At 41.0% G+C, this 267,217-nt stretch overlaps 6 protein-coding genes and 2 long non-coding RNA genes across 9 annotated transcripts; 5 read left to right on the top strand and 3 right to left on the bottom strand.

Annotated features, from left to right (window-relative positions):
• Positions 1–8,615: 8,615 nt before the first annotated feature.
• Positions 8,616–9,458, top strand: LOC135933495 (uncharacterized). The gene is made up of 3 exons (XR_010573767.1): positions 8,616–8,642; positions 8,731–8,807; positions 9,063–9,458. It is a non-coding gene; the product is annotated as an uncharacterized LOC135933495 (long non-coding RNA).
• A 1,924-nt stretch (positions 9,459–11,382) lies between these two features.
• Positions 11,383–12,442, bottom strand: LOC134632508 (uncharacterized). Its single transcript, XR_010094517.1, has 3 exons — positions 12,411–12,442; positions 11,963–12,098; positions 11,383–11,677 (listed from the first exon to the last, which is right to left on the bottom strand). It is a non-coding gene; the product is annotated as an uncharacterized LOC134632508 (long non-coding RNA).
• Positions 12,443–60,355: 47,913 nt separating this feature from the next.
• Positions 60,356–75,666, bottom strand: mlycd (malonyl-CoA decarboxylase). Its single transcript, XM_063481239.1, has 5 exons — positions 74,616–75,666; positions 68,186–68,298; positions 66,935–67,091; positions 66,337–66,489; positions 60,356–61,308 (listed from the first exon to the last, which is right to left on the bottom strand). Exons 1-5 carry the CDS (start codon positions 75,159–75,161, stop codon positions 60,763–60,765), a joined length of 1,515 nt encoding a protein of 504 aa, XP_063337309.1. The 5' UTR covers positions 75,162–75,666; the 3' UTR covers positions 60,356–60,762.
• Positions 75,667–79,780: 4,114 nt separating this feature from the next.
• Positions 79,781–111,971, top strand: zgc:173742 (DNA topoisomerase I, mitochondrial). Its single transcript, XM_063480163.1, has 19 exons — positions 79,781–79,896; positions 81,036–81,090; positions 81,485–81,531; positions 86,442–86,561; positions 86,740–86,827; positions 86,924–87,051; positions 87,169–87,284; positions 89,279–89,400; positions 92,066–92,188; positions 92,327–92,514; positions 92,818–92,962; positions 95,279–95,422; positions 96,006–96,191; positions 100,607–100,675; positions 107,408–107,522; positions 108,177–108,304; positions 108,536–108,636; positions 109,234–109,383; positions 109,574–111,971. Exons 1-19 carry the CDS (start codon positions 79,781–79,783, stop codon positions 109,674–109,676), a joined length of 2,244 nt encoding a protein of 747 aa, XP_063336233.1. The 3' UTR covers positions 109,677–111,971.
• A 126-nt stretch (positions 111,972–112,097) lies between these two features.
• hsbp1b (heat shock factor binding protein 1b) lies at positions 112,098–114,127 on the bottom strand. The gene is made up of 4 exons (XM_063480164.1): positions 113,944–114,127; positions 112,968–113,034; positions 112,695–112,821; positions 112,098–112,596 (listed from the first exon to the last, which is right to left on the bottom strand). The coding sequence occupies exons 1-3, from the start codon at positions 113,986–113,988 to the stop codon at positions 112,700–112,702; spliced, it is 234 nt and encodes a 77-aa protein (XP_063336234.1). The 5' UTR covers positions 113,989–114,127; the 3' UTR covers positions 112,098–112,596; positions 112,695–112,699.
• A 275-nt stretch (positions 114,128–114,402) lies between these two features.
• Positions 114,403–180,972, top strand: si:dkey-246g23.2 (solute carrier family 66 member 2). Its single transcript, XM_063480165.1, has 5 exons — positions 114,403–114,514; positions 116,811–117,092; positions 117,295–117,428; positions 152,482–152,698; positions 179,909–180,972. The coding sequence occupies exons 2-5, from the start codon at positions 116,884–116,886 to the stop codon at positions 180,081–180,083; spliced, it is 735 nt and encodes a 244-aa protein (XP_063336235.1). The 5' UTR covers positions 114,403–114,514; positions 116,811–116,883; the 3' UTR covers positions 180,084–180,972.
• A 34,725-nt stretch (positions 180,973–215,697) lies between these two features.
• Positions 215,698–238,545, top strand: kcng4a (potassium voltage-gated channel, subfamily G, member 4a). 2 transcript variants are annotated; one of them, XM_063480161.1, is made up of 4 exons: positions 215,698–216,201; positions 218,290–218,903; positions 219,008–219,649; positions 236,407–238,545. In XM_063480161.1, the coding sequence occupies exons 2-4, from the start codon at positions 218,796–218,798 to the stop codon at positions 237,280–237,282; spliced, it is 1,626 nt and encodes a 541-aa protein (XP_063336231.1). In that variant the 5' UTR covers positions 215,698–216,201; positions 218,290–218,795; the 3' UTR covers positions 237,283–238,545. The 2 variants fall into 2 exon arrangements, with proteins under 2 accessions (XP_063336231.1, XP_063336232.1); XM_063480162.1 differs by having other exon boundaries at positions 215,698–216,206.
• An 18,249-nt stretch (positions 238,546–256,794) lies between these two features.
• Positions 256,795–260,933, top strand: si:dkey-246g23.4 (uncharacterized protein LOC559426 homolog). The gene is made up of 6 exons (XM_063480423.1): positions 256,795–257,029; positions 257,520–257,663; positions 257,743–258,124; positions 258,191–258,458; positions 258,752–258,992; positions 260,580–260,933. Exons 1-6 carry the CDS (start codon positions 256,795–256,797, stop codon positions 260,783–260,785), a joined length of 1,476 nt encoding a protein of 491 aa, XP_063336493.1. The 3' UTR covers positions 260,786–260,933.
• Positions 260,934–267,217: the final 6,284 nt, after the last annotated feature.

The raw sequence follows: 267,217 nt of genomic DNA, 5'->3' as shown, positions 1-267,217 counted from the left end.
TCACTCCTCTTTCAAACCATCTGTCCTTTCTGTCCAAAATGTGAACATTGGCATCCTCGAAAGAGCTAAATTATAAAGTTTCTACTGTGAGTCTCAGGAAAATAAATGAAGATAAAAATATTAAGAAATTCTGCGCTGGTGATAGAGCAGAACTTCTGGCCCAGCAGACATTGCATGAAACTAAATTATACTTGAAGTGAAACAACACTGGCCAGACAGTAGGCCTACAAAATGAATGCAGTGAGCTTTTCTCTTGAGGGTGAAATATCTCATTTAGCAGTCTTTGTCGAGACAGGGGCCAATCAATAACTACTATGATGTATCAGCGCTGTGACGCTGAGGCTGAGGCAAGTAATATATGGATTAACACCTTTCTGTCCCACGAGACCTGCGAGACCTGGCATTTATCTCTTTGTCTGAATGGCCAGAGACACATTGCAGGGAGTTCCTCCTGCCCTATTACCATTTTTATTAAAATCAGCTCTGGGATATACAGCAAAGACGCCGGAGAATTTCTAAGCCATCTATCTATCTTTACAATTCTGCGTCTCCTGCTTCCGCCGCCTCTGTCTGTGCTGGTGGCATCAGCAGGGTGATGGATGACATTGCCCAGCAGGGATTCAGCAGGCGGTATTATCATGGAACAGGTATTAGCATGGAGCCCCACAGTCCCTTCTCAGCGCATCGATTTGGGCTGCTGCCTGACCCTAACCTCCTAAAGGGGCCTTCAGACTGGAGCAACAGAGCCATGTTACAAGCCCTGGGGATAAACTTTGGCTGGGCAACGCTCCTTTATCATCCTTATTCATCCATAGCTGCAGTCCTCCCTCGCTTCTGCTCTCGCTGAGCTTCTTCTGAGTCTTTGTGCCTCTCTCATTTCCTCGTTTAACTGCAATTGTCATAATACAGATTTGTACGAGTGCCATTTAAAATAATCTTTTAAAATACTGACTTGTGCTGTTATTGCAAAACAGAAAAATACCTTTCTGTTTGAGTTGATCCCAGCATCGACTGTAGAAAACACTGATTTTACCCCATTTTCTTTTTAACACAAATTACGAGTCCTTTTGTTTTAATGTTTATATATTTGGCTATAAAACGCACGATGGCCGCTATCCCAAATTTCCTCCCTCTCTTTGGCACGGGCAATAAAAATATGATGGTTATTTTATGTTTTTTTATGCACACAGACATTAGCAAAAGCACTGCAGCATTATTTTCAGTGCCGCTGTATCGATAGTGCTCCTGTTTCTAAGGTGATTAGAGAATTAGGAATCCCCAACATCATTTGCGAGCAGTATGGTTCTATTCACTGTTGACAAGCATGACCCTGTAATCCACTAATTATTTTGGTTGGGAGTGAAAAGACTCAAACTGCATGCGGCAAAACATGAAGCTTAGCAAAAGTTCAATCGGTGAAAACTTCTCTTTTTTCCCTTTTTTTCTTTTATTCGCACGCTTCCCATCCAGCTTATATTAAAAATATACCAAAAAACATAAAAAGAATATCATGTATAAAAAGCTCGCTGTCTGTGAAGATGTAAAATGTAACCAGGGTTGCTAATTAGTACACATAAACCTTTTGAATTATGATTGATTGAGAAGTGAGAATATGAACTGAATATGAAAACACATGATACAGGTTGCAGGTTTGGAAACATCATTGGAACAACACTCAACATGGGATTATGTAAAAATGTATTCATATGCTGTCCTGTGCATTAGGAGTGCTGGTAATACTAGCAGCACGTCCCAGGGGAAGCTTCACATCAACACACAACATAAATTAGTAGAACGAAGCCTGAATGTTCAAATAACTCCCTGTAGTATTTGTGTTGTATTTTTATGATAATCAGGCGCCTGACTGTTTGTACACTGTGGTCGTTGGTGCTATAGTTAAAATGAAAAACTTGTAGAGCATCTAAGCGCTATTGGTACTGTAGGCTTGGACGCAATGTGTGTTTTTGCTCGACAGGTTCAGTTTTAACCCTGAACACTGATAATGTTTGCAGGCTGCCTGTGGTGCAGCTCATCCCCTGCGCTATGACACATGGCCATGATAATCAGTTATGAAAACCCTGTGGTAAAAAAAAGAAAACACACATTTGGAGTTTCCCTTTAGAGAAGCATCAGAAAACAGCATCCACGGCACCAACGCTTCTTTTGGTTTTTCTACACCGAGAACATTAAATCGGTGCAGTTTTTCTATTTTCTATGATACTTGTGATGGCCACACTCATATTATGTACTTTTATTCGTTCTATTTGCAAACGCACACATTTACTCTAACTATGCATTTATCTCCATTCATTTCTTACTTTTGATTTGTGTTTGTGACTAATCCTTGTTTGTTTTACGGTTCCTTTCCTGCCATCATCCCTGGGAGTTTCCAGTGGGGATGACTGGACTGCACCACCAGTTCCCGCTGAACGGGGAACAGGAAGTATTTTCTTTAGTCAAACTAGCTTTTGTATGAAACTAAATATTTAAATTTAAAGTTTCGTATTTCTTTTGATTTTCTCTTGTTGGTGTTCAGTTTATTAACAAACTGGACAGTGTTGTTTTTTTGTGGTTCGTGATTGTGTTGTGTTTAGCTACCCCTGTTGTGTCATAGTGGTCTGATCAACCATGACCTTTGTGCGTCATTTCCTGTTTGGGTCAGTTCTGTTTGTTTGAGCAGTCAGTTGGTTTGTTCGTGTTCATCTTGTTTCTTTGACGTCTTTTATGAGCTCAACATTTATCCTTTTTTGTAAATATAACTTTTTGGGTTAAATAAAGGAAAATCCTTTATTCCTCCTGTTTTTCAGCTCGGTGCATCACAACACTGATGGTCAAATTATTGTGAACCACCCATTTTCTAATTTGCATGCATGTACATGTCATCTTATGGAGTTGTTTTTATGTGTGTATGTTAAGAAAAACTGTTTCATTGCAGTTTGAAAGAACTTTTCTATGAAGCAGGCGGAATGTCCTGAAATACAATTAAAATAATCATTAACATTACTTGGAGCTAAAGAAGTGAATAAAAGTGGTCACGTCCTAGTGGATGAAATGCAATATACAATTTCATACATGATGCTTGATCGTAAAACAGATTTTGCATCTTAAATATGCTTTTGGGAAACAGGGCCCATGTCTCTTGCATATATCTGTATTTTTGAAGTTCACAACCAAATACCAGAATATTACTAGACTTGCAAAAAGACACTTCTAAATCCATCAGCAGAGCATACTCCACATATGACCCAGCTAGAAGAAAAACATGGTCCCTGTAAATAAAAATAATGACTGTAGTTGTTCTAAAGTCCTGAGCCATTCCTCTTTTCTTAATGTTTTTTCTAAGAAAACTGGAAATATCTGCAGAACTGTATGAGAAACATGCAAACATAGATGGAATTACAGTTTATTAGGGGAAAAGGGGGGGGGGGGGGGGGGGGGGGGTCTGTATAGTTCAAATGAGCTTGAAAATTCTTCTTTTGTTTTCCATCCATTAATCCAGGGGTGGGGAACTCCAGGCCTCGAGGGCCGGTGTCCTGCAGGTTTTGGATCTCACCCTGGGTCAACACACCTGAATGAAACGATTAGTTCATTCCCAGGCCTCTGGAGAACTTCAAGACATGCTGAGGAGGTCATTTAGCCATTTAAATCAGCTGTGTTGGCTCAAGGACACATCTAAAACCTGCAGGACACCGGCCCTCGAGGCCTGGAGTTCCCCACCCCTGGATTAATCCATCTGTTTCTGCTTCTCCATTGAGGGTCAAAGGGGGCTTGAGCATATTCCAAGAGGCAGACTACACCCTGGACAGGGTGTCCTCTTTTCCAGTTTTCTCGGATTGTTTAAAAACACGCTGCACAACATGCTGAGATATGGCACGTTTAATAGCTCTTTGGGAATCACCTTGTTGATGCAACAAAACAATTTTACATCCGTCAGTCTTTGACATCTTTGATATTTTTCATAGATTCACATAAATAAATGTGACGAACTCATGTGTTTTTACAACAGGCTGCTAGCACAAAGTGCCTGAAGATACTATTTAAAATGTAACCTTTGCTAAGCTGTCTGAGTCAGATGCCTTTTTTCACGCTTGAATAATCCATAGGTCAGGATTAAGTGGCTCAAAAAACAAAAAACACAGTCCTCTGAAAATTTGCAAAGAAAACCTTTAAAAGATCTTCAGAAAGTCTCGACACCTGTTGTTCAGAACCACTTTAGACAAATTACGAGGATGTCTGGCCATTTGGAAGCAAAATGTAAAGAAATGAGAGGCTGCTTAACACTTCTGCACAGTACTACCCAATCTACCCAATGTTCATCCACACTACTGCACGATAGTGACTGCTACAAAGTACAACCTAATAGTAACTGTTGTTATTATAAGAAAATCATGTCTTAGTATCCTGCATTTATTACAAACATTTGTGGGTGTGCGTCAGTGTTTGTGCGAGTGCATGTGTTGGCGTGTGTGTCAGTGTTTGTGCGAGTGCATGTGTTGGCGTGTGTGTTTGTGCGAGTGCATGTGTTGGCGTGTGCGTCAGTGTTTGGCTCGTATTGCTCCGCACAGCAGGTGAAATCTAAAAGACTTTCTTGAGATCTCTGTGGATTTGTTCTTAAACTGATGTGATTTAAAGTCAGACCTCGTCATCTCATCTTATCACCTTACTCTGCTGCTAATGATGCCACATGGGGAGAAGCACAGATAAACAAAGGTTTCTTGTTTTCAGACAACAGAAACAAGCAGCAGTCTCACATTTTAAAAGGAACAATCTATTTTCCTCCTACTCAACAGGAGAACATTGAACCTACACCCACTCTGTCTCTCATGCACACACACACACAGACACACAGATGCCTGTAGTATGTCAATATTACTAGTAGTGCTAGAAACAGTGATACCTAATGCGACTAATTTTAATCACGCTTTAATTTCCATTGCTGTCTATTGTTCCACGTTGAATGCCAAAGCAAAGGGTGGTGAGGAGGGATTAATTAATTTAGATCCAGCCCATAAATAAAGTGAGAACACCGAAGATATGAACCAGCAAATTTGCTCACGGAGAAGTGAGCAAAGATAAGGCGTCAAACCTACCGACCGTCTCCAATTGGATTTTTCATTTAATCCTTTTGAATGTGGAGAAAGAGCATAATTATGAAAAGACAATGCTCTTTCTTCTAGAAACTGAACACTTCCAATTCCAACTTTCATTTTCTCACTTTGAAAATTCCAAACAAAACAGCCAAGTAATTGAAAGTAAAGCAGCATGTTGGTTTGGCCCTGCTCAAATCATTCTTTCTGACTACTACACAAATCCCAAACTCACTGAGCCTTTCACAAACATGAAGAAACACATACAAATACATAAACACACAACAACTTAATTGGTTTTGTGCACAGTTCAATTATTTATTTATTTTTTATTGCACCAAATCACAGCAAAAGTCATCTTAGGGCACTTTACATGATGGGCTCGAGATCTCACAATATTAAAGAGTAAAACCCAAATACTGTTAAGTACTTATAAAACTTATGAGCGTGGATCAGCAACAAGACAATAAAGGGCTATTCTATTCTATTCTATTCTATTCTATTCTATTCTATTCTATTTCTCCACCAATGAAAATTAAAAATGGCTCAATTTAATCTGACAGATGTCCACTTGACTACTGGATGGTTCCCCCGTCCCATTCTCACTCTTGCACATGTGCATCTGCAGTTTCAAGATCTCAACCTCACAGAAACTTGAAACAGAAGGATTGAAATTCTCCATGACTGGTCCATCAGTTATACTGTTGTTCTGATTCCAACATTAAACAGTGATGAACTACACACCCTGTATCCAACAGTTGATTTGTTTGCAGTTTTTCATAGAGTTTAGGCCTCAGTCGCACAGACCGAGAGACCAGTCTGCAATCCACTGGCGACCACCAGTCACTAGAGACAAATGTCCATTACCCCATTCCCCAACTTGGTGGATTAGTGACCGTTGCTCTTTGTCAGTATAAATGACTTCTAAACCCCGAGTCATACAGCCCTAAAGATTGGTCAGCAACCTCCAGTTGCAAATTTTGATTGCCTAATTACCTATTTTCTCTCTTGCAAAGTAGTCACTGGGGAAGAAAAGGTATTCTCCAACCAGCTGGCAAGTGGTTACTGGAGGCTGCAGGTACTCGCTAGATGAAACTGGTCAACAACCTTCTTGCAATGGCTTTGGTCAGCACCGGATTGCAGTGGTTCTTCATATTTTGCTCTGATTTGTCTACACAGACTTATGAACTACCCTCAGAACATTAATGAAACTGTGGAAATTGAGCTGTTTGCATCTTTTTTTGTACTGGTTGCAGTGGAAAGGCAAAACTTTCACTTTAAAAGGCAAACATGCTCCATTTAAAGGGGCGTTTTCAAATTTCACCAGTGCTTGGCCACTACTTTGAATGCAGACTGATTCAGTTTAAAAATTAATTTTTGACAACATCAACCAAGCATTTCAACAACAGTTTTTATCCAGGCTATATGGGAACTGTAGAGTGTTTGTTGATATGTATTTTTTATATAAACCACTGTTTTATTCATTTCTCTTTTTTTAATGTTTATTGACTCTTTGCAAAGGCAGCTTCTATGAACGCGCTTGAGCACACATCACATTTCCTTAAAGGGACAATAAAGTATATTATATTGTATCTGTCAGGTGAAATGCAGGCAACTGCAGCAAACTTTGAACAACCAAAGCAAAGGACACTCTGTGGCTGGTTTCACCTGGCCACAGCCAGTGTCAACTATTGCCACCCGGCAAGCTTAAAGGACTCATAATGGCCAGTTTTCATAAAGTTATTGTACAAAAAAATTTAATAAATAAACAAAAACAATCAGCTCAAGAAATTAGTTACCAGCTGAAAGGAAATCATTAATTTCCCAGTTGATGTGTTCATACAAAGAGTATAAAATGCGATGTTGTTAGTTCTGTAAAGTTGGTGAATATATAATTTTATATTGGTTTTAACACTAACTACAACTTTTGATACACAGTCTTGTGCAGCATGTTAATGATACTGAATAGCACTGCATTTAGTTATAACTTTATTGTCACATATCAAATTCCTCAGATACACTGGAGCTAGCTGCAACCCAATGACTCATTTATGGACTATGTTGCAGTTCACTAAAGGCTAAAAAAAGAAAACCTACATTTTACATCAACAACAACATCTGATGTATCACTTACAGTTTACAATTACCGTATTTTCCGCACTATAAGGTGCACTTAAAATCCCCTAATTTTCTCAAAAATTGACAGTGCGCCTTATGTATGAATTCTGGTTGTGCTTACTGACCTCGAACCAATTCTATGTGGTACACGCCGCTCAAAAATCTGTCAAACAATGTTTTAGTACGACTTTGGTAAGCTACGAAGCCGCACCACTTGATGAATGGACTACTTGCACAATCACTTCCATGTTCTATGTAGTCCTGCCCCAGTGCTTCCGGTGTGGTTAAGCCATGGCGACGTTCTACACTCGCTGCCTACAAGAGCTCCCAAAATTGAACATCACTGATGTTCATCGGATTTGCAGAGTGACGACTACCCCCGCCAGCAAATTAGATAAAGGATTTAAGTTATATGCCGCATCATATATACACAACTACGATTGACAAAGAAACGTTAGCTAACGTCAAATGCAAACACTACGTTACTCCGCTATGTCCTTCATTTGATGTCAATTCTCTACATTACATGTTTTCTTAAACTGTGTTTTATGTCGTCCGAAACTATAGTTGAGGTTTTCTTAACTAATGTCACTTTTGTTGTTAGACACTGTTATAATAGCGTTAGGTAGTTGGCTAACTAAGCAAGTAGTTAACTACCTAATGCTACTCTTGCTAAGTGTAAAGTATATATGTTTAAGACGTGCTGACATGAGTAATACAGAAATAATGCTAATGGTACTTGTATCTTTATTCAGTGTCCAATAAAGACAGGTTGTCAGGGGAGGTCGGTGTGAGAGCCCTGTGCTACAGGTCAATGAGGAAGAGTGAGGCACCACACAGACTAAGTGTAGGCAGGAAGCTGTGTAAAGTTGTTCATCCCTGTTCAGTGGGGTTCATTTCATTTAAGCATTAGTTAAGTTCATTCCTGAAGGCCCATCAACTTGAATGTTTTCCTTGTCTCCCTGCTTTATCACTCCTAATTTGACTAGTCAGATAGTTTAATCAACGTGTGTTTGGGTGATCAGAAACATTTGACACCAAGTTAATACTGCAAATATACACAATCTAAGTTATTACAGTTATCAAGGATGGTTAAGTTGTTTTAATAGGGAGAGAAGGAAACATTGAGCATTCAGGAGGGTAAGCCTGTAGGGGTCAGTAACCATAACACTGAACTATGTTCCTGTTCGGCTCTTCCATGAAGATGATGTTACATTTTTAATTTTCGTTCTTTCTTCTTACATTAAGCTTCTGGATTCATCGCCGGTGGTACTGACACATAGCCAGTGCTCCTGTGTGGCAGGCGCTGTTATGTGCAATCACACAGTGGCACTGCTCTTCCAAACAGCACACTACTCACAGCTCAGAGTGCCGGTTGTCCCCCCTGTGCATAGCTGCACGGAATCTAAACAGCAATGGCACAAGCCACGGACAGTGGTAATTTAAATGAGGTTAAAGTTTTTGAATTAGTCCATGTTTACATATGAACAGCAACACCATCCATAGTAAATGTGTCTTCTGTTAGGGTGTGAAGCCAGGACCCATCAACTCCATGATCTTCACTAAGCCGGTACCAAATAGGATGGCCCAGACTGGAGTACGGTAATTAGATTTGTAAAATTTGGTTTCCTGTGTTACAAATGCATGTTGCTATTTGTTTATACATACATGTGTCAGAATAGGTATTAATTTACATACAACATTACACTTTCTGAAGACGGCTAACTCAGTCATGTACATATACATCCCAGTCTCTAACTTATGCACCACTGTTTTACACCTTTTAGTTTTTAGTTTAGTTGTTGTTCAGTATAATAACCTTCTTCCTTACATTATTGTCATTGATGTTTTCTTTAGGAGTGGCTTCTACAGAGGCATGGTGGGTCCGTTACCAGATCCCTGCTTGTTCAGAATAACGGAGGCATATGCAAAATTTAATATTGAGGACAGGCCACTTGTGACCACAATGAACATGAGACCTGACAAGCCCCTTGTGGAAAGTGCCTTTGGGCTGGTGCAGGAGGGCAGTGTTCTGTCATATCAGCAGCCGGTTTTGACAACCCGGTACATCACACTACACCGTGATGCACCACCAACACCGCACTTGCCTCTGGAGGGGTATGACATCTTGCCATCAGAGTGTGTGTTTGTGTGCTCAGAAGAAGAGCTTCTGCATCTGAAAAGCTTGTCTGTAACTCTGGAAATGGCTCACAAAATAGAGGAAGCTACACGTGAGCAAAGCTCTTCACCTGAGTGGCATCAGCTCCGCAGGCCCAGAGTGACTGCCTCTAGGTTTCGGGAGGTGTGTCACGTCAGAGGCCAGAGCTCGGCACGTGGCTGTAGCTCAGGTGGCAGAGCAGGTCAACCACTAATCAGAAGGTCGGTGGTTCGATCCCAGGCTGCATCCTGGTTGCATGCCAAATATCCTTGGGCAAGATACTAACCCCATGTTTGCCTACTGGTGGTGGTCAGAGGGCCCGGTGGCGCCTGTGTCCGGCAGCCTCGCCTCTGTCAGTGCGCCCCAGGGCAGCTGTGGCTACAATGTAGCTTGCTATCGCCAGTGTGTGAATGTGTGTGTGAATGGGTGAATGACTGAATGTAGTGTAAAGCGCTTTGGGGTCCTATGGACTAGAAAAGCGCTATACAAATGCAGGCCATTTACTAGCAGAGCGTATATTGAAGGGAACAAGGCAGACAGCAGACATGAGGAGAGGAACTGAGATGGAGCCTGCAATAGCAGCAGAGTATAGTAGGCTAATGAATGTTAACTACTCACCCTGTGGTCTGGTCATTCACACCATTGCCCCCTGGCTTGCTGCATCTCCTGATGGTGTTGTTTTTGACCCCAATGAATACCCCCAGTTTGGCCTCGTCGAATTCAAATGTCCCAATGTACAAAACTTTATTGACTGCAAATATGTGCAGATGGAATGTGGTACCCCTAAACTAAAAAAGAGCCACGCATATTACTGGCAAGTGCAAGGACAACTGCTCATCAGTGGGATGCAGTGGTGTGACTTTGTTGTGTGGGCACAAGAGGACTACCTAGTCCAAAGAATATACATGGATACAGATGTGCACAATGCAATCAGAGAAAAGGCTGACGACTTCTTTTTTTTACATATATATGCCAAGATACCTGTGTTTGGAAAAATGAACAGTGAAAACAGCAAAAAGAAAAACAGATCCTTCAGGCTGGCTGGAACAAAATAACTGATGTTTTATTTGCAAAGTATTTCATGAATTTTTTTATTGTCACATCAATAAACTGTTATTTAAGCAATGGCATCAATTTCATTTTTTAAAAACATACATTAAAACATTGAATTTGTGCAGAACTTATTTACATGGTAAGTATTTAAAAATCCATGCCTAGCATACTGATATACATTTAGACAATAACACAACTGAATGAAGAAAATGACAAATGGTATTTTGGATGTTACAAAAGCACAATGTCACTTATGATTTTAAAACGATTTAGTGATTTACTTTATAATTTTGATAAACAATTCTGTTGAATCTGAATAGTAATATAGTAGTATAATTAAACAGTATTATTAACATTCAACATTTGCAATGAATTAGAATTATCAATAACTGGAACTCAACTATCAGCATTCAAGTACCAGTTCTGTAATCAAGTATTGTCAGCTGAGAAGGAAGAAATGCAACTGTAGTGGCCTCAGCTGCAGGTCATTTTCCACAAGTTCCTTGTACTGGCACTGGTGTCTTGGGAAAAATCCATCTTGTCTCACTTAACCCATTTTTTAACTAATGCTGTGTTCTGGTAATTTGACAGCATACATGCTACTGCAAACAGCTGGTTGATATTGTAAACATGTGACATGGTAATGATACCATCAAAAAGTTTGTTCTGTTTGATTCTCCTAATGACTCGCTCCACATGTACCCTGAGTCTGGCTATGGCCTGCGTCTCCTTAACCTGGTATGCTGGCATCTGCTTCTGCTTAGATAGAAAAGGTGGGCAGTACACTTTGCATTTACAACAATCGGTGATTAGGAAGCCCTTATCTACCATCACTGCCATGTCTTCAGTCAACTTCTCAGCAATGCCTGATTGTTTGAATAGTTCCTTGTCACTAACCAAACCAGCATACAGATTAGAGATGAATGTCACTGGACCATGTGGAGCTATGCCAACATTACATTTCACTTTGGAGAAGTGGTGAGGATGGTGTCTGACACCTCAGCTCTGTACAGTCAAGGATCATCTGGGTGTCTGAGAAATCTTTGAATTCCTCAGGGAGGTAAGCTTGCACTTCTGCACGTGTAAGCCAGATGCATTGAGACCCCAGTGCAGTGGCAAGAAAATTTGTCCATGTTGCAATAATGCGGCTCACTGTGGACTGGTGTATGTTAAATCGATGTGCCAGGTCCCTCTCCTTCAAACCAACTGACAGGAAAACCAGGAAAAGAAAGAACTCGTCAATTGGCTGTAGCAGCTGCCTCTGGAAGGTGAAAACAAAAGGGAAAATGTTACTCCTTAAGCTATGAACTAGTAGAATTATGCTTTTCTGGGCTAAATGTTTTGTAATGGTTATGCATACCATACTGTACCATGGGGTAAACAATGAGGTGCTGTAGTACACAGGTGTATGTATGTAAAGGATGCTGAGTCCTTTAGCATACATACACCTGTGTATGTATGCTATTGTACATAATGTAATGTTATTGTACATAAATACAATAACATTACACCTCTAGTTCTAACTACCAACAAACCCATAACCTACCGTTGATGTGCGTGCAGGTGTCAACACTTCTTCGTTCCTATTGGCAGCTGACTTGGCTCTTGAAACCCGGATCATTTTATAGATGCAAGGCTCAATCAAAAACCAAAATGCCATCAAATGATCATAGCTTGGAAATCTATTCACGAGAGAGACATACATCGTGTCAATCATTAATTAACATTACACACTGACATAAAAATAATGTAAACTGTGACAAATATGCTAATGGTATGCTGTATAACGTAGTCTGATTAAGAGTCTATTTGGTGTTGTATTTTACCTGTAGCATATCGTTTAAATACTAAAGCATCTACATGAAACATACAATCAGCAGAGAAAAAGTAAATATCTATTTTGTTTTCATTAAGACTGAAAACACTTTCGAAATTTAACTGATGGTGACCTTGGTATATTTTAAACAGTTAGCTTGAATAGACCTTAGGTGTACCTGGTATAGAATCGGATGTCAGTGTCGGAGCCAGCAAAGCGCTGTAACCCAAATTCTCGCTGGACACGTAACTCCTGTATTTCCTTCCTCAGAGTCTCCACGTCTTTGGACAGGTCTTCTGCAGCTGATGCAGATATGTCCAATGCAGACGGCTCAGGGACTGAGCAGTAGTCATGATCTCTTGTAAGACTGTGCTCTTTTTGATCGTCAGGAGGAACTAGTTCAGGGCGTCGCTCCGTTCTCTACCAAACACTACGCCGCGGTGGTTCAACTTTATAGCCATTCCACTCAAAAAGTGTTGGTACAGCCCCTTTAATAAGCCGCCTTCGACCATCAAGGGTTGTTGGCTCTATGAGTTGATCACTGGCAAAGTGTCTGCTGCAGACCCTGGTGTGAGAGGTAATTGTGAAATGATCCCGGCGTATGTTTACCAGCCATTGTCTTCTCAAGTCAGAATGGGTCGGAAAGCCATGAAAACTTAGTATGCCGTTAAATTTGGCTGAAGCCGAACAAAGTGGGACACAGCAATGCTCGGAGTATTTCTTCTCCTGTTTTTGAAAATGTTCTGTTTTAAATACTTTCCTTTTTATACTCATTCTGAAGTGACATTAGCATAGCTACCGATAGATAAACAAACATACCGGAAACGCCCAAGCAGTAGTATTTGGAAACGGAAATACGTCACACGCCCTAGTGCAAGTAGTCCATTGTTGGAGCATTACGGCTACCATAGTCAGGAGCCTCGCTGAATAATCTGGGTCCTAAACTCCGTCAGATTCAGGTCCCAAAGTCAACGAACACTGCGGCATCACTGAGAGTTAAAAACTGTCTAAATTCTTTCATCTTTAATAAAATGATCAGCGTTGCTGCTTTACCAGGTGTAACAATTAAGTTTAACATCCAGGCATCCATGAAAACAGAATTTATTACATTTAACAGAGTTAGAAGTTAGAAAACATGATATAGCATGTTCTGACTGAGAGATTTCTGAAAGAATTCAAACGTACAGCTCTGCTATCACTTCCAACATAAATGAAGACAGAAAACTAAACAGCAGTTACGTTTGTAGGGTTACTGAAGTTGGGCTAGCTGGTATATAATGATGTGCTACGTGATCGCTAGTGACACAGCTATGTTAGCATAACATAAACACAGTGAAGCTGGAGGATGAACACTAACTTTTTTCCACTCGATAAAAGTTAACATGAGGGTTCCTGATGGTTAGGGACAAATGCAATTGCATGGCAGGATGCTGTAAACGGACCAAACTTCAGTCAGGAGAACAACTGAGATAATCCATCCACAATACGAGGTTAGTCATTAATATACTGCAACAACATAGGAATAGAGCAGCTGGAGAGAATTCAACATTAATGAATCAATGGTACGGAAATGGAGGAAGCAAGAAGAATGAGTTGAGTAAAGTTTGACTTATCTGACTGTTTTGTTTCGCTTGATGCGCCTTATAATCTGGTGAGCCTTATGGTCTGAAAAATACGGTTTACATTTAGTTTTTAAAGATTGTTTGAACTTCCACTGAGACCAGGATAGAGCTCTAAAATTATCGTAGGGCAGACTTCTGTTAATGTAATTGTAAGCCCAATAATGAAATCAGTTTGCTTATGTTGCTACGTATACAGTGTGAGCTAGAAATTCAGGCACACTAATGACTGCAGACAGAAAAGAATGCAACGCTTAATCCTTTCTTTACTTCCTTTTTCTTCTTTTCATCTGATTTTTGGTGATTAAAAAAAAAAATTCAACCTTACAAACTCTTAAATAAAACATATCAGAGGTCGATTGTCCTGCTATCTCAACTTGGAACACATTGAAAAATAATTACATAAAAATATATAAAAATGCAAAACAGAAACTTCTTCTGCATGTTTACTTTTACAAATTAGCAGTTCGGCATGCTTTAGCCTAGCCTTCATCGGAGAGCATCTGTGCATATCCGTGCGGTATAACAACCTCACCAATCTTAATCAATGATATGACAACCACCCACTGATTGTCTTTTGGTGTATCGAAGCGCTTGCCCCAGTGCATGTGTTTTTGTGTCTCTCCCAGTATACAGCAGATACTGGGGTGTTACAGTGAGGCAGGGGGTCCGACAGATGCTGTGGGATACCTTACAATGCAAGCAAGCAAGAGGCAACGCTCCCGTGGTCTGATTAGAGCAGCCGCTGGGGATCACAGCAAGGAAACTTAATTAAAACTCATCTAGATGGAAAACACTGTGAAAAAATTCCATTTTGTATAGCCTGCTGGCAGCTCCAGCGTTATACAACATATGTGTACCTAATCACAGTGTTGCTGTGACGGGAGGGGGGTTTAAAGATGTGCTCGCTAGCCAACTTACTAATGCTGATTGAAAAATTATCACAATTACCATGTGCTGTGACGGCCAAGGTTACAGCCAGATGCAAATGCGCGTTTGGCGGACAATAGGAACAAGACCATTTCTACTGCCTCCTTTTCACGCACGGTTTGTCCGCCCCCTCCCCGATCCCTGTGTGCCACCACTGCTCTGATCGAGGTAAACACATATTAAGACATTCTTGCAGCTGCAGAAATAGTTGGAGCACACCTCCACCACAATGAAGGAGTTTCTTCCCCAAACACCTCATCCATTTTTTCCTTTTCATCCCACTCGCTGCCCAGGCATCTAAATGACAGCCCGCCACTGCGATGGAACCCATCTCAAACACCCATTAAAAATAATGAGATGGCCATTTTCACCGCCTGTTACTTGAAAACAATCCATATCACACAGGGGCCCCCTAGCAGAGACTGAGGGGGAGCTGAGCAGAAGGCAACAATTGTGTAGAGTAGATTTACTTAATAACCTCTTGTTGTCCTTGATCGGACTGCTGAGTTGGTCTCCTGTAGTAAACCTATCCGAAAGAGAGAGGGCTGCTGGATACGGCAAACATCTGATATACACTAAGACAATTTAACAAGTTGCAGGAGAATTATCTAAAAATGCTTCCTTTTATTTACTCTGTAGTTATAGATAACAAATGTACTGGTGTTTGTACAGGCACAGTAATTGCACTCATTAGCATATTGTGTTTATAATTGCTTGAAAACAAACTGCTGCTTTAACCCTTCGTAGGGCACGAAACCATATATAGTAAAGTCAGTGGATATGAAAACTGTCCTCTCTGAGGTTGTGGAAGTACGTGGCTTTCTCCCACATAGGTTCAGCGGCGATCAGGCTACGTGATTGCATGTGACCGATCAGCATTAGCATGGAGCATTTCAAACTTCAGCGCTCTTGCATCCGTACCTACTGTCATAACTTCCCATGGTGCATTATATGTTTGAATACTTTTGCCAAATGTGAAGAGAAATTAGTGAAATTTCACATTGAAAAAAGGTCAGCAAAACATTTTATCAAACACCCTGATCACCTAAAACTGGTGCCATTGATCAGAAGTTGATTTTTTAATATATTGATTATTTGTGTTAAGTACATTTATACTTCACTGTTACTGTTTTCCTTTGCAATTAAAGTCAGCTCAATATTGACTGAAAAAATCTATAATTTCTTTCACAGCTGTTGTTGTGCCAGTCGATCAAGTACCAAGTCACATAGTGGAAAAAGCTGTATTATAGTGTATGTATGATTAATATAATTCTAATGTATAAGGTTAAATCTTTGAAAATGAAAACATAGATCTAGTCACACTATTTAAAGTTTCTCAGCTGCGCCACGTTACAGCAGCTTCACCAAGAACCCTGAAGCGGTGGTCCATGTGACTGGACTTTGATACATCTGTTATATTTGTAAATGGCCTGCATTTGTATAGCGCTTTTCTAGTCCATAGGACCCCAAAGCGCTTTACACTACATTCAGTCATTCACCCATTCACACACACATTCACACACTGGTGATAGCAAACTACATTGTAGCCACAGCTGCCCTGGGGCGCACTGACAGAGGCGAGGCTGCCGGACACGGGCGCCACCGGGCCCTCTGACCACCACCAGTAGGCAAACATGGGGTTAGTATCTTGCCCAAGGATATTTGGCATCCAGCCAGGATGCAGCCTGGGATCGAACCACCGACCTTCTGATTAGTGGCTGACCTGCTCTGCCACCTGAGCTACAGCCACCATGTATCAGTTTTAGTTCTTCAGAAAAAAAAGTGTTTGTAAATAAACGCAACTTTAAGTTTTTATGTGTTTGTCTTATATCCTCACAGATAGTAACTTCATCTAAACTCACTGGAAAGACAAAAATGGAAAATTAGATTAAAAAGTAGTGAAAGAAAATTTCAATAACACTCCAGTATTTCAGTGGGTGGTGCGGAATAAGACTTTGTTTGGGAGGCTGCTTTTGTATGATGAGTGAAGTCATATGTCTTTGTCAGTCTGAAAGTACAGCGTCTGCATGGACAGCATAACTACACAACAATGAAACTGTTTACTAATCACCTGCTGGTGCTCGGAAGAATGACAGCGTCTGTGATTCCATCCATGCAAGGAGAGATTTCTGTGTGTGTGTGTGTGTGCGTGTGTGTGTGTGTGTGTGTGTGTGTGTGTGTGTGTGTGTGTGTGTGTGTGTGTGTGTGTGTGTGTGTGTGTGTGAGACATGGGACGTATGTAATTTCATTAACTCTGTGAATTACTGACAGACATGTGTCTGTATCTCAGATTTTATCTCTTGTAGCTTTATTGAAGTTGTCTGTGTGAAAACAGACTTGCGCTTCTCTCTGGGGGGGTTCACTCCTTACAGTACAATAGCAAATGACAAAGTTCACAGGTTAGAGTCAAATGTCAATCATATATATTCCACCTCTGTAATATTCTTTGTCAATATTCTTGATATTTATAATTGAGCAATTTGTATATATTAGTGCAGTTTCTTAAATTTGTAAACTCTGTAACAGATTGTTTTATTTAAATAGTTTAGTCTGTTACTGTTACTGTCTGGGAGCAGCTGTAACCCACATCATTTCCTTAGGGATTAATAAAGTATTCTGACTCTGATGTCTAGGACTTGATCCATCTGCATCTGTTTAGCTCCTGTGTTTGTCCCCACGTGTTTTCCAGGTTTTATTCCTGCTGCTATTTTAGTTTGAGTTTTGTCTTTGTACTCAAACATCAGCATTAAGGGCTTCCTTTGTTCATTTGACTTTGTCTGCCTACATGCCCTGCATTTTGGTCTTCCAAGTACATGTAATTGATTAAAAGTAATGTCTTGGTTTGTAAGAGAAAGTCTGACTGAACCCCTATTGGCTGTGGAAACAATGTTTCCTCTTGCTGCCCACTGCGGTATCATATTGTCATTTTTGTCATCACTACAAAACCATGTTTGGCCAGGTACAACATGACACTCTCCCAAGAATGCTCACTGGGATTTTTCAGCACAAGCTCATCTGTTTCACAATGTTCCAGCTGCATACAGACAGTAATCACAAGGTACTTCACTCACAGATTTAACAACTGGATGGAAACAGATGTAAGTGTGAATAGCAGTGGGATATTTCATCTCCCCAGTGCTGCTTAAAGCAGCCTTTGAAGTCCTCCTGATTGGAGCAAGGCAGATGGTAGATGTGTGGCTCCTGTCAGGCCAGAAAAAAGCTCGACTAAGGAGTAACACGGATGACCTGATGAGCATCGACCAAACCAAAACTGTGATTACTGAAGAGGCTGACAAGTTGATGGTCTGTGAAATTTTCAAAGCCGAGCCAAATCAGCAATTTGTCAATTCAGAAAAAGAGAAGGTGGGAATTCTTCTCGTCTGCGGGGAGGCTGAAAGGAAAGCAGCACTGGTGGAGCAGCACAGCAAAGCATACAGTTTATATGTTATTTCTACCCAATCAGGCAGGAGAGAGATATCGTTTGAGAGAGAAAAGATCATAGTTTACTCTTGTGTGCTGAAACTCTGTTACATTATAAAATACATTTCTTATGAAAAAAGGGGTAAAAAGAGTGTACTGCCTCTAATCACTGGGTAGAAATACAGTTTTACACTTGATAGTCCCTCTAGCGCTAATCACAAACATGCAGACTGAACAATGTGTCAGAAAATGCCCCGTCACGTGCCTTAAACACCAATACAGTCATGGGAAAAACAAAGTCTTCCCAGGAGTCCATGCAGTCCTGTCCAAAACCTAAGTGCACTCCATGAGCCAAAACCAGCAACAAAAAAGTTTCTCCTTAACATCAGAATTCCCACAACTTTCTGGGACCTTGAAGTAATCATTGACAGTATGACCTCATCAGTCTTTCACATGGTGTCCTTGTCATTGTCCAGTTGGATGACTTATTTTTGGCCAAGCTTGAGCTGCTGTGACTCCAAAATACTTTGGTACACAGAGTTCAAGCAAGCAAGCAAGCAAGCAAGCAATTTATTTATATAGCACTTTCGGATCAGCCCCCAGCTGAACACAAAGTGCTGTACACTTGACATGCCAGAGTGATACATTGAACATGTTAAAAAATAAGAAAAATAATAATATTACCAAAAAAAATAAATAAATAAATAATAATATATATAATAATTATATATATATATATATATATATATATATATATATACATACATATATATATATATATATATATATATATGTATATATATATATATATATATATATATATATATATATAAAAAATGATTATTAAAATGACATTAAAATAAATAAAATTAGCACAAATAGCAAAGACAATAATAAAATAGTATAAAAAATGATGATGAGAATTACATTTAAAACAATAAAATCAGCACATTAGATCAAAACAATAAAATCAATAAAATTGGGTCAGACTGTGTCATATGCCAAGGAATAAAAATGGGTTTTAAGATGTGTTTTAAAAGTGGACAATGAAGGGGCCTCTCTAATGTGCTGGGGCAGACTGTTCCACAGATTAGGAGCAGCAATAGAGAAGGCCCTGTCCCCTCTGAGCTTCCTCTTGGACCTGGGTACCTCCAGGAGCAGCTTGTCAGCTGACCTGAGAGACCTGGGGGGTGAGTAAGGATGGAGAAGCTCAGAGAGGTAAGGTGGGGCAAGACCGTTTAAACATTTAAAAACAAACATGAGAATTTTAAAATGAACTCTAAGATATACAGGCAGCCAATGGAGTGAAGCCAGGATGGGAGTTATGTGCTCTCTTTTACGAGTTTTGGTTAAAAGTCGTGCAGCAGAATTCTGGACCAGCTGCAGACGAGAGAGAAGATGCTGACTAACTCCACAATACAGAGCATTACAGTAATCTAGACGACATGAAATAAAAGCATGGATTACCGTTTCAAGATGCTGCCTGGATAAAACAGGTCTTATCTTTGCCAAGCGCCTTAAATGGTAAAAACTGGACTTGACAGTAGCCCTAATTTGACTGTCTAATTTAAAATCACTGTCCATCTTAAAACCCAGGTTTGTAACAACAGATTTAAAATACTCTGCCAGGGGTCCCAAATCAATAGCAGAGGGTTCACAAGGTCCACTAGGACCAAACAGAATCACCTCAGTTTTGCTTGAATTACACCTTAGAAAGTTTAGGGACATCCAAGATTTAATGTCTTCTAGACATGCTAGAAGTGGCTTAATAGAGAAGGCCTCTTTCTGCTTCAGAGGCAAATAAATCTGACAGTCGTCAGCATAGCAGTGGAAGGATATTCCATGCCTTCTGAGGATGGTTCCCAGGGGCTGTAAGTATAATGAAAAAAGCAGAGGCCCTAAAATTGAGCCCTGCGGGACCCCAGACTGAAAAGTGGCAGAGGAAGACTCATACCCTAAAAAGTTAACACTAAAAGTTCTGTCACAAAGATAAGACCTAAACCATTTCAAAGCAGTACCACGAATGCCTGCAAGATGGTGCAAGCGAGACAGTAAAATGTTGTGGTCTACAGTGTCAAAGGCAGCTGTTAGGTCAAGGAGGACAAGAACAACATGATTACCAGAGTCACAGGTAAGGAGGATATCATTAAAAACCTTTAAGAGTGCTGACTCCGTGCTATGAAAGTTTTTAAAACCTGATTGAAAGACCTCCAGGATACCATTCTCATTTAAAAAATCCATCAATTGGCAATGTACAATTTTCTCTAAGATTTTAGACATAAAGGACAACTTGGAGATAGGTCTGTAGTTAGCCAATACAGTGTGGTCCAGGGCAGGTTTCTTAAGCAAGGGTTGTACTACCGCATGCTTAAAATTAGCAGGGACTACACCAGATATTAAACTGCTGTTTATAACAGTAAGAACAGCCTGACCTATGCTAGGAAAAATCTCCTTAAAAAATTGTGGTGGGACAGGATCATTTGGGGAACCAGAGGGCCTCAGATGGCCGACCACATCCTCTAAATAAGAAAGAGACACAGGCTCAAACTGGTTAAAAACAGCAGAGCAAGGGATCGAAACAGAGGGGTCAGACTCAGGGGAAGAAATGAGAGCCCGCGTGGTTGCAACCTTCTCAATGAAAAAACACATAAAATCATTTGACAGTTTATGAGAGGCCTCCAAACAGCCACTTTGTGGAGCATTTAAGACTGAGTCAATAGATTTAAATAACACACGTGGATTGTGACTGTTGGAGGAAATGATCTTAGAGAAATATTTTCTTTTAGCCTCTTTGACTGTATCCTGATAGAGGCGCCAGCAGTCCTTTAGGATTTGAAGAGACACCTGCAGTTTGTCCCTCTTCCATCTGCGTTCAGCTCTACGACACTCCCTCTTCACAGCCCGAGTGGCGTCATTAAACCAAGGGTCAGTTTTAGCCTTGGGCTTCCTGGTTTTTAATGGTGCCACAGAGTCCAGAATAGTAAGGCAAGAATATTGAAACCAGGAGCTGAGGTTCTCTGTGTCCAAGGGAGTACGATCGGCGGGGATAGAAAGCTGGTCAAAAGCAGTTGAGAACTGGGCAGCAGTGGAAGGGTTAATAATCCGACAGCGGCGAATAGGAGCGCTGGTTTGAACTGTAGTGCGTGAAAACACAGCATCAAATAATACAGCCATATGGTCAGAGAAAGCAGTGTCAGTCACTTCCACGTTAGACACAGGTAGACTGTGTGACAAGACCAGGTCTAGTGTGTGTCCATGTTCATGTGTGGGACCAGGTACGGACTGGACCAGATTAAAAGAGTCAATGAGACTTAAAAATTCCTTCACCAGAGGTTTGTCAGGGCAGCAGACATGGATATTAAAATCTCCCACAATAAGAACATGATCGTAGTTGGGCATAATCCCAGCTAGAAATTCTGAAAAGTCATTTATGAAATTCTTATTGTATTTAGGGGGACGATAAATAACAGCAAAGAGCACAGAGTTAGAGCGATTAACTTCAAAACACGTGAGCTCAAAGCTGGAAAACGAGGGCTGTAAAACACACTGTTTACATTTAAAATCCTTTTTAAAAACAACTGCCGTACCTCCTCCTCTCCCTGATGTCCTTGGTGTGTTAAAATAGGAACAACCCGCTGGTAAAAGTTCAGATAAAGTACTGGACTCACCAGTATTAAGCCAAGTCTCCGTGACACACATGAAGTCTAGTTTCCAGGAGATGAATGACTCATTCAGAATAAAAGATTTGTTCACCAGCGATCTGGCGTTTACCAGCCCAATCCTGACAGGAGCCGGGGATGAGGTATAAGCCCCAGCGGCACAGGGAGTCCGACACAGCGGCCTCAGATTGCGGAGGTTCGCCCGGCGCACGTTGAGCCGAGGAGGACAGGGGTCACGGAGGAGCGGCGCGTCATCCTGGCAGACCACGGGGATGAGGCAGGAATCCACGGGGTCCAGGAAACGTCGGTGCACAAAAACTCCAGGAAATAATCTCTGTATTCCTTTGACGGTAGTGGGATGGTGCGCTAAAGAGATCTTGAGTTTAACCAGCCGACCACTGCGCCTACCCCGACGTCTTCGCCGGGGAGGTAGCATGGCTGCACGGCATAGGCAAGTTGGGATATGAGACAGCAGCGGACACCATGAATTCTGACCTCCGTTAGAAAATGCAGCTGTGTTTTGTCCAGAACATCGGAGGTTCAGAAGCGATTGGCGATCGTACACCAGTAATGACCCGATTTCTTGAGTGACACACGACAGGAGCAATATAAAAACAAACAAAACTGACAGCGACAGACGAGCAGCCACGTACACCGGCGCCATCTTGAGGTTTGTTAGTTCACGATCAAGTCAGTGACTCGAGGTGCCCAGATCCTGCAAAAATGAGCAAAACAAGCAGAAATCACTCATTCGCAACCATGTTTGACAGCTGGTATCATCACAAACATTGTGCGTTTTGGCCACTTTGGTCTCATCGATCCAGTGACACAGCTGCGCCATCAAATGTGAAAAACGATCCTCTGGTTTCTTTGCAGATGTCAAACTTCTCCACGTAGCATGTATCAGTGCTTCCAGCCAGATGTCTCTTCAGGAGCTGGTATACATTTTTCAGTGTTCACTGTGCTTTAAACAAATTGCTTGAGAAGGAACATTGCAGTTGTTGAAACAACCACGTTTTTCCACATAAACAAGTCACTGACTGCTGGTGGGACCCACACACTTCTGTCAGGTTGCACTAACTTGGATTCCCTGTGCTCTCAATTACAGAGCAGTCTCCATGCTGCCACGTTCAGGCAGCGTACTACCTTGATGAATATTTCATTCAGGTTTTTGAGTTATCCACGTAGCAGAGTGCAGTTACAAACAGCTTTCGTGTAACAAAGGTGATTACACTTTGTCCTTAACCTGTGTTCAGGTTTGTATGCAGGTCGTCACTTGAGTCTTAGAAGGTCATGCACATAGAAATATAGACTCACCAAATACTGCTTCTGAAATTTGAAATATGCCTAAAAGTATGCAGCATATAAGATTATCAGCCACTGCAAAATACTGTGTGAATAATTAGCGCTTGCGAGTGATGTTTGCTGGCTAAAACAAAGAAAATAAAAACCCATGATCACACTGGTCAAAAAGAAAAGACTGGGAAAGTACAGAGCAATCTCCCAGCTCCAGATCTGAAAAGGGGAATGCAGCAAAGTTTGCTGTAAGACTTGTGTGTCTCAGGCTCCAGTGGTCTCGCTTATCAGTCACTTTGAATGGGGTGTACTGCAATACCATTTGTGGGAGCACTGATTTGCATTGCTGGCAGTGGAGAGTTGAAAAGGGTTCAGCTTTTCAAATGCTAATTATTTGATAACTTGTGGAAATGCTATTGTTTCTAAGACAAAAGTATAAAGCACAGTGAGTGTTCAGTTCAGTTTTATTTATGTAGTTCACAACAGTAGTCGCCTCAAGGTGCTTTATATTGTAAGGGAAAGACTTTAAAGTATAAAAAGGAAAGCCCAACAATCAAAAGCCCCTATGAGGAAGCACTTGGTGACAATGGGAAGTAAAACCACCCTTTATAGGAGGAACAGGAAGAAACAGACCGAAGCTCGAGGAGGGGCAACCATCCGCCATGATCAGCCGGGGATGAGTGGAAAGACAAGTGCACAGAGATGGAGAGAGAGAAAGAGTTTAATAACTGCTAATGACTAAATACCACAGTGGTGTATAAACGCACAGAGAGCGAAAATAGATGAGTGAAGAAGAAATACTGCATCATAGGAAGTCCCCAGCAGCCTAATCCAATCGTAACACAACTAAGAGATGTTTTGGGGACATTTGATCCCGTCCGAACTATATGATCTATGAAAGAGGAAAGTTTAAAGCTTTATCTTAAAAGTAGAGAGGGTGTATGTCTCCTGATTACAAACTGGGAGCTGGTTCCACAAAGGAGAGGCCTGAAAGCTGAAAGCTCTGCCTCCGATTCTACTTTTAAATACCCTAAAAACCAAAAGTAAACCAGCAGTCTGAGAGCAGAGTGCTCTACAGAGGGATACGCTACTATGAGGTCTTAAAGATAAGATGGGCTGTGACTATTTAAGACCTTGTATGCCTGCAGTTTGTTCCCCTGGAGAAGTGCGCTGGCCACACCTGGTAACGACCTTCAGTCCTGTTTGCAAATCCTTCTCTGGGAAAAACTACTCCTCTGACTCACCTGTCTGCCTTCACTCCTGGATTCCCGAATCTCAAGTGTTGAGGAGGACTTGGTGAGGGCTAGTTCTTTTAGGTTCAGCAGCTAACAAGATGGTGTATCGGTCAGGATACAGGAAGGAGGACAAGAGGCTTCCACTTTGCTGGATTGTCACCGCCAGCTGTTTTTTTGCCACCTAGATGCTCAGTGTTGCCAGCAGTCTGTAGTAACAAACAAGTTGCCATGAGTATATAAATATATACAGCAACAGCTCCACTAAGATAAACATAAAGTATTTTTCGCTGGTGCTTGCGAATTGCCTCTCTTCCACGCAGTATCCAATAAGACCTCCGCAGCTCCGCGAAGACCCGTTCGGGGCCTGGATGATGCAGATCAACGTTGTATTTCTGGATAAGCAGACGTGTGAAAGGGTGTGAAGGATCCAGGACAATCGGATGCAATATAGGTCTGTCAAGACCTTGTAAGCGTCGCAAACGACCCCCTACTCTGATGAGGCCCGCTGAGGTATCCAGTTCAGGTGCCTGGGTAAGTAAGCGGCTTCTGGATGAGACAGGTTTCCTTTCGGAAAGTAATGTGCACTCCTCTGGAAATGACTCCCGTTGAGCCTGCCGAAGGATGGCCTGTTCCGATAGTCCTCGGCACTAGGTGGCGCAGTCGAGAGTCTCTGACCACAAAGCTCTTTAACAGTAACGTCCAAGGGCTCCTGCCAAATCATGCACGCCATTCCATCCTAACAGGTAGGTGTGGAAGTGATAGAGGTTCCACAGAAGACCGTCTTCCGGAGCTCAAGTTCGTCATTACTGGGCTCGGAGCTCGGGTTCTCTGGCCATGTATCGGGACTGTTGAGCAGAAAGGGGGGTCCATTAGACCACCGATTAGGCACTTTGAGCTCGGCCAGAGCCTTCCCTCTCATCAGGTCATCCGCTGGATTACTCTCTGAGTCTATGTAGCGCCAGGTACAGTGTTCCGTCAACTCCTGTATCTCAGCTACCCTGGCTCCTACAAAAACCTTATAGCGGCAGGACTGTGAGCTCAACCAGGTGAGAACAGTGGTCGAATCAGACCACAGGACTGTTCTTTCAATCGCTGAGGTGAGTTCCCTATTCAGGGTACTGGCCAGCTGCGCTGCCAGCAAAGCTCCGCAGAGCTCTAGGCGGGGAATAGAGAGAGCTCATTTGGGGGCTACACGGGAGCGAGCTAGGATGAAGGTGAGGTGAACTTGCCCATCCTGTTCTACAGTCCTCATATAAGACACCACTCCGTAAGCTTTCTCACAAGCATCTGCAAAAATGTGCACTTCACGGATGGCCCCCTTTGAGTTAGCACTGGCAGGAACATAGGCTCGTGGGAAGGTAAGGTGAGGTAAAAACTGAAGCTCCGCCTCCCAGTCAGACCAAGCTTGCAGGAGGGTGGAGGGGAGATTCGAATCGTCCCAACCATGCTTCTTATCCCATAGCTGCCTGAGGAGGAGCTTGGCCTGAGTGGTGAAGGGTAAGAGATAGCCCAAAGGGTCGTACTGTGAGGTTAAGACTCTATAGATGTTTCTGAGGGTTGGCATCTCATAGGACACGGGCCTGTGCTTATACCCCAAGGAGTCGGTATTCCAGTCCCAGCTGAGCCCGAGCGTGGTCTCTAGCGGGTTGGATTTGTCCTCGGCTAACCACAGATCCAGACTCTGTGATCTAGCTTCTGGAGGCAAATGACTCAGGACACTTGGATCATTACAAGCCCACTGAGGTAGCTCGAAGCCAGCTGATTTCAGCAACTCTTTTAGCCGATCCACCAGATCTCTACCTTCTTCCGGTGAGCCAACACTCTGTAGGCAGTTGTCTACGTAGAAACACCTCTCGATGGAGAATCTCAGGATATCGTCAGGCTGCGTATGCTCTGTCACATGACGCTGAAGGGCGAATGTGGCACAGCAGGGGCTTGAAGTTGTCCCAAATGGCAGGACCTGCCACTCGAAGATTTTAAGGGGTTCATTCACCTTTAAGTCCCGCCAAAGGAACTTCAACAGGGGCCGGTCTTCAGGGAGGAGCAGTACCTGATGGAACATCCCCTTGATTTCTCCACTCACAGCTATGGGGTGTTCACAAAACCTGACCAGCACCCCCAGCAGGGAAGCTCCAAGAGTAGGGCCAGGCAACAGGAACTGGTTCAGAGACTGTCCAAGGTACAGTTAAACACAAGGCAATTCTTCCCATTATGACTGACAAGATGATGCGGTATGTACCAGTTCTCCTTGGGCGAAGTCTCATGTGTAACTTCCTTCACAGCTCCTGATTGGATCAGCTTCTGCATTTCTGCCCTGTAGGCATCGGCCCGACTGGGATCCTTTAACAGGCGCCTTTCTGTGCTTCGAAGCATGGGCATGACTGATTCCTTTGGTGCATTCAATGGCGGCATCTGTGCGTGACGGAGTAGAGGTGTAGCATACCTGAAGACTCCATCGACCATCCTGCGAGTTGTTCTTGCCTCGAGCAGGGCCACAGCCTGCTGATCCTGTTTCGACCGAGTGACCTCTTTCTCGGATTGGTAAGGCACTACGTCCACCTGCCAGAGCCGCTCCACATGCTGGAGCAACTCGTCTGATTGGGCGGATGTATACAGGGATAGGACAGGCTGGGTCTGCCACCCCATGAAAAGACTTGGCCCTTGAAGGGTCCAGCCAAGCCGGGTGTGGACTGTTGCTGGGCCTCCAGGTGGGCCGAGGCGGACTGGTTCTATGGGGGTAATCAGGTGTGGCTGGTCTGAACCAATAAAGAGCAGAGGCTTGGCTTCCTTCAAGGCAGGGACCGGGATCCCTTGCAGGTATTTGTACTTCCTTCACAGCTGATCGATAGGATAGCTAAGTCAGCTGTGAACGCTCCGTCAATCTTGTAGTAGGATCCAAGGTTGGTAGCAGCAGAGACGCTGAAGGATATGGTATGTCCGTGAAGCATCTGAATATCTTGGCGGACGGTTCGTAATGGCAGGTCCTCCGGGATGCCTGTCAGACCAAGAGTCTTTGCAGCAGCGGGGAGCAGCATGGTCCTCTCTGAACCGTCGTCAAGTATAGCAAAGGTGTCTAGAGTCCGCTTTCCATGGCTCAAAAGCACATTCACAATCTTTAGCATTGCCAGCCCCATGGCGATCAAGGTAGAGTGAGCCCGAAGCTGAACTGGTTAGGCAGCTTTCCTCCTTTGCAGCCATGCCAGCGTTGTTTCCTTCCGTCTTGGCATTTACCTCGTGAAGAGCCAGCAGATGTTTGCCCTGGCAGAGGCTGCAGGGTTTCTTTAGCGTGCACTGAGCAGCTAAATGAGTTCGGGCACAGCGCCAGCATCGTTTGTTGACCTGTATCCAGTCCTTTATTTCCTCTTTGGAGAGCTTGGCTACATCATCACATTGGCTAAAATAGTGTTCTGTGCTCTCACAGTAGGCACAGTAGGCTTTGCTCTTGACCTTCCCTCTAGCTCGGCTCTCTTTCACTGGTGGAAAGGTGTGTTCTGATGGCCCCTTTAGGTTATGCAGGACTGTCACGGCTTGTCGGCCTGGGCAGGCCTCAGCCTTTACACTGGTCCTTTCTCTACTGCTTCTTAAACCTGTTTGGCCGTCAAATCCTTGACACCAGGACTCCTGACGAAGCCATGCAGATAGGTCGTACAGAGTGTAGGTGCTCCCGGGCTGCTTGAACTGGTGTCAACGAAAATCAGCTCTCTGTTCTGCAGGGAGCTTACTTATTAGTCGGGCAACATGGGACCCACAGTTCAACTCCACTTCTACTTCCAGTCCTAATGTTTGTAACAGCCCAACTAGTGACTGCACCTGAAGGGAGAACCTTTGGAAGGCTACTGTGTCACCTCGCCTTATTTCAGGACCATCCAGGACACTTGCTATCTTTCTCAAGGCGAGCTGATGCGGTTGTCCAAATTTGTCGTGAAGGGCTGCCATGGTGTCAGTATATGGCTTGGGTGAGTTCAGGTAAGCATCGGCGATAAGTCGAGCTTCATCTAGTTTGAGGTGGTCCACAAGTATCTGATACTTGAAGAGCTCAGTAGCATTAGGAGGGAGTAGGTTCTCTAGAGCCATGCGGAGCCTAGCAAACTCAGAGGGATCAGGATGAATGAACCTTGGAATGGTTGGTTTGGGCCCCCTGTACACTAGCTCAGCTGAAAGAGGAGCAGATGGGTTATTGAAGTGCCCACTGGTTACTCCAGTGACAAGAGAGGGGGGACTGGCTGGAACAGGCTTGGTTGGGAGCAAACCTGTCTTACGTGGTGCCCAGCAGGGGGGTGGCACAGAGTGTTGTGGAGGGGCATGAAACGTGTTTCCATCCTTAACCACAGGGGCCTGATATGGGGTGCAGCGCTGACTTGGCAGCGAAGGCTCACATGGTACTGTACACCATCATCGGAGTATTGTTCGTCAACCTTCATTTGGGAGAATCCTGTGTGCAAATCTTCCACCGGTTCAGGCCATGGTGGTGGGTCGGGCCACACCTCCTCATCCTCCTCCTGTGGCGTTGTCTCAGTGGTAGTGTATACCTCTGCTGAACCGCGCTTGGGGGGCTGATTGGTGCTATGCTGTGAGGCAGTCAGCTGAGCCATATCCTTCCTCAGCAGGTGAGCCACTTCAATCAGCTCTCTAAGGTCACTCTTTGCTTCCTTCAGTTCTCTGAGGCCCTCCTGTAAAACTTGCTGTGATTGGAGTGGCTTCTCTCTTTCGGCCTGCAAGGCTCTGAATTCTGCATGAAATGGGTGTATTGAAGACCCTGGCCGATTGGAAGGTGCAAATTCAGGTGAGAGGCTCCTATTAAGGTCCACATCTTGTTCACTTCTTCCCAGTGGAGGGGGTGTATTGTAATAGGCCCCATCCCTGTCGCTGTAGAGGGGTGGCGTATGACTATACTGAGGCTGAACTCTCCCGCTTCTTGTGTGAGGCTGTGGGGTATCCCACTGCAGCATTTCCCTAAAGGGGTGGCCTGTATATTTAACATCAAAGTCCTCAAACCGGCTTGGTCGACGTGTGTGGCGTTTAGGCCTTACATCAGGACATGTCGCTCCATCTGGCTCCATCTTGATAACTGCATCCGGCTCGAAGGACCAATGTTGAGGAGGACTTGGTGAGGGCTAGTTCTTTTAGGTTCAGCAGCTAACAAGATGGTGTATCGGTCAGGATACAGGAAGGAGGACAAGAGGCTTCCACTTTGCTGGATTGTCACCGCCAGCTGTTTTATTGCCACCTAGATGCTCAGTGTTGCCAGCAGTCTGTAGTAACAAACAACAGCTCCACTAAGATAAACATAAAGTATTAAATGAAATAAACCAACACCTCCATCTGAATATACACATAACACAACATATATGATTCGAACTATGCCAGTCTTACATCTCTTGCTCCAAACACAGAAAGGACACAATTAAACACAGTGAGAATGTCATACATAGCCGAAACAGCCACTCTAACTGTGAACAAAGGGACTTTGGCGCCATCGTGTGGCCGAAAAAAAATCACTACATAATGGCGGCAACCAGCGGCACATGCCTCTAATCATGAGATGAAAAAATGCGCTGCTACAACGCGGTAGAACGTAACTAAAGCCGCGGCAAACATCGGGACCGGAAAATAAACATATTTAAGGAAACTTACTTCCAGTCATGAACTTAACACTCGGAGCATCACCGTGAAGGATGGCAACCAGGAACACAGCTTACGTGATGAGGTAAAAACAGAACTCACACAGAAAAACAATCTCCCCTTCTGGTGTAGCAGCGCGGTACCCCAAACTTCTGCCTACGTCATTTCCTACGACTCCACCCCACACCACATTGCAGAACATAGACATAAAATCCCAGAGCCTTTTATACATCAAGGTTGAAACCTTAATGCTGTCATACACTCCTCCATACTGCCAGACACTCACTCGGCTACCGTTACCGAAACTTCTTGCTTCCCACCTGCAAGTAAGCCAACACCTGTTAACCTTACTCACCTGCACCACTCTGGATCTAATCACCCTCTCCTCTATGTCAGAGACCCCTGCTTCACTCCCCTCATCGCTTTGTATGCATTTTCCCTGTGTACAATAAAACCTTGTTAAGCAACAGCTTGCCTCGTCCATTGAGTCTGCTTCTGGATCCACTCCCACGTACTGGCCTGTGACATTTATAGATAAATATACTGTCAGAGGCCATAAGGTCATTCGTAACCTCCAGTGGTGCCATGATCGAATCCTTTAGCAGACTGAAACTCTCAAACCATTCCTTTGTAAATGATCAGCTGTTTGACAAACGCTCTTTCAGGAAGGAAGCAGAGAAAAGTTTAACGTTGAGAAAGCGGTCTCATTTGCTAGGACAGCTGGGTCAAGTTAGGGTTTCTTTTAATTACTCCCACCTTAAAGGTCTGCAGTTTGTAGGGTGTTAAATGAATCATATTTAAAATTGAAGCATTAATTAATTAATGGTGAAATGTCTTTGAGCTGTCTTGTAGGAATGGGCTCTAAATGGCAAATTGATGGTTTAGAGGAAGACATTATTGAAGCTGACTCAGATCAATCGGAGAGAGAGTAAATGTCATCGTAAATATCAGCAGTTATTAAAGTTGCTGTATTTAATGACATTTTTGCAATTGTGTATTTTTTTCCCCTCTAATGATTAAAATATTATTTGTGAAGAAATTCAGGTTAAAGTTAAAGGAACACTTGGCTCAACAGAGTTGAGGTGCCTAAGAGGCTGATACACAACCAAGCAGAGCACAATTATTAGTGAGCACAAGAAGCAGAACCTGAGCATCAGATGGTAGCACACTGGGAGAGAGGACATGGGGGTTGGATCCAGAAGAGGCTGGTGGGTGAAATGAATGTTCAGGCCTTTTTGTGCATAGTGGGCAGTTTGGTCCAGGAGGGATACGCTGGTTTGCTCATGGGAGGTCGTAAGCGAGGGCAGGCTGGTGGTGGAGCTGAAGCTGTTGCACAGGAGTATTTCCAAGATTGAACCAGCTTGACAAAACAGATGAGGAGATTCTGAGGACAGCAGCTCATCTGGCCTGCTGGGAGACAGACAAAGAGCAAAGACACAACATCAGACACACTCTCTTTTTCCAGGCCAAACCAAGATCTTCTAAAAAAGTGCGACACCATCTCCTCTCCAGTTTATATGCGAATGTATGTGAGTTATACCAGGGACTCAAACAGCTCTAATTTGTTTCCTTCTGTTTTTACAGGAGCCACATCAGTGGTCGTGCTGACAATTTATAGTTTGAACACTTTTAATCCATTTCATCTGATAAGTGGGCGCAAACTAATTACAGCTGAGCATATAGTCCCAACAAAGCTGTAAGGAAGGAAGAGGCTGGGAAAGAACAGGGGAGGAAAATCCATTTGTAAGGGAGTCGGCACTGAATTGAGCAAACAGCTGTGCCTGGTCGTGCTGAAAACAAAAGAAAAGAACGGCCTAGTCTTTAACAAAATGAAAGCAATTCCCAGGACATTTCCCCTGGGTTTTCATCAAGAGACACCACTGTTCTTAACAGCTTGACTTTGTGTTTGTACTTTCATTGAGAGAAAATGAACGAGAGACAAAGCAAGAAAGAGAGCATGGGGGAAAAGAGGAAGCTTGGTAAGGCTAACGCAGTCGACTGGCTAAAACAAAAGACACGTAAAAGCCAAAATGAGCACCGCAGGGGATCGAAGAGCTGTCCGCTGATAACCACTGACAGGTTGAAATGAACTATTCTACCAAGCAGCACATATTAGAAAGCATTTTGTGTAACCCTCTTAGTTAAAATAGCTGCTGTTCACTGCAGTGACTCTTTAACAAGTGAGTTTTACATGCTAATCGGTGCCCCTGTAATTTGCCATAATGCTTGTATAGGCGGACTTGGAGGTAACATCAGCAGTTGTGTATGTGTTTACTGTAAATGTGTCTAATGAAGCAGTAAAACGGCGTGTCCATTTGGCACTGGATGCCCCTCGAGCACATTAGCCACAACAACCTGATGGCCAACCAGCTGGCCCCATCAGCACACACAACCCACGTATACACAGATGGAATAAATGCCCTGAGAGTTCACGAGCAGCTTAGCCTCCCGTGCTTTTTGAAACCCCTCAAGTTCAGCTGAAAATACAGACTGTTCCTTTAGCGAGGAGCACGCAGAGAGATGAATGGCGATCGCGGTGACCACTCTGCTGAGGCTATTATGCTCCCGCAGACTCGTCGTCGCCGTGTGACTTCATGGACAAAAATTGTTATGCTGCATCACACTTTTCATTTGTTTTATTTTGATGGGTACTGAGACATGCAGTTAAAAATGATGGAAACAGCGTGAAATCACAGATTAGGTGTGAGTCAAAGCGCAACTGGATGAAAAAGAGAGAAATCCCTGCTGCCAAAAGGAACAAAGACAGAAGAGATGACAATAGACATTTTGTGTACCATACCAGTGGCTGTGGCTACGAGGTAGGTGCTCGTTTTCTTGTTCTCTAAGCTATTAATAGTGATAAAATGGCTCTTGTATTTTGTTTTGTTAGTGTTCTATCCTGTTTAGTTTGTAAATAATGTGCACAACAAAAGCATATCTAAGAGTTCAAAGGTTTCAACTTTCTTTACTATTAAAATAATTACTGAAAAAAACACAAAAGAGCCAGACAGGCAGAGTGTGTTACTTCCTCTCCTCGGCTGACGCACACTGATGAAACATAGGTGAACCATACTCTTTAAGCCAGGGACCCATGGCAGAGAAAGAACTACGACTGTGTAGTCTTACTGTCCACAGATTTATCAAAAAGGTTGCTAAAGGCCAACATAAAATCATTAAATCAAAGCAATTTAGTTGGCAACAGTAAGATGTAGTATGTTACAGGATCACTGCAGTAGGATACTACAACCAAGATTTAATGTGGCTCTAACTGATGTCTGCTTTAGAAACATTTAGTCCTCTGACACAAGCATCACCAAGTTAGTACAAGTAACGTTTGCTTCATCACGATCAGGCAAAGCAGAAACTTGCCCAAGGCACGGTGAAAGACATCGTCCTGAATTAGAGAAACTTCTTCTTTCACATGTTCAATATGGGTTTTATTATTATTAAAAAGTTACCAAAACAAAACAAACATTTACTTAACAAAGAACATTTAGAAGCACCTCAGCCAAGTCTTGGCAAACGAGATGCAGCGATCATCTTTTTTAATGTATACTTTATTTACTCTCTCTGCATTTGACCCATTCACGGTGCGCCACTAAGCAGGCACACCGGGGAGCAGTGTGTAGGGATGGTGCCTTGCTCAGGGGTACCTCAGGGTAGCTGTTCAGTGGATTCGAACCCCTGACCTTCCGATCATGGGGCGACCACTCTACCTACTGAGCTATTTGGAGATCCTACATGCTGACGGATGAGGAGCAACATGCTCAGTGAGACCTGTATGATGGAGGAGCTGATGATTCACTTGATGACAGCCATTTGCAGACATTTCACAGTTTTTATGGTTACGTTTATTCTGTCACGTCTCTGAGTGGTAACGTTGAGTTGCATGTGCTAACACGTTGTTAATGGTGTGTCCGGAGATTACTTCTGGTTATAATGTTCTGTTTTTAGGGAATTTCTGATGGATTCCCTCAAGCAACAGTTATGGCCACAGGCAGTGTGGATCCAGGGTGTGCAAATGAACAAATGTTAAATGCCTTAAAGGAAAATTCAGATTTGACATGTAAGTTCACCTAAACTCTGGTTAGGATTTGGTCAAAATCAAGGTCACTCACTAAACGAACAACAAGATTTGCAACAAATGTCCAAACAGGTTCACAGACTACAGACGAGCAGAGAAACAAGCTTGTCTTCACAATCAGGGTTTAACTTGTGCCACAGATTGAGGAGTGTTGGTAACTGGAAGAACTTCAAAGCTGAGGAGCATTTGAGTTGTTTCAGTCTCGTCGGGATGCCTCCAGGTCTCCTCCCTGGGGACGTACTCTGGGCCTGTCCAGCTAAGAGCGCACCCCAAGGCAGACCTGGAGCATTCTGGAAGGATTACATACGACCCCATCTGGCTTGTGATTGGCCTTAGGCTTTGCCCCCAGAAGAGCTGAGTACATGACAGGAGAAAAGGGCATAAAAACTAGAATATTTAGTATGTGTGTGCACATGTGTCATAAAGAGAAGGCGAATAGAAACCATACAGCTGTAAATGAACACATTCTTTGTTTTTTGTTTTTCTTCTTTGTATGTGTAAAGATGAGAAATTGGGAGGAAAGTAATAAATGTGGCAGGGATGTGACTGTCCTTGAGAATAATTATAGTGACGCATGAGTATCTACGCAGGGAATATCAGATTATTCCCGTTGAATGTGTCAGTTTAAAATGTGAGTGTATTCCTGTGATTTCATACCTTTCTCATTAGCGAATGAATATGAATTTAATTTTAATTTGCATTCGGGATTAGGAGTTATCATTTACTTTGTCTCTGCATTTTCTGTTTGTTTTAGTATTACTCATGTGATGAAACTATATCTTCTTCAAACGGGTAGCGTGACAGAATTTCATTGAGTTTCTGTGTGAGTGAATTATTCAGGTGGCAATGAAATAAAAAAGAAAATTCCAGCCTTCCTTCCTCAAATTAGAATTCAGGTGAGATTTCTGAAGTGAAAATGTCTTTCAGACCAAACAGGCCTTCAGACACGCCACAGTTACTGACATATATTGCTGTGGTGTTTGTTTCATTTCTTTGGATTACAGGGAAATCCCTTTTACAGGAAGGAGAAAAGAAAAGACAAAAGCGTGACAGCTGACCCGAGTCTCGTCGTTTATATTCTTATTTACGGCAAAATGAATATTTGATGGTGTGAAATTTTGTGCCGTTTTACTCTGTTCGAGGATGGATAACCAGTGGGAGAGCACAAATAGATGCACGTGGCCACACAGCCTAATGTGGTAAATTCAAAGCATTTTATTCTTCATTTATTTATTTACTTGGTTAAATTTGACTAAAAACCCGCTCGTGTGTGATACTAATTTCCAAGGCTTTGCCCAGGCACTGTGTTGATATTTGTTTGGTGTAACTTGGGAAAAATAATCCTTGGTGTAATCCTCACATTACTTTGGTCCTGTAGTGTCTTTGTCCTCTCATCTGTAGAGGAAAAATGATTTATGGTTTGTCATTGAATTTATATTTACAGAATGAAGACGATATATTTATAAGATGCTTAATCATTTATAAATCCAACATTTAATTCTTCATTCTTCCAATTTCATTTGTCTGATGAGTTTACTCTTTAGGTATTTGAAAATAAATGTAAACAGAGAAGTTTATTACAATCTAAAGTGAATGAGGACATAAGGTGGATGTTTCCAGCTCATCAAATCTGACAGAGCAGTCATTACTCTTAAAATAAGCTCACTTCGTCCTGTCCCGCTCTCTGTTTCTTACATCTCTGAGTGACGTTATCTCACATTCACTTCTCTCCCTGGGAAATGCAGCAGCTGGACCTTTAGCTAGCAGCAGGCTGTGTGACAAACTGCACACCATCAGTTTGGCTGTTTGCTGTTATTTGCTGACCTGTTAGAGATGTTGCATTTGAAATTACCTCCCAGTATAAAACCATTACTACCTTTATGTTGGTTCATCTGTGGACGCTCTGCACTGTAAATGCTGTTCTGCATCATTCCGGACCAAATTAAACCCCGGTGCTCGATAAGATGTATAAATTATATATTTTTGCAGCTTTTATCTCTTTGTGTGCATTCTGCACTCTTGATGTTACACCAGTACGATCTATTACTGTTCCCTACATTTAGGTTCAAATTGATGTTTGAAGAGTTTTCCTGCTGGTATCAGTCAACCTGAAGCTCGAGCTGTTAATTTTTTACTATCATGTGTTTAACATTTTGAAGATATAATATATATTAAAAAAAAAAAGCTTACTTGGTGATGAAGAACCTTGAGTTAAATTAATTACCGAGTCATATTTTAATTTAAAATGTCTGCTGAAAATGAATTATTTTGTTATCAACTGTCTGCTTCTTTTGAAGAATTCATGCGAGTGCACTATGAGACAATAGAGAGCGATGATATTCTCTTGAGACCACTTCACTTCTTGGATTCATTAATTAATCGTGTTGTTTATTTGTTTGCTAATTTGCATGTAATTGTTTAATGGTCAGTTCTTTGCGAGACCTATTTCTAACGCCATGACCACACTGATTGCAAAGACAGAGCATGAAACGAAACAATTTAACTTCTCTAATTTGTCGTGACTCGTTCCAATCTTTCAGACGGCCCTCGGACGGAATTTGGATGAAGAATTGAACACATCAGACGTTCGGAAGATTAGTGTCGAAGCCTTCTGGGCTACTAAGTGGAAATAGTGTTTACAAGGGAAAACAAGTATATACATTTGTGCCAAAGGGTGTGGCGATATGTGCAAATAACACACGAATGAAGCAACTGTTGTTACCAAAAGTTAAGAAAGAGGTTACAGGCCTGCCACACAATGACACAGAAACAGTTTCCAGGGCTCTGCCAACTTTTACACAGATTTACTAGCATCATATATTAACACTAGGCCGTGATGCCACTGTGACATGAAAGTAAGTACTGCTTTTCTATGTTTGTCTGCTTCGTTATTGTGTTTATTTGTTTGAGTCAGCTTGTCAATTAATTAATTAAACATAATGAATTAAAAGCTTTTTACAGACGTGTTTGGGAAGTCACGCTGGTGTGCACTTTCTAAAACTTTATGGTCTTCCTGCCAGTCCATTACTCACTTAAAGCCTTTATTGACTTTGCCTTAAACCTGATACCACTCTCTGTACTGCTGTGCAGCAGTGGGAACAATAATGATCTATTAATGCCTTTTGAACTGATAAACAAGCAGTTTTGTACATCGAGCGTTTGTTTAGAGCTGAGGGATTGTCTGAGTTCTTCATTATCAGCAGCTCTTTTCAAACACACATTGTTACTAAAATGAAGAGAAACTGATTAGCATCATAAATTAAAACCTGTTCTTATCCTACTCTTTGTGTGTCTATCCTAGAAGTGCAGCTTACAAAAGGTTCATCTTGACCTGTTTCATCTCGACGTCTTAACTAATGACGATATTTTTGGCTACCACAGCCAGCCAATCTGCACCAAGACTTCGAGCACTGTTTTCAGAAGCACCCTCGATGATTTTGACCTGCTGCCAGTGCAGCCTGTTGCGATAACTGAATCAGGGTTTCTTTTTGTTTCTGGCGTGTAACAGTATCCAGTTCTTTGATGTCATAAAGTACCTACAACGGTTCTTTCTAACCACGAGTGGAGCCACATGCGACCGTGAAATAAATGAACAAAATCCTGCAGAAGAAGAATTCCCAATCAAACATGAATTCCCTGTTCTCAGTGAACTCACGTACACTCTCATATTTCCTTTGACTAACATGCCGTCACATCACCCTTTTAGAATTTCCTTCGTGTTCAGTCTGAGCACCTTAAGGCTCATCTGAGCTCGTCCTTGCTTTGAATAGTAGAGCGTGCATTCTGACTCTTTTTTCTGTTTTCTTGTTTTGCCTAGCACTCTCTGGAGGGTACAAGTCAGCAAAGGCAAAAAATATAGAGACTTTACAAACGAGCATTTGGCAGTGGGTGTATTGTTTAGGCGTACTTGAATAATGGCTGTCTGAGGGTTAATTTAAGCAAGATTTAAGGAGGAGTTTTATTTGGTTAAAATTAAAAAATAACAAAAACTGTCATAAAGATGTGGGTGCGTAACCTGTGTAGAAATATGCATGAAGGCACAGAATGTGTCTTTGCATAATGCATGGTGGGTATGTTGAGAAAGCAGGCCTGCTCTTTTCTGCCGTGATCAGATAGAATACATGAAATAACTGCAGCTTCACAGATCATATGAAGGACTCTTTCAGTCGGTTTACCTTTTAATGTTGTGCATTTACAAAAGGCTCGGGATGTGCACACACAGCAGGGTGGTAGAAAACGCTGCAATGTCATAGTTTTATAATGTCCATCTTCAGTATTTCAAAATAAAGCAGCCAGTGACAGTTTGAGCTGTTTATCCCTCAACAGGCCCCGTCTGCGCTTTCCACCATATGCAGGACATCACCGAAGCCGATATCTAATACTGCACTCTGAGATAACTTGGAGGATTCACTTTCGAGATATATTTTCCACCAGCTACTTTTGTGATTTGTGTACTTTTTGCCTGTCTCAGGTTCTCTGTCATTTTTTGTTTTGGCTCTCTAAAAGATGAGTGTGTCCATACACAAACTAGTCCCCTACGCCACCGCAATGAGCAACACGGAGAAATCACATCGCTCACACACAAATATCCATCCACATCTGATCCAGCTGTGCTCAGCTGGATTGCACAGGGTGATCACTTTAACAGACCTTTTGTTTTGTACTGTAATAAAGGGAATGACAAAATCAAATGGATATAACAGCATTAGTGACTCACGGATTGTGAAGTTTATATGTCTATCATATACACACTTTAGGACAATTCAGCATATTTGTCATTATTTAACTACATTAATATCTCTTACAACTGAGAGAGAAGCAGTGAGCGGTGTGGGGCTCTTCTGTAAAACCACCCACATAATTATTGTATAAATCTCCATAAATATGTTCTAGTTTAATAACGAATAATTACAAGCTCTGTAGACAAGTCCTTCGTTCAGTTATGAGAACTTGTAAAGTACAAAACCCCGAGGGAAGAGAGTGGTAACTTATCTGTCGAGCACCTCATCAGAGAAGATAAAACAATAAAACCGGTGAATGCAAATGAGACTCCACTGAGAACAATGGCGAGAAAGTTGTTTATACCTGAAACAAATGCCAAAAATATGGTGATAAAAGAATCCAAACAAGACCCATTTGGCATCAAACATGGATATGACAAGTGACAAATAAAAAGAAGCTTTAGGGAGCTCTTTTTGCTCAGTAGGAGATAAACAATGGGCTCAGCTGCCTGGGAAGAGGACGGTGACAAGATCAGAGCCGTCTGTGTAAAAGACTTAACAGTAATCACGGCAGAGTGGGAAAAGGGGAGTTCACAAGAGACGAGGCCAACTGCTGTCAAAGTGGAGGAAAACTGCCAGAAGAACTGTGGAAACCTGCAAGAGGTCAGGAGGACCTGTTCAGTGTAGTTCAATTAAAGGCGAGGCGCATCATTGGGCATCATCGCTGACGTCTGCAGAAACACGCAGTAAAAACACGGAACGAAAGAAATGTGCAGCTCTGGTCTCAGTTAATCTGTTGTATCTTTAAGAATATTACATTTTTAACATATTTGTTAAATAAATAAATGTTACACAATAGAAAACTTTAGTTTGAGTTTCTATGGCATTGCCATATGATTAGCAGTACAGGAAACATTTAATAACAATGTATGAATTTCTCATTTTCCCAGTTTTTCAGTTTACAACAATAGTATTTGTTTATTTATTTATTGTTTGACTACTGATGAGGGTGGAGATGCAACAGAAGAGGAAAAATATACCTTATGCTGATAATGTCACACAAGCACTTCTTTCTACAGTCTTTGTATGAAAGTCATAACGACATTCTGATGATGATTCAATTCAATTTTATTTATACAGCGCCAAATCACGACAACAGTTGCCTCAAGCTGCTTTATACTGTAAGGTAGACCCTACAATAATAAATACAGAGAAAAACCCAACAATCATATGACCCCCTATGAGCAAGCACTTTGGCGACAGTGGGAAGGAAAAACTCCCTTTTAACAGGAAGAAACCTCCGGCAGAACCAGGCTCAGGGAGGGGCGGGGCCATCTGCTGTGATTGGTTGGGGTGAGAGAAGGAAGACAGGATAAAGACATGCTGTGGAAGAGAGACAGAGATTAATAACAGATATGGTTCAGTGCAGCAGCCTACGTCTATTGCAGCATAACTAAGGGAGGATTCAGGGTCACCTGGTCCAGCCCTAACTATATGCTTTAGCAAAAAGGAAAGTTTGAAGCCTAATCTTGAAAGTAGAGATAGTGTCTGTCTCCCGAATCCAAACTGGAAGCTGGTTCCACAGAAGAGGGGCCTGAAAACTGAAGGCTCTGCCTCCCATTCTACTTTTAAATACTCTAGGAACAACAAGTAAGCCTGCAGTGTGAGAGCGAAGTGCTCTAATAGGGTGATATGGTACTACAAGGTCATTAAGATAAGATGGGGCCTGATTATTTAAGACCTTGTATGAACTTGACATTTTTGGTGACAGATACTTCGAGCTGACAAGGTAAACTGTAAACTGTTAATGTGACAGACAGCCCTCACTGCAGAGAGATGTTTATAACCTTGGACAGTGAATAGCTGAAAGCAGGATTTGTGAATCACCTTGAATAAATGAGATGTTGTTTATGTTATATTTTATGCAGATATGAAGTATGGCTGGTAAACTGCAGAGATATTAGGCAAACATGAAGAGAGAACCGGTGTGAGATTTTAATGAATAATTGAAGACGGTGATACTTTCTTCAGTCATATTTGGATGAATGTGGCCCATTAAAATTAGTTAAGAGGATAAGAAAAACTTGAAATCACTGGAAGGCAGTACTTCTGGCTTTAAGAAATACAACTGAATGCAATAATAATACATTCAGATATGAAGTATGACTGGGTGAGTGCCTAGATGAGTTTAACCACAGGGAGTTGAATAAAATCATTATTTATAATTGACAGCTTGTCCTGAAGGCTTTAGATCCAAAATTGTCGCTCTTTAACTTCGTCTTTGAGTGGACAATTTTGTAGAACCTGACAGTCTTTTCTGTTTTTAAAAAAAGGAATAAAAGAAAAAGGAAAAAAAACCTCTGTGCTGTGTCCAAGTGCTATAATTTCGAGCCAGATTCAGATCCGAGGCAGTCAAATGCATCACAGAGTTGATTAGCGATTCAGCCTGATATACTTCCATTAATCATTAGCTTCTATTAGGACACCACTGTGGCTGATTGCTCTCTGCTTTGGCTCAACACATCGTGGTTTTGGCAGAGGTTTTTGTGCCTGTAAGAAACTGTGGCGGTGTAATTTGAGTTTACAGGGGCGCTTCTTAGGGGCATGAATGCACCCAGCAAATGTCATGCAATCTGGGCAGCCATATACAAAAACATGCATCGTGCCTCTCCAGCTTCATGCATTGCTCAGCACATTGTGCAGAAACAGACACAGACATCTAATGGATGTTAGCATGATCCTCACAATGATTATAGTCCATACTTGAATTTTCTGCATACTGACAATGTAAACTCTGAGTATTTCTATGCTGCCAAAAACAAACTCCTCTTGTTCCTCTTGGTCATATTTTCTAAAATGGTTACAATCTACTGAACATCTATTGCTGAATTCACTTGCTTTACCTTATTCTACTGTGAGTTAACACTGGCTGTATCACCTGTAGCAACAAGCTCCTTAGTTTCCGTTGATGAAACAGCTTTACGTGAATACAAGTTAGCTGCTGCTGTTTCAGAGGTATAACACCAATATCATGTGGCGCAAAGAAAGCAAGTTTGCAGGTGAGTCTGCAGGTGTCCTAGATGAAAGCTGAAGTAGAGCTCTTTCCAGCTGACACACATTTATTATCAACTGTTGCGATTTGCATTTCACGGAGGCGTTTCTTTTGCCCTTTTTACATACAAATTCAAAATAATGCTTATACTTGCAGAAGGTGCACAGGCTGTACTGTCTGCTCTGTCAGTAGCAGAGTAAATATATTAACTGGCACCAGTACACTACTATCTGCAGAAAATAGAAATAGCGTACAAGGACGGTTCATGAATGTACTGAAGGAGGATATGCAGAGAGCTGGTGTGACAGAGGGGGATGCTAGTAATAGACACAGAGAGGTGGAGGCAGATCATCCACTGTGGTGGCCTAAAGGGAAGAAGCAAGAAAAAGTAGAAGATCTGCTGCTTTCCTGGTGTTAGTTACTGTCCTCTACTATAAGTATGGTTGCAGAATTTAAGGAAATGACACAAATCACCTCTGAGAACAGTTTACAACAATGCAAATATATTGTCATAATTAGCTTTAAAGTGGCAGCTGAATAACAAAATGACTGCTGGGATTGACTGTGAGGCTTTCAAAGAAGAAACTAGTGATCGATAATCGTAAATAAACCACAACTATCTGTTTCATTAGCATCTAGCAGCACAGTGTCAGCACGCTGATGTCAAAGTGAGAAACACACAGGGAGGGAGCATTTCAGCTAACAGGGGATTTCTTCAGACCTCTCCCCTTTTTGTTTTGCAAGCAATACTCATGTAATGCCAGACGTAATCTACGTCTAATAGAACTGAGATTTCTGCTTCAATCAGATGCAAAGCCACTGGGGTACACTCAGCATGAGAAGAGAAGATAAAGACAGAAGGCAATACTGTATGTGACTGTGTGATGTAAAGCAGGTGAAACAGGCAGAAAAATGAGAGGGACAGCGAAACAAGGCGTAGAGTCAAAGAAGGTGAGTTAAGATTCAGAGCATCCACACACACACTGAGGATCCTCTTCTCCGGATCACAGGTGAGCTCATTGCCTCATGTCATGGATGTCTGACTGAGGAAAGCACAGGCTGGGCTCTGACTGACACATCGCTCTGCCTGCTTACATTTGGAAATAGAGCTGTTACTACTCGTTTAAGGGCTCGTTGCTGTTTTCACCATCTTCTAGTTTGTCTTCCTAAAGTCCTCCTCCTATTTTATTTGCTTTGAATTCATTTTGCTCTTGAGAAGGCATCAGTACCTTCATATACACACAGCACCCTGAAATGAAAATGACACAAAGCTTTTATATAGTGTTGCAGCTGCATAGATGCAAAAACACGAGTTATTTCAGCCTATGGCTCGGTAGCTGCTAGGCAACATGTCAGCATTATAATATATGATGTATAATTTAGTTTCCATAGATATAAATGAAATATTGTACTTTTGAAATGAAAATGACAGGATGCTTCCATGAGGTGTTATTAAGGGCATGATACCACGTCCCCCTGGTCCCCCTGGAGTGACTTGCCTTTTTTATTTGTCTCTTCCCTTTTTGCTCTTCCTCTCCTCTGCTGGTGTGATTGTGGCCGGTTGAGTGTTGTTGCTTGTGTGTTCCAGAGGTGAAGTGTTTCTTCCCGGGCCTCCGCCCTGGCTGCCTACACCTGAAGTTCATTGCTGATTACTCACCTGTGCAGAGTTGAGCTGGTTACTCCCCACCTATGAAGTTCTCCCTTGTTGATGCCAGATCTTTGCCCTGCACGTGGTACCAAAGCGTTCGTGATTAGCTGGTTCTTGTTTATGCTTGGACTTAGCTTTGATTCCTTTTGCTCAGACGCCAGCTGCTGTTAGGAGTCTCAGAGGGGAGAGAGGTAAATGCAAGAAACATGAAGAAAGAGAAGAGTGCTGTGTAGATGAACCTGCCTCCCCCTGCATTACCCATCCATAGGAGTCAATGACAGACTGCTCCTGTTCTTCTCTAGAAAACACCCTCTTTACTTCTGTTTGCAAGGAAATAAAAACAAACAAATATATGTTTTATGCTGTCATTTGTCTATGCTGGGCTTTTGACATTTTATTGAAATGACCATATAGGTGAGCGACTACACTCGGGCAAACTTGAAACCACCGCTCACACTTTTTAAAAACAGACACCGTTTTTCTTGAAACTGTTACCAGTGACCCATGAGTGCCACTTTTGTGAGGACAATCCAAGCCTCCGTGTGTCTATGATCTCCACAGTGAACTTGAAAGGGCAGGATTGTTTGGGGAAAGCGGTTTAGTGAAAACTTTATTAAATACAAATTATGTTTTGGTCAAGCTGACTTGCTGTGCAGTCCTGTGAGACGGGGGATAAGCAGGGAACAAGTGTTCTGGGTCTTTTTTAGGATAAATAGAAAAACTAATATTACACTGCATACACACAGCAAAGCTGCCTAAAAACCTCAACATTCTCCGTATTTGTGTATCTTATTTCTTCCGTGCTCTTCCTCGGGTCTTTTGCTCTCAGCGCGGCTCTGCTCTCATCTCCTCTCCTCCACAGACTTGTTTATTCCTCTGCTTTGCTTCAGATTGGTTAAGCTCTCCATGGCAGAGTAGCAACAGGGTTGTTTGTGATGTCTGTATGGTCGGAAGGATGACAGTGAGAGGCTTGATAGCTCCATTAATGTTCCTTTGGTCTTCCATTTCAAGGCTGCACAAGTGCTCCAATGCCCACTTGTGTGTGTGTGTGTGTGTGTGTGTGTGTGTGTGTGTGTGTGTGTGTGTGTGTGTGTGTGTGTGTGTGTGTGTGTGTGTGTGTGTGTGTGTGTGTTTTCTTTTCAGAAAACAGAGAAAAAAGTATCACGGGTAAAAAGAGTGTGTTTATCTGTATTACTCACATTGTGGGGATGTAAATCTGTTTACAGAGTCATGTTTTGTGATAAAAACTTTTAGGTTTACATCATAAGGATTAAGGGAATAAATGTACCGTATATCTCTAATGGTGTTGCTGAGACATAAGAGTCATGGCAGGAATGTTTCCAAACTTTGTTTTTACTACTTTTTAAGTACTCCTGTGATTTCTGATGCAGCGAGTGTGTGGCAGGTGTCTTATAAATAATTCGACACCTCTCTGACAGCAGTGGACCATCAGGCCACCTGAAGTTTCTGTCTGTTCAACTTAGAGTCAGAGAGACATTTGTGGCAGACTGTTGGGAGATCTGGACTGTTTTGCAGTAACCTGGAGTGTGGTTGTCGAAGCTAAACTAAAATAAATAAAAAATAAGAGTACATGAACTTTTAGATTTTAGTATCGTCTGAATCTAGCAGAGTAGCTCCCACTACCTCCCACATTGGCGGTGACTGTTGTCAGTGAGAAAATACCATCTTACTGACTTTAACAAGTTTTTTTTTTCACTAATTCAGTAACTAGTTCAGCAACGTTTATTTAGTGCTGATCCAAACCTTTCGTCTGAATTCAGGGGCATGAACACTGAATTCAACAGCTGGACAAGGCTGCATTACACACAAGCTACTCATATCATCCCAATAAAGCACTTCACTCTCAGACTGCTGCCTCACTTGTGCTTCCTGGATTATTTAAAAGTAGAATGGGAGGTAGAGCCTTCAGCTTTCTCTACTTTTGATTAAAACTTTAAATTAAAGCTTAAAATTTTCCGCTTTGATAAAGCTTATAATTAGAGCTGGATCAGGTAAATGCCGGATACAAAGTACTTGGATATAGAAAGAAGTGCTGGTATATGGCTCTCTGTGTGCTCAAGTAGAGTAGAAAAGTGCTACATAAGAACTATTCCATTCATCTTTTACACCACTTTGCATTTAATCGTGAGTTAATATTCATCTCTGGCTCTCTTCTTTTGTCTCGTCTCCCTCCCCTCACCCCTAACTGGTCACAGATCCCTGAGCCTGGTTCTATCAGAGGTTTCTTCCTGTTAAAAGGGAGTTTTTTTTCCCACTGTCACCAAAGTGCTTGCTCATAGGGGGTCATATGATTGTTGGGTTTTCTCTTTATTCTTTACCTTACAATATAAAACGACTGTGGCAACTGTGGTTGTGATGTTCATTACTTTCAGCAGCTTCCTTGTTCACAATAGTTCCACATGTTTGATTAAGCAGATTTTTTTATGCTGATGGGATTTGTGCATCATCCCACGACCAAATCCAGAACGTTCTACTTGTTAAAAAGCAGATAATCTGCACTCTAACTTACTGTTAGCTCACGACTAAACTACAGTATGTGTAAAGGCCAACTCAAGAAACACACAACAAAGAAGACATTACTTTGTAATTGGACTTTAGAGTTTTAGACTTACCCACCCAGCTGAATTCTTAAGGAGGCAGAAAGCTAAAAAGCAAAATAAAATGACTAAAGTCGTGCCAAAAACAAACTGCAATCAGCACTGTTCACCATCAGTAGTAAGTATATTTGTCCAAGTTCTCAAACCCACATAGCACCTGGAGTAGAACTAGAAAAGCCACTAACTGTCTCATGTCAGTGCAGAGCTATCATTTTTATACACTTCCAAAGCTTGAACAAACAGTTACTTATTCCCTCAAACTGCACTGACAAAACTGACCAACAGAAATCCAAAGCTGTGCACATTCATCACAACATGACGAAATATTATTTTTTTGGAGCTGGGTTGATTGGCTCTCCAGTGGGCTGCACTGATGTTAAAAAACGACGTTTTTAACATGACTGACTGCAGGGTCACCTTCATCATTACCATGGTTTGTATCCAGGACACCAAAGTGTAAACCAGTGCTGTATTAGCCACAGTGTCACACTGCTGCTGCCGCTGCTCCACCCTCGTTCTTCTCTTCCAGTCTGACCGTTTGTGTAAACATTATTTACTAATCTAGCATGATAAAAAGAACTAGTCCTCACCGTAGCATGTGCCCGTCTCAGTCTTTGGCTAAGGGTTGCAGTTACAAGTGACACTGTAACTCTTACCAGTCAAATTTACTATATTTTAAGATTTTACTCATGATTTCTTCACAATTGTAAAAATAAATAAAGAACCAAAAAACCAAATTACTGAATGAATAGTGTTTACTGAACCCCAGCACTGAACCTGAGTCCATTTTATTTATAATTTTATTTATATTTTATCTTTTATGAAGCTCAGCATCCTTATTTCTTGGCTCACTCATATACTATTCCCGTCCCTAAATACCTTATTCTCTCTGGCACTCATTTCACAAATACCCACCACCACCCAGCTCCACAAGACTACAGCACTCACCACTGGGGCAGACTGTGACAGACTCCTGCAGAGCATTTAGTAATAAACATTATGTGTTTTATTATGTTTTATGTAAGTGTCAGTGGTTTTATTCTGTCTTACACTGTGTTTTTGTACAGCACTTTGGGCAAACCTTTTGTTTTTAAATGTGCTATATAAATAAATTGGACTTGGACTTGGACTTGGACTTGGACTTAGTCAGGAGCTGCTCCGGTCCTGACTCGATTTCTCACTGGCAAAGTGTCTCAAGTTGAAGTATTGTTTAATGAAGCATAAAAGTTTTTTGTACTAACTGTCCTCAGTGCATGTTTTATTCATGGCTAAAAGCTGTTTGCCAAAAGATCATCAGTTTAAATTTGAAGTATGTTTCTAGTGTCTACACTTAATATCAATCAACTAAAAAATGTTCTACTTTTCTACCTTTATTTTCAATTCAGTTTTATTTATTTATACAGCGCCAAATCACAACAACAGTCACCTCAAGCTGCTTTATATTGTAAGGTAGATCCTACAATAATACATACAGAGAAAACCCAACAATCATATGACCCCCTGTGAGCAAGCACTTTGGCAACAGTGGGAAGGAAAAACTCCCTTTTAACAGGAAGAAACCTCCGGCAGAACCAGGCTCAGGGAGGGGCGGGGCCATCTGCTGTGATTGGTTGGGGTGAGAGAAGGAAGACAGGATAAAGACATGCTGTGGAAGAGAGACAGAGAATAATAACAAGTGTGATTCAGTGCAGAGAGGTCTATTAACACATAGTGAGTGAAGAAGAAACACCCAGTGCATCATGGGAATCCCCCGGCAGCCTACACGTATTGCAGCATAACTAAGGGAGGATTCAGGGTCACCTGGTCCAGCCCTAACTATATGCTTTAGCAAAAAGGAAAGTTTGAAGCCTAATCTTGAAAGTAGAGATAGTGTCTGTCTCCTGAATCCAAACTGGAAGCTGGTTCCACAGAAGAGGGGCCTGAAAACTGAAGGCTCTGCCTCCCATTTAATACATATATTAACTAGTTACTTTACCGCTCATCACACATTTTGTAATTTATTGATGAGCTAGAAAACCTTAGAGCTTAAGGCTACAATTGGGATAGGAAACACTGACCTGCCCACGCTCTTTGTATATAAACTGCTAACTAAACATCGTGCATTTTCCAGCTAATATTTGAGCACTTTGCTACTTTTAGGATGGAGTGCATCATTTTTTAATCAAACTCTAAATACTGAAAATGTGGTAATTATGTTGGCCAACAGTTTTATTAAGAAGAGGACTTGGATTTTTCCTTTTGCCCATAAAGGTCTGGAGAAGCCTGAACGTGCTGCAGTCTTTGCCTTAGCTGCATATTAGGACTCAGCAGGGGACCCCTACTGGACGCTCAAGCCTCCAGCTCTTGTTTTTGAAATCCTCCACTAGCAGAGACTCGAAATCCATTTAATTAGTGCCAACATTTGCCTTAAATTTTACATTTAGATTTTCAGTTATTGTAGGCTGGCAGGATGGTAGCTACAGGTGGATTATTCATGGAGGAAGATGGGCTCTTCAGCAGATTCATCTTGAGCAAGGATAGTCTCATTAGAGAATTATTTTAAGATTATAAAAATATAGTCAAGTGTGTTTCCAGTCCTCTTTTTCTCCACACAGGTAAAAGCAAAATTATAGTTGAGATTCAATCAGTTCATAATTGTAGCATTTTAGGTAAGTAACTACAATAATAGAAGAATGGTTTGTTGACATAGATTATAAATGAACACGTTCCCCTGAGGACTTGGATACTATATATAATGTGTTTTTATTGCTGCTGCTGCTGCTGCTGTATGCTCCAGTACCAGTGGAATACATGCAGTATTTTAAAAATGCATGCTTTACCACTAATTCTCTCACTCATGAAATGTGTTGTTGAATTGAACAGAAGTTTCATTAATCACGTCAGTCCAACACCCATCTATGACGGTGTTCTCAGTATCTGTGTCTGTGTTTCTTAGTCGTATTTCTTTAAAGCAACACGGGTTATTAAGAGCTCCCACTTGAGCTCGTGAGCCTCAGCCTCTCATCAATAGCTTGTACAGAGCTACTGGCTTTTGTATGAATGAATCTTGTCACTGTATCAGTTATTCAAGATGTACCTGAGTATTTGAACACCCTACAGTCAAAGGTTTCTTTAAATCATTGATAAGTGCTACATACAAAAACAGGCAGCGAGGCACAGTGAGACAGCCGGGAGCAAAAAGTCAAGAAGAAAATGTAACAGATGCTTGATGATGAACGTGGTAGAGTACAGCACATGAATACAGTCTGCTGAATCCAAAGTTCCCACCAATATTCATCATCGCTACGTGCCTGTGTTTGTGTATGTTTGTGTGATACAGCTAATTTGTACACATGTGTGGAGAAGGACAAAGAGGGATTTCATAAAATGCAAAGTCTGACTTCATGGTGATGTGGTACACAAAGCTTTCACTGGGACTTTGTGTGCATGTAATCAAATATTAATTCCAATTGTGCCGTTGGATTTTTAAATCTATTAATATGACTGCCTTTTGGGTCGGATGTTCCCCATTTGATTGCTTCTTATATACACTGTCTGTCCAAACTGGATGCTGGATTCCATCAGAAATACTCACATACATAGATACTTATGGTTGTAAGCCATAATGTTACAAAAGTCACTCTCCATCATTCACATCCATCTCATATTGTGGATTTAGGCAAACGGACATGTTTAAGATAATACTGATGTTCAATCAGAGCATCAGAACCAGGAATAAAGATTATTTAAGTGTCTTTGAACGTCTGTTGGTGCTGGATTGTATTTTATTATCGACTGCTTTCACACAAAACCATCTCCAGGGTTTACAGTGAATGGTCTAAAAACTTCCAGTGAGCACCAGTTCTCTGGGCAAAAATGCCTTATTTGCCAGAGGTCAAAGGTGACTGCTTCGGGCTGATAGGAGGGCAACAGTAACTCAAATGATTACTTGTTACAACCAAGGCATGCAGACGAGCACCACACGGCACACTGAAACCTGAAGGTTTGTGTTAGCAGGTGCCATTCCTCATCGAGGCTACAAAACTGGACGACAGAAGATTAGAAACATTGCTTTGACTGATGAGTCTAAATCTCTGCTGAAGTCAGAATTTGCCATGAACAATATGATAGCAGGGATCAAGCTTCTATCAACAGTTCAGGTTTCTAGTGGTCTGTGATGACGTGAGGAATTGTTTCTTGGTGCACTGTGGGCACCTTAGTACCAAATGAGCATAAGTTAAACACACAGCTCAAATCATTTTAAGCTGTTTTTGAACATGACAGTGAGTCACCAGCTCTCTGTGCAATAGAGCACCTTTGAGAGGTGATGAAATAGAAACTCACATAATGGATGTGCAGTCGACAAATCTTTAGGACTTTGTAACTCTGTCATGTCAATATGGACCAAAATGTATCCAAAGTGGGATGTTTCCATTACTTTGTTGAATTTATGCAATAACAAATTACAGCAGTTCTTACAGCAAGTCCAGCCTTTTACTGGCAAAGTGTACCTAACAAAGTGGCAATGAGCATCACCAAGAAGACTTTTGCTATTCAGCTTTTGCCTTTTAGTGTACCTGGTGTTCAGACATATGCAATCTTGCATATTCTTCCATAAAGCATAACCTTGGTGGGTAAAATTGATCAGCATAGCTAAAACATCACAAGCCGACTGAGACTGAATATAACAACTACAAAAATGACATCATGATCCCCAGAAAGATGGTGATGCTGTTCTAGTCATCAAACCAGTGTCACACTGACAGATTCACAAAAAATGGATCCATGAAAACTAAAGTTAGCTTAGTGATTTAATGGACACAACACAATTTCAGCTGGTTAACAAAACATATTCACTTTACAGTTATATGATAAATATTCGTGCACGACTTCAACATTCAAGTTGAACTTAATGGCTGCATTAACCATTAAGGCACTGCAGCCATTTTTTTATGCACAGCTGCACATTTTTGTAATGGAGCAATTTACTCAAATGATGAATCTTTAACATTAAACACTATTACTTATTATTTCTTCATATGTCTCAAGCAAGTGAAAAAATGACTCAAGTTCTAGCATTTGCATTTGGAGCTGCTCTCAGTGCAAGTGAAGCAGGCCATCCCTCGGCTGCAAAAACAAACCAGGTCCATGAGAGAGGCAGAGGAACATTACGAGTGGCCAAACCAACAGCCGAGTACATTCATAAAAAAGCCCAGACATGTACAGAAGACGAAGCTGATGGACGATTACAAGATCCCTTCCATGGTGAAGACAAACACCTTAACAAAAATCCAGCCATTATCCAAGTGTACAGAGAGAGCAAATCCAGAGGTTTACCTCAAGGTGCAAACTTTTGATGAGTCTTGAGAACAGAAGGGCCGGGGCAGAGTTTGCTAAAATAATACACCTAAAAAAGCCAGACCCTCTCTGGAACAGCATTCTTTGGATAGATGAAGGTAACCTGTACCAGAAGGACAAGAGGAAAACAGGCTTGAAATAACTTGATTATTTTGCAGCACCCAAGATAGTAACTTGATCTAAATCCAGTCGGACTCCATTCCATTTGCTGAACATAAAATTACAGGCAGAAAATCCGCCAAACAAAAATGCAACTTCAGACAGTGAAAAGTCTTTATTTGTTACGGTCCCAATGTTTTTCCTTGATTAGTGTTTTAAATTCTTAGTTTGAGGTCCTGATATCTGGTGTTTAAAGTTTAGATTTGTGTGGTTGATGTATCTTGCTGTTTTCTGTTTTGTTACCTTTTTTAATTCTAGTGTATTTCATGTTATAGATCTGGTATTCATTATTTTATCTCTTCTATTGATAAATGTAGTTTTGTGATATGTTGTATTTGGGCTCTTGTTCATTGAAGTAGAGGTCTGCCTGGTGTTTCTGTGTTTTAGCTCCATGTTTACATCTCGGTCCGTCTGCTCCCTTTTGTCTCTTTTTTACTTTCAAACTTAAAACTTTCCCGTCTTTCATTAGTTTGGCTTCCTGCCTGTCTTCATGTCTCCATGATTGGTTTTACCTGTTGTTAATTGTGTAAAACTTTGTTCCTCCATGTGTGTACACAATGCAATATTTCTTTTTGTCCTTTGTTGTGTCGGCTGTGTTACTTGCTCACCTTTGTGACTTTTCATCATGAATCCTGGAATCTGAGGAAGTTTGTTTCTGCGATGGGGGAAAAGAAAAGAGAGAGAGAGAGAGAGAGCACTTCCTCATTGGCAGAGTGAAGTCAAACCTTTAACCCATCATCTCAACATTTTTCTCCAAAACCTTAAGCCAACTTAGTAGCACAGTGGTAAAGTCCACTAACACTACAATTTACTAATTGGCACTAAAACAATGAAAAGTGGAAGGCAATAATAGATTATTAGTTCTGCAAGAATAAAGTTTTGAAAATTTTGACCAGTTGAAGCACGAGTGGAAAAGTAAGCGGCCACAAAGTCTCAACTCAAGAGAAACTTCTTTTTTTTTTTCCATTAAACTGAATTACAGTGAATATCAGCCAAACAACTGCTGCCATATTTCTTCTAACAAAGATGTCCCAACAGGGGCAGTAATCACACATTACCGTTCAATCCTACAGTTAGTACATTCCTTCATTAATGTTAGCATTTTTCAAACTCTGAGGTCCTTTTTGGCGAGCCTGCTCTGAAGCTTCCAGCCCAGATAACTCGGATGATTTGATCACGGTTATTTCCTCAGACTTGACTTCTTCAAAAGATATTATACAACTGCTTTCACATAATTACTCCCAGAGATCTTTACATGTAAAACCACTGGAATTTCATTAAACGATATGAGAAAAGCTGCTTGAATATTTATTTATTTTCCCAAATTCATAAGAGTCAATTTTGTTCTCATTTATAAAGCATAAAGTAATTAATATTTTATGAAAAGCCGTCAGGTGCATCATTCATGCTCAGTGCAAAGTTTTAAAAATCTATAACAGCGTGAGATATGAGCGTTCCTAATAAACCGCTGTCTGCATCTTCAAAATCGTCCTTTATCTGGTAAAATGGAAAACATATGCAGCGACTGAGAGACTTTTCTTCGTACCTTTTGTCACAGACAAATTGAATAATGAGTCTGGCTTTTCCTGTCAACACGGTTTGTCTTTTCTAGTCGCTGCGTGCATCCCTGCGACCCATTAAGACTACAGGCCTCCTCCGCACTTCAAAAATTGGTTTGCTCTTTTTTTCTCCCACACATCAGCTCACACTGCACCCTCTCCATCTTGACTTGCCTCTGCGTCTGCCTCCCCTCATCAAGACCTGCACAGTGGTTGCAGAGCTGCATATTGAAAGGATACGCAGTCTCACTTCATGAAGCTGTGAGTCTCATTTACACAGATGCAGCAGCTGGGCTGACACGCAAGCCTCGCCTTGTGAATTCATACTCTACTTGCAATAGGAGAGAGGAAGTCGACAATGGTGTGACAAATTGCGTTTTCTTATTTTTCATTCTGCTAATTTATTCCTTCCCATATTGCATTACCACGCATCAACACCCCTCTCTGCAGCTCAGCCACTCCTCCATCCGGTTTCCCGTGTCGTTATTTCCTTTGGAGAGGAAGGCCTGTAGCGGTGGGAACGAGGGAGGTTAATTGGCCTTGCTGTGTCTTTAGAAGGGTGGATTTTGATGATGGCAGGGGGTGGATAGGGGGGGGATATTCGTCCTGCTGAAAGCCTGAACCTTCTCCATTAAGAATCCAGGAGAAACTTTCCCCTTTCATTCAGATAGTAACACCCTTTAAGTTACTCCCTCAGAGGTCATACTCTCACGCTGCACACCATCAGAAGGTTGAAGGGATTTGCATTCTTGCAAATGACAGCATAACTTGGACAAAAAAATGAAGGCAATCACACGTTCACTATGATGCACTGCCTGTCTCACGAAATATTCAAGCCTCTGCAAGATGATGATTATAATCGTTTGAATTAAAAGCTAAAAAAAAACACTGTACATGCATGCTATCATTTCATATGCCTGTTTAGTTTCCACAGCAACATCACCTATGTTAGCCTTTGATTCGTGTCACTTTAGTATTTATCACCAGTTGGGAATTAAGACGAGGATGTGTCAACCATAACCGCGCTCAGTGAAATCTATCCCCAGTTCCAACCTTTTCATAATAAAGGTGCCATTTGAAGTTTTTACTCAATACTGGTGGCAAAAAACATAGATCCTTGGATGAAAGTATTGCATTAACCATTTCAGAAGTGCAGTTATAGTCAAATGTAACTGGACAAATGAACTGACTGAGCAAGTTCAAAATATTCCACTTCTTTATTTTCAAAAACTCTTTGATTTTTGTAATTGTAAGCGTACACCGAAGACCCGTTATCCTTAATCTGAGCAGAAATGACACATGTAGGTCTGTGCACTTAAGAATACATCTGGCTCCTCTCTTCTGTAACACCATCAATAATAAACACCAGTGACCCAGTGCCACTGGGAACCGTGCGTGCCCATAGATCACACTGCTCTGCCTCTGTTTGGATCACAGTCCATGCTTCTTCTTTTTTTAACCTTGGGAAGGATGCTGTGATTGTCCAGCACTGGTGGTGGCTACCCTTCCTTTTAACTTTGCTGAGCTCACCTAAAAATTCTGCTAAAAATATTTTTAAATGATTTTGATGAGAGTGTAATGTTCTTGCTATCTTTCTGATGGATTTCATTAGTTTCTTAAGTGAAAGAATGGCCTTGCATTGAGAGGTTCCTCCACTGCATTTTGTGTTTTCACAGAAACAAAGCGGTCCATTTAAAATAAAGTCCAGGTTTTCACGTTTCTAATATGTAGAAACAAAGAGCAAAGGGCCACACCTGTCCACACAGCAGCGTTTGACTAGACTGTTCAGTTGTATTTTAGGCTCTTAAAACTGGGAAGTAAGATTTCTTGTTAATTCCTTTAATGCAAAATTTCAGTTCAACCTCTCAGATCAAAGCTGAAAGTTTGCACTTTGGTCAAGCGTTCACATTCATCATGTAGTTAGATTGAAAATACTGTTGGACACAGAGTGTCCAACAGTATTTATGAACAGTGTAGTTGTTGCTACTGACAGTTACAAGAGTTAAGGGTTGCAATTATTCTGCAGTTTGTTTACGTCTTCCTCAGCTGCTCAGATTTTGCTTTGTCAGTACTTAAACATTGCTGAAAGACTGGTGAGGGCAGATAAAATAGTCAGGACATCTGGTTTCATTAAATTTCCCAACATCTGGTTTGCATCGCAACTGTCAAAAGTTTGGGGAATTTCACTCATGCACAGTGAGAGGCAATTTAAATTAGCAGCGTGAGAGACAGAAAGGTGTTTCCAGGTTTTTCCAGGTGGCCCCAGCACTGAGGGGAAAAGGAAAGAGGGAGATGAGCTCGAGGTGAGCAAGCCTTTTAAGGACTTCAGACAGTGAACGATCAATGAACTCGGTAACAGAGCCTTGTGTGTTATATGTATGCGTATTAACATATTGTTTTTGGAATCTGCTTCGTTATATCTTTGAGTCAACGAGGCACCTTGCTGATGTCTCTTCGAGGGTTTGCGCGTGCATGTGAGTGCGTGTGAGGAAGAGCGAGAGAGAGAGTTTCACAGTCATTTCAATCTGTCTGGCATCTGTATCAGGGCATAAAGTGGCTGTCACCCTCGGGGGATGCCACCGCTACCTCTGCGTGTTTACCTCCTTTTCATTCAATAACTCAATCTGATACAAGACGTCAGGTCAACTAATGCTAACTAATTGGTATGAATGAAGGGTGGTGGAAAATGCCATCAGCAAGGCAAATGAGCTTTAATTACAGCTTATAACCAGATATAGCATATCTGTCAATCTCCGATTCACTCCACAACCAGAGCAGAGAAGCAGTGGTTGGTTTGAATTTAAAGCAAAAGGAGAAGAAGTGAGAGAAAGAGAGGAATGGAAGAACTTGATATGGAAGAGAGAGGCTACGGTAAATTCTAAAAGGAGGGAATGAAGGCGTTTGGCCAGCCAACACATCAGAGCAGCACGGTTCAAAGCAGAAGCAGAATTCACTCCAAGTGAAACTCTGCTGCCCTCTAAAGGTTCCAGCTTGCAAAATACTGGCAGATGCGAAAGGCACCGTGTGTCCCGCAGGAGTGTGTGGCCACGCACACGATGACGGCGCGTGTACGCGTGTGTCCCGATTGCTCGTAAAACCGTGAAGTCCTTTGAAGACGGACCAAGGGATTGGATGGGCTGTGGGTGCAGGGTCGGGTTACCAGGGGGTGGGGAAGGAAGAGAATGGTGATGATGTGAGGTGAGAAGCATGAAGGAGGGCCAGGGACAGCAACCAGGAAGAATGGATTAACACACTTGGATGAACCCTCCCCCCCATCCACACACACTTCAACACATACACAGGAAAGTCAGTGGCCTGCAGGTGAAGCCAGTTCAGTATCAACTGAAAATCCCACTTTCCCTCACATCATCACAATGACATTTAGAGCATGTGTGCAAAAGCCTTCATCATAAAAAGCGACTCGAGCCCAAAAAGCGAGATGCATTGATTTCTCTCAAATGCCACGAGTGAGTGTTGCAATAAAATGGTACACTCTATAAAATTCCAGAGGATACATCTTTCAAAGTGAGCAGATAAACTTCAAAAGCACCAACAAAAAACGGAAAAAAGCCTTTTTTAGGGTAAATAAACAGCTGTCTGTGCCAACAGTCTCAGCGGGGTGCTACTATGAACAATGAAGTGCTGCATGAGCACAAAGTCGGTGCTCTTTAAACAGTGTTCTTATTGTTGGTTTTAAACATCCCATTTTGAAAAAGGTGATCAAAATTGAGTGAAATCCGATGACATTTGAAAGGCTGCTGTTGTGTCACTGTCAATCAAAGCAGGTCTAAACACATCCACGCAGTCACGGGGCAGCAGCTCGGATGAGTTTTTGAGTGTTTAATGCTTGATAAAGTCAGCCTGTAATGTGTTACAGCAAAGGTTCGGGTGTAGTAGGTTTTACTCGGCACTCGGGTAAAAGTCAGAGTTCATCTGTTTGGGCCAAAATTTCAGTGGTTTCCGGGAACATAATGGCAGCCGAGCGGAAGGTTAAACGAATTTCATCGTGTTTGTGTTTCAAAAAATAATTACTTTTGCATTTTCTCTGCTGTAATTACCTTTGAGGGTGTCACTGGTGGATTGAATCTTACTTGGCATTTTTGTGTGTTTTCCACTGTGGCACAGCAAGCACAACAAATATTGGACCGCACCAAGTTGGAATGGATTTGTTTGTGCTGTGCGCCAATGTTTATACTCTATAGTCTATAACATTTAATTAATCGAGCACTTCAGTGAAAAGAAATGACATGAGAGCATTCGAGGAGGAGAGAGACGCAACGCAGTGTTTTGATGATGTTTTGGAGATGCTGATTAACACCCTTTCAAAATCATAAGCTGCTATTTAGTTTTACGCTTTCTAATGTATTTATAATAAAGTGCAACATATCAGAGTTTAAAAGTGCTACGCCCCAGCACTTATTTCCTCTGCTGTCCCTTTTAACTCCCTGTACAGAGAAGGACAAAAGGCTTTTAAATCTCAGACCTTATCAGAATGAATTAAAACGTGAAAATACCATAGCCGCCACTCTCTGACTTTTCTGGTCACTGTGATGTGTAAAAAATGGATTAGCTTCATTTGTAAGGCAATTTCCTCCGAACGAGGAACAAGAAATGAAATGCCCCGCTGCCGTGCGCGCACACATGCACGCACACTTAACATCTAGGGATGAAAAAATAAAAGGAGCTTCTGAATTACTGAATTATTTTTAGATGAGGCATGACTTTCCACAGCAGACAGTTTTGTAATCAATTGTAATTAGGTTCTCTGCTGCTTTTTGGGGGGGGAGTATTGGCTCTAAGATGTGTCAGACAACGGAGCAGCGCAATATTGAACTTGGCTGTGAATCCATTATCAGCATGCGCAGGGGCTGGAAATGTGACAAAACTGCAATCTGATTAGACAAATATCAAGACTGGTCTGAGCACACAGTGCGCCGGTGACCAAGTCATCAGTGACCTGAATACTCGGAGCTACATTTGGCTTCAAGAAGTTCTAACCTGGAATTTTACTGCCAGATCTTCACCCCATCATCATCATCATCATCGTTCTCTGGCTTTGTTACAATAACATGTTTAATAAACGAGTTTGATTTGACTTATTTTGACTGCCACACAAGAACTAAACAAGCGAGCACAAGAAAAGTAGAATCTTTGCTTCCCTTTTGCAGTTTAGTTAACTTTGAGGTCAAACACTAAGAGACAAAATGTTTTTTGTCTCTTTGTGGGGATTTTGGAACACCGCCTCCACAACATGGAACAGGAGCAGAAAGAAATTTTTCAAAATAAACACTTTGCTGGACATTTTGTTCCAGCACTTTGTCTAAAGAGACTTTTTGTTTGAGCCAGGAATCTTTACTTCAGTAGAGTTACATCAAACAAATTTTTAAAATTTTTATTCTGTTTTTACAGACTGAGTGTGCTTATGTTGTTCATAGCTTCATTTATAGAACATTTTATTCCTAAGAACCTGGCACTTTTGCAAAACATTGATTTTTTTTTGCTGGTTGTTACCTGCAGTTTGGGATTTTTTGGAGTAAGGCTGTAGCTTTACCCAGGAGCGAGAGTCTCCGCTAATCAGAAGGTCACTTGTTTGATCCTGGGATCCTGCATGTAAAGACACCAAAAGACGGCTGTGGGAATGGGTAAATGCGCTTTGAGTGGTTGAAAAGTATCGTGAAAGCCTCATAATCCCAGTGTAAGCACAACCTGTTAACCTTAAAAGAAAGTATACCCAGAATCCTTTGTGTAAAACCTTTGACTCTAATATCAACAATCTGAAACCAGAGTTTTCATTCATTTTGATGCAGTTCTCTCCCAGGATCTGTTCGGGTAAAGCATGCATGCAGATTAGTCCACACTTACAGTTGTAAGGCCCCATTTGCATAATTAAACATACGCTGTCAGAAAATGTGTAAAACAAAAATAATTATCTTAATGCAAGTAATACGCTTTTAGGGCTTTATTGTGATATCTATTAGCTGTTGTTTTAACCCCACCGTCTTGTCTCCTCTTCAAACAATTAGAAGCCTTCAGATAGACTCGCAGCGTGAACCGACTCGTCCTCTAAATATCCTCCACTGACGAGGTTTGTATCATTTCATTTAGAGGCAACCCGGCGTGTGCGCAAATCAGGTTTTAGAGCTGTAGCTGCTCGCCACATGAGCAATTTGTCTTCTTACTCCAAGGGGAAATACCTGACTGACTACTTTTAAAAAGTCATTACTGTAAGACATCATTTATAAAGCAGTTCATAATTAAAAGCTAGTGGACTCGGACTGCTCCGTGCACAGTGCCATTGGCCACTCCTGGGTAAAGGTGACTCAAAAAAAAAAAACTCTTAGCTTCCAGTGTCAGGTGTGGAGTATGTTGCTGTTGTTTCCGTGGCAACAATCACTATTTCCTCTGTTGTGAGACGTATGCGTCTCCTACTGCCACAAATACCTCCAGAGACACTGTGTCTCAAGGGCATCCCTTAAACAACTGTCCTTTTTATGCTTCCTTATCCCCCCACCCCCAGCCCCCCCACAGCCGAACACCATCAATCTAGCCATTTACTTTAACTTTATTTCTCACTCCATTAGTTTCTAGGACACAGAGCGGCACAAAGAGAGAAAAGGGTGGGGTGGGGGCTGGAGGAGGAAGAGTGTGAAAAAAATGAAAAGAAAGTTTGGCTCCTTGGAGAGATAAAATGTAATTTCACAGTCAACTTACTGTGATATATTATTTCACAACAATGGGGTGTGGGCTGATATGAGCCCTGCTTGGCACCTGTACAGAGCACTTAGAACATCGGCGATGGTTCTCCGGAGACGCTGGTCATATGTAATTGTGTGTGTGTGTGTGTGTGTGTGTAGGCGTGGGCTAAATTATCCCCAAAAATCACCTGAATGGAGCTACCAGGAGGGTCCAGCCCACTGGGTTAAAGCGAGCACAGTCAACTGGAAAATATAAGCAGTTGTAACAAACGCGCAAAAAAAATCCAATTTTTTTAGTGTTATCTAATATGAAATAATATTTCCAGTCTGTGATTTCATGTCGTTGTGTACTGAGCTTTAGTGGGAATAAGCAGCAGGTGTAGATAAACCCAAGCGCGGGAAGAATAAAAGACAAAATCTATTTCTACCCCATCCTTTGACATATTTGCAACACGACAGTTCACCCAAATGAAAGAATCCAAACATCATTTATTCCAGTAGCTGCGCTCCCTCGTTGCTCGCACTTTACACAGAGTCTTATCCAAGAACATGTTACAGCATTGATGGATGCCTCGTGCTTCATTAGCTGCAGTCTGTCCTGGGAATCACTTACACAATATCAAACAGCTTTGGCCAGAAATCTAATGAGGCAAACAGCAGATGGGGAGAGTTACATCACGTGAGAAATGCTCTAATTTCAATTCAAAACATAATATCGACTAACATCCGCTCAGCGGTTCTTCTGGAGCTGCTGACTTTTGAACATTTATTAAACACGCCAAGTATCGAGGACAGATTTAAATGAAATTCTCACAAATATATAATTGATCGAAACAGCAGAACAACAGAACGGGTGGGCGTGTCCCCATCGCTTAATCACAGTTTGCTGGCCTTCTGAAACTGGGACACGAAGCCGAGCACCTGATCTGACGCTGTGATGACCTTATTCTGAAGGTAAAGCGCGCTGTTTTTAGATGTCTCGTTCAGGAAGTAACGATAGTTCACCATGATGCCGCAGGAGTTGGCCACACCCCTGGGGCTGGTGTCGGCACGCCAGTTGAGCCGCCACATTGTAGCGCCATTTTGCAGGTGGAAGTTAGCCACTGGATTGAGAGCATAGCCGCGCCGCTTCTCCCCGTACAGGTACCAGGCGCACAGACGCATCAGAACAGGCTCCAGGACTCTGCACAGTCTCTCTGAATGCATCCACTCATTAGAGCTGAGGAGCTTGCGAAGGGAATCAACGGTCGGGGTCCCCGGGGTCGAATCGGTGGCATGCTGTATCTCCTTCCACTCTTCCTCAGAGAGCAGCTCAAATGCACGGCCCTCCTTCCTGCACTGGCTGAGCAGGCCTTGAAGCCAAGCGGAGAAGCCTGGAATGGGTGACAGGCTGGAGAACTGGGCCATGAGAGGGAACTCGCTCTGGAAGGCAGAAGAGAGGCACAGAGGCAGAGTTATACCCATGACCTATTTACATCCAGTCGAATTTCATTCATTCAAAAAGGCCTGTGCATTTAAGGCTACAGCACTGTTTTTACAGTATGTACAATCATGTGCATTAATGCAGTAAAAGCCGTAAAATAGCCTCAACCTTTCCAAACAGGCGGAAAGAAGAAGAAAAATCATTTGAAAATCCAAACTGGGGATGCAAAGAATGAGGAAACAGAGAGACCACGTACGAGGCAGCACAGATCTTATCTTTACTAGAATGTAAAGGTCACCAGGTTTGCAGCAGTGGAAAAAGGAGTGATGAACACTCACCTCAGCATCAAAACACCCACCAAAAAAAATGTTTGTTCCCAGGCAGCTGCTCGGGCCTTTAGCTCCTCAGAGAGGGACAGCACTGCAAATCAGCTCCTCTGCTTCATGATCCTGCCCTCCTGATGGAGATGGATGACCCTCTCTGTCCTTACCTCCCTCTTATTCCATCCACCTCCTCTGTCCCTTGCACCTTTAATACCTGTCCTTTTCTTTCAACAGCCGCCCCCGCGTGTCTCTGCCTCGTGTTGTCTGCCCACACACGAACCAGTCACCCACCCACTCACCCATCTCACAAGTCCTCTTCCACCCCACTACCTCTCTACTTTCACAAAAACGCTCCCCCTCCCCTCCCCGGCCCATCTTCGTGCTTCGGCGTCTAGGTTGATAAGTGACGGAGCAAATGTGGCAGGCAGAGAAGTGAAAGGCTGCCGATGAAAGTGGAAGTGTCAGACAAACCCTGGAGGGACACGTCGCTGTCTGTGTGCCTTGTTCTGCAACATTGTTTCTTTCCCCCCCTTGATCTCAACCCCCTCGGCCCCTTTTACACTAAAAGCCAACCTTCTCACTCTCAGCGTCCTGCTGCCTTTGTACTTCTTTGCACTTCCTTATTCTAACCTCTACTTTTAACTACTGCCTGTTAGGAGGTGGCAGTGTTTACAGAACAGGAAGGTAGTCCGAATCAGGACAGAAACAGTAAGAAAGGAGGAAAAAGAAACTGGGAGGATAGAATATAGAAGAAAAGACAGAGCGGTGCCAGAACTATGCTCCAGGGTCCAATCTACAAAGACAAGCAGGGCGTCCTCTTTACCTTAAATCACCACGGTGACCTTTTCTTTTCCCCTCTGTCATCTATCAATCATCAGAGTGCTCCCTCTGTGCTACGCTGCTCCTCTCTTCACCTTTACAAACGCTAAAGAAGCCAAGCTGAGAAACCTCTGCCACAGCTGGCTTTGAAGTAAAGCACTGTAGTCACTTGTCAGGGTCACGGGTGCGATTCCCATTCATGGAAAACTGTCCAGAAGATTTCTTGAAGTCAAACAGAAGAATACATTCTGCCTCCCTGAAATATTACTGTATGTTAAAGCCTTTTATAGCATGTTGGAAACACCGACTCTGGTCGAGGAACCACGTGCAGATGAAACCAGTGCTTTCACGTTCTGCCCTGAACAGGCAAACACACGTTTATGGTTTTTCTCCCTCTTTTCTGCCATGAAGCAAAAATTTCAATACACCAGAGTAAAGATTCCTCCTAGTTTTAGGAGACGACCTGACAAACCCTCACCCGGGCTTCTCTCCGCTGGCCTTCCGTAAGTTTTCAGAATTCATTTTGAGATTTTGCTTTGCACTTCTAAAACACATCTAGGTCTGGCCCCAAGCTACGTGGCAGAAATGTTAACCCCATAAGAGCCAGTCTGCAGCTTTCAGCTCCTCAGTTAGAGCGTTTCTGGCTGTTTTAAGGCAGCGGCTTAAATCCAACCGTGCTTTTGCCACCAGGGCTACTCAGCTTTTTCATGACCTGCCTGAGGAGATAAGGAGTGCTGAATCTGTGCCTTCTTTTAAATCACTTTTTAAATACATTTTGTAGAGACTTAGTTTATAAAGTATTTGGTATATGAAGCAGTTGATATTATCATGATGATAAATAAAATCCCTAAAGCTAAAGACAGCTAGAGCTAAAAGCTTAAATTAGCTCAGGAGGGCAGTATGTATGTATTGATATGAAATTTTACTTAGTTAATTATAATTCTTGCTGTATACATTATTAAACAGCAAGATAAATAACATAATTAGCTAATTTATCAGTGCATCCATACTTGTGTTTTTTAAACACAGTATATCATGGACAGAAATGCCCTACTGTTAGGGCTGTGCGATATGACCAAAATCTCATATCCTGATATAAGACATCTATCGTCCGATAACGATATAAATCACAAAAATTTAACATTTTCTGTAAATTCTGTGAATCTCGGGCAGATCGACTTGCGTGAAGTGTTTCCAGCTGGGCGTCGTGTACCTGGAGTCAAGTGTTTTAACTGATGCATGAAACGATACATTTTTAGACATAAGTTGTAACGGCCGCCGTTTTCTTTGTGAGTATTTATTACACAGCGTGCTGCGGGGAAAAGCCTGTTCTAACGCTTGAGTCTAAGGTTTATTTTTTAGCACCTGACGGCCCTTTTTTTGCTTCTCATCCGTAAACACTCTGCATACTCGTTCAGTTTATTTTGAAAAGTCTCAACAGGATCTTGAGCTTTATTGTGAAAGGTTTATGTGGAAAATAAACAGGAGGACACGCGATGGTTTTACCGTCGTTGTTGCTAACGACAACGCATAAAAACAGGCGCTTGTCCGTCTGTAGTGTGGTTATATTAAATATAAGAGAAAGAGAGAACTTTAAGAAATTAATATAGCCACTACAGTGACCATCAAAACAATGAAAAAAATATTGCCATAAACAGTTTATTTTGTGACACCACGAAACAAACGATAGCGTAAAATGAAACGATAGATGTTTTTATATCGTCATCCGATATATATCGTTATATCGAACAGCCCTACCTACTGCTATGAGATAACTAGTTACAGTGACACTGTGCTAATGATGGCTACACCCTCATCCAACAACAACCCATGAAAATGGGTTGTTAATCCCATTTTAAATCCATGAAATCCATGGATTATTTCTAAATCCATGAAAATGGATTTAGAAATATTTTGGAACTTTTTTCGATCTGTCTGATTTGTTGTCTGTTACAGTTCACACCCACCTGCTAAATTCCATCTGTTCTTTCTAATAATGTTTGATCTGTTATTGTTCAGTATGTCTAACAGAGTATACAGGCAGGCAAAGATGTATACATCTATAGCAGTGCACTGCTATAAACATACAAGCAGTTATTTCCTCATTTAAACTGCCAGCTCTCTTCTTCAACGTTGCTTGGTTGCTCTGGAACGATTCCAAAGCTTAACATGTTTAAGATTGCTTAGTGTGAGTCCCGTTCAGACCACTTTCACTTACACTTCTGCCACGGTGGCTGGACATCCTTCAGCATGTCAAGTTTAGATTTTTCCTCCAGTAGGAGGGACTGTATCCGACAGCCAGGGTGGGTGCTGAGTCAAAAAAGCCCCCACACAGACCACACAGCCACCATCTCAGCTCCCGTATATTACAGTAGAAGGTCAGTAAGCAGTATCATTTTGCTAATCAACTTTCGTGTGCACAACCCTGTGAAAACCAAAAACTACCTCCTGACCTGAAGGCCTGCATATCTGCTCATATGCATGCGTGCAAATAATCAGACCAGCACTTCCAGGTAGAAATTTATAACTAATAGCAGCAGGAAAAGTGGTCAAGAGGAGATGAAAGGACAGGGACAGGTATGGTTTGTGCTTTGAATTTGTTTCTAACCCTAACCCTAACCCTAACCCCCAACTGCTGCAAACCTCACTGAACCCCAACCCTAAACTAAGCCTCTAAAATCGACACTACCTGTATCCTTTCTCACAACTGTTAAGCTACTTTTTCTTTGCAGATAGAAAGGAGACAGAAAGGCTGGAAGAGCTATAACAGCACAAGTCAGAGGAAGTGAAAGAGTCTGTGATGTACCGTTATTTATTTTGTTCCAGTTCCTGCTTCTTTCGTTTCTTTTGTTTCTTTACTTTAATAAAGTCTCATTTCTGTAAAGCTGAAAAGCTCTTACACGCCTTCACGAATGCAGAATCCACATCTTTAAGGCTTCTACAAAACAATGCAATATAACATTCGGTGACGTGCGACACCCAAAGCCTTACTGCCGACGCAGAAAACACAAAACCATATCTGCGCTGCTCACTCAACCGCATGCTTCCATTAATAACAATGACAATAAGCAAACCACTTGCAGACATCAAAACAGTCACTTTGTATGGATAAATAAAATGAAAACACTTTAAACCTGATTTTCTTTTTTTATGAGGATACGCTATGAAAAGCTATTTCCCAGCCGTTGATGAGAGAAGCTTTTGATGTTCCATTCAGTGTTCCAATCATTTAACAAGTGCTAGCTAGAGTGGTCCAACACAAAGAGCTCTTCTGTGCTTATTGAGAGGGATGGATGAGATGTTAGTACTGCCTGTCAGCTGAGTACTTCTCTGTTTATGTATACATGCATTCAGGCGCTATTGCAAGTGGGAGATTTATGATTCAGCACTAAGAATTAAAAAAAAAGGATGTAAACGTAAGAAAGTAGGTCAGCTGGACAACACCTGAAGAAAGGGAGGAGCTCTGTGTCATGTGTGCGTTCATGATAAGGTGTTATTATCTAGCTGTAATGGAAAGGTTGAGAAGCGTCACTGACATGCCTCGCTACATCCTGGTTATATTTAGATAACACATGTTTACTTAACCTTGCCGCATCTCTTTCATTGACACTTATCTAGAATGTCATCTGTATTTTAAACAGGTACCGGCATTTTAATTAGCAGAATTAACCAAAAATGTTTTGCTCTCATCCCATCAACGGGAACACTGAGGCATTTCAAAATAATTAGATCATATCCTCAAAGACAATTCAAGTTCTAGTAGCTGCGTTGCTGCAAATCCAGGTTTATCTGTGGAAACTGAGCCAAGGTAAACTCTGTCAGTCTACAAATGTGAAAATGTGATTGTTTGTTGTATATTAGCACCTGCAGCCCACGTTTGCTTACCTGCAATTCACGCACCACCCTCTTGATGAGGACATTGCCCAGTTCCACCCCTTGCAGGCCAGCTTGTGTTGAAGAGATCGAGTAGAAGATAGCTGAATTGATCTTATTCACGTCTTCGTCTGAGTCCAGGGTGGCAAACTCACGAACAATACTCTGAGAAAAAAGAAAGAGAGAAGATCACTTTTTCTTTAGGCTGGAGTAAGGAAGACAAATCCTGCACTACTCATCCAGCTGTAAACCCATTTTCAGTGTTCTTAGCTGCTGAGCTGCTGTCAGGGCAAGTTTCACTACAACTATTTGAGAGCCGCTGGGGCAGAACTGTGGAAATCATTGCACAATTATACACTGTGAAATATTCTTGGATTTCAGTGTTGTGAAAACCGCCTTTACCTTGCACAAAAACAAAAAGAAGCGATTGCTGAGCATAAAGCTTTGCTTAAACAGGGATGTGCAGTTACAAGGCCTTGGCCGTGATGTTTCTTCATACTGGTCACGTGACAGGAGGACCAACACAGTAAATCCCAGACGTGTAACTATCTTCTACGCTTTAATAAAAAGACGCAAACCGTTACAGCAGCCTCCAGCTACTGAGTCTAACCTGTATGTTATCAGAGATGTCTTCAGTCAGAGCCACGTGGAGTACAACCAAGGGCTCTCCCGGCATGGCAGCATGGGTGAAGGCATAGCAGCGTCGGTACGGTCCCACTCTGCGCTTCAGGTCGGTCCAGTTTCTTACAGGGTGCACTGCCTCATACCTGGGAGAAGGCAGGCTCAAGGTTAGCTCCAAAGTCCTTGGTTACCGATTTGTTATTAGTTACACGCCTCCAGCTCAAATAATCACAGCAGCTGAAAACTCAGTGTCCTTTTTGCAGCACAGGATCCTTCAGCTCAGACAGAGGTCCACAAGAGCAGCGTCTCATTTGGGCGGCTCAAAGAACCACCACAAGTGGGTCTGATTAGCTGCGTCGAGCCAGTTAGCTTTGAATGACATTTTCCCCATTTTTCATTCAAAGATAAAAGTGTTGTGTTACTCAATTTCAAATATTACGTTTTCAATTGCAACGGTTTGCAAAAGACCTTCTTTTTCTGCTATTCTAACATAAAATAGCCAAATTAATATAAAGGTAAATACAGGCGTTACAAAGCCTTAATTAAAGTGATTACTAACATTTATGTTTGCAAACTTTTACATCAAACTGGCTGCTGTGAAAGATCTTTATAGCAATAGCGTCACATGGGGCGCTTAATAGGGCTCCTATTTATATTATATTAGATTATATAAACTATGTTGCCCATTTAGCTCATTTCACTGCAATATTTTGAGGACTGTCTCACCTGCTACCTTGTTTACCCGCCTTCTAAAGTGCACCTGATTTCTGTACAGTGGGAATAGGAAGTGAAATGACTCCCCCTAGAGCCTGGAGTAAAGCTATATACAGTTATATTCTAATACTAATCATTTCCAAAACCTGTAGCTGAATCTTTAGGTAAAGATAAAAGAGAGAAATGCACAGCTAGTTGGACTGATTTAAATACATTAATCAGCTGTAGCATCTTCTCCCAACAAGTACTTCAAACTAGTGTGTGCAAGCAGGTGCATGTGTGTGTTTTTACCTCCCTTTCTCATGCTACAGCAGCCCTGTCCACGTGTTTAAATCCCTTGAAGTTCATTTAAACACATGGACAAGCCTGCTGTCCCTATGGTTACTGAGGAGGGGTTAAGTAAACAGTCATTTTTTAAACTGTGCTGTCTAATGTGCTTCAGGGAAGAAGAAAAAAACAGCCTGCGATGCAATTCTACAGTTAAAGATGAGGAACAACACTGCGTGGGTCGCAGTAATGCCCTTACTGGCTGATCTTCTGCAGGATCTCGCAGGGGGACTGCCAGGTGATTCTCTCGAGTCTCAGCAGACCTACAGAGAACCACTCAGACAGCAAGCTCTTCAGCGTACCATTCAGGTCCTGTGGGAGAAAAAGGTGAGAGTTTAGCTGTAACAGCCACATCCAGCTGATAATTGAAACATTCGCCACATTCTTTCTGTTTCAGAGAGCAGCTCAGCAGCCGCTCTGTCAAGTAAATATAGTATAAGAAAAAGAAGGTCACCGCATCCACAATATCGAGTAATGCAAGCACTAACTAAATGTCATTTCACTGTTGCAGTGAAAAGTTGGAAGTGGAAAATAAAATACTGTCTTTTCTATTCCTATTAAGAACTGGATAAATACAGGCTTTACAACCCCGTGACCTGTTTTATTAAGAACTCACAAACTAGAGCAGCGCAGCAGCTGAAGTTTGTCTGTGGCGATGAACAATTCATGGCCACATCTTAGACACTGTGCCTGGATGTGTGCTCCTTTGGGTGTCGGTATACAGTTTGAATGTTTTCACATTATGAATAGTGATTTGTTCGAGCTTGCAATAAGCGTAGAAGGGGCACTTCAATAAGCAACTTGCCATTTGCAAGCAGGCCTGTCCTCCAACAAAGGTCAGACTTCATTTAAAGCAAATCTCTTGCAAACACACAAACAAGCTCACAAGGTGCACACACTCAGGCACATAAATAGAGCTTATATTGGCTGTTTCATAGGATGGCTTCTCTTCAGGCTTACTTTAATGCCAGCTTGTCAATCATAATAAAAGCTAATACAAACAAGCACAACTACAGTCACGGTATAAAAGCCAGTGGCTGAAATTCTCCACGAGCAGCGATCGAATCCAAAGCTAACAGCATTTGAAATTCATTCCCACATATATGCATCAGGCCCCGCATTATTCAGCTGTACGGTTGAGAGGTTTCAGACTAGAAGATTCTGTTGAGCAAAGAGCAAATCAAAAGTAACCCTGAAATAAAATTTTAGCAAAACTTCAATCTCGACTTATTTCATAGTATATATGTGTTCCTCAGACTTCACAAGCTGCCAGAAGTGAAATAATCTACGATAGCTGATAAGCACATCAACAACGCCGTGAGGGAATAGCAGCCGCTGGCTTAGGCGGCCAATTTTCACCCACACAAAAGAGAGGTCAAACTGGGATGTGTATTCCATTGACCCAGCAGAAGATGGAGTCTTTAGAAATGGAAGAGTGCATCATTCAAGGCCTCGAGTTAGGAGAGAGGGAGAGAGGGATGGCAGAAAGAAAGGGAAGGGGTAAAAAAGAAAATCCTGCAACCCATTAAAAAGAAAATGAAGCGACACTTTTTGACACTGGAGCCGTATCAATGCAGCTAGGCACTGATGCTGTAAGGTGATACAGCCTCTGCTACAAGCACCCTCTCTACCTCGAGCTGGAGTTATTTTGTGACTATACAGTGATTGAGCCAGCATGAGCTGCCTGCACAAGGCCAGATGACCACTGACTGTCCAAGTGTTTCAAAGGTCAGTCAGAGCCTGCCAGTACCTTTGCTCCAGCAGGGCGCGTGCCATTTGTAAGCTTGTGCGTCGAAGGGGAAAAAATAGTCCCGCTGATACGTGCACCCCCAGGGAGCCAACTAAAATGATATCCTTGACATGTCCTAACCAGTGTTGGGCAAGTTACTTTGAAAAAGTAATTAATTATAGTTACTAGTTACTTCTTCAAAAAAGTAACTGAGTTAGTAACTGATTACAATATTCTAAAAGTTATTAATTACTTGAAAAGTAACTATTGCGTTACTTTAAAAAAAAAATGTTTACGCCTCTGGGGTCCAGGGTATAATTGGCCATTTTTAACTACTTTTGATTCTCCCTCTACATTTCACCTTTAAAAACGATTTCCTTTGCCTTGTTTGGTATCATTGTTTTCAGCACAACCTCACGTGTCTGAATTTACAGTTATGTTTTCATTTTGACATACTGAATTAACACAACTGATCTAGAATCAGACAAAAAACATAAAATCCGAGTAGAAAAGGTTATATTTTTACTGTAACAACCACAAACATGTTCACTGAATCATATTTCATAACTTTAAATGCAAATATAAATTGTCGATTTTAAAATCTATGTACAACCTATGTACAAGTTTTGCAAACAACAAAGTTATTTGCAGCCATTTACCTTTTACCCTTTTTTAAAAATAACCATTTCAAACTATTTACCGAACAATCAGCTGTTCTGCATTCAATAAGATGCCACACAAATTATTTGTGCCACTCCAAAAAAATAATTTCTGTCGCCTCATTGTTCTGACATACAACACAAAACTATCCACAACACTACACACTAACTACACAAGACAACTCATTAACTACACACTACAAACACGCTAAACGTCACAAATCTCTCACATCTCAAAACTCTCTCTCTCTCTCGCCGTCACTCCTAAAACTTCCCCCTCTTCCTAAACAACCAAATGTCATGTTTCCATATCAGTTTTTGATTGGTCGACATGGTGCATTTTTCCACCAACACGAAAGGTCTGTTTTTGATTTGTTTTTTAATTTTTTTGCTCATAAGCAGAGAGTGCTTGCTAGCGCTGTCCTTAGACAGTAAACGTGACGAAACTATTGAGGAAAAACACGCGTATATATTGTTTATCATGACTCTGGTTTTACGTGGCCTATCAACACAATTTATAAACTGGTATATATCACCTTGTTGCTTTGTCATCTTGAAGTGGTCATGTGATTGGCTTACCACGACTACTTTATTCTTCCTCAGTCAAACAGCAGCACTCATGCGACTGTTTTGCCTCCTGAGCTTGTGCCAAAAAGTGATCGTCGGGCAGAAAGTGATTGCCGCCCGCGGAAGCGCGCAGCTGCTTAAAGCTGTAGCGCCCAGATTACTTACAGCTACTTCTTTGCAACTGATATAAGATGCGGTAAGCTGAACACAGCTTCAACCGTCTGTTTGTTGAAAAATAGTAACGCGACCGCATTTTCTTGTTAGTAACGGCGTTGTAACGATAGAAATAGTAATTAGTTAGATTACTCGTTACTGATAAAAGTAACGCCGTTACTTGTAACGCCGTTATTCCCATGACTGGTCCTAACATCTTACAGTTGCAGTTTGGGTGAACACAAATGAAAGGGCCTGAAGCAAAAAGGTGAGAGGGAACATCAAAAGTCTATATGCAAATCCAACTAATCGCTATAAAAGAACCACAGCGACTGCGGTCTTGGGTACATTTAAAAAGTAAATGTACCCAAGGCTTTTATGCTGTACTGTAGTTCTACAGTCATTACCATATTCTGATTGCAAGGTCTCCCTCCCTTGGTATGCACATACCGTCAACGCAGGTACTAAAAGCTTCACGTTGGCTGTGACCTTTTCTCATTTTTTAGCTCAATCAATGCAGGCGGTAACAACAAGCAAAGATTACGAGGCACCAACAAGACCAACGTTTACAGTGCTGAGAAGAAGTCGGTACTCTGTTGGCAACTTAGACCTTTTTAAGCTACACAGGCTCTCAGTGGGCCTGGGTTATTGAGATTAAGCACATCTGAACCACCTTAGAGCAGGAACGGTGCAATCGGGGTGTTTGAAAAACATATTAGCCAGTAGCACTTAACACATCAAAACACATGATTGCAAGGTCAAAGGCATATGCACTTTCAGTGCTTTTCCAAAGCAAAACATAGAAGCTGAAGATGACTAAAGTAGGCTTTCATAAAATAGCTGCTTATGATACCAGAAAAAGACATTTTAGTTGAACTATAATAGCTTTTGATTGTGGTTTTCTAATTTTGATTCACATATTTCAGCACAAGAATTTTACAGATCAGCAGCTTCCTTTTTATGTAGTATGTTGGAGAATCGGGGGGAAATCATTTTCATGAGCCACATAAAGAAAAATGTGGGTTTTTAACACAAAAATAAACAGAGATGTTAATGAGGTTTTATCAAATGTTGAGACTGAGAAAGATTTGCTCATTCTGAGTTTGATGCCAGCAAGCCAAACTTATAAAAGAAAAAGTTGGGACTTATATGAAGGCTGGAAAGATGTGCAATACTTAATAAAAAAAAAGAAAAAGTAGAAGAGAAAGAAAGTACTAGCACCCTCCTCAGCGTGATGGCTTATCACTGAAAGGCATCCGTCTTTTAGCCCTTTAATAAATACAGTGAAGTACACTCACAAAGTGCCAGTACTTTCATTCCCATCTAGATTTCTTTAAAATGGCACCCTGTACGCCTTCAAAGACTTGGAGTTGAGAGCACGGCTACGCTGTATCTTAAAGGAAGAAAAGCACCTGTTGGAACATGATTGGATTAAAAAGGCGTCCCGGAGAGACCGTCTTTCATAAGTGAAAATGTGGAGAGGTTTACCACTTTGCGAATGACTGCACAGGCAAACAATTCAGCTATTTTAGAATAACCTTTCTCAACGTAAAATTGCAAAGAATTTGTGGATTTCATCATGTTTGGTACAAAACCTGAATATAACAAATAAAAATAGGCTTGCAAACTATCAATTAATTATGATGGCTGACTACAAAAACCAGTTCAAACTCAGGAAAGAAAAACGCTGTGCCCCAGCTTGTTTAACACAGACTAAAGTCAAATGCATGCCTGCGGTCTGAAATTTTAAAGTCATGGATGTTGCATTCTCTTGGCGTCATAATTGACCTTTTTATCGGCATCTGATTGTATAGGCAGGCACTGGTCTACATCTATACCATTACTGCTGAATGATATATGCAGGTTTTAGAGCCACACAGGTTTACTTCAAGACAATATCTTTCTTCATTGAAGACATATGCCTGACCCAACGTTTTGGAATTTGCTGCTGGCATCAAGTTTAAAATGAGCACAAACTTATGTGACATTCTGTCTTTGGAATCCAATTTGAGCATGATAGCATGCTTACATAACACCAGTGGGTTATTTATAACTCCACTTTCACATCTAATCAGTCTGGGTCCAACTTTGAGATCCAGCAGGCATAAAGGAATGAAACCAACAGAAAAGTCATCCTGTAAACACACAGCAGTTGCAGGAACTGCCACATAAACAATGCATGTATGTAATTACCAGTACTTGTAACTAACAAAATCATTTTTTATGTTTGTTTTGTTTAGTTCAGCAGGATGTGCAAGCTCTTTGATCAAGTTGATATTTTCTATGTTTAAATATGATTATTGTTATAGTTTGAAATAAAAATGTCATCACAAATGTCAAACATTCTCTAGTTTCAGTTTCTTGGTAATCAGAATTTCCATCTTTACTTTTTCCACACCTGACCAGAAATAAGAAAAAGATAAAGCCGATGTTCTAACTGTGGAAAAATCATGAAGAATACGTTACCCTGACGATGTAAATACTCTAAAAAAATGCAAGTTAAAAAATCATAACTGCTTTCTTTGTTTACATAGCGCTAAGGTTTAGTTGATAGATTTTCTAGCACATTACACTGAATGACAGAACAGATATCAGAATCAAACCACTTATGGTAATTTTATTATTGCTATTAGTATCAAATATGGGGCTTTAGATGTGAATACCTCTACAGTGTTCATATCTGTACTCTCAAACTAAGTGCACAAACTACACACTGACAAACTCACTTAAAAATATTCCACTGTTACCACTTACAGCGTGCATAAGCACTGTTACACCCTAGTGTGAACTGAAAAGTGTGATTATATTGACGCCTGAATGATGAGGCCTATGAGACTGCCTTTACGGTTAAATGCGCTGCCAGAAATGTGCCATTATAAGTGGGCAAAGAACATGGGATCGGTGTAATGGGCTCTTTAAGGGTTTCTTTCCACCGCCTTTTCTTTAAAGTCCATTTTAACTATGTCTTCAAAGGACGCATTCAAAATATTCATTACATGCCTGATTAATATTCAGTTCTTTCCCTTTGTAGCTACGGCAGAGAAGTTCTTATTCAGCTATAGAATTAAACATTTTAAAGTCTTTTTTAAACACCAGAGATTTCCAGCAACAGTGGACGACAGCTCTGATCAGCTGAGCTGTCCATCCAGAACACGCAGGAAGTCTGAAGGAAGCCCTGAAATTGAGCTTGACAGTGTTTTTTGTCCCAAACATGCCCCCGTCTAATCAATATGTTAAACACTAAGAATGGATAAAAAAGGACTCGTTAATTACATGGTTGGTAAGGGGGAGCTAACTGGGGCAAAGGTGCACTGAACCCGTGATGAAATATGAACCGGGGGACGGAGGGCAGCGCACGGGCTGCAGTGTGCAGGCGGCTATACTGTAGCTACCGTTGGATGCTGTCAGGTTATGTCACATGCAGTGTCTCTACTTGGCAATGTCAAACACATAAACGCGAAAGGTATTTCTTGAGCTCGAGTCAAGCGAGCACCCGTAGAAATGTAAACGAAGTGTATTACCCTGATGTGCGGGCTGTCGCTAGCTTTGGACGAGATTATTTCGAGCACATCCGCTCGCAGATCCACAAGAAACTTCACTCCCCCCTCGACTCTGCTTATATGACTGAACAGCTGTTTATAACGGGGAGTCAAGGTGTACCGGAGTCTGTCTTCAGCTAGCAAAATGGTCGCCAAGTCCCGTATTTGAGTTTCCAGAAGCTTCAGTGCGAGCTCCGAAACACTTTTGTGGTCCACCCCGAAGTCTTGTGAGAGCTTCGTTAGGAAACTAAGTTTGTCTTCCTTATCGAGACTTTTGTAGAAGTACATAAACTCCAGGCTGTTAGTTTCGGGTGGAGGCGGGGATTTGTCCCTCGTTTCGTAGGAAGGTAAAGGTGCAACGACCCTCGATAGTATCTCCTCCATACCGGAGACACCGCCGCGAATATGTGTAGAGTACCGGCGCCTGCAGCGGACGTCCGAGGCCTCCAGAGCCACTCTGAGAAGAGCCCGGTGTCGCCAGCACCTTACACTGCTCCGGAAAGCCAAAATCACGGGATGGGATGTCATTACCGGGGGGAGGTTAAGCTGTCTGGAACCCACGACCAGTTACCACACACAGGAAATCATTTCCGGGTCTCTTAAAGAGACAGTACAACAAATAAAACGCACTAACCCGGTGTTGTGCCAAAAAGTGATCCTATGGACAGAAGTTCGGTTTCTGATGGCACAAAGTTCTGCCCATAGTGATCGCCTGCCAAAAACTGATGTCATATGTTTCCGTGTGTTTTTTTATATGTGTAATATCTTTACGTATGTTGGTATTCGGTGGACTTCGGTAATCAGGGTTTACAAATGGGTTATGTATAAAATATATAAATTACCTGTTTTTCAAGTATCTTTGTAACTCTGTGTTATTGTACTTACATTATAACCAATCCGGTCCTTTTTGACCACTTTAAATATGTTTACAGAACTATTATTATATTTGTTGCAATTTCTGCTGTCCTCTTGCCCAGATTATTCTTTAATAAGACATTTTTAATGTCAACGAGATTTTTTAACTGCGTAAATAAAGGCTATATAAAAGTCACTACCAAAAACTGATTGCGGCTTGTACCTTCTTACAGGAATGTTGTTTGTGGCTCAAGATGACTGATATCATGAGGGATACATTTGACATATGTTTCACATATTTTAGAGCAACAAGTTATTTATAGCAGTTTAAATACGAGCAAACAGTTTTGGCAAATACCGGAAATCAGTTTTTGGCAGGCGATCAGTTTTTGGAACAACGCCGGCCGTTAGTTACAGTTCGGAGATTACTAAAAAAAGGCGTAACAAATGACGTCACTGTTTGTATTTCGCCGTTTGTTAAGTTTAGTGTTATAGATAAACATGGCAATGTCTGCGTTCTAGATCAATTAATCAATACAGTGAAATCTTTCTACATATGTGACCAAAGCTGAAATTTACAATAAGTATTACCACAATGAGAACTAGTAGCTTTGAGTCAGAGGCGGATCTACAAGGGGGCAAGGGTGGGCAGAGCTAGCCCTCTTTCCCAATTCTTTTATGTACAGGTTGGCCACAATGGGTGAAACTGGGGGACCCATGGCACACCCATGTTTCTGCCTGTAGTACTGACCCTTGTATGTGAAATATGTGGAGTTCTAAGAGCAAACAAACTTGGTCAGTGCTGAGAGTGGTCTTGTTGCTGAGTTGGGGTGATACTGTAATCTCTTACAAACTACAGTGAGTGAAAAACAAGTGAAGAGAGATGTAACATCATACAAGACCATGGTTTCATCTGCCTCCATAATGACATCTCTCACCTTATCAACAAATCCAAAGTGTTTTGGATGCAGTGTTTAGAGCTGCAAAGGGTTCATCTTTCACCATCTTACAATGCTTTGACTGCAGCCATTCCCCAGCTCTCTGTGAATGGTGCTCATGGCCATTGATCAATAGTCATCGATCAGTGGTTGCTGATCAATGGTCATGACATTTGCATAATAATGATCAAGAAACAGACCTCACAGCCCGTTGTTGTCAGTGGTGCTGCTTTCAATCATTGTGCAAATGTACTGTTTATAAGGTTGGGAAACCTGCAGTCAGCTGAGACTGAAGAAGTCACCTGGATGATGACGAAACGTTTCTCCCACTGAAAACGTCCAGATGAACAGAATCAGCTTTTTGGGATTTCCTTACCTGGATGATTGAGCTTGTAATATGACATTTTTGTGTCAAAAAACTATCCTTGTTTTCTTAGAAGACATAATGATACCATAAATAGTTTTACTGTGCTTTTGTGGGTATTTTGCCGACTCCATTTACATATAGGCAATTTTCACATATTTCACTGAAAAGGCACGTGCCACCCTGCCTATACCTCTTGCCCCTCCTTTGCCCCCCCATGTAAAATTTTCTACAGCTGATACTGCTTTACTGCTTTGAGTCCAAGACTTGGCAATTAAGGGGATTCACAGGAAAGAACATATGTTATATAGCCACTGAGAAGTGAAAAGATTAATTTTAAAATTACTTTTATCCATGACACACATTCCTAAGCAAATTCAATCTACAAAAAATTATTTATTTGTATTTATTTATTTTACTAATTTTTAAACATTTAAAATAGAATTAACCAGTACTCTCAATATTTTGGTTAAATTAAATGAATAAAGAGAAGGTTCATATATGTTTGAGGGGTTTGAAGATGGTTTTTGAACCACTTGCAGAAATTTATTAATTGCATTTATAAAACCTCTGCCACATATTAATGTATAATTTCACATGAACTGTGCTGTTTTGAGGTATTTGTGTTTGTGTAGCTAATGGTTCACCCCCATCATGTAATATTTTTATTGACATTTTGTGTGTGTGTGTGTGTGTGTGTGTGTGTGTGTGTGTGTGTGTGTGTGTGTGTGTATGTGTCTAACACCTGGCTGTGACTATATGTGGCCCTGTCAAGAAAGTGCAGCGACAGCCTTCAGATGTCTGCTTTCACCGACTTCTGTGGATACCATTATTGCTTTTTCCAACAATACTTTAATGCAAATTCATGTCTTCCTGCAGTAATGGTATCCTTCATTCAAGCTGAAAACATGTTGTTTTTTTTAAAAATTAATATTTTCAAATCATATCCACAAAGGTTCATTACACACAAATGATATACTCTAGCTATTTGCCTCTGGGTTTAACATAAAGTAATACATTCTTGTGTTAGTAAAGGATGGGCTAAGAAAGCAAAGAAAATTGATTGGACTGAATAGAAAAACAGACTCACAGTTGAGATATAATGATGCTGCAACCATGTGACAAAACCAAGTGTCAAGAGGTTAAACGGCATCCAAACTGGAGGTTTTAAATGTCAGGTAGCTTGTGATCCTTGCTTACTTAAACCTTAATTAGGCTGCACCTAATTAAGGTTTAAGTAAGCTTAATCTTCAGTGAGTGTAACTATTTTCTTGTAGTTTATTCAGATACAGTTCATAGTAATATATGGTAGGCTTAGTGCACCGTTTTTTTTATTTTATTTAAAAACAATTAATTATGCTCCTCAATGCAAAGCACCAAGAATTTCATTAGTAACATGCCACATGGCAAGTGTCACAAGGCTTTGCATATAGCATTTTAAAATATTACATATTCATCTGTTACTCATCACTTTCTAATCATCTCAATCGTTGATGCTTCGTGCCATCCTTTCCAGTGTTGTCAGATCAAATAATGTCAAAGAGATGTATTTTGAAAACCCCAATGTTCTAACTCCAGGATGGAAACATTTTTCAAAAACACTTATCAAAGACTTTTAAGTAACAAAGAAAAAGATACAAAGCTACCTTAATGCACACAGAAAAGAAGGGGGGGGGGGGGGGGCAATACCAAGTTCTACAAAGTTTGTACAAAGTTGCAAACACTTAAACTTGTGACTATTTTAGCTACAGGAAAAACCATAGTTACATGTTACCAGCAGGCAGAGGTGGGTAGTAACTAATTATCTTTCCTCAGTTACATTTACTTGAGTAACCTTTTGGAAAACAATTACTTTTAGGAGTAGTTTTACTTTTACTTGAGTAATATTATTATAAATCGCTACTCTTACTTGAGAAAAATTTCTGGCTACTCTACTCAGTGTGAGTAACTTCACTGAATGAATGATAAACAAGTTTTAACCAAAAATGAATGAGACACAGACACAAACCTACAGTTTGTGTCAAAGTGACACTTGTTGTTTGTACATAAGGTTTGTTGATTTAATTCTATTCTATCTGCTGAGCCTGTTGTGCCATTTGGAGATCAAATCAATTAACACCATATATTGTCACTGGAAGTACTTTACCCAATATATATATGTACACACACACACATATATATGTGTGTGTGTGTGTGTGTGTGTGTGTGTGTTTAATATTGAACAAAAACAAAAACAAAAAAGTGTTTCTTCTGCTTAGATGTATTATTTTGTAATCATGTTATTTATATGTAGCAAAGTTGGGCTAAACTTTATATTTTTGTCTGTCTGATTGTCTCATTTTTGAACATTAAATCAGATGTTATGATCAGTTACTCAGTACTCAAGTAGCCTTTTTTACTAAGTACTTCTTTACTCTTACTTGAGTCATTTCTTGGAGGGCCATTTTCTACTTTTACTTGAGTAAAACTATGTTGAGGTAGTGCTACTACTGAGTACAATTTTTGGCTCCTCTACCCACCTCTGCCAGCAGGTAAGGTAGGCTACCCTGTAAAGAGAGTTCACAGGTGTAGCGTCACCAAACTTCGTCACCCAATCAGAATTCAGCTGGGTGTGACGCGAAATAACCAGGCGAGATTCATCGCTGTTCGTCAAGACCGCGTAAAATGTTTGTAGCCTACTGGACACGGAAAGCAACCCGTTATTTCCCAAAACTACAAGTGCTGAGGAAGTTTATTGATAGTTCGAACTTCTACTGGCTTATTATTAGTTTCTGAAGGGAAAATTCGCTGTAAGCTAACAAATGTATTCTTAAGTTCACCGGCGTTGTTGAAGTTTGCTAGCTAACTGATTAACTTCGAAGGTCGTTGTAAAACATGAAGCTTTACAACGACTAAATGTTGTAAAGCTTCATGGTTTTTTTTCCTAGTCAATTTGTTGAAAGTATGTACTATTTAATGTTCTCTGCACTCTGCCAAAGAACGTGTGAAAGATGGGGCGGGAGAAGGACGCTAAAGAAGACGAGAAGGCCAAGCACAAAGCGACGAAACTGAAAAGACTGAGTGACTGTGAACGCGCAGGAGCTGGGGGAGATAACATCAAGAAGAGGTGAGTGTTGCGTGTGTCTGCTGGAAAGCTATATATACACACGCATATATATGACAGGCACAGTTTAGCGAACACTTTATCATTATTCCATCATGAGAGACTGAGGTGCCATTATCAAATCAGCTCTCCGAGCCACCGTGTCATGATTGCAGCTCCCAGATGATATATGCATGTGACCTGACTGAAGCACATCCAACATCTGTTCAGCGTCGACACAGGGACCAGATGAAAGCTGGTTTTTGCAGGGAGCTTTGCCTTTCATGTTGTAGAATGTGGAGACAAATTAATTTGGATTAAAAAATGTTAATGAATAAGTTGAGCCATATGGCAGTATGGGTGCCGCTAAATGGGGGAAAAACAGTGTTACTGGAAGACTGCTGTACTGGCTGAGCTGTCATGCAGGCTGATGCCATTGAGTGCATGCATTCATTTCACTGTGTACAGTGGGTACTCCATCTTCATATGAATAAATTAATTTACTTTGATATCTGATGCGTTTATTAGCATGCATATGTGAGCAGACAAATGAATGTGGAGTGATCTGTCATTGGCTTGTGTAATTGATGAGAGCAGAGAGATGAATAGACACCTGTAAGCGCCACTGGCAGCAGAGCAGACGGCTTTCTGTGACAGCTAGCCTCATGTTATTTCATGGCACACTGACTGAATTACTGATAAAGGATCAACTTATCCTTCTCAGCTACAAGACTCAGGGAACTAATTTTCCTGAGCAAGTGGCTCCTGCTTTAACTGGCGACCTGCCTCATTCAGATGTTGGGGATTTGTAATTTAAAAAAAAAAGAGAGGAGTAATTACAGCTCAGTTTCATTTGGCATCCTGCTCTGAAGGCTGGAAAGGTCACAACTCAAAAAAGCATGCTCAGGGCTGTGGGGGGCTCCTCTGGGACACTGCTTGTCTGATTGGTGGCATTTTGTAGTGTTGTCTGTCTAGAATAATCGTATCTCGGCGTGGACACGAGTCTAACATCATCCTAATATGCCCTCAAGCCTTCACTTGATAACAGCATAGCTCTAACTGTCTGTTAATGCAGTGCTTCTCTGACTTGTCTTGTTTCAAAGACGGCATCATTAACAACATTTTTCTTTTCCTTTCTTCTGTCATGGCATCCTGATGAACAGCCCAAATCCAACTAAAGCCACGGAGAAAACGGATAAAGGAAAATCTCATAAAAAGGTAATTTTTAAAAAGTGGCCTATCAGCGACTGAAATGTGACCCAGTGGGAAGGGATCATTCGTGTCCGCCTGTAACTCATGCATATTCCACATGAACAAATCCCACTCCATGTTTGCATAATAATAATAGTACTTTGTATTACAGTGTGTAACATAACCCGATGCTATAGATTTAAGGACTGTAGATATTGTTTCATTGTAAGGAATCTTGATTATTCTGGGAAAAAGTTGGCATTAAGAAAAGCCCAAGCTTGTATCCTTGAGGTGCAGCACTTTTACAGAGATGTAAAAGAAATGAGTCACACTTTTTTTTTTTAACACTTCTTCTGGTGCTTTGCATAAGATCAAGGTCCAGCTGTCTGTCCTTGAGCTTTAATGTATGTTATTCCCTTAGGTCAAGACACCAAAGATGGAGAATGTTGAATCATCCAGCAGCATCAGGTGGGGTAAAAGTCCTGCTACCAGCACTGGATGCTGAGATAATAATCTCACTAAGCTTTGGTGTAACTGTGCCAGAGTTTTCCTTTTTTTTTCTTCTCCCTCCCGAGGTGATGGAAATTAATTCTTGTGTTTTGATGTTCAGGGTCCCTGGACAGAAGCATTCCCATTTTCTACAGTGTGTTATGTTGTCTTTCAGAAAATTAATTTTACTCTGCACTGAAGACAAATATCTTTGGCTTGTCTGCAGTGAAATAAATGAGACTGCATAGTTTGAGTAGTTGGATGCTCAGCGGGGTGTTGCCAGGATGGCAGGCTGTGGCCGAAGGCCCGCTGCGTCAAATCTGTTTCACAGCAGTGTTTCCATAGAGTTGTTAATGGATTATTTCCCAGATGTGGATTTAGCCCAACCCAATGTTCTGAGTGACATTTCAAAGGAGATGTCATATGGAAAAACGTTTTGTGAAATTCTGGCTTTTAATGTTTCCCTTTAGGGTTTTTTTTTCTCCCCCCACAAAGGCTCAGGTGGTAACTGTGCTAGTTGAGTGGGTTTCGTGCAGAGAGCAAAGTTAAGGCCTTGCAGCAGAGTTAGTGAAGAAACATAAGGCTATTAGAACCACAGACCGTAAATGTCAGTGCACACAGTGACCCAACCTCCTTTTTATAGCTTTTTATGGATTTTGCTCAGTGGTGCAGTATACCACAAAAATATAACCGTTTCTACTAGCGCTACTTTTTTTCCTTTCATTGAGCAGTTGAACTGAACATCTTGACCTCGGTACTCTTACATTTGCAAAGTTTGACTAAAAAGAGAACAGAACGACAGATATAGCATTTTCCTTTCATCGTCTTTTTCTAAAGTGAGCATATTACACGTTACATTAAAAATCCCTCACTTTCTCCATAAAGCCTTACACAGAGTGAACCTTCAGTAACTAATCTATTCAGCTCAGTTTTCAGTTTTATTTGACATATGCAAGTTAGCACAGGGTCAACATTGCAATGACATGTATTTGACGAGCAGAAGACAGTCACTCAGCAGAATGGTACAGTAAAAAAAATGGTAAAGAGCAAAATATTAATAAAATATAGTAAAAGAAAAAAAGATTTACAGTTAACAGACTAAATAAATAAATTAAAAAAAAAAAATATATATATATATATATATATGTATATGTATATATGTATATGTATGTGTGTGTACACACTAGTGTGTACATTTTTTTCCCTAATATAAATACCAATAAAGTGAAGTGACCAGTGCAGATTGTACAGAGTACTTGTGAAGCTGCAGGGTAGCTTCTGAGTGCGTCCTGTGGAGTGTGTTGTGTGTGTTTAAGTGTTGTGGTTGAGGTGTCGTATGGCTTGATGGTAAAAACTGTTTTTAAGTCTTGTAGTCCGAGCAGACAGACTCCTGTAACGTCTGCCAGATGGTAACAAGGAGAACAGCTGATGTGCTGGGTGGCTGTGCTCCTTGATGATGCTGTGTGCTTTGTGGAGGCATCGTTGAAGATAAATGTCCTGAATGGCAGGAAGCCTCATGCCAGTGATGTGCTCTGCTGCCTTCACCACCCTCTGTAGTGATTTACGGCTGCTGGCAGAGCAGCTTCCGTACCAAACTGTAATGCAGCTCGTCAGCAAGCTCTCGATTGCACACCTGTAGAAATTTGAGGTGATGTTGGCGTTCATGCCAAACTTCTTCAGCCTCCTCAGGAAGTAAAGTCGCTGGAGAGCTTTCCTGAGAGCAGTGTCTGTGTGAAGGGTCCAGGAGAAGTCCTCGGTGATGTTGACTCCAAGGAATTTGAAGCTGCTGACCCTTTCGACCTTGACACTGTTTATGTGGATGGGTTGGTGTTCCCTGACTGGTCCACTATCATTTCTCTAGTTTTGCTGATGTTGAGAGTCAGGTTATTTTCCAGACACCACTTGTACAGCGCCATCACCTCCTCTCTATAGGCCGTCTCATCGTTGTCTGTGATGAGGCCTATGATGGTTGTGTCATCCGCAAACTTGATAATGGTGTTGGACTTATGTTTAGCAACACAGTCGCGTGTGAACAGGAAATAAAGGAGGGGGCTAAGCACACAACCCTGTGGCGTACCTGTGTTTAGGATGAGTGATGAGGAGGTGTGCTTACCAACTCTCACCACCTGGGGCCTGTTTGTGAGGAAGTTTAGAATCCATCTGCAGATTGGTGTTCCCAGCCCAAGGTCGACGAGCTTCGAGGCAAGTTATGAGGGGATGATGGTGTTAAAAGCCGAGCTGTAGTCGATGAAGAGCATTCTTGCGTATGTATTCCCTTTTTCCAGGTGAGTGAGGGCGGTGTGCGTTGCCAGGGCGATGGCATCCTCTGTGGCTCTGTTTGTCCGATAGGCGAACTGAAGAGGGTCCAGTGTGTCAGGGAGGGAGGAGCAGATGTGGCCTTTGACCAGCCGCTCGAGGCACTTCATGATGACGGATGTCAGTGCAACAGGACGGTAGTCATTCAGACAGGAGACCACTGATTTCTTAGGAACGGGAATGATGGTGGATGTTTTGAGGGACGTGGGGACCACTGACTGCCTCAGGGAGAGGTTGAAGATGTTGGTGAACACCTCTGTCAGCTGGTCGGCACACGCTCTGAGAAGCCGGCCTGGGATGCCGTCCGGTCCCGGAGCTCTGTGAGGATTGACCTTTTTTGAAAGTCTATCTCACAGCTTCTGTTTTGAGAGTTAGAGTTGCAGCCTCACTGTGCTCCTGAGGACAGCTGGGCTGTATTTGGTTCAAATTCTTCTCTTCATACTATGAAATAAACTGCTGACGTCTACTTCTGTCAGGATCATGACTTCATGTTAAGCAAAGTTTCGGCTATGAGAAGTTGGAAAAAAATCTTTGGGGATGATGTCTTGTTTTTATTTTTGTGATTTTAATATTGTTAAAATGTAGGAAAAGACCTATAGATCATCTCTGCTTCAATGCCTGGCTTCCTTCTGACTCATAATAGCCAATCATTAAATTCACTAATTTTTAGTGAAATGACTGTAATGTCTGATTAAAGACGTGATGGACCATAAAGGTCAGTAATGACACATAAAGGTGTCTTATTGTCTACAGCGTGTACAACAACTGAAACTTTACTGTAGAAATTAGCTTTGCAAATATGCCTAAAGTGTTCCCATGTTCTGATTTACAGTGGTCCCTCGCTACAACGCTGGCCTCGCTGTTTCGTGGATTTTTTTTCTTGTAATTTTGCGTGCTTTGTGTCCTGATTGGCTGTAGACCATTGTCAATCAATCTCGTGCCGCGGTCCTGTCCAGTACAGAATGTGTTCAGCTTGTCAAATGTACGTAAATCTTCGATCACTAGCAGTGTGACTCTGTGCTGTACTGTATGTTTGTAAGTTTTCTCCCCAACAAACACAACAATGTCGATGAAACGTTTTGCACCGTCAAAGGCTCCTGCGGGTGCGTTTGGTTTCATTCTATAATACTGGACTTATTTTTCTACAAAGGTTTGAACTGTGAGAGTTTAAACAAGAGAGAAAAGTGTGAAAATGTTCATGCCTGTCTGAGGAAAGTGTATAAAGTGTGTAGTGAGGGGTTTTACAGCCTTAAAACATCTATAATAATTGTAAAAAAATAAAGTTGGCTACTTCGTGGATTTCACCTATCGTGGGTTATTTTTAGAACGTGACTCCTGCGATAAACGAGGGACCGCTGTATATCAAAGTAGCTACAATAACACAACTTATCATAGTAAGACTCGCTAATACTAATGATGATAATTATTGGTTGTGTTCTATTTCAGTGTTTCTGAAACTCATAACAGTGTGATAGGTTGTCAGACACAGAGTCCACTTTTCTGTCACATGTTGAGAGCTGTGTGGATTCTCTCCAAGTACTCGGCATTCCCACAGTCCAAAGGCGTTAGCTTGGGTTAATTGGTGATTCTATATTTGTTTTATACTGTTACTTTTTTCTAATTGTATTGTAAAACAGATATCTTTTGTTTTTCTGCCTGAGTTCATACAGTATTGGGTGCAATGACCGGATGGAGTCATAGACCTGAGAACCCCAGGAAAGGCTCATTACCTTCAATCTGAAAGCATCAGGGTCCTGCTGTAGCAGAAAGAACATTATCCTGATAAATGCACAGTGAATAGTTGCTACTATAGTGCCTTGTAATTTGGATCAGTAAGCCAATTTGGCAATTATGTGCTACACTGCTTTACATTTTCCACATTTTGTTCTTTTCCAGAATGTTGTGGGAGGAAAAGGAGAAAACTAATTTTTATTAGCAGCAGTGACTGTAATTTGTTGATTTTTTTTTTTTAATTTGGGCCATTTCTCTACCCATCAAATCTTCACTCTGCAGGGAAATCCAGGCTTGCACTTGTGTAATTACTTTTTTTTCTCTCTCCTTTTTTAAATTTCTAAACGCTGTCATTATGTCATTATCATTACTGTCGATAATTTTACTCAATTACCACAATTATGCTTGATTTCTTATGGTCAGTGAGTCATCACGGTGTGCTTAAAGATTTTTTTTTTCTACGCCAAACTGGAGGGCAGCAGTGAAAAATAAGCCATCAAGCTTTTATTCTGCATGTTATTAACTTTTTAAAGTAGTTGATACAAAACCATCTACTCAAGTGAGATTAAAAATGAATAAAATATAGAACACTTGATAAGAATTCAGAAATGTGTTAGTCTAAGTCTTAAAAAACTAAAATAAGGTCCGACTTGGGTCCAAAAAATTAAAATTAAAAATTGTGAATTAAATTTTGAAGGCTTGCTGCTAAGTTACACAAGACTAGAGCTGTACTTTGGAATGAATATTTAATTAATTATGCTAATATGTCAGCAGAAATGCGTAACTCTGATGCTACAGAGTGGATACATTTGTAGCTAAAAACTGTTCATTTTGTCTTTCAGTGAATCTGTGAAACAGGAACCAGAGGATGATGCTTTTACAGCAAAGAAGAAAGGAGTGAAGAGGAAAAGAATTAAAGATGACCCCAAAGAAGGCACCAGTGATTCTGCTAATTCACCTACGTAAGTCTGACCAGGTCTAGTAAAAATCCTTGTCATCGGCTTTTCTTCATGTAGGATCACTTTTACTGAAAACTGCTGCAGAAAAATGTACCTTTCATGAGTAATTCACTTAGTTTTTTGTCTGAGTGCATGTTTGTATGTAAGCCCTTAGTTTCTTTCATTCCCATGTTGCCTGCAGCCTAAAGAAGAAGAAAAAGCAACGTCACCTCGAAGAAGAAGGTGATGGAGTGGCTCAGACAAAGACGTCAAAGAAGAGAACACAAAAGGTAAACTTCTGTCTCCATCGGGGTAATCTTGCACTTACAACAAGTTCAGCACTAGAAACATGGTTCATGGTGAGTTTTTTTCTCTCTTCTGCACAGATGGTAAAGAAGGAGGAAGAAGAGCAGGCAGTGTCAAAAAAAATTAAGAAGACAAAGGAGGAGATTGAAGAAGCAAGACAGCTGAAGATCAAAAAGAAGGAGGAGGAGGAGCAGAATCGCTGGAGATGGTTGGGGAGTGCTCTTTTCATCTGGACACTCTTCCCACCCACACATACACACACAAAGTGCAATTTTAACTTTCACTGATGCATCTGTACTTTTTTTATCGTCTTGGTTTTTGTCAGGTGGGAGGAAGAGAAGTATGAAGATGGGGTGAAATGGAAGTTCTTGGAACACAAAGGACCCTACTTTCCCCCTGAGTACCAGCCTCTACCTGACAATGTTCACTTCTACTATAATGGTCAGTTGAGTGTATAAGAGTATGATTGAAACAAGGGTGACGGGGTACAGGAGCTCTATTTTTGTATCTAACAGATACTGTTGAGACAGTGTTAAATGATTTTAGAAGTTAGATGCACTTCAGTGTAGGCTTCTCTGCTTCTATACAGCGCAGTCAGACATTGCCTGCATGATTACATCATTTACTGATATGTCCACCTCAGTCTAAAAGCCCGAATCAGTTCATGTACAAAAAAGCGTTGTGTAGGTCTAATTTGTGGAGAGCTTTACAGTTGCCCTGGAAAAATTATGAATAAATAATTATACAAGAATTTCATTTTATGTCAATAATATACGTCATGATTGTATGTATTCCAAATCTAGGATTACCAGTTATGTATCAAATCAATAAAATGTAAGAGTGAGTTTAATTTTAGACAGAAAAAAGCTTCAGTTTCGATTCGAGAGGCTGTGATGGATAGCTTGTTAATAATGTTTCTTCAGAAGCTTTTTAAAAGATTTATTAAACTATCTTTTAGAAGGATTTTAGACTGATTATCAAACTTTCATGAGTGTCCTTCCAGAGCCAAGGCCAAAGCTCCATCCTCTTTAGTTAAAGTGCTGCTCTGGTCACAGTTTAGTTTTGTAGAAGCGCAGTCCTTTCCAAGAAATGGGGACTAAAGATGCACCGAAACATCATCAGTTGCTTTTGGAAAAAAATAATGAAATGTTACATTGCAGTTATGAAAGGTATTCATGCTGTCCTGTGAAAACTAAATAAATACTTTTAATAATACTTTTTCGCACATATTTTATTGAAATTTTCTTTATACAATACAAACAGATATTTAAACCCCTCACATTCACACACCCAGACTTCAGACCTGCACGCATCAAGATCACGTGTAGAAATGAACACGGCTCTCACACTGATACAAAAAAGAAATCCCTCCCTGCTCATGAATAACCTCCACTCCATGTGATATCCATGTATGGCTTCCAGATATTCACAAAGTCCCGTTGTTTGCCCATGGCAATGTATGAATCTGCGATTTCCTTCTTCCAGAGTCCCATGGAGGCTGCATCCATACTTGTCCAGCATAGTGCAGTGGCTCCTCAGGCTTGAAGCAGTCCATAGTCCAGTGATTTAGTTTGCTTTATCGGTTGCTTAAATCCTGTTGGATATATTCCAAGTACACAGTTTATCCTTTAAGGGGATTTTAACCTTAAACACTTCAGACAAACACTTGGTGACATCTTTCCAGAATTCCTGAATTTTAGGACATTCCCGTAGACAATGGAGAAGAGTTCCTTTTTCTGCTAAGCATTTCGTACAAATGTCCAGAATGTCATTGGACATATGATGGAGCCTGACGGGTGTTATATAGGTTCTTATGAGCCATTTATATTGCAGAAGTTTAAAGCGTGTTTGTTTGTTCAGGCTATACTTTATAAAGTTGCTTCAGCTCATTGGGCTTAAACGTGCAGCCATACAGTTTCGCTCGGGATGAGGTCTGAGCTTTGACTGTAATTTTAAGACAATCTTGTGAACGTACACACATCCTGACTTTGTTTGCTCACACAGAAGACCTACCCGCACACTATTGGGCCTTTAGGATTCAAGACGTGTTTGAAGCTGGATACTGATTGATGGCTGTAATTGTTTTTGCTTTGTTTAGCAGTCCAGCTGCAGACGGGGTCCTACGGGGACTTGGTTTGATCTGTTAATTCCTGCACGTGCGTGTTTTTAAAGGTTGGTCCTGGTAGTGGACTTGAATGTAGATCACTGTCCTTGCCTCTAATCCTACCTCCCTATATCCACGGGCTAGTCTGACAGCCTGGAGGAGCTAAGGTGGGGGTGGCACTGGGTGGTGGATCTTCAGAGGACCCCGAGCTCCCAAAGGCTTGTGTTCTTGACTAGTGTGGCTCGATAAACGTATAGTTCTGACAATAAGGCCTGGTTGGTTTAATGCTGTTAAAAATGATCTCAGTGTAAATGATTCTGCTTGTGTGCAGGTAAAAAGGTAAAGCTGAGCCTGGCGGCAGAAGAGGTGGCGGTGTTCTTTGCCCAGATGCTGGACCATGAGTACACCACCAAGAAGGTGTTCCGCGAGAATTTCTTTAAAGATTGGAGAAAGGTAAAGCCAAATGCATCATGGAAGTTGGAGTAAGTTGCCTTTAGGTGTGATTATGAGTTTAAAATGTGCTGCAGTAGACCGGTGGCTCCACAGCCAGCCGGGGTTGGTGTCACCACATCTGCAAACTTTGTCTTCATGTAACAGTTTTGCAAAAGTTGCATACGTTCCAGCCTTTTGTTAGCGTGTGAGTGCATCATAAATAGATTGTATGTGTGTAAATACAGGATGAGTGTGACTGGTACATGCTCGCTGGTGTCTGTCAGGGTGTCCTCTGCATGGAAAAAACACCGTGCCAAGCCCCTAGGCATATCATGCAGAATTAATTTTGCGCTGCTTAGTGCTCAATGCACTTGAAAATACGATTTATGTGAAGGCATTGATATGCTAATCCAGACAACTAGCTCTCCTGCATATGAACAAATCCAATTAAACTGTTTTATTATAGCCGGAAAAAACTCTCCTCGCTCCACTGCCCTCAGTGCCCGCCCACTGTCGGGTGTCATTCATGCTTAGACACGCAGACTGACTGCCTGTCCACGCTGTCAGTGTTTCTGGAGGTGTGTGTGTGGTTATGTGTAGGTCTCTATTTGCATCTCATCTTCTATGACGGTAGATAACAAAACTGGGCTGTATCAGTTTGATGGATGAGAGTCATTTCCTTTATTCCTAAAGTTTGTGCCCATGATGGATGCTGTGTGTGTGTGTGTGAGTGAGAAATATTTAACCATTTTGAGTGTATTTCAAATTACGGTCAGTATTTTTGTGTAATTATTACTGCACTGTTTATAAAAAGCACCTCTGTGGCAGTAAGTGACAACTTATTAATACACTTGATCATTAATTATTATTAGCAATATGTGAAATACAGATTCTTTCCCTACAGCTAGACCGCACATTGAAAGCCACTGATGATATTTCAGCATCACAACAGTTTGGAGATGCAGCTGAAACCAAGTTGCTCTGCCCTGTTAGTCACCTCTGATTTGACCTCTGGTGACCCCTTGTGAAACAGTTTTTGGCAATTAAAGTTGAAACTCAGCTGCTGCGCCTGACGTGTCAGGATTCTTTATTTAGCCTGCTTAGCAGTGACCTTACAGTCTTCACACTCATAGCTACTGTAGTTCTGGGAGTGATGTGTTGTTAAAAGTGCTAAATACTGGAAAGCTGTAACTGGGACGTTTTCTTATGTTTCTGTGATACACAACTGCAGCTTTGAGTGTCCCCACTTTTTAAATGGCTTGTTAGGAGAAAGTACTCTGGCCTTTTATGACAGCACCAGTTGTTTTTTTTCGACTCTGCTTCGCCTCCGTAAAAATGAGTAATTAAAGGAAAGGTCGCTGATCTGTTTGAATCCTTCTCATCTAGTTTTTTTTGTTTGTTTTTAATGATGCATTATTGCGTTAATTTGTTATATGAATAGACAAAGGTTATGCACTCTGTTTTCATAGCTGGTCAGTAAATGTAACAAAGCAATGCTCTGTACAGAGTTTTTGGTTTCTTCCTTTTTTGAAGTTTCATCAGCATCTGCTGGCTGTAACTTTAAACTCTTAAGAGCTTCTTCTGCTTACTTTATCACAACACCGTCTTTGACCCCTTCCTGATTTCTTATTTTTTTGCATATTTGTCACACTGACATGTTTCTGTTTTTATTAAAACTACATTCTAAATATAAAATGTAGCTTTTAAATGAGTTCATCTATTCAGGTGATGAAAAAACTATCCTAACCTGCCTGGCCTAATGTGATTAAGTTACGGCCCCTTAAACCTAATAACACGTTAGTGATGATTTCATTTATTAAAGGCAGAAAAGCCCAAACCTAATCTGAAACTGCTTGTGGCATCGTTGGCAGCGAGAACTGCAATCAAGGGTCTAACTGTCAGTCTTTACATCTTGGTGTGGAGGAATTTTGGCTCTTTTTTGCAGAATTGTTTTAATTCAGCCACAGTGGAAGGTATTTGAGAACGAGTGCCTTTCTTACATCGTGCCAAGAGAATCCTAATCGGCCTAACGTCCGGACTTTGGCTAGGACGCTTCAAAACATTCAGTATTTTATTTTTGAGCTGTTTCAGAGATGCATTTGCTGTTATGTTTCCAATCATTGTCCTGCTGACTGTGTCTTTGGTTTGGGCCATGATGTGTTGCTTTTTATTTGTATATATTTTTAAACGCGTCTGGCAGTAATCTGCACTGGGTGTGGTCAGTGAGACTGAACTCAGCTTTCCAAAATTGTGGTTAATCAGATTTAACAGGTGGGTGTTCGTCTTCACAAGAAACAGGTAGGTGTGGATAGTTTTTTTTTCTCCTTTCATCAGTTAAATAATATAAAAAGTGCAGTTTTTAATTGCTCAGATTATCTTTCTCTAATATTTGTTTGATCTGAAATGTGTGAGAAACATGATAAATGGAGATTGTTATAATTTTTACAGCAGTGTAATTGCTGTTTGCATCACTGGAGGCGAAGACACACGATCAGTCTCTGCAGTTATTCTATCATCACTTTAATTGGAACCATTTACATCATGTTATTTTTTTTCTGTAAATATAAAAATAAAGAATAATGCTCACTACAACTTCCAGATTGTTTTGGTTAATAGCTTGCGTGCTCTTTTTGTTGCTGCGGATATTCTCAGACTGTATGCCTCAACACACTTTGTGCTTGTGTAGGAAATGACCCATGAGGAGAGGTCACTGATTCAAGATCTTGATAAGTGTGGCTTTGGAGAAATCCATGCCATGCATAAAGCCAAGACAGAGGCCAGGAAAAATATGTCCAAGGAGGAGAAACAGGTAAAGCTCGCGTTCCTTTCTTTGTATTTGTATGCTGCTGTCTTCCTAATGTGTAGCGTAATAACTGGAGTTATAGTCCAGAGGAGCGCCCTGTTCGTTTCTGAGGTAACGCGGTCTGTATCTGAAATCTTTTTGTAGGCTTTGAAAGAGACAAACCAGAAGATAGTGGATGAATACGGCTACTGCCTTCTGGACCACCACAAAGAACGCATTGGCAATTTTAAGATTGAGCCTCCAGGGTTATTCCGAGGTAGAGGCGAGCATCCCAAGCAAGGCATGCTGAAGAAGAGGATCCAACCAGAGGACGTCATCATCAATTGCAGCAAGTGAGAGTGTGATTGTGAAATCAGTGTATAGTGGAGTACAACTTTAGTTTCAGTCCTCTCCATGTGCCCTTGTGGCTCAATGCAGAGCAGTGACATTTTCACTCAGAGAAATAAGTTCTTGATACACAAACTGTTTAAATGTGTAGAATCACAGGCTTGTTTTGTTTTTTGTGACAAAGTGTTCAAATCAACATGAGTAATATTATTTTTCTTGTTACTTTTTTGAGGCTTAAATCTGTATTTGAGCTATGCATCAGTGCTGGTCATTTACATACTGTATTGCACTTGTTCTTGCTCTGGCAGAGACTCTCGTATCCCCGTACCACCTGCTGGGCACCACTGGAAGGAAGTTCGGCACGATAACACCGTGACATGGCTCGTCAGCTGGACTGAAAACATCCAGGGCTCAAATAAGTACATCATGCTTAATGCCAACTCAAAACTGAAGGTGAGCTATCTGTTGCATAATGGGGGGGAATGCACATACAACTGGGTACAAAAAAACACGCAGTCAGATGCTGCAGACTTTGGGTTCAACACCTGGTTCAGACTACTTTGGCAGCACAGTTCTCAAACTGGTTTTGGAAAAAACTAGTATCTCAGATTATTAGAATATTAACTAAGATCAATTCATACATTTAAAGTACAGAAACATCCAACTTCTGAAGCATGTGTTCAGTCACTGGTTGATGATTCTTTACCATAAATGACTTCACTGTGTGCTGCATGGAGCCGATCGGCTTGCTGCTTCACTGTTATTGGCTGCTTTGATAACAGCCTTTAACTTGTCTGTTTCTCATTTTCTTTTCTGACAATAAATGATAAATTCTCTATCAGGTTCAGGTCGTCTGGGTTATCTGGTCAGTCAAGTACAGCAGTAACACCGTTGGTGTGTCACTGTCACTGCATCAAACTAAACTGAGATAAGCAGGATCAACATAATATTTGATTTTAATTTTCTCAAACTTGAAATTAAATGTTCAAATGATTTCAGGTACTGATTTCTGATTTTTTTTCACAAGCTGTAAGTCAGATTAAAATGACAAAAGGCTTGAATCATTTCACTTTACATGTAATGGACATGATATAAATTATTTTTTGAGATGTATTAGTCAAAGTGCTTCAGTTCTGATATTTTCCTAGCTCGCGTTATGCCATTTTAAATAGAAAAAAATAAAGTAAATAAGTATAAAGATATTTTGATGTGTATTTCGCTCATCTTCTACTGTTGTTCAGGTGGTGGGCAAACACTCAGCCACTGTCCTTCAAAGATAACTTGATAAATGTTGGAATTCATCATTCAGAACATTCAAGCTTTGTTTGATCTGTCACCAAACATCTCTCTATTCATTCTGTGGACTCCTTGAACCAACATTGTGAATGCTTGAATCCCACATTAAAAATATGAAATGTAACAGAAGCGTCCCGTTTCCAAAGGATTTACTTTTTCTTTCCCTTTTGAACGTAAAAAGCAAAACCAAACTGACTGGAAAAGGAAAAAAGCAGAACTTCAAAACACCATTTTCATCATCACCAAAAACTGCATGTGCACCAAACGCTCTGTTTGATATAGAATATTTAAAGTGAAACTCCTACGAACCTGTTTACAAGTCATGGGTAGAACTACATGTGAAATAAGTTGTGGCTTCAAAGTAAGTAGAACTGATAAGTTTCCTCATTTGAACTAGTTTGATTCTGCAGACTGCAAGTTTGGGGAAAAAAATGAAAAAGAAGTTTGTGGAATTAGCTGCTCGTGCAACATCCTGGCTCCAGGCTAGAGGCTGGCTGTAAAATTAGAACGAACTGTTGTGCTGCAGAGTTGCGTAGTGGGTAAATCAAGAATCAAAACCTTACAGAAAGAGTGCAGGGCAATGCAAATAACATTATAACCAAGTTATAATAAAATAAATAATTTGAATGGTTTGCATTTTGTCAGTTCAGCTCCAGATCTGCCAACTGACAAATGGTTGTTGGCCTGCCTCTGATATTATTCACAGAGCTGATTTAAATGAAACGTTAGCATAAACACAGCACAGATTTACAAACAAATCACAAACTTGAGCACTTTTACACATTATGTTGAGCTATAATGCATAAAATGTATATTCTTAAACAAAATTGGTAATTACTTTTCCACAGCATGTCTTTTATCCCGTCTTCCTTCTCTCGCCCCGCCCCTCCCTGAGCCGGAGGTTTCTTCCTGTTAAAAGGGAGTTTTTCCTTCCCACTGTCGCCAAAGTGCTTGCTCATAGGGGGTCATATGATTGTTGGGTTTTCTCTGTATTATTGTAGGGTCTACCTTACAATATAAAGCACCTTGAGGCGACTGTTGTTGTGATTTGGTGCTGTATAAATAACATTAAATTGAATTTGATAATCCAATATGAGTAAACCTTTGCAACATGTTGTTATTCTGTGCTCTGTTTGCTCACTCATCTTCCTTTCCATCTTTCGTGCATAAAGGTTAAGTTATTCCACAGTTCTCCATGACAGTATCGGCACGTGTTGACTGATGGAGGGTTTAATTGTATGTAGATAGCAATAAATAACCAGAAGCAAACAGCAGACAAAGAGAATGTTGTCTTATAGTGGAAGATCCTGTGTTAGTGATTACCATATTAAACCTTTTGTTTCAGAGCTTTTAAAGGAAAACCACTTTTTCATCATTTTATTTTATAATTGTCATCACCTGTTACTTTTGCTTCGTGTTTACGTTTCATGTTTAGTCTTTTCCCTCTTCCTGCTTATCTTGCCTTTCTTGCAGGGGGAGAAGGATTGGGAGAAATATGAGGTTGCTCGGAAACTGAAATCACGTGTGGATGACATCCGTTACCAGTACCTCCAGGATCTAAAGTCCAAACAGATGGTTACACGTCAGAGAGCTGTGGCGCTATATTTCATAGACAAGGTTTGGGTTGCACAACTGATATTACAAATTGTTACATGTTCACACAGCAGAACTAGAAAGAAACTTTCATACGTGAGCTTCTCTGATTTCTTTCCACACGGCCTCTGTCGTACGTTACACTGACGTTGTACCGGGGAGCTTTGCTTGTGATGTTTGCATTAATGTCGAGAAAAACTGACGACTGCAGTGGCCGTGTAAATAGGCTGGGGCAAAGTGAAGATATTGGAAATCAATTCAGTATGTCTTGATTGCCTTTTCTGTTTTCCAACATAGTTGGATGAAAATCTTTTGCAAAGTAAATGGATTATATGTAGCCATTTTCTTCCAGAGACTTCAAGCTAATTATCTCAGTCTGTATGAAGTGAAATGATGGATTGAGTACGTGATTGCTTTTGGCTCATGCCAAAAACTATTTCAGTTGCCATTTTTGTCTTATTTCGTTTGTCACGAAGGTCTTTTTATTAGTACGTGTATATATTTTAACGGTTGTCTGACTCGCATGCGTTCTGTGTACCTTGTGATGGAAAAGCTCGGTGTGTACTTCTGCATCTGTGGTAATCTCTGTATCCTCTGACCCAAAAAGCTGGCCCTGAGAGCTGGCAATGAGAAAGAGGAGGGAGAGACGGCGGACACGGTGGGTTGCTGCTCACTTCGTGTTGAGCACATCACTCTGCATGAGCAGCTGGATGGCAACGAATGTGTGGTGGAATTTGACTTCCTGGGTAAAGACTGCATTCGTTACTACAACAAGGTTCCTGTCATCAAAAAGGTAAAGGAAGAAATGACATAAACACCTTGGCACTTAAACGGGTGGATGCTAAACAGTGTTCTCATGGGTGCACAATGGTCAGCGTGATCGCTCAAAGATCACAAATGGAGGCAATTTTTAGCCTGGTTTCTCATTAAGATAATAATCCTGTGAGCATCTTTGCATAAACCCGTACTTGTAACACACACACAACCACACAAGCTAATGTTGGCAGCTCTTTCCTCTTTGAAATCATGGATGTGTGTGGGGAGCAGCTACACTAATCTCATCATCAGAAAAAGGAGGAACAGGAGGGTATCTTTGTTGATTTGATTTTAAACTGGAGCTTAATGTATCTTAGTTTGTAACTTGTGTGTAGGGAATTTTGAATGGAGGAGAGACGGATGAGCCGCTTTACACACAGCAAACAAACTGCCTGAATGACTTACTGGGCTACAGACCCGAGCTAAAAAAGAGCCAGCCAGATGTTGTGACAGAATACTGTTTTAATACTTTATATGGTCACTAATTATGGTGCTTATGAGCGATATCGTTAACTTAACAAGCACATGCACTTGTTAAGTGCACCTGCAGTGATGATTATATTGATTACTGGCAATCAGAGGTGCAGTGCTATTTGTTTCAGTAGCTAACACCCTGGAAACTCTGGGTTTTCTCCTCCAGAGAGAGTCAATTACTGGTGAAAGACTCGGGTTTTCTTCCCTCTGACCTCTGCTTCTCCTGCACCTGAACCAGCTGTTTTATTTCCTCATTCATAAAATTGCTGTCAAACCGCATAGCAGAGCGAATTCATTTGTAGAAGTTTTAAAACCCCTGTTAGCTGTTAGTTCACTTTTTCCTTTTCTTTTTTGTGTGACTGCTTTTATAGTTTATCAGTACTCAATATAAGGACAGAGATCAGCTTAGAATAAACTTTGTAAGTTTCTAATTGTGTGACTGTGATGCAGCTAACAGCTAATTTCCCTGCACTGGAATCACTGACCGTAATAAAGTTTCTCTGTAAAGTTGTAGGCAAATCATAAAATCATACACTGACGTCACACAGATAGAAAAATGGCTGTCACTATTGGGATCCTGGAGATGATGAATAGTATATAATATTTGAGAAAAGTTGAGGAGGAAATCACTTTAAAACAGAACCTAATACATTTTAAAATCACTTTTTAAATACATGCTGCAGGAGGTCTGATTGTAATTTGATTACATTTCATGTTGAAATGTGTTCAGATTGAGATTTAGTCCTTAAATTACGTCAAACAACAAAATGTACAGTTTCTGAAAACTCAACATAGTTTCCACTGAAACTCCTCTAAATCAGAACTGGATCCGCTAACTGTCCAGTTTGGAGTCCACATGCATGATTGTTCCAAAATGGCTAAAGATTACAAATTGAGACTGGATCATACCTGGATCCAGTCTGGCTCCGGGCATTTCCAAGTTTTATCCCGTCAGGATCCATTCATAGTGGCTTATTTAAAACGGCTCAGCCTTCGTCCAAAACTGAGCTGAAATGTCTAAAATCTAGCTGATCAACGTGTCGATGGCTCTTTAAAAGCTCGGACACTTTTTATTATTTATTTGTTCATTCTGCCCTTTTTTTTTTTCCCAGTTAAATGTGAAACTCTCGCAGGCTCCCAGTGACAGAGTATAAGTTCTGCTGTCTTACAGCCCTACCAATCATCTATCAATGAAGTTTGCTATTACATGGTTAAATATTATTAAATATTAAGTGGTTATACTGGAAAACATCAAAAAAAGTCTAATTAAAATGTTTTTTTCATCCAGTAATGACAAAGATAATGAAATCTTCTGTAAGAACTTGAGATTGTTAAAGATCGTCAGTACATTAAAGTTTACTAAATAATGTTTGAACCTAAATTTTAAATGAATACAATCCTCAGCGCTGAGACATGTTCATATATTTTGATCTGCTGGATTAAAACGGAGGCTCTGCTCTTTATTTACCCGTTGCCATGGTGATTCATCACTGCCTTTGTCCACTCGTGCACATGCTCAGCCCAGTTCAATTAACTGTGTTTGTTCACTCTAACTCTGCTCAGCTGTTCAGGAACCGAAAACTATTACAGAGATTACAGATCTTAGTCACTCAGCTCGGTTTATTTTTAAACTCAGTTTGTTGAACGTGTTTCCTGGAGTAGCGCCCTGAATCTGCAGTTTGTAAACAGTAACGCTGTTTTGGAAAAGTCTTTACTAATGTAAGGCAAATCTGTCCGTTCTCAGTGAGACAAGACATCAGCAAAAGCCACTAGTGTAGAGTACTGAGTCCAGTTTATATCATTATAATAATCAAGGTTTTGCCCTTTGGTTTTTGGCACAACTCACCGTGGAGAAGGTCACACATGTCGATGTGTGCAGAGCCCCAAGCACAGAGGGAACTGAGATTTGTCCGAGGGATGCAGTTGTGGATTGGATCGCTGCGTTGGTTTAATTTGTCAGGCTGGACGAGTAGTTAGCCTTTGGTTCAGTCTGCAGCTCTCGGATCCAGAACCACAGCACGATGCTTACATAAAGTGCTGCTTCTGTCATTTGGACGCTGGACTGATACGCATGTAGTTCTGGGAAATAGATGGTATTGCAAGTTAGGCTTGTGTTGCCGTGTATTTACAGATAAAGGTGTATTCAAACTATTTATTATTGTGCACACATACAAATGCTTTGTTTTCAGGAGGGAAAATAGAAACTGAAGGCAGCAAATGCAGATAACCTGTACTTTTGCTCCTAGTTCAAAACACTTGGTATTACATTTGCTACAGTGTAGCTTAATAGGATCTGTCAGCAGACCTCATTTCTAAATGTCACCTCACATGACTATAAGTTCTTTTTTTTTTTCGAGCCTTCTTGATGATAAATCAAACGGCTTACTTTCAAAGTCACCAGAGAGCCGTTTTACAATGTAGCGACAAGAAACCTGCTCAGATTTTTTCCACAGTTTTACAGTTCGCTGTCCTGACACATAACAGGCAACTTTTGTGAGAGACCACTTTAGTAAAATAACTGAAACTCACTTCTGATTGAGTACAGTTAAAAAAAGGTTCATCATATTTAGTCGCAAACGATTGCAGAATTAGTCTCGATGTTTGTTTGCTGGACATTAGTGCAGAGAATTGAGGGGCTGCCTCGGACTTGCAGGACCTTGTCGTGTCTGTATCTGATGCACTAAATGATAATGCAGACTTAATGAGCAGGTTAGCAAATATCACAACAGAAGAACAAAATGTGACTGAAAACTTCACAAAAAAAAAGTAGTCTAGAGTCTGTCAAACAGCTGTCTCGTGTGGATGTGTGTGTCTGTGTGCGCACACACGTGCATATATGCATATGTAAATTTTTAACTCCTCCTCTGGTGTCAGCCAATGCTATCATCTGTTGCAGAGATGGGAAAAGAAATGTTAGCACCTGACAGCCAAAGTGTTTTGTTTCTTGGCAGAACGTATAATTATTCAAATGAGTGCATTCAAAAGCATCACATGAGCTAGAATTAATTAGTCCCTGCATATTTTAGCATCATCAATTCCATGGAAAATCAGTAAGATTGCTGCTAAATGTCAGTAGGAATAAAATGGAACAAGAATGGAAGAGAGGAATGTCTAGTTCTAATATCTGGAGATATCCCAACACATTGAATGCGATCATATGTATTTCACTTATCCCGTACATTTTGCATTGACAGTTTTTCTCTTTTTTTTTTTTTGAGTCATAGAAAAAAGTACTGGAATAAATAACCAAATCATTTTAAAGGGAAGTCCTGTATGTTATTTGTTAGCATCAGGCTGTCAGTGCGTGGCCACCGCTGTATCAACTTGGACGACGGCCTGACTTTTTTCAAATAACCCAGAGTGTGAGGACACATGTGGATGCATAAATACAGACACGTACTGATTTACATCTCATGCCCAAAGCATCGGTGATTTGCTTTTTATATTTGCAGCTCGTCTTTCAAAGGAAACAAAATTGACACACAAATCAGCCGGTGAATATGTCAGCGTGTTTTATAAGGCAACACATCTGTGGCTCGTAATTGGTGTCTTGCATATTTTAGTAGTTTATTTGGGGAAAGGATGCATCTGTGAAACCCACAGAGTCGCTTGAAATGTCAGATGTAATTGTGCCAGTTTTAATCCTCTGGCTTTGAGATGGACAAATAAAGCAAGGCTCCGAACGTGCCCCACAATTGCACTCTGATGTGTATGTGTACCTGTAGTTTTGTGGTATTTTTAGACCTGTCAGAGAATTTGTCTGTTTGTGCTTTTTTAAATTTCATCAGTTTTTTCAGCCAGAATCCACCAATGAAACATAAACCCAAGAAAAATCTAGTGCAGCACCTGTGCAGATGTATTAAATGTTATTATTTCTCTCTATATATGTTGATGTACTTTACCTGCATCTCTTTTCAGGTGTTTAAGAGTCTTAAACTTTTTCTGGAGAATAAACAGCCCGGAGACGAACTCTTTGACCGCCTAAATGTGAGTCTCTCTCTCAGCATGCATCTCCTCTAACATGTTGCACCTTTTATATGATCATTGCTATTAATGTGTCACAACATGGAAGATTATGGGAGCTTTTGTTTTGTTCACATTTTCAGCTGCTACACAAATGTTGGTGTCAAAAGCAAGCAGTAGGTTTGATTTGAGGTTGTTTAAAAAGGGTGAGGAACCCCCCCCCCCCCCCCCCCCCCCCCCCAAGTAATATTTTAAGAAAACAGAAAGAGATGGTGGAAGCAAAATAGAATTACACTTTTTATATTTTCTAGGCACAGAAAGCTGCAGTGAGGGGAAAAGTAGAGACTAAATTGTGAGGTGTAAGAGATGAGATTGAATGAGGATGAGCCGTTGGTGTGGAGAGATGAAAGGCTAAATTAAGGAAATGGGAGGTGCAGAGAAGGGCTCGAATATTGGAAGCAGGGGGGAGACTGAAAGCAGAAAGGGAGTTTCAAAAGGGAGAGGGGATGGACCCTGGCAGATAAAAATGAAACTGTGCGCGTGAAAATTGAGAGTGAACATGTTGGGCGGATGAATTTCCACACATCAAAATGTGGCATCCTCTGAACCTTTTCCTCTAGCTTCAGGCAGACAGCAAGGCCTCACAGAGTGCTCTGCTCGTACACATGGTGAGTTCAGCACAGGGGAATATTGGGCTTTCTCGAAAACTACCTCACTCTGTTTGAGACAATAACCTATAATGTCCTGACTCTGTATCTGCAGCATCTACGACGACAGGACAGTGACCTTAGTTGGATTTCTGAAAAATACCTGACTTTGCGATATGTTCAGAGTAACAGTGTTGTATACAACATACAGAAGAAAATGCAGATTAAAATGCATGTGGAAGATTAGAGAGCCAGTCACGTGTTTGGCATATTAAGACTGACAGGTAGGAGAAGGAAGTTGCAACACAGGACAGGAATGTGAGGAAGAGATGAGAAAGATGGAGCAATTGAAGGAGGGAGTACAGTGCTTCTGCTCTCTGCCCTCCCCTGTGTGTCAGGAAATGTCAGTGTCTGTTGGAGGTGGAATGGTAATGGCTGCAGAGGGCAGGCCTGATTGACACCTGGAAAGGCCAGGACACTGAGAGAGCAGAGGCAGAAGAGGTGTGTAGTAGTAGATGAAGCGGTAGAAAAGTGCCAAATGGTCCAGTTGAGGGGTGGTTTAGTAGAGAGGGTGGATGATGGGTAGAAAAAAGGATGGGGAAGGTGGTGGGAGGGCAATTGGGAGAGGTGACAGGCAGGCATCTGAGAAGAAAGGGAGAGTGGGGATGGAAGATGGGTAGAAATGTATGGGGGGGGGGGGACGACGACCCGAGTGCTAAATGAGAAAGGCACAGATTCTGACATATACCCAAATCAGCTTGGCTCATAAGTTTGCTGTTTATTATTGCAACACTGATGATATTATAACAGCATGAGTTTTCCTCTTCTATAGAACACGCAGCCTAAACAAAAGGGCAGAATAAGAGCATTGAAACTGCTGCATTTGTCGATTAAATGATGTATTCTCAAACACAGACTCAGGAGTGCTGAGTTGTCAGTGTCACCGAAACAAGCTAGTTAATGATATGTAGTTCAGCCGCATGGCGAGGTAAAAGTGTTTGTTTTGAATGCCGCGGTAGACGGCTGGGTGAAAAGATTTCTATCGCAGAAATGGTGCAGATCGTGATAACATGTACTTTTTTTGTGCTTGGAAAGTGCCTTGGTTGAAGCCTGCTGACACAATTTAAACTTGTTTTTATCTGCTTTTTTCAATTTTGGAAAAGCAGAAAGTTTATTTTTCTACATCTGCACTCAGCTACACGGACCGGAGGAAAGAAATCAGGAGACGAGGCTTATAAGTTAAACATCAGTGAAGAACGAAAACAAGCAATGAAATGAAAACATGATGAATTTCAAGGAGTGTGTGTGCGTGCACGCGCGCGCACCATGTTCCTTCAAATCATGCTAATATTCCTGCCGTATTTCCACCGTGTTTCTTTCTTTGTTCGATTTGTTCTCCGTGTTGATCCCTCTTAGCTTAATGGCACCAGACCGTAGAAATTGCACCACCAGCTGTTTTTCTTGATGAACCTTTAAGATTTGCACACTGGTCGTGGGTGACAAAGCACATTCAATATTTCATTATTTGGAGATTTTGTTTACATTTGTTTAAAAGCTGCACATATTGATGGTGAAAGAAGAGCTAGAGTCTCAAATAGGATAAAACATCCTGGGCAGATGAATTTAAACACTTTATTTCAGTATTTTAGTTAAATGTATTCACTTGTAGGAATCATTGTTAATTTTGTGGAGGGTGAAGCATCTGAAGGAGACCAGGATGAGTGTTTCAGGTTTTTTCATTGGCCTGCTCCCTCTTATGGTGCTGCTTTGTAGGGCGTGAGATTCCACATATCTCTAAGCATTCAGTGTCGTGAATGTCTCAGTGAATAACATTTTAGAGAAAGATGAGGAGAGTTGATGCTCATCAATATGATTGCAGAATGCCTCGCTAAGGTGATTGTGGGTTTTATGAGCATGCACACATACACACAGATAAACACACATATAGACAGACATTATGTTAAGGTCTGGATGTCTGATCTGTTTTGAAATTGCAGGTATTTTCAGCTTCTCTGGAAGCCTCTTTACTGAACTCCACATCATTCAGGTTAGCTGTAATAACTACATCTTACAAAGATGAATTAAATTACAACCAGCAGTGTGTTATGGTCCTTACGAGCTCCTTTATTCAGTACATTTTCCCTCCACTCTTTTGTATCATTTACCCATCTATAGGAACCGGTTTTGTTTTTTGGCCGAGGAACCGATGCACGCAAATTAGACCCAGTGAGAAATGAAAAGCACCTCATCATAGGCAGTGTAGAAAGGCAATAGTCGATATTTCCCTGGCATTAGTAGCCATCACAACAAATTGGATAGCAGTATGTTAATGAGAAAGTCCAGTATGTTGCATCCTGTATTATAGATAGGAAATTAGAACTGCGGTAATGACGCATTTTAATAATGCCTTAGGAGACGACATGGATGAGACACACACACACACACACACACACACACACACAGCGCACCATGCTGAGGGAGTTGGGGGTGTGAGAGGTATTGTACTCGCCCCATAGCCTTCATTAGCATCGTAGCAGCAGATGCTTCTACCTGCATGCTCGTGCTCCAGCACATGCATCCACACGTTCTCTCTCTCTCTCTCTCTCTCTCTCTCTCTCTCTCTCTCTCTCTCTCTCTCTCTCTCTCTCTCTCTCTATGTGTGTGTATGTGTATATATATATATATATATATATATATATATATATATATATATATATATATACACACACACACACCGCTCCGTTTCGTAGTCGGTATCCGTAGCCAGTCTTGTTAATGATCTCACTGAGGGGGTTCAGGCCTATGCAGAACAGCAGTGGGGACAGAGCATCTCCTTGGTAGATCGCGCACTTGATGGTGACTTGTGCTATCGACTTGGAGTTGGCCTCTAGTGTTGTACGCCACATCCCCATTGAGTTCCTGATGAAGGCTCTTAGGGTCCTGTTGATCTTGTACAATTCTAGGCATTCCAGTATCCAGCTGTGGGGCATTGAGTCATAGGCCTTCTTGTAATCAATCCAGGCTGTGCACAGGTTGGTCAGTCTGGTCTTGCAGTCTCGGCTGACTGTTCTGTCTACCAGTAGCTGGTGTTTTGCGCCTCTGGTATTCTTGCCAATCCCTTTCTGTGCCCCGCTCATGTATTGACTTATGTGCCTGTTCATCTTAGCCGATATGATGCCTGACAGGAGCTTCCATGTAGTACTGAGGCAGGTTATTGGTCGGTAGTTGGATGGGACCGGTCCCTTCTTGGGGTCCTTGGGGATCAGGACCGTCCGACCTTCGGTTAGCCATTCTGGGTGTCTCTCGTTAACTAGCAGCTGGTTCATTTGTGCTGCCAGACGCTCATGGAGTGCAGTCAGCTTCTTCAGCCAGTAGGCGTGAACCATGTCGGGCCCTGGTGCTGTCCAACTCTTCATACTGGAGATCCTTTCTTGGATGTCTGCCACTGTGATGGTTACTGGACCCTGTTCAGGGAGGTCGCTATGGTCTGCCCTCAGATCCACTAGCCACTGAGCATTGCCGTTATGGGTTGCGTCCTTCTCCCATATGCTCTTCCAGTATTGCTCTGTCTCCAGCCTTGGTGGTGCTGTTCTCATATTGTTCCCTTGCCACTGAGAGTACACCTTTGCTGGTTCTGTGGAGAACAGCTGGTTTATTCTCCTGCCCTTCTATCTCTCTGGTGTACCTCCTCAAGCGGCTGGCCAAGGCTGTGAGTCTTTGCTTGGCACTTTCCAAGGCCTCAGGTATGGACAGCTTGCTGTATTTCTTATGCACCTTCTTTGTCGCGCCTTTCTGCAACTCCGTTAGTTGGCTAACCTCCCTCCGTGCTACTTTGATCTTGCCCTCTAGCCTCCTTCTCCATGGAGGGTACTGCCCCTTGTGGCTGTTCAACTTGTAGCTCTTCTGTGTTGTGCCATCCGCTTCGCTAGAGGTTGTTTGGTTTCCCCGATGTATAAATCCTGGCAATCCTCCTGGCACTTAACAGTGTACACTATGTTACTCTGTTTGTGTCGGGGGACCCGATCCTTGGGGTGGACCAGTTTTTGGCGCAGCGTATTTTGGGGTTTAAAAGCCACAGAGACCCGGTGTTTAGAAAAAATGCGTCTCAACTGTTCCGATACTCCTGACACATATGGGATCACTACAGGTTTTCGCTTGGGCAGCGGTTGTCCTTCTCTCCTGGATCGGCTGGAGCTTTCTTTAGGTGTCTTTCCAGCTTTGACAAAAGTCCAGCTGGGATAACCACATTTACTCAGGGCCTTCTTGATGTGCTGTTCTTCTGCCTCCCTGGCCGCTGTGTCAGTGGGGATGGTGTTCGCTCTGTGTTGTAGCGTCCTGATGACACCCAGTTTGTGCTCCAGTGGATGATGAGAGTCAAACCTTAGATACTGATCCGTATGTGCAGGTTTACGGTACACGTCAGCTTTTAGATGTCCCCCATTACTGATGGAAATCTCACAGTCTAAGAAGGCTAACCTGCCACTTTTCATATCCTCCCTGGTGAATTTGATGTGTCGGTCCACCGAGTTAATGTGATCCGTGAAGTGTAGTACGTCCTCAGATTTGATTTTCACCCAGGTGTCATCCACATACCTGAACCAATGGCTTGGTGGTGTTCCAGGGTAGGATAGCAAAGCCCTCTTTTCCACTTCTTCCATGTACAAATTGGCCACGATGGGTGAAACTGGGGAGCCCATGGCACACCCATGTTTCTGCCTGTAGAACTGACCCTTGTATGTGAAGTAGGTGGAATGAAGACACAGTTCAAACACACTTGGTCGGTGCTGAGAGTGGTCCTGTTGCTGAGGTTGGGGTCATCCTGTAATCTCTTACGGACTACCTCCAACGCTTCCGTGACTGGGATGCAAGTGAAGAGAGATGTAACGTCGTACGAGACCATGGTTTCATCTGCCTTCATAATGACGTCTCTCACCTTCTCAACAAAGTCCAGGGTGTTCTGGATGTGGTGTTCAGAGCTGCCCACCAGCGGGTTGAGGATCGAAGCCAGAAACTTGGAGATGTTATAGGTGACCGAGTTGATCATGCAGACAATTGGTCTTAAAGGTGCACCCTGTTTATGTATCTTCGGTAAACCATACAGACTTGGTGTAGACTCCCCTGGGTATAGCCTGTGGTATGAGGTCCGGTTCTTTCACCATCTTACAATGCTGTGATTGCAGCCATTCCCCAACTCTCTGTGAATGGTACTCATGGCCATTGATCAGTGTTCTTTGATCAGTGGGTTTTGGTCAGTGATTGTTGATCAATGGTCATGGGAATTTGCATAATTATGATTAAGGAACTGACCTCACAGCCCATTGTTCCTTCAGCGGGCTGGTTTCAGTCATTATGCAAATGTACTGTTTATAAGATTTGGGGAAACCTGCAGTCAGCTGAGACTGAAGAAGTCACTTGGATGAGTGACGAAACGTTTCTCCCACAAAACGCTACGTCCACATGAACAGATTCAACTTTTGGAGATTTACTTCCCTGGATGATTGAGAATGCATCAAGACATATATATATATAGACAGAGACCGACACCCACTCAGCTTGTAGTGAGACACAGTGATACAGGTCTGTGGCCCCAGTAGGTCCTGATGATTAAACCAGCATCATTATTGTAGACTTTATCAAAATTACTTCTGCTTCACATCTGAATGCTTTCATCCATATTCAAAATGCATGTGACGCCTTCCTCATCAAGACTATATTTGCACCTGAAACTGGCGTGTGTGCATGAGCATATGGTTTTTGCTTTAATACCAGTGAGTGTCCTCTCACACTGTTAACTCTGTTTCATCTGTTTTGTAAAGACTGCTGTTATTTCTCAGGTGTTAATGGATATGTAAACTAGCTATATACAACTTTAACTTGTTATAACACCTACAGAAATGTCAGTGAGACTTTTATTATGATCTGTTTTATTCTCCCTGATCTAATGGATGATTATAATGAAGTCAGAGATTCTATTTTGATTTATTTGTGAGGTGGAGATTCTTTGCCACCGCAGTGGCACATTACCACAGTGCCACCTAGTGGTAGATGGCATGTGTTGATTTAGTTGGACTAATGTGGTTTTCTTTCTTTTTCCTGTTTCTCGTTGCAGACCAGCGTTCTGAACAAACATCTGAGTTCTCTAATGCCCGGTCTGACTGCAAAAGTCTTCAGGACATACAACGCCTCCATCACTCTGCAGCAGCAACTTAAGGAGCTCACAAACAGTCAGTCACACCTGCTCGCTGCACTGTAACAGTCTAAATTGACTTTAAATGCTCTGCACCACACATGAGCATTTAAAGCAGTGGCTCGTGTTCCTCAGGTGCTGGTTCAGGGGGGTTAATAATGTAACTTGCCATCAGTTCAGCTCATTGTGTCACAGGGTTCAGTGAAAACACTGCAATGACCCTCTTTTATTTTTAGCCGGCTTAGTTCAAGGTATCCTGATGTCAGTCAGGTTTCTCAGTTATGACAGGAGTACATTATCACTAAACCCAGAGCCGTGCATCTCGGTCTCACTCTTATCAGAGTCCCATTGGCTGCCTCGGCCATGATTTTTTTCCTTTCAGAGATAGAAGTGTCACACTCATCTCATTTCTGGCTTGCCACTGAGAGCCAATATGCAGGCTGACATGTGGTTGCAGGCAGTGTTGTGTGAACCACAGGAGGAATAGATGAAGTTAATACACATGTGTATAAATGAAATAGGAGAATGTAATTGTATGAATGTTACTTGAAGCTTGATGTTTTGTCGCTGTGTGAGGTAATGGCATTAGGCGTGTCAGCGTGATTTTCTCTTTAATAGTTTCTGTGCATAATTCTGGTTTGATATCTGTTCTCACTTGGATTTTTTTTCCTTGTTTAAATACAAATTACAGAGTCTGACAATGTGGCAGAGAAACTGCTGTCCTACAATCGAGCTAACAGAGCAGTTGCTATTCTGTGTAACCACCAGCGGGCGCCGCCAAAGACCTTTGAGCAATCCATGGCTAACCTTCAGGCCAAGGTAAGGGCAGCTTGATTGAAAGTTACTTTACAGTTTATATTTTATTGGACACAGTAATTTAAATTAGATTAGAAAGGTCAGCATCATACTTTTTTGTATTCTTCTCATTGTTAATTGACTAAAGAACAGATGAGAATTCAAGTGACAGTGGATCCACAGCCTGTTCTGTCACATGTTGAATTTAAATGTGGTGCCTGTGTGAGAGCTTGTATCCATATGTTCTCCACCCAGATTGATGCCAGGAAGGAGCAGCTGGCCTTAGCCAAGACGGAGCTGAAACAGGCCAAGAAGGAGGCCAAGACGAAGGGGAATTCCGACCCGAAGTTGCAAGCGTGAGTGTCAGTAGTGGTGCGGCGGAGGACAAAAGAGAAAGCTTTGGTAACATTTTGTCCTGTTCATGTGTTGGAGTGAGGGCTACCACAACGTAGCTTTAACCATTTTGGCAGATACCTGATATCTTTCTGTCCTGAACATTTTTTCTTTAATACAACCAAAAAAAACAAGAGCATGAAACTTTACAGGTGTGTACCCGAGATCAAAATAAAGGTTTTAAAATCGTTGCGGTGCAATCTACGGTGCACTGCTGGATCATCGTTTTTTCCTTTTTCTTGTATGCCTCCTATTTTTAGAATATAATTCATTCATTCATTCGAATGACCCTTAGGCAATGAATGGTTTCATGATATCTAATATTTTCATCACAGGGTAAATAGGAACGCGCTGAACAGCTTTGAATGCGTTTGCAATGACAACATCAGATTTATTTTTCCCCCAGTAAAAATGGTGTGTTTGTTTTCGGGTCTTTTCTACTATTTTCAAATATTTACACAAACTCCTCTTTAATTGTTACACTGTGAGAGAAAGTGATACAAAAAGGTTCTTCCATCCACACATATCTGTACCAGTGATGATTGGCTCTTCTCTGTCAGGCTGGTGGAGCGGAAAAAGGCAGCAGTGAAGCGTTGTGAAGAGCAGCTGCTGAAGCTGGAGGTCCAGGCAACCGACAGAGAAGAGAACAAACAGATCGCTCTGGGTACCTCAAAGCTCAACTACTTAGACCCGCGGATATCCGTGGCCTGGTGAGTGAACACTACCAGCTGTTAAATATATAACACAAGATGTATACTGATATTTTTCCCCCATAGACTCAGAAGTGATAGCTGGTTTGTTTCAACTTTACCATCTGTGTACCTCTCTTTCTAGGTGAAAAGATCTAAACCTGAATAAAAACTTTTAGGCTTATTTTTAATATTCTTCCCATCTATTCAGGTGTAAAAACATGGAGGTACCTATAGAGAAAATCTACAATAAAACCCAACGGGAGAAGTTTGCCTGGGCCATCGACATGACAGAGGCAGACTTTGAGTTCTAACCTAAAACTTATTCAAGTCTCTCGTCTTAAAAGGTGACATAAGCTGCAATTCAGGAACCACTCTGTTAATTTTACATACAATACTTTAATACTGCATTTATTGTATTTTCAAAGACTGCCCATGTTGTACTTATAACTGTGTGGTACGATCGAGCTGTGCTTTAATGTGCTTTTGCTTACTGGTGTTTGTTTTTGTTCGACACTTTCTTTGGAAAAACTGCTGTTATTTACTGTTTGTATGTTTTTGTTTGCATTAATCTGAATAAAGGTTCCCATTAGGCAGTAACGGGCCAAAGAAGCTGTCACGAGTTCTTAAACACCACTTTTGGGGAAGTGTTGTTTCAAATGCATAATTCTGCTGGTGTCAGTTTGCATAAGACTGAGGGCCAGTCTGCCCATTCATTCTAAACACAGTGCTTTAAAATTAACAATGGGAAACACTGATTAGAATGCAAATAAAAAGGCAGTAACTTTAAAATCCTTTAAACCCCATATTTAATTAAAATGGTACAAAGACAACAGATTTTGCTTTTTGGGGAAAATAAATGAAAATATATGCATGCGCTGATTTTTATTTAAGTGCAGCAATACATTTAAACAAACTTTTATGACAGGTGTTTTCCAGCGTGTTGCGTGACCTCTTCTTGAACTGATGAGACTAAATGTTGTAGTTTTTAAAGTAAAAGTTGCATTTTCCAATTCATAGTAAAAAGTTTACAGTAGATAATTTCATCTGTGGATGCGATGACAAAGTGATTAATGACAATAAGTGCTTCTGAGCCCAGTGACATCCACTGAAGATTCTTATTTTTGTGCCGTGTCACTCCATACATCTGAATATTATGCACTGTACATGATGGGCTCACATACTTATTTGCCCGTGTCATTTTCCTTATTAAGTCTAAAACCCTTGATGTCCCTGTGGTGCTCATGATGAAGTTTCAACATGAAGGGTCTAAATGATTCTGGTTTGTTTTTATTATTTACATTTTACAAACTGTCCTAACCTAAGAGGTTGATTATAATTTCATTACATTATAAACAATATAGATTTAAAAACCATGCAACACTGAGACGTTCCACAGAATTTGCATCTGAAAATGTGATTCTGGTTTAAAACAAAAAAACAAAACTACAGAAAAATGCAGAGCACCTCGGAGTTGGATGTATTGTTACAAATTCTGTCAGCACCAGAGGGGTATGCTACGAAGAACATTCAACACAGGCAGGCTTTCTTTGCCTTAGCTGGCTTGACAAAACCTAAAACTCCAGTCAGAGATGGCAAACATCACATCAGTTAGCAACCTTCAAGTCGGGCTTTCTGCTTTCAGCTCAGTGCACGCTCGTGTAAAAAGGGGTTTCATGCATCGTGACTCTGTGTCCACACAAAATGATCCAAGTGCCATCTACTCCAATCTCAGACGTTATCAGATGACATGTTATCAGATGGTGTAAAAATTGGATTTGGTGCATAACGTGGTAAACAGAATTTATGTTATTGCCGAGTGTGATTTCAGTGCTGTCACCTTAGAAATAGTTCTGAGTCTTTTAGACTGGATACATTAAATGTGCCTGATGTAAAGGAAATGCACAAATCACTTTCATTTGTCAGCAGATTGATGCGAAATGAATTTCACATTAGTACTCTTTGTGTGGGTTCTGTATGCTGGTAGCTGCAGTTGTACTAAATCAGGGGTGTCTAACTCCAGGCCTCGAGGGCCGGTGTCCTGCAGGTTTTAGATCTCACCCTGGGTCAACACACCTGAATGAGATGATTAGTTCATTATCAGGCCTCTGGAGAACGTCAAGAGATGCTGAGAAGGTTATTTAGCCATTTAAATCAGCTGTTTTGGATCAAGGATACATCTAAAACCTGCAGGACACCGGCCCTCGAGGCCTGGAGTTTGACACCGCTGTACTAAATAGTTGGGATAGGCCCCAGTCCCCCCCACACATCTGAACTGGATAAGCAGGAAAGAGATGGAATAAAGTGTAACATTTATACATTTTTTTTTTTGCTTCACTAAAATAAACATGCACATACATAATGCAATCTCCTGACGATGATTTTAGTGGTTCCACTAAAGTGCAGCTTAACAACTTGTGACATATAAAACTTATTCCCCCAACATGTGTATAAATAACACTTTTTAAAAATGCTATGGATAAAAAAAACAAAAACAAAAAACCTCTGAAAATATGGATTTTTAAAACTGAAACTCTGAACATAACCTGCTGCCGAGCGGCTTATGTCTTCAGGTTAAGTGACCATAGTGACTTAGGTTAAAAGAGCCGCTTGTCTTAAAATCAGTTTTCATGACAGAAAACTGATTTCAAGTTTGACCGACTCCAATAACTCACTGATCTCACTCCATAGTACACCCCTCTTTCCAAATATTGACCATACATGACAAACAGCCGTGTATTAAATAGCTTTAATAGAAGACTATCAGGATTGGAATGCATCCCACACAATGGTTGTAACAGTGCTCACTGTGAAACACTGCTAGCTTTAGAGATTCGCTGCACCGTGTTGGTGCAGACACTGGGTTGGAGGTTTTTAACTAACCTGTTAGCCTGCAAGTTTTAGTCCTCGTCAGAGGCTAGGGCAAAACCATCACTGTCTGCTTTCGTGTCAAGGAATTCAATTACTGATATACATGTATATGAAAATAACCTCCACGTTAGTATGCTAAATCTGCAATCCTGCACATGAGCACTTGAGGTGCTGAAGGGCATGTCACACTACTCTAGCTTACAAGTAACGTTCAAATTTTCAAGTCATTACATAACCATTTCACAATATATAAAAAAGCATTTCACACAACGACACACCAAATCAATATTAGTCATTTTCAGAATGGAAAAAGTCTGCTGCTCCTGAATACAGGACCGACTTCACGCCTTGTGATTTAGGAACCTGTGGGACAGATTTAGAAAAACATTCACTATTGAAGCTTACATTCAACATATTTACAGGAAAACTGACAAAGCTAGACGTGCCGAATACTTTATTACCTTCATTATGATCCTTGACCCTCTTTAGCTTTTTCTGGTGTTGCCTCGATCTCCTCAACACCAGCCTGGGTCATCAGGTCAGCAATGTTTTTTTCCAAGTCATCAATACGTGTGCTCATTTCATCAAGTGGAGAATTAGTTAAGGCAGGTAATTACAACTGGAAATCACAAAGTCAGCTAACACGGAACAAATGATCCAGCCTACAATTATTAACTTTGATGCATATAATCAATACAACTGATGTTTAGCATTTTAGATGATTATTAGGATATTCCTTCCAATGATCTGGTCTGACATGGTCTGGAACTTGTCCTGCATCTGTTGCAGCAGAGTCTGAACCTGTGGAGGGGAAAAGAGCAGAAATTGTGAAACTGGAGCCACTTAGTAGTTAAAGTTTATGGAGATATAAAGTGAAGTCATAACACTGTCAGATACAAACATTTTTAAGCATATGGTCTGTGAATCAAAGCGTGAACAATGGTGAATTTGTTTCTCTGCCAACAACTTAAAAGCTTGACTATGGATCTATGATTTACTGTAACAAGTACACCTGCAGCAGCCCCCCCCCCCCCTCTTCATTCTGCATCTCCTTCACATAACAGTCAAGTTAATCCTCAGCTTCTTTAAATCTGTGTGAATACGACTGTAGGAAACTAGGTAATGCATAACAACAAATGACTCAAACTAGCGGAGGTGGTTTTTAAACGTTTGCGAGGTTTACTGAAGCTAAACGTCTCTCACTGACCCCCATCTCTATGGCAACACTCAAACACTGCCTACGCAAGCTTTGTCGTATAGGAAACACTAAAAGGATCATTAACATATAATCCGTACACTTTAAGGTCTGTGTGTGAAACTGCGCGATATTCAGTAGTCAGACACTGATAAGGGAAACCTACTATATATAAGTGCCAGGTGAATAAGAATAGAAAATGTACTGCAGGTAACTTTTACATAATTCTGTGCAGTTTACTCGTTGAAATTTGGTGATGCCATTTACATGACCGGTTGACCATTACATAACATTCTGGAGCTAAAGTCTGGGATTGTGGTTTGGATGCAACAAGCTCAACACACACAGCCTTTGAATCTAGAGTTTTACACACCAAACAAAATCCACGAAACACCGCATAAGTGCTAAAATTTGCTAGCTCAGATAGCTTGCTATCGTTAGCATTGTTATTGGCTTTGCTAGCTAAGGCTAAGCTACTGTGGCTAAAGCTAGCTTGCCTCGCGATCACGACTCACCACATTGGTAAGGTCCTGCACCGATTTGGGGTCCGTCTCAGCCATGTTGTGATGTAAATGATTATCAGCGCCTAAACAGCACAAAAATTCAAACCGCTATCTAGCGACTGTTTTGCTATCTACTCGAAGTAAGCAATCTCGCACAACACCCACAGCACAGTCAGCTGTTCCAAAGCACAGAGAATCTCGCGAGAGCTGCTCCAATGTACAGCGAGTTTTGAATGGGCAGTACAGGGTTGTAGATTTTATTTACCCCACGTAGCTTCATAAAACTCCTGACATTCAGATATTTGTTCAGTACAGTAGTCTGCGTCATTTAGGCGTCCGGGTCATAGAAACATGCACACAAAAGCCTTTGTTAAATCTGTATTAACTAAAACAAAAGATAGAAGTCGATGTATCCGTGCGAGTGCATGTGCGCCTGCCTGCGCGCGCACGTTTCTCCTCATCTGAACGAGTTGGGATTTGAAAGTTGCAGCTGCCGGGGAGCCCGGTGTGTTTTCACGCCGAAGAATTCGTGTGCGGGTTTTGTTTATGTTACAAACGGGCGGAAAGTGAATGAAGAGGCTTGGTAAGTAAAGCTTGAAGTTTTAAGTTAACTCTTAAATTAGGGAACTTACTAGGGTATAAAATCCTTATAAGGGGCGATACAGAATCAGCCCCATTGCGCACCGTGCGCGTTGTGAGCTCGCTCTACTATTATAGAAAACGGTAGACTTTCTCAAGTGATTTAAATTTTGCCCTTAAAAGTTCTTATTTGCACAGGTTTATACGAAACCTTCATCTGTTTATAACAATGTAACCACTCGCTGTGAATGCTGGGCCTCTGTGTCTTGTTACTCTGAGGCTGGCACAGTAGTCTAAAATTGATGTCTGGAAGTTCAGGCATGTTAGCCCAACCCAAAGAAGCTATGCTTTGCTTACGTAACAAAGCTCGTTGTGTTATCAGATGTAGTCCATCACATTTGGGCTGCTCTCGTGTGATGGTTAACTTCTGCAGCAGGCGGAGGGAAGTAGCTGGAGACGCCTTGGATTGTTAAATTTCCTGAATAATATTTAACTTTGGAAAACACGTAGAAACCTTTTTATGGAATGTGTTAAAGGTCTGCTGCAGGTTTTCATTCACTTTGCATTGTTAATCATCACGTCTTTCAAATGCTTTCTGCAATGTTGGTGTTTTTACAGCCGTCATGTCCTTATTACAAATAAATGATCTCTGATGAATAATCAGCCTGTACATAGGGTATTCCACTCAATGCATCTGCTGTTGCGTTGAGGAGAAAAGGTTAACAGCAGCAGTCTTACAAGAAGAGAACCTGTTGGTGAGGGTTTTGTGTTATCACGACAAAAGTGTGTTGACCCAGTGCTGACTGGATTTCCAGGCTTGACTGATTCGTCAGCTGAGCCTTGCCACCAATCAAAAGAGCACATTCATTCTAGCTCTTTTCACGGTTTGATAATGAAAATATTACACAGTGATTACTAAACAGGAACACAACAGTACCCACAAGAATGATGCCACTGCTCACTGTTGTTCAGCATGTGTAGGTCATGGTTTTGTGTACACAAAATACGTTTGTTTTTGTTTTTTTTACCGAGGAACAACAATAGGGAACTGGAGTTTTAGGGAACTGTATGAAATCAAATTTACTGAAATATATTGTAACACTGTTTGGAGGGAAAAGGGAACTACTGTGACCATTTGTAATAAAGTATCATGCCAAGTAGTCACAGTAGTCACTTTGCATTGCTAATAATAATATTAATTTGAAGATTTAATTTAAGAAAACATTTTGAATTACAGGACCTTTGTTATGAAGACAGCCTGGTAATAGAATATGTTTAACTGAACATTTAAGCTAAGAAGAAAAAAGAAAAGCTGGTGTATGCAGTTTGACAGAAGTCGGTGCAGATATGCATTTTGACTTGTTATTTAAACAGTGTGGTAGATGTTACTGACACATCCCATACTGGTCACCTTAGTAACGCCCCTAGCTTCACCAGCTGGTGACTGTTTAACCTCTCCTGGCAGTCCATGTCCTCTGTTGCTGTACATTCCCAGACCTTTGACTCCCACTTGTGATCCCTGTTCTGATATGTGGCCACTATAAAAGACAAGAAGTTTAAATAATAAAAAAGTAGTTTGCTTGTTACTTGTCTGTCCTCTATATATTTATGTAATGAATTAAAGTACAGTATACTATTTTCAGACAGTCATGGGTCCATTTATTCTGCAACTGTTGGGAAACCTGAATAAAAATTAACATTTTCTTTACTGCACCTCTGCTTGCCTAAGATGTGTTATTGAATGATTTTGATTGATGGAAATGGATGTAAAACGATTAGAAAAATAAGATAACTGCCAACATTTAGAAGTTGTATTTGGACAGTAATGAGCCTTATGTACTTTAAAAAATATATATATAAAAAGATAAACATTTAACAGCTGTTTTTGACTAATCAATCAGCAAATATGTGAAACTGTAACAGACTATGCAACAATGACATAGTTGTCTACTTCAACATTATGTTCTGCATAAAGAAGCTTAAAAGCAGTATGTTTGCCTGCATTGTATGTGTGCATTGATAGGCCAGTATCAGCTGACTGAGATCATTTTGGCTCTAATATGAAGGTATATTGCTTCATGTTTTATGTAAGTTTGGTTGTTTTGTTCATCATGCATGGGCTACTTTCCTGTAACAGATTTTGTGCTGGAAATAAAAATGAAAATTGTGATGTGAGATATAAGAATGAGGCATTTAATTGCACTCGGGCAATGTTAATCTCTGGTTAGTGACTCTGGGCGCCTCATAATGCCCATTAATAATAACGCTGCTGACCTCCCATTACTTTGACTCTCTGACAGTGGCCTGCTGTCTGTCAGATCTCCTACTGCTACTCATCCACCTCCTGAACACTCGTAATATTCCCTTGCTGTGATGGATGCCGAGGTGGTTCTCCAGGAGGAGGACATGGAGGGCTCGTGGACGCTGCTCTCCTGGTTGGCATCATTCGTAATGGTGTTTGGGGGAGCCCTGCCTTATGTGCCGCAATATCAGGAGATCCAGAAAAGCAGCAACACTGAGGGATTCTCCACCAGAGTCTGTCTGGTGCTGCTCATAGCTAACATCTTGCGTATATTTTTCTGGTAAGAAAGTATTTCTTCTTTACTCATAATTTTTATCATTTTGCTTTCCTGTTTTATTCCTTTTAAAGGTGCTAACCTGTCATTTCGGCCTTGAGGCTCTGTATTTAAATACAGCTGATCCTACCGGACTATATGCTGATCTATAAGAGCTCTGTATCTAAAGTCCTGATTGATTATGGTTGCGTTGGTCTTGTTCTTGCAGGATAGGGAAGCAGTTTGAGGTGACCCTGCTGCTTCAGAGTGTGGTCATGATTCTCACCATGTTTGCCATGCTCCACCTTTGTTGCGCTGTGCAAAACACCAACAGAGTAAGCACCAAGCAGCATCGCCTTTCAGGTAACCGCAGCTTTAGGTCATACAATCACTGTCATGAGCAGTTACAGTTACAGCAAGTGACGCATCCAACATTCAATGCTTCCCTGTGTCAGCAGTTTTAGGCAAGAACTGATTCAACTCCTGCTTCTTTCCAAAAGAGGGAGCTAGTGGAAAAGCTAACATTGCAAGATTGCTGTTCTCAAAACACCTTACCTATGAGAGCTACTTTTTTTATATTCTGACTTGTCCTCTGTATATTGAATTCTTCTTTTCAGTTTCCAATGTGACGAATACATAAACACACTGAACACAGTAAAGCTTGAAATATCATTAAAATATCACGTTAAAGAATGTGTAAGAAGTGCAAAGCAAGACAAAGACTATCCACTATAACTGCAAACCCTTCTTTAACCTTATGGCATAACCTGAAGTGCACCTCCCTCGAAATGTAACTACATGTCATGTTCATGCAGCCTGCAACTAGTTTTTAATTGATCAATAATCATTGTCTCAATGTAAAAAATGGAAACTAATATAAAAGCAAAATTCTGGAGTGAGATCACTGAAATTGTCAAAATTTATGCGAAGGGATGCGCAAGGCACTTTATTTGTTTCTATTTGCTGGCACTGCATGTAAAGCACCAGGACTCAACCATAAGGTGAATATGCACCAGCACAAGTATAAATGACAACGTCGACCACTAAACGTAGGTTACGTCGTAGACGCTACCGCAGACGTCTAAATCAGCCATTAGTCAGTTTAGTGTGGAAATAAGCCTGCTTACATGGTGGCATTGTGGGAATCTGCCTGGCTTTTAGTGACAAATATGTCTTCATAACATGAATTATAGAGTACAGCAAGGTAAAGATTTGATTTAAGGTGCACAGGCAGCAGAGGTCTGCAGAATGTCGGCCCATCCCACACTGTGAATTACAGGATATCTCTTCTTAGAGTGTGTGTGCACGAAGTATAAGAAATGTGATGGAAACACAAGCATGTGAATGTGTTTCTGAGGAGGCTGTGGATGACGTATTGGTACAGAGTGAGAGTGGATGATGTGAGCTAAGATTAAGCGCACCAATATCAGTGTCTCCTCTGAATTGTGTGTGTGTGTGTGTGTGTGTGATGCCAAGACGGGGAACCCAACCAAGATTATTTACAGGGTCTATTTTTATAGGCTGCTGTCTTTTATAGGTAATTGTGTTTTTTACAGACGCTCAAGTTGATTGCCTTTGCAAATATTCTGACAGAAATTCAATCTTAGTGCAGTTTTTCTTTTTTTGTTTTATTAGACAACGAAGTAAAACTGAATAATGGAATCTTGTAATACTCTGATCGTGCAGAGCACAATGTGTTATTAAAGACATAAATCATGATAACTGATTTTAGGTTGATGGATATGAAACAGGGAGAATATTCTTTGTAAAGAGGAGCAGAAAGCATGTCTGTTTGTTAGGCTGTCAGAGGCAAATCCCTCTAAATGAGTTTTGATTGAGGAACTACAGACTGAGTGTGCGTGTGTGTGTGTGTGTGTGCGTGTGTGTGTGTGTGTGTTTATACAGGAGAGTAATGATCATCTTTATGTTAGACATCTGTGCTTCTCTTGCCTTTACAAAGAACTGATCTATTACTCATCAGCAGCCCCCTGCCCCCTCTTTTTATATTATTTCAGCCTACGCCAAACAGTTTTTGTGGTGAGTAAAATAGTTTATTGTAAGTGGAGGTGGATTATCTGATTTTTGTGAAGGTGGATTTCCATATAGGCTGTTTGTGAACGTGTAGCAGTGAACAACAATTCTGTCCGCAAGCCACTGAGGCGTAAACTGTTAATCAGAGAAAACAGAGCGATTGATTTAAAGTGATCTTCATTTTTTAATCACACTATCAGCTAAAACACATCATGAACACTCTTTCACATTAAGCCACTCGCTCTCTCTTAAGGGCAGCTCTGAGGTCCAGTTGCGATGGGGGATGGTGGGGTCAGGACAAGAATAGATCAGAACAGCTCTTCTCCCCAACTGCCTGCTCTTCCCTCCACGTTTCTTGTGCAAAGTCTTTCCAACAGATCAGGGTCATCTCTATGTAAAATAGTTACTTCTAACCATGATGCATGTTGGCGTGGTTTACAAATACGTAGCTATTTTTGTGGCTCCTTCATTTCCTATCATTTCTTAGCTCCTTGCCCGGAAGTCCTGACTGCTCTTTATTTTTCTCTTCTTTGGTTTCTTTTTTTTTCACACCTTCCTCCACTGTTCTTCTACTCTCCCCTCTCCTCCTCCTGTCGATCCTTCTGTTGCAGTTTCAAGGGCTCCCACTTCTTTTCCTTAACTTCTACTTTTATGAACAGATATCTGAGACTGCCAGAGTCCATGCTGAGGTCATCTCTGATCCACTTGCTTTAATGCCAACTTCTGTCATCTGCCTACTAACCTCATTTCCACTGCCTCAAAGCACACTCAAGCAAAACATAACCTGACTGACTGAGGCGAAACAGAGAACTGCATGTCTCCTGTGAGTGTCATTCTCCCACAGTTAAAAAAAGTGTTGAAATTTCAAGATTAAAATTTTGCAGCGCTGAAAGTTTTTTTTCTTTCTTTTCTGTTGGCTATGCCAACACATTGTTGTAGTGTTCCTAAATATATAAAGTTATAGTGAAATGTTTCTTTTATTACATTACTCATATTACAATATTACATAGTCCAGTGTATTACTTACCTTTTTACGCTTTATAGAAAGTAATTTATAAACTGCTCATTGCATTATTTTTTGCATTACTCCTCAGCATCACATAGGAAGCACTGTCACTTAATTGCCTATATAATATGAAACTTTCCATCTACATATATATGGATATCCTGACAGTGAAGACTTATCAATGATCTCCTTTCAGTATTTAGTTCTTATCACAAAGCTGAAAACAGCTGGTGAAAGAGCACTCGACAGCTGCTTCGTGTGTCAGCACGCTACCATTGAAGCTGGATGGTGAGATTTGATATCGTGTCATAGCACAGGAGATGGGTTTGGTTTTTCTTCTGGATTTCACATCCTTGTGTCCAAAAAATTAGCATAATGTGCATATCTCCACCCCTGAAGATCTGTAGACCACTGTGCCATTTAGGCTATGGTTCACTAATGATGTTTTACTCAGAGCTGACTCTGGTCTTCTCAGCATTCCTGTCCTTTTGGATCTAAATTCAGCCTTCGACACGATCTCTCCTTCTAAACAGACTTTCCTCTCTTGGCGTCTCCGACACACCCCTAGCCTGGTTCCAATCATATCTCCTTGACCACTTCCAGTTTTTTCAACTCAAATCATTCCACTCTCGTCTATTCCCGGCCACTTCTGGTGTACCCCAAGGTTCAGTCTTAGGCCCTCTTCTCTTCATAACATACATCCTCCCTCTTGGTACCATTTTCCATAAATTTCATCTTTCCTTTCACTGTTTTGCTGATGACACCCAGTTAAATCTCTCCTGCTGGCCTGATTCCTCCCTCCCACCTTCCTCTCTTATAGAATGTTTTTCCGAATTAAAATCCTTGTTCAGCTCTAATTTTTGTAAGCTCAATGAAGATAAAACTGAACTCCTTCTTATTGGCACTGAATCCAACCCACTGAAGGCAAATCATTTCACTCTCACTATTGATAACTCCACAGTTTTCCCTTCTCCTCAGGTTAAGAGCCTTGGTGTCATCCTAGAGAGCTCACTGTCCTATAAATCTCACATCAATGATCTCACCTGTTCTGCCTATTTCAATCTACGCAACATTAACCGATTACATCCTTCTCTTTCCACACAGTCTGCGTCCATTCTTGTTTAATAGTCTCGTTACCTCCCGCATTGACTATTGTAATTCTCTCTTGCATGGTCTCCCCCAAAAATCCCTCCATAAGCTTCAACTGGTTCAAAACTCTGCTCCTGGCATTATTACCAGAACCCCCTCCTTTTTTTTTTCCCGCCTGTCCCATTTGGTTCTTTTGCCATCAGAATTATTGTCTAAAGGCAAAGAAAGATGCCCAACGAACCCCCCTCCTACAAGCGCATTACCTGTCATGTGATTACTGAATTAAGGAAAGTACCACTGCTTATGAGAATCACATTTAGGCGTCTCCAAATAGGTTTGAAACTGGTGACTGGGAGTTCCTTTTTGTGTTTCTGTCACTAAGATGTGGTTAATGGTAAAAATTTGTAAATGTTTTCTCCTCAAAGGGTAGGTAAAGCCTTTGTTGCCCGGTAACAGTGCCTCCTCCTTTTGTATTGTATACGTGAAAACAGGTAATTGTATAAAGTTGTTGCCAGAATGGCACGACAAAGAGAAATGTCAGTCAGATGAGTAAGCTCGCTTCTTTCTTCTTTCAAGGATGAGCTTGTTGTGCAATTTTTATGCCCACACTTTGATATTTTCACTCCTGCTTTCTTATAAACAACCAAAGAGTGCCAGTAACTACATCATGGCATGTGAAAAAGGAAGTGCTGTTTTTGGCTTTATGCACAAACTGTAGCACAGTCTGGAAGTTTCTTCAAACTATCTCACCAGGAGTGCTCAGACTTTAGAAGTGAAGCCAAGCTAAGAGATAACAAACACAACTACACAGCCTGGATTTTCCTGTCAGGTCACCTTCATTATTATTTATTATTTTTGTACTAGATGGGTAAGGTGTGTGTGTGTGTGTGTGTGTGTGTGTGTGTGTGTGTGTGTTTGTTTGCATCCTGTACAGTAGCTCTTTCTGTCTCCTTAATCCATTGATGATGCAGTGATATCAGGATGAAAAGTCAGCAGAAAACAGAATCTGTTTTTAGTCTGCATCAGCATTGTTACTCTGCCCATTTTGATGCCCTCTGCATAATCGTTCATAGAGGTGAAACTTCATATATTTGTGGTCAGAATGTGTTCTTGAGTCTTTGTCATAGTCTCTGCCTGTGCTCACTCAGAGTTATGACTTTGCAAAGTCTTCAGTACCTGCCCCAGGGTGCCACATTAGCAGTCCTGGCCTTATAATGCAGGAGTTTGAAGCCAGATAGAGAAGTATCTGAATATATTCAAAGACACATGTGACCTCAGGCTAAGTGATTGGTGCAGACAGTAACTCTGAGTATGTGAAAGAAGAGAATTCTGGGGCTGGAAAAAAAACTTGATTTAAAACAAGTCAAGAATATCTAATCAAGTGTAATTACTGAGCTACTCTGAGGTCACTGAAAGTGGAACACCATAAAAGCTGAACAACATCCTCCTCTGTTGGCTGAAACGGGTAAAGCACACCTGCGTCATGTTAACACATTTAACGTTGTACTTACAGCTTACGTTTGTGTGAAGAAAGCGCGTTTGAAAGTTAGCAACAGTTACTGTTTAACATTCTGTTTGTGGAGGCCAGTGAGATCTTACCTCACTATAAACAGAAGAGGCGGGGCTCTTGATAACTAGTGTTGACCCTGTGGTCATCCCTAAAAGCATTATCGCTCAAGACAGTGGAAGCATGATAGGAATTGTTGAAGTGCTCACGAATCACCGTCTATAATGTGATATAATGAACTGCTACTCTGCGCTTTATTTGCCCTGCTGTCCTCTGTTGCCTCATAAATTCAAATCATAGCTGCAGATGCAGCCACAGTTCTTTGAAACAATACTGCTGACTTGATTTTAGAATGTAACAATTTCAATGAATTAATAGATAAAAATTAGACACGAGACACACCTGTGGGTTCAGCGCATCAAAATAAAAAGTGAAGGAAGCTCAATATTTGACTTATTTTTGAATTTCCACATCAAAGTTATGGTTGTGTTTTACTTGTTGAAATTGCTCGTGTTAACATACTAATATTAATTCAAGTACAACTTATATATACTCATAATTTCATACAGTTCAACAGCTCAGCTTTTGCTGACAAAGGTTTTAATGAAGTTATTCATGAAGGCCACAGTTAATGAGACTGATGCACTGTTATCTCTCTAATAAATGAAGTGTGTGTGTGTCTTTGTTGTTTTCTAGCATCTGTTCATCAGGTCTGCTGTAGAGCTGGGTGGGTGTATATTTCTGACCCCTCGAGGAAGTGCACTGTTGAATTTAAATTGTTTGGATGAGCGGTCCTTGTATTTTAGCCAAAAGCTGTTATCCTGTCACAGCAGTTAGACACAGGTCAGACTTACTGTACTAGTAAGTCTGTGTAGCGTCAGCCTGTTGTACACTGTCTGTATCCAAAGTTCTTCTAATCTCCGTCTTATGTCTCTGCTACATATCCAGCTCATACTGTGCAGCTCTTTCTGAACTATATGCAGATTTGTCACTGGATGTGAAGTCGCTGTGGATGCTATCTTTAGTTATTATCAGCTGTCCAACAACTGAATCACTGTGGTGGTTATCTCAAAGAGAGAGACTAATCAGGGCTGAGGTTCTGTTTGATATCAGGAGTAAGCTTGAATAGTTTTTTAAAGTGACGTCGGACCTTTGATTTTATTTATTTTTTTTAACTAGCCACACATATTGTCAAGGTAAAGGTACCAATGTTTTATGTATCAGGACATAATGATGAATCATGTGGTCCTTAGTGTGTCTTAAAATAATTTCAATAAAAACCCAAATGAACAACATTTGAAAACTAAGGCTAAATACAGAAGCAGTATGGGAAAGTTGAGCTTATAGAACCACCTTAAGCAGCGATAAGTTGTTGTTGTTTTTTTTAAATCTACAGTTTAGAGTAAAATTTCAATCATATATATTTAATCTCTGTAGTATTCTGGATAGAGCTATTTCTTATATTTTGTAACTTTGTAAAATATTTTTATTATTTACCCCAACTGGTCACAGCAGATGGCCCCGCCCCTCCCTGAGCCTGGCTCTGCCGGAGGTTTCTTCCTGTTAAAAGGGAGTTTTTCCTTCCCACTGTCGCCAAAGTGCTTGCTCATAGGGGGTCATATGATTGTTGGGTTTTCTCTGTATGTATTATTGTAGGGTCTACCTTACAATATAAAGCGCCTTGAGGCAACTGTTGTTGTGATTTGGCGCTGTATAAATAAAATAAAATTGAAGTGAATTGAATTGAATTGAGTTCAGTCTGTTGGAGCAACTGTAACCACATCATTTCCTTAGAGATTAATAAAGTATTCTGTATGACTTCAACAGTCTCTCACATTGTTGTGGAGGCGTTTTGGGCCACTTTCCTTTACAAAGTTGCTTTAGTTTATTGAAGTTTGCAGGTATTCATTTATAAATCGCTAGTTTTAAGGTCTGGCACAGCATTTTAATAAGTTTGAAGTCTGGACTTTGACTAGGTCATTGCAGCTCCTTGATTATTTTCTCTTTCAGCCAATCTGTTGTAGATTTGATGCTGTGCTTGGTTTCACTGACCTGTCACTTGACGGCTAAAGCTCGGCCCATTTTGGTGTGCAGAGGAGTTCAGCGTCAACTCTGCAAAGTGCCCAGGTCCTGTGTGGCTGCCAAATCATCACCCCTCCACCACCGCTGTGTTTGACAGTTGGTGTGAGGTGTTTGTGCTAATATGCTGTGTTTAGTTTTCCTCCAACATGGCTCCGTACATCATGGCCATATATCTTCACTTTGCCACTTTATCAGTGTTTGTCCAAAGGACATTGTTCCAGAAGTCTTGTGGTTTGTTTAGGTGGAATTTTACAAGCGTTCACCACGCTGCCTCGTTCTTTTTAGAACAAAAGGAAACTTCTCCTGACAACCCTTCCACACAAGCCATGCACATTTAGGCTTTTTCTAGTTGTACTGTCATGAACTTTTACTTTTTACATGCTAACTGAGACCTGTAGAGTCTCAGTCTGTAGGTCTTTTTCTTTTGCAGTTTCTTTGAGCGTTGCATGTTCTGTCCTAGGGGGGAAATTGTTATGATGTTCACTCCTGAGAAGACTGGGAACTGTTTTCCACCTGTGAATAATCTTTCTGACTGTAGAATGATGGACTGGAAATTGGTTGGAAATTGACTTGCAATCCTTCCCAGACTGTTGGGCAGCAACAATTGCTCATGTGAGATCACTGCTGATGTCTTTCTTCCTTGGCATTGTGTTAACACACAGCCGGAACGCTCCGGACCACCAAACTGCCAAAACGTCTGGTTTAAAAAAAAGGTGCTCACACTTGCTCAGGATCAGATAATCATTAGCAAGCACGTTCTGTTAACAGCAGTTGGCTGCTACTTAACATCTTAATTGCTATAGAAACAGACACTGATTCTATATTTTGGCATAAACAATAATAATAATGAAAATGATAATAATAGCACAGTCTAGTACAGGGGTGGGCAATCTCAGTCCACGAGGGCCGGTGTCCCTGCAGGTTTTAGATGTGTCCTCGAACCAACACAGCTGATTTAAATGGCTAAATTAGCTCCTCAACATGTCCTGAAGTTCTCCAGAGGCCTGGTAATGAACTAATCATGTGATTCAGGTGTGTTGACCCAAGGTGAGATCTAAAACCTGCAGGGACACCGGCCCTCGTGGACTGAGATTGCCCACCCCTGGTCTAGTATGTCTTATGTTGTTGCAGTGACCTAACTGTAAAACCTGCTACAGACCAATTTTCTGTTTGTTTTTCTAATGTACTGATATGTGAAATCCTGGATTTGAAAGAATGCATACTTTATTTATTTACCATGACTGTTGACACATGTATGGGTGGGCTCAATGTTAGCCTGTGCATGAGATTCATCTAGATAAATTAGAGCATCTGGATACCTGTTCAAGAGCAGTGCAACTGAATTATTGCAGGTAAAAGTTGGCAGCCCTATTCCTCCTGCAGTAAATGACTTCTGTTCACTGTTCTCTGGTGTAAACCCTCAACTTGTTTTCATTATCATATTGAGAAAGTATCCTTTTTTCAGATAAAAACTGTGTGGTCTCAAGACTAATACTACTGTGTACTGTCTTTATTTTCCTAAGTTTATTTTTATTTATCTATAAGGGCACACAAGCTGTACAAAAAGACACCGTCCAACGATGGACTCTGTGTTTCGTTCAGTATTAAAGGTGCTTCACATGATGTGCTGAACAAATAACTTGCAGTTTCAGGCTCTGCTCAACATACCACAACAGTAACACACTCACAGAGCGGTGCATTAAATGAAAACCGCTGCTCACGCACATCTGCATCACTGCAGTGGGACAAATCAGGTGTAACAAACATTGACCGAGATTATGTGCAGCGTAAATTGAATTTACATATCCTGCAACAGAAAAAAAGTGTTTTGCTCACTTTCAAAGTGATGTATTTTTAATTAAAGCCCCGATAACAGCTGAGTTTTATTAGCAAGTCAAATGAAGTCAGCTAGGTGAGAGGTGTTTTATTAGCAGCCAGGCATACTGGATTACTCCAACAGGATAGATAAAAATGCAAATAAAATGAGGGGGGTATTTGCAGTGAGAATTTTTGTTCCTGGAAGCTCAAAGGAAAGTAGCAATGAGAAAACATTTTTGAGACGAGAGATAAGTGTTATAATTAGCTTTTGGATTTGATAAGGCTGTTTTTCACAAACACTGTTTTACCTGTTTGGTTTTTTTAATTCATTTATTTTTATATATTGCATTTGCAATAGGAGCAGTAGGTTTTTGGCTGGTAATAAAACCAGAACATTGACGACTCTTCCATTGGTCTCATGGACCAGGCGACGGTTCATCCCTCAGGGGCAGTTTGTCCCAATCACGCAGCTAGCATTTTTCAAAGTTTATGGGCTTATTAGATTTGTACCATGTAACACATAAACCTAGCGGGAACAGTACTGGTGCAACAGGCTTTTTCATGGGTCACATGTGCACATAAGAAAGTCTTTGATAATGTGGCTCTTTCAGATCAGTGCTCCGATATGGAGCATGGTGGCACTGTCAGGAATAATCCTGCATTCATATGGCTTTGGATGATTCCATTTCCAAAACTGGCAAATTGTCTGTGACAGTGTGAAGTTTTTTCATACTCTGGAAAAAAAAAAAGGATTGGTTCACCACTCGGGACCTGATTTTTTTCTGATTATTCGACACCCATGTAAAACTTTTCAGGTGCAACAGGCAAAAAATGTTTTTGTAGCTCTTTTATACTCCAGTTGTACGCACGCATTAGCCTGCTATGCGGTCAAATTGTCAACTCGTCTGACGCGGCATCCACTCGGAATTTCTTCCAAACAGAGGATTTGGTTCTTCTAAACCAACATGTCTGCCCAAATTCAAAGTTCTTTTCAGTCCATAGCTGTGCCTCAGTGTAAAGTTTACAGCAGCTTGTCAACTGGTAGTGGTGTGCGGATCGATATTGAAATATCGATTCTTCCGATACCAGTAATTTATGTTCTAGAATCGATTCTCATATTAAAATATCAATATTTTAGTACTCTGGGGTAAATTTGTAGTTTTTCCCATTAAAAGGAACGCAGTGGAAAGAAACTATATCATTCGGATCGTCTAAATTGGAAGGAACTACTTCCTCTTACGCCTTTCGTTGTCATATGCGAAACACGGCTGTATAAATGTGTCGCAGCCCCTGGCGTGTGCACTCACAACAATGGCTGAGCGTAAACGGAGTCATGTGTGGACGTTACCTCCACAAACAGCCAAGACGCGGTTTGCGATACATGTGGCAAGACCACTAACCTCGTCAAACACCTCAGAGTAAATCATATCACAGAATATGATGAGCTTATGTTGAGGCGAACTGAAGAGGAGAAGAGGGACAGGTGCTGCTAGGGCGAGACAGACGTCCCTCGCGGAGTCCTTTAGTGCTGCAGGCAGGCAACATGCTCAAATAGCGCACAACTTCAGGTTTTTTATTTCTATATGATTATTCTGCATTATTAAGCAATGAGAAAAAGTAGTCTGATGTCCTGTAATCATTATGAAGCTATATTATTATTACAATTACATAATGCAACTATATATTGTATTATGAAATACAATGAAACATTAAGTTTTTGTACAAAGTATCGGTATCGGATCAGTATCGTCGATACCACCCTGAATTTTACTTGGTATCGGATCGGAAAGGAAATCAGTGGTATCGCACATCACTATCAGCTGGTTTGATTCTGCCCATGGAGCAGCTCCATCAGTCTTCTTTTAGAGACGTTTTCTGAAACTTGGATCGAGTTTAAATCAAAATGCACGTTTTAATTGAACTACCTGATGCCCTGCAGGGCTTTGCTAACAGAAGAGAAACCCCTCTGAGGGTCTGTCCTGATACCTTGTGGTTATTTATGGATGTGGGTTAGTAATTCACAGAGTTGTCTCTGACCCTGTTGACCTGGTTGTGTCAGTCAGGACAGGGTGTCGCCTCATTAGACCAACACTACGGAGAAGACCTGACAAACAGATAGCATCCATCACGTCCGTCTCCACTACATAACCTGACAGGTGTGTGTGCCTAAAGAGAGGTTGGGATGTCTACCCATCTGTTAGTGTGGCCTGCTACATTTGAGTGTAGTGTAGTGTAGTGTGTGTGTGTGAGTGTGTGTGTGTGTGTGAGAGAGAGAGAGAGAGAAGGAGAATCTCAGGGGATGTTGTACATCTGTGAGGGTGTGTGTGGGTACCAGATTGTGTGTCTGTGTGTGTGTTATGTCAGTGAAGACCTCCATCTATCAGTCCAGGTAGATGCTAACTGAAGATAAAGGTAAATGAGACAGTGCTCTATGAATTACAAAGAATGAAATATACAATTACCACTCGTGTCAATGTTGTTTGATCTGATTTATAATTATTATGTCTTTTTCTCAAGAAAGAAATGAAACCACTTTTCTTTATCATCTTTTTCCTTCTCAGTTTTCCATCATGGTGCTGGCTCCTGATGCGCTCTATGCTGTGTATCCTGATCAGCCAGTAACTGATAATTAGTTGGTTTCCTTGTCGGTGTCTATCCGTTTTCCCCTCTCATCTGTCTGTCTGAGATTTCTGGAAAGAAAAATTTGTTTTAGTGGCTCGTCTGAGTCAAACTGATTATACAGATATAAACAAACCAGACTCACAAATACAGTTAGCTGGAAAATTCTTTTTCTGTACTCGATTTCTTATTATTTTGCAAATTTGACTATGAAACAACGATATCCCAAATAAAAAGTTTCAAAATTATGATTTATGTATTAATGTATGCATTTCTGAATTAATTAAGGGAAAAAGCAACCCAAATCTACCTGGCTCTGTGTGAAAAAGTAATTTTCCCCTAAACCTGATAACTGGTTTTGCCACCCTTGGCAGCAAGAACAGCAGTGGTGTTTGTGATAACTGGCAGTGAATCTTTTGCATCACTGTGGAAACATTTTGACCCACTCTTCTTTGTAGACTTGTTTTAATTCAGCCACATTGGAGGTTTTTCAAGCATGAAAGTCTGACTCTGACTGGGCCATTACAAAATTTTCATTGGTTGTTTTTTTCTTCTTTTTTAGCCATTTAGAGGTGGATTTTCAGGTGTTTCCAAACATTGTCATGCTGCAGTAGCTGAGTGCCTTAGAATTTTCAGGGTATGAACTGATCGCTGCTCATTCTCCTGGTATAGAATACATTCATGGTTTCATCAATTACGGGAACTTGTTCAGGTCCTGAAGCAGAAAGCAAACCATCACACTACTATCATCAGTGTCGATGCTACCATTCTGAGATAATGTGAACTGAAATGAGTGAAGTATCCTTTTCAGTAATCAGTGTGCTTTTTGCCTTGGAACTCTCTTGTGGATGCCATTTTGCCCACCTTTCTTTAAGACTGATCTTAACTGAGGCAAGGTGATGCCTGCAGTTCTTTTGTTCTTGGTTCTATCTGTCATTGATGTGCTCTTGGAGTAATTTTCCCTTCCTGTGAAGGTTCACCGCTGTCCCTCCAGAGGCTTTCTCTCCATTGTGGATAATGGCTCCCACTGTGGTTTGATGGAGTCCCAAAGCCTTAGATGTGGCTTTGTAACCCACTCAAGACTAATAGATGATGCTGATAGTTGTTTTTCATTTATTCTTGAGTTTCTTTAGTTAGTGGCATGATGTGTTGCTTTTTTGAGATCTTTTAGCCTCCTTCACTTTGTCAGACATGTTCTGTTTAAGTAATGTCTTGATTCATCATGTCTAACAGTAATCAGATCCAGCCAATTGGAACTCAGTTTTATAATAACAGTTAATTCATGATTTCAAAAGGGAGGAAATGACGTTTGCACACTGGACCAGGCAGCAGTGAAATCATCATTTAAAAACTGCATTTTTTGTATTTAGTTGAACGATATCTGTTTGATGGTCTGAAACATGTAATCATGGCAAATAGAGCAGGGCAATATGGCCAAAAATATTTATCACGATATATATTTGAAAATTTGCGATAGCGATATAACTGACGATATAATTGATGCGAGACAAAATACAACTCCACAACTTTACTAGCGCAAAAAAACCCATCCATTTATTTTCACTTAAACAAGAAGCTGTTTTTTATGTGCATTAAAGCTATATAAAAAATTTAACAGTGCAAATGCAAATTCCTTGTTGAAAGTTTAACCAAAGGGCATTTCCAGTAGAAATGGGCTGACATATCCTGAGCATAACCATGTATAACAGCGGTCCCCAACCTTTTTTGCGCCACGGACCGGTTTATGCCCGACAATATTTTCACGGACCGGCCTTTAAGGTGTCGTGGATAAATATAACAAAATAAAACTAGTACCGGTACCGAAAAAAAGAAGATTTATTCATAACACACCTGAAAAGACCCAGGAAAACTGAGTTAACGATAAAAACGATAACAAAATAACGCTGAAAACCGATAAAAACCCTGAAAACCATACATTCACACCTGAGCCTCAACTCTCGTGGCCCGGTACCAAACGACTCACGGACCGGTACCGGTCCGAGGCCCGGGGGTTGGGGACCGCTGATGTATAATATCCACTAAAGTTAAAAAGAGGTGCTTTGCAACATGAAACTGCAGTGTGTCAAATAAAAAAGTCAAATACGTATTTTTCGGACCATAAGGTGCACAGGATTATAAGGCACAAGAAACAAAGCAGTCAGATAAATCAAACTTTATTCAACTCATTCTTCTTGCTTCCTCCACTTCAATATTATTGAATATTGATTCAATAATGCTGTATTCTATCACAGCTGCTCTATTCCCATGTTGTTGCAGTATATTAATGACTAACCTCGTACTGTGGATGGATTATCTCAGTTGTTCTCCTGACTGAAGTTTGGTCTGTTTACAGCATCCTGCCATGCGATTGCATTTGTCCCTAACCACCAGGAACCCTCACGTTAACTTTTATTGAGTAGAAAAGTGTTAGCGTTCATCCTGCAGCTTCACTGTTTATGTTATGCTAACATAGCTGTGTCACTAGCGATCACATAGCACATCATTATATACCAGCTAGCCCAACTTCAGTAACCCTACAAACGTCACTGCTGTTTAGTTTTCTGTCTTCATTTATGTTGGAAGTGATAGCAGAGCTGTACGTTTGAATTTTTTCATAAATCTCTCAGTCAGAACATGCTATATCATGTTTAGGTAACTAGCGAAACTAGCGAGCTAACTTCCGCTAACTTCCTGCTAACTTCTAACTCCGTTAAATGTAATAAATTCTGTTTTCATGGATGCCCGGATGTTAAACTTAATTGTTACACCTGGTAAAGCAGCAATGCTGATCATTTTATCAAAGATGAAAGAATTTAGACAGTCTTTAACTCTCAGTGATGCTGCAGTGTTCGTTTAACTTTGGGACATGAAGTAGACGGAGTTTTGGACCCAGATTACTCCCAGATTTACGAGCACCTTAGTCCGACAAATACGGTAATAACGACGCCTGCTTGCATGTTGTGCAAAAAAATGTGCTTTGGTGGGTATCTGACGGACAAACACCAAACCAGTTCCACATCACTGAAGTTGCAGCATTTTTACAAACCAATTCTGGTTCATCCCTTTCACTCAACGATCCACCTTCCCCCTTCTCATTCTCCGTTGCCGCCATACTTTTTCGGCCATGTGCGTATGAAAACAAAGGCACTGCGCATGCGCGTTTTACCCATATTCTATCGCGATATTTTATTTTCTTATCATTGCCTAACATTGTACCGGTATTACCTTGAACGGTATAATATGGCCGAGCCCTAATGGCAAATACGCCCAAAAAATTAGGAAGGGGGAACATGCGTCTTCATAGCGCTGTACATTAGAAATGCTGATCATGGACAGCTTGGCACCTCTAAGAAGTGACTAAAGAATTCTTTCTATGCTGCTGCTACAAACAACTCACAGTTCTTCGTGGGTCCGTATTAGTGTTTTAGTCATTTGCTTCCCAAAGACAATGATGCTGCGTAATAAACACTGATTGCTGTGAGGTTTAAGCTCATTATTTCCTCATCGAGTTGTGTTGAAATGCAGTTGGCCTCAGCCGTTCCTCCTTCACGCTCTCACCGCTCAGTTTTTGCGCTCTGATCAGGCGTGATCAGAGGGAATATGATAGAGTCAAATTTTAAAAGCCCTCAGGCTCTCTCATTAGGAAAAAACTTTCTGCCTCTCACTAAGACCGAACCTGCTTTTACTGTAGCCCTGAACTTTTTTTGACATTCTACTGTGGATGTGAGGACGCAAATGTCTGACTGGACATGGAATCGTTTTGAACAAAGTGTGTGTTCGGTGGTCTCCATGTGAGGAGGGTTTTGTCCTGAGAATATGTCATTTCTAGCCTGTTTTTGAAGTTTGTGACACGATTTAACGCGTAATCCGATTGTCCTTGTGTCAACCACACGAGTCACCACAGTTTGAGCTCCACCTCAAACTTGCCACAAAGTCAAATCTGCCAAAGTTTTCAGTGTTAACTCTACAACAATTTAGAGATAATCCTTTTTGCACAGGAGCAGGAACTTCCCGTGGTGTGTGTAGTAGATGATGTAGCAGGGAGCCTGCTTTCCTGCTGTCCTAATTGGAGAGGTGATTCTGTGCCCTGGGCACTCTGCCATCTACGAGATGCTAGGCTCGTCTCCAGCATGTCACACAGCGCTTCCTGAGAACATCGGTGCCTGCAGGACTGCCCTGAAACACACACACACACACACACACACACACCACTAATATCATAAGACCATGATAGAAATGGCTAGACAAACTGCAATGCCACTGAGGAAACAGGATATCACAGAGACAAAAACAGACAACCAGGTGATGCAAGTGTCATTATTGTTTGTTTATGCTCGTTCTTGTTTGGATGAGTAATTTTTAATCTCTTGCTGCTTCCACAGTTTTCTGAAAGCAGGCAATCCACAAACAGCTCCGGTTTATCAGAACCGATGGAAGCACAGACAGTGTTAGTACACACTGATGCTTAATAAGGCAATGATTGGCAATGTTTAATTATTATTTGAATGTTACACGAGTCATTTAACACATGGCACACAGTGCAGTGCGGCCATGATTTAAATCTTTTCGAGTTCACACTGTGAACTTTACGCCGTGCTGTTATTGAGTTTTCAGTTCAGCTTTTAGATGATTGATTTTTTTCTCTTGGATTTAGGAGAAAAAGAAGTTTTGAATCTGGAAACCAAAATGCTGTTTGAATGTTTGGATATGTTACTTGGCTCTGCAGTTAACGTCAGAGTTGCTCTGTAATAAGCAGGCGACACATTCAATCATCAGCTGAGATTCCTGAGAAAAATTAAAATATTCTCTCTACAGTAAGTCATCTGTCTGTTTTCCCCGACATCCTTTTTTGCATTATTTGCACAAACTTTTTTATTTATTTTTACTTCCTGCTCATCTCTCCAACCCTATAAATCTTTCTTCATTCATCTACTCTGTTGAAACAAGTGGACACTGATGCAATCTCACAGCAACTGCCCCGCTGCTGATGCTCAGGCTTCTGTCCGTACCGTGGTATGACAACGAGCACCGATGCACGTCGCCTGTTATTTAGATCAGTGTTTGACAGCGTGTTGAGTGGATGACTTTTGAGAAGATTTTTTTGCGGAAAGTTTCAATCTTTTCGCCGTCGGCTGAGGTCCTTTAGGGTTCGTATGAAGCGCTATGTTTGCACCTAATGATAAGCCCAGATTCAGCTTATTAGCTTATAATCCTTTGGCAGTCAGTAGTCGCCTGTGTGTTTCTCCACTGTGTAGAAATGTTAAAAAAGCCAGCTGAAGCAGATAACCTCCCTCTGATTGACAACATCAGGGCTGCAAACACAAGAACATAACACAATTTCATGCTTATAAGTGTGTATTTTTTATGTACTTGGCATATCTGCTGTTGTTTGCTGCAGATAGCAGAACATCTGTTCTGTGGACACCTGGTATCAAGAGCTGCTGATAAACGCTCATTAAATTGCAGTGGGCGCTATCTTTGAACAATGTTTCTCAGCGAAATAATGACTTAATGTTGCTGCTGTGCTTGTAATTGTGCTCTCTGACTGAGTAATGTGATAATTATACCTGTGTGTGTGTGTGTGTGTGTGTGTGTGTGTGTGTAACACTGTGGATACAGATGTCCTGTGTATCTCGCTAAAGTTGCCAACTCGTGTACCAATTCCAGTCGACGCACGCCGTTGTTATTGTTGTCTTTGTTGTCTGGATCTATGGAAACATTTTTTTTTTAATTTCTTTGCTTTTGAACATGAATGCACATCTGGCAGAAGATCACACTGTCAGGTACGGATTCTTCTTATTCCTTTGCATCTTTGTACAAGCTGTGAGAGCATTGGATTCATTTATAAAATGATAACATTTTTATTGCATTCTCCATCTGCACGCATCAAGTACTTCTGACAAAAGTGCAGCTGTACAAATATAATGCTGTATTTGTCAGCCTACTGCAAAACATGCGTGATTATATTTTCATGCATCAGGTCTGTGTTCCTGTTGCAGGGGGGTTGCGGCGGTGACGTAGATGGAACTCTCGCCGCTGTTGCTCATGTTATGTGATCCACGCAGTCACGGCGTGCACGACCTGACTCCTAGCTCTGTGACCGAGCGGGGAATGTGCAGGGCTGTTCAAAAATTTACGGCGTTAACCACACTGTATCAGCTTCCTGAGTTTGCAGGCATGTGAATCCCAACATGTTTATTCATGAGTCATTGGTACAGATTTGCATGGATCAGCTAAAAGTCGTCCTCCAGCCTTAATGCTTTTGTGTAGCTGTTGAGTTTGATATTTTCCAGTATTTCAAAGGAAAGTCCAGTTATTTAATGAGAACATATCAGAGTTTTTAGACATGTGGGAGGGTTTAACGTGGTTTTGAACGCTCCTAATTCTGTTGCTTAATATTACATGACATTACATAATGTTGTAATGTCAATACATTCTATTTTTGCAAGTGCTGTGAAGTCTTTGCCTTGTAATGCTGGTAGTAAATCAATGCAATCAATCTGTGTATATCAAATGTTCACTTAAGGCTTTATTCCCCTCCAGGAATCTGCACATATTAATAAAGCACAGCATTAAAGCATTAAGAGGTCTTCTTTCAACATAACCCTTAGACTAATACACAGACACGGCTCACGTAGCACATCTCTGCCATGAAGGTCATGTTGTTTGGTCAAGAGAGCTTTTGTCACACCCAATGGTCTGCAGCAAAGAACAGTACTGCTGCTTATCTTTGATTAACACCTGCTTATCTGAACAGAAAGAAAGCCTCCCATTGATAATGTATCTGCCCTAGTAAACCTTTAATAAACAGTGTGTACCTTTTTCCTTATCTGGACCTCCTGATTCTTCTATCTGGTCAACAGCTGATTATTATCAGACCAGATCACCTTCACACACACGCTTAGCTTTGACTGCATTCGAGTGTCTGTGTGTGAGTGAATCTGCATTAAGCGGAAAGTTGGGAGAGAAAAGGGGAAACTGGTTATGTTCTACATATGTGTGCACTGTGTATGTGCATCCACATCACTGTGTGTGTTTGTGTGTCTGCGAGAGACCGTCAAGACAGGACGAGAGAACAACAGAGCCAAAGTGTAGTTAATTTGATCTCATGCTTCTCTGTGTCTGTCATGCTCTCACAGCGTGGATTAGAGTGGGTAGAGTGCTCCACTGACACCACACCTCCTCACTTCTGTTCACTCCACTCCTTCATCCTCAGCACCAAGGTCACAGCATTTCAGTGCTTCGGCCTCAATGCCGGTTGTCATCCATCAGACACTCTCCATCCTGGAGAATTCAAGTATTCAGTCTTTCACAGCCCTTTTGAATCTGCTGTGTGGACACAGAATGGAGCTGCTTTAGAGCTGTGGAGCTAATGGAAGGAGCCTGAGTGATCCAGGACATTTGGATGTTGTTGTCTGCCTACATCCACTTCAAAATGTCTAATAGCTTTGCCTTAATCTGAAGAGTTTTTAAGCAGAGATATTTGGTGTAATGTGTAATAACAGAAATGGGTAAAGAGGGCAGACGCTTACTAAATGCCACATAATTTGCTAAAATGCAGCTCCTGAATATTTTAACTGATAGATCAGCGGTCCCCAGCCTGTTTTGCTCCACGGACCGGTTTGATGCCAGGCAGTATTTTCACGGACCGGCCTTTAAGGTGTTGCGGATAAATACAATAAAATAAACTGATCCGACCAAAACAAAAACTGTGGTATTTTGTAAATATAATAATAAACATGAATTCACTGTGTAACTTTATTGGCAGCGTCCTCCTGAAATGCGCCAACAACATTGAGAGTAACATCCTCCTCTCTGCCCCTTAATGCTCTCTGGTGGCTATGGTCATGTGTAAACATTTCTTTCAAAATGAGACACACAACTACAACACAGGAAAAGACCCGAGTTAACAATAAAAACCCTAAAAAACCATAAATTTCACACCCGCGCCTCAAGTCTCGCAGCCCGGTACCAAACGACTCACGGACCGGTACCGGGCCGTCTCCGTAGGGTTGGGGACCGCTGTGATAGAAGATATATTAATAGTAATAATTGTGTAGTACTGTTTGAGACAAGTATCATAACTTTAAAATCTTCACCATATAAGCCCATCGGCGTGTCTGGTCCAAATGAATTCCTGTCAAACATCAGCATCAGGAATTGTTTTTTATCGTAAGCTACAAACCTGACATTACACGGCCGACTCTGTCCAGCACTGGGAGCAGGTGTACGTGAACATCACACAATCATAAACTCACAGATATGTTTTCGTTTCTCATACAATGTGCTGAGTGCAGCGAGAGCAACAGAAAACATTGTTATTATTCTTATACTTATCCTGGTGCATGAAGGGACATTAGCACAGTCAACTTTGCTGGACTTTGCAGCTCAGTGTCAGCTCTGTGCTCTGATGTATCAAACAAGTACTCACAGCTCAGGCTCGTGGTATTCTGACAGCATGAGCTGCCAACACTGGCTGAAAGTGCTAGTCTGCAAAAAAATAGAAGCGAGGCCACGGATGTTTTGCTTCATCTGAATCACCTGAAGTTGCTCCTGCTGAAAACAGACTCCGATCCGTCTGTTATTATCTTTAAAGTTTCTGAGAAGAAAATAATGAATAAAAAATGACTGCTTTGGAGAAACTGAGCACTTTTCGTCTTTTATGTCAGTGATGTTAGAAACGGGCCTAGGTGTTTGGGATTAGAGGGTGACGGCTTATCAACTGGCATCATCAGTAACAAAGCACAGCTGCTCACTCAGCCTGTATCTGAAAAACATGTGAAACACAAGAACAACAGCACTTAATTTGAACCAATGTCATGCTTTCATTTTGCTGCAGACAGCAAATTCTAAGCAAAAAAACCAACTTAAAAGAGAACACGCTGAAGTGTCTTAAGGCCAAACTACCTTCAGACTTCCCCAAATTTGGGAATTTCAAAAAGGTTGAAGACATTTACGGATTGAACGGGCATGCAAGGCAAGATAGAGGATTATGCAGCTGCTGTTGGGGCAAATGAAGGACAGTGGCAGCAAAAAAAGCTTTTAATCTTTGATTTTCTCTGCTTAATGGATTTTACAGTGTAAGAGAAATACAGAAGGACTGAGGGAGAATAAGAATCATGGAAACATGTGCCAAGTGCTCCTTGTGACTTGAGGTTGGTTGCACAGTTTAGCTGTGTTGTACCGCTTCTGTCGGATAAAGTGAGATATCAAGGATATCTCACTTTATCAGAGCAGACTGTATATAATTTCATTTCATTTCATTTTAAATGTACTCGTACTTATTGTTCTAAGGCTCGTTATGTTGTTACAATGAAATAATCGCACAAACACAAAAATTGCACTCATTTTGACGTGCACCTCAGTCTTGCGAGAGCCTGACTGTGGTGGCCTGTGCAGATGGGGGTCATCGTTTTTGAGCACAGCATGCACAGCTGACTGACTCACTCTTGTTTATCTCAGAGCTGCAGGTGGAAGCCGTCCGTCGACTTTCAGGGAGGGAGACTGACAAAGGAACTAGTGTAAACTGAATTATGGCGAGGATGTGAGAGTTTGAAAGTACTTTAAAACTGTGAGCAGCCATGAAGCTGAAATAGAAGTTGCAGGTAGAAGCGACTCTCTGCATAAGTGTAGTAGTGAAGGAGCACATGCTGTGATATGAAGCTCTTACAATTACTTTTCTATGTTGCTGTGAGTTATTAATGCTAATACAGCTCGTTAGTTAGTCCTCATCTCAGTCAAAAGGTTAAAGAGAACACACACACACACACACACGGGGTGTAAAAACAATCACTAGTGGAAAAATCAGTCATGGATCACAGGAAGGTCAAAGCCTCCCACCTTCAAAAAAGTGCTACTGCAGCAAAAATGCTGTTGACAAATGACTGTTTGCTAAAAACCACAAAGAAAAGACTTTTAGCTCCTTATTTTTTTTAAGTATTTTTCAGAATTTGTCTTCCTCTTGTAGTAGCCAAAAGGACTGTAAAGCAGAATAACTCATTTAAATGGTAATAGTAACGTCATGGTGTATTGCATTCACTGTTTATTCATTTTTAGGAAATCATTTTATTAAATCCCTTTAGTGAAAGCTAGAAGTCTCCAGTTGTATCACATCGTAATTTTTCATGTAATACCTTCTGAGTGTGCTGTTAAGGTGACAGAATCAGCTGCATCCAGGATACCAAATATAACGTCGACTGTTTGCCCTTTGTTGCACTGGCTGCTAACATTAGCATTGCTAATCTCTGTTGTACAAAGAAAAAGTCTGACCTTTGTTCTTTGACCCTTCACCCCCGGAGTACAACTTGTTGTATTATCTTTTGCACACACAGGAACAGCTGTTTGGTGGTTGATTTGGAAACTGAAAAGTCCAACATATTCCATCAGACGTTAAGTGCTCTTTAACCTTCCAGGTCTAGTGATGCCTGATTTGAGAATGTACCACATCATAGTGTGGGGTGTTCACTGATTGTTGGTGGGTATGTTTTGCATCCTGCATGCTTAAGGCAGCACCCTCACCTAACACAAAGGTAGAGACGTGGACTCACATGTGGTAAGTCAGCTGTTGTTCTTATGTTGCTTTATTTCAGGAAGAATCGGCAGTTTGTTCCACTTGGTTTAGATATTCCACTATGACCGATTTCCATGAGGGAAGAGATTCAGTTTTCTGAAACCAGTTGCTTAATGCCAGTGTTCACATTTTGACGACAGCTTGGAGGCATTGATATTCCAGCCCATAGATTTGATTGGCTATCATTAGCCATCTTATGGCTTTCCCTTGACTGATTGCTTTTCCAGCCAAGTAATCTCAGTTTCAAGTAAGAGTGCCAGATGACGCTCTAAACCCAGAGAAATGGAGAGATTCAAAAGTGTGAACCCAAGTGACTCTCTTACCTTTCAGCCTTTCAGCTTACGGCGCCTTTTTAAAAATGTTTTCCTTCATAAAGCCTCTGTTAAAAGGCTCACAACGCCTTAGCCTTAGGCATTCAGGCAAGCCACTGAGAACTGTCGACTGCTGAATGCATTACTTGGATGTTTTTGCATGAATGACTTTGATAATACACAGAACATTATGCAAATTTGTGTTCTTTCTGTGAGTAGATATTTATAAAAAGATGCACACAGGCTTTTTAGCTTTGCCAGATGTGGCCATGCGGGGATGAGAGACTTTACCGCTGTGCTCCGTGGGATTATAGAACAAATTATTTTATTAATGTGCTGGACATAAAAGATTAAAATAGAAGACATACTTACAGTAAATTGGGCACTGAAGCAACAAATAGAAAACTGTATTAAAATGTAAATTGAAAAGATGCTGCAACAGAAAACAAATTGAAATTAAAACAAAACATTGTTAAGATATACCCCAAAGCCCTCGCGCAAACAGACAGATGCTAATGGAAATTAAAAAGAATGCATTAATTGCAGTGGACATTGAGAATTCCCTTGGTGATGTACGATGATGAGATTTAACCTCTTTTCCTTTAAAGGACCAGCCTGAAGCAGTCTGTTAAGTAATCATGCTTTCCCCTAATGAAAACGACCTTAATGGCATTTTCACAACTTACACTGTTTCGTTGTTTATTATATTTATCATAATTTAATTTCAGTTTGTAAGTTTTCGTTGTTGTGCAGTTTTCTGGGAGAAATTTGTCTCACATTTTTTACGTGTCCCACATACTCAGAACAAAAACATGTTTACTTGGAGCTTTCCTGGCAACTGGAAACGTCAATTAAGGACCCATCCTAAAGGGTCGAATGTTTTCTGTTTTGAACGACTGAGCACGGATAGTAACGTTCTTCAGAAAATCACCTAATATTTCACAGAAATAGCCCCTTTTATTACCACAGATAACTCTTGTAATGCATAGCTAGTTCAGAGAGTCCATTCTCCAAACAGTTGCCCGCTCTTCTGTACTATTGCATCTCAGAATTGTTCTTCACTCAGAAGAGTTTCAAGTGTGTTAAAAAAGGACGGTGAAATGAAGCTGTTGATATGAAAGAGGGTCCACATGAAACATTACTGGTAATATCTAGAGTCATTTCAAATTATGGTGATCGCTGCTTCCTTTTTATATCCTGCTTTTTATTACTTTTTTCACTGAATTGTTCTGTGCTCAAGTAAAAATGAATTTTAAATAGATTTTATAATCTGGGATCTTCATCTCAGTCAGCGTGACTGTTACTCGACTCAAATATAGTAAAAGTTTGACCACAGGCTGTTGTGTTCATCCATCGCGAGCAAAATCTAAACTAGTTCAAGACAGTAATCTGCTGGGAAGGCAGTTTATTTATTTATTTATTTATGTTTGTAGATGTGTGTGTGTGTGTGTGTGTGTGTGTGTGTGTGAGAGAGAGAGAGAGAGAGAGAAAGGGAGAGACCCAGTGTGTTTTACATTCTCACTATATCCTAATGAGTGGACATTTGCATTATTCAGAGAGCTGGCAGAGCAGTGGACCCTTTACTGTCTGTCTTCTCTCAGTCCTGTTCAGTTAGTGAACCGAGCTGGGAAAACAAGACCCCCCCCACCCCATCCCACCCCCCTTTATGTGGTTTTTCATCTGTTGGAGAGAGAGAGAGCGTTCAACTGGTTCAGTGATTTTCTGCCCATCCAAATGATTGCAGAGCTCCTGCAGCGTCCCCATTAAAACCTATCAAGGAGGCGTGTCTGTTCCTCGTGCTGTGTTGAGGAGGCAAAACCAAACTGCGGCTCAGTTCACAGATTCTGACACGGCCGCCGACCACAGCTCCTGGATTGGATTAGAATACGATGAGGAAGTTAGTTGCTCGCATTGCCTGCATTATCTAAACCGTCTTTACCCATTACAGCGATCTCAAAAGTCCACTCCATCCAACACGTCCCACAAGAAGTCCCCTCCATCCGCAGATTAGGCCAGCGAGCCGAGCGGCGAACAAGACAGCCTACAAGAGATGTCAAACAGCAACTTTCACACATCTTAAAATACACAGAGCAGACTCCACAGAGCTAAGTCGCTGTACACGCAGACTGACAGTGCTGAGTCGGCACATCTCAAAGCTCTCTAGCTGTCAGTGTCAATTCCCATCTCTGTCTCTGCTCTTGGTTCCACGCTGCTTTCTCTCTCTGCTAAGCCTGATGGGAAATTAGTTTAGCTTCTCTGCTGTATATCTCAGGACTACTCTTTGACTCAGGCGCCTTCTCCAGTTCTCTATATATGCTTCCATCTTTAATCATCTTTTCCAGCCTCTGTGCAGCCTGCATCAAACAGCCATTGATTGATTGATTGATTGATTGATTAGTAATTTATTTCAACATGTGAACAATATACGGGTACATTTAGAAAAGAAAATAAGAGAGAGAAAAAAATACTATACAAAATACATACAAAAAAAACAACAACATTCTGATTAATTTACATGTTGAAAGGAAGTGGGAAGAAGTAAACACTTATTTAATCCCACCCCGTTGCCATAAATAATCAGTTAACTAGTTAATTTTTTTAAATAGAGACATTCACTTAATTTCAATATTTTCCCTTTCTTTATAGTTCGAGAAGATCATATTTTTATAACTCTTTTTGAACAGTTTTATGTTTGGACGTTGCTTTAATTCCATATTCACACTGTTCCACAGTTTCACCCCATGAACAGAAACACAAAAGCTTTTTCTTGTAGTTCGTACCTTCCCTGTTTTGAAGTTACAAAAACCCCTTAAATTATAACTTCCTTCTTTCAAAAAAACATACTCAGAATATTTCCTGGCAGTTCTTTACTTTTTGCTTTGAATAGAATTTGTGCTGTTTGGAATTTCACTAGATCATCCATTTTCAATATTTCAGACTGCAAAAATAGTGAGTTTGTATGTTCCTGTAACCTGCACTGTGGATGATTTGAATTGCTTTTTTTTGAAGAGTAAAAAGTGAATGTAATGTGGTTTTATAGTTGTTGCCCCAGACCTCTGCACAATAGCTTAAGTATGGTGAAACCAGTGAACAGTAAAGAATATGAAGTGATGTTCTGTCGAATACCTGCTTTGCCTTGTTTAGTATTGCAATGCTTCGTGATACTTTGGAATGAATATATCTTACGTGAGTTCTCAGTTAAGTTTTTCATCTATTATTACCCCCAGAAATTTATTTCACTGACTCTTTCAATATCAACACCATTTATTTGAATCTTTGCATTTGTATTTAAACTACTATTTCCAAATATCATACATTTAGATTTATTCAAATTTAACGATAATTTGTTTTTATCAAGCCAGAACTTCACTTTACTTATTTCATTAGTCATATCCTCCAATAAATTCTGCAGATCATCACCAGAGCAAAAAATGTTTGTATCGTCAGCAAAGAGAACCATTTTTAATACTTTGGACACTTTACAGATGTCGTTAATGTACAAGTTGAAGAATTTTGGACCCAAAACTGACCCTTGGGGTACACCACAAGCAATGTCCATACATAAGGAGCAACCACCATTTAATTTCACAAACTGCTTCCTGTCACCTAAATAACTCCGGACCCAATCTAAAGCTACCCCTCTGACACCATAACGTTCCAGTTTTCTTATTAATATATCATGATCTATAGTGTCAAATGCCTTTGAAATAATGTCTGGAGTTCTACGCTGTAGCTCCTCCTGCTGAGACACATCCTCCCAGAATAACGTCACACGCAGGTATTGACATGTTTGGGGCTGCTTCCTTGGTCCTTTTAGTCATTAAATTGTCTTATCTCCAATGACCTTTGTGTAAACAAAGACTCTGTGTCAAGGAAGAGTGCCTCCTCACCTCCTGGCACTTCGGAGTCTCTGGGGTCTTTGAAGTGTGCCTCTGGTCTTCACGCACACCAGACAAGGAGGGAGCTCTTTGAGAAAGGTGGTCATTTGCCTTTCCCGACAAAAGGATTCCAATATCGTGAGGGAAAAGGTGAAGTGGTCAGAGAACGGTGCAGGACAATAGAAGTGACTCCATAAAAGACGTCGTCTTCTCTCTTGGTTGTACTTTTTAAAGGCTTTACAAAAGAGAGAGGGGGGTGCAGGGATAAAGAAGGGGAAGTCGGCGTGTTGCTTAATGTATGAAAATAGATTGCAGCTCTCAGGAAGAGAACAAGAGAAGAACATTTTTTGGCATCTTGGTGTGTGTGCTGCAGATAAGCAGAAGAAAGGTTAAGTTGAGCTCAAAAAATTGAAAATGTAACGTGTGAGAGGCTCAGAAAGGAGTGCTACACACAGAGAAGTGACACTGATTTTCACTACTCTCATTGGTGCAGCGTCTCGATACTTCACCACCTTGGCCTCATTCTTAAGGAAATGAAGCAGCTTTTAATTTTGCGATAAAGGCCAACCTCTTCTGGCACTTCACTCCCTCTGCCAAGCGCCGGTGGCTGCAGTAGCTCAAGTCAGGTCTGTTTATTCGTGCGGAGCATGAAACACAGCAAATGCTGTCTGAAGGGCTGCACAAAATCAGACAACAGTCCAAAGAAATTAAGCTATTAAGAAGTAATTAAAACAACAAATTAAACCAGTTAAAACAATTAAGACGCTATTTTCCAATCAACAGGGGTCTTTAATATTGTAAACAAAAGATAAGCTTGAAGCTGGGACTAAACTGAAAGTAAAAGGAGGTTTTTCAGGTGAGGGGGAAGACCCTGTTGGAAGGGGAAGGCTGTTCCAAGCTTCAGTCACTCCAGCTTTTTCTAGCCCATACTGTATTGCAGATAGTTCACTTTGGGCATAATAGAAATCTGAGTCACCTTCTCAAGGTCATTAAAGAAAGGAACAGTTTACGTTAACCTTAACCTGAAGTCTGTGACAGCAGATTTGACCTGCAGGTCTAATTTATTTCTTACATGTGGTTTTCAGCATGATGCCAAACTTTATCAAGTTGCACTTTCTGGTTTATTTTCAGGTTGACAGAGTTTTGTGAGAGCCAAGCACATTGAGGATATTACACAGTTTTCAGTGCTGTTCTTCAGCTTTAGGTACATGTGACTGATTCATTATAAAAGTAATATTACTTAACATATTATAGACACAAAGGTGCACGTGGAGTAAATACAGATCCAGTCACCAGTGCGTTGAAATGCCTTAAAAGGATCCACCAGCCTGATGAGACTTCAGCCGGTTTAGAGAAGTCCTGCAGATGAAAATCAGACAGTTAATTATTTTTTTATAGCGGCAAATCACAACAACAGTCACCTCAAGGCATTTTGTATTGTAAGTTAAAGACCCCACAATAATACGAGACCCTGATCTCAGTGCTGCATCCTATAAGGTCCAAAAAAAACCCATCACATTAGAGCAGGGCGATATGACCAAAAATATTTATCACGATATACATTTGAAAATTTGCGATAACGATATAACTGACGATATAATTGACACTAGACAAAATACTTTACAACTCCACAACTTTATTCCCCCCACCATAAAGCCATCACCACCATCACCACCATCACCTACAACACCCCCCTCCTCACCCCACACCATGGAGGATTTCACACCACCTTCTCCCACTACAACCCTTCATATTCATGAAGCAGATGTGAGGAAGCAGTTAAAGAGTCTGAATGCTCGAAAAGCTCCTGGCCCAGACGGTGTGTCTCCTGCCACCCTCAGACACTGTGCAAACGAGCTGGCCCCAGTGTTTTCTGGCATTTTCAACTCCTCACTGCAGGCATGTCATGTGCCTGTCTGCTTCAAGTCCTCCACCATAATCCCTGTCCCCAAGAAACCAAGGATCACTGGACTAAATGACTACAGACCTGTGGCTCTGACATCTGTGGTCATGAAGTCATTTGAGCGCCTGGTTCTCTCCTACCTCAAGACCCTCACGGCCCCCCTCCTGGACCCCCTGCGGTTTGCATACAGAGCCAACAGGTCTGTAGACGACGCTATCAACATGGCTCTACACTTCATCCTGCAGCATCTGGACTCCCCAGGAACCTACGCCAGGATCCTGTTTGTGGACTTCAGCTCTGCCTTCAACACCATCCTTCCAGACCATCTCCAAGGCAAGCTTTCCAAGATGAATGTGCCTGATCCCATCAGCCAGTGGATCACTGACTTCCTGATGGACAGGAAGCAGCATGTGAGGCTGGGAAAGAATGTCTCGGACTCCCGGACCATCAGCACCGGCTCCCCTCAGGGCTGTGTTCTTTCTCCTCTGCTCTTCTCCCTGTACACCAACTGCTGCACCTCCACCCACCAGTCTGTCAAGCTAATAAAGTTTGCAGATGACACCACCGTTATTGGACTCATCTCGGACGGGGATGAGTCTGCCTACAGGAGGGAGGTTGAACGTCTGGTGTCCTGGTGCAGCCACAACAACCTGGTGCTGAATGCCCAGAAGACAGTGGAGATTATTGTGGACTTCAGGAAGCACACAGCCCCACTCCCCCCCATCATCCAGACTGACACCCTCATCACCACTGTGGACTCATTCCGCTTCCTGGGTACCACCATCACCCAGGACCTGAATTGGGAGCCCACCATCACCTCCGTCATAAAGAAAGCCCAGCAGAGGATGTACTTCCTGAGGCAGCTGAAGAAATTCAACCTGCCAACACGGACGATGATGCAATTCTACACTGCAATCATCGAGTCCATCCTCACCTCCTCCATCACCGTGTGGTACGCTGGAGCCACTATCAGGGACAAACAGAGACTGCAGCGTGTTGTGCGCTCTGCTGAGAAGGTGATTGGCTGCAAACTCCCATCTCTGCAGGACCTGTACACCTCCAGGACACTGGGGCGTGCAGCTCGGATCACAGCTGACCCTTCTCACCCTGGACACAGTCTGTTTGACCTGCTCCCCTCAGGCAGGAGGCTCCGGTCCATTCGGACCAGAACCTCTCGCCACAAGAACAGTTTCTTCCTCTCTGCTGTTGGACTCATGAACAATAACCATATGACTGTTCCCACCACTAAAACATGACCCTACACTGTGTTCACTGCATCATTCCATGTTTGCACTGATCACCACCTGCATTCATGTACATATCTATCTACTTAGCACTTTTAATTTTAATTTTTATGTTTATTTAAGCGTTGTCTGCAGTGTTGGGCAAGTTACTTTGAAAAAGTAATTAATTATAGTTACTAGTTACTTCTTCAAAAAAGTAACTGAGTTAGTAACTGAGTTACAATATTCTAAAAGTAATTAATTACTTGAAAAGTAACTATTGCGTTACTTAAAAAAAAAGTTTAACCCTCTGGGGTCCAGGGTATAATTGGCCATTTTTTACTACTTTTGATTTTTCCTCCACATTTTACCTTTAAAGACTATTTACTTTGCCTTGTTTGGTATCTTCCTTTTCAGCACAACCTCACGTGTCTGAATTTACAGTTATGTTTTCATTTTGACATACTGTATTAACACAATTGATCTAAAATCAGACAAAAACCATAAAATCAGAGTAGAAAAAGTTAATTTTTTTTACTGTAACAACCACAAACATGTTTAATGAATCATATTTCATAACTTTAAATGCAAATATAAATTGTCAATTTTAAAATCATATGCACAAGTTTTGCAAACAAAAAATGTTATTTGCAGCCATTTACCTTTTACCCTTTTTTTAAAATAACCATTTCAAACTATTTACAGAACAATCAGCTGTTCTTCAATAAGATGCCACACAAATTATTTGTGCCACTCCAAAAAAATAATTTCTGTCCACTATAAAGGAGAACATCACAGCCTGATACCTGCAGGTCTGACAGCAGCAGATGTATCACTCCTGTTTCTACCTGGAGACAGCAGTCGCCTCATTGTTCTGACACACAACACAAAACTATCCACAACACTACACACTAACTACACAAGACAACACATTAACTACACACCCCAAACACGCTAAACGTCACAAATCTCCCACATCTCAAAACTCGCTCTCTCTCTTTTTCTGCTCTCTCTCTCTCGCCGTCAATCTTAAAACTACCCGTTTTTTTTTAGGTCACTCTAGATCGACCGTCGATCTAGAGTGAGAGAGCTGCAATCGATGTGTCAGTGCTAGCGCTAACCTGACGAAACTATTGAGGAAAAAACGCCGCGTATATCTTGTTTATCATGACTCTGGTTTTACGTGGCCTATCAACACATATATAAACTGGTATATATCACCTTGTTGCTTTGTCTTTAAGTGGTCATGTGATTGGCTTACCACGACTACTTTATTCTTCCTCAGTCAAACAGCAGCACTCATGCGATTGTTTTGCCCTCTTAGCTCCAGGTGTTGTGCTAGACAGTGATCGTGATTACCGTCCGCGGGAGCGCGCAGCTGCTTAAAGCTGTAGCGCCCAGATTACTTACAGCTACTTCCGTGCAACTGATATAAGATGCGGTAAAAATAGTAACGGACCGCGTTTTCTTGTTAGTAACTGTAACGGCGTTGTAACGATAGGAATAGTAATTAGTTAGATTACTCGTTACTGCAAAAAGTAACGCCATTAGTAACGCCGTTACTTGTAATGCCGTTATTCCCATCACTGGTTGTCTGACAGTATGTTTTGCACTAAGTACCGCAGCAATTTCCTAATGTTGTAAACCTGCTCAACATTTGGCAATAAAACCCTTTCTGATTCTGATTTATTAGTGCAAAAAAAAAAAACATCAATGTATTTTCACTTAAACAAGAAGCTGTTTTTCATGTGTATTAAAGTTATATAAAAATGTAACAGTGCAAATGCAAATTCCTTGCTGAAAGTTTAACCAAAAGGCATTTCCAGTGGAAACTGGCCGACATATCCTCAGCATAACCATGTATAATATCCACTAAAGTTAAAAAGAGGAGCTTTGCAACATGAAACTGCAGTGTGTCAAATAAAAAAGTCAAATACGTATTTTTCGGACCATAAGGTGCACGGGATTATAAGGCACAAGAAACAAAGCAGTCAGATAAATCAAACTTTATTCAACTCATTCTTCTTGCTTCCTCCACTTCAATATTATTGAATATTGATTCAATAATGCTGTATTCTATCACAGCTGCTCTATTCCCATGTTGTTGCAGTATATTAATGACTAACCTTGTACTGTGGATGGATTATCTCAGTATCTCAAAACTTAAAAAGAGGTTATACACACACAATACGGTAATATTACGTTGAAGTACAGTACGTATCACTCCGCGAGGCTCCTGCCTACGATAGCCGCAATGCTCCAACAATCCATCAAGCGGTGCGGCTTCGTAGCTTAGCAAAGTCGTACTGAAACATTTGACAGATTTTCGAGCGCCGTGTAGCACATAAAATCGTTTCGAGGTCAGTAAACACAACCAGAGCTCATACATAAGGCGCACGGGATTATAAGGGCCACTGTCGATTTTCAGAAAAATCAAAGGATTGATTTTAAGTGTGCCGTATTTTCCAAAAAACACGGTAATAACGACGGCCCGCTAGCATGCTCTGCCAAAAATAGTGCTTGTGTATCTGACGGACGAAAGCTAAACCAGTTCCACACCACTGAAGTTGCAGCATTTTTACAAACCAGTTCTGGTTCATCCGTTTCATTCAACAATCCGCTTTCGCCCTTCTCATTCTCCGTCGCCGCCATGCTTTTTCTGCCATGTGCGTATGAAAACAAAGGCACTGCGCATGCGCGTTTTACCCATATTCTATCGCCATATTTCATTTTCTTATTGTTGCCCAACATTATACCGGTATTACTGTGAACGGTATGATATGGCCCAGCCCTACATCACATATGCTATTATTATATTATTATATTGGATTAGTCTTCTTTAGGAGAGGATGGACTGTTTACTTCTTCAATCCCAACTTGATTTATTTATTTCACAGTCCGATTACGGAGGAAAGGGATATTTTAATCTTACGTTGGGGGTTTCAGCTTAGTTAAAGCTAACAGGGAAATGGGCCTGCTGGCGTTCTTAAAGATATTATTGACAGATTTAATGGTGTTAATTATAACGATCTGCTTTTGCGTTTAGAAATTCAATTTCATCTGCACATTGGGTTTGATGTTTGAGGTAGAGGAACTCCCGAACAGTTTGTTAAAAGCTTTCTAATTTCTGTTTATCTCATAGTTTATGATGAACGACACAAGTCTGTCCAGAGAGGCGATGTTTGTCCTGTCGCATGTGTGTAAGAAAGCTGAGAACCCTGGAAACATTTCTCTCTGAGCGACACAGAAACATTGACTCCTGTATCTTTGTCACCACCGCCAAGAAAAGCAAGAGTCGTGCAAAACTGTCGTCAGGGTGCGATTAGAAAGTTCTGCGATTCCACACTGCGATTCCAACTTCCAGCATTTTGGTTCTCATTAGCTCAGTTCCTGGAAGTCCCATTCTGACCACTCATGCATCTGCAATGTGCACTGAATTTCATTTTGGGAATGAGGACATTCAGCAAATGTGGCATGTGTGAAACTTGGTGAGGAAGGTAGTGATGATCCAGCCAAAAACCCCACAAAACACAAAACAGTTCAGCTTGTCTGAAATGAGCCACCGCAGTGTGAAGTGTTTCCACTGAATGTGAGATGGAAACACGTCAGGAGGAGATTTTTAGTAAACTATGAAGAAATAAAAGCCACTAATAGACTTGTGTTGTTTAATATTTCAGAAGAAAGTTATCATATAACTTTTGTACATGTATATACATTTGACTCCACTTGTACTGCCTGATTAAGGACACAGTAAGAGTACAAATATCAGCTTATCGTAGTAACAGAAACATTGCTGTGTTTGAATCGTAACAATAAGTTTGTCACTCAGCATGTCTGATCTATTCATCTGACACAAGTAAAGAAAATGCAGCTTAATACCTTTAATAAATTTCTAATGAATGTTGTGAGTCTGCGATCATTTCTTTTCTTATAAGATTGCCTTGTTTTCTCTTATTTGATTTGATAGTCTGGGGTCGGAGTGTGAATGCTGGGATGTTTGCTTATACAAATGAAACTGAATTGAAATGATTCATTTTTAATTTAGCTGACAGCAAACTAAATGATTAATTCCACCTTAAGTCTTAGTCTGGATTAATTCGTTCTTAAAAGATGAATTGATTAATTTGGAATGAAATTGACAAAAAATAGATTCTTCTTTTTCTTTTGTGTCATTTTGAATGTAATATCTGTATTTTACCGTCTTGGTTGAACCAAAATGCAATTTGAAGACATCTGTGTGTCTGATGTCTTCTTAATGATTGTTTTCTGTTCATCGAGTAGATCTCAGTAGACACCAGGATAGAGCACAGAAACATCATTCAAACCATACAAGTAAAAAACATCAGCTGACACAGAAACTTCAATTTGTGAGCTTAAAATCACCTACATCTACACACCTACACGCCCCTATTTTTGCTCATGAAAATGGAGCGTGTGTACTTGGACGTCTGAAAAGTATCTACCTCACGTGGAGAGGTCAGGTGCTTCACAGCACACGGCGTGCTCCAGTCTCTACACTAACTAATGCACTCTTATTTAGCCATCAATCCCCTCTAGATGATGTCAGCCGGTTTTCCACGGCTCCATGGTCATACATACACAATGAGAGATTGTCCATCATCTCATATAATGGTCCACTGATAAAATACTGATGGTTGATAGGAATTCAGCTGTAGTGAGCCTAATGTTCCCGCTCATAAGATTTCCTTCTGAAGCACGTGGAGGAGTCGCTGTTACTGAAGATGGCAGGACAGAAACTGATAGACCACAGTGTGGCTGTTCTCGTGTTTGTTCAATTTCACTTCACAGTCACACTGACTCACTTTTTCTTTAATGTTTCTGCAAGCTAACAAAAGCTGTGGTCTTTTAATTTTCCTCTGAATTGTAACGGCACACATGATAAATACGCTTGTCAATGAAAAAGTTTAAAGGTAATAAACTTAAATGTATAGCTCAGCCTTGCTAAAGGCCAATTTATTACAAAGTAATAGAAATGTTAAAGCTTTTGAGAATCTCATTTTTCTTTGTTCCATTCACATATGCATGTGCTCAGTATTGATTTCAGAGTGCCATCTTTGCAGAATTCTATGCATCCTATAATGAAATGTCCTCATTTGTCCTTCTTTTTTGCATCTGTCTCAATCACTCTTCTTTTCCTATCCTCACATAGCGTAAGCATATCGTTACCCTTCAGCAGCCACACACGCGCTTACATATATCTCTGTTTCATCATCTCTGCTTTCTGTTTCTGACTCTTTTTCATAATCTTTCATTTTCTCTGTTCTCCTCTCGTCACCCATTTCTTTCATTTTTGACTAGAGTCCAAAAACCATCGATTACCAGTAAATGTTTGTCTGCATTTGTATCTCCCGATTATAGACCTGAACTTGCATTACTTCTGGAAGTGGAGCGCCTTTGAGGACTACCTCCTCTTCTGCTTCGGCTTCACCGTCGTGTGTGCAGTCATCACCCTGCTGCTGCTGGACTCTGTGGTGTTTGTGGAGACTTTGGGTTCGCTGGCCGTGATGTTCGAGGCCATGCTGGGCGTCCCGCAGCTGCTGCAAAACTTCCATAATCACTCCACAAAAGGCATGAGGTACAGTGTGCTCCAAGGTCAAACAGAGCTCTGCTCACTGCCCTCACACTGGCATACAGAGGCACAGTCTACTGACTTCACTCTTGTCAGGGAGTCTCAGCAGTGATTTATATTCTCATGAACACATTATGCTAATAAGGTCATTTATAGCTACTGAAGTCTCCGTGAAAAGAAAATGGAGAGTCACATGCATCTTAATTTCACTAATGAAATCATTTTTTAAAAGTTTGAATTCTTTTAAGACAATAATTATAACAAAATTGTTTTATTTTATTTTATTTAACAATTCAAAGCCAAACAGAAATATTCAAAACCTACAAATGTAAAAATTAATAAATTTTTTTCCTTAATAGTCTTAGGACTGAACTGCTTACTAACTGTATGTGTCAGCACAAAACTATCTCATGGCATTATAAGGTTAATGTCAGCATCATGTTTGTGATGTATTTTTTGTAGTTGGACTTATCATATTTGCTTTTGTAAGAGTTTCAGATCAGATCATGCAAATGTGCTTTATTTTGATTTGCAGCACACAAGTTTGTGAAAATTGTCCTGAATTTAGGGTAAAAAGAAGAAACGTGTTATTTTGTGTCCCACTTGGTTGTGATAGTTGCTGCTTAGGAGTGTTAATTTACTTGGAATGAGAGGCTTTTAAAAACAAGTGTGTAATCAGCACTGGTGGATCGCTCAAAGGTGTGAGGATCGTGCCCAAGCTCTGGCTGTGCGTTGTAGCTCTTCACCCTGCATTTTTAGAGCCATGCACAACATATTTCCAGTGTTCAAGAACACTAGTATTTGGATGGAAACAGAGCAGATCTTAACTAAACCGACTGTTTGAGCTGAGGCAGAAGGAGAGTCCTGATACGAGATGTATAGCAGAATGTGTCTGCTTGTATTGGGAACTGTTGCCACAATCTGGAAGATTATCAAAAACTTATTGTCATTCAGCTGCCTCTCATTGACCTGAGTTACCATGCTTTCCACAGTAACAGCACTTACACGGTATTATTTTGGTTAGTGGGCCTCTTGCACCCTCAACTTGCTAATTTGCGGTGCTCTTGTAGAATGCTGGCATTATTTAAATGGACTGTCTGAGTCTTTGTAAATTAGCATATTGTTAGTAGATCATCTGCAGAACTCTTTACTCCCATCAGAGCATTTTTGTGATTGCAGCCTCACTTAATTTGCTCCACTAATGAAATCTGGTCCTTAGTGTCCTACAACATCTGCAGAGCTGCACACTACAGCTTCTGATTAGTAAAAGTTTCAGTGAAAGATCAGAGATCTGTTTAACATATATACCCAGTTCCACTTGCACTTGTGCTGCACTCAGCTGATTTCAGTTTGTGTGCCAGAGGCTGAAAATAGTGTCACAGTCTACAGCGTGGACCGGGACGTCACTTTGATTCTTATTGCACAAAAGGACGAGAGCACGAAGTCGCGTCAAGGATAGAAACAACTGGGTTATGCTGCTAACACGACGACAGACACCATGCTAATGCTAAGCTAGCCAAGACTGAGTGTCTGCTGATCCCAGCTCAGCAGCCAGACCCTGAACTTCAACATGAGCTCTCAGGCTCCAGGCTGTGCTTCTAGAATCACCGTGATGATCACATCAAACTCTCGCTGCGCTGGTTTTTATCTTTGCTTTCTGGTGTCAGCTTTGTCTTCAAGGTTCAAGGTTCTTTATTTGTCACATGCATAGTTATACAAGTATAACACACAGTGAAATGTATCCTGACACGCTCCTCAACATGTGCAAAAAAAGGGGGGGGGGGGGGGGGTAGAGGAATAACATTATAAATATATATATATAGTATATACATTGGGTGAATGTGCAGTAGTAGCAGCAAGCAGGTGAATTCTGTACATTAATATGAATAGACATCTGACTATTTTACAGAATGGACAATATAAACATATTTAAAGTTAAAGGAATTGAGTGTCTGGAGGAGAGTCTCAGTCAATTATAGATGATGTGAGAGGGCGGGTGTGTGTGTGTGTGTGGGGGGGGGGGGGGGGGGGGGGGGGGGGGGGCGGGTTGGTTTAGGGCCCGGATGGCTTGAGGATAGAAGCTCCTCTTGAGTCTCTCTGTCCTTGCCCGGATGATGCGGAACCTTCTACCAGATTGTAGAAGTTGGAACAGTTTGTTGCCAGGATGGGACGGGTCCTTCAGTATCTGCGTTGCTCTAGTCCGGCATCTCCTGGTGTAGGTGTCCTGAAGCGGGAACCTCGTGGTTACTTCTTCCCTCCGTATGTTTTGTTTATACTGGGGAATGAGGAAGATGGCGTTGTGGTCAGATTTCCCAAAAGCCGGGTGTGAGACAGCTTTGTAGCCCTGCTTGTATGGTGTGTAGCAGTGATCCAAAATTCGATCCCCCCTCGTTGGACACGAGACATGCTGGTAAAAGTTTGGCATGACTTGTCTGAGGTTCGCTTTATTAAAGTCTCCTGCTACAATGAGGGCTGCGCCCGGATCCTTGTTTTGAAGCGAACTCAGCTCATCATGTAGTTCGGACAAAGCCATACCTGTGTCCGCTTGGGGTGGGATGTAGACCACCGTGGCGATGACCGAGGTGAACTCACGGGGCAGATAGAAAGGGCGGCACTTAATGCTCAGGAATTCCAGATGTGGCGAGCAGCTGCTGGAAAGAGTAGAAATGCTCCTGGCATCACACCACTTTCTGTTTACCATGAAGCACACTCCTCCACCTTTGGTTTTGTTCGACTCTGCCGTTCTGTCCGTGCGGAGCACAAAGAATGAATCCGACGGAGTTACGGCCTGGTCCGGCACGGTGGGGGTCAGCCATGTCTCCGTGAAGCACAGAATGTTGCAGTCCCTCATGTCACGTTGGAAGGTGACTCTTGCTCTTAGGTCATCGAGCTTGTTCTCCATGGATTGTACGTTGGCCAGTAGGATACTGGGCAGTGGTGCGCGATGCGCCTGCTGTCTCAGTCTGTTCCTAATGCCAGCGCGTTTCCCCCGGCGCTTCTTTGTTCTACGCCTCGGATGAGCGGCCCGTCCTTTGTTGTTCTCCGCGCCGCGTAGAATCTCTGGCGGCCAGGATGGGTCAGGTTTAAAAGTGTCCAAGATTAGATGTGCAACCTTGTCACCGATGTTTACAAGTGATCTGCCGTCGTATACTGTAAGACTAGAGGATTTTGGAATGTAAACCAGTGCAAAAAATAAGTAAAAAACAAGAAAAGTGGATAGTCGGAGCGGAGCGGTCAGGAAGGCGTCTGGACGTGGCCGCGCCACCCCAATACTAAGAGAAAGATCATATGTGTGTCGTTAGGGATTTGTGTTGTGTGCATCCGTAGCTTAAAGGTTTATATTGTTAAATGGTAATTTTGAGGCAATGTGTTCAGGTCGTTTTATGGAGAAATGGGAAAGTAATGAAATGAGATTTGTGATGAATTACTTTCTGTATTTGATATGTTGCCTAGCGATGGTGGTGACTCTCAAAGTGGAGCCAGTGAGAACCAATCAGATTGATTGTCTTTATCCTGTCTTCCTTCTCTCACCCCAACCGGTCGCAGCAGATGGCCCCGCCCCTCCCTGAGCCTGGTTCTGCCGGAGGTTTCTTCCTGTTAAAAGGGAGTTTTTCCTTCCCACTGTCGCCAAAGTGCTTGCTCATAGGGGGTCATATGATTGTTGGGTTTTTCTCTGTATGTATTATTGTAGGGTCTACCTTACCATATAAAGCACCTTGAGGCGACTGTTGTTGTGATTTGGCGCTGTATAAATAAAATTGAATTGACTTGAATTGAATTGAATTGAATTGAAGTGAATAAGCAATATCGATAATGGAACTGGAATCTCTAAATTCTATCAATTCACATCCCTAACAATGAAGAATTTAAATGTTGCTCTAGTATTTAAAGTATATTGCAAGTAAAGTGGATTCAGCTTTAGCATTAGTTACTGTCAGATATCTAAAATGTCACAGATAAAGCTAGCCTAGATGCTTTTAGTATGTGACCAGAGCAAATGCAGGTTTTCTCCAAAAGACTAAAACTAAATCAGTCTCGTGCCAAAATCGACTGTCTGTTTAAAGACAGGAAACACCAAAATATGAGTGACAGTTATTAGTATTAGCATTAACATTACCACCAATGAACAGGAGTCGACAGATCCCTTACAAGATATAGTATAGAATTATTTTTAAAGGCGACATTTAAAAGGGATCCCTTAGGTTTGGGTCACCCCCACTTAAAATTCAAGGTTTCAAGGTCACCTTGAATGAGAAGAGAAAGCAGAAGGTGGAAACGGGAGGCAAACAAAACCCTCAGCTTACATTATGAATGCTTTCCCAGTTAAGATTGTGTCAGAGTGAGTTAAGGTCAGTGAGCATGCTTATTAGCCTCTCAGGTAAATGACTGTGAGATCAATTACACTCCTAATGGCACAGAACCTCATGCTAATTATGATCATTATTTCCTTATTATGTCTGTCGTCAGTGTAAAATCTGTGTGTTTATTAATATGCATTTATAAAAAAAATACTTTTAATCTCTAGGAAACAACTGGCATCTTTTCATTAGGTTTTCAGGAAGTTACTGAAGTTGGTTAACATTCATACCAGGGGAGCGTGGTGAAGAAAGAAGAGCTAAAATTAGGAAATTACAGTGACGTCAGCTGGAAGTAGCAACTCTCCTCGGCGCGGGGTTTGTCTTCCTTTAGTCGAGATTCCTTTTTGTAAAAATGCACAATGGATACATAACGTGCGTGTGTGTGTGTGTGTGTGTCTGTGTCTGTGTGTGTCTGTGTGTGTGTGTGTCTGTGTGTGTGTGTGTGTGTGTGTGTGTGTGTGTGTGTGTGTGTGTGTGTGTGTGTGTGTGTGTGTGTGTGCAGATTGTTAGCTATAGCAGTAGACTTAGAACCAGTGTTGGGAAGGTTACTTTTAAAATGTATTCCACTACAGATTACAGAATACATGCCCCAAAATGTATTCTGTAACGTATTCCATTACGTTACTCAATGAGAGTAACGTATTCTGAATACTTTGGATTACTTAATATATTATCATGATTTTTACAACTACATGAATGTACTATTGCTGTGATTTATTACTGTTACTGAAGGTCCGCGGCTCCGAACCGTAGTAAAGGGACCTCTGGCTAATACGGTGGGTTCCGTGTCGGGCTCGTAGCTGAAAACTAGCTTTACTTTGTTGTCTGGGTCAACTTTGCTTGCGAGAGACAGAGAGAGGCGTTGAAAGGCTGCTCCAACGGAACTTATTTTTTCCGGAGGAAAACACGAACACAGTGTACAGTCGAGTCTTAATAGCTTACTTACAGCTGGGCTTTTGGCTGCAGTGGTTATTATTATATTTACATGCTTCCAGCTCCCGTTTCTGCTCGATGACAACTCGTACTTTTCCACTCTCCTTTCTCTCCCTCCCTCGCTCACAGACACATAACGTGTATGGCAGTCCATTCTCGCTGCAGCACGGACTACACTGCCCATGAGGCTACATTCTTTAGCGCTATACCTGTAGCATTCTGCCTATTAGCTTAGCACAACAACAACAACAAAAAAGGCGCTCTCTCACCCAGGAAACACGCAGAGAGAGAGCGTCACCCTGCAACCATGGCAACCGTAACGCTGCCGCCTCGTACAACAGAACATAGCTGTCAAACAAACCCAAACAGTCCTGACCCGCCACAATATGAAACAGGAAAGTACCGCCGTGTAATCCATTTATTTCAACAAAGTAACTGTATTCTAAATACCACCTTTTTAAACGGTAACTGTAACGGAATACAGTTACTCATATTTTGTATTTTAAATACGTAACGGCGGTACATGTATTCCGTTACTCCCCAACACTGCTAATAACTGATGTTTTGATCCATATGCATTTACTATAAAATGAATTAATATTTCAAATAGCATGAACTGATTGGTTTTGCTGTGTAAATATTTGCATTATATTTTGCAAGATATGACTCCAACATGAAGAATTAAGGAGCTATTTTTAGTGTGTTTTGAGGTGAGAGGGGACCCGTGATATACTGTGAATGATTTCCTATTATAGACGTTTACTTTGTCTGCACTGAGCAGCAGAGTGACCGGTGTGTACTGTATATCTTTATATCTTCAGTATGTCCCCACTTCCACTTCAAATTGCCATCCATGCTTTCTGTAACTACCTGCACATACTGTGTTACACCACCTGCATCTCTGATTGCATTTTTATCTTCAAGTTGCTGTTTTATGATTTACTGTTCTCTCGCAGTTATTTACCATTTCACATGTCCTCAGGATCCAGGCTTGAACCTGAACATCACACAAAGATTGGCTACACAAAAGGTCTTTGAAGTTGGGAACATCAAATCCTTAAACTCAGATACGTGAAAGTCCCCAAAAATAAAAAAGGAAGTCAGCTGTGTTTGTGTAGGAGGTATGAGTTAATCATAGAGTAATACTGCACAGTATTAGATGACTCATTCCAGAAGATTATGCAGGAATATTTCATAATTTCAGTATAGATATTGGCTTTATGGCACAAATGTTGCTGACGGTTGGAAACGGCACAGACGATCCCTCACGATGCATACGTGAGGATTTTCCAATTTCTAGATATTAAACACTGTTTTCCACACGACAGTGTGGCACACAATCAACACTTGCTCTAATGCTATCCCAGGTGTAACAGTAGCTTGTTTTTGTGCACTCACATTCCCCTGAGCCCTATTACCGAGGTGTGATGCTGAGTGTATGGATCTGTTTCATGAAGGACTACGCACCTTTTCCAGTTCACCCAAATAATGACTTTCCGAGAGATGCATGGAAAAGTCAAGTAAAGGATGTGAAAGAAGCATGGAGTATATTTGACAGCAGTTTGTTTAATATGTTTCCAGGCAACATTTTTTCATTTGTGCATATGTGTGCACACTCATTCTACTACTACTAATACTAGGAAAATTAAAGAGGTGACAGTTCAGTGATGAAAAAATCCAACAAAAAAGCAAAAGACTGGATGAGCCTGACTGATGTGATTGGCAAGGAAAATTAAGTGTAGGTTTGAAAAAGTATTAATCCAAAGGGTTAATGTCATTAGTAAAATCTAATTAGTGTCAGGTATCAAGAGACAAGGTGGAAGCTCCAAATCAATGAGGATGAACTGAAAGCACAGGTTAGAGACACTTATTAAAAAGAGGAGAAACGTGAGAGGAATTGATGATTAAAAAGAAATCCATGTTGTACTTCATGGTGTCCCCCGAGAAACATTGGTGTGCACCTTGAATTTAATGTGTAAACTGTTGTTTGTCTCTGGGGTCCAAAAATCAAATGAAACCCGTTTTTTTTGCTTTCGTCGTCTTCTCCTTTTCTTCTTCCTCCTCCTTTCGGCTGGTCCCTTTAAGGGTTGCCACATTGAATCATTTGCTTCCATCTCATCCTATCCTTAGTGTCGTCTACTGTCACACCAACCCTCTGCACATCCTCCTTTAATACATCCATGAGTCTTCTCTTCTTCTGCCTGGCAGCTCCATCTTCAGCATCCTTTGCCCATCATATACACCGTCCCTCCTCTGCACGTGTCCCAGCCATCTCATCTCACCTCTCTTTGTCTCCAAATTGCTCAACCTGAGCTGTCACTCTGATATACTAATTATTAATCAGGCTGGTGACTGTCTAGTATCAGAACTCTGTAACTGCTAGCTCCGTGCTCTGTCTTTTTGTCAGTTCCACCGTCTCCCAAACCATACCTCACAGCAGGTCTCACTAGCATCTTGTCATCCTTCCCTTTCACTCTTGCTGCTGTCCTTCTATCACAAATCACCTCTGACACCCACTCCACCCTACCTGCACCCGTGTCTTCACCTCTCTTGACTGCTGCCTATTGCTTTGTGGTAATGTCAAGTTGACCCTTAAGTGTTTAAACTCATCTACCTTCACCACCTCTACTCCTTGCACATGTATTCTGTCCTTTCATTCCTATTTTCTCCAGAGCATACCTCTACCTCTCCAGGCTCTCTTCCACCTGCTCCCTACTCTCAGTACAGATCACAGTGTCCTCTGCAAACATCATAATCCAGATGGCAGACCTCATCTGTTTATGTGTCCATCAGCACTGCCAAACCTATGAGAGCCATTTTTCATTCTTGGATCTATATAATGTCAGAGAGAGGGGACTCCTAATGTAGTCAGGCATATAGCTTTGGATGTGCCGACAGCCAAGCAGGTGATACCCTACATGTCACTTGAATTATGGCCTCGGTGAGCGTCTGTTCTCAGTAGCTTCAAGCTCCCTTCATGCAGTAAAGGTAGTCATATTGTATTATTGTGTTATAACAAGCAACACAGACTGCAGTACTTACTGGTATCTAATGTTTCAGTGCTCGGCTACGTTTTGATTGACAAGTTGCTGCTGTATGTGTGTACATAGTGTGCAGATCCACTTTGTGTTTGTACAGTTTCAAAAATCCAAGACAGCAACAGACAAATGCCAAACCAACAGCTTCAAACTAATAAGTGGCTACGACTGTCGTTCATACACAGGTATGAAAGCAGTCTTAAATATTTAATGAATTTACTATTTTGCATCTTTCAAATAAGTAGAAATTGCATAATCATCCGTTTTATGTGCGGTTGATGTCTAAGAATAAACTGGTTTCTTGCTGTTTAGTAAACACTGACGATGTAATGTTCTCAGGTTTAGATCTGATGGTGTTTGGTTGTTGAATGAAGCTGCCAACCGCTCGGCTTTTTAAAAGCCTTCATTACTCAGGTGGATGCTGCAACCGATGCTGGAGTTGCTATTTGTTTATGTAAACAACGTGTGTGTGTGTGTGTGTGTGTGTGTGTGTGTGTGTGTGTGTGTGTGTGTGTGTGTGTGTGTGTGTGTGTGTGTGTGTGTGTGTGTGTGTGTGTGATTGCTCAGCTGCCTGGGGAGTGTGTCTGTTTTTTTCTTTCGTCTCATTAAAGTTTATCGCTTTTGCTTCCTGTCCCATTCTCCTTTGCTAGCTCTGCACCAAAGCTTCCAACCTTCACAATGTCACTCTGTGACAGTAAAGGGAACGCTGACGCTGGCCGTGTGTCTCTCTCACTGACAGAAAAGTATGCAGACAAACACAGTGCTGGGCTTTCCTCTACTCTTTTTCTCTCTTAGTTAAATTTACCATTCTTTATTGTCATGAATGTGAGAACAGAACTACTTGAAAGACTAAGCTATTATATAACACAGACATAACGATCCGTCCCTTATTCCCCATTTTTATCACACACTCTTACACATTCACTCTAACACCTTGTTTCTTGCTCTCAGCTCAGGTTAACACTCTTCAGGCGTTAATAGCGCTCCTACTGGGGATGGTAATGGGACCGTGGCCATTACCTGTAGGCCATTTCAACCAGTACCTTTACCTTTACAGTCTGGCCCTCGGGGGCAGCGCTAAGACCTCTAAGCAATTTGTGACCTGTGTATTAGAGCTATATCCCAGAGGAACCAACGAGTGTAATGTTGTCACTCTGTGTCCTTCTTAGATGCTGTTGCTACCTTGTGATGGAAGATTTAATAGAAGCAGAATGCTCATCTACCTCACAATCAATCTAAATTCACAGGTTATTGCCTCTAAAACAAATGACACCTTAACCCTGAGCTTGAGCACAGTTTGAGTGAAGACCCATTAGGTCATTGTTGTCTGTTATTTGAATAAATTCTTACCTGTGATCTAAGGGAAATAGCGATTATTGTGAATAAATGACCGATGTCTCTCCCTCACATAAGATAATTGGTCCAGAAGCCCGATGAGCGACGCTAATGATTCAAATTATAAGATGAGATGGTAATTCTAGATTTTAATTATCTTTATTTTTACCTGGACACATTTTACTTTAATTATTTGTATTTGGAGAAGAGTGATTCAGGATATTCAGCCTGCCCTTTGTTGTTATTGCTCTTTCTTTTGTACGCATCATTTCAATGTCCGAAAGCAACAGTGTGTTAAAACTGTCTGTGGAGGTTCTCAGTCATCCCGCTCATCGTAGTCTAACCATGTGCAGTGTAGCGAGGAACGCCCAGACCTCTACACTGGAGAGACCAAACAGCCACTTCATGAACGTATGGCACAGCATAGAAGAGCCACCTCCACGGGACAAGACTCGACTGTCCGTCTGCATCTAAAGGTCAAAGGTCATTCTTTGAGGATGCCAATGTTCACACAGACACACACCACAACTGAAATAAAAAGATGGGTGCTCCTGTTATAGCAGCTTGGCTTGTTCTTAGGACATGTTTTGTCCTCTCACACAGATTTCCTTTAGCAACAGTTTAACTTAAACAGTGATGAATATGAGCCGTCGCGCCCTCACTATTCTCCTGTGGTGTATATTCATAGCCCCGAGTGCCAGCACACTACTGCAGATGGAAAGAAAGAAAAGATGGTACTCAACCAACGCACAACACCTGTGTCTCACTCTGAGCCTCTCAGCAGTTCCCACTATGTGTTCCTCTTGCTGCTGGGCACTAATCAAGCCCCCCACCACAAACAGTTTTCAGCTGTGCCAGCATAATTACAAGAATTATTCTTAATGATCAATTAGCCTCTTTATGTGATAAACCTGCACTGGGTAATGCAATTTACCATTGCAATGATTGCTGTGCTTCTGTACACCTACTCAGATATTCCATTTAAAAACATAAATGTTTTATGATAAATAAAGATTTTGTTATTAATTAATGATCATTTATAACATTTTTTATCAGTTAGATGCTAAATTAAAAATGTGCCTTAGAAAGGGAAATTTCTGTGAGAAACTTTTAAGCTGAGTTGTAAACTTTCCAGTACTGTGAATAAAGTTTTAATTACTGTAATGACAATAAAAGTTTCTCATTTTTAATAAATAAAAGCATTTTTCTCACCGGGCTCCTCAGCCTTCACTTTCTCTGCTCTTGCCGTCTACGCTGTTGTCATAGTGACAGAGAATTTATTGTCAAGGTAAAAATTAAAAAACAATAAAATGGAGAAATTCTGGTGATCTAGAATCTAAATTGCAAGTTTTTTAGAGATACAGTGGTCCTTCGTTTATTGCGGGAGTTGCATTCTAAAAATAACCCACGATAGGTAAAAGTAGCCAACTTTATGTTTTTTACAATTATTATAGATGTTTTAAGGCTGTAAAACTCCTCACTACGCACTTTATACACTTTTCTCAGACAGGCAGGAACATTTTCACACTTTTCTCACTTGTTTAAACTCTCAAAGTTCAAACCTTCGTAGAAAAATACGTCCAGTATTATAGAAACAAACCAAAGATCAAACCCTGTTTTCAGGTTTGATTTCAGGAAGAATGAGTTGAGTAAAATTTGACTCATCTGACTCTTTTGTTTCGCGTTATGTGCCTTAAAATCCGAAAAATACGGTTACTTCTACCTTCCTTTAGCATGTCCAGAAGTCCAACTTTTTGTGCGATGGTTGGCATCTTCCTCTGCCTTTTGGGTGCTAGCGCAGCTGCCTTTGACGGTGCAAAACGTTTCGTCGACATTGTTGTGTTTGTTGGGGAGATAACTTACAAACATACAGTACAGCACAGAGTCACACTGCTAGAGATTGAAGATTTATGTAAATTTGACAAGCTGAACGCATTCTGTACTGTACAGGAGACACGGCACAAGATTGATTGACAATGGTCTACAGCCAATCAGGACGCAGGAGACAATGCGCTGCAAAAAAAATAAAAAATCTGCGAAACAGCGAGGCTGCGAAAGGTGAACGGCGTTATAGCGAGAGATAAAGGGTTGAGGGTTGAACAAGGCTGTTCCAACATTTAGCAGCTACAGCTTCAAAGACTCGGTCACCTCAAGACTGGATGAGCTTTGAGAGATTGTGAGATTCAAAGTTAAAAATAAACCTACAGTTGGTAGCAGAGGATTTGATACAGGGCCTTTGAATTCCCCAGATCTCAAAGCTTGTGTGGGATGAACCATAACATTTAGTCTGAATTTCAGCCTCACACTTTATAAAATTTAAAGTCTCTTCTGTGTGTGTCTGAAACCGCTCTATGACATCAACAAGTCAAAGCTGTTTTAGCAGCATGACGTGGTTTAATATTCTGGCACATCTTGTTTTTTTCAAATATTATTTAATTTTCTCAAACCGTGTTGACTGATTTTGAAAAACATACTTGCATTTATAATTATTAATGAATGAGATGTTTCTCATTCATTGCAGTGTCTTAACAGCCTTACATGACAATACATTTGTTTAGCTTTGAATACAGGTGGTATTTGAAAAGCAACGCTAGAGCGTCCTTTCAGATTACACAAGATTACACATGTAATAAATATATTTAAATAGCCAGCACCAAAAAGCCGCCCCATCTATTCTGTCCTGTTGACATACTCCAATGAGGGATATAAAATATCCGTAGGCAAACTCTGTGTAACACCCCTTCTTCTCCTTTCCTCCCTTCTCCTTCATTTTGTTTAGCAGAATCCATCTTTTTCTGGCAGGTTGGGAACTTTTCGGTGTTTGGCTGTGTGCGATCGATCAACATGCATAATTCATAGTTAGTGCGTTAAGAGCAGCTAGGCTCCTCTCTCACTGGGCCCTTTGATTTTCGTCTCTATCTGCCCCCCTCGGGGAGAGCTGCAGCCCCGCTGCTAAATCACCTCACCAGTACCCGCATGTGTGGGTGCACATGTGAACACGCACTTAAAACAGCATGTGTGGACACACATTTTAACCCAATGCATACATGCATGTTTGCTTTAAAAAATAAAGATGGAAAAGGGGATCTGAAGCTCTTCAAAGCTTTTAAGCATCAGCCCCTGTTTCTCCAGTGGGCCTTTTTCCACAGAGCTTTGTACTGTATCAGCAGTTTCTGGGACCTTCTGACCCCCCTCCCATTGAGACTTTTTTTTAGGTCTCAGATGCAAAGTGTGATTCCCAGCTCAAAGCTTAAAGCTGTTGTGGGTTGGATCAGCTGCTTATTTATCTCAGTGGCAGCAGCAGTGGAAATGTGCTGTTTTTCTACTGAGATACCGAGGGCAAGATTTTGGCTCTTCGTTGTAGAAAATCTACAGACAAATCTATCTAAATCAAGAACAGTTAGCGGAGAAACAACTGTGAAGGCAACTATTAAGTGTAACTCAGTTTCTATTAGAAGTCACGTGGCACTTTGCCAATGACTTTATCTATTATGTTCACTGTTATACACCAGCTTTACCAGCATTTAGAAGAAGGGAGTGAGGTATACATATAAATATATATATATATACATATATATATATACACACACACACACATATTCCCCCCTTGCCTCTGCGGGCAGTCTATCCTTCAAGCTCGGGTCCTCTACCAGAGGCCTGGGAGCTTGAGGGTCCTGCGCAGTATCTCAGCTGTTCCCAGGACTGCGCTCTTCTGGACAGAGATCTCCAATGTTGTCCCTGGAATCTGCTGGAGCCACTCGCCTAGCTTGGGAGTCACTGCACCTAGTGCTCCGATTACCACGGGGACCACCGTTACCTTCACCCTCCACATCTTCTCGAGCTCTTCTCTGAGCCCTTGGTATTTCTCCAGCTTCTCATGTTCCTTCTTCCTGATATTGCTGTCATTCGGAACCGCTACATCGATCACTACGGCCGTCTTCTTCTGTTTGTCTACCACCACTATGTCCAGTTATTTAGCCACCACAATTTTGTCCATGTGTATCTGGAAGTCCCACAGGATCTTAGCTCGGTCATTCTCCACCACCCTAGGGGGCGTCTCCCATTTTGACCTCGGGACTTCCAGGGTATAATCGCACAGATGTTTCTGTATACTATGCTGGCCACTTTGTTATGGCGTTCCATGTATGCCCTGCCTGCTAGCATCTTGCACCCTGCTGTTATGTGCTGGATTGTCTCTGGGGCATCTTTACACAGCCTGCACCTGGGGTCTTGCCTGGTGTGATAGACCCCAGCCTCTATGGATCTTGTTCTCAGAGCTTGTTCCTGTGCTGCCATGATTAGTGCCTCTGTGCTGTCTTTCAGTCCAGCTTTGTCCAGCCACTGGTAGGATTTCTGGATATCAGCCACCTCCTCTATCTGCCGGTGGTACATACCGTGCAGGGGCCTGTTTTACCAAAGAGTAAAACAGTGAAATGTGGATTATTAATTATTAGGTCTCTCTCCTCCAAGTCTCTGTTAGTACACGACTTAATAATTGATCAACAAATCGATTTACTCTGCCTTACAGAAACCTGGTTGCAGCCGGATGATTATGTTAGTTTAAATGAATCAACACCCCCGAGTCATTCTAACTACCAGAAACCTCGAAGCACAGGCCGAGGGGGCGGTGTGGCAGCAATTTTTCACACCAGCCTATTAATCAACCAAAGACCCAGACAGACTTTTAATTCATTTGAAAGCCTGATGCTTAACCTTGTCTACCCCAGCTGTAAAACTCAGAAACCAGTCTTATTTGTTATCATATATCGTCCACCTGGGCCTTACACAGAGTTTCTCTCTGATTTCTCAGACTTTTTATCTGATTTAGTGCTCAGCTCAGATAAAATAATTATTGTGGGTGATTTTAACATCCATGTAGATGCTAAAAATGACAGCCTCAACATGGCATTTAATCTGTTATTAGACTCAATTGGCTTCTGTCAACATGTAAAAGAACCCACCCACCACTTTAATCACACTCTAGATCTTGTTTTAACATATGGTATAGAAACTGAACATTTAACAGTGTTTCCTGAAAACCCTCTGTTGTCTGATCATTTCCTGATAACATTCACATTTCCAATAATTGATTACACAGCAGTGGGGAGTCGACTTTATCACAGTAGATGTCTTTCTGAAAGTGCTGTAACTAAGTTTAAGAATATAATCCACCCACTGTTATCATCTTCAATGCCCTGTACCAACATAGAGCAGAGCAGCTACCTGAACGCTACTCCAACAGAGGTCGATTATCTTGTTAATAATTTTATCTCCTCACTACGTACGACTCTGGATACTGTAGCTCCTTAGAAAACTAAGGTCTCAAATCAGAAGTCCCTGACTCCGTGGTATAATTCTCAAACACGTAGCCTAAAGCAGATGACTCGTAAGCTGGAGAGGAAATGGCGTGTCACAAATTTAGAAGATCATCATTTAGCCTGGAGAAATAGTTTGTTGCTTTATAAGAAAGCCCTCCGCAAAGCCAGAACATCTTACTATTCGTCACTGATTGAAGAAAATAAGAACAACCCCAGGTTTCTCTTCAGCACTGTAGCCAGGCTGACAAAAAGTCAGAGCTCTACTGAGCCAACCATCCCTTTAACGTTAACTAGTAATGACTTCATGAACTTCTTCACAAATAAAATTTTAATCATTAGAGAAAAAATTACCAATAATCATCCCACAGATGCAACTTTTAGTACCATTGATATTCATTTAGACTCTTTTTCTCCAATTGATCTTTCTGAGTTAACTTCAATAATTACTTCCTCCAAACCATCAACGTGTCTTTTAGACCCCATTCCTACAAAACTGCTCAAAGAAGTCCTGCCATTAATTAATGCTTCAATCTTAAATATGATCAACCTATCTCTAATAATCAGCTATGTACCACAGGCCTTCAAGCTGGCTGTAGTTAAACCTTTACTTAAAAAGCATCTCTAGACCCAGCTGTCTTAGCTAATTATAGGCCAATCTCCAACCTTCCTTTCATATCAAACATCCTTGAAAGAGTAGTTGTCAAACAGCTAACAGATCATCTGCAGAGGAATGGCTTATTTGAAGAGTTTCAGTCAGGTTTCAGAGCTCATCACAGCACAGAAACAGCTTTAGTGAAGGTTACAAATGATCTTCTTATGGCCTCTGACAGTGGACTCATCTCTGTGCTTGTCCTGCTAGACCTCAGTGCAGCGTTCGATACTGTCGACCATAATATCCTATTAGAGCAATCAGAGCACGCTGAAGTTATTACAGGTACTGCACTGCAGTGGTTTGTATCATATCTATCTAGACTCCAATTTGTGCATGTAAATGGAGAGTCCTCTTCACACACTGAGGTTAATTATGGTGTTCCACAGGGTTCAGTGCTAGGACCAATTCTGTTTACATTATACATGCTTCCCTTAGGCAGTATCATTAGAAGACACAGCATACATTTACACTGCTATGCAGATGACACACATCTCTATCTGTCCATGAAGACAGATAACACACACCAATTCATTAAACTGCAGGAATGTCTTAAAGACATAAAGACCTGGATGGCCGCTAACTTTCTGCTTCTTAATTCAGATCAAACTGAGGTTATTGTACTCGGCCCTGAAAATCTTAGAAATATGGTATCTAACCAGATTCTTACTCTGGATGGCATTACCTTGGCCTCCAGTAACACTGTGAGGAACCTTGGAGTCATTTTTGACCAGGACATGTCCTTCAATGCACATATTAAACAAATATGTAAGACTGCTTTCTTCCATTTGTGCAACATCTCTAAAATTAGAAATATCCTGTCTCAGAGTGACGCTAAAAAACTAGTTCATGCATTTATTACTTCCAGGCTGGACTACTGTAATTCATTATCATCAGGAAGTCCTAAAAACTCCCTGAAAAGCCTTCAGTTAATCCAAAATGCTGCAGCAAGAGTCCTGACAGGGACTAGAAAGAGAGAGCAGATTTCTCCAGTACTTCGCTCTCGCACTGCAGGCTTACTTGCTGTTCCTAGAGTATTTAAAAGTAGAATGGGAGGCAGAGCCTTCAGTTTTCAGGCCCCTCTTCTGTGGAACCAGCTTCCAGTTTGGATTCGGGAAACAGACACTATCTCTACTTTTAAGATTAGGCTTCAAACTTTCCTTTTTGCTAAAGCATATAGTTAGGACTGGACCAGGTGACCCTGAATCCTCCCTTAGTTATGCTGCAATAGCATAACTAAGGGAGGGGGATTCCCATGATGCATTGAGTTTTTCCTTTCCAGTCACCTTTCTCACTCACTATGTGTTAATAGACCTCTCTGCATTGAATCATACTTGTTATTAATCTCTGTCTCTCTTCCACAGCATGTCTTTATCCTCCTCTTCCTCCTCATTCTTGGATTTCTGCTGCCTGAGGTATTCACTGAGCATGTGGTCAATTGGAGCCATCTTACGGATGTATTCGTGGATGTTTGTTGTCTCATCCTGGACCGTGGTGCTGACACTCACCAGTCCCCGGCCTCCTTCCTTCCGCTTAGCGTACAGCCTCAGGGTGCCGGACTTGGGGTGAAACCCTCCATGCATGGTCAGGAGCTTCCTTGTCTTGATGTCAGTGGCTTCTATCTCCTCCTTCGGCCAGCCTATTATCCCAGCAGGGTACCTGATCACGGGCAGGGCGTAGGTGTTGATAGCCCGGATCTTGTTCTTACTGTTTAGCTGACTTCTCAGGACTTGCCTGACCCTCTGCAGGTACTTGGTGGTTGCAGCTTTCCTAGCGGCCTCTTCATGATTCCCATTTGCCTGTGGGATCCCCAGGTACTTGTAGCTGTGCTCTATGTCTGCAATGTTGCCCTCTGGTAGTTTGATCCCCTCAGTTCTGACTACCTTCCCTCTCTTTCAGAATCAAAATTTGTTATCATCCGACTAGATTTCTCCAGTCCAAATGACATTCCGATATCATTGCTGTATATCCTGGTGGTGTGGAACAGTGAATCAATGTCTTGTTCACTCTTGGCATACAGCTTGATGTCATCCATGTACAGGAGGTGGCTGACAACTGCTCCACTCCGTAGTCGGTATCCGTAGCCAGTCTTGTTAATGATCTCACTGAGGGGGTTCAGGCCTATGCAGAACAGCAGAGGAGACAGAGCTTCTCCTTGGTAGATCCCGCACTTGAGGTTACTTGTGCTATGGGCTTGAAGTTGGCCTCTACTGTTGTCCGCCACATCCCCACTGAGTTCCTGATGAAGGCTCTTAGGGTCCTGTTGATCTTGTATAGTTCTAGGCATTCCAGGATCCTGGTGTGGGGCATTGAGTTATAGGCCTTCTTGTAATCAATCCGGGCAGTGCACAGGTTGGTCAGTCTGGTCTTGCAGTCTCGCCTGACTGCTTGATCTACCAGTAGCTGGTGTTTTGCACCTCTGGTATTCTTGCCCATCCCTTTCTGTGCCCCACTCATGTATTGACCCATGTGCCTGTTCATCTTAGCCGCTATGATGCCTGACAGGAGCTTCCACGTGGTGCTGAGGCAGGTTATTGGTCGGTAGTTGGAGGGGACCGGTCCCTTCTGGGGGTCCTTGAGGATCAGGACTGTCTGGCCTTCTGTTAGCCATTCTGGGTGTCTCTCATCAACTAGCAGCTGGTTCATTTGTGCTGCCAGGATCCACTAGCCACTGAGCATTGCTGTTATGTGTTGTGTCCTTCTCCCATATGCTCTTCCAGTATTGCTCCATCTCCAGCCTTGGTGGTGCTGTTCTCTTATTGTTCCCTTGCCACTGAGAGTACACTTTGGCTGGTTCTGTGGAGAACAGCTGGTTTATTCTCCTGCCTTCAATCTCTCTAGTGTACCTCTTCCAAGGCTGTGAGTCATTGCTTGAAAGTTTCCAAGGCCTCAGGTATGGACAGCTTCCTGTATTTCTTAGGCACCTTCTTCATCGTACCTCTTTGCAGCTCCGATAGTTGGCTAACCTCCCTCCGTGCTACCTTGATCTTACCCTCTAGCCTCCTTCTCCATGGAGGGTACTGCCCCTTGTGGCTGTTCAACTTGTAGCCAAGCATCTCACTGATCACTGCTGCCGTATTGTAGATCAGCTTGTTAGTCTCGGTAATGGTGACTGTAGGTATCTTCTGTAGTGTTACATTAACATCATCTAGCAGACCTTGTGAGGGTACTTCATGTAGTCTTGGTAACCAGCTGCGGGGATCCAGGTTTCAAGCTTGGCCATGATCCTATCTTTCAGGTCAGTTCCTCTCGCACTCAACGATCCTTCTCCTATCGCATATATGTGTATATGTATAGGGGTTAGGAAGGTGAGATAACTGGGCAACTATATTTGAGTAACCTGACAAAGTAAACCTACCCTAATGAAGTGTACCTGCTTCAATAAATAACCAACCCAATCAGTACTCTGTTAGTCTTTTTTTTTTATTGATTTAGCTATGCCAGTAAATTAAATCAGAACTGCTCTGTGTCTTGAGTCTTTTTTTTAGTTTCATTAGAACAGATATGCATCTAGACTGAGGTATTTTGTAACTTTGAACCTTTGGTTTGGCTAAAACCTAAAAGTAGTCAGGTTCTATTGGCTCCATATAAATTCTGATGTCTGATTACTTATTATCTTTAAAACATCCATCAGATTCAGAAGATGGGATGTTTTCATTGCATCTAATTGAAAAAAATGCCATTGTTGCAGGGCACAACTGCCTGTCCAAATACAGAATGTTTTGTAGAAGTGTGTAGAAGTGGAATCTGTTGGTTTTTGGCTTCTACACTGAAGCTGGTTTAGACTGAAGTTTTATGACACAGTATTTCCTTCAAATAGTCCTTATTTAGATGTTAATGGCTGCCCATGTATAGGTAGTAACTCATTTAATCATGGTTATTTTCTTCATTCCTCCACTACCATCAGCTCCAAATGCAATATTAAACACTATTTTAGGCACGTTCCATAACACGCACATGACTTTCCTGTGTAACAGGGACATTAATAATGGGTGTACTCACTTGCAGTTTGATGAACAAAATGTTTGCAGTTATGCGTGTTTGGAGTCTTCAACTAAATGAGCTTAAATAACTTGATTGACACTGTTTTTGCTGTTTTTATAGTAGAGCCAAGTGTTGTCCAATGTCCTGACCTTAAAATTCACCTGGCCACATATTTGCTTTGGGCATTTAACACCTGCGTGCATTGAAACCCAGACCGGTGGGAATGCACATGTTTTGGTTAATACAGGGCCCAGAGTCAGCTTCAGTTTTCACTGTAAGGTTTATTTCTCTGCCTTAAACATCGTCATTGAGTTGTCACAGATAAAACTGTCTGCAGCTGGCTTTGAGACGACGTTACAGTACGTTAACACACAGAATGTAATTGATTTTAGCAGTTGCAAAGGAAATGCTGAGATTCTGTTTCACAGAGTGACATTTAAAGATGCACCAGGCGTCTTTGTAAATATTTGGGACGTGAAATTAGAAAATAGCACAAACTGACTCGTTGTCCTTTTCATTCTCTCTCCTTTCATCCTTCTCTCTCTGTCTCTCTTTCTAAATGTCACTCAGCCCTGCTTCCTGTAGTAGTGTTCCACTTGTCCACTCTGGGCGCTTAGAGGAGTTAATAGGTGGCCTGACAGCGCTCGTTCAATACACAGTACAATTACTGCGAGGCTCACATACCGTACAGCCACAGCAAAGTGCAATCAGACCCCCTCTCTGTTCTCCATCCCTCTCCCCTCTCCTGTCACTTCCATCAGGGTGGCTTCGTTTCTCACACCTCTTCAGATTTATCATTCCCCTGCCTGGTTACGTCGTCATCCATCTCTGGGAATTTTCTTCATTTTACCTCCCGTATCCTCCCGTGTCCACGTCCACACCTGAAACACACAGTTCAAGATTTCACCCTTTCCTCTCTCTATCCTCTTAGCTCAGATGAAGGTGTCAGGTCAGGGGTGATCAATAAAACTGAGCTGAATCTGTGTGTGTGTGTGTGTGTGTGTGTGTGTGTGTGTGTGTGTGTGTGTGTGTGTGTGTGTGTGTGTTGGTGAGAATGTGAGAGAAAATGTGCATTTTAGCACGCCCTGTTTCTGTTTCCCTTTTAGTATAATTTAACACAACCTGGTGATGTTGAGTTGTGTGTGTGCGTGTGACAAAGCTACTCACTCACTTAGTATTCTCAATCAATAGCATAATCACGCCTTTTCCCTGCGGGCACTCAAAGCCTTAATCAGGACCAAGTTCAATTGTTTGTTCTGTATGTCTTTCATCAACTGTCGAGTGAGCCACAAACGGCGTCTCTGCCAGATGGACCAACATGAGAGTAGCATGACAAACAGTAACATGTGGGAAGCATGTTTGTGAGTTTGTGTGCGCGCGCCTGCGAGACACAAACAACCTCAAACTGGTGTTTTGTCTTCATTTTCCCACTCTGTTGTGCAGACTTCTTTTGTACAGATGACCCACTCTCCTTAATTACATTGTTAATGACTCTTCCTCATTAATGATGTTTGCTGTCTCCTGAGCAAAGAAATGAGTCAAAGTGGGGCTCGGCAGGGTGAGGTTTAGGCAGCGGCAGAGAGGCTAGCCGGAAAAACCGAAGCTGTGATTAGGCAGAAGAATAAACAAGGACAGAAATAGACATTCATTGAAATAAACCAAGAATAGTTTGTCTTCAGAGATGCAGCAGGTGACGTTTTTATGTAAAATTATTTTGACCTCTAAGAGCTCTCGTGGGTGTAGTTTTCAACTTTTTTACTCATCTTTTTTCCTCTTCTCCACCATGAGCTGCTCACTTGTCTTGACCTATACCCAAATTTGGGTGCAGAGTCCCACTGAGCATATCCACATGACCATATACACTGACTGGCCACTTCATTAGTTACATCTAGTATAGGGTTAGGCCCCCTCTTACCTTAAGTACTTCCTTAATTCTTTGTAGCATTAATTCATCAAGGTGCTGGAATCATTTCTCAGAGATTTTGGTTCACACTGACATGATCGCCTCACACACTTGCTGCAGATTTTTCAGTTGCAACTCCATCATGCAAGTCTTCTATTCCACCACATCCCAAAGGTGCTCTATTGGATTGAGATCTGTGAAAGTCATTTGAGTGAAATGAACTCATTTTCTTCTTCAGAAAACCAGTTTGAGATGATTTGAGCTTTGTGACATGCCGTATTATTCTTCTGAAGATGGCTACACATTCCCAGATAGCAAAATCGGTATGGCCCGGATCTGGCCCACACAATGTGCTTACACATGGCCCACATACCGCAAAGAATGACGGCCCTTTGGTGGCCCAGATCAGGTTTGCCAGAGGTGGCCTACACATGGGCCAGCACAAGGCCAGTTGCAGACACAGTGCTGGCCCTGTGCTGGCCCAGAACAGTTTCAGCTCTGACCCCAGATGTCAGCCTAATGTGTACCTTAATCAAGCCATGTAATAACAACATGTGCCGGAACATAATAGTGCAAAAGTAACATGACGAAACTCTGTTCAGACAGTGAATGGACTGATTCTTATATAGCGCTTTTCTACTCTCCCCGATTACTCAAAGAGCTCTATACAGCAACGTGCCACATTCACCTAATCACAAACTTTCTCTAAACTGAGTGCTTCCTAACTACATTCATACACATTCATACTCTTGACATGCAGACTGGAGAAGCCAGGAATCGAACCACTTCTCGACCTTCTCTACCTCCTGAGCCATTCCAGTGGTAAACATGAGTAAACCGTCACTAGGTTTTGGATAAAGTGTACACTCACAAACCTGTCAAACCTGCATTTGAAACGTTGGCTACCTTAGCAGTATAGTATTGCAACATGGCATTTGGGTCTTCTAACAAAAATAGGAAAATAGGAACATAAACAGTGACATCATTGACATGCATGACACCAGTCAGTCAGAAGTACCAGCTTGATGCCAGATCTGGGCCAGACCCGTTTTCTATGAGCCTGGGCCACATAAACCAAACCACAATCGAGCCAGATGTGGCATGCCATCACATAGACAGTGCCATCTATGCCAGGCCTGGCCCTTATCTGGATGACATACCACTCACCATGCCAGAAGTCAGGTAGCAGTGCCGGCTAAATACCAGCTCCGGGCCAGACCTGCTTGCTATGTGGGTTAGTCTGTAGGGTGGACATGGTCAGTAAAAATTCTCAGGTAGGCTGTGGCCAACGTAGACGTTGCTCTGTATCTGCTAAAGGGACCAAAATGTGCCGTAAAAAGCTCCCCTTACACCATCAGACCATCACCAACAGCCTGAAGTGTTCCCGCAAGGCGAGAACACCTAACATCTAAATGTCACAGCACAAATGGAAACTCGTCAGACCAAGCTACATTTTTCCAGTTTTGGCGAGCCAGTGGTGTAGCCTCGTTTTCCTGTTCTTAGCGGCTGTGAGTAGCACCATTGTAGCCCATCTCCTTCAAGGTTTGATGTGTTCCTATGAGCCTGGTTATTCTCTTCTGAGCTTTGACATCAAAAAGACATGCTAGCCCAGAGACCTGCTGCTCGTTGGATGTTTTTATCTTGTTTGGACAATGTTCTGTAAACTCTGAAGGTGATTGTGCAGGAAAATCCCAGCAAATCGGCAATTTCTGAAATACTTAGACCAACCTTTCTGGCACCAACAACCGTGCAACGTTCAAAGTCCTTCAGGTAATTGCCTTTCTTTCCCAGTTTCAACATTTCATGAGCTTCAAATATTGTGAATTTCTGTTGCAGTTATTATAACATATTTAATGGCATCACTATATATAGTGCATATTAATACGAGAGAGGAATTGTACTTTTTTCACAAGACTTTGTGTGCAGTCAGAATGGACAAACCTGTACCAGAACTGCTTTTCTTTCCAAGCTCCTTAGACTACGATGACCTGGATGACTGAGAACCTTCACAGACATAAGTACCAGAACTATTCTTTTAGCGGTAACAGGACTTCGATTCCATAAGTAGAAGTTGATACAGATGATTACTGTCAGTGCATATTGCTGGCATTTAGTTCAAAGTGTGTGCATACTTCTATTTAAGCTCATGTATGTAACAAGTTGACGTGACATTAACAAGCGTTTGTTTGCTACCTGTAACGACTGCAGTGCAAATGGTTCAGAGTAGCAGCTGATAAGTCTTTTTTAAATACTAATAATGAGATAACACTTTATTCCTTTTTATGCTATGGAGAGGAGCAGAGTAAAGGGAATGACAGAGTCAGTAAAAACAAAGATGACAGTTGTGCAGGACAATGGAGAAAAGGGAAAAAGTGGCTCAGTGAAAGGAAAAAAACAGCAGAGATAAAACAGCAAAAGAAATCTCAACTTCACTTAAGAGCCTTCTTTGAAGAAAAAGAACTTCAGCTGAACAAAAACCAAGTATTTTCCCTGAGGAATACTGGCGTCTCTGAGAGAGAGAGAGAGTGAAGTAAAAGCACAATGATTTAAAATTCCTTAGCTTGCTTATTTTTGGAGCAGTTCAATCAAACCGTTGAATGTTTACCCCGAAAGTTTAAATTGTTAGGGGAGCGTAACACACCGCTGAGACTCAGATGTGCTCTAAACAAGCACTCCCTGATCAGCCTGTGGGAGCAGTGGGAATAGCCTGGTTCTTATGAGAGCCTGAGCTGGTTAAACTGGACGAAGCCAAGTCAGCTGGACACTGGAATTTTTTTTAAAGCTTTCAGAGTGAAGTTGGTAATAAAAGACATTTTGTCACTTTGAAACTTTGCTGAGAAAAAAAACTCAATAGAAATGTGAAGAATTCTTGAGATCCAGTCAACTCCTGAATGACAAACCTTTTAGAAGAGCACGTTGTTGCACTGATGCATGGCAGGCAGATTTCTCGTTACTGACTGAATGCTGGATTGTGCCATAGATTTTGCATAACTTTACATATGCATAGTAAAAGTGTAACCTTCTAAAATTTATTTTGGACAAAAAATTCCCAAACTTTTAAAGCATTTTTTTTTAATCGGCACCTATATGTGCAATTTTTATGTCCTGCTGATGATTTAAATTACAGCTATTACTCTCTCCATTCAGATAAGTTAGGGGTTTCAAAAAAGCTGCCTATAGAGTAATGAAGTTGGAAACAGTTTCCAGAGGGACGTGGGCTATATCAGAGCATAAAAAGAGTCACATATTTCTCCAGACATAAAAGTGTCCAAAGGAATCGAGTCGCAGTTGGATTATCACCGCTCTAATATGAGTGAGTCCATTGTAACAATAGACCTTTGGTAGTATCCTTTGTGATCTTACGAGCATGCATAGGAGCGAGACTGTAATCTGCAGCTGATCTGTGAATTAAAAATGAGAAAGTTTAACCATTCGTGTGTCATTGATAGCGTAGTGAACTGATGCTGTCATCTGTGTACAGAGCAAATAGAGAGTGTGGACTCGTGCATTCTTCCAGTTCTTATATTAGAAATGGCTGAGATCATTTTCACTCCCTCTGGCCTGTTTGTCAAAATAAGAGCACTTGGTTTAAAGGAAGTCACCTTTAAATGAAGCTATTATTTAAAAGGTGTTCAAATTGAATCATTAAAATGCGTCACTGTGCAGAAGAGTCACAAAGACATATAACCTGAACCATCTACATTTGGTACAGTTACACATATCTTGAATAATTTCTATGGCAGGGCAAGCTTGTTTGGGTTCCTCATCAGCCTGAAGGGAGCCCAGGGGAGAGTTTGATGCTGCTCTGCAAGGGTAGCTGAAGGATAGTGCAGGACTGCCGTCCCCACGGTCATTAGGCTGCCTGTGCTCGACACACACTCATCATCCATAGCGATCTCGCAGAGGTCTCCTTCCCGCTCGCAGAGGTCCCTCACTTTCTCTCTGGTGGTTTGGCTCGTCTTAGCCCTGTCTCTTTCTTACTGCATGCTGGATGAATTCTGTTTTCCGCAGCCTCTCTGTCTCTCTGCACTCCCTCACCCCCTCCCGTGTGACCCTTACTGTATGTCTCACTGATGACTGATTGTCCTGGCCAGGCCCAGTCAGCTCTAATAAAAAGAATAAACTCATATTACATTCATGCCTATGGGACTTTGCTGTTCACAAAGAAAGAATAAAAAATAGAGGAGAGAGCAGAGAGTAGGTGGAGTGGGAGTGAGGTGCTGTAAGAGCATAGAGCATGAAGGGTAAGAGTTGAAGGAGCTTGACAGTAAATGAGTCAAGACTGCAACAAAAAGGAGAAAAGGGTGGGAAGGAGGCAAAAGCTTGAGAAGGCAGTGTGAATAAATGAAGGAAGAGTGCAATAAGCAGTGATGAGACGATGATTTCTATACTGTGCTTTTCGCAAATTTTCAGATGACTTCTTCAAGGTCCCGTGTTAGGAGCAGGCTGCCAGCTTGGCTGATGACTCGAGTCTTTCTTCTCAGCCCCGTGTCTCCGACAGTCTTTCTTCGTGTCTTTGGCTTTTCTTTGCTTTCTCTAACTTGCTCTGATCAATCAGAAGCTTAGACTAAACTTCACTCTGCCTAATGATTTTTCACTGCCTCTCCTGCTGCTTCTTAGACAGCAGGAACTTAATCAAGAAAATAAAAAAATCAGTTTAAACTTTTCAAATGAAAACGAAAAGCTACTTTTGGCTGATAGTGCTGTTATTTTGGACTCTTTGGGGAGGCCTAATCAACAGGAGGATTGTTTGTGTGCTGTATAAAAGAAAGCATTTTAAGGTAATAGTTTAACATTTTGGGAAATAAAAACTTGTTTGCTTGAAAAATCATTCCCTCCTTTTATGCCTGTGGGATAAATATTCACCTGAAGCCAGCAAATTGTCTGGAAATGACTAGCTCGGATCAGATAGTGATAATAAGCAACTCCAAGGCCAACTGACAGAATAATCATCTGCTGCATCTGTACAGCTGAAGTGTGAAACTGACATGCATGATTTTAGGTTAGAGTCACGTGAAAAGAATTTTTCATTAAATTCTGTGTTGTCTTGACTTATTATTTCCATAATTATGAAGTTAAGAGGCTGTGTAGCAGCTAGATGCTACTAATCAAATGCACTGGATTAATTAATCGTGAGCTAATGTGACCACCTCTATAAAGCAGAGGTTTGGGCAGTTTGCTGGTCTGGAATATTAAGCTGTGTGTTAATAATACAATGCCACAATCTTCCCATGAGTGGATGTCCCAGCAAATTCACTCCAATGTCAGACTGCGCAATACTCATTGCAGCAATTTCCTGCACCTTAATAGCGGGCATAAATAGACTGCATGTTGGAGGGTATACTGGTGCTTCCTGGAGTCCTCATTGGTTGCCAGTCAGTACATTTCTCACTCATAACCCTTCCTAACGTGGAGTTGTCATTTTTACACTTGTTGTTTTCAGTACAAATTTAACAAATGATTTATATCATGTTTATGAGTGATGAGTTAATAAGCGGGTAGGTACAATCCAGCAGAACCAGGCTAACTGTTCTCTGTTTGACGTTTAGCTTTATGCTAAGTTATGCTAACTGGCTCCAGTTATGCTAGCATACTAGCATCTATCTTCTGTCTAACGCTGAGCAAGAAAGCCAGTTTGCAAAATGTCAGTGCTTTGAAGAAAGCTCACACTTGTCTCTTTGTGTTTCCATTGCTCCAGTGTGAAAATGGTGCTGCTGTGGACAGCTGGTGACGTCTTCAAGACCACCTATTTTGTGATGAATGAAAGCCCGGCGCAGTTCTGGGTGTGCGGTTCAGTCCAGATCCTGATTGATGTCGCCATCCTCCTCCAGGTCCTGTTTTACAGCCAAGACACAAGAGCCAAGCTGGGCTGAGCATGTCTGTTACAGTGACTAACATAAAAGCCCGAGTGTTTGAGTAAGTTTCGAGGACTCTGATGACTTCACGCCCTTTAGAACATGGTGCAGTGTTGATAGCGTTTAATGTTTAGTGCCAGAGTAAGGACAAACCAAAAAGTGTGTTTGTTTTGTTTTTCTTTGGTGTGGTTGTTCATTTCTTTTACTGTTCATACTATTCTAGTGTCAAAGAGACCCAACCGAGTTACCTGTAAATGCCATAAAGCCAAAATTCATGCATTAGCATCTTTAATCATGCCCTAGCACCTAAATGCATTTGCCTGTACATTTGTACTTATTTTGCTACGTGTCTCCTGAAGTGTAGTGGGCATGGAAATTGTAAGGAGGATGCATTACTCATATTGGCAGCTCACTAACGACAAATATGCGCTTCTGTAATGGCAACCGTAACAACCAGTCCTGCACTGGTAGGCCTCCACTGGACCCTGCCGCCTGACTGATGGCTCTCCCACTTCACACTCCTCACTTCACTGGACTGTTTCTCATGATACATAATATGTGAGCTTGTCTGTGCCTTTGCATGTGTGCGAGGTTGTCGTTCTCTCTGGTGTGTTAGTGTAGCTGAAATTGATTTTCGCCGTTGGCATCGAGAGCCAAGCCAAAGCTTCAGAATGTACATCGAGTAATCTACACAGGCCATCAATCTGTGTGTTATGTATGGTGGTTTGATTGACATGCAGTACATGTCTCCACACAGTATACATAGAAATATGAAAAATGTGGGCAGTGATGGTTTGCACTTTTCCTCAGCTGCAAAATGTGTTACGGGCATCGGAAACACTGCAGACTTCAGGGCAACTGAACTTCTCGAGGGGACAGTGTTACTGAATCTTTGTGGTATTGCAATTTCTGCCAGTGTATTTAGATTAAGCTGTTGTTTGCTCATCTTTTCCTCATTCAAAAGGAGGAAAGATCATATATATATATATATATAGAGAGAGAGAGATATATATTTATTTACCTTGGTTATTGACAAGATGGTGTCCACACCCAGTAAATAATAAGTGTGCTGCTTACAGATATTTAAAAAAGGTCAATTTTTCATGTTCAGTTTTCTTAAACTTCATCATTAAGTTGAAGCCTTTCATTATCAAGCCCATCATTAAAATCAAAGGTGATTTTATTTTCAGGAACAGGAAATAACTTTTCTTTTAACAATCATTTCCTTTTCTGATTGGCTCATTAATACACTCGCTGTGATTTTAATAGGACACTCAGTCCAACTGGTGCAGGTGGCTGATTCTTCGCTTTAGTCCAAGAGGTTAAGTGGTGCAAAAATTATTTTTTTTTTCCAGTCTCGTTGTTCCAGACCTCATTTTAAAACATAATCAGGCTTATATGCACTGATTTACTTATAAAACACTTAAAAATAGCTCATTAAAGCTGGAACTGGACGGCGGTAACATAAGTATCCAACACTCGGCGACCACGGGCATGTCTAAGATACTAACTGAGGGTCTAAAGCTGAAGTTATCCGATGCATTAAAAACAGGCGGATGCTGTGAAAAGAACTGAAAATGCTTCCAGCTCATCATTTCCACAGTCTGAATGACATTTAAGGGAAACCATAGAAATCAAAATCTGTCGAAAAACAAAGACTCCTTTCAGACAGAACTTAATATTTCATTTTCATTTTATCTAGGGTCAGTTTTTAAAATATTAGAAAAGCAAATTCTAGCAATATTTAACCTCCTAAGACCTGAACTCTTCCACAGCATGCATTTTTAATTTCTCTTTGCTATTTGGGCTGATTGGGACCTGATGAATGTAAAAACAAAGAATTACCAGATTTTTTTTTTTTTTTTTTAAACCTGATTTTTGGTTCTGAATAAAATGAGATCCACATATGAGGACATTTGTTTTAAATTTCGATAGAGCAGTGACAATATAATGTCCTCGTAAGTGGATTTCAGGCCCTTGTAGAGCAAAATCTAGTATTTTGGTCTAGACAACCCAAAATGTGATGGACGTCAGGTCCTAGGAGGTTAATGAATGATTTGCTTCTTAGTAAAGCTTAATTTAAGACTGGTTTGCCCCTATTTAAGTGGATTCGGGCCAGTGGTTCAGAAATCCAAAGTTAACAATGGATTCTGCCAAAAATCAGCAGATTCTGAATGCAGACGTCTTGCAGTGAAGTTTGACTCACAGGAGGAACATCAGCTGAAACCTTTGGAACAGCCCTGCAGTCTCTCAACCTGAACAACATGCCGTGTGAGCCCTGTCTCACAAAATGATCTGCAAGAAGACGGGCTGACAATTCATGTGTGAAGGATGACTTGTAGCTGACGACATCTCTCAGGGGTGCCCCGACTTTTATATAAAACTGTACATCAACTAATGGCTACAAAGAAATCAATAAAAGAGAATGTCTCCCTGTGCTGTCTCAGAAAGTCAGACCCACTTTAGTGTCTCCACTCACATAGAAATGTGCTGCTGGATGGGGCAAAGTTTATGTAATGCACGGAAAGCATGCTAACCTTTGTTTGGTTTAGTTCCTTCATGCTTCCGTGTAAAAGCTCCGATGAGCTCGGATTTAGAGGCAGCAGCGGCTGGAGAAAGGAAGGTTAGAAACTGTGATGATGACTCATGCGAGATCAGTTGTTTCAATTTTTTTTTTTACTTTGCTTCCCGTTTCATTCGCTTATTTCCCGTGTTTTCCACGAGGTTCACGTTTGCACATCTTCAGTTTGAATGCGCTCTCTGTTTAATAGGTTTTGGGGAAACCTTGCAGCCATAACAGAACCAGTTAAACTCTGCATTCTCTGCAGCTTATAATATGCAAAACAGTTCACATGTATTTTATTCAGAGGCTCTGTCTATAATTGAAACAGCAATTTAAAAATATAGCCTTAAGGTTAGTTGTGGTTCTATTACCTACTGCTTGATAGTTTCCTCCTACAAAAACACTGCAGGGTCAAATACATCAGTCCCAGCAGCTGATCAGTACTCAGAACAGGTTTCTTTTTAGTTTTCCACTTGCATGATTTAATTAAGTAATGAAGTTTCAAGCTGATTAAATCTTCCACACTTTTACCTCACCAGTTTCCATTAGTTGATCTACACCTGTTTATCTCAGTGAACATCACATTTAAATTACCCGCTTTTGCGGTTATAGTTTTTATAATGAAGGCAGCAGCAGCAGCCTGCAGCAGCCTGCAGCAGGCAGCATGTCGTTACCATTAGCTCAATAATAACTTTGAGAAAATTATTGTTCGTTTGCACGTGCATATGCTTTAGAAACAGACCAAGTTTGCATGCATTCTTCAAATCCACATATCTCAGATCTGTTTGCCATATTGTAAGCTGCATGTGGCTTATCGCCTCTATTCTGCACACCACAGTTGTATCTTGTTCCAGTTCTGTGTCATGTATGCTCTTATCATCAGATGTGTATCTTTATATTGTTTTTTCCTCTGCAGAGGCTCAGAGTAGCACCCGCACCGACTTTAGTTTAACATTTGGGTGCTTTGTAGCCTTTTCCTCTCAAGGACAGCAGGACAAATGAACACACACACACACACACACATGCGCGCATGCGCCTCAGCTGTGATAATCAGTGAAGTTCACATGATGGTAAATCTACTTGTTGCCTTTCTGCATGCAGAGGAAGGATATGCTGTGTAACAATAATAAGCCAAAAGATCCTTTCTGTTGAACCAAAAGTACAAACAAAGTAACTTTTCACTGGAATATAATGAATATAATGTAACTCTGATGTAAAATGTAAGGGTTTGTGACATTATACAGAGGTGACATCAGGTATGTAAAAATACTGCAAAAATGTTACTGTCTGAACGTTTTACTGTCTTATGGCAGCTCTATGTATGTATGTATGTGAAATATTTATCATCATCAAATATAAACTATTTTGAGTCCATGGTGTAGTGCTGTGTGCTTTCTGGCTCTGTGAACTCTGTGAATGTGAAGCATGTGAAGAAGAAAGAGTTTGACAGACAGAATAGAAGCCTGATAGTCTGATTAGCTTTAACATGGCTAAGATCTAACATATAACATTTCCAACAGCTTAGCTAGAAACACCAGACATGAACCACATATATGTTCTCTACATTCCTATACAGTAGATATATCTTTTCTACAGAACAGGTCCCAGTCGAGCTGTCTTGCAGTGAGATAAAGTGCCAAGGGAAAACCTTGAATTCTTTTATTTAAAAGGATTGAGCACCAAATAAATAATGAAAAAGACTGAGGTAGAGTTCAGACTGTTCTGTTGCTGAACGCACGGAATTGAAGATCTGGGGGTTAATTAAGACTCGTGTCCCTCCAAGGCTTTAATCCCCTCTACCTAATTCAACATCACACACGCAGATGGTTACGGCATCGCTTGGTTCAAGATAACTGACAGCAATAAAGAGGAGCGCTGCAGCGTGGATAGTAAAATATTAAGGAAGCTGGCTATAGTTTGAGTGTTGGACAAGGACAGTATGTGTGCTGCACCTGTCGGTGCTTTCAGTGGATTCATGTTTTGGCCTGGCTTGTACATCCATTAATAATAGATAAACTGGAATGCAGGCTTGAACTTGAACACTGTATCTGATCCTGATACCTGTAACGTGTGTCTCATTGGTATCACATAGCATGATAGCAGTCATGACTTTGTCTATGGGTTTTAAAATGTTTCATCATAAATCTCACTCATAATGGATCTCTCTGACTACCTGCCATCATCTACGTCTTTCCATCCACCCATCCATCAGCTGATAATTCCAACATGTCTGTCTTTACAGTGGCTTGTTTTAATGATGGATGAGTTGGGCTGAAATAGTTCACCTGCACCCCATGTCCATGAGGTCTGCTCTGCTCCGGTCTGCTCCATTTATTAATGATGGCGTGTCGTCATGCAGGAAAAGGAAGTGCACTTTTCATCCCCATCAAGTGTTCCAGATTTCATCTACTAGGCACAGCAGTTATTGGCAGCATAGGTGACGAATATAGAATAATAATGAATACACCATGTTTCTTAAAACACTGATTCTTGTTTATGTGTTACAGGATAACTGTCCTGATTGTTTCTACCCTTGTGTCTTTCATCCTCTAGTTCTTTACATATGCTTCTCCTGGCTGTTACACAAAGTTCCTGTTTTATTTTGGTAATTATTTTCTTTGCTTTTCTTCTGTTGTTTTACTTCCTGTCTTTATCCTAGTCACTCAGTTTCTATTTAAACACATCAGCCACCTAATTAGCCATAAACCTGGTTAACTGCTTGTTAGCATAAATATCTAATTAGCCAAATACATGGCTGTGACTTTAAACGTGGCATGGTTTTTGGTGCCAGACGGATTGGTCTGAGTATTTCAGAAACTGCTGATCTGCAGGGATTTTCCCATGCAACCATCTCAATGGTTTACAGAGAATGATCTGAAAAAGGAAAAATATCCAGTGAGCGGCAGAGCTCTGTTGAAAACCTTCAAGGAGATGGTCTACACCAGCAGACCACAAATGGTTTCTAACTGCTTCAACATGAAGGAAGGAAGGCAACAGTAACAGTAACCATTCTAGCCAGAACGGGAAACTGAGACTACAACTTGCACAGGCTCACCAAAGTTGGACAATAGAAGAGCAGAAAAAATCTGCCTGGTCTGATAAGTCGCAAATTCTGAGTCAGAATCTGATGTAAACAACTCTGCCTTGTAGCAATAGTTTTTGGTCACGGCGTAAGTGTGTTGGGGATATTTTCTCGCCACACCTCGGACTCTTTAGTACAAACTGATCATTTTCTAACACCGCAGCCTGCTGAGTATTACTGGTGAACATGTCCATCCTTTCATGACCACAGTGTACCCATCCTCTGATGGCTGCTTCCAGCAGAATAACACGAAGCTCAAATCATCTCAGACTGGTTTCTTGAATATGACAATGGACTCCATAATCACCAGGTCTCAATATTTCTTCATATTTTTGACATCTTTTCTTCCACTTATCCAGTTTAGGGTTGCAGCGGGGCTGGAGTCACATGCATGTCTTTGGACTGTAGTAGCACGCACAGGAAAGCACAAACTCCACAGTGTTTTCAGCCAATCAGTGGATTTGACCTTCTTGCCGCGCTATCAACCCTTGTGTAGCTGTGTTTTACTGTATGTCTATATTGGTTGAGCAGCATAAAGATGTGGTTGACTGATCTAAACTAAAATGGTTAAAGTGGGAAAATGAGAACAGAAATAAACATTTAAACGGTAAAGTGTTCAGCTATAAGCTTTTAAAACAAACTACTATACAGTTCTCTCCCATAGTTCTCATTCTGAAATTAAAGTTTGATAGAGTCTAAATCTTTATTTCTTGTCACATTTTGATGTATAATGTAGCCTAATGATTTGGCTTAAAATAACCTACAGGTTCGACTGTTCATCATAACACTTAAATGCTTCCTCGACCGTAGCCAACAGTTTGATGTAATGCACGATCTGCTTCCAAACTACCATCAACAGCTGCAGTGAGCGTCTCCTTTCCAAAGTTATCCCTTATTTGGATAACAGTGTGCACTTTAATCAACAGCAGCCAGATGTGTTTGTTTTGAAAAGCCTGTCTTACATCAGTTCAGCATAATCCCTAAAAGGACATGTTGGAAAATGGACAACATCCATGTGAAAGTCCCCCACTGATTACTACAGAGGAGTCAAAGGACATTTTCTTCATCTTTTACCTCTTCTCCTCTTCTTATGACATAAATTAGGACAAAAAAAGAGAAAATCACTGATGAAAGATTCAAGCAGAGCAGGAGAGAGAATGGGATACAGCTCGCTTCTGAAAATTCAAGCTCAAAGCAGGCTGATGGGCTCATAATAATAAGCCCAGGTATGTGACACAGGAGTTTTGCGAGCTCTTCCATTTGAGAATGACAAAAAAATTCAGCTTCTTATCCTGTTATCAAGACTAATAAAAGCATTTTACTGCTCGTTTCCTGTGCACACAATTTCTGAAAATGACCCTTGGCACTTCTTTGGTCAAAGAATGGAGGATAATGCACCAAGACAAGAGTCTTTGATGACAGATGGACAGACAGAAAAAATCTTTCTGTATTTTGTAGAATTTAATAAGCAGATGGTCGTCCAGTCTGGGAGGCTCTATAGCCTGGAGATTGAGCAATAAATTGGAGGAAAAAATCAGAGTAAAATGGAAAAGAGGAAGAGAACGATTCACTGCTGGCTGCCCTGTCATCACTCACAGAGCTGATGACATTGAAAACACAAGAGTAAAGTGCATGATGTATAAGGCACCTGAGGAAAAGACAAAGCAAGAGTCAAACTGTATAGTTTTGGGAAATGCAGCATATCCAGATGGCTTGGGTTTAGGGCCGCCTCATGTTCCTGCAGTACGGGACAGTCAACCCCCCAGGTATGTAATGACAGGCCGGGACAGGATCAAACCCTCAAGATGGATGAGGTTGTTCCAAGGTCACAGACTGTGGAGAACAGAGGAGGTGTAGGGGGAAAAAAGAGAAGGACAAAGTTAAAAAACACTCAGGAATCTTTAAAAATTCAGGTGTTGGAGAATTTAATGAAATCAAAAGCTGACCTTCTTCCACCCTTCGTTTAAAAAGATTAAAAAATCATCTGAAACTTCCACTTGAGGTTTAAACTTGTACTCCGTGACAGATTGGAAGTATCGACCTTATGTTTATGTTTGACGGTGGAGGCATCTCGTGGATCTATCATGGATCGAGTGAATCGATGTCTCCTGATATGGCAGAACAAGAAGTAGGAGATCCTCAAAATGATGATTATACTGAACACTGTATCCCAACTTCTGTGCAGATTAGATATGGAGACAGTTAGTTTCAGTGCATCCGTTTGGTAAGACTCTACCATGTAATCCAGATTGTGGTTACTCTTTGGGTGGCTGATCGAAAGAGCAAAGGTTTGCTAGGTTTTCTGCAGTTTTTCTTTGGACACTGGCTGGTTTTTGACTCATTTTCAGTTCAGCTCTTGTACCTGATCATTTTCAATTCTTTTGTGTTCCTTCCTTTGTTAATATCACTGATCTGTGAATCATTCAAGCATAAAGAGGTGCCAAACTTATAGGATGAAACAGTGTTCTGTAGCACCTTAGCAAATAAACTATTTTAAATTGCATGCTTAGGCACTTTGTCACAAAATCATAGAGTTTGTTTCCATTTCTTTAGTAAAAATTATGAAAAATTCCAACAATCAAAGAGTTTGACGGGCATAAAATTATATTTTTGCACCAACGAGGCGATCTCCCCCCTGCAGCTAAGACCTGACACACGACCTGAGAGTTGCATCTGAACTCAAAGTTGACTCGGCCTCTGTTCAGTGAAACTGGGGAAATGTATAAACGGCTACTTTATGGAGTCACTCTATTATTCAGATATATTTCCCTATTCACCTGTAACCTCAACAGTGCTTAGTTAGTAAAGAATAGTTAAACCATGCAGGCCTAAAGTGGACAGATGGTGTAGAGGCCAAGTGCCACTCAGCACAGCATGAACAAGAAGGAATAACCCGAAAGACTGAAGCTCAAAGTCCTGATCTCATGGACTCATCTGGAATATTACAGCAGCCTGGAGGTCCGAACCAAACAGACCAACGTGCAGGTCACACAGTAAATCTTGAAAACACTCTGATGGATGCTTTATGCACTGATCTCTATATGAGACGGGATGCTGCAGTCTGTTTCATAATAAAAAGGCTTATTTTTATCAAAGTCTCCTTCGGGATAAACATTGCCCTTGCTTCACCAACTGTTCCCCGTGGAGTTCATGTTTTTCTTTGCTTTCACTGACATTTCTCCATCTGAAGATCGAGTCCACAGATGGCCAAATAGCTCTTTTTTGCATCATCTCCTTCTCACTCAGATTTATTTTGGAATCATGAGCCCAGCGAAGGGGGCAGGTTCTTTTTGTTGGTGACGCTCTAGCCAGTTTTTTTTCCTTCATATGGTGTTTAGAGCGTGCATGCCTGCAAGCTACACATCGTGCGAGTGTGCACTCATGTGGGTGTGTGCTGTCTATCATGATGGAGAATGCAGTATAGCAAGTGTCATGTTAGTAGAACGAGGACATTAGTTACAGTGGAGCCAGACGATAAACAGATACTTCATGAAAGGGAAGATAACAGAAGAAAGTGAAGTATTCAGCAAACACACAGTTTCGATGCACAAGAGCTGGAGAATGTCAAGTGGAAAGTTGTTTTCCTCAGACAAAAATTTTTGACACTGGCTTTAAAATGTGTGACTCAGATTGTTCAGATTTTTTTTCACACATCCCAAAAGACATGAATTCAGGCAGCCAAACAGAGCAGCAGCAACTTTACACAGAATGAAAGGCAAACGTAGAACTGGCAGTCAAAGCAAAGAACTAAATGCTCAGCTTAAAGCGATGAATAATCAGTAGCAATGAGTTTTAAGGAAGATGGCACATCATATCAGTGCTAAGAAGAAGTCAATTGTTCGTAATTGAAAACTTGCTGACTTACTGGTTGTTTCATATCTAGATAATTGGCTCTATTGTCACGGTTCTGGGTCATTTTGAGTTCCTATGTTTTGGTTTCATTTTGGATTGTATTCTGATTCTTGTGCTTTGTGGATTATTATTAGAATTCTATGTTTCTGTTTATTCTTGTTAAGGGATTATTTCTTAGGTTTGGTGTCTCATGTTTAGTGTAGGTTTAGTTCTGTGTCTAGTTTGTATCTTTGTGTAGTTGTTTCTTGTTTCCTGTTTTCTGTTTTATTGTGAAGGTCCGCGTCTTATGTGAGTGTATTCAGTTTTGCTTCCCTTGTCTCGTCTCGTCAATTACTTCCAGCTGTGTTCCCCACCTGTGCGTAATCTCCCGGTGTTCTTCTGTGTGTATTTAAGTCGTGTCTTCTCATGTACTAGTCGCTGGTCTGTCTGTGTTATCTCCCTCCGTCATCCTGTGTGGTTCCCCTCCATCTGTCTACGTCTCCCTGCATCTCCGTTTGTGTCTCTAGGTTTCAGGTGTGTTTTATTCTTAGTTTTCCCAGTTAGGTTTTTTCAGTTCTGTTCTCGCCATCCTTTGCCTGTTGTTGTACGTCATCCTCCTCAATAAAAGCCCACTCACATCACTAGTGCCTGCATCTTGGGTCCTTTAATAAATTACACACGCCTCGCCCCGCTGGTCGTGACATCCATTTTTTAAGTCAGTACTATAAGAGATTTCTTACTGGCTTTTACTGACTGTCTATATCAATACAGTTATAGTTATGGTACAGTTTTTTGACACCTGTCAAAGTGGAAAATTGCAGGTCACCAAAAGATATACAGATTCTTGTGTGATATGAAGAAAATTACCCCCACAAAGAGGAAACAATACAGTAAATAATGGGATCAAAATGGGTGAAATTAATGGAAAGTGATTGTCAGAGACCTTTGTTCATGTTTCCAGTATTTCCTGTCATGTTGATGGATGCACTTCTCTGAAACCCAAATGACTACTAAACAAAACGCCAACTAAATAACAGCTTCTACAAGGACAGGACAATACATGAGAATAAAAAGACTTTTACATAAACGTCAGCTTCCTTTTACTCACATATAGTAGGCAGAGCGTTGAGAAGGTCACACCGCAGTAAAATATATATCTAACAACACCGCTTTTGACAAGCCATGCCACTTTTTTCCTTCATTACTTTTCAGGACTATTAAAAACACATTTCTGAAGAAGAAAATGAGATTTAAGCTCTGCAGTAGTTCTGCTCTACTGGTATATTGTAAAATGAGTTTTTTAGTAAAAGTCTCTCTCTGACTTTGTAACGGGCATGCACAGATATGACAGAAAGCAAAACATCACTGACTCTGCAACTTTACCATTGCATAAAATCCCCCATTGTCATTAAATTGTTGGGTTATGCTAAATCATCCTCGATCAGAACTGAGACTAGGACAAACAGTCTGTCCATCCATCCGTCTGTCCATCCGTTCATCCATCCAGTTGTCCATTCATCTGTCTATCCATCCGTCCATCTGTTCCTCCATCCATCCATCCATTATTCATCTATCCATCTTTCCATCCATCCATCCGTACATCCGTTCGTCTATCCATCCATCTGTTCGTCTGTCCATCCAGCCATCCATCCGTCCATTCGCCGTTGAGATGGTGGTGGGTCTGGAGCCTATCCCAACTACCATAGGGCAATAAGCGGGATACACCCTGGACAGGTGGCCAGTCTGTTGCATATTGGATTGGATGGTTATTAGTAATTAAAAATAAGTGATTAGAAAACATAACTGACTTCAAGCGGTATTTAAATTATCAAGCAAAAACACCCAACATTTGTTGTAACGGTGTTTGTGTAAACTCTCTAAATTGCATTTCTTGTGTTGAGGATAAGCTGGGCTTATATAAATAATTCAATAAAAAATGAACAAGTAATAATAATAATAATAACAAAATACTTTTAGTTCACTGCAATCAGGAATGCATGTTATGCTATGCTTTCAGAAAGCCATTGTGGCTGCTTCCCCCTCTTCCACCAGCACCAGCACCCCGAGCCACTTCTGAGCCACATTAAATGACTCCATAAGTTAGTTTAATAGAGTGGAGTGCAGGCCCACAGTGAAATATCCACCTTGTCAGTGTGCCACAGCTGGCCCTCAATTTGGGACTGAATAGCTAGCATTTCTTGTTGTTTGTCCATATGTTCTCTGGCTCAGAGGAGTGTGTGTGCGTGCTTGTGATTGTACGGGTGTGTTTGCAGTTCCACAGGCTCTTTTGCCTCATGATTGCTTCGGCAGCAGTCTACTGCTTTCTCTCCTCTATTTGCAATTGGCATGGAAGGTCACGCATGCAGCACGCTCATACAAACATACACACACAGATACATTCACACCAGCTGTTTTCTCCTCTCTAAGACAAACTGCGAGAGAAAAAGCAGCAGACGGGGGAGATTTCCTCAAACTTTCAAATGTGTTTTTAACCCAAAGACCTCTCAGACTTGCTCAGTGTTTTAGGGTCAGATGAAGACAGCAGGGCTTTGTGCATTCACACTCAGTTCCTCCATTCCCTGAGCAATTAGCTCAGGATTAGATTGAGGTCAATACCTTCACCTTCGTTGCATTCCCTCTTTGTGGAACATTTTAATCAATCCAGCCCCTCTACACACAAATCAAGTTTCTTTTTCACCTTCCTCCCTCTGTTTTTATGCCTCAATTGAGATTCAAATTAAACCTCATCTAATCTGGCAGTTAAGCAGAACATTATTTTCTGCTCTCAGGTGAGGTCGTTACATTGTCTTTTTATGCTGAAAGAAATGAAACAAAGGGGCTGCGTGTACTGTACCACTGAACATCATTATTAGCCCCCAAACTCTCTTTTGAATAGGTGATTTAAGCCAGAATAAAAAGGATGATGATGATGATGATGATGATGAGGAGGAGGAGGAGGAGGAGGAGGAGGAGGAGGAGGAGGACAGTGCTAGACGTGACAGTGATGAAGGTGATGATGATGATGATGATATGGGTCAAAACCCTCATGGCCATCAGCAACAAACTGATTTCCTCCCACCATTACTTGAGAAGGAGGCAGAGTGGCTGTCTGCAATACTTTACAGTCCATAGGTTTTACACACCATTACTGACTCTCACTGGTGGGTATTGAACTCATTTGCATGTTATGATACTGCATTAGCTTGATGACCTCAGGCTTTATAGCACATTGCAGAGCATGTGGCTGATGGGGATTTATCCAAAGGTCATCTGTGTGATGTGCACGCCAAGATAACATCAACTTCTGCAGAGCTTCTTGACATTAAGTCACCGATAATCATTAGTTGCGTACTGGAAGGCAGAGCAGATACACAAGTTCATTAAACTATTTTTTTTTTTAATTTCATAAATTAAAAGGTTCTCCCTGGATAATGAGGAGAGATGTTCAATGTCACTCAAAGTGTTCAACAAAAAACATCAGATTTACAGAATATTAATTAGTTGAGACAACTGAGTGTGTGTTGGGCAGCACGGTGGTTAGCACTGTTGCCGCACAGCAAGAAGGTCCTGAGTTCAATTTCACCATCAGGCCGGGTTCTTTCTGTGTGGAGTTTGCATGTTCTCCCCGTGTTTGCGTGGGTTCCCTCCGGGTACTCCGGCTTCCTCCCACCGTCCAAAGACATGCAGCTTGTGGGGATAGGTTGATTGGATAATCCAAATTGCCACTAGGTGTGAATGTGAGTGCGAATGGTTGTCTGTCCCTGTGTGTTAGCCCTGCGACAGACTGGCGACCTGTCCAGGGTGTACCCCGCCTCTCGCCCTATGACAGCTGGGATAGGCTCCAGCGCCCCCTGCGACCCTGAAAAGGATAAGCGGAAGCGAATGGATGGATGGATGGAACTGAGTGTGTGATATTAATCTGCATTGTTTAAAATACATTAGTTCTAGAAACGACTGACTTTTATCTAAAAGGGCCAAATACAGTATAAACCCATCAATAATGAAATAACTGAAATAGTCACATAAGGCATGACTCATTACTTTGGCCTAGCCTAGCATCACCTAAATGCTAATGCTGCATAACACTGTTGTTTGGTAGCCAAATACTGCATTTCAATGCCAGAAAAAAATCTAAACTAACAATAAATAATAACAGAAATCATCGAGATTCTTATCCCAATGTCTTTGTTTTCAGTATCTCTGCTTTTACAAAACAATATGGTTGCTACACACTTACCTCAATAAATGTCAAGGACCCTGTGGTTCAGTTATAGCACAGTATGGCACTGCGAGGTAGCGGCTTCCTGTTATGATACGATGGCATTAGAGAATCTCCAGACTGCTTTCCTTTAGTAACAGGTTGAAGTAGGTTATGATAACTGTGTCCTGCTGCTCTCTGCTGCCTGTAATGCTGTGGCATTGTTTTGACACTGTAAAGTGAAGTAAAATAAAGCAGCAGTGTAGGCATTCCTATAAAGTTGTCTTCTGTTCTCGCAGCCAGCTAACTGTGTGCTGCCAGTACCTTTCTATCGTTATCGTATCATACAGCTTTATTGCAACTTAATTTTTTCCAGTAGTGGTTGAGCATGTTTTTGGCATCAGTGATCAAAATATTGTAAGGTTTGAGAGTGGCCTCGTCTATGCTCTGTACTCCGGCCTTGGAAAATCTGGCATGTGATGGGAGACTTTGTCCAATCGCCAGATGAGGTGATTGTTGTATGGAGTGAAAAAGTCCATGTGAGAAAAAAAACATGTATGAGGTTTGAATACCACGTTTTTACATGCATTCAAAATGCGTTCATGTTCAAACATCTTCTAGATTTCTGCCTACTGAGACTTTCAATTTTATCTGTTTGAAAATACAAATACAATGACTAAATGTCAAAATATATTTTGAATTAGCTGTAAATTTCTGTTACCAGTGCGGGGAATAAAGCTGTATCTACAGCTTTGTTGTTATGTTGGCAGGAAAACATACCAAACAAAATACAAATAAACAGATACAAGTTGCCTTTGTGTCATCAAGATGATGCTTTTTGAATGCAAACTTTTTTTATTTTTAAAAACATGTCATATAAAGAAATTTTCAGGCATGATTAATGGGACTAACAATGGTAGCATTCCTGCTTCAGCAGGGTCATTGTGAAAGCCAAGCCACTGTCACTGGATACTTGGATAGTTAAAGAAACAAAGCCGTTGTAAAAAGACAGAAATCCACCTGTGCTGCTGTGACAGTGTTTGCACTTGATTTCTGAAAACTGGGGATCATACAAGTTGCCTTAGGGAAGGAAAAAGAAAAAAAAAAATCAAGGAAATCAGACTTATGAAAGTATTAAACTTGAGATTATTAGAAATTTTTCAATGGCTTAAATTCTATTTATTTTCGTTCTGGCTGTATAAAATTACTGTACTCACTAATGATGCATTGGCATTCATAAACACATTATTTTGGCTTCGATGTATTCTTATGTAGCCATACAATGAATAAGGCTGAAAAACCGTCGCCTGGCATCAAACCACCAGAGAGGCAATAAGGTAAGTATCACTGCCAAGAAAGCTGGTGTGTCTATTAAAGGGAGAAACTACAAGCGTAGTACTAGCGGTCAAATTTGCTAAATGTAATGTTCTGTGAGGCAAACCAAGAGAGAACAGAGATGTGTAGTTTATCATTCCTTACCAAACCATTAAACTCTGGAGCCATTAAAGCATTTTAGGATAGGATATGTTTCTGAAGGTGGTTGGTGTGCGTATGTGATGTTTCACAGTGTAGTGAGTTTACAGTATGTGGCACCTTCCCCACGGGGTGAGTGACATTTTTACACAAATTTTGTCAGTCCTTCAGAAATCCAAAGGTGTGCTCCCCTTATTCACCCCGAGAGAGAAACCTGATGGTTGGAGGATGAGAAAACAGTAGGAGATGTGAAGGAGGGGGAGGGAGAGTCAAGGGGATCAAGGAGCAGTAAGGCTGAATGTGCAGAAAGTGGCTCGGCAGAAAAGCAACAACAAGACAAAGGCGGAGGAAAATAACATAAAGATGAAATAAAGCATTAAAAGGCTGTGAGGATATTTAGTGTGCACGGCTCAGGTGATGAAAATCTTTTGGCCTCTCCATCACAGTAAACGTTTATTCTGACACAATAAAATAACAAATACCTCTTTCACACCTTTCTTTCAAACACTGTCCTCCACTGTATGCACAGCTGTCATGTTTGACGCTGTCGGGAAACTGATTTTACAGCAACATGTGCCACAGTCTGTAAGCAGTTCCTGTAATGCAAATCTAATGCACGTGTGTGCAAAATTATTTCTGTGTATACTCTGTATAACGCCTGTAGAGCTTTCTAAAAGGCCAGATGTTATCTGATGTATCTTGGATGTGCAGAAAACAGGGAAGAGAAATCAGAGACATCGACTCTAATTATTATTTTTACATTTCTAGTGGGTCAAATAAAAATGTGAAATGTAGAGGAAACCAAAAATACATCAATAACAGAGGGAAGATTAGAATCCATCAGGTGTAGGAGACAAGAGTATCTGAACCCTCTGCCTGAATATTAAAATAGAAAGAAACGCTCAAAAACATCTTACTTTACTGTTATTTGAGACGGACTGAATCAAATACATTATTACACAAAACCCATATTTATTTTTCCCGTTACATTGCTTGTTATCCCTGATATGTGGCAAAGAATGACAAGGTAAGGTTACAGTGTTTCTTTTTGTGTCATCAATACGAGAGCTGGAAGAGAGACAACCAATCTGAAGGTGAAACCTGGGAAAAGAGGAATGCAGAGGATACCACGAATGAAGGCAAATAAAAAAACAAACAAACAAAAAAAACCAAACAAACCCCCCCCCCCCCCCCCCCCACAAAAATGACTCCATGGACAAACTATACTTTTAAATTACCATGTGGTAATGTACACGGTAAAATGAAGTAGGATGGAATAGGATAATTACTGAAAAAACAAAAGACAAAAAACAGTCAATTTCATAATTTCGCAACATTTTAAGTGGCGATATCATCTGAATTTCAGGAGCGGGACTACTCCTCCTTCACGCCACTTCTGACCTCAGACTACATATGCCCCCTTCTCCAATACCCGCTGTTCTCATTTCCATGCCCCCCCCCCCTTCTCCTCCTCCCTTCCTTCATTCACCTCTCGTTAGTACATGGGGTTCTGCCCGGCCCGGGAGCCGTCCCCTTCGAGGCCTTCCCCAAACCGCAGCACCAGTTCATACTCCCTCATCCCTCTCCGCTCATCGTTCAGAGGATGTGGTCCCAGCTAGTGAAAGTGAATTTTAAATGTAAGATGTCATCAAGGAAACTTTCCCAGTTAACTCCTCACACTAAGACAGTTATTTCCTGTGTATTAGGAGGTTATAATTAATATCCAAGAACATAATAATTCCAGGTTTTAAATCCTTGTTTGGTTTTGGTGACATTGTGAATTTAAAGAGGAACCTCTTTTTGTACACTCAATACTGTGAACAGGCACAAAGAGTCCATTCATATAATGCTCTATGAATCAGGCGTTGACAGAAGTCCGACTATAATAACATTCATAAACTTTTGTTTCGTAAAACTGAAAATTTTCCTGCATGCAAGCGTTGAGAAAAGGGAGCCAGAAAATGGGCCTTAGAGATATTCAGTTGTGGTCGTTTCATGGGCTCATGGTCGTTTTGGACTCTTAACGCTTCTTTTATAGAAAGAAAAAAAAAGAAAAAAAAAAGAACCTGCGCACATGGAGGAACAAAATGTTTTATGGTCAGACGAGAGAATTGAGATATTTGGCCACAATGACAAGCTGTATGTTTGGAGGAGGGAAGGTGAGACTTTAAACCTAAGAACACTGTTGAGCATGGTGGTGGTAGCATCACTCTGGGGTTGTTTTGCTGCCAGCTGGAATAGTGATGATGGAGGACTCTACCTCCCAGTTCTTGAACTTCACATGAAATCAAAAGCTCGATGGTTAAAACAACACAACAGGACAATAATCCCAAACACATGTAAAAGCTGATTTTGGCTAACGTTAAGCTTCTTGGATAGCCTTCCCAAAGCACCGATCGCAAACCACTCAACATTTCTAACTACACTTAAAAGCCAGTTATGCCAAGAAGAGTGGTCAAATATCCAACCAGAAGTATTCCACAAGCTTGCTGGTGTTACCAGCATCATCTGGTCAAAGTACAGTTTGCTTATGCACATTTAACCAAACATAGTGGGAGGATGTGTCTGTTTGTATATTTACTTTGTGTGTGGATGAGAGAAAATCCAAAATAAATTCAGTGTTTGAAAACACAAAAATGACCAAAAATGCAAAAAAGCTGCTTTACAGATCACATACATGTGCTTGTACAATATTTATACACGGACACACAAAAGCACACTTAGTCACCATTACAAAGCCCACATGCTCACACACACACACACACACACACACACAGTGTACACTCCTATCTGCTGCTGTAAACAACTCCTCAACCTTTTTCCAGTCTCAAATCCTCTGTGTGATTTACCTGCCCACATGGACGGCTTGCATGGAAGCATCATGAGGCCAGACACGCACAATTGCACACTTACTGTCTTTCTTTTCTCTCGCTCTCCACTGATCTCAGAGACGTGGAACAGAGAAAGAACGAGCGGCTGAGTGAAACGGACAGAGTAGACTTCTCCCTCCCACACACCTAGCTTTCTATAACAGTCTCCTCTGCTGTATCACTGCAAGCCTTTGTGGACCTCTTGTTCCCAGTGTGAATCATTAACTGGCTCTACAAGCCCAGACAGGCGAGTGAGAGGAGAAGAGAGCATTTCTCAAACACTCGGCTTAAAAGCAGAGAACTTCTTTTGTTTTTTTGCTGCACTTTTCGCTCTCACTTTCCAACAAGTCATGCAAACACAATGAAATGTGCAGGGTGTTTTGGTGAAGTGGGGTAGTCATCGTGCTCGATCATGAGATACATTTACGTGGCCTTTTGTGGTGCTGCTTCCTCCGCTTTGTCTCTTATGAACGTTGAGCCAAAAGAGAAATCTAATGCTGGGCAATTGAGAAGATGGAAATCAATAAGAGATACCACAGGTGAGTGTGTGTTCTCATGTATATTTGTGTGTGTGTGGAGCATTGGAGCATTAGGGATTATCCTTTTACTGCTACTCTGCTTTAAAGCATCAGGCTCTGATTTCATTAAGCTTCTCCAGCCAGAGAGTCTCAGTGTACTGAGGAGAAGGCTGAATGGGTTTGTGATCTTCCTCACTGCTCTCTGCGCGACAGTGGAAACCTGACTTATTAATGGCGCGGTCTGAGTCAAAGGACTGACAGCAGGGGTAACCACAAGGTGATTAGCACACACACCAATTCAGGCATTATTCTCATCAAACATGCTTAGGATATACGGTAGTTTGAATAAATCCCTGAAATGGAAAAGATTTAATGGGACATCCATGCAAGTAAATGACAGCTCCTTACGGTCAGTGTGCTGAGCTGCATGTTGGGAGTCATGGTCAAAACCATAAATTATGCATTTGTTGTATGTTACAGTGCACCACTTATTCAGAGAGTGGAAATCCTTTCATTATCTGATTATTATGGATCCCTTGTTCTTTGCAGCATGTGATATTTGACTGTTCTTCTATCCACTGGTGGCTTCTAATAATCTGGTAATGCTAGACGTAGACAGGAATTCTGAGCAAGAATTGGTAACTTGGCTGTTTGTACTTTTAAATCATCAGTTTAAAAAAAAAAAAAAATCATCCTGCTGGTAGTACTGTATGTGCAAAGAGCCACACACTGGATTTAAAAATATGTGCATGTGGGTGAACATCACTGCATGTTTTTTGATTTGTCGTTTGACCTTGATCCTTCACCTCCTAAACTAATGATCCAAAGGCTCTGCTATGTTTGACCCTGGCATGGCTCAGTGTCATCGACTCACTTATTTTGTCTTTTAACAATCAATGCAAATCTATTTTAGATACAGTGGCACCTCTGAAACAACGTGTTGTCCATTCTTCAAAATTTCTGTCCCTGAATAAATGAAAATAATTGAAATTTTAGGCGATATTGTTGCAAGTTAGAACGTTTATGGAAGGCTTCCAAGCTTGAGGTTCATCTCAAGGAATCAATTTTCTCACTTAACGACATGATAAAAAAAAAAAAAGTATGCCGGAACTGAATATTTAGCAAATCTTATAGCTTCAAAAAAATAACAATCCCAAAGTGTTGTTTGATACAATTAAGAATATTGTCTGATATTCCTCGTGTACCAGTTTCTACTAAATCTGATTTTAATGAATTTTTGAACTGTTTTGTAAATAAGGTCGCTGCCATCAGGTCTAATATTTCTCCATCATCCTCTCAGCATCACGCTGACACTTTGCTTACTTCTGATACCTGGACCTCTTTTGCTCCTGTTACCTTACAGGACATCAGTGCTCTGCTTGGGCATATGAAACTGACTTCAAGCTACCTTCATATACTTTCTCCTTCATTTTTCATTAGTGTGTTTGACTCTCTTGGTATTGTGGAAATAATTAATACTTCTCTTTATACTGAAAAAAACAAAACAATCATCTCTCCTGCATTGGCAGAAAACTGAAACCACTATTTCTGAATTCCTTCACAGAGAAGCCAAAAGAAGTGAAGAACTAACTACAATGCAGGACTGTCTGAGGCACACTTATCTTTACTGGTAAATTATACTGGGTTTTTACAAAAGCTGGGAAAACTGAGTAAATACTGCTCTGCTGATGATTTCCATCCGAACTCTCAAACTGAGCTGGTTCATACGCTGAGCCACAGGAAAGTGAAATTAACCAGAATTATCCTTCACGCTTAGTTAACGTTGTATAGAAATCTCACCAGTGGCAAAAAGAATTTATTATTTGCCATATTTCAGATATAAATATGAATATGTGGCAGAGTTTATGAAACTGTAATAGACTGAATGATTTTCTGCCCTTAATATAAAGAAGGATTCATACTGGAACCACTTGTTAACTTAATTTATTGATAAAATTATTGTTTCTCTATGTGGACGGATTTCAAAGGTTGTGTGAAGTTTTTAAACTTTTCAAAAATGTATTAACCTCAATGCAAAATAGATATTATATTAAATTCAGTTACCAAAATAAAAACAAACAGTATTTATATATTTTAAATTTGTGCACACAGTTTGGTATACAGCGCTGTCACAAACCATTTCCCTCCTTGCTGATTTCTTTTTTTCAGTATTTTTTTAGTCGTATTTTGAATTTTTATTTTTTGCATATTTGTCACACTGTTTCAGATCAAAACTAACTCATGTAAATATGAAATGCAGTTGTTGAAATATAATTTTATTTATTAGAATCTACCTTGGGTCAGTGTTCATGGTTCAACAATAAGGACGACAGTGAGAGTCCCAAGGCAAAAACCACTGCTGACCAAAAAGTGCACAAAGACTCATCTGACATGTGCAAAAAACAAAACAAAACAAAAAATCTGTCATGTTGAGGCTGTGTGCAGGCAGGAATGGTGGACCCAAAGTGCAGACTCCAGACACAAAAAAAAACAGCTTTAATGCTGAACTCAAAGTAACAAATTTCAAAATACAACGAATAAACTCAGGCAGACAGAACACACAGCATGAATGAGACGAAAACACAGGGCTTAAATACACAAAGGGAGCAATCAGTGAATGAGCGACAGGAGGGAAACACAACAGGGACAAATCAGGCCTAACGAGACAGGGGAAGCGAAACCAGACACATTAACATAAGACATGGACTTTCAAAGTAAAACAGGAAACATAACACAGAGACGCAGACTTGACGAGGGGATACAGCAGACAGGGGAGACCGCAACTATGGATCACAGACAGAAAACCAGAAGACTAAAACTGTAGCAAGACCCACACAAAGAACCTACACTTAAAATAATCCAATAACCCATAAGACAAAGAAAGCTAGAATATAAAGAAATAAACAAAATCAAAGAACCAAAAACACAAAACACTGAGTCGACGACCCAGGCACCCTAACAAAATGATGATTTTGGAGTGGTCCAATAAATGCCTAGATTAAATCTGATTGAAATTCTTTGGTATGATGTTAAACAAGCCGTTCGTGCTCTTAAAGCAATTCTGCAAAGATTTGGCCAAAATTCCTCCACAGCAATGTGAAAAGCTTGTTGCCAGTTATCACAAAACACTGATTTGAGTTCTTATTGCCAAGCTTGGCTCGACCAGTTATCAGTTTTAAACAGACTGATTCATATAAAGCATTTTTGTACACAGTCACTCCAAGCGCTTTATTCAACATGCCTCATTCACAGATTCAGGTTGATGTTTTCTATCTGACAGTCGCCCTCCAATGAAAACATCAGAGAGCAATGTAAGGCTCAGTATCTTTGTCCAAGGATATGTTACCATGCAGACTGGAGCAGCCAGGAATCAAACCACCAACCTGTCAGTGAGCAGATGACCTGCTCCACCTATTATTATTTTGATTACTGACAATTCTCTTTTTGTTGTCACACAGGGTCGGGAATGTTTGGATCACCTTTTTGCCTTCATAATGAAATAAAAATTACAATTTAAAAACTTTATATTTTCTTTACCTGGGTTATCAATATCTAACATTGAAGTGGATGATCTGAAACATGTAAGTGTGACAAATATGCAAAAAATAGGAAATCAGGAACACAGCACTGTATATGCTGATAAATAAGGTTTTTTTTTTACTTTTGTTCTTTTGCTGTATTTGTGGTTTAGTTTGTTATTTTTGCCTCATTTTAGACATTTATTGAATGTAGACAGCTTATCATGATGAGTGACAAATGTTGGGGCAGAAGCTTGACCGTCTGAGTGGGAGGAGGGCAGGATTATATATAGTATAGACATATATATGTATATAATTCCCTCTTCAAAGTGAAAAGTTGTGAATCACACGCTGAAAGGAACTCCGCTGGCATTTGAACATGACTTTCAGCCAGCTTGTTTATTTCTTCATATAATATCCACAGAGAAAAATAAAAAGTCCACTGATTAAACTAGAGCAACATGATGCATTATTTTGCATTTGCATCTTTTGATTGTCTATGTGAGCTGTATTTCAGAGGGTCAGAAACTGCAGATGTAAACCAGAAGGTTACAAATGAGCCAATTACTGCATTCTATAAAATTGAAGATATTGTTTACTTTGGAAACGGAACAAGACCTCGTTTGTTTTGTAAATAAGGATGAAAGGAATAGAAATTATAGAAATTTGTTGAAAAAATACCAGGGCATCATTAAAAGTTGTTAAAATTCTCTTTTTCTTCTTCTTTTCTTGCTTTCTGACACTCGTTGTGAACAGTAGGTTCTCTGTTGAACCATCGAGTTTGCCTGTGGCACCGAGTTGCCTTGTTTGGAGTCTTGTGGCAGAACAGCTGCCTCCCTAGAATAGCTCTGCCCATCCATATGTTGATGCACTGTGCAGCATTTTTGTACCATTCAACAGTGAACAATAATCATAGGTTAATTATAATTAAATATGCCCTTGCTTGGTGTGTGCACAGTGTAATTTGAGTAAATGAGAACAAAAGCAGTGAGTGAAAGGAAACCTGGAAAGACTGATTAAAGGAGCGTCAGCGACCTCGTGTACATTCGAGTAGACTGTTTTATCACTCGAGCTCTTCTTCTCACACATGCATGCACAGCCTTTTTCCTCATAAACTTTGCAGGCGTTGAACATTGTTTCCTTGATGAGTTCCAGTGCCAGAGTTTGAAAGAGCACACTTCACACAGGCAAAATTACACGTATTGTTCCCACGCTCAAAAGCTGCTGTCATGCATGCAAAAAGAGCACAATCCCATTCTTACTCCCAGGGTGTCAAATGGTGACAGGTGTTGTGCATCAGGTTATGCAAATAGTAAGATAGGTCTACACATCTGAACTCTTGGTCAGGACCCTGATCTATGATGCTGGAGTCAAAGAACGAACACTTCACAAAGGCACTCAAAGAAACCCTAATACAGCTGCTATAGGCAATACTCGGATCAATCGTTTCCACTCTCCTGTTTCCTGTCAAGGCTTTCTGTTTGGACCATTAATCACAATCAATTTTAAAACAGGACTATATGTAAGGTATGATACAGTATTGATGGCTGGACCTCAAAACAAACATTTCACTCAAGCAGAAACCCACTGAGCTGAATGAGTTTTTGAGTTATATTGACTGTTGTCCAAATTGGTGTTGAAGCTGCAGTTGATCGTACTATTTGGTTGAAAGGGCGACAGAGTCACAAAGAAAGGTGAGAGATGACTGAGAGGAAGACGTCTTTATTTTTTACCACCTTCTGCCTTTGACTTGTGTTGTTATTCTGTTTGCGGCTGACGTATCTGCCTCTGCCTGTTCCACTCTGCTCTTTTTAGATTAACTAGTGTTGCAGTTTCAGCTCAGAGCTAGAGTCATGAATGTATTGATGAGGACACGTGTGCACGCCCTTTTACTGGTGAACACACGCAAACACACTCTGAAGTCTCAAGGCCTCAGAAACTCACAAAACAATCTGGTTTCATCAGGAATTTAGTGACTGCTGACTGAAACGTCCCACAAATCTCAAATCCGTGGCACAAACACAAGGTGTGCTCGGAAATATTGTGAGACCTGATTCAAAGGTAGTTGTCCCCCTTAACGTCGTCATCTTGTGCACCCCTGGATCACCTTTACCTCTGTAAGCCTTTTTCACCACTTTCATGTGAACGTCTGCTGTTAAACCACCAACCTTACAGAGATCAATCTTGATGTCTTCACGGCTCAGGAAAGTGTAGAAGTAATGGGATGTGACCAAGAGCGTGGTCCTTGATTCCTTCAACATTCGCACATTGTGTATCGTGAATATATTCCTCACAGTCAGACTGTCAGTGCTTAAAGGAGGCAGACTTCAGTCATGTATGTGTTTTGCATTTTTGATGGGCTCGGCTTAGCATCTTTGCACAAAGCTTAGCTTTAAAACTGTAAATCTTTATGTAAATTTCAGTTTAGTTTATAACTTTAGAAACTTGTTTCTTACTGGGTTTTGCTGATACTGGTGCGGAATAATCAGCAGGTTAATAAGCAGCACTGTCCCAGGTGTAATGTGAAACCTGAACAGTCGATAACATTATGGGAAGCACTCTCTCGTACTGGGAGAGTGGATCTCATCAAAGAGAGAGGCTATTAAGATTACATTTCCTGTTGATCTTATCAAAGGATAAAAACAAAGGAACTATATTTTCACAACTCAGGGCACGTTATACCACAAAGCAAAGTGAAATAATAATGGCGACAAAACACACTGACTGCTTGTTAACCTTTATATTCATTTATACAGCGCCAAATCACAACAACAGTCGCCTCAATGTGACCCTATTGTCATTTTAGTGTTTTACTGTGTGAACGTTTTTGGCAGGCCCTCATTTTTCATATTTGGCTTCTGTTAAGCACTGTTAATTTTAAGTTAGCTGTAGTTATAATTAAGGCATCTAAATTATTTTAGTTTTAGTCGATCATATGTACCAAATATCATTGTCGTAGCAGACGAAACCTAAAACTGACTAAATATAAAGTGTAAAAGTTTGTTATGTTTTTACCAGTGACAGTTGCTCCACATAGCAAAGTTTCTTATTTTTCTATACATTGCATCATTTTTTATCCTCATGCATTAGTTTTTATTTAGTTATTGTCTTGTTTTTAAGACGGAAGGAAAACAGTGAAAATGGCTGTTGATGTTGTATTATTATAATGTGTTTTGAATAAAAGCTACATTATAATATATAGAACTAGAGTGAAAGTCAATGGCAACAGGTCATATGGAGCGATAATCCAAACTGTCATCAGTACAGACAGTACAGAGCTGGGTGGGACAGAAGTACGACCGTGAGCGTCTGCAGCATGGATAAAAAACTTACCGGAGGCTCCGTCATGGTTGGGGTTGTATTTCAGACAAAGGTGTTGGAGATCTTGTCAGAATTGGTGGAATTAGTGAAGACAGAAAAGTACCAGCCAGATGTTAATCTATCATGTAATGCCATCTGGAAGGTGTCTGATTAGCAATGGCTTAATTTCTCAGCATGACAGTGATCCCAGACACACTGCCGCTGCAGTAAATGTACACCTGAATAGTCCCAACATCCAGAGAAAAACACCAAATGTCCTTTAAGAAGACTGGAGAACTGTTTTAGAAGACTCTTAAATAAATGACAAGTACTCTTACTTAAGTTCAGGGGAAGATGGTCATGCCAGACATTGACTTTCAAGCTTGTTAAAAGCGTGCAAACTGTGCTTTTGCCGTACAAACTGTATCCCGATGTACCGTTTCACATTTCCAGCAAATCATTGCACCAATGTTTTGCTTTCCCAACAAAAGATGAAGAAATGAGGAGTGGCACTGTGTGCTGATCCCTGCAGCCGTGTACTGCTGTGAAGCTCAGACTGAATCCAAAAAATAATATAAACTTCAAACTGTCACCACCGCAGTTTTCATCACGCTACACAATTGACTGTATATATGACACACATAGAAACTTCAATACAAACACACAATGTGGCAGTGCAGACATTTGACCTTGTTATTGACACATTACACTGTTCAAATAAACACTCTACAATGTTGCTGTTTTTCTCCTCTGTTAGTGTGGCTCAAGTTTCCAGCTAAGTCTATTTTTATCTTTAATACTCGCCTATTTTTATTTATTCATTCTATTTATTGTTACTTTTATCCTTAGAGAAAGCTGGACTGAATTTCATTTTACTTTGTATAATGATAATAAAGGTCACTGATTCAAACAGGAGTGGGACAGCCTTGAAGATCTTCACAAAGTATATTTGCACAAAAGGTTCAAAAACACCTCAAAAGCTAAAGTCGAATTGTAGGATAATGACAGTAGCGCTAACTGAGACTCATCACTTTCATGATGATCCTGATGGTCTGTCTGATGACTCACTTGTTTTATGTTTGTTGTGTCCACAGATGATGTAGGCGTTTAACACTATCAAATCAAAATGCTCAAGAAGTGTTAGAAACAGGCTTTTCAGTCACAGCAAAATACTGAATTTTGTGCATCCCGTTAGAGCAAACGGGACAGAGAAGGCAGCAGCAGAGTACCAAACTGATAAGGCTGTCAGTAATAATAACACACACGTTGTTGTCACAGTGAGCCAGACTGCAGGCCAGCTACACTTAATGCCTTTCCATCCAAATGAGTGAGACCTACAGTAAGAAGCTGGGGCCTGTGATAAGTCGCACATTAACCCAACATGAGCGTATGCTTTACTGTTGGACGCTGTGCTGTGATGGAGGTGTTCAATAACCCAAACTCGTCTGAGTCCTCACCTTCTACCAGCACCTTCTCAGCACCCTGTCTTCCCTTTTTCTCCTCTCTGTCACCGAGACTGATTTCACTTGTCTGTATTTCCTCACCTTTCCAAACCCAGGCGCAGTTAGGTTAAAATATGACTTCTCAAGCTGTGTTATAACATGCTGACATGTTTAGAGGGGACACTCTGATTAACAATGAGGGCAGCTAATGCTCACACACCATGCTGCCCAGATTAAACAGAGAAAAGTGCAAACACATGACTGGAAAGACAGCGGCACGCACTGCTGCCACAGGCAAACATGGCCAAACATGACAGAAGAATGTTTATGTAACATTTCACACCATATGTCTGCTTATTAGATTAGAGATAAGCTTGCAGTGTCATGGACTTGCAACCCATCCAGATGTGATAGGATCTAACCCCTTCACCACCACAGTTGGATAAGCAGTTAAGAAATGCATGGTTGGTGGTATGATTTTAATGATAATCAAAAGCTGAAAAGGTATGGTTGAACATGTACTTCTCACCTTACTATTAACTTTAAATGCTGCATAATAAATTAAGGTGTTAGTTACTATTCTGAGTCTGTAATAACATTGAGTCTGCAAGCTCTCACGACAGGTCTGATCCAGGCTTCTCCAAAATTTTGTCTGCACCATTAAAGCACAAAAGCACACAATAAATCAAGTACAATAAAATACAAACCCTATTATAATCAGAATTTATCAGAATGCAATGATTTGTCTTCCTTCTCTCACCCCAACCAATCGCAGCAGATGGCCCCGCCCCTCCCTGAGCCTGGTTCTGCTGGAGGTTTCTTCCTGTTAAAAGGGAGTTTTTCCTTCCCACTGTCGCCAAAGTGCTTGCTCATAGGGGGTCATATGATTGTTGGGTTTTCTCTGTATGTATTATTGTAGGGTCTACTGTACAATATAAAGCACCTTGAGGTGATTGTTATTATTTGGCGCTGTATAAATAAAATTGAATTGAAAATAAATCTGTATTTTATTTATAATAGAACATAGAAAACATATCACTTATTTAAACAAAGAAAATGTGCCATTTTAAGAAAAAAAGGTCACTTTGAACTTTCTTGATACAACATTCTAGCTGCTTAACAATTTGTTGTATTTTTGTCTCATTATGCCTGAAATGTTTTCTGCAGGTGAAAGGTCAGGATCAGAGTCAAGCCTCTTCAGTGCAGTATGACGATTAGCATGGTGTTGCTGAAACATGCAAAAAGACCTGATGTATGTGTTGCTATAAAACCTGCGTATACCTTCCAGTATTTCCAGATGTACAAACTGCCAGTTCTGTCACCTCCATACCATCAGACATACAGGCTTCTGAGACCTGATAACTAAACGGATGATGTCTCTCCTCTTTCATCCAGAGGACGTGGAATCCATGCTTTCCAAAACTAATTTCAGATTGTGATTTGTCTGACCGCAGAACAGTTTCCACTTTGCCTCAGTCCAATTTAAATGAGCTTTGGCCCAGAAGAGACAGTGGCATCTGGATCGTTTTCACAAATGGCTTCTTCTTCTTTGCATGACAGAGCTTTAACCTGCATTTGTGGATGGCATGGTGAACTGTGTTCACAGACAGTAACTCCTGAATGTGTCCCTGAGCCCGTGAAGTGATTTCCACCAGAGAATCATGCTTGTTTGTAATGCAGTGCCACATTATACCCAATCATGTTGCTGAACTTCCAGTGACCCTCATTAGTATTAAAATGTTCTTCACCTAACTGTGTTTCTGATAACAAAGTTACATGAGTCATGTGGGTATTCTTGCATGCAAAGCCCAAAGTAAATGTAACAGGATTGTAACCAAGCAAACAGAACTCAGTAAAATATGATCTTCACTGGTGCACTTTATTTGTTATTGTTCTTGAATATACTGAAGATTCTGTTGTTACAAAGGAGAAGAACTGAGTAGGAAAGCAACTATTCTTTGCTAGATTTTTCAACTTGTAAGTACCTCCTAGTTTGCAAAAAAAAGTATATATTGTAAAAGCTGGAACCTATTACCTCCCTCCCTCAAAGCCAACCCCTGTTTCAAAGGTTATCAGCCTGTTAAATCGCTGTTATCAGTTACTGTCGCTGTCATGATATCAGTAAGCAGCCCTCTCCATATGCTCCCTGGGTATCCTGAGCAGGCTGCTATTTTATGGTGGTGGTACTGTGTTGCTGAACCAAAATTAAGAGCTCACTTCAAATTTTTTCCACTTTAAAAGGGCAAAATAATCCCCTGTATCTGGAGGCGTCTCTAGTGGCAGTGGCATAAATCATTAGACGACCTTCTCGAGGAAAGCTTTTGGCCTTTTTTATGTCAGTTAGACATGCTTCTTTTAGGGTTGTGTTCAGTCTGACCCTGTTCACAGAGCAGCAGCAACACCTCCAGTAAGCTAATAGGTAACCAGACAGAAATGTGAATTAGCAGGTGTTTGCACATATGTCATATCCTGGCTGTGCAGTATGCCCGACTCACAGGCACGACTTAAACTCAAAAATACAGCTTTACTGCTGGTGTGCAGGTGTTTCAAAATGACACTAAACTAAACTGGAATTCTGGAACCTAAACATAGAGAGAAACACACGGGGAGATACACAGCAGGAATGAGGAAGAATGCAGCACTGGGCTGAGGGAAACAGAGGCTTAAATACACAATACAATGACGAGGGAACAGGAAACACACAGGAAACACACAGGAAACACAGCTGAGACAAATGAACATAACGAGACAGAGGAAGCAAAACTAAACACACTGAACATGAACCGCAAGACTGTCAAAATAAAACAGGAACATAAAGACAAACTCACAACATGGCACAGGAACATGCAACGGAACAAGAAAAAGAAGGGCAAAAGAGGGAAAAGGGAGAGCAGGAGAGAGACATGACGGGCTGGGGAAACATGGGAATGAACACAAGGAAGGGAAACAAGACACAAAGACCCACACAAACTCAGACACATGGAGGGGACACAGAGGACAAAGACACAAGGGGAACCTAAATGTATAAGAAACTAACATGGAAGAAACTCAGGATTAACTACATGAGCCTCAAATAATTGGAGATGATTTAATTGGAAACTAAATGTAGCAGGATTGTAACCAAGGATTGTATGTTTATCGGAGTTTCAGGAGCGGGACCACGTCTCCAAACACTCTCCTTCCAGTTCTCATCTATACATTTTCCCGCTGTTCTACAAGCTGTTCATTCTCGCTCACGTGCCCCACCCTCCCTCCCCGTTTCAATTCTTTAACTTCTTCACTTCTATTTCGTACACGAGGATCTGCCAGGCCCAGGAGCCGCGGCCAGTCCCCTTCGAGGCCTTCCCCAAACCGCAGCTCAATTCATGTCCAAGCCATTCACCTTTACCACTAAAACTCTGTCAAACCTAAAATGAGAGCGTGGGCCCAGCGAGTGAATAAACATAATAATGTCACCAAAGCACTAGAGACTCAAAATGCTGCATCAAAAGGAACCAGAACCATGACAGCAGCTGTTTGTCAAAGAAACCTCTTCTACTTTTCTCCTTCTTCAGGTTGTTTAACTAGACTCTCTGTTCATGGTGCTTGAGTCACAATGTCAAACAAAATTATTTATGTACAATATTTTAAAATGAACACTTTATTTCCTGTAGTTGTTTAAAAAGTTGTCTGCTTTTTGTAGATACAACACTGGTTTGTTCCCTGAGTTAGTTGCCTTTAGGTGTCTAAATGAAAACAATGGAAGACCTTCAGAAAACTGTGAGAACTTTTGTTCATGACCACTAAAGTCTGACTCCCTGACAGAGAGAAACTAAGGGTGGCTCAAGACTTTTGCACAGTATTATGTTTATTGAGTCTATTCTGTATAGTTTAGCTTGATATGAATTCATTTGACATCCATATTTTTTCTTCCACTTTATTAAATCATGAATGTAAATAGTAGCTGCACAATGACGTCAGAGATATGCAGATTGGTGCATGACAATTATGCCCATGCTGTCGGGTATGATGTCCTCAGAATATGTAATATGTAATGGTGTTACAGGCTGAAGCAAGAAACAAGAAACAAGAAAAGTAACTTCCCTGCAGCCATGTGTGGATTTATTTTCAGGGATGTGTGAATCCGTACACCACTGCCAGAGTTTGAAAATCCATTCAAGAGTCGACCTCAGAAATGAAGCAAGAAACTAGCAAGAAGCCCATGTTTTCTAATATTTTTTTATATATGTGTGTGTGTGTGTGTGTGTGTGTGTGTGTGTGTGTGTGTGTGTGTGTGTGCATCTTACTTGCTACTTCATACTCCTCAAGTAGCAACTTCATAATACTGACAAACACAGAAAGAATCTAATGTGTGGGAACGTTAAGTAAAAGGCACGACATGAGTTGTGAAACCAACTAACTCCGTCTCTCAAGAGAATCAATATCTATTTAATTAACATAATTAATTAGCCAGGTAATAACCTGGCTAGATTAGGTTCTTCTTCTTCTTGCCAGAGATGCTATCACTGCATTAAGAGCTCTGTTTTGATCCCAGGGCACGATACAGTGTATTGTGTTTCCCGTAACAAGATATAAGAGGGAAGAATACCCACGTAAGAACTCGAGAGTGTAATGAGAGTCACTGTGTTTCCAACCATCCAGATACTGTTTCTTTGGTTACCTTTTAGAAAGGAAACTTCAGGGATGAACTCATGGTAGAGGGGTGGAAAAACACCGCTGGCAACCTTTGACCAAAGCTCTGATGAAACAGGCTACACCTCAGTAACTTCTCTCAGATAACTCTTGCACACTTTTATGTGGCAATTATTTATTTTGCAGGTTACACCGTCATCGAGGACATAAAAAATAGACTTCCCCAGTGCTTTTACTTGATTTGTTATCATCTCTAAAATCTGGAATGTAGCAGTGGGAATATATGAGCCAAGATTTGAGGAACAGGTCAAAAGTAATTTCTAAGCTTTGCCTTTTTTAGCTGAGAAATCGCTCCAGAATGAGATCATTCATCTCTCTGGGCCAAGAACAGCAACATCTCTGCATTTTCACATCTCCTCTTTTGGGTGATGGCAGCTTCTTGCATCTTTGGGCTCTTACAATATGCAGAAGCAAAGCTTTCAGCCAGCAGCTGAGACACAAATTGAGTGTTGAGTGTTTTTCCAGTGGTTGCTTGATAGTTTTGGAGCAGTCTTTCTAAAGATAGCTTCCCTGTGAAAAGAAGGAAAGAAAAGATGAGGGTGGAGGTTTCCGATGGGTTGCTTATTTTAAATCCTCAGGCTCTCACCTTGGCGGGGGTATATTATCAGTGCTGATTACGCAAAAACTGCTACTACCAAAATTCATTCAAAAGTTGGCAGAGTAACAAAGTGCCCTTTCAACTTTGCTTAGTGGTTGTAATTGAAATAAGCCCCTCAGAGGGCCCTGCAGTTAACCTGAATATTAACTACTTGACCTACCATATTATTCCTCCCATATAGAAGCTGACTTTAATTACTTAAAAGTAAATTAGTGATGTGGGCTGGATCCAGAAGAAGACAGACCAAACTGGAATCTTTAAATGGATGTGATCGAAGCGGGATGAAAAGAAGAAATTTAAATTAATGTCAGGGATGGACACACAGCGAAAGCAGAGACAGCGGTGAGTTTTGCCTACCGCACAGTCCGCTGTATAGGATTTTCTTTTATGCTGAATAGGATTTTGAAGTCAGTAGGGAGCCTTGTTGATAAGCTATGGACCTGTTTTGAATATAAATGATTTCACCCCGAGAAGCGAACACAACGCTGGCTCATTTCGAGTGATTTCGCCCACTGGAGGGTGTGCAGGTCTGAATATTTTTACATTAGGAATATGCATTTGAATTCTGCGAATCAGCCATCACTTATTATTAACGAGGCTGAAGTTAGTAATGATTACTGTATTAATGATGAGTCCAGCTTTATCTAATCTAAAGACAACGATGAGCAGACCCTTAAATCGGGGATTTCATCTAATATCATTTTTTTTCTTTCGAGCACTCTGACTCTATGAAACACAGCTCTTCTCCACCCACTCTGTGTGTGTGTGTGTGTGTGTGTGTGTGTGTGTGTGTTTAATATATAAACACTACACAGGCAAGAATTACACGAACAAACATGCAAGTGAATATAGTTATATGTAATTTTAATGTTGTTGATACACCTTGGTTTTTATGCCAAAAATAACGTCATTTGTCAGTTGTGCTCTGTATGTTTGGAGGTTCTTTGATAAAACACTGTGTGACGTAAATATGTTATTGCTGCTCTCAAATATCAAAATTAAAGACCAACAATGTTAAATGCCTATAAGAATAAAATCATATGTTTTCTTGTTGTGGATCGGACAGCAATAGTCTTACAAGCTGCAAACCACGCGTGGTGCAATGTCAGAGCTAATAAGGTCAATGGGCCTAAATGCTGTTAAAGAGTGTTCTGCTGTTGCTGTGATTCCTCATGTCTCCATCTTCAGATATACACGAGCCTGCTTGTTATTTTTTCTTTGTTGTGGTTTTTTTCCTTTTTGCCTGAGAGTGTACAAGACAAGTGCAAACCAAAGGATTTGTTTTTGCTCTTAAATTTTTGGTCCACAGTGACAGTTTCAGGCAAAACATGGTGGATCAAACGCTGCGTATATGTTTAATTCATAGAAAAAGAAACCAACAAGATTATCTTTGGATCATACAAACTCAGATGTTAGAGACACTAATTGAAATGGACCTTATGTAAATGCTGTCTACCTACATCAGCCATAGGTTTCATCAGCCTGTCCTTTCCTTTTCAGTCCCTTCCTGTGTTCCCAATCATCTCCTCGCACTTTTGCAAACATATTTTGCATCGTCAGTGCTTTAGTCTGTTTTCTGAATCAAATGGCTTCCTTCATGCTTCTCCTTTATTTAATCATTTTGAGAATATTTTTACTCTCAGTTCCCTTAGCCCCCCCCTCACTGGTCTTTATTCTGTGTGCATAGAGGCATTCTGTCTTTTCCCACCTTCAATTAACCTGATCAAAACTCGGTAGAACTGAGATCAAACAAATATCAGCGGGGGAAGTTGGTTGGAGAATCACAGAGAGAAGAAAGAGAAGAAAGACTGTAAAATCAGGGCAGAGACAGAGAACAGAGACAGCTTTTAGGGTGGAAAAGTTTGACAACTCCATCATGTGGGACCTCCAGGTAGCCATCAGTGTGAAAGCATCTGTTCAAACATTTATTTATTTATTTTTTAAATAGCCGAGTGACTCATTGCTTCTCTCCTGCACGCACCTCATGCCGTTGCTCATCAGACCCCTGCATGCTGGCTGCAGCGATCTCATCTCAACCCTGCTTGCCTGTGAGGGATTAAAGTCTTAATCCGCCAGACTGAAGCTTGCTATTAGTACCAGCAGGGCTGTGGTATTCATTGTGTTTTCTCATGCATGTGTGCATGTCTGTGTTAGCACTGTGGCGTTTGTGAGATGGATGGTGGACAGCTGCAGGTGTGTGTGTTTGAGAGATTAAAAAAATAACAGTGACCTGAGGGAAAAATGAGTTGATACAAGGGGGTAGTGCAGCAGATAAACATGTTAGCTGGTTTAATGTTAGAGGCTTGGGTGTCCCCTGTCTACCACCTGTGCTAAAATTGAGACTGAAAACACTCCATGTGTCCATGTGGGTGTGCGAGTGATTCTCTCGCTCTGTCTTCATGTGTGTGATAAAGCAAAAGAAAGTGACACACAGCATTAAAAGGTTATATTGCATTACAGTCACAGTGAGGCGCCTAATCTGTTCAGCTGTGCAGGAATAAAAACAACCAAAACAGAAAACACAGAACTATTAGCCCAGCATGTGTGATCAGTGTCATGTTGCATACACTAACCAGCCCTCCTGTGCTATAGGTTAATGAGTAGTGATGGAGGGATTAAATAAGCTGAATGTCTCACACACACACACAGAGCACCACCTGCCTACCTCATCAGTTTCCATCTCTTGCCTCACTAATGTGTTGTCTGCTCTGTTAGATGGCATAAAGGACTGGCCAAAGTGTTTGCTTGTTTTAGCAGTTCCCTCGGGCACACACAACCTAATGAGCTGCTTCTCAAGGACAAAGTTTGAGGCTGGAGATGCAAACAAGCCTGATGATATTTTATTCTCTGAACTCTCACCTTGTCTGAATTATACTGCATGTGTTTTGTTGGAACAGTTACACTTTTCAAAGGCAGTTTTAAACTCTCACATCTATTTATGTACTTGTGACGCAGTCCAAAGTTTGTCCAGCTGTTCAGTGTTACTAAGATTTATTACTGTCCTTTCCACCAGCGAGTTTTTCTCTTTTATGTGTGGCTTTAAATAGTAATTCAAACATCTGGTTCAACCTACAATGACTCTTCTTTTTTACATAATCTTCCAGTAGTAAACAGCAGTAAACTATAGGAAGCAATAAGACCATCAGTTATTGAATTATAAGATTAGTTCAAGTAAATTATTTATAAAAAAATCAATTTCACTCAGACAGCACCTTTCTTCTTCGACCGTCCAATTTGCAGCCGCAAACAGGCTCACCTCATCAGAACAGGGCGCACAGAGATGTTTGTGTTTTGTTTTGTTTTTTCTTGATAAATCAGGTAACGTGAAATATTCTGTCTTGCTGTGTTTTCTTTAAAGCCACTAGTTTGGTCTTCTTTACACATAAAACACAAGCTGACTGCAAAATTTGAGTCTGAATTGGAGCTTGAGTTCAGATTTGTTGGTGAAGGTAATTCCGGGGCGAACCGCGCCCCCTGTTGCGCGTGAAGCGGTCAAGGTAGGAAACATGGAGGATAGCATCTCCTCAGTGTCCTTGAATTACACAGTGTGTAAAAGGTAGCGGACAACAAAAGCCACCCGATGCCCGCATTTCTGCTGAAATGCCCCCTTTGTGTAATCTGGAACTTGCACACAGTCGCCTTTTCCCGGTCACTTGTGTACCTGCTGTCACCTTTACGCACACTTGAACTTGGGTAAGCTATCCACGGTCTCCTCTGTTGCGCACCACAGCGCCGACTCCCTCCTCCCGTGCTCTTCCTCCTCCTCCTCCTCCTCCTCCTGCAGCACCGCTCCGCGAGCTGTAACGGGACACTTTCAGTGCTCCAAACCTTTACTCGCTTCCCATCAACGGTATGTTCAGACTGTCTGCGCGCCTTCCATCGGAGTGGATGATGCCGGAAAGGCGTCCCTGTTATTGTGACATGTGGTGGCTGGTGATGATCGCTGACTCCCTGACGTGGCGCTGAATGATCGGAGGAATTGAGAGGCGACATTGAGGGATTTTACTCAAAATTGATCCGGCCGTCTGAAATGAGCGCGGGGCTGAGGACGGTAAGGTGTGCTCATAAGTTGTATCGACGTCTGCAGGGGTTTTGTTTGTAGTTTTTACATTTGTCTGAAGTTGTAATGAAATACAAGTCTCTTTTTTATCTCGCCAACACTGTAACACAGAGGAGGACAAATGATCACACTTTGTGTTTGAGAGTTTTATGTGGAACTAAGTGTATCCAAAATATGAAGCTGTTTTGAATCAATTGTAAGATTATGGTCTTTAAAATGTCCTTCAAACCACATTTGACTTTCGGGGTCAAATGTGGGTTATTATTATTATTATTATTATTATTATTATTATTATTATGATGATGATGATTATTATTTTCTTTTCTGCAAAGATCCTCCAAACGAGAGTTGGTTATATGACCGTAATTACGCGACAGATTTAACCGAGTTTAATTAGAGATCTATTCTAGATAAGGGCGTAAAAATGTTTCCCAGTGTGTGCTTTTGCAAGTTGGGGAGAGAGAGAGAGACAGAGAGAGAGATTTTCCTGCTGAACATAAAGCATCCCTGCCTCTCCAGCAGCTCCTGACAAACGCAGTCACTGTTGACTGACTATGAATATAACATAAGCTCCCTGAATGAATGCTGCATGCAGCACAGTCACTTAATAGAAAACTCCCAGAGTCAATCATCTAAAAAACAAAACAGAATTGTACATGTTCTCATTTTAATACAACTTTAACTTTTAGTCGGTTTCATAAGTTAATTGGAGGAATCCTAAATGTCACAATGTTCAATAAAACTCCACTCATTGAATTCTAAAGAAAATGTACAACAATAAGAATTTCATTTTAACTGACTGACCATCTAACCTATTGGATTTGTGTCTGTTGTTGCACCAAAATTAGCTGATAGTAACAGTGTAAACGCCTCCTTCAATTAACTTTACAGTAGGAAAAAAGAGGGAACTTCCATTAGGACTACAGATCAATTAATTACAGTTTATCATTCTCTCCTCTTCCTGTGCGGTGGAAATGAAATACCAGCACCTTGACAGAACTGATTTATTGGTTCCTCAATGACAGGATCTTATCCTCCTGCATCTGAAGTACCGAAGCACTTGGGTACGATCCAGTTCGTCCAAGTGTCTGTTCTTTTCATTCACACATTCAATAAGCCTGTGTGTACTTTACATGAATACTAAGCAGAACAATGACAATACTGCAGTGTTAGTGTTGGTGGTCCTGGAGGTCTGGATTGGTTTTCATATGGCCCCATGCTGTGCTTAACTATGAGAGTTTTTTTATTTGCTCACAGTGGCGGATGAGTGTTGGATTTGAGCACGGCAACCTGCACCTACATGCATTTTTAGAAATGGGTAGAAAACTGTGAAATTTAAATTAGGATTATCTAAACTGTTGGGACATTTGAAGAAATGTCACTGTAGCATTTTATTCACACCAAAAGCTGCCAAGAGAAAAGTGGAGGACAGCCAAATATAAGGCAGCTGTATTGTTAGTAACAGGATACAAAAACAAACTACAGAGGATTATCTGAGTGTTTGTTGAATTCAATTAAATGTCAAATAACACAATAACAGAGCTCACATTGAAATCAGAGTATTAACTATAACTCTTTAAAGCTCTGACACAACTCACCATGCTGGGCAACTTTAACAGCTAACAGTGCCAGTAAGTTTCAGGGAAGTTGTTTTGCCAATGAAAAACATTTTGGACCTTGCGCTGTGCAACAGACACTGAAGCACACGGCCAATAACTTACTCTGAGTGTGAATCATACCGTGAACCTGAATGTTCCTTTCTTCTGTTAGTCTTTCATTTTTCTATCACCACTTTTAACAGATCATTTTTCTCTCAATGTGAACATGAGTGAAAAATTCCTCGCCTATGCATTCAGCAACGGGCCATTTATAGCAGTACAGCAAATGTGACTGTCTTTTTCCTCATTGAAAAGAAGTGAAAGAGGAGGGAGGAGCTTCTAGCACTGCAGTCTCCTTTAGGTGTCTCAGTCTTGGGTCTGTTCTCAGTCTTTCCTATTCTTGCTCTGTGTTGTCGTATATGCCTTAATCTCAGTCCATCCTTGCCTCATTCTAACAGTTCTCTCTCTGTCTCTCTTTCAGTTGCCTGCATGATGCCACCACGGGTTTAGACCCTCCCTAATCCTGTTGTGGTGACACAGAGGATCTTCCTCAGTTCCCCAAACACCCCAGCACTGCAAAATTGGCTCCTTAACTCATGCAGCTCATTCTCTGCAGCTATCAGCCAGTGATCAGTCCTAACCTGCTCTCTTTATTCAGGCTTGCCTTTGCTAGACTGGCTTCAGAACAGGATTACCCACTGATTTGATGTTGAAGTCTGGTACACAGACTCAGTCTGCTGCGGACCTTTTACCTCATGACGCTCTGTTGGTTGGGGACCAAAAAAAGAAAAACAGCACTGCACCTTTTCTTTCTTCTGTTTGCCTACGGTAACAGGAAAACTTTTTCACATCTGTAATACAGAAAAACTGATGTTTACTGAGACTGAAAAGTTTCGGAGGGCACTGTCTGCAGACTCTCTCTGTCTTTGCTATCTGGTCTGAGCTGTCCACTCTCCAGTCGAAGCACAGTGCTCTGTGAATGCTGCCATGCCCATCATCAGCAATGCCAACCATGACTTCAGCAATCTGTCCGTCAGTGATGACAGCAGTCTCGACCACATATTCACTGAGATCCCAGAGACTGAGACTATCAAGGTATGAACACGATTGCTCATAAATTTAACGGTTAGGGAAGATTTATGTCAAATAAGTTCTCAAATTGTATAATAATGATCACCGTTTCATTCTTCGTGCTATAGGGTGTGTACTACCAAAGAGCTCAGTTCATCCGTCGGCCAGAGGACCTCTTGTCCATCGACCATGCTTCCTTGGCAGTGATCAATGTCGGGGGAAACCGCTACACCTTCCCCTGGAGCACACTAGAGCAATTTCCCCTCACACGACTTGGCCGCCTCTGTGGCTGCAGGTCACCCGAGGACATCGCCAGCATCTGTGACGACTACGATGAAGCCCGCAAGGAGTTCTTCTTCGACCGCTCACCATCCGCCTTTAGGGTTATCCTCAACTTCTTGGCTGCAGGGAAACTCCGACTGCTACGAGAGATGTGCATCCTCTCCCTGCACGATGAGCTGACCTACTGGGGCGTGGAGATGGCGTACATGGAGCGCTGCTGCAAGAGGAAGATGTACACACGCATTGAGGAAGTGCACGAGAAAGAGAGGCGTCGGGAGGAGCGCAGGCAGAAAAACGCCATGCAGCGGGTGACGGTGGAGGAAACACAATACAGAAAAGTGATGAACTGGCTAAGAGATATGGTAGAAAACCCACAGTCAGGCTTACCAGGGAAGATCTTTGCCTGCCTGTCGGTGATCATGGTTGCCGTGACTGTTGTCAGTTTATGTATCAGCACGATGCCAGACCTCAGAGAGGAAGAGGACAGGGTGAGTGGCTAACAGTGCTGATTGTGACAATTTCGATTTAGGTTCAGTCATAGTCTTTTGGTTTTAGTCATGATTTAGGCATCTAAATTCTTTTAGTTTTAGTATAGTTTTAGTCAACTAAATATGGTAAGGTTACAGTAGACCAGATCTAAAGTTGAATCAGCTGACAAAAATGTAAAGTGTAAAGGTTTGTTGTGTTTTTCCTTGACATTGAATGTGAAATGTGCCCATATTTCCACTCGTCCTCCCATGCATTGATATTTTATCACGTTTTCCTGAGACACAGGGAGCATGGGCGCTAGTTCCCGTCTCCTGCAGAACTTAATTAGTTCTGATTGGATCTCGTCTCTCCAGAATATTTCATCTCATTATTATTCACTCAGAAAAGGGTCAGTACGTTTCAGCCTAGTTAGTGTCTTTGTTATTTTTGGTCATTGAGGAAAATCACTGGCCAGTGAAATCAACACTGGTGACCAAGAGTGTGTTGGCCTGCTGTAAGCGTAGCTATTAGCAGCAGAAGATTCAGAATCCAAGTCAGATTAGTACAAAATAGCCATAAATGACAATTTTGTAGAGAGAGTCCTAAAGCAGCTCTCAGCGATTTATCATGTGAGTGATCGTGACTGCTTAGAATGAAGGCTCATCAAGACATAATCACTAGCACTTCCTTTATTTCCTGGAAACTAACATTACATGTGTTTAATGGAGATATTTGGTTAATAAACATTTTGCCATTGCTGCAGCTAAGGTGATGGTGATAGATTCCATTATAAAGTCCATCAATTTTTTGACCTAACAAATGATCCCCAAACCCAGGCTATATGCTGGCCCTTTGCAAGTCGGGGTCTGTGCACACATAATTGCATGTTTATGAATAATTGCTTTTAACTGTTTTTATATCACTCCACTCTGGATTGAAGGAGAACAAAAAACAAGAGCGAGAACATCTTCTTAGACAAATGCTGATGTTGCAAAAGTGAAAATTCTAAACTATAAAACTCGCTGTCATCTTATCCTCTTCAGTATTCTGGTGGGACGTTGCAGTGTCTGTGTGTGATCTGTCTACCCGTAGCAGCACAGAATAATTAAGCCGGAGCTGCTCACTGAGGCCCGTCCAGTATCTGAATAATGAAATGAGCGTACTGTATGTGACAACGTAGACGGACTCACACACGTGTGAATCAACAGACACGCTGTGAAAAACACATATATGCACTACCACTGCACACAGAATAGCGATGAAGCCATCCACTGAAACTGATACAGCGCTCTCTGAATTATGCACACATTTACTCTTTTGTCTTATGTTGGCTCATGACTAACTTCTGACAGCAGCATGTCCCCCATTCAGGACTTGATCATTTTTCATATGCCGGGTGTCCTTGAAGTAGACCTGTCATGCTCGTTCCCAGCTCCACATTTTTATTCTAGAGCAGCTCAGTACAATTCACAACTGGGCAGCTGTGGCTCAGGTGGTAGGGCAGGTTGCCTACCAATTAGAAGGACAGTGCATCGATCTCTGGCTCTTCCAGCCCACATCCAAAGTATCCTTGGGCAAGTTGGTGAAATGAGAGTTGCCCCCTGTGTTAGAAAGTTCTTAGGCAAAGCTCTGCATGGATGTATGTGTGACTGGGTGAATGAGACTTGTAATAGAAAGCTCCACTATGGCACAACATGAGTACCAGTCCAATTACAGTCCAAAATAATCCTTGTTTATCAGGTTCAGCCCAAAGTCCTGGTGTACAATAAAGCAACTTTAACCGAGTATCAGGATCAAGACAGTACATATGTACGTATGTATGTACAGACTGATGTATGTATGTAAGTTGACACACCTGTTCAACGGAAACTCCTCGAGAAGTGTACAGCAGCATCCCTGTATTGATTTTGATACGAGCAGTCACAGGCAGCCAAAAGATCGAGTGCAGAGAGGGGGTGGTGTTACTGGAGAATGCCGACAGCAGAATACTTGATGAGTTGTAAAGGCTGAAGAGAGGATTTTGAGAGCCCTGCCAAGAGGAGTCCAGCAGTTAGTGAGAGTCATAGGAACACAGATGGACAAGAGCTTTGGCTCAGGAGTGGATCGAGTCTCCTGGTCTGCTGCTATGCATTTGATATGGACCTTTTAGAGCATGTGATAGATCAAACCTATTACTATTGTCCTAAGTGGAAATATGCAGTGGCGTCAGTTGCTGCTGTAGCTTTATTTTCTATGCAGTGATGACAGTGAAAGGTTCAGCAGAAAAGAATCTGAAATACAGCAGGACTTAAAAGCAAGCAGAGATTGAATAGAATAATATTTCTGATGTGTAGTATTACAGTAGCATTTTTATGTAAATGGTAAATGAAGTTTTGCTGCTTGTTATTCACCTCAGGTAAGCACAGCTGCACTGACGGAGACATTGAAAGGCTGCACGCAGCCTTCCCTCGTACACACGCACTTGCAATTACCACGCCGTATTGATTCCTGGTGTAACAGTGTTCCCAGCCAGTGCAAAGTTTTGTGAAACTCTTTCCTGGAGTTAGTGTAACTAGGAGTGTTTGTCTCGATGCCCTGAGGCAGCAGTGTGGGTTATAAGGTCATCTGAGGTTTGTATGATTGTGTCTGACATCTCACACCTTTGGGAGGACGTTGTGGGATGTAAGGACATTTAGGTGTATGCGTTCACTCAGGCATGTGTTTGCATGTCTGCGCTCATTCCTAGAAAGAGGATGGCAGTTCCATCTACAAGTAAACAAATCCATCTGCTGCTTTCATGTTTTTCCCTCTGCATGCTCCGGAGGTTCAGACTATTCAGCTGCATTGAACTCCATCTGCAGTGTCCAGCTAGCAGGCAGCGGCAGGGTTCCTGTCATCTTTAATTCACGTAGTCCTGCCGTTTGTCTCTCTGTTCTGTTATGCGCCGGAGTCGGCCGAAATTCCCTCGTCCACTCATAATTCATCCAGCTTCTCTGCCTGTTTCTGTTTGGGTAAGGAGTGTGAAGGAGAGATAGCGTAAAGTAAAGATGGATTGTGGACTAGGTGGCTGAATAGAGTGAGGGAGAAAAGGCGAGACAGAGAAAGAATGTGCTTTAGGGAGATAAGAGAGGAAGTTTCTGGTAGAAAAAACCCGGCAAGAAACATTACTTAATTTTTCTCCTCTGATTGCTCCCCTTTGTCCATGTAATGTGTTTCTCTCTGTCCTCAGCTGATCTCGTCTATCACGCAGTATACCACTAGGAGCTAAAAGCTCAGCTCCAGTCCCACTGATAACCACTCTTTCATCCTTCTATCTCCTGCTGTGGGTGTGCATGTATCTCTGCTCTGTATTATGTAAAAACTTTCAATGTGATTCTGAAATCAATGTCATTTCTGCAGGATGTTTATAGTTGTGACACTTTGACAGAAAGCACAAAAACGCAAGTGGATGCAAGAAACCTTCATATAATTCAACAATGCATCTTTGATCATCGCGGCCGTGTCGAAAAACACCGAACAAGAGTTGAGCTTCATGCCTCGTATACAAATGATGCCAACAGCATCGTTTGGACTAAAGATAATAAATTGATCTTTTATCAAACAATATATTGTAGGTACATAAAGGCAAGGTGTGATTTGAAGCACTGCTCCCAGCGCAGCTGGTATTTTTTGATTGTTCTGTGGAAGTCTCCTTTCAACCTTGTGAGCTTGCTCTTGTGTGTCGGCAATGTTACTGTGGACCTTGAACTTCCACAGAGAGGAAAAATCATCTTCTCTATCAAACTGACCTAACTTTTATGTTTGTGACGAGAGCTCAGTGTCTGGTTTTGACCAATCCAAACAGTTAAAGAGTCCATAGTCTCCAAACCTGAAAGCAGCAGCATCAGATCAGAGGTGAAACCAGACTCATGCTTGTGTTTGGTGGAAACAACCTGAACTGTGATGACTGCTCTTGTGGCCACTCCTCAAATCCTAATTATCAGATCTGAGTCCTTATGACTTGCTCCTCTCCCAAAGGGTCAGTGCTGTAACACATCAGAGGAGATCCAAGCCTGTCATAAATGCACAAGTGCTTGTACCCGAACATGGAGCGATCTAAAAATAGCATTTGTACCACAAGAGTTGCACAGTTACCCAAGGAGACTCTTTGAAGGGCAGATCATCCAAATTTAAATTAAACATCTTTTTGTCAGTTTCAGAATTTTATAATTTTGCATATTTTGCCAAGGAGTAACAAGAAATGTTATAAGATTAATACCAAACCAGGTCTTTCTCTGTTATATAACTTGTACACAATATACAATTAACAAGTTATTTTTTTAAAGTCTTTAAAAAAGAAAATCAAAAGGATTCATATCAAGATGATCATTCAAAGATTTAAAAAATTACTATCAATATATGATTAGTGATTAGTCAGCCACCTAATATCTATATTAGTAAGTGATCCTGGATTATAATACATTTTCTTTGACCCATTTCTTTTCTTGGCCCATTAAAGTCTATAGATGCTCGTGTCTGAAATAACTTATAGTAAGATGAAATGAAAGTGATTTGTTTAATCCATCCAAAGCTCCTGTACCCTACCTAATAGTACCCAAGATCCATACTATTTCAGGGATGTTGTTAGAGTATGCATGTAATAGTGTTCCTGAGGTCATTTATAGTAACATAACTGTGGTTCCTGGGGTGTTAAAAGTAGAATGAGAGGCAGAGTTTTCAGGCCCCTCTTCTGTGGAACCAGCTCTCAGTTTGGCTTGGGGAGACAGACCCCAAACTTTTACTATTAAAAACTTAAAACTTTTTGAGAAAGGTTACAGTTAGGGCTGAATCAGGTGACTCTGAACCCTCCCTTAGTTATGCCGCTATAGGCCTAAGTTGCTGGGGGATTTCCAAGATGGACTGAGCATTTCTTCTTCACTTACCTACTTTTGCTCTCTTCATGTTTATTTATTTGTATTTTTGCATTTAATCATTTGTTACTGTTAATCTCTGGCTCACCTGGTTCTGCTGGAGGTTTCTTCCTGTTAAAAGGGAGTTTTTCTTCCCCACTGTCACCAGGTGTTTGCTCATAGGGGACATCTGATTGTTGGGTTTTCTCTGTATTGTTGTAGAGTCTTTACCTAACAATGTAAAGCACCTAGAGGTCACTGTTGTTATGGTTTAGTGCAATATAAATGAAATGAGTTGAGGCGAACTGTCAGTGACTCTTTAAAGTGAGACTGGGCTACCAAACTGCTAATGGCTCTCCAAATGAACTTACTGTACGCACAGATGGATACCAGTGTTTATTTACAAAAAGTATTTCAAACTATAGCATAGATTTAGTTAAATAAAGTTCATGGGATGTTTGATGCAGTGAAAGATTTTTTTAATCAAAGTTTGTGTTTTATAATCTCTTGCTCAAACGTTGACAGAACTAAAACTTTGTAGCATCATCTCACTAACTAGCTATTCACAAAAGATCTGTCGCTGCTGTTATTATCGAGAGGCTGAATGGACAAAATAATCATTTTCTCTGATTATCACTCTCACTTAATCCTGTTTGAGATTATAATCAAGTGTAGATTGAGAAAAAACTCGATTCACGTTATTTTTCAGGTGATATTTTTGGTGTTATTTATTCTAATAAATAACAAAGTAACAAAACTCATCTGTACCTTACGGCTTGCAGCTACATGATGCTCTGATGTTGTCTTTACTTCTTGCTTGTGTCTTTACTTTTACTGTTTTGGATTAACCTTCACGTTCTGGTTGTGGCCCCCTAATGTAATCCCTCTGGAGTGGAACCACTTTCTTCCATCAGTGTCACATATTGAGCTAAAAGACATGACGATCTCAGTGGATCACTTGTTATTTTTGGAGGCTTGCTTATTCATGAAAACGTTTTTAGACACCAGTAATCTTCTTGAGTCAAATCTATGGTAGCAACACTCAGAAAGAGCAGCAGGTCTCAGCATATATCGATAACCTTCTTGAAATTACATGTTATTGCTCAAATGTTACAAATGAAACAAAGACGCACTTTATTTGTACTTTCAAAGTAAAACCTGTCGGTATTCATTTTCATCCGTCTATCACAGAAATACGTTCCTGTCATTAAGTGTCGCTTGGAATTAAGTCTTTGATGTTCTCACTGTTTGATGGAGTATTTTCAGACAGCCTCGACAGATCTGCTCTCCTTTGCCTAATTCAGATGTTTTCTGGCCTGGGGAGTCATTTTATGTTCTTAATGCCATAAACTGGAGTTGGATTTGCTGTTCAATAGTTACGTCCCAGGACATCAATCACAAGTATCTTGAGACTGAGGGACAGACTACGTGGCTTAAGTGCCACACTGAGCGTTCTGATTCATCCACGTCTTCTCAAACAGAGACTGGTCAATAGTCTCACTGAATTACAGAGCCTGCTCAGGCTGTTGATTGCGGACGAGAAGGATTTCTTATTTTATTAGGAGATAAAAAACTGACATAATGAGTCTTGTGATGTCTGAAGGAAGATAAAGTATCGCTTTATGTATTTGAGAGAAGAAGGTAATAGAGGAGTAAGAGACGAGTGGTAGAGATTAAACCATCTGCATTCCTATTTCTGTTTTCTCAGCTGAGCTGTTCAGTATTTAGAAGCTGTCTCAGACAAAGTGGTAAATAAGAAAGAGGTGACACACATGTGTGCACACACATTCTCGGCAGAGCAAACCTAACTCATTTCATATTATTTTGCTAGCATTTTTAGCCCCCCCACCCCTCCCCGCCCTCTGGTGAGCGTCATACGAAGCACACGTCCTTGACACTGACTGTGCATTTGCAGCATAGTCAAAGATCTATTTTCAGACATCAATTCTTTATAGCGTAGCATGTTGCATTTGATATGCTGAACTCTAATGTCATTAAGATAAAGTTAGTTTATGTAATGGTGTGTAATCACTCTTGGAGTCCATTAAATGACCTTCTATTCATGTCATCTTCAACAGAGCCTCAGTGATGGAATAATAACCTAGAAGCAATTACTGTCAGTAATCCTTCCACGTCTAAATTATGGGCAGCACTGAAGATCATTCATTAATAATACGATCACATAGCTGCCTTTAAGAATGGCATCTCATATTTGACAGATGATGGGTCAACCCAGTATCACAGCAAAACGTGTAATAGACACGCGAGTCCACCGTGTCCTTTTCACGCTTTGCCTCCAAGTTTGAAATGGACACGCATGCAGAAATTGCATTACCAGCAGGGGGAGTCAGTGTATTAATTCCAGGATCCTTAATCGTCAGAATCGATTAAGCTAGGTGGCTAATATGTATAATGTCTGTTTAAATGCTTTCGCGTGATTATTTTCATGTTGGCTTGATACTGCAGATTACTGAAATTTACTGCAACTTCTGCATCCGTGAAATGGACACAGTGGACCGGTGTGTTGTGATATGGATGGGTACATATTGTAGCACTGACCTGCTATGGAACAGGTAGCATCTCATGTGATCTATGAGACAGGTTTACATATAATATAGTAAATAAAACAATAGAAATAAGAAACGATTGGCCAGGAAAGAGTATAACATTTACTGCTTGTCAGAGATCCAAGCGTCTGAAACTAAAAACACTCTTTTGCCTGAGTCTGGATCCTTATCTGGCATTTTATGTCCAGCTTCACTGAAAACCAGTATTGGCTGTGTAAAATCTCAGAAGAATTACCGGTTATTTGCGTGTCTCCTGCTTCTGTGCTAAATTCCATTATGTGAATCAACAAAGACATTTTTTGTCTGTGAGGGGGGAGTTGTGATTTGGAGTCCAACGTTTTTGACTATCTGGACTCGGAAGCATGAATGAATTCCCCCTGCAGCTCAGAGCAGCAGTGACAGCGATCTGATAAGTTTTGTGTGAGCATAATGCAACAAAAGGCTCCCCCTGCATGTAATTTAGTTTAAGATGATTTACTTGCACACCTGAGATGTGAAACATAATGTAATAGATGCACAGACCTAACACCAAGGCTAGTGTGCATGTGTGTGTGTGTGTGTACTCTCTCTGCCTTTGGCCAAATTCAGAAGACAAAGCACTATCATCAATCATAAGCTTGTTTGTGTGTTTAACAACAGAGGCACAAAATTAAGCATGCGTGCTTTGTGTGTGATGATTTCCCCCCCTTCATTAAGTTCACACAAAGAGAGCATAAATAGTTGCTGGTGTGTAAAGTTGGTTGCCTCAGCAGGATGCGAGTCTGGCAGTTACTCAGGGTTACTATACTTAAGTAACTAAGTAAGACTTTAGAGAAGCAGGTGGCTGCAGATTAGAGGGAATGAAATAGAGGCCGGAGAAGTAGGGAAAAAGAAAAACTTGACATTGGTGCAGATGAGCACAAGTCGGCGGTTTGTGTATGCAGCTGTTACTAACACGCACTGTCATTTTAAAATGGCAGATATTAGATCTTTTCGAAACTTGCAGACCCTCAGACCATAAGGTCTGCAGTTACAGTAAATGCTAATAATCAGATTCCACTGCAACTGGAATAATTGTAGAAACACTTTCAATTAGCATGCATATGCATTTCCCTGTTTGTTTCCCCGGGCTTGTATGTACTCTGAACGTATCAGTTCCGAGCAGATTCCACGCCTGTTACGGCCTATCTGCTTATGAGCTGCATTCCCTCCGTCGGATGTGCCGCATGGCTGCCAAGTGGGATTATTGAGAGAACAGCAAAGTATGAGGTGTTTATCCTGTCCATGCCAGAGTGGGATCGCACAGCATAGATAAGTACAGCAAAGCATGGGAGCCATTTCCCAACCTTTGTCCCCTTTAACACATTTTAAATTCAAATTCTGCTTTTTAATTCAAAGTGTCTCACCCGATGTTGCCAGTTTATGAATTTTAAAATCACTTGATGCTTTTGTGATGACCTTTAAAAAGAAATGTAAGACATGCAACAAAGATGCATCACACACACTTCCATAAATGCCAAGTAGCCTTCATATTTCTGCTGTGCTCAAAAGGTGAATGAGAACAGGTGTCGGTTTGATGTCTGCCTTCATAAAATAAAGGACATACTGGACATGAACTTCCTCCTATAAAATAATATTTTGACATCAAAAATATTTATAAACCCACAAAATGCACAAATTAAAATGCATTTAAGAGTTGCATCATATGAACTGGGACACACGTGTCTCTGTAAACTGTATACATACTTATAGCAACAGGTAAAGATGCACAGAGTCCCTGAGATTCCCTGAGAGTGATCTGGTAATACAAATATAAGAGCAAGCTGCATTAAAAAATAGGCTGACTATTCAAAGATTAAATTGGTAATTAGAGAAAGAGTATTTTTTTTCCGGTTTCATATGTTCCAAATATCTAATATCTGCCATGAGCCCATCTCCATCTTTGGTTTCTATTTTAAATTTTTGTTGGGTGCATTTTCTTCTGAATTTGCTTCCTTTTGTCTAAATGCAGCAAGAGCTGATTAATAAAAATGCAAAATATTTGCTTGTGTTTTGTCTGTTTAAAAGAATTTGTCAGCTTTTCTTCAGCTGTGGTGTGTTGAGCTTTCAAACTATTGAGCTAGAAAATTAATCTGAAAATATTTAGTAATTTTCACAGATGATTTCGATATAAAAAGCTAAAAATCTATTTATTAGCAGAGTCTCAAATATGACTTTAAATCTTGTGAATAGAAGCTTATTTTGCCCAAATACAAAAACACAATAATGACCTTAAATGCTTCAAATTTCTTTCCCCTGAGTGATTTTGCTTCATTTGAGTTTTCAATAATTCAGTTTTAAAGTGATTTGGTAACCTGGTATCACCTTCTTTACAACAGTATTTTGAATGGGTTGTAAATAACAGGAGGACATAGCACAGCCTACAACTGTAAGCAAAAGGAAGTAGGTCTTAAACGTGCAGCACAGTGTTTGTGCTTTATGGCCAAATATCTCCACTTAGTTCCCGTCTGTGTGAAGAACATCTCTGTGGTTTGATCAGATGGAACCTCTGCTACAGTTTTATATATTGTCTTTAGAGAGAAGGGGCCTTCTCCTGACAACCCTTCCAAACAAGCAGTACTTGTTCATTCTTTTTCTAACTGCACTGTCACGAATGTTAACTTTTAGCATGCTAACTGGGGCCTGTAGAGTTTGAGATGTGGCTCTTGGGTTTTTATTATTTTTTTGCAGTTTCTCTGAGCGTTACACGCTCTGACCTTGAATGACATTTTGTTAAGACACATTTATTGCCAACATGTAGTTTTCATAAAGGTGTTTTCACGCACTGATGATTAATTAACCAAGGGCATTTGATCAGCAGCACCTGGCTGCTACTTCCCCTTAGCTTTCACAGGACTGCACAGATCCATTTGAATTCTTTCTTTTTTCCCCATAACTGTAGGTAAAAGTTCTTTTTGCTTGACCTTATCTAGAACATGATTCTTGGTGAGTGCTTTGTAGGATTTACCAGACCTACAGATATGCTGATCATATTTGCGCATGTTAATGAAGCCACAATATTGTGAAACTGCACATGTGTGCATAACTCATATCAGCAGGTAGAGCGTTGCCCACTGCTTCACTGAGTGAATGCGTTAAATGCAGAGAGTAATTTCCCCACAGGGGATTAATAAGGTATACAGGAAAAAAAAACAAACTAAAACTACCCACATGTCTACGATGCCAAGATGGCTGCCAAATGGTAAGACTTAATTCCACAAACAAAAGCTCAGCATAATTAACAGATGTACTGCAAACAACCTTGTAACTGAGAAAACAGCTCTACTTATGCATGTAGAAAGTAATTTGTGATGTGGGACAGCTGTGGAGGCAGGAAGCACATTGGCACAGTTATGCAGAGTTGTGTAACAGGAGCCCACACAGATGACACCTGGTGGACAGGTGTGGAATAACACCGGTGAGGGAAAACTCCCCAGAAAAACCAGCCAGCCCAAAAAATCAATTAAAAGTAGACAGAGTAGGATGTGGAAGAAAAACAGTTGTGACAGTGACACACAAACAAGCAGCAGCTGCTTAATTTCCTGAGGTTACATACATGACATTTGCCAACTCCCTTTTCACAAGACAGCTCAGTCCTGTCGTAACAGCAGTCACTCTTTGTGTCACGCTGCATTCCCACACACACTCAGAGTGAGCCAGTGCACACTGCAGTCAATAGTTTGCTTTTTTCTTTTTAACTCCACGTTCTGAGGACACATTTTTATAATTTTCTTACAGATAAAAAATAAAACACTTGCACAAAATATGTTTTTGTGATCATAAAAGTTGATGTTCGTCTACTGAAGGTGTGTATGTGTGTCTGTGTGCGCCTGATGTGCCTATAGTTTGATGGGACACTAAACAATTTAAAATACTGGATGAGGAACTGACATCACATTAAATTGCTTTTATAGCAGTTTGTACTGAAACTGGAGGCTACAGACAGACTTTACTAGAAGTGTGTGTCTGTCTGTGTGCATGCAGGCATGAAAGAGAGAGTCTAACAAGCTTGAAAGCAAAAACCTTTGTTAAAATTTGTCATCTCTGCATTTGTGGATGTTTGTGTGTCCATGTGCTGCACGGACAGACAGACAGAGACAGAGAGAGAATAGAGCTGCAGAGTTGTAAATGGTCCCCATGGTTCAGATGTCACCTCTTCTTTTCCTCATCAACTTTGCTTGTAATCCCTTTCTTCTCTCTCCCTCTGCACCACTTAGCCACCCACTTTCCTTTCATCTATTCTTCTTTTTTCTCTCCCGTATCTCTCCGAGCCACCTTCTCACTTTCATTTTTCTCTATTGGGGTTTTCGTGCATGAACAATCTCTTGGTCTTTATCGGTGATGGATAATTCTGAAGGCTTTACAGCTACTTCATATGAAGATAAAACCGTGCAACTCTATGCTGACACAAATGTCTGTGGTAAGGTGCTCAGTGTAAGGAGTCATACTGTATAGAGAATAGCTCGCTGTTTGAGGCTCTTATTTATTACAATATATCTCAAGGATTCTTGCAATTTAATGGGTGCATATAGTCCGCACGGCATATTCTACCCAGTGTGCATGCGTGCATGTCCATATGACTAGTGAACACATTGCTCGATGTTGGCAGTTCCAGGTTAAGGACAGCTGTGTGTCTTTTGTGGTTGTCCTTGCTGTCCATCCACACACTCCTTTATTCAGCTTTTCTTTAGAGCGTTCAAAGTGAGGGCAAGGTCAGTAAAGCAGCATAGAGGAAAAGTGTTTAGTGGTGCAAAGTTTGTTCAAGGTCTGCTGCACAGTAAAGCTGACTGATGGGCAGAATCTTTACTTTTGCTCCCATTTCCAACTGTACCTCTTGATATGCAGGACTGCAGGATCATCGTGGGAGAAGGAGCCCCAAGAGATGTAGAAGAAAGAGGAATGAAGAGTTATACGGACATACTGTGAAGGAGTCAGAGAATGAACCACAGTTTATAATCATGCAGTGGTTAGAAAAGCAAACATTCCTGAGTTGCTGTAGCATCATGACAGTTGCGTAGAGAAGAGTTGTCCTAATTATCTTTTGAAGACAGTGAAAATGTGCAGCTTTATTTGATCCACACGTGAAAAAAACATTCATAATTCAGAGATATAGAAGCTTTCTCTTGTCCAACAATAGAGACACACATTTACACTTCAAACCCACGGTACACGGAGCGACCCCACAGCCAGTAGCTGTCTGACTGCACAGTGACGGATTGCTAGCAAAGGGTAGATGCTAAGCTGCCAACGTTAATATAAAGCTCAACTGATGCTGACACAACAGTAACAGTATGATGGCGATGAACCAGTGCAGGGGTCAGAAATGCTGCCTTTGTCCTGAATGAGAAAAACACCATCATGAGCTGATTGAATTTTTCGGACCATCTGCTTAACCATTAACACAAACACTGTGTAGCACATTGCAAGTTGTCATAATTACGCAGTAAAAGCCAGATGTTTATTTAGAGAGACGACAGAAAAACAGTCATGCAGAAAAGCAGCTATGCTGAAGGCTGAAGGGTCAGCAGACATTAGCTTGGATCACTTTGTATAGGTTGTAATGCTGTAATTGTTTTATGCTTATATATATTAATAGTGTAGCATCTGGCTTCTCCTTTTTATTGCCATATTCAAAACAAGGACAAGTTTCAAGGTCACACAGACATTTTCAGCTGAAACCTTTTTCTCTCCACACTGTGTTCACATTGTAATACCAAAATAATGTATTACATATCAAGTGTAGTATCTCAAGTTGCCTAAGATTCATACTTTACATTTTTAAAATAGCGTCATCATACATAAGTATTAACTAAAAATGTTTAATAAACTGTAAGGTGTGAATGTAATCACATATAATGAGCTCTGGCTGAGTGCAGGGCTGCTTTTAGGGCATTTCAGCCAAAATATAATGATCAATATTGTCATGCATGTGTTTATTTTGCAAAAGCCCACATCTAGTGCAAAATAGCAACTCAGTTCAGATCAGCTCGACCTTTGGGTAGAATTTTTTTGCATCATACATATTGTTCATTTTGTCATTAAGTTCTTTTTATTCATTTACTTCGAGTTGATTTGTGTCCCACATGTCTGTGGGATTCTGTAGAAATCTCAGTAATGCCATTTTTATCTCCGAAATATAAGGAAAGCTGCAATAATAATACCACTACTACTACTAATGATGGTGATGATGATGATGATAATACTAATAATAATAATGTATTTTCCTGTGTGCTCATTTTAAATGTCCTTGCCATTAGAATGCCTCAGTGTTCGTTGCCCCCACTGCAGTCTTTGTCTTAATTTGACATTGGGATGTGTTAATACAGATAATAAAACGAGGCCCCATGTGAGACAGCTGCTGGGGTGAATGGTGTCTGTGCTGAAATGTGCTGTTGCTGGCATTAGTTCCACAGAGTCATTCGGAGGAGATAAGGTCAGGGAGATAGTTAGTATTGTGGGAGGTTATTGTGTGCACAATTGTGTCTGTAGTTGAAAGGCAGAGAAACAGAAGTAGAAGGCTTGGAGCTATAACAAATGGTCTATTCTGCAGAGAGCGAGAGCACAAAGCTGCGATAGGCCTAATGTCAGGGAAAGAAAGAGCCGCGAGGAGTGGAAGGTGCTTGTGTCAGACAGAACATCTACACTGTGACAGAAAGTGCCTTAAAGATTCATACAGGAGAGACCACAGAGCTAGACATCAGACAGAAAAAACATGATGAATGTCCTGAAACTGAGAAATTTAAAGGTTTATATTTGGTTAATATTTAGGTAATGAATTGCTGTGCTGTGTCTTTTCCTTTAGTTCAGCAAAAAATATCAAGCAGTAAGTCCTTCAGACCTCTGGAGAAGTCACATATAGCCATTGTGGTTTTACTTTTAACTGTGTGGGCTGCAGCTTTACTGAATACATTTTAATATGAGATGTTAAACATGTCATAAATTCTTGGAAATATTATGATGCAATGACCAGCTTAAGAGCGATGTCGCTGTAAACTCAAAGGCCAAAATAAAACAAAGTTTTTGTGACTTTGCTGAGAAACCAAAAGAAAGTTATAAGCGATCATGTTGCCTGCCTGCTGGATGTGGAAACTAGGATGTCTTGGCTAACATATTAACTACACTAATGTTAATGATACACTAAATGTGTTTCTGCCCTGTTCCTCCTTCTAGGAACCATTAAAGGTTCATGTTTATCACGATTGTCGGGAGTAAAGTGTATTCATCTGTTTTTGAATCACGTTGAGCAACTTTTACATCATTTCTTTCCTAGAAATCCTCACATTTAGAAAGCCGTTTGGTGCAATTAGCATAATTCAAAAGCTAAACTGAAACAGTGACTGAAATCTTTAATTACTAGTCTCAAAATGGAAAACAAAGACTGATCGATTTTAATCGTCACATAGAGACTTTAAGCCACCTGGGAGACATGAAGCCTCATACGTATTGTTTTAGGCTTACAGTTTCATCACAGTGGGGGTCAGTTCCTTCTAAAATCAAACATTTTTCAAACTCACAAACCTGCAATGTAAAACTATTTGACTTACCGTAAGATAGCAAAGAGGTCAGGCTTAATTTTATTTCCATGCAGCAAGAGAAAAATGTGGAATCTTGGGTTTGAATATTTTACTGGGTGTAAACACCATAAAACTCAGCGAAGCCTTGAAAGAAGCTGATGCTGCATTATGCTACAATATGCACACTTAAAGTCGTACTGGATGTAAATCTAAAGCAACATGAAGCTACTTGCATGAGTATTTGTCCATTAAAAATAATGATCAAAAGAACTACATCTGCCATGAAAGGCCTTATATATAAAACATGAATACAATAAAATCAAATAAAATTAACATCCTTTTCAAAAGCAAGCATTTAAACGTTAATATTTAGACCTGTTCAAATGTGGATTGTAGAGCATAAAACCTACAAACTGTCTCATCAAGACAAATTTGTCCTGAACTTCAAAGAACTAAGATTCATGCCAGAGAGCTGAGAGACTGTCCTGCTTTATAGACTGGATAAATGCTGCTATTATCACTGCTAGCATCCCTGCATGATGCAACCTGCACAAAGGAACGTCTTTGAGAGTCACAACATCTTAGCACACATATTCCTACACCAGCATTACAAAATATGCAGAGCCACTCTGCAGGAATGAAGCAAAAAGGCAAAACATCACAGTGGGATTACAAAGAGTGAAAAGGGCAGAGAGGACACAAGTGATAAATGCAACTCGAAGTAAACAGATGTATGTGTGTATGACGGATACGAAACTTCACTTAGTGGAACGCTGAATGAATGAATGAATGAATGAATGAAGGCTTTAATGCAGAAGGAGAGCAGTGTGAGGGACGAGCACAGAATGAAGAATGAGAGGGGAGGGAGTCCGAAGAGGGCGATACAGGAGGAAAGAAGAATAAATGATGAGAAGGTGGAGATGGAGGCAGAGGGATGAAGGAGAGGCTTGCAGGAGGAGAAAAAAAGTCATGAGATAGAAGGGAAATGAATGAGACACAGTGCAGATAAAAGTAGAGAGTGAGCAATGAGAAAAGTGGGGAGAAATGGGGGGGAGGCTGATGAAAGAAATGTCACAGAGAAGACATAAACAGTGTCTGTCTTAATAATACAGTCTCACATTCAGCCTGTGTACACTGTGTAAAAACCAAATAACTCATAACATTATAAAAAACTCTGATGATTCCCCATCATCGGGGCGCAAAGTCTCCTCTTCACAGAGGGGATACTTTACCATATTTCTCTGGTAAACTTCTTACTACAGTCAGAAACCGACAACAAAGTGTTGCCTGAAGAAATTGCCCTTCTAAGAGAAACATTGTAGCAAATACTCAGAACAACATATATTCAAAGTCACATGACAAAGAGCTGTAAGGAATACATCTGTGTGATGGCACGAGTGTGTGAAAACGAGGGTCAGTTAGCAGCAGTGTCATGAACACACCCCACTCCCACTATTCTTTTAGAGGAGTTTTTTTTATTATTGCATTACTCGTCGTTGACACTGTAGTTGGAGGGCACACAAGTTTGATTGTGTTTTGTCGCCACTCCCAAGGAGGATTAATCCTTGAGGTCTTCCCAAATGCAATAATTGATTGATCGCGTCACTTTATAACCCACCAGTGCAGCTGCAGTAGCTTTAGCATACTGACCGACTGTAACTTATGATTAATTAATGAATACCAAAGATGATTATCTGACCTCTGAATTTTTCTCTCCTCCCTGTGCCTTTCTCACCATCTGTCTTACTCCCTGTCAATTCCTGCTTCTCTTATCCTCGATTTCTCTGCCTTGCCTTCTCTTCCACCTCAGGGCGAGTGTTCATCTAAGTGCTACAACATGTTCATCATAGAGACGGTGTGTGTGGCCTGGTTCTCCCTGGAGTTCATCTTGCGGTTCATTCAAGCTCAGAGCAAGCTGGACTTTCTCCGCGGGCCGCTCAACATCATCGACGCTATGGCCATCCTGCCCTACTACGTTTCCTTGGTGGTGACAGAGAAAGACCCAGAGCTGGAACACGAGAGGCCGGGAGGAGGTAAGGGCTACCTGGACAAGCTAGGCCTGGTTTTGAGGATCCTGCGAGCACTGAGAATTCTCTACGTGATGAGGCTGGCTCGCCACTCTCTCGGCCTGCAGACACTGGGGCTGACGGTGCGACGCAGCACCCGGGAGTTTGGCCTTCTGTTGCTTTTTCTCTGCGTTGCTGTCACCCTCTTCTCCCCGCTGGTGCACTTGGCTGAGAGCGAGCTCACAGGTACCCACGACTTCACCAGCATTCCCGCCTCCTACTGGTGGGCCATTATCTCCATGACGACAGTGGGATATGGCGATATGGTGCCGAGATCCATTCCGGGACAGGTGGTCGCACTGAGCAGCATCCTCAGTGGCATCCTCATCATGGCCTTCCCTGCTACTTCCATCTTCCACATGTTCTCCCGCTCCTACCAAGAGCTCAAGATGGAACATGACCGATTGTTCAAAGAGGAGTGCGTGGCTGCCGCTGCAGCTGCCGCTGCCAGTGGGGAGCCACAGGAGATGGGAGGTGATGGAGGCGGTGAGAACTCGGCTCCACCTAAAATGCATCTAGACAAGGATAATGTGCACTCGCTGGAATCCCTGGCTCTGTTAGGGAAAGGTGGCGAAGCTGCTGGAAATAATAATCACAGCCTTCCGGCAGCAGCTTTCTGAGCTGCATTTGCACAGACTGACCTCTAAGATGTGACTGTGCAGTATACGATGAAAGTACTGTTTCCAAAAGACCTCACTATCTACACAGCTCTGAGGGCATCTGCATTGTTTGGATAAAAAGAGATTAAGCAAACATTACGCATTTCTTTTGCTCTTCAAGGATTTCATAAGGAGTAAAAGTGTCCGCGCTGAGAAACACACAACCCTTTAAATCGGATGGTTCGTTTTGTCCGACCAGAAAGCCTCTGCAGCCATATTAGTAAACGGCTGCGTCCATAAACATGCAATATTCAATCCAAAGTTGCTTTTCCTCCCACTGTGAAAATACTGACTGCAACTTTTAGTTTCATTCTCATTACTTTTTAATTTGTTGCCTACAGTATGACCTCAGTGTGTTTCGTACTGTATACTAGCTTGAAGCCATGCTCTAACAAATTGATTGTCTCATATATGATACGATTCATCTCTCTTGTGTATATTTCTATGCTTGGACTGAAATGGTTTCTCCATTCTCAAATATAAACTCCAGGTAAACGATTAAGAAATTGCATAATTATTCCAAATGTTTCTAAATCAGTGACAAAAGGAACGGACGTGGAGGAAAAAAAGGTGTTTTTATTTGAATGAAGACGAGCGTGAGTGAGAGAGAGTGAGCACCAAAACCATGAAATGTACTTTGCAACGCTCCAAATAAAAGCTCTCCTAGTAATCTGAGAGAAATCCCTTTTCTGGTCTGTATTTTTTTCCTTGGTACGATGGTCTAATCTCTGCTCTCCTGGGATGCTCAATCAGAGTCCTACTGCTGAACATTTACTCTGAGAAGAAGAAACAGAAACAGCTGTCGCTGCCAGACAGAGAAGTATTCTAAGAATTCTGTGGCAATCCGCTTCTTACATCACCTTCTCGTTTTCACATGCATAATTACAGCACTGTGGAAGAGAGCCGTGTCTCCCTACAAATCTAATGTTTTTAAGACAGCGATCTCTGTAATGTAGTCCCAAAATCTCTGGTTATTGTTGATCTTCGTGTCTGGAATAAATCTGTCCTCATCTCACTCTGTTTAATCCCGTTGTGGCCTTTGGACCTCTCAGAGTTCTTTTACTGAGAAGAGTTGCCTGCAGCACCATGGGGTCCAAGAAGGTTGTGGAGGCACGCAGGGACATGACAGATGTGGATGTAATCTAGATTAAAGTTGGGATTAAAACCCCCACAGGCAAACGGGTTACTGCCTGAAACTCAACTTCATCCAGTTGCTTCAAATAAGATTTATCTTTTTTTTTCTCTATTATTTCAGTGGCAATTTCTTTTGCTTTATTGTGGCTTCCTATCAAGTTTTCATGCCTTAGAATTAAGATTTACATGCACACGATGAAATATACTGTATTTTACAGTTTTTTTTATCCATCTGTATACTCAGTAGGTAAAGACACAGTGATATTATAAACAGTATATAATGGCGTTTTGCAACAGTGATCATAACTCGTATGGACCATTATTCTAAAAGCAGCTACGGGGGATAAAGTATTCTCATATGTCTGTGTAGCTCATCGTCACAAATCATTACTGATGCTCAAAAGTAAAGTTCAGTCCAAAAAGTCACTTTCTCATCAAAGACAAGAAAGATGAATGTTTGATAAAGACCTTTTCAAGGACTTTTGCTTTTGAGCGACACTTTTTAAACGACTAAAACATTTTATTCTAATCTGAAAATTTTCTAATATTTTCTCTTTGCAGAAAGTTGCATTAAAAAAGTAATATCATTTAGGATGTTGGAGCCAGGAAAATAAAGCTTTGTACAGGAATCAGCCCATTGTTTTATGAAGGTCATGGAAAGTTGTGTGGGGTCCACCCTCAAAAAATATCTTTGTGTTTTACATTTTTATTTGACCTTTCCAGTTAACACATCACTGTTTTTGCATTAATAAGGCAAGTATATGTAGAAGAAGACACGCAGACACGCAGGCGAGAAGGCCATGAAAAAAAAAGTTTCAAGTATATTTAGACAATCTGTGTAGAACGAAAAATGACTGTCACTTAGCTAGCCGGTGGTCACGTGCAGGTGTTTAATGCAGCTTCAAATCATCATGGTAAGCTAAGCTAATTACAGCCTGGCTCTGTCTCCATACAAACATAACAGCAGCAATAATCCTCTTACCTAACTCACATGGTTAGATAAGAAAATAAGAAAGAGCATCCAGTGCATTTTCCAAAAAGGTCAAACTTCTCTCAGTGCTAGCTAATTATCAATTATCTGCTCACACTGTATCATTCTTATGTATCAATCTTAACAGGTTCTGATTAGTATTGATAACAATAACAAAAATGAAAGATGTCTCAATTATGTAATTTTGGACAAAGCAATGCTACGGGTTATTCAAATAAAGAAATCACACAGGAGGGATCAGAGGAAGACATTTGTTAACTAAAGTTTTAAGTAAGTTTTCTAAATAAAGACCTATTGGCCATGCTTGTAGCCAGAATTATGGTACTTAATTAAATACATGCAAACAGGATAACATTATATAACATGAATGTGTACAAAATTGTTCTGCCACCTGATGTAACGTGCTTCTGCTGCAGTAAAACGACCTGTCAGGTACAAATCTGAGATTTCTGCAGCCTCAGAAATGTTGAATAATTTCTCATTTCTTTGTTCTTTGAAGGATCATCGCAGTCATACTGAGTCATAATCCTCTTTTCTCCTTGTAACACTTTACTCATTACAATGTAAGGCAAAGGGTGGATAATAACTCCAGCAGTTAAGTTGTTTCCACACAAACTGCTCATCATACTAACACTTGATTAATGACTCGCCTTCTTTATGTTAATTGACTGTTCTCGAACTGCAGCCACTCAGATTTGGCATTTGTCTGAATGCTCTCTCTCTCTCTGAACAAATAAGTGTGATATTATGAGACTATTAATTTCTATCAGTAGATTTAAATGGCAAAAAAAGAACGAGTAAAAAACAATTATTGTACAAACTACCAAAAAGATTCAAAACCACTATAAAGACACAGTATTTATTTTATTTCACTACTTTTAAATAAAACTTGAATAATTATTGTTTATCTTGGTGAGGTGCACACACACACGCACACACAGGTAAGGCAGAAGCTGTTTCTCGAGGCCTCGTTGGGATGGATCGCATGTCTTATCGCTCTCTCAGCTTTATCTCGGGGGCGATCGTGGCTCAAGAGTTGGCAGTTTGTCTTATAATTGGAAGGTTGCCGGTTCGAGTCCCGGCTCCGACAGTCTCGGTCGTCGTGTCCTTGGGCAAGGCACTTCACCCTACCTACAGGGGCCCGTTCTTCGTACCTCGCTTACTACATCCAAGATCAAATGACACATCCAAGATCAAATCATCGCGCTAACCTTGAGCTCGCTAATCCGGTTCTCCGAACACACCTGTTGTTGACGATTAGTATAGCTGGATGAAGTAATGTGAGATCACTGGGTGGCTTAAAAGGGGCTACGCATCGATTGTAGAAACATTGATCGGCAACCCTGTGATTGGTCGGCGAAGATGTTGAAGGAGCGCGCTCAGTATTTTACGGCAGCAGAGCAAGAACTCTTGATTGAGGGATTTCAGGAGTTTCAGAGTTTAATTAAAACGCAAGGGAACACTGCAAAGGCTGCAAAAGCAAGGAGAGAGGGCTGGCAGAAAGTTGCTGACAAATTAAACTCGTAAGTAATTTATTATATTATATTACATCATATCCTCTTTCACATTAGAGCCACAACAGGACCCACTAGAACATGGGAACAAGTAAAAGTGAAATATAAGAATATTCTACAGAATGGTAATATTTATCACTTATATTGCTTTTAGTCTCTTGAAAAGAGACCCTGAAATAATCTGTTTGTTTGTTTATAACAGCAACCAAGAAAAGGGCAGAGCAAATAAAGACAGGTGGTGGTCCTGCACCCCCTCGTCACACCCCGGCAGAGGAGCTGGCCCTAGGGTTGAATGCCACCAGACCCATTGTGGAGGGCATCCCTGGGGGCAGCTCTTCCTTAGACCAGCAGCCGGGGTGCAGTAGCAGCACCTTCATAACTGGTAAATGAGCTCATAATTCTATTTGTACAATGTAAAATATTTGGTTGTTGCCTTAATTAAAATGCTTTTTGTACTGTGTAATTTATTGACATTGTGTGTTTTTTTTGTGTGTAGTTTCACATAACACGCCATCACTTTTACCTGTTCCTGAAACGTGCCACTCGCAAAGAAACGCAAGGCAATGCACACAGTTTGTGCAGTTGTTAATGCCTGACTACGGTGAGTGGAACTCTTAACATAGGGATCCAACAAGTTGGTTAAGTAAATAATACCCTCACGGGAAAATCGATACCTCTCTATGAGCACACTGTCGCGCTGAGCTAAGGGATCCTGTCTATCCCGCAATGTCCGCTGTATTCTGAAAACTCTCCATTTCAATCTTGCACCTTCCGCAATGGGTTGCTCGCGTACAAACGGACAGGACATGGCTGCGACAGACTTCCCAAATCCACCTTCGCTTTTATAGCCGTGGTCTCTCATCTTGATTACACGAAGTAATTTACTATTACTACTCTAAAATATGAATTACATCTGAAATAATCAAATACATGAAATAGAATGATTAATAGTACATTTCCCTTTTTTTCGGAAATGACCTGTATGTATCTGTATGAAATCAATAAAAGCATCAAATGCTGCATTATCTTTAGTTACATTGATAATATTTATTTATGGTAAAACAGTGGCGAAATATCGCTGTTGCTTTCATATAACTGCAGCGGACATACCTGAGTGGCCGCGATCTAATCCTGTTTACATAAAGTAAACCTGCTCCCGAGCAGGTTTACGCTTACGGATCTGTTGCTATGACAGCAAGTCCCGGATGAGCTTCGGAGAACCGAACGATCCAAGATCACGCGAAATCGTCAACATTCAAATCCGGCTAACTTACTTAGCGAGGTACGAAGAACGGGCCCCAGAACTAAACATAAACCTAAACTGGGGAAAACTAATAATAAACAAAACCTGAAACCATAACTCACAAAATCACATGTAGGGGAAAACATAAGGAGGTTACGCAGGGGATGAAGAGCAGAGAGACGTGGAGATGACCAAACAACACAGACGAACCGAAGAGGAACACAGGCAGGCACACACTATAAATACACACAAGGTAATGAGGGACTGACACACCAGAGGGGAACACAGCTGAACCTAATTAGACACGACGAGACACAGACCTTCAAAGTAAAACAGGAAACTCACAAACTGTTTTACAAACACAAACTCAGAGACACAAACAGAGCACAGAAGGGAGAACACTAAAACATTAAGAACTAATACAAAATAAGAATCAACACAAAACACAAGATGATACCAAAATGACACACAAAACGCTGGGTCACCGACCCAGGACCATGACACTTTCTCTCTTTCTTGCACGTCCAGATGCACGGATAAACTGTCTCTCACACACCTACTTATTTTTTCATCCATGGTGTTAGGGGGAGTATTTCTTGCTCATTGACAGTCGAAAGGTCACTGCATGCATTCATTGTTCCATGATGTGGGCGCTGAGGAACCCTTTGACAATGAAACTGTGATAAGAAAGACTGAACAAATAAAGTTAACTTGAAAAATGTGTATGTCATGCTTCTGGTAAAATAAGAACGGAGGTGCTCAGCGTGGATGTGGTAGAGGTGTTTGGATGGAGGTGAGGATTGGGATTCAGCATACAGCAGATGGAGCATCTGTCATGCATGTCGCTTCTAGCTCTGTGACATTAAAGAAATCTCAGCAGATGCTTATTACAGTTTTGGGGAAGGAAGAGAAGAAGAAGAAAGCTTGATGGTATAAGTCTGTCATGATGGTAGCTCAGGTAGGCCCCAAAGTCAGGCTTTGCCATTATCAGCTGACCTCACTGCCAGTCAACATCAACTAATGCTTGGCACTACTATTTAAGCTGATTCATCCTGCACACAGTTCTGTGCATCTGCAAGCTGCTTTGCAACCCACCCTAGCCCCACCTCTTTTTTTCACAACCCTAATCAACGTCATTTCTGTTTTCATTCTGGGTCTTCTCTCGGCTGGTCTCATGCCCTGCAGCATTCTGTGTATGTGGATGGGTATGGAGCTGTGTTATCCTTGCCTTATGCATTTTATACGTGGATGTGACGAATTGAAGATCCCCAAAACAGTCACACCACCAAATACGTATAAGTCACTGCAGATGGAAGCAGTCCCAGTACAAAGTAGAATATTCTCCCTGGTGGTTAATACACGTGAAGTTACATTTACCAATATGGTAAATCATCCACCCTGGCAGAAACTTTTAAAGAGCAGCTCAGCAGATTATTTGTGTATATATATATATATATTTTTTTAAAGGCTTATATTTGGTGTCATCTATTTCCATTAACTTTTTTAAAGATGATAAATAAACATACCATGCTTGAAAAATTTATGAGACCACCACTCATTGTAAGGTTTATGCCACAGATACCCTAAATTAATGCTACTTATCATTACCAAAATCATTTTTATGTTTTTTATGGTTCACATTGTACAAACTCTATAATCAAATTGTATCCAACAACTTTCAAATGTACTGTTTCACAAGAAAAGCTGAAAAGATAGCAAAGCAAATGATTCATTTTATACTAAATAACACTTATTTAACTGCAGAAAAATTGGGGTTGGTGGTTGATTTTAATTGTTGATTAATTTCTGACTGATCAGTGAAGTCTTTCCTTGCTTTGGGTTTAAGAACATGAATTCTGTAATTTGGTTAAAAAATAATGATGTCATTTTCTCAAATGTACTTAAATTACTGATGTTGTCTTGTTTTATGACATACAGTCAAGCACTGTGTATTGACATATGCTACAATATTCCTTATGAATTACATATACATATGCATGTATCATAGCACTTTACCTCAGTTACTGAACTGAGTGATCATGTTGAGACTTTGCAGATTTTTGTCTGGTGTCATGCTGTGGGGAGACCCACCAGTCTTCAACAACCCAAACCCCCAAAGACCCAAGAGCCAAGTAAGGAGGAGAAGTAGCTGTTTAATATTCAAAGCCAGCTTTGCTTTCATCCTACATTTGTACTGATGACAGCTAAGGCTACAGTTAACTGGTGTTAGCTTGTTGGAGGTGCTGTAATTTTCATAGTGAAGCTAACACTTGAATTTCAGTTGTTCCACAGCCATGAATTATTACAGGTTCAAGACAGCAGTGAGAAAAGGGTATCGTATGTGCTTGTAGGGACACATGAAGTAAGCTGCTTGTTTTAATCCTTGGAGCAGTCCTTGTGAGTAGATGTGCAGATTTTGATTTTAGAAGTGTGATGATTTTTAACATTTTTTGTTCTGGAATAAATAAAGTTGAGAAATATTTCATACTACAGGTATTACTGGTTGTAATAAGGTCAAATTGCAAAATTGTAAGGTTTTTCCCCTTTTCTTTTTTTGTAGCAGTTTTACTTCAGGGAGGCTGCTGCTAATGTGGCGAGAGGGTGATTCTTGTACCGCAGAGATGTTCAGGCAGGTGGTGCAACCAAAGTTGCTTTGCAATGTCATCTGTATGACATCTTTTTTTCAACATAACCAATTTGTAAATGTCAAACATTTTCCTATATAGCAAATTTTACCTTGATGTGAGATTATGCACTGATTCTGTGATGCTGGGAAATACCCCCACTGAGCATTTCTCTTCTTTGTTACAAGAAAGAATTTTCTTAATTCCCTCCATGTCATGAGATAGGATAAGTTGGTGTTTGATTTCTGCCATAGGCATCATAGTTGATGCACACCATAAGATATATGGTAAGATATGGATCCAATTAAACTGCACAGGCACAGACTATCAGCACAGAAATCCCTACAGAGGACATATCCCACCATCTAGATAGAGAGCACTTGGCTCAGACCGCAAATGTAGATTTTAATCAGCCGAACGAGTCTTTCTCGTGTCCCAGTGTGTTTTCTCACTCTAATTTAAAGGAATAAAATGGAAAAGGGAAGAAAATGCATTCTGCCATTAATGTTCGACTGTAGGGACACTGAACCAATTTGTTCCAAACAAAACCAAAAAAACATGAATCTCAAGAAAAAGACAAACACAAGCTGTTGTTGATGGGTTTCTATGTGATTTAATATTTGAATATTTGTTAGTGGGAAATCAGAGGATTTGTGTAGATTTGATAAAAATATAAAAGACAGAAAAAGGAGAGACAGAGGAACATCAGAGAGAGAGAGGGAGTGGACAGAGAAAACAAGAGTCTCTGTAAGTGTCTTCTTATCTAAAGCCAAGCACATTTTTCTGCTCCATAGTGAAATGAATTATGTGCCCTTTATTACGTGTCAGCTTGACTTGATGGTCCACTGCCCTTTAATACCTTATAATAGCAGAGGACTCACACAAACACGCTTGCATAAAGACAGACACAAACATGCTAAAAAATGTCCAAGAAAGCTCAGGAGGAGGGAAGCTCAAGTAGTTACAGTGAGGCTCGTAATAAAAAAGTCCTTCAGAGCTTCACAGTCTTCGCAAGATTTGCAGCAGATTTTATTCACTGAAGTATTTTACCATCCTCTGCAAAGGCGACGTTTAGTGTCTGTAAACATTCATGCTCTAACAATAACCCTGATTAACTCTGCTTACCCTGGACCTGCAAGCCAGCACAGAGGGACAGAAAGGGGAAACCAGCAGGCCAGACCAACATCAAACTGAATATAATACAGTCGTTAAACAGTCATTAAACATTCCTTTTCAGCTGTGTTGAACTCAAAGATTACCTGAGGCTAACCAGATAACTGTTTACAAAAACCAAACCTCCTGTTACCTGTGGATACAAATTAAAAGGGAAGAGGAGAAACAACAATGCAAGTAGGTAACATGCATACACACAAAGGCTTCTAGACAATGAGGCCACCAACACATAATCCACGTCTTTGATGTATAAACCCGATTCATTTAGGATGCTGTGTAAAAATTGAATTCAGTGATTTACAAATCTCATGAAATTATATTTTATTCATAACAGAAAACATCTGTTTAAACAGAGAAAATTCACCATTTGAAGTTATCTTTAATATTATGGCAGTAACACATGTCAAAACGTTAGAATTAGGGCTGCCACAAACGATTATTTTGATAGTCGACTAGTCACCGATTATTTTTGAGATCGTGCATCCATTGGACGTAAAACTTACAGCTTCTTGCACCAGCAGCATCTGCTCTTATATAACTATCATTAGCTTACAGCTTTAAGTGTTTAAGGTATGTGCTAACTAAAAATAAAGACAAGTTGATAGTTTATTAAATTTTAATGAAATTTGCAGATTGTTTCGGTGGAGTTTAATAAACTCAGCCGTCTGCTCCTTGCTATCTAAAATATAACGGGACACCGGAGTAAATTCAGTTGTCTGCTTGACGTTTATTCAGCTGTGTAAAAACTATAACTTTAATCTCAGCCAAACCGATTTACTCAGGAACAAATAAATCACTGAAAAAAGCCAAACAATAACATTTTTAAGTTATCTAAGTGACTTATATATCATGTTTAACCTGAGTAGCGAAAGACGGCGGTGGGTTTGAAAACGATTTGCCGGGAGTCTGGTGTTCTCACCGGCTCTAGTGAGCCTTGCCCCCGGCTAGCTATCGAGCTGGTGGGTAACAGACGTCTCCGAAAACGTCGGAGCGCTTTTGAAAATATGTGGTGTCTTGATAAACTGAGCAGATATTTGAGGTTTACACAGCTACATTCTCACCTGAAAATATGTTAAACGTTTATTTTGTGACCCAGAAAGAATAATAATAGTAATATTAACACTAACTAGCTGCCGCCATTATTGGAAACTGAGCTGGGCTGCGCTATGAATTCTGGGATAGGTTGGGCCATGAAGTATTCACCCGACCCATCCTTCAAATCCGGGGAAATGAAGGACGCATTTGTCTGAGTCTTTGAATTGGGACAGTCTTCATCACTGTAATGTAATCGGCCTACAAATGCGGGCACAGGAGGATGCGGTTCCTGAATTTGGACACAGCTACGATACCGGACACTGCTTCTTCTTCTTCGGGTTTAATGGCAGCTGGCATCCTTGTACATGCAGTGCTGCCATCTACTGTTTCAGTCCGTTATTACAGTCTTAAGTTACCAGATGTGCCTGCAGACACATATAAACTTGATTGTCATCCCATTCTTTATCCATAGTGTTCAATGTCCCACCCTTTGCAGCTATGACATCTTCAGCTCTTCTGGGAAAGCTTTCCACAAAGTTGAGGAGTCTGTTTATGGGGATTTTTTTCTTGCAGAAGTGCATTTGTGAGGTCGGACACTGATGCTGGAGGGGGCAGCCTGACTCACAGGCTCTGCTCTAATTCATCTCAAAGGTACTCTATCGGGTTACTGCACCATGCTGGAATTCACTGAGCTCCTGAGATCAATCGCTTCTTTTACAAATGTGTGGAGGTGCTTAGGTGCCTGGTTTTATACACCTGTGGCTATGGAAGTGCCTGGAACTTCTGAATTCAATGATTTGGACGGGTGAGTGAATACTTTGGCAATATACTGTATACTAATGTATTGAATAACATCCAAAAGTACAGTAATGTAACAACACAATCTGGTTTAGACACTATGAAATGTGTTTCTCTAATAGTAAAACATTATCAGCTGCCTCCAGGAAAGCCATGCTTGTAATGTTTCTAATGATAGGAGAGACCTGTCTCTGCTCACTACATGAATAACATGTTTGATTCTGTTTAAATAAACCCAATGAACACAACAAGGTGCTGCTAGTCTAGTCTTAACTGCAGGGGAAAGATACTTACTAGCATCACATTGTTTAAGTGTCCCGCTTGACATGACTGAGTCAAGCACAGGAGCCAGAGTCAGGACACCGGTACAAGGTTCGTGATCCCCCCTTGTGTGAAAATCTTTTTTCACATTTCTATAGATATATATCCATCCATGGTATCCACTGCTATTGAGGTTGAGCACACTTAATGGATAACAGGGATAGCTCAGTAGGTAGAGTGTATTTTTTGTTCCATATTCATATTCATCTAACTTCATCAACACCACAGGAGATTTACAAAATAGCCACTTGTTTGCACTCCCAGGTCGAGAACCATTACCATTTTGCACATTGAAAACTTTTACCTCAGCATTAGCGCATGTGTTAAGTGATAACATGCTAAGGTTCTAGAAATGGTGGGACAGATTATCTGGTAAACACTGGCGTGTTTGCACTGTCATTGGGGTGGCTGTGGCTCAAGCAAATAGCTCCTTTGCTCCTCCTGTGTACATGTCAATGTATCCTTGGACAAGAAGATGAACCCTGAGTTGTCCCTGATGCTTTCATTGGAGTGTGAGTGTGTGAATGTTAGAAAATATGCTTAGGCATAGATAAAACATTATATGAATATATGTGTGATTAGGTGAATGAGACTTGCAGTAGGAAGCGCTTTGAGTGCCCAGCAGGAGTATTTGGAGTATACTGCATCATTAGCATGCACAGCTCATAGAGCATCTAGCAAAATTGTGTTACTTTGTAATGTTACATTTTGTAACATATTTTCTGTAATAAATTAGTTAGTGGTGCAGTTTCTATGACGGTACAGTCGCAGAGATGATAGAACTCTAAATATTATGCAATTCAAAGCAATTAGTCCATCAAAGAAATAGCATAATGGGAAGCATCATAGCCTACTGAAGCAGTGGGAATATTACAGAATTCAGGGGAAGTATTCCCCTGTGAAATCGTTATTTAAAAAACAAACACTCCAACACCAGCTGATCCCACTGTTTAAGTCCAAGCTTCCAACTCATTACCTGTAAAGACTCATTCCTTGTGTTTACAGGTAACACAAGTGTGAGCAACCTTGTGCTTGTTAGCAACCTCCTGCTTTAACACATCTTTCACCTGGAGACCAGAGCAAGACACGAGCAGGTGAGGGCGAACCATCCATTTATTTCAGATTCGGTTTGAACTCCTGCAGATTTTTAAATATTTTATGAAGGAATGCTAATGTCTCTCTTTGTACACTGCTATTACTGTGAGTGAGAACTAGCATATATGTCAAGTTGAAATTATGGGAGTGTAACAAGGACATAAGCCATTCAACAGCACAAAATCCGTTGAGTCATCTTGTTTAGTGCTGTTTGATCTTCTGCTGGAAACAACAAATTAGGTTTAAAACTACAGGTTACAGAATACCGAGAGGCAGAGAAAAAATGTAAATGTAATTTTTTTTTTTAATGAAGACATCAGACAATAGCCGACTCATTCTGTGAGTAACTGTGATCTGATCCCATGCTGCGCAGGGAATGAGACGGGATAAGAGGGAAGAGAAAAAGTAAAAGTTGTTGCTCATTTTCGCTCTGTGTGTCTGCCCCGTTAATTTAGTCCCTGCAATATTTCAAACTGGTCATCTGTGGCAAAATCCTGAAAATTCCAGTGATTTGGCTTCGTTTTTCTGAAGAATGATAGTGGTAAGTGCTAGACTCACTAACAAAGACTTCCTGTGACTAGTTTATGCCTGCCTGTTAAATCCTTTCAATGTGAAGCAACGGGAGTAGGGAATGTTCGGCTTGCGCTGGCAGAAGCTTAATGTGTAACACTGTTACTAATGCATTACATTATTTGGTGTTAGTGATGGAACCTTTTTTGTTAAAAAATACAACTCTTTGCCAAGCTAATGAAATTATTTGGTATCTCCCAAGGCGTGCAGCACAAAGGCTGTGAACCATGAATATATTGTTTTTATCACTGAAATGTTTATTAGCGAGGTTTAGAGGTTGCTTTGAGCTCTTTATCAAACCAAACACTGCTGATTCTTTTTAATGTAAAAAAAAGGGGGGGGGGGGCAGTAGAAGACCTGAGTTCAGTTGGCTTGTTCTTCCTCCTCTCATCATCAAAAGCACTGCCATCTGGGCAGGCCCACACACACCTGTGCTTTCTGGGAGTTTGCCATGGAGAGGCAAGCAAAGACTGAAGCATTCAAGCAAAGGTGGAGAGCTGGGACAGAAGGGTGATGCAAGGAGAGACTGTCCTTCAGGTAGACTACAACTTTTACTCTCTTCAGCCCATTTACATGGTTGGACAAATACATAAAAAGGATACAGAGAGTGATTTTGGAGCAGAAACATAGATGGAAGTGAGTGAGAGAGGCAATACTTCTTTTCTGTGTTCAACCAACTTTTCTCCATATAAAGCTAACTCCTACACCAAACCCGTGTTATCCCCAAGTGGTTCATATTCCTCCACATATGGACTGAACATTGTAATTCCTGTGGGCGCCCGTACAAAGCAGCCTTGGGGCAGCATCGGTGCACCTGTTCATGTGGCATGAATTAACCGACATCTACATCAAAAGGGTCAAATCTATACCCCCCAGGGCATGTTTTGGCTGAGTTTGCATGTATCTGCAGAATTTTTGACAAGGCTGTCAGCCACTCTCCAGAGGAAGCCCCTTCCAATTCCCCCCTCTCTTCTTCACTCACTAGAATAATTCACACTCAGCTATAAACAAAACCGACTGCCAAACATTCTTGGGGGCTGAGTGTGTGGAGAAGATTGAAAGGATATCTGCAAGTTTTTGAGGTGTGTGAATGTGAGGTGTGTGCTGCAGTGTGTGTGGGTTGGTGCGAGTGATTGTGTGATATGGTTTTTAAGCAGGCTTGAATCCTAAATGATCATTGACTAAGCTGTTTTGTGAAGGAGAAGAAGAAGAAAGAGTGGGGAAGGTGCCAAGGGCCAGTTTTACAGAACACGACCAGCCTAAAAATGAGCTCCAAAGACATCTTTCAACTCTCACTGGCTTGGGAACCTTTAGTGCAGAGTTCACAAACTCACTGGTCTTTAATTAAAACATCAGAGGCTGATCAAAACGATGCCCTGTTGCATATATGAATTTATAATGAACTGAAACACATTATCCATTTTTTCTTTAGCTACAAGGACATTTGGAAACTGGGAAGAAAAAAAATACCCAAAAGATTTAAATCGCTCTTGCAATCCTTGATGTGGTGTTTGTGTGTGCATGTGCCAAGCCTCCAGTAGGATCTGAGTTAAGATTTGTCTTTCATTGCAGACAAACAGACTGATCGGTTGAAGTTGATTTGCTGGACATTTGGCTGCACTGCTAATCAGAGAGCAGGAACGAGGTCCAGTGGTCTGATGCCAGCAGATTCTTTTCCTGTATGATTACAATCTCTTTGTTCTTTTCCAGTGACCTTGGCTCATCACACAATCGAGTGTCTGATTGCATCACACGTAGCCCCCGACTGCTTTGTTAGCTTTTATGGCCATTACTGCGGTGCATGTGTGAGTGGCTGTTGGACGCAGTCGATGTGCATCAGGGAAGTTCTGTCTTGTCTAATACTCTCATTGCTGTGTGTTGGTGACATGCACAAATGTTAAAAATGCAAATTTGCGTTCACACAGCTAGTGTGAGGCAGTATTGATTTAGCTGGGTGGCAATTTGCTGCTAATGACACAAAGAGACAGACAACCATTTACAGTCACAGTCACACCTATGGGCAATTTTGAATCCTCAGATAATCTAACCCCATGAACTGCATGTCTGTAGACTATGGGAGGAAGACGTACCCAGAGAGAACTCATGCAAACCTCATATAGAAAGGTCTCGGCCAGATGGCAGATTCAAACCCTTCTGGATGTAAGCCACAGTGCTAACCACTGTGGCTCTGCTACCCATTTACCAAACTGTTGATTTAATTGCTTCCAATGGTCCTGCAAGCAAGCGCGAATGTGAGTGTAAATTATGTCTGTGTACTGGCCCTGTGGAGGACTGCCTAACTGTTTGGACTGTGCCACTATGATGGCCACAACCAGAAGATGGGTAAATATATGGATGGATGGTGCAATACAAATCTTTTAAGCATAAATCAACTGAGGCTAGTGTGGCTAAAAATAGTGCACACAGAGGAAGTGTGTAACTAAAACACCTGTTGCATTAGAAGAGTGAGAGGAAGCTGGCTGTCATGTAACTTCTATGGGCTTCTTTCAAAGCGGTGTACTGCATTTCACTTTTGTTGCATCACCATCGTGTTCTTCAGAATGGAAATGAAGAAAAAAGAAACAACAGCAAAGCTTTAGTCAGCATTTCAGCTAGCCGTGCGTGCAGCAGAGTGAATGCAACGCTGGCCATGAAGTATGCTACAAATGCAATGATCATTATTTTCCCTGTAGCATTGTGTTTTTAAAAAAACATAACATGGCACTGGACTCCCTCATAGGCACAAAGATCTGAGACTGTGTATGAAAAACAGAAAGTTGACTTGTTTGGTGACGTGTGGGGGCAGCCTGTGCAGACAAACAAGTCTCTGCTGCAATAACAGTAACAGACATAAAGCCAGATACAGTGAAGACAGGCATCAGAGTCCACCCTCCACTGAAAAGCACAGTTAATAACACCACCCTGTGCACTGTGTCAGGCTTCAGCAGCACATATTCATTATTCAGGTCTCCATCTCCATCTATACCACTATCCCACCTTCCCCAGCCTTCCCCAGCATAGATTTGTAATTCATCACCCATTCCTATAAATCTTTAATTGTTTTTAAAGCACTCATTGGTACGTGTATGTCTGTGTTCTGGGCATTAAAAGCAAGCTTTCGCATGAATGTACAATTACTAAAGATACTCTAAAATAGACTGGGATAATTCTTCTGCTGATGTTACATAACAGGAATATATCCAGGAGAGGTAGACTGGTCTAAATTATTGCCTGGGTGTTGGACAGATGCAGAGAAAGAAGATTGATTCGTTTATTCCATCCCCCACCGTTTCTCTGTCTCTCTAAGCTCTAATACCTAAACAGCACTGCCACGCAGTGACCTTCACCACAACACAGAGGAAAGCTATTTGAATTTTGAATTTACTGAAACAAAGAGTGTGAGTCATCCCCAAATCAGATTTTATGGATATTATTTTTGAAAATATCAAATTCAACATAGGTTAAGAGTACACAGAGTATATATACTTTTACCACTGACAGAAGATTTAATGTGATCGATGAAGCAGGAAGGATCATTTGCTTCCCTATTAAAGGAAGACTTCTCTCTTTGCTGCCGTCTGCTGACTCACAAGCCCACATAAACTTGGCCCAAACAATGTGCACTTGGCTTTGTAAAGATCCACACTAACAATCTGGCACACCACAAACATTGGTACCGTGCCTCTTTAGTGAACTGGAAAGCTCATAAAAGAGACAGTTCATGAGCAGAATTAATAGTTTGCCAAAGTTTATTGGCAGGCTGTACCACTGAGAGGTGGTTAAAGGAGGTTTACAAGGCGTTTGTCCCAGGTGGTTGTGGGATAATGATGTCACATTTCAGTCAATGTCCTTATTTTACCTTTGCTAATGAATATGTCAGTGGTACACAGGAATAGAGCAGATGAATCCAAATCCATCTGATTCAAACACATTCAAACTAAAATATTATTTATTATGTTATTTTAAAAACAGCACCCGACTAAAAAGGACACCTCATGAATCAAAACTCAGTTTGCTAATTTAAGTATTTTCATTTGAAATAAAAAATATTTATTTATCTTTAGTTTTTCCCTTGAAGGAATCCATTACTAATCATGCGATGACCTTTTGACGGGATCATATCTTTTTACTTTTACATGGTGTAAACAAGTGTTGCTTTGAGCAAGCGTGCACTCGGGGCACCTTTTAACCAACCTTGCCATTTTCTCTTTGGTATATGACGCATTGATCAGAGGAGTCGTGTTAACTGTCTGCAAGGCAGCAACAGAGCAAACGTATCACTTGTGAAAGGACTTGCTGAGCTCTCAGCTTTGTTTTGACGTGCCCGGCGCAGAATACAGTCTCAGTTGTCTGAGCTTGTAGCTTTATCTGCATGTGTGGGTGGTTATCATGGACCACAATAATATGGTCTATCTTTATTTGTCTATTTTTTTACAGATTTCATTATGTTGCGGTCAGAATGTACATGTATTTGAGGGGTGTTGAAACACACAGCATCTTCCCTATTGAAAGATATGAATTAATACTGCTCTATTAAAAGTAGTACTAGCACGCAAGGCAAAATCGTGGTTTTAAAAAACCCAGGATGTTACAAACAAGTGGCAGATTTGGGGATTTGATTGAGAAGCAAAGGAAAACGTATGTTTGAACGTATCGTAGTGATTTGTTCACTGCATGATGGACGAGTCACACTTCGTGGTCAGAAAGTTCTGAGTAAACTGAAGTAGCTAAGTTCTCTAATATGAAGCTCTTAACTGATTTACTGATACATTGTTTCCACCTTTGATTGTTGTTAGTTAGTCATTGATATTAAATGTTACAGAGAAACACATGATTGTGTTTGTGGTGTTACTCCTAGCAGATGCTAATGTCTCCATAGTAATTATAGGTTTTTATATGTTTTATACGATTTAGCCGAGAAAGGAAAACGATGGTGTTTAAATCTGATCTTTTGCTCTGAATATCTCTCTCTCGCTCGCTCACTCTCTCTCACACACATGCACAAACACGTTTACCAAACAGCTGATAAGACAAGTTTAATAAAACTTTGCCCTGCATGTGTCTTTGTTTTCAACATGTCCAGGAACCGTGAGGTACAAAGGTCTATCCAGGTTAGCTGTTCACATGTTGCTCTTAACCTTTTACATCATTTTTAATCCTCTGCTGTATTTTATTCCCTATCTCCTTGATTCCTTTACTTAACCCCTTTTCTCACACTTATTGTCCATGCTTGACTTTTGCACCTTTTAACCTCTAACACGAGAAGACGAGCTGCATCTTTTCCTGTGTGAGTAACACCACTACAACCTCAGCATGTGACAAGCCGCTTATGCTTAACAAATCCCACCAAGCTTGGACAGCTGCCCCACAGGAGGAACATCATGGCTTCATACTGACCAAGAAAAGTAAGGTAGCAATATTATTTTACATGTATCACATGTAAAATCTAATGCTTTGAATTACACTTTCATTCATCTCATCTTATAATGTTGTTGAGCTGTTGGGGTCATGATCCGGATTTAGGTTCAGACCTCTTTCATTCAAATCACACAGAAGGTGAGTAATCTCCATAATTGAAATGCATGAAAATCCTCTGTTCTCTATGCACTCTGTGCAGTTTCATTATCATTTTTTGTGTTATGTATGTTTCATCAGCAGAAAAGGGAACTGAGCTAAATCCTATCATGTGTGATAAATTGTGCTCTGACTGTCGTCCAGAGAGACCAAGAGACAAATAACTAACAATAGACACATTTTACTGTTGTCCTTTTTGGACAGATGCAGAGAAAGATGAAAAATGTCCTTTTTCAGACTAAACGCTGGTTGGAATAAAGAGGTGTTGAATGTCTTGATTTATGACAAATGTTTCATGTTTAGTTGATTCAGCAGGGAGAGTGAGTATGGCTTATTGAAATGAAATGCTGCTTAGACAAAGACTAATCCAGCCCTCGAGATTTTAGTCTCGTGGACACACGTGGTGGTCAGTTTGAGGCAGACATCAAAAGAAGTAAATGGACTGTATGTACTTTCTCATGACCAGTTATATTGTCAGTGTTATCCAACTGCACCACACAAGTCATCGTTATCATTGGTCAGTATTGTTTGGTGGGAATTACAGCTGGAACTAAACTCTTAACCTTGGAATCAACATTAGCTCAGTGAGTGTTTATGTGAGGGAAAAACTATTAGAATCAAAAACCTCGTATTGACTTCCACAAGATTTTGCATCCTATCTGGATTTTCTCTATAACACCAGGAAATGAAACTTTATGTGGGGTCCCAGTTCATCTTAAAAGCTTCTCGGAGTTTTTGTCAGGGCTCTGTACACGAGCCAGGTACATATTACTCAAATATATCCACCCATATATTTTCTTAACCACTTATCAAACTGATGACAGCAGGGGAACTTGAGTCTAAGGGTGGTTGCCTGGTTGTACTGTTACACTTTCGAAGTACAGTGCTCTGTGCGAGGTTGTTGAAGTTGCTCTATTTTTAGGGACTAAATCGTTATTGGAGACAGAATCGCAGCTCTGGCTCTCAGACATACCTGGGCTGGTCTTGTTGTTGCATGCATTAGTAATTCTGTTCACTGATATCATGATATACATTTTCATATATTAAGTACAGCAGTTGGGTACTGTACTTAGAAGGTAACTTTTTCACTTAGTACTGACAAATTTTAGCTAGAGGTATCCAGATACGTCTTTCTGGTTAATGTATTCGTGTCCAAAATATGTTGATTTGCATCTGAAATTAAACAAGAACATCATTCAGATTTAGTAGCTGTTCTGAATATCTTCAGTGCAGAGACACCAGCCAATATCTGTTTAGAAATTATAGTCTCTTATGGAAATTAATATCTTGCTTAACAATTTCACATCAAATGTAAAAGCACCCAAAAAATAAATAAATAATAACATACTTGTTTTTCTCCCTGTAGATAACTGACTGTTTAAGAAGCCAGCGCAAGTGAACATGGACTCTGCATCGAGAGCTCAGAGGAGAAGGATAACCGTGGCGGCAGCTGCAGCCCCCGACGGGGGCTACGCCTGGTTCATCTTGCTCTCCTGCTTTCTAGTTTTTGGTCTGACCTTTGGGGTCATTAAAGCATTTGGTGTATTCTACGTTGAGATACATCGATACTTTGAAACCACAGCAACAGGTACATCGTGGATCACCTCTATTGCGGTGGCTACCATTCACATTGTAGGTAACTATCAGCAAGTTTTTAATCTTAAGCATGTCTGTATTTAATACAAGCGTATGGAAACGAGTGTGGTGAGAGTAGACATTGGAGCATCCCGAAACATTTACCTATTTTGACAGTATTATCTCGATGCGTTTACCCTTTAAATGCTCTCCACTTTTTAAGTTATGGCCACCAGGTGTCGCTCTTCTACAATTTAAAATTTTTTTTAAAAATTTGACACCTGTTTCTTTTCATGCTGAATGAATTCTACTGCATTAATCACAAAACTACCAGGAAAGTACTCAAAATAATAAGATATCATTTTGAACCCAACGTTTAGGGTAGTTTGGTTATATAAATTATATAGCTGGACAATAAAGGACACTCTTAAGTCAATGTTTAATTCTAAGCAAGTTACAGAACAGATTAAAAAGCATCTGTTATACTGTGAAGTGTGTAAATGTTGTTATGGAATCAGTTATATGAGTATGTCCTATGTGTCCATTTGCAGCTCCAGTGGCATCTGCACTCAGCGCCCGCTTTAGCCATCGCGCTGTAGTGATAACGGGGGGTCTTATGTGCAGCTTAGGAGTTGTATTTGGAGCTTTTGCCAATAACCTCACTGAACTCTACTTGACAGTAGGGTTTCTAAATGGTGAGTGATACAATGCACTCAAAACCAACCGAAAACACAACACAGAAAATATCATATTTGATGTTTTTCTTTGCTGCAGGATTTGGCTATGCTTTAACGTGGACGCCCACAGTGACCATGCTGGGCTATTACTTTGAGAAGAGGCGCCCGGTGGCAAATGCCTTATCCAGCTCAGGAGAATGCATTCTTACCTTTGTCCTCACCCCCTTATTTCAGCTGCTGATTGACAGCTTCTCTTGGAGAGGTGCTCTGCTGATCTTAGGGGGTCTGCAGCTTAACCTGTGCGTATGTGGGATGTTGTTGAGGCCCCTGAAAGCCACCAAAGATCCTACTAATGGCAGTGAGATAAAAGCTGCAGAAGAAAGCTTGGACATCAGATCAGTCTCTAAAGAGGACTTGGATGAGGTCAAGTCCAGCTGCCATGTAGGGAAAGAGCTGGAAATATCCGAGGATGCTGATGAGTGGAGAGTGGAACTATGTTTTGAAGATCCCAATGACAAACATAATATGACTGAAGAATCAACCAGCAGAACTAAGTGGACTGAACTAAAGAACAAAATTCTTCTATATGTAGATTATACCCTCATTACAAATGCTCAGTTCATGATCTACTCTATGTTTGGGGTGTTTGCTGCTCTGGGTTTCTTTGCCCCAGCTCTGTTCCTGGTTCCCTATGCCCGCAGTAAAGGGATCGAGGAGTACCAGGCAGCTGCTCTTATGTCCATCTCTGCAGTGCTGGACCTCTTTGGAAGAGTGTTTTTTGGCTGGGTGGCAAACCTGAGACTGATAGAGACGGTACGTTCAATGCAATAATAAACCAGACCTAGAGCCATATTTTGAAAATCACATGAGAGCAAAGTGCTTCTTATTAACAGTATTACAGATCAGACAGATATGCCTGTTGAGCAAGAAATATTGTAGGTGACGGGTGAAACAATAAGTAAATCATTACAACTTAATATCTATGGAAAGGTAAATAATGCATTGATACTTGGGATGCTCCCGGCGACTCACTGAGAAAAAAAAATGTAACTAGCCCTCTAGTCTGAAACTAAGAAACACTCTAATGCACTGTTTCCTGTTTCCAGGTGCAGCAGCTGACGGCTACAGTGATTCTGCTGGGTACAGTGTTACTGCTATGCCCGTTGGCTACCTCGTTTTCAGAGCTGGTTGCTTTTAGTGGAGTTTATGGGCTGGTGTATGGTGCAACGGTTGCCATTCACATCACTGTGCTGGCTGAGGTTGTAGGCGTCCAGAGGCTCGGAAGTGCACTGGGGTTCTTCATGCTTATACGCAGCAGCGGAGGCCTGCTCGGACCACCTATTGCTGGTGAGTTTTTATAGTGAACACTAAAAACAACAGACATGTTAAACCTTCTGTGAATATCACAAAAGAAATGGATTTTTAACTTTATGTTGTTGCTGTGAAACTCATCCATTCAGGTGTTGTGACTGCAAACTAAAAATTTATAATTATTGAATTATTGCTTTATATTAACATTTCTATTTGCAAAGCTTTAGAAACATTTCAAGGTCGCAGTGTCCCCTCACATTATCCAGTACATAAAGTCTTACACAATGGTTGTGCTTATGCATTTTTCTACAATGTAACTGCAGCACACTGAAGCTCAGTGGAATCAAATGAGATTTTGATACCTTGCTTACATTCAGTACTGCTTTACAATTAATAATGGATTTCATCAAACGTCCATCTGACAGAATCTTTGTTATTCTGTTTTCACTTTTGTGTTTAGAGGGCAAGTGGGTAAAAATCACATTATGATGCTACTTTATGTTTATTTTACAGCTGATCGTTTCCAAATATGTCCTTTTCTTGTTAAAGAGAGGCTCTTTCCCGCAGATTTTTCCTTCTGTTACACTGCATTGCAACAGCAGCTGCAGTAACTATGCATGCAAAGCAGAAAAAAGAGCAAAGAGATGACAAATGGCAAATAGACGCCTAATTGGAAGTGCATGTGTCCTTTTTTCAGCTTTTTCATCTCACCACCTTGCCAAGATATATTTAAACAAGTCGCAAATATGCCATCATACATCTCCAGTAATCTGTCTGCGAATTTAATTAAAAAGGCATTTCTTGAACTAAATTGCAGTAAAATGTTTTTCTGCTCCTCTCCTCTCTCTGTGAAAACCAACACATACCATGAGCCCCGCCTCCCAAATCAGCGAGTATTTAACCTGATTATGGAGGTCGTGACCCACATTCACACACAACACTAAACAAAAGCAGTAAATAGAGATTAGAAAACATCCGGCTTGATTTGGCATGCAGACAGACAGATACGCTCCCTTTGGTGGAAGATTTAAGGTTATTTGATTTTTTTGTTTTTCTTTAAACAAAAGAAAATGTTGCATAGAAAAATATCAACAAATACTTTTCGGTCCTCCCCCCGTTTCTTACTTTCCTGCTGACATTTAAAGCATTTTTTTTATTTATTTAACTCCCTAAAAATCTCTTAATTTGGATAAAAGTGACACCCCCCACATTTAAATGTTGAATTAAAGAAAACGCTCAAGGCTGAAACTGACCTCAAATATAGTTAAATGCTCACTGAAGTGAAGTAGATGCAAATATAGCCAGTGGTGTCCTATTTTTAACTTAACATGGTTCCTCTGACACAGAGGCTATTTCTAACTACTTCTACTACTTTGATGACCGGAGAGTTGATGGATTTTGAGGATGCATCAAAGATTCTATTTATGTTTCCTCCATGTGAGTCGCTGGCTTCACTGCCTTAGGATGAACCTAATGTTAGTGCAATCCAATTTCTGCCTCAGTCTTTTGCTTGTTCATGAACAATAAGATAGTTTAAACATTGTTGTGTTTGTTGGTTTTTTGACAGCATGGGTGAATTCCAGTGATGAATAGATGTTGTCCCACTTCTACTTTTCCTTTTAGGATTCTTCATTGACAAGATGAGTGATTATGGGACAGGTTTCCTCATGGCAGGGGTGTCTCTCATTGTCTCTGCCTTGTTCCTGCTCCTCCTCCACATAATGAACCGAAGAGGTGAGGGCACAGCTAACAAGAGCCAGAATACACACAAGAACAACATAGGACAAAGTCTAGGAGGAGAAGAAAAAGAGGAGCAGGACATGGCATGACAGAGGATTTTCTGCAGTTGGTGAGTTTAAAATGGTCACTGAGCCAAAGATTGCCATCAAAAAAGGAAAAAGAAGAAGTCAAAAACTGTCACCCTGCCATATGTTTCTTTTACGTACACAAGCATCACACAAAATTTCCACTGGAAATAAAGAAATTGTCATTTTGTCATTTTGACATAAACACTTTGCAGCTGATTTCCTCTGTTTACTTTTCACAAAGCACAATTTTACAAAGCGATCTGTCTTGTTTTTATTATTTTCAGTGTTAGCAGTGTCAGTTCTGCAGGCATGTTTACAGTCAGTGGATTGGAACAAATGTACTGGGTTTTTTAAAGATGCATTTGAGATTAATTTCAAGGAAGAGCAAGCAGAAACACGTGAAAGGGCTAACCTTTTTTAACTGAATGTTCAATGCTTTTGGTACCAATAGACTGACGAACATTTTGTACGCTCCCCGAAGCACTGGTAGAAAACACTGGGCTCACTCGTCTGCACAAAGCTGTAGTAATGATAACATTTGACCTGACCGTTCACAAGCTCATTCCCATATGTTAATAAATACAACTTTGTTACTGAACGTCTTTAATCCTTGTATGGATGATGTGTCTGCATGGACGAGTGCGGAGCTGCTACTTTTAAAATGTAACTATGGCTCCCTCCAGTGATAAGATACTGCTATTGCATTTGCAGCCTTCCCAACTGCAGCACTGAGCTGAAAATGCTGATATATACAGATCACAGAGAGGATTACCGACTACTGGGGGAAAAAAATGAGTTGCAGTTAGTTGTATGAAAAACTAAACTGTGTGAAGCATGCTCTCCTTTACTTTTAGGCCCCTTGTAAACAGCCCAGACGCTATCTGAACCATTCAAAGCTTCAACATTGGAGTTTGAAACCCACCGAGGTTTTTTCCTGTCCTATGCTGCACAATTTTTGGTACAAATCCTGCAGTAATGCAAACACACAGTAACGAGTGTAAATAAATACATCCCTCTTCATAAACCTGTAATAACGAGATCCAAAGCGAGGTTTACAAGCAGTGGCCCACACTGGAATGCCCCCACACTAAGAGGCACAAGATATGCAGACTCACACAGGCCAACACACACAGCAAAGGCAAAAGGCTACAGAAATGAAAACTTGCCACAACAAGAGAGCTGCTCTCAGAATACCACAAGGCTTTGATCTACCAGACAGGAACAAAGACCTAATCCATGTTTCATAGGAGCTCTACATGAAAACCAAACACACACATTCATTCACACACACTCGCAGGCACACAGTATGCCGTGGTTGAGTGCCAAGAGACGGATGTGATTACCTATCATCAGGAAACGGTTATTGTTTTCTGAACTGAACAAATGTGCATTTTCAGACCAGTAAAATCAAAAACTAGGGCGGGTTATGCAGTTTTCATTTTCAGTGTAAGGACTGGTTTATTGAACCAGTGATTTGCAGACCATATGAGAGCCATACAGTTACCAGTTGTTCCAAATTTTCACCAGCTCATCGTTGTGGCTGGGACAGCCTCATTCTGTCCCCCGTCCTATTTTAACACTTGTGCACGGAGCACAACAGAAACAGACAAAAATCCTTCCAATATCCGTCAGATCCCAGCAGAAAGTTTCTCTCGCTCTGCTGGCATCCGCCCACAGGCTGCCTCATTTTTACAACCAATCAAAAACAACAAAGCAAAAGCCTGTGACAGTGATACTGTGAAAGAAATGTTTTTCTGCAGGATTATCTCTACGTAGTTTGAATAATTCGAGTTTACCAGTATGGATGATTTGAGCTTCGTGATCAACCTTTGGAATATAAATGATGTTTAGTCGGTACCAAGGACCCACAGTGGACCAAGAGAAGAACATGACTTAGCAGCATGTTGTTAATTTGACTATGATTTGCAATCAGACATCTTATCCATACTCATCAAAATAAAATATCCAGACTTGTTCATTACATGAGATAGGATATTAGTTACAGAGGTCATATAGTTCCCTAAAAGCAAGACTTTGCAGCTTCTTCAGAATTATGGACCAGATGTGGTGTAAAGTGCACTGCAACCTAATAAGTCGACTTTTACATTTAAACAATTCAGTCACAATAAATACGTTGTTTTCTTCATCTATATGAGGGAAAGACCTCGTCGGTGGGATGTGTGTAAAAAGAGAAAGAGAGAGAGAGTGTGCGAGGCGGAGAGCAGTGACCTGAGGCAGCCTAAATCTGACCCTTTCAACATCATCTCCTATAAAGAAGGAAGCACACGAAGAGCTTTGAAGTCTAACAAGAGTTACTGAAGCACCTCCTGGACACTTTGACCCCACAGTAGAACTCCTGAGCTGTGAGTTGCTATAGAAACTGAATGAGTTTCTTTCTTCTTCTTCTTCTTTTTTGACCTGTAGGTCACGGTGAGGAATTCTGCACAGCTATCCGAGTTCAAAGTTTTTAGTTGCAGGATGAGAAGAGCTGTGAGGCAAGAGGGAGGGAAAAAAGACAACTGCATCTGAGAGCTGAGAAACTAATTTGGACAAAAAGGGAAACTTAAAACTAAGGTGGAGCACATGAGGTAGAGCAGTAGGCAATCAACCATAAATAAAAGACAAGAGGAAGCAGAAAGACAGAAAAGAACCAATTACTGTATGCCGGGGGAAGCTCTCATAGTGAGCTCACACATCAGACTTTTTGCAGGTTGGAGCTGTTAGAGGATACAGTATCGTGATATTTTAGTGAACAGAAGGGAAGTCGAGCAGAATCACGTCAGTGAGAAAGTCGTCCTGATAATGAGAAATGAATGAAACAGCTAAAAGGGGTTTAGATTAATTAAGATTTATAGCAAACAGAACCTCACAGTGTGCACAGAAATCATTACTAAAACATATCAAAGCTGTACACATGAGCAGATTTTTGATTTTAGTTGATCTGAGATGTCACAAGATATCTGTAGTACTTTCAGGGGAATGTTCTAGACTACAACGAATTTAAAAAAACAAACACACAGCCTAGAAGTTTGAATAATGAACAGACGTAAATTTGGAGTTTGTTTGTTTGACGCGCTCCCTGCCTTGAATAAATGTTCAGTTTGCAGGCGATTAAATCTTTTGTAAATAAAAACAGCCTTTTTCTGATTTTAAGGTTACTGACAGTACTGAAGTGGAGTATCTGTTTGGGCTTCATGAATGCCTTTTTGTCTGTCATCTATCACAAATCCTTTTATCTGCAGCTCTTCCGTCCCTCACCCTCTTTTTATCTTTCCACCTTGATCTTCTTCCTGCGCTAACCCACAGTATTAAACAGCTGCCATACTTTAAATCATCAGTGACTATGTGTTGCTGTATCTCTAACACTCTTAAATAGTAAACCTTTAAGTGCCATACAAAGGAAGCAAGATTTTATTTATAACATGCACCGACCTGATACTTCATCAAAATGCTAATACTGGGTTAGACCCACTTTTGCATTCAGAACTACTCTAATTCCTCATGGCGTGGATTCAACAAGGTGCTGGAAACATTCCTGAGACTGTGGTCCATACTGACATGGCAGCTTCACACAGCTGCTACAGATTTGTTGGCTGCACATCCATGATGTAAGCTAAGCTCATTTCAGTTTTATTTATCTGGTGTCAAATCTCAACACTCACTTTATATTGTAAGTTAAAGACAATAATGGAGCGAAAACCCCAATAATCAAACCACCTGTGAGCATACATTCAGTGACAGTAGTAGGGAAAAACTCCCTTTTAACAGGAAGAAACCCCCGGCAGAAGCAGGCTCAGTGAGGGGCGGCCATCTCCAACGACCGGTTGGGGATGACGGGAGGAAGACAGGGAGTTTATGAATAACTAATGATTACATGCACACTGAGTGTGAAAAGAGGTGAAGGGAGAAGCAGAGAAAGGTGAATGCTCTGTCTCCCATTCTACCATTAAACACCCTATAAACCACATGTAAACCAGCAGTCTGAGAGCAAAGTGCTCCATTGTGGTGATATGCTGCTATGAGGTCCTTAAGATAAGATATGGCCTGACTGAGATATAAAGATAAGCAAGTATCTGTGCCTTTGACTGTTTGTTAATGTTAATGCTCCCTTTAACGAGTGACATCATGTGGAGTTGGACAAAGAGCTACGGTATACCTGAGAGCTCATGTTTTTTCTACCATGTAATTATGATCATTGCAAAGTTGGCATTTTAAAATTGAATTACATCTCCGGTCATTTGTGTCAGACTTTAGTTACTGGAGCTCATGAGTGGCTTGTTTAGCAAATTAGAAGGAATGCCACTGCAATCCCCACAAGTGAGCCTCTGTTTCCTGTTCTTAGCTGACGGGAGCGACATCCAGTGTGGTCTTCTTCTACTGTTGCCCATCTGCTTCAAGGTTAGATGTACTGCATACCTTGGCTTTAATCAGAGGTTAATTGAGTTAGCGATCTTCAAGCAGCCTGGTCATTCTAATCTGACCTCTTGAATCACCTTTCTCCCCCATTCTGATGCTCAGTTTGAACTTCAGCTTATCCCGACTACATGTTTAAATACACTTAATAATAATAAATTGTGTGTGTGTGTGTGTGTGTGTGCGTGCATATGTGTGTGTATGTGTGTTATAGTATAAAGATCATGCACATCAAAGGCCAATCTTTGCATGTAGTATAATATTTGCTTCATTTGCTCAAGTTCAGTTTTCAAACTAGAAAACAAAAAAGCAACACATGAGAACAATCAGTAAAATTGCAATTAAGTCACAGATTTGTGTAACTGATCCAAACTGGTTCCTCACAGTTTACATTCTGTCAGACACATTAAAACCAACTGCTGGGAAGCAGCGAAAGCCTGCTGGACCTTTTTCAATGTGACATAGTGAAAAATAAAACAAGGTAGACTTTTATTGCCGTTTGATATACACAACATCAAAAGGAGGACATTAAAGAGTTAAAGTGCTGTAAAAACTTGCCCTCTGCTCCGTATAAGTGCAACAAAGCTCGGGTATCCTTCTGTCACTTCTGGCACAGCATTGCAGGATGAAATCATGTAGCGTGATCATCTGATTACCAAACACACAATTTATTATCAGAATTTTCCGCTAATTGTTGTCATATGTACTGCGTGTGTCAGGGGGTTAAAGCTCATCCAAGTGGAACTTTGACTCCTGTCCACATTCAGCAGCCGAGTTCAAACTAACCAATCGCAGCTGACCCGTGACCTCTTGCGTTGACCCTCTGACCCCAACTGACAGCCCTGATTAGAAATGAATAATCTGACAAGTTTCAGCTTCAGGCTTCAGCTCACTGATACAAACGCAGCCCACACAAAAAGCTAATAAACATTAAAAGCGACACCAAAAAGATAAATGATCTATTCACTCGCAAAGCTGGTTTCACCCATGTATAACTCCACAAATGGCATGTTGTCTGTCAGTTTATTTGTCACTAAACTATTTCAGAAATGTTTTAACAATTACATTTTCAGCCATTCTGGTTCCAACATCCATGTTTTTTCCAACATTGAAGGTAAATGATCAATTGGACCATCTTCAGGTAAAAAAAATGTGTCCATTACTTTGTCTTACTTGTTACTGTTCTATGACCAAATTAATGCAATACTTTGTTCAAAGATGCACATTTAACATTAAAGTCACATTAAAGAACAATCTTCAGAACAAATATTTTCTTCTTCCACATATCACTTTGGCACATATTCACAAAATCTGGTAAATCTTTGGTTTTGGTTCATTTAAATGTTGCCGTGCATTTCGTCCTCCTTACATTGATGGTAATGCACAGAGTCAGCAATAAAGTCTCTGTGGACTGAATCTGCAGAAGCTCATTCCTTTATTGCTAAGATCATGGTAACAAAACATTGGACGTCAGGGTTGGTCCATGTGATTGGAATAGGTTTACTAGCTGTTGTTGTACTGCTTAATGTTTCTGTAGTACATCAGTGATTGGTTCATATTATCCCTAGAAGCCTTTGGCAATGTGTTAAAGACCCTCAGCACTAAATAACTCCTCTCCTGCAGTCTCTAAGATTAACAACATGAGGAATGAACATTTTATCCCATTATTTAGTGCACAAAATCCCAGTATCAACAAGAAATATGATGAGTTATATAGGAAAACTCAACCATCTGTGGTATGAATGCATGGTGTGTGTACATGTTTGGCTACAGTAGACCCCAACCACAAGGCTTACTGGTACTTATACTTTTTGTATTAAGACAGTAATTAAAATGTAACCTCTGTTGAAACTCACAGATTCTGTCCAGATGCACAAGCTGGCCTTCGCTGTGAAACATATGTCACACATTTCCCTTTTTTGGCTTCTATGAAATCACACTCTCTGCTAGTGTACAAACATGAAAAAGAGGGGCTGCTCTGTCCGCTGAGCCACATCTGTCTTTGGAGAGCTACCAAACATTACAGCATGAATCAGGCTA

This window comes from Pelmatolapia mariae, linkage group LG7 (assembly GCF_036321145.2).
Source record: "Pelmatolapia mariae isolate MD_Pm_ZW linkage group LG7, Pm_UMD_F_2, whole genome shotgun sequence".
NCBI lineage: Eukaryota > Metazoa > Chordata > Actinopteri > Cichliformes > Cichlidae > Pelmatolapia > Pelmatolapia mariae.
The sequence above is the reverse complement of the archived record's forward strand: the minus strand, read 5'-3'. Positions and strand labels throughout refer to the sequence as shown.

Bases quoted from the DNA above. Each gene is read 5' to 3' on its own strand.
- mlycd (XM_063481239.1), bottom strand. From the start codon at position 75,161: ATGACATCCCATCCCGTGATTTTGGCTTTCCGGAGCAGTGTAAGGTGC. The intron at 68,299-74,615 runs GTAATACACTTC...TTTCTCCCACAG, and splicing joins GCGACAGCCCGCACATCAGG to GACCTGAATGGTACGCTGAA. The intron at 67,092-68,185 runs GTAAGGGCATTA...GCCTTCTCCCAG, and splicing joins ATCCTGCAGAAGATCAGCCA to GTATGAGGCAGTGCACCCTG.
- zgc:173742 (XM_063480163.1), top strand. From the start codon at position 79,781: ATGGGGCGGGAGAAGGACGCTAAAGAAGACGAGAAGGCCAAGCACAAA. The intron at 81,091-81,484 runs GTAATTTTTAAA...TTATTCCCTTAG, and splicing joins AAGGAAAATCTCATAAAAAG to GTCAAGACACCAAAGATGGA. The intron at 108,305-108,535 runs GTAAGGGCAGCT...TTCTCCACCCAG, and splicing joins TGGCTAACCTTCAGGCCAAG to ATTGATGCCAGGAAGGAGCA.
- hsbp1b (XM_063480164.1), bottom strand. From the start codon at position 113,988: ATGGCTGAGACGGACCCCAAATCGGTGCAGGACCTTACCAATGTG. The intron at 113,035-113,943 runs GTGAGTCGTGAT...TCCCCTCCACAG, and splicing joins TGCAGGACCTTACCAATGTG to GTTCAGACTCTGCTGCAACA. The intron at 112,822-112,967 runs ATATCCTAATAA...CTAATTCTCCAC, and splicing joins AGACCAGATCATTGGAAGGA to TTGATGAAATGAGCACACGT.
- si:dkey-246g23.2 (XM_063480165.1), top strand. From the start codon at position 116,884: ATGGATGCCGAGGTGGTTCTCCAGGAGGAGGACATGGAGGGCTCGTGG. The intron at 117,429-152,481 runs GTAACCGCAGCT...TCCCGATTATAG, and splicing joins CAAGCAGCATCGCCTTTCAG to ACCTGAACTTGCATTACTTC. The intron at 152,699-179,908 runs GTACAGTGTGCT...CCATTGCTCCAG, and splicing joins CACTCCACAAAAGGCATGAG to TGTGAAAATGGTGCTGCTGT.
- kcng4a (XM_063480161.1), top strand. From the start codon at position 218,796: ATGCCCATCATCAGCAATGCCAACCATGACTTCAGCAATCTGTCCGTC. The intron at 218,904-219,007 runs GTATGAACACGA...TTCGTGCTATAG, and splicing joins CAGAGACTGAGACTATCAAG to GGTGTGTACTACCAAAGAGC. The intron at 219,650-236,406 runs GTGAGTGGCTAA...CTTCCACCTCAG, and splicing joins TCAGAGAGGAAGAGGACAGG to GGCGAGTGTTCATCTAAGTG.
- si:dkey-246g23.4 (XM_063480423.1), top strand. From the start codon at position 256,795: ATGGACTCTGCATCGAGAGCTCAGAGGAGAAGGATAACCGTGGCGGCA. The intron at 257,030-257,519 runs GTAACTATCAGC...GTCCATTTGCAG, and splicing joins GGCTACCATTCACATTGTAG to CTCCAGTGGCATCTGCACTC. The intron at 257,664-257,742 runs GTGAGTGATACA...TCTTTGCTGCAG, and splicing joins GACAGTAGGGTTTCTAAATG to GATTTGGCTATGCTTTAACG.